The 228,359-nt window shown below is 32.7% G+C and overlaps 11 protein-coding genes across 22 annotated transcripts in view; 4 read left to right on the top strand and 7 right to left on the bottom strand.

Annotated features, from left to right (window-relative positions):
* Window positions 1-4,977: 4,977 nt before the first annotated feature.
* On the bottom strand, window positions 4,978-21,116 carry LOC148602015 (uncharacterized). 3 transcript variants are annotated; one of them, XM_088554488.1, is made up of 6 exons: window positions 21,065-21,116; window positions 19,854-20,056; window positions 19,319-19,504; window positions 16,526-16,666; window positions 14,686-14,781; window positions 4,978-14,119 (listed from the first exon to the last, which is right to left on the bottom strand). In XM_088554488.1, the coding sequence occupies exons 2-6, from the start codon at window positions 20,044-20,046 to the stop codon at window positions 12,462-12,464; spliced, it is 2,274 nt and encodes a 757-aa protein (XP_088410614.1). In that variant the 5' UTR covers window positions 20,047-20,056; window positions 21,065-21,116; the 3' UTR covers window positions 4,978-12,461. The 3 variants fall into 3 exon arrangements, with proteins under 3 accessions (XP_088410614.1, XP_088410615.1, XP_088410613.1); XM_088554489.1 differs by lacking the exon at window positions 21,065-21,116 and adding an exon at window positions 20,881-21,043; XM_088554487.1 differs by lacking the exon at window positions 21,065-21,116 and adding an exon at window positions 20,761-20,838.
* Window positions 21,117-21,122: 6 nt separating this feature from the next.
* LOC148602014 (CTD nuclear envelope phosphatase 1-like) lies at window positions 21,123-39,074 on the top strand. Its single transcript, XM_088554495.1, has 7 exons — window positions 21,123-21,428; window positions 23,247-23,313; window positions 24,088-24,206; window positions 28,652-28,723; window positions 29,498-29,614; window positions 31,099-31,210; window positions 31,537-39,074. Exons 1-7 carry the CDS (start codon window positions 21,330-21,332, stop codon window positions 31,680-31,682), a joined length of 732 nt encoding a protein of 243 aa, XP_088410621.1. The 5' UTR covers window positions 21,123-21,329; the 3' UTR covers window positions 31,683-39,074.
* Window positions 39,075-41,575: 2,501 nt separating this feature from the next.
* LOC148602013 (putative palmitoyltransferase ZDHHC13) lies at window positions 41,576-44,735 on the bottom strand. Its single transcript, XM_088554494.1, has 2 exons — window positions 44,591-44,735; window positions 41,576-43,004 (listed from the first exon to the last, which is right to left on the bottom strand). The coding sequence occupies exons 1-2, from the start codon at window positions 44,653-44,655 to the stop codon at window positions 41,972-41,974; spliced, it is 1,098 nt and encodes a 365-aa protein (XP_088410620.1). The 5' UTR covers window positions 44,656-44,735; the 3' UTR covers window positions 41,576-41,971.
* A 13,247-nt stretch (window positions 44,736-57,982) lies between these two features.
* Window positions 57,983-76,296, bottom strand: LOC148602012 (paired box protein Pax-7-like). 2 transcript variants are annotated; one of them, XM_088555934.1, is made up of 6 exons: window positions 71,072-71,183; window positions 70,436-70,945; window positions 60,713-61,051; window positions 60,058-60,182; window positions 59,269-59,428; window positions 57,983-58,737 (listed from the first exon to the last, which is right to left on the bottom strand). In XM_088555934.1, exons 1-6 carry the CDS (start codon window positions 71,121-71,123, stop codon window positions 58,613-58,615), a joined length of 1,311 nt encoding a protein of 436 aa, XP_088412060.1. In that variant the 5' UTR covers window positions 71,124-71,183; the 3' UTR covers window positions 57,983-58,612. The 2 variants fall into 2 exon arrangements, with proteins under 2 accessions (XP_088412060.1, XP_088412059.1); XM_088555933.1 differs by lacking the exon at window positions 71,072-71,183 and adding an exon at window positions 75,978-76,296 and having other exon boundaries at window positions 57,989-58,737.
* Window positions 76,297-108,017: 31,721 nt separating this feature from the next.
* Window positions 108,018-115,469, bottom strand: LOC148602011 (countin-3-like). The gene is made up of 7 exons (XM_088556442.1): window positions 115,325-115,469; window positions 114,243-114,429; window positions 113,751-113,886; window positions 112,934-113,046; window positions 111,801-111,899; window positions 109,069-109,200; window positions 108,018-108,144 (listed from the first exon to the last, which is right to left on the bottom strand). The coding sequence occupies exons 1-7, from the start codon at window positions 115,328-115,330 to the stop codon at window positions 108,047-108,049; spliced, it is 771 nt and encodes a 256-aa protein (XP_088412568.1). The 5' UTR covers window positions 115,331-115,469; the 3' UTR covers window positions 108,018-108,046.
* A 9,592-nt stretch (window positions 115,470-125,061) lies between these two features.
* LOC148602010 (alkaline phosphatase-like) lies at window positions 125,062-140,044 on the top strand. Of its 2 annotated transcripts, none has more exons than XM_088555925.1 (10): window positions 125,062-125,190; window positions 128,175-128,395; window positions 130,145-130,322; window positions 131,499-131,668; window positions 134,530-134,634; window positions 135,154-135,256; window positions 136,591-136,731; window positions 137,656-137,847; window positions 138,304-138,432; window positions 138,893-140,044. In XM_088555925.1, exons 1-10 carry the CDS (start codon window positions 125,136-125,138, stop codon window positions 139,171-139,173), a joined length of 1,575 nt encoding a protein of 524 aa, XP_088412051.1. In that variant the 5' UTR covers window positions 125,062-125,135; the 3' UTR covers window positions 139,174-140,044. The 2 variants fall into 2 exon arrangements, with proteins under 2 accessions (XP_088412051.1, XP_088412050.1); XM_088555924.1 differs by lacking the exon at window positions 125,062-125,190 and adding an exon at window positions 125,663-125,803.
* A 4,697-nt stretch (window positions 140,045-144,741) lies between these two features.
* LOC148602009 (mitofusin-2-like) lies at window positions 144,742-165,305 on the top strand. 4 transcript variants are annotated; one of them, XM_088555921.1, is made up of 18 exons: window positions 144,768-144,896; window positions 145,368-145,502; window positions 146,381-146,637; window positions 147,478-147,592; window positions 148,320-148,482; window positions 149,672-149,793; window positions 150,758-150,866; window positions 151,501-151,605; window positions 152,015-152,168; window positions 152,805-152,872; window positions 153,690-153,811; window positions 154,739-154,970; window positions 157,132-157,234; window positions 158,310-158,530; window positions 159,744-159,887; window positions 160,922-161,118; window positions 161,795-161,929; window positions 162,294-165,305. In XM_088555921.1, the coding sequence occupies exons 3-18, from the start codon at window positions 146,412-146,414 to the stop codon at window positions 162,361-162,363; spliced, it is 2,286 nt and encodes a 761-aa protein (XP_088412047.1). In that variant the 5' UTR covers window positions 144,768-144,896; window positions 145,368-145,502; window positions 146,381-146,411; the 3' UTR covers window positions 162,364-165,305. The 4 variants fall into 4 exon arrangements, with proteins under 4 accessions (XP_088412046.1, XP_088412049.1, XP_088412047.1 ...); XM_088555920.1 differs by lacking the exon at window positions 145,368-145,502 and having other exon boundaries at window positions 144,742-144,896; XM_088555923.1 differs by lacking the exons at window positions 145,368-145,502; window positions 157,132-157,234 and adding an exon at window positions 156,201-156,303 and having other exon boundaries at window positions 144,742-144,896.
* A 511-nt stretch (window positions 165,306-165,816) lies between these two features.
* Window positions 165,817-183,915, bottom strand: LOC148602008 (selenocysteine lyase-like). 3 transcript variants are annotated; one of them, XM_088555927.1, is made up of 13 exons: window positions 183,563-183,915; window positions 179,559-179,668; window positions 179,130-179,201; window positions 178,592-178,620; window positions 177,164-177,341; window positions 176,588-176,715; window positions 175,715-175,873; window positions 173,700-173,809; window positions 173,433-173,469; window positions 172,530-172,613; window positions 171,768-171,867; window positions 170,628-170,697; window positions 165,817-168,617 (listed from the first exon to the last, which is right to left on the bottom strand). In XM_088555927.1, exons 3-13 carry the CDS (start codon window positions 179,149-179,151, stop codon window positions 168,455-168,457), a joined length of 1,080 nt encoding a protein of 359 aa, XP_088412053.1. In that variant the 5' UTR covers window positions 179,152-179,201; window positions 179,559-179,668; window positions 183,563-183,915; the 3' UTR covers window positions 165,817-168,454. The 3 variants fall into 3 exon arrangements, with proteins under 3 accessions (XP_088412053.1, XP_088412052.1, XP_088412054.1); XM_088555926.1 differs by lacking the exon at window positions 183,563-183,915 and adding an exon at window positions 181,446-181,519; XM_088555928.1 differs by lacking the exon at window positions 183,563-183,915 and adding an exon at window positions 181,446-181,519 and having other exon boundaries at window positions 170,677-170,697.
* LOC148602007 (short-chain dehydrogenase/reductase 3-like) lies at window positions 181,678-193,904 on the top strand. Of its 2 annotated transcripts, XM_088555930.1 has the most exons (7): window positions 181,678-181,994; window positions 184,114-184,236; window positions 185,068-185,208; window positions 186,710-186,948; window positions 187,369-187,494; window positions 189,472-189,576; window positions 192,005-193,904. In XM_088555930.1, the coding sequence occupies exons 1-6, from the start codon at window positions 181,770-181,772 to the stop codon at window positions 189,569-189,571; spliced, it is 954 nt and encodes a 317-aa protein (XP_088412056.1). In that variant the 5' UTR covers window positions 181,678-181,769; the 3' UTR covers window positions 189,572-189,576; window positions 192,005-193,904. The 2 variants fall into 2 exon arrangements, with proteins under 2 accessions (XP_088412056.1, XP_088412055.1); XM_088555929.1 differs by having other exon boundaries at window positions 189,472-193,904.
* Window positions 193,905-201,382: 7,478 nt separating this feature from the next.
* LOC148602006 (cytochrome P450 3A24-like) lies at window positions 201,383-218,248 on the bottom strand. 2 transcript variants are annotated; one of them, XM_088556179.1, is made up of 14 exons: window positions 218,003-218,248; window positions 216,762-216,858; window positions 215,677-215,729; window positions 214,030-214,126; window positions 212,886-213,002; window positions 211,978-212,066; window positions 210,417-210,565; window positions 210,015-210,148; window positions 209,458-209,569; window positions 206,150-206,307; window positions 205,388-205,476; window positions 203,454-203,591; window positions 202,742-202,904; window positions 201,383-201,677 (listed from the first exon to the last, which is right to left on the bottom strand). In XM_088556179.1, the coding sequence occupies exons 1-14, from the start codon at window positions 218,074-218,076 to the stop codon at window positions 201,603-201,605; spliced, it is 1,545 nt and encodes a 514-aa protein (XP_088412305.1). In that variant the 5' UTR covers window positions 218,077-218,248; the 3' UTR covers window positions 201,383-201,602. The 2 variants fall into 2 exon arrangements, with proteins under 2 accessions (XP_088412305.1, XP_088412306.1); XM_088556180.1 differs by lacking the exons at window positions 216,762-216,858; window positions 218,003-218,248 and adding an exon at window positions 215,137-215,226.
* A 7,907-nt stretch (window positions 218,249-226,155) lies between these two features.
* LOC148602005 (cytochrome P450 3A24-like) overlaps window positions 226,156-228,359 on the bottom strand; it is a 15,080-nt gene continuing 12,876 nt past the window's right edge. The window contains exons 13-14 of the mRNA XM_088556178.1: window positions 227,771-227,933; window positions 226,156-226,436 (exon numbers count right to left, since the gene is read on the bottom strand). Coding sequence (XP_088412304.1) covers window positions 226,362-226,436; window positions 227,771-227,933 — 238 coding nt within the window. The 3' untranslated portion in view covers window positions 226,156-226,361. The remainder of the gene's footprint in view (window positions 226,437-227,770; window positions 227,934-228,359) is intronic.

Below are 228,359 nucleotides of genomic sequence, written 5' to 3'. Positions count from 1 at the left end.
ATTTCAGGAATATTATGATGGCTTCCTCTTTCAATCATCAGTTGATGTGAACTTATTCTTAATCTGCAAATTATGGATATATCTTTTACATTGGTTAATTAATCAGTATAAGTTGGTCTTATACCCATTTTATAGACTCCCCTAACGAATATCATTTTATTACTTTTTCCAAAACTTTGTCTTCGAAGTTTGTTCTTGTAAACAGGTCATTAATTCTTTGTTTTACTTGTAACAACTTTGCTTTAGGCATACATTGGTCATTGAGATTAGATAACTGAAACCAAGTTAGTTGAGCAGTCTTTTGATCTTTTTAATCCATATATTTGTGTTTTCAGTTGCCTTATTAAGTTCATATAGTATTTTCTTTGATAGAATGTGGTTATAAAAACCTGCTGTTGAGAAACTTATTTTACTTTTTGTGCCTTTACAATTTACAATGGATTCCCAAAATCTCTTTTATGAATTTTCAATAAAATTTTTCTGTGGGGGTAATTTGTTAGGGTCTTTGAATATCATATTAATGCCCCAAACTTCACCATAATAAAGAAGAATGAGTGAAACTAAAGTATATCATTTTTCTAGGCATCTACAATGGTTGTTGATGCCATCTGTTCTCTTTATTTTGAAGTGGGATTTTCTTGCCTCATCTAAAAAAGCATTTAGACATCTTGACATATAAAATAAATTCCACCGCTTCAAACTCATTAAAACTTCATCAATATGGAAACATGTATAAAAGCAGATTTCTATAAGAGTACCAGAAAAATTCACCACCATATTTTATTTTTAGCAACTTTGCTTCGGAGACCCTGTAGGCATGAAAAGTGACCACTGCCAAATGTCCTAAATTTTGACCTTCTTTGATAGGACCAAATCACAACTTCCACATAAAATTACAGGATGAAAAAAAAATCCCTTGTAAATTTGATCCTTACCCTACATTTCTGCAGTTAATACTAAGCAATAAAGTTTACGACAACAAAGAAAAAAAATCAGGAAGAAACACACTAAAAAAAAGGAACTATATTCGTATACAACGAAAAGTCAAGGGGAATTAATTGTGATCTCGTACCTATTAGATCGGCTTATTTTGAAACTCAAGTAAACGCTTCATCTGTGGAAAGCCTATTCATTTCTAAGTCTAACTGCAAAGTTTTACAGAGATTTGTTGAAAAATAAATGATTTATGGCAATTTTTATATCAATGGTAAATATGCCATTTATAGTAAGATTTTACCCCTACAGCCACAAAATAGTGAAAAGATATTTTAAAATACATGTTTTGATGCTTATGTGGTACACATGAACTCATCTGGATGTTTCTTTTTCATATCAAGTCAGGTTTTTTCTGCTTTTAGGCTTTTTAGTGTATACCCGGCTCCAAAATAAGTGTTTTTCATCAACTCAGTAGGGGTTTAAGTGACATATTTATTCAAAATATATGTAAAAGAATGGGAAATCATGGTTATTTTTACATTTTTAAGACATTTCCCTCCCATAATCCAGAATTTCATACCAATGCAGTGCAAGGGAGTATTCCAAGAGGTTGAGACAATTGACTAACAGTGTAATTTTGCCATATGACCTTTGCCGCAGGTTAAAAACAGATTCTAAATGTTAAAATTTTTACCTTTATCCTGTCCACTGCTTATGAATAGTATTTATTTGCTGTTATTGTGACACTGTGTGAGCAAAAAACTCAAAATGAGACAATAATTAGCTCATTTGCCCAATTCTACCCTGATGCCATAAGCAATTATGAGTTTTACATTGAAAATCCCATAGAAACCCATTTTTGGACTAAAATGCATAAAAAATGAGAAAAGAAATAGTTTTTTTGCCACATTTCATGTTTATTCTATGAATTCTGAGAAATAAACCCCCAAAACATATAAAAATAGCATGTTTTACAAAAATGTGACCTCTCTTATAGGTACGAGGACACACTTAGTTTCGTAGTGCATTTCAACAGACCCATCTTGACATATAAAAAAAATTCCACCGCTTCAAACTCATTCAAACTTCACCAATATGGAAACATGTATAAAAGCAGATTTCTATAGGAGTGCCAGAAAAATTCACCATCACATTTTATTTTTAGCAACTTTGCTTCGGAGACCCCGTAGGCATGAAAAGTGACCACTGCCAAATGTCCTTAATTTTGACCTTCTTTGATAGGACCAAATCACAACTTCCACATAAAATTACAGGATGAAAAAAAAAACCTTGTAAATTTGATCCTTGCCCTACATTTCTGCAGTTAATACTAAGCAATAAAGTTTACGACAACAAAGAAAAAAAATCAGGAAGAAACACACTAAAAAAAAGGAACTATATTCGTATACAACGAAAAGTCAAGGGGAATTAATTGTGATCTCGTACATTGATGCAGAGATCAAATAAATATGTTATCAAATAGAAAAAGAATGTAATCCAGGGACAAAGACCAGATATGTAAATCAGACACACACAAAAATGTAACTAAAATAATACAAGGTAACAGAAGTAAACCAGTAACTCAGAATCCACTAAAAACTGGGAGTATGTACCAGGTGCACCGGTAGGGTAAGGAAAGGTTCCATTCTTGTAGGACTAGATTAAATATTTTTTGCAGAGGTTTAAAAAAACACTGGTTAACTTTTTTTAATATTTCATTTGATATCATTTCAGATGCTGAAGCATTTCCAATGAGGGAGCATGTACATTGCTTTTTATATCAATATCTAATTCTGTAAGGGCTGTTTCTGATTCAAGGATATTCAGCAGGATGTTTACCTTATTCAAAATGTCAATATGGATGCTATTATTGCTTTCATTACTTTTGTGTTGGTTTTTGTAGAAATCAATGAAAAAAATATATGGAAATTGCATATAAACAATTTGTGATGCATTTTTATAGTTTTCAGTGTAAAGAAATAACTTCAACTTCTGTTATCTTTTATTAAAAATTATAAACAGTCAATTTAGGATAATGTAATGAGCAAAATCAATTTTTACACAAAAACATTTTAATATCAGTACTGTACAGTTTTGTGCCATGAACTAAATGCCATGGGTCAACCCCCCCCTTTGTTCTGCATGTATAAGTCACTGCAAACTTTTTTTCATGTTTAATAAATAATATATTCAGACAACAGACAAAATGTGAAACAGGTGGTTGCTTTAAATATTCTAATTAAGCACTGTTCCCAATGCGCTGGAGAAAACGAAAGAATAAAGGCTTTTAAATATAATTAATTCAAGTATTATTAAACAATATAAAAATTTCAAAAGAAGATGGCAGTGTTATGTGAGGTATCAACATTATTGAAAAACTCCTACCAAAGAGAGATTACCAGATTTATTATCCTATAGATGGTGTTTCATGAAATTCAGAATGAGATAGTTTGATAAATCAAGCTGACCATATCTTGCACTAGCTAGTTGATAAACTGATGTTCTAGCTCACGGAGCAGTTGCCTAAAGGTTTTGATGTCATCCCACTCAAATTCATTACTCAGAATCTACCAGTCGGCACTCTATCTCTGAATTTTTTGCTATTTTCATGGTAGACAATAATAGTAGCTTTGAAAATGAGTGTTAACACAATACGACGATAATGATTTTTTGAAACTGTGAAAATTAATACATGTACCAGTGAATATGTTCTCTTAACAGAATCTGTGAAATTCGTATGTTTACAGTAATCATAAAATAAGTGGCAACCAATTTTAAAGTCTTTGGCTAAACCCACTACTCTACAGACCTAAGGCAAGTAACTAAACCCACCACTCTATGAACCTGAGGCAAGCGGCTAAACCCATCACTCTAAAGACCAGAGGCAAGTGGCTAAACCCACCACTCTATTGACCTGATGCAAGCGAATAAACCCACCACTCTATTGACCTGATGTGAGCGACTAAACCCACCACGCTATGGACCCGAGGCAAGCGGCTAAACCCACCACTCTATGGACCTGAGGCAAGCGGCTAAACCCACCACTCTATGGACCCGAGGCAAGCGGCTAAACTCGCCACCCTATGGACCTGAGGCAAACACACTACTATTGTGGTGCTATCCCCCACAGAGCGTAATAGAAAATACATTAATGTAGTGCACTATTTAAAAAAGATAGCCAATGCATTAAAAACAAGGAATGTGTAATGTCACAGTATAGTCTCTCGTAACCGATCCCTGAAAAAATCAAGATAGTGTTGGCACGACACAAATACCCCCACCTGCAGTACAATTTTCCTATGTTAAAAGGGCATATCCATCAAAAATCAACAAACTGACCAGAAAGAAACTCAAACTCGATCATTAACTCATCAATATAAACCTGCATACAAAAAAAAACAGTTCCATATCTCAAGGCTTTTTGAAACAAAACATCTGGAAAACTGGTTGTCGTGGAAATTAACAGAATGAAGGGAAAAGGGTAAACTAAATGCACTTTAAGGCGGGGGCATAAAAATTAAAACCTGTCTAAACCAGACACTTTTTTAAAATCACTTTATGACAGTTCAAATGTATTTTGAACCTGAACAAGTTAAACACCTGTTTACAGTCCTTGAACCGATCCGGGCAACGATTTGACGGATTAATGACTGTTGACTGATTGATCGCTGACAGATCGATGACCGATCCGATCACTTTTTTGTTATGTAAAGATCTGTTTTAAATAAAAGAAATGTAAAATAAAAGTATAAATTGATGTTTATATCTATTACATTATGTAAATATTTGTGTAAAATTGACAAAGAAAACAACAAAAACCGTAACATACATTGACTGCTCCGTGGTCATGTGATGCGATCCCCAGTTAAATGGATCGGTTTGACAGATCGATAACTGACCGGAAACTCATCTGTGATCAATGACCGATCGCAATTTTTGTTGCAAGGATCGGTTCAGGTAATGTAATAAGAACAAATTCTGCAGTCCAAACAGGGTTCAGTTTAGACATGTTTTGCAGAATTCCTAAGTACTTTAACACAGTAACAGTTAAATATTTTATTTTACAGGTGTATATAAATATATAACAAAATAGTATTCCATGTACAATGTTTACAAATGATCTAACACAGTAGTTTGCTGTACCTGCACAGCTTATATTTCTCTGGAAGTCTAATATAATATCTTTGTTTAAAAAAGCATTAATTTTATTTCTACAACACAACAAAATGATTTTTGTTTTGATAAATGTGAAAATTTTTGTCTTTCAATTAAGTTATCTGCCCTGAAATGTTCATTTGAAGATCATTTACAGTAAAAGCAAAAACTTTTGCTTGGGACAAAATTTCTTTTATTTCACAGATAAGAATTATTCACAAAATTAAAACCCAAATGAAAAGTGAACTATCATTTAAAAACTGGTAATATTTCTTCTATGTCAACACCATGAAAATAACCCATTGACTTTAAAGTACAGACTTGCATAGAAACTAGGCAGAGCTTATAAAGGATGATTCATGCATTACTTATTCCCAAATATTTTTTATTAAAAATCCTTCTGTAGGCCCCATAGAAACTGTATTAGGAAATATAAATGCAAATAAAAGTAGTCCGCTGGAGATATTAAAACTTAAAATTTGGTTATGTTATACTACAGAAAAGGTACAGGAAATTTTTTGTCAGACTTTTTACCCTCTACCCAGTCAAAAAATATTTCAAGGTATGTAGGTCACAAATATTTTTTGATTGGAAATCCTTCAGTAGACCTCAAAGAAACTGTTTTTCAAAAAGAGCAAATGAAAGTTGCCCACTGGAGATATTAACACTCAGATTTTGGTTATGTTCTACTACAGAAAAAGTACAGAAAAATTATGGCCAGAATTTTTACACTATAACAAGTCAAAAAATATTTCACGATAAGTAGCAGATCCACCAACATGAACATAGTTGTTTTTAGGACATAAATATATTTAAAAAGTTTCATTGATTATCTTAAGATATGATGAATCAATCACCCCTGTCTGGTTTTTAGGTAGAACCATACCTTAAAAGTAAAGTCTATAAAAATCAGTCAGAAGGTGATTCATGCATGTCAAAAACCAGCCAAATTCACTTTTACATGTATTCCTTATTCAGAAACAGTCAAAGACCATATAACCAGTCTTCGTTTTTTTATTTTGGTGTTGCCTTTTATAAATAGATTGTACATGAAATGAGCACTTTGCAAGAGTTATCATTCTTGATTTGTTTTGATTTAGTTGATGTTAGTGTAAGATGAAAGTACAGTTTTCTCTAAAGTACAGATTTGAATAAAGAAAAGATTACTGTAGCATATAAATATAGCATCGGACGATGGAAAGAACACTGTTTATTCATAAGGGTTTTTCTACATCATGAATCACTTCACCATTGGTAACAATCTGATTAAAATCAGCTGTTATGATACGCTACATTGTCTTACGCTCCCTAACGTAAGGCAATGTAGCATATCGTAACAGCTGATTTTAATCAGATTGCATTGGTAGTGTCTGACTTTTACATGGGCTGGTACCAAACCAAATTAATGTTTTATACAGTAGTTAAAACTCTTTAGCAATATTGGAAGACAATGCGTAATTATATTCTAAAATGCACCAATGCTTAAACTGTCATACAAAACTCCCTCTGAAATGTCCTGACAGTTAATGCTCAAAAAATAAAATTTTTATAAGAATAAATACAGATTTCACACAAATACATGATTTAATGTAAACTATTTATCATTAAATTTAATTCAAATTTGTAAATTTAATTACAAATTAGGTTGTAATCCACCAGATGGATCACTTGTGTTTTCTAAAAAAAAAAAATGTTACCCAGTAGTTTGTAATTAACTGAAATGGTAAGAATGAAATAAAATACAAAAAAAGCAATAAACTTTAAAACAAAGGAAAAAGAACTCTTTGATTTGTTCAAAATTAAGTTGATTTATTTGGAAACTTTGGAAAATATATTCTGTTGGTACAGAACAATCCCTGTTCTTTCTGATAGCTTAATGAGTTTAACATTACATTGGAAAAAAAAATACACATCCTGAGATAAAATTTACTCTACGCTGGCCCCAGGTTGCCAACCTTGTCATCCTTAGAATCTGCTTGGTTTCTACATGAGCAGTCTCTTAAATGCAGTTTTGATCAACAAAATATGCACTTTATGCAACATTTTGCAAAAACATGTATATAAAACAATCAGTTGACATGTTGCAAATGATCAATGCTGTATTAAAACAAATTAATTAAGAGCTTATTAAAAATTAACCAGTTTATTAAATAATCCTGCTAAGTATGTTTATTTTTAAAAATTGATCCATAACACATAAAATGCGCTCTGTTCAATAAACTGCAACCTTTCATACAAAATTTTTTCAAGTTTTAGTTGGTTAATTTTATTGATAGATTGTTTATATTTTTTGATAGAAAAAACACAACATCCTTGACATTTGTGGAGCATAAAAAATGAATGGCTACATTCATGTACTAAATCATTTACAGAAATATATGTACTAACGACAAATCACACATATTTATAATGCCGCCTGCAGCAGAAAAGTTATAATATATATTATTGCACAGATTAGTAAAAATGTAATATCAGTAAAAAAGAAAAAATTCTGAAAGTGAAACCTGTGAAAACTGAATCCTTAAAATTATTAATAATTTGTCAAGCACATTTTGATGTCTTTGTCACCCCTTTTTCTATGAATTTAAACAAGAAAAACCAAGTTCACTTCAGGATATCCCTTGCTTTCTATAGTAACCATATGGTTTAAATATAAACAAAGTCAGCAAACAGGAAGTAGATGTTGCTTTAGTCTGAAATCAAATGCCATGACATGGCATACCTATATAAAGCTTGTGTCAAAATATTAAGTGGCTGTGATAAGTACTGTAAATGTTTTAATTTTCACTGCGCACTAATCTTCGCTATTAGTGCGAAAAGTAGACTAGTACTAAGAAATTGATTTTTAACAATTTATAAGGCTTATCTTTTGAAACCACAAAAATGGATACCCACATATATGATCAGATGACAGAATACACAAAAACTACCAACTGCAGACATTAATACATAAAACTGTAACTTGAAAGTTTTGGACGTTCAGACAGACACCATGTTATAAAATACCTCTGACAAAACAGGACGTTTAATAAGCCTAGTATAAATAAACCAAAAACAATGTACTTTCAATTAATTCAGGTTTTACTGTACATCACTTTATATATTATTTATGTGTCAGTCCTTGTAAGAATCAGGCAGTGGGTGAAACATGGTATAAAAATACCCCATCATTTTGATAGTGTAATTTGACTATTTACACTATCAGAATCAAGGAAAAAGACATCATTTTTCCATATCATGTTGGTACATTGAGTTATAATTTCATTTAAAATCACTGAAAATGAACATTTCAAGGGCAGATAACTCAGAAACCTCATTTTTCTAATAAGATTCTACTGAAAAATTTCTGCACAAAGCCAGTGATGCAGAGATTAAATAATGGTCTTTTCAAATAGAGAAAATATCTTTGAGTGATATTACATTGTCAGATTGGTGGGGTTTTGACATGCATGTTTCTGATTTTTCCCAATTTGCCTGATTCTTACAAACACTTACACTTTAGATACTATCACTTCTATTAAAAATATTATTGGCATACAAATACCAATGTCCAAAAGAAATTAAAACATATAAACTCAGAATGTATGGAAAGGAATAGTTACGTTAGCAGCTAAATTTGGCCCTTCATATCTTACAGAACTTTTTGTTTCTAAAAAAGCTTCATACTGCATCAAATGCTTTAAGGTGTACAGAGCCCATTTCATTTTTCAAGATAAAATGTTTCTCAGTTTCAAAATGTTCTAAAAATACCTCAACCACTTTTTTCATGAACTCATTCTCATTTCAATGAAAAACATATACACTGAAATCAATGGCCTAACTTAATTCTCATTTATTGACAATATTGAAACAACCACAATCAAAAGTAATCATAGCTAGTAAAAAAGGAAATAAATTTTGTGTCAAGTTCAGTATTAGATACTAAAAGTTCTAATATAACGTGCTTTGAAGCTTTGACCAAAGCCATGGTAAAAAAGTTATTAAAACATGACAAACATTATGTGTAACACAAAAGCCGTGGCTAATAGGACTAGATTCTTAAAAATATGAAGAATCTAGTCCTATTAGAATGGAAATAAATCACAGAAACTGCATTTTATCATTGTTTTACCATGGGCTGGCCATTTATGTTGCATCGTTTTAAATAATTAAATAATGACATAAATGGCCTGCCCATGGCAAAACAATGATAAAATGCAGTTTCCATGATTTATTTTTTAATTAAACCACAGGTTGAACACTATAGGAATCATTGGAAGACAGATTATACAGTATTAAAATGAATACATATAAGATCAAATTAAAAAAAAAGAAAAACAGAGCACTTAATTTGCGAACACAATATCACAAACATAAACCACAACCATTAAGCCCTTGGCATTATTAGGCTAAACAAATTACATGTAATAGTCTTGTTTCCTGCTACCATCAAGAAAAAATAGGGTAGGTAGGGAAATTATTTTATTTTTTAAAAACATTTTACTTTGAGTTAATGGGAAACAATCTACACTTTAACAGTGCTTGAGCCAAAATGGCTATACAATGTTTAGGGTAGGCACAAAAAAACTAGAGTAGGTAAGGTAGCAGGAAACAGACATATTAATTTTTTGGCCTTAAAAGTGAAGTTTTTATTTAGTACTAGTGTTGAAGCTTTCAATCCTAAGAAAAAAAGACACTTGTAATCAATTTGACCAAATAACACAAGTACCCAAAAAATAACTAGCAAGACAAAAAAAAGGTAACATATAAAATAGAATTCATAATAACATATAACTTTAGGCCAAGAAAAAAATATATTTCTGTTTAAGGTGGATGAAAAATAGGGAAAGTACATGTAGGTATAAGCAGTAAAACCATTTTATTACTTTAAATTATTTTAAACAGACATTTATGGGAGGATTTCTTGATGAGAGTGTTCAACTAAAAATGATTGATTAGTTGCATAATTCATAAAAAATAATAATTCATAAAAAATACCAATAAGACAAGCTATGGTTGGTAGGGTAACCTTAAACAGATGTTTTTTCTCTGACCTAATTCATAAAATATGGAAGTAGCTGTCCACTTAAGAGTCATGCATGTGGTGATTTAGGATTCAAAGATCAAATAATTTTATTTGTAATACGAATTGAAATTCACATAAGGTTGCATTATATTTTCAAATATGTTGTCTTCAAATGGCAAAACAAAATCAATGTAAATATGAAATGCACTGTTATTTCCTTTTCAACGGAGATAATTCTGAATTTTTGCCAATACATTCCACATGTATTAAAACATTCAACTCAAACATCTTTTCCCAGAAGGCTTCATATAACAATTCATTGTTAATTCCATCACAAAAAATTCAACACCTTACTAACAACCACAAAATGCAATGAAACCGGTTGAAACTGAAACCCTGAATAAACCAAAAACCTGTCTAAAGTACACTTTTTGTAGCCCCTGCTTATCAGTTGTTTATCAGTTTAAATGAATTCTAATCTTTCTAGAAGTTGTAGTAATCCAATTAACTGTCTAAATCTAACAAATTGTACGGTCTAAAAGGGGTTATGACAGGTTTCACAGTATGCAGAAGCACTAATTTCAAATTCTGCATGATTCCTACAAAGACCACTACTTTTAAAAAATACAGGTTAACCTAGGTATCAAGCAGAATGAGAATAATCCAGATTTTTGTCAACTTTCTCATAAGTGTAAATGCATTCAGTATGTCCCTTTAGTGATTTGAGAACCCCAAAAAGTAATTAAAGAAGAATGATGAAATATTTTTTGATAGAATCCATCGTAACTGTTTTTTACTTGTTGGTTTACTCTCCCAATCTTAGTTCTCTATTTGGTCTTTTTTGCCTCAAATACATAAAGAGCTATATAAAACAACAAAAAAGATATTTTAATTTGTCCTGAAGCATCTGTAGATATAATAAAGAAAAGAGAGCAAAAAAATTTTCCTTCCATTTTTCCATAATGTATTTCAACTAAATTTGAGATTTATCAATATCTTAAAAAGGCAAACTTTTCTGACATTTTAAAGGTTATTTTTGGAGGTTTTGAGGTATGAAAACTTGGATAATGCAATAAAATCTCTAGTTTGTTGTTATGTGACACACCTTATATTCATTTTGCCTGATTCCCAGAGAGAGAAGTATTGTACTTAATTTATAATTTTATAAAAAATATCAATTTCTTACAATTTGAGGTTGGTATAAAACTTGACAAAAACAAAATTGACTTATCCTTTTTTTTCAATTAGCATGACTGTTAAGCCAGCCTGCAGTTTAAACAATTGACATAACATATTTAGCAATTTAAGAATATGTCATGCATAGTGCATATACCCTAATGTTCTCTCATCTAACACTGCAGAAAAAATAGCAGACTTAAAATCAGAAGTAAAATCTATAGCTATGGTTCTACCGGACATATTAACATGGCATGATTTATAAATTTCCCTGAGTATATGAGTTAAATAAAAAAAATTGTCATTAATTTCTAAAATGACTATATGTTACTGTAGCTTTCATGAAACTAAGTTATATTAACAAAAGACGTTACTTGAATATTTTAATTTTAAAATCATGTTAGTTTTTCTACTGTTTACCTCCTGTAAGAGTACTGTCATAATAAAAAATTAAAATTATCGAAAGATACTTGAGTTGAGGTACAATACAACCAACTAGACTACAGTTATAGTGACCCTGAACCAACCCACTCAACTACATGTATTTGTCAGACTGATGACTGGGCAATGACTGATTACAAATATATTAATTATCAATGACTTTTGACCTATCTGATCCCTATCTTGTTAATAATGGATGGATTCATTATAATTTTTTATTCTTTTATTGGAATGAATCTAATATAATGCTCTTGTCAATTAAACTTGAATATAAAATGTTAGATATAGGAAAATATTGTGTTTGATTAAAAAAAGAAGTGAACGTGAGAGAAAATAAATTAAGGAGGGGGGTCTTAGGTAAGGGACATAACTCTTGAAATCAGTGATATATTTGTATCATATTCAATTTCAATAAAGCCTATCAAGCTTTCATTTGAAACAGAATGAAATCAGTTCAAGTTACTTTGATGCTTACATAATATTGATGTCAAATGCTGAATACAAACATTCCAATGATTTGAAACATTCCATTTACTTATGTTTATATGATTCAGCAAAATTGTATAAATTAAAAAAATGAAATAAACATTCCATAAATGAGCCTAGCAGTGGTGTAAAATTTACACATCAGTTTGACGGATTGATGGCGGGTCTGAAGCTGTTTAATGACAGATTGTTATTATAGTTGAATGGAATGGTCCAGGTACTGTAAGTAAATAATTGAAAAACTCTATTATGACCATTTCAATCAAACCTCAGTAATCAAATCGTGATTTTTAGAAGCTAAGTTAGTATTTGGTTTTTCAATATCTCCAGCAATACTACCCTCATCATAACTGTCATAATTCTCATCAATAAACACTTGCATTGGAATGTTGGCTTTTGTCAACTTTGACCCCAGTTTAGAAGATGGGGTTAGAGAATCAATGTCCTCAAGGTCAATAACAAAGGAGTCAGAGTCCTTTATTTCAATGGTTGTGTTTTCTTTTCTTGGTACGTGTACATCAGCAGTGACTTTAATTTGAGATCTCGACATTTTTTCAGAGCTATCAGCTGTGCTCTCTGAGTTGTTGCTCATGTCAATAGTTACATTTCTAGGAGTGACAAAATCTTGTGAAGAGGACGTAATAATTTTGTCCAATTCTGCATCACTAATTACAATTTGAGGTACAGCTCTTCCTGGTATTGGTTTATCTATTTTTCTTTTGCTTTGCTTACGATGACCTTTATGGTGACTTTTAGTATTTTGACCTTTAATGCCCATCATAGTTTCCATGGGTAAGTAAATGGGTTGAGCACCATCAGTTGTAGGTGAAACATCCTCAATAGTAATATCAATAGGTTCATGATCAAAGTCATAGAAGTCCCAGGTAGGAGTTTCTGGCCTTGAACCTTGACCATCACTTTTGTCATCCTTGAACTTTACTTTTTCTTGCCTAACTGAATGTTTGTCTGGAATATTTATTTTAGTTTCTTGAGCACCTTTTTTAAACTCTTTCACATTTCTGTACTTCCATTCCTCTACATATCTTGGTGATAATCTATCATCTAACTCTAAGCTATGTTGTTGAGAGGACGCAATGTTTTGTATTTCAGTCTTTTTCTTTGGCACTAATTTTGATTTTATCACAGATGAAAATGCTGATTTTTTCTTGGGTTCTCTTTCATCGCCATAATCAGTGATGTCTACTACCCTTGACAATAACTCACCCTCCCCTGATTGTATGGTTTCAGCTCTATCAAAGTCCAAGTCTGTCAATCCTGGTAATTCCGTAGCAGGTTTCTTTCCTGCTTCCCTTTCTTTCGACATTCCCTCAGAAACAGAGTCTTGTATTAGAGATAAATCCAGTTTAATGGGGGATAACTCTGATTCTATATCTAGTTCTACAGCTTTAACATCTGGATTGCTAGTTGCACGACTTGAACAAGTGGACATAGTATCAGACAAATTTCTCACATCAGGATTGCTATAAAATATTTTCTTTGAGTTTGTAATTTTCAATTCTGAAGCACAGTAAACTCTCATATGAGCTGGAATTGTATGATTCATGCATGGAATTAAAGGATATTTTTCCCTTACCATTTTTTTAACAGCATCTTTTAGTTTCATATGAAATAAACCAACCAAAAAGCTCTTTTTTGAATACTTTTGCGTCAGACACAACTCCAACTGAACACTACTTCCTTTGATCATGTCTTTATTAATTGATGAGTACTCTAATGCCTTTGTGAATTTAAATGAAGATGGAGAATATACATGTTGTACACTGAGATTGGAGCCCTTGGATTGGACGTGAGTGTCAGAGGATTCAACACGTATTTCCTCAGTTTTTCGCTTGAAATCTTTCTTCCTGTCAGGCATGAGGTAGGACTTTACAAACACAGAATGGATCATAGATGTATTAGCTGTAAACATATATTAATGAGTAAATAAAACTAGTTTTTAAGAGAAACAATGTTCAATTCCTACACATCATTCCAAGATTCATAAACAATATCTCTCCAAGTTTATACTGAGTACCGGGGTAATCAATTAATTTTTTATAGGCAAGGTTTAGTATGAAAATCGATGAAAAACTTGTACTACATGTATATGAATCTTTTTAGTTTATATTATCAGGAATTATTTTCAAAAATACATGTAACAATTTAAAAAGATGTAATCTAACAATGCAATGGCAAAAGGGAGATAATTCATCACATTTCAGCCAACTGTCTTCACAACACATTTCTTTATCAGCAATCAGATGAGTTGGGCAATAGAAACACAAGTCAAATTTAGATTTGTCAGTTAGGATTATCATTAAGTGTTGCAATTAGTTTTGACATATACAAATGAGTTTCCCAAATTCACTCTGAGCTAATATAAATCATATGAAAAGCCTTTACATGAAATTTATGTGAAAGTTTGATTCAGGAAAACTTCATCAAAATTTCATGTCAGTGTAAACATTGCATCTTTTGAAACTTACTAGGAGGTAACAACAGATCTGTAACTTGCCATACTCTTATCTTCAACGTGCTCTTTTTAGAGTTATATTCAAAAGTCAGATGAATATGACCTAATGCTGAAAATGTCAAAGTAATATGAAATATAAAAATATAATTTTCTGTCAACCAAGATAATTTTGTGTTTTTCACTTTATCTTATTGTAAACTACATACCATTTAGTGTATAATTATCTAGGGGTGCTAATTTTGGCATATTTTAGCACTCTGTCTAAAAATGCCAAAATAAATTCCACAAAATATTAATTATAGGCTTCAGTACTCAATACACCAATAAGCATCCATCAAAATTAAAAATGCCAAAAGTTTTTGTACACCTTTTTTCCTTGAAATCACCAAATTTTACACCTGCCTTACAGTACATGTGCAAGAAATAATACTGATTGGTTGTGTATTTTTTACTAGAAAGAAGAAAAGCTGTTCTGATGCAACTCTGGTGAAGTAAAAAGTCCAATCTATCTTTAAAAATAAACCAAATTATGAAGAGTTATTTTTTTCTCAAATTGATGGCTTACATATATGATTAAGTACCTGTCCATATAAAGTTCAGACACTGCCAATGGTAAAGTGATTCATGGTGAAGAAAAACCCACCAAACAAACAATGCTTTTTCAGTGTACATATGCTATACTTTCACATAACAACAATTTATTCTTCATCCAGATCTGCACTTCTAAGAAAACAATACATTTATCTCCTACTGATTCAACCAAATTAAGCCGAATCAAGAGCGATAACTCTTCCAAAGTGCAAATTTCATGTACAATCTATATGATTTTTATCTCAAAAGTGCAACAACCAAAAGAAAAAAGTAAGACTGGTAATGTGATCAGTAACTTTTTCTGAACAAGTAATAAGACTGAATTTGGTGGGTTTTTGACATGCATGAATCACCTTCTGTATGATTTTTATAAAGACTGATACTTAAATAAAGTACAGGTAATTAGTTTCGTCATGGTTTAATTCTACCAGCCAATATTTGTCCACATATAAACAACTCATCTTTTGAAAGAATTTTAAGTCCTTTATCTACACAGGAAAAATTGCAAAATATGGACCTGACATAGAAATACATATTTTTTGCACATACTAATACATTAAAAAACTACGTTTTCCAAAATTATACAAATATCATACTGTGGAAGTAATATTGTTCGTGGGGTACCAATTTTCATGGTTTTCGTGGGTAGGTCAAACCATGACATGAAATTTTGTTCCCAAGGAAAAGAAGATTTCCATAGATGTGTATACTTAAAACCTAAAAACCACAAATTCATGAATACATGAACTTGTGTTTTTTCCTTAATCGAACGAAAATTTGTATCCATGAACTGAAGTACATTCATAGTTTCTATTCATGAAGTCCTATGAAAAATATATAAATATCATATGATTTTTTCTTTATTTACTTATTTTCCATGTATGAACTTGTTAGTCCTAATATATGATTCCTTTGTCATGTCTTTTTTTTTTTAGTGTTTTCAAAAGTATAGGAAAAGTATGTGATGAGACTTTTTTCTTGTTGTATATCATGTATATCAATCTGTTGATGACAAAATATAAAATCTATGTTGAAAACAGCAATTAATTATGGAAAAAATCTATTTAACAAATATATCAATTTGTTTTTGTGAGTAACCAAAATATAATTACTCAGGGTAATTATGCCAATTTGAACGCTTGAACATTTAACTTGAGTATGGAACAAGTTTCACACACACACACTCGTTAAATCTAGGCACTCGACGGCACTCATGATAATATTTTGGTCATTAACTCTTCAAATTAACTTTCTTTAACAACCTGGAGGTTTATCTTGATCTGTACTTATATTTAGGTATTTACTACTAGATACTGAAAGGTCAAGGTCATCCTCAATATCTTTCTTTTCTGAGGTAACTTTCTTTGCATCTTCTAATGAAAGCTTCATTAAGTCTTTAGCCTCTGTAAAACAAAAAGAAATCAACTGTAAATCTTCACATTTTAATAATTGTCTATTTCTTATCAATATGATTTACCATAAGATAATGAATTTTTTTTTAATAAGCTCTATTTTTGGAATACACAGCATGTATTACAGCCAAGGCTGACACAATGTTTTTGAATAGGGAAGCAATTTATTTTTTTCAGAGGGGAGACTTTAGTCACCTTTTTTCATCCTGGATTAATTTCTGTTGTAATGTCCTGATTTTTTTTTATTTTCATTTTGAGCATATATAGCTATTACCTAGATATAGGAATTAGAGGTCAGGGCATTTCATGACAACTACAAGCAAGTATAGTAAATCGGCATGAGGTCACAGGGATTAACTCTTTTTTGGGGGAGGAACAATTGGACTTGGGAATGAATTACAATTTTTTTTTCCTAATCTATTACATTTAAAAGATATTTCATTTTTTCATTTCATGATATGTTAGACATTGCTAGTTTTTTTTGTTTTGTTTTGCATTTTAAAATTTTTCATAACAACACTATTAAACAGAACTAAGGACTAAAGTTAAGTAGCACTCCAGCTAAGGATCATGCAAAATGTGATTCATGGGTAAAAAGCCTACATATTTTTATTTTTGATATTTTGTTTGAAATGTCATAGTAAACAGAAATTAACATGTGGTTTTTCATATAGCCCGTGCTCTTAGGAGATAAAAATTGTATAGAATGCACTGTAGATTTCAAAATTAAAGGAGATAACTCTGTAAATGACGCTTAAATACAATAGAATCTACTGGATTTTCAGTGTTGATTATCTCTTAAGAGCAGGCAGATTTTAATGAATAATTACACAGTTCATAGTATAGACCCGTTAAACAAATTAATTACAAAAATAAAAATATGTAGCCTTTTTTAGGGTGTATCACATTTTTCAGATTTTGCATGATTCTCACAAAGACTGTTACTTAAAATTTATGAGAGAGTAATCAAGGGAACCAAGGTTATAGCGGTAATCAAAATAATGTAATCCAAAGACAAAGACCACACATGGAAAACAGACACACACAACAAAGAACACAAAGTAACTAAAATCATACATACAAAGTAACAAAAGTAAATGAGCAACTCGGACTCCACTAAAAACTGGGAGCATGGACCAGGTGCACCGGTAGTATAAGCGTCCTCTGTTTTTCTAGAAACACCCGCCAAGTTGCTCATAAAAAGTCAAGTCCGGGGTAGACAAACGAGGAAAGGCAAACTATGACCCGTTGAATAAATCAGTTTATGGCGCTGATGGATACATCATAACGATCCACAAGTTCATGATGACGACCATAAAACTTCTGTAGTGATGACTTCAATCTTGTAGCAACATAACCCTGTTCCAGAAGCCTATTTGTTAGACTTCTAGCGTGATACAAAAAGTCTGCGTAGTTTCTGCAAGCTCTGGCATAGTGTATGAGTTGTGATATGAACACTCCATACACAGGAGCCGAAGGGATGCTGCCACAGATGAAAGGAAAGTTGACAATTCTGAATGAAAAGTCATCACGTTTGTCGTAAAGTTTGGTCAATAGTTTTCCTTTACCATCGATTTCTAAGTGTAGGTCAAGATATGAGGCTGACTTCACAGTATCTGTAGTATCCTTTATCTCAAGTTTTTTGGGTAGATGCGATGTATCAAATCCCCGAAATTAGGATTGTTTAAAGATAATATGTCATCTATATAGCGGAAACTGAGATTGAAGGATCTAGCCAAACGATATTCTTTCTTTATGATCAAATCAGCTATAAAGTCAGCCTCATAAGAGTGAAGAAATAGGTCAGCAAGTAAAGGAGCACAATTTGTTCCCATTGGAATGTCGACCGTATGTTGAAAAACATGTCCTCCACACTGGACAAATATGTTGTCGATTAAAAATTCCAGCATTTTGTAAACATCTTGCTCTGTATATTTGGAAGATGATTTGGAATTATTTCTTACAAAGTATGAGGAATCTCTACCAAGAACTATATATTTGTATCTAGGTGTACCATCTTTTTTGGAAAAACAACGATGTATAATGTTTTTAAGTCGGGATTTTAATTGAGTATGGGGAATAGAAGTATACAGTGTTGAAAAATCATAGGTTTTAATGCTATTATATTCAGATAATAGTCTTGAACTGATTGTCTCCAAAAGATCTTTCGAATTTTTCAGGATCCACATTGAATTAATACCACTATGGGAGTAACAAGTGTCGTGGTAGGACTGCAGACCCTCTTTGACAGTTGTGAGTATAGAAGTTAAAAGTTTTGAAAGAGGTTTGGTTGTACATTTTGCAGATCCAGCTATGAAACGTTGTTTGTATGGATTCTTGTGAAGTTTAGGAATCCAGTACATAGACGGTAAATCACAATCATCGTCCTTGGTAGAGAGACTTTATGAGATAAATGTAAGTAAACAATCCATGGGAATGGCTATAAAAATGCCTCATGACCCTATGTTTTGAAAGCTGCAAAAAAAAGCTAAGCTTATGAACATAAGATTAATATATAAATCTTCTTGATTTCTGAACATTTATTCACAAGGATATTTTTTTCAGAAACTGGGTATGCCTTGAAAGCAATAAAAGTATTTTTTTAATTTAATCCTATACTAAGCTTTCCTCCATTGTACTAACGTAGAGACTGAAGAAGATCTAAACTTTGACCCTTAGCCACATTTAAACATGATGTTCCATTATTGTTGGTTATTTTGTAGTCACCACCAGCTTCTAATAATAGTTCCAGACATTCTCTATGGTCTTCCTTGGCTGCGTAATGTAGTGCTGTATAACCTTGGAGAAAGTCTTTTCTATCTGGATCACCTGGAATTTTTACATTAATTTCAAGCTCAAATTTAGAACAAAACAAATGATAAACAAGTGTGTTGTCATTGATATAAATAGAAATTGTAATATTAAAAACCAAAAAAATGCTACAAGCTTAGCAAAATAAATTCAGAAGAACTTAGGCTTTATTTCATGAACAATGAAAAGAGGCCAAAGAGGTATTCAAAATTGGTACTAAGAAGTCGTCTCTCACTTTACAAAAGGTTTCAAGGCTTATTTGCTTGCCTTATATTTATACCCCTGCAGTAACAAGAAGTACAAAATAAAGCATGAAAAGAGACCCTTTCTTTTTTCTGAAAATAAATGTGTCAAAATTCAAATATACCTTTATGTTGGAGAAGGTATTTAAGAATCTCAACTTCTCCATTATGAGCTGCTTCATGCAATGCACTCCACTGATACAGACCAATCAAGTTGGGGTCATAACCTTGACCCAGAGCTATTTTCACTTCATCAATCTCACCAAATCGAACAGCTTCATGGAGTGAGGTATCAAAAGTTCCCTCTAAACTGCCCATAGCACCATTTCTAAAAAACACATAAACAGTTATTAAGCATAATCCTATAGGTTAAATATATAATCAAAAGAATTTTCTATGTGTTGTATACTTTCTTCAATAAAAATGATTACAATGTAGTACTTCAAAAGTTTTTTTTCCATATTTTCTCATTTATCTTAGCAAGATTTTTAAGGTGAAAGAGCTTAGGACTGGGCCGTTCAAACTCAATTGTTAATTTATTTGTCCTTGGGAGAAATTTCTTTTTACATTTCCCCCCTCCCCAAACAACGATGTGGTCTTAGTCAATAAAAATCCATAAAATGCCTTTTGATTTTAAATTATTATTACAGTAACTAAAAAAAGGTTTAGCTAAAAAGAGATAAAGGGGTGTGATCTTGTTTTTAAAATGTTTTTAATTGGCTTTCATGAAAATGTGAGGAGAGAATGTACCTACACTCTATAGCCATACAAAAATGTGCATCAACATTTCTGAATGAAAATAAAAAAGTTCATGAAAAACAGAACAATTTAAACCACCTCCTTGGTTACATATTTGCTGTAAAATTTATTGCTTACAAAGGCAATGCCTTTGGCCATACATATATTTCATTACATTTTATGTATTTTTTTTATTTAACTGTATACTACTACTGTTTAAAACAACAATATACCATATATATATTTTTCTGTTCTTGTAAAGGCATTTTACTACAAATTACAATTTTCATTTACCTGCTGCTGTGTAATATAACAATAGTCATAAGCAGAGTAAAAAAGGGGCAAAATATTTAGGATTGTTCTTGTTTATTTTGTATTACGTCAATGAATGACAGTGTGCTAAAAATCACATACTTTGGCAGTTCTCCAAGACAACTTTTGACGTAAACAAAACATGGTTTAAAATGATAGTCTGCGACAAACAATTTTGTTTACTTCTTTTATAAAGCAGCCATGGTTGATTACTTTATAAGTGCTTGCCTAGTATGATTAACTATTTACTGCTCATGGAAAGAACTGTAGAATTTAACAATACAACCTTCATATCATCTCGGTATCCACCGACGCCTCCCAAAGTGCACTTCCGGTCGTTACATAAATCGGAAGATCTCTCGACTCTAGCTAATCAATCGATGAAAATCTCGAGGGTAACCGAGCGATTCGGACGCATGATGGGAAAGCAATGGCGGCATAAATCTGCAGATTGCCGACGTCCTTGAAATACATTAACTTTCTTTACTTATAACATCATAATTTTCCTTTGATGTGTCTTTTCAAACACCCTTAATCAATTTGTTGCACTCATGATCAAGTATATTGTTATGGGATTGCGTGGATTCTTCTTATTGGCAGCCAAAATATGGAGTTTCATTTGCTACTGTTTCAAAAGACAAGCTAGGGCTGTAAGTTATTAAATAAACGGTTGTCGGAATGTTAAAAAGTGGTCCCACAAGTTTTATTTAAACATGGTTACTATGGGGGAAAGAGGGCAAGTTGTATATTAGGAAATATTGCACTGTTACAGAGTAAAGCAAAACATAAAAAATGATAATTGTGAATTTGTGTACATATAAATTTCATAGTAAATAAAAGGCTACCTGCATTAAAGTAAGTAGTAGATATAAGTACCCAGTAAATTGACTTGGGGGGGGGGGAGATTAATTCTTCTGTAGAATTGGGATGTCACTGGCTTGTCACCAAGAGGTTAAAGGTTTGATCCTTTGGGGCGGAGGTATAATTTTGTGAGTCAAATCATGCTCTACCATCACATAACTAAAACAAGAGAAAACTATGAACTATTGAATGTCCCTATGTTAACAGGTTATATATGGAAAAAGTACATGCACATGTGTTTCAGCAAAAAACAAAAGGTTTATCTGTGGACAGGTGCATGATTCACTTCACAAATAATACCTTGCACCGACAGTGATCAAACTCTTGACAGTCCAATGACAAACAAACCCATATAGGCAAAGATAAAATCTTTGAATCTTACAGTGATCCAATTATAGGGTAAAAACTTACTATATGTTCATTTAAGAAAAAAAAAACAAGTAACTTAGATTTCGCAAATGTATATTTTCAGTATTGGCTAAATTAAGCTGTTGGAAAAATTTCTTAATCTCAATCCCTGTCTTTGCCAAGTCAATTTACTGGCTATTAAAATCTCATTACCTACCATGTCACATCTTAGTCAATGATACTGCACACACATGTATTTTTTGGTGTTACTATTTTGATTTGCCATTGATCTGTCATTGTCAGAACAGGGAATGCAATAATCAAGTGGAAAAAATACTTTGGCAGAATTCATCATTTCTTCAATCTAACCAACAAGTTTCTTTTAGATATTTGTATAGAGTAGACCACTGATCTTTAAATTGTAGCATGCACAGTACAGAAAGAGACATACCATGACTGATCACTCACATGGTAGTACACCACTCTTGTTAGTGGTAACCCACAATTTTTTTTTATTAAAATAGATACTGTATACCGGCAAATTGGTGCAGTTTAGAATGGTTCTTAATTTTTCTGAAATTTTGATTTTGTAAGAAATCTTTCAAAGTAATGTTATTGGCTACCTCTTTAAGAGTGGTGTACAACTTCATCAATGATTAGTGACAGTGTCATTTTCTATGATGTATATATAGCCTCCACAAAATATTTTTTCAGGAAATGTGTGATCTCCAGAATCTTCTAAAATTTTTACATCTATTGATTAATTGATACACTATTAAATTATCTCGGACTAAATAATGCATAAAGTGAACTGTAACTATAGTGAAGGAAGCATTTGATTGACCTCTATTGACCTTAAGTTAGTTGTTACTGAATCAATTCATGTACATGGTTTTCTTTTTATGTTCAGCATTACAGGTCAGTACTGTTTTGTATTGATTTAAAATAATGTAAGAGTACTATTGTTGGGGTACAAATTTTCATGGTGAGCCAGACCATGATATTTGGTTCCCAACAAAAAGGAGATTCACATTGATGTGTATCCCGAAAACCTCAAAACCACAATTTCAAGAATCAACGAACTTGTGTATCTTCCCTACTCCACAAAAACTGGTATCCATGAATAAAAGTATTTTCATAGTTGACCATTAAAATAAGTCTTGCAAGACAATTTTGTTTACCTCTTTACATTCTTGTAATTGAATAAGATGCTGCTATGTACAGCCATTTTCATCTTTTATTTTCTTTTTTTTTTTTAGATTATCCAACATCAAACAGTGAAGTATGAATGTATTCAACTTTCTCCACTGTCTAAACATAGACTTAGTAAGTACGAGTGACATGATAAGTGGTAATTCGTTTTTAAGGCAAAAAAAAATATCTGTTTCCTGCTATGCTACATTTGTACTTACCCTATTTTTTTGTGACCACCCTAAAAGATTTATTGCCATTTTGACTTATGCACTGTTAAAATCTAGATTGTGTCTAAATTAACTCAATATAAAATGAATTTGAAAAATAATATAATTTCCCTACATTTGTGTGCTTACTCTTTTCTTTCTTGGTGGTGGCAGGAAACAAGATTTTTTTGGGCCTAATCACTGTTTCTATACAGACCAGATTTCCTAACATTACAATTCTCTTTTACATGTAATATAAGACTTCCAAGTTTGCCAATTTCTGCTTTGTTCACTATGTACAATTAGGTCTGCATAGAGAAGTCCAGAAATGTATTGTAACCTAAAGAACTCAGACAGAAACAGCAAACAAAAATCAGGAAGTTTCTGAAAACAAGTTCCATATGATAAACTGATAGACAAGCATGAGCCAAGTGGGTAAACATCATCTGCTTTTAAGGCCAAGGAAAAAAAATTTTGACCAAACAATATCTTAAAAAGGCAAGTTTTACAAACACTTTGATGGCTATTTCTGTAGGTTATATGGTAAAAAATTACTTGGATAATGCAATAAAATCTCTGTTTTTTTCTTCATGTGCCACACCTTATACATGTTTTGCCTGATATTTAGACAGATAGGTACTTACAAATGTAATAGCATTTGTATTAGAAACTTGTCTAGATTTTAAATTTCTTCTTGAAGGTATGCTGAAGAGAAAAGTGCTGGTTTTAGATTTAGATGAAACATTGATACACTCTCATCATGATGGAGTACTTAGACAGACTGTAAAACCAGGAACACCTCCAGACTTTGTTTTAAAAGTTTGTATTCCAAAAGCGAATATGATTTGAAAAATAAATCATATTCCATTAATAGGTTTAAGTAGCAGTTCTTCTGAAAAATCAGACAGGTGGTAATACTAGCTTGTCAAAAACCCTACAAATTCAGTATTATTTCTTGTTCAGAAACAGTTACTGATCACATAACTAGTATTGGTTTTTCATTTGGTTGTTCAGCTTTTGAGATGAAAAGTATATGGGTTGTACATGAAATTTGCACTTTGCATGAGTTATCGTTCTTGATTTGGCTTGATTTGGTTGATTTGAGTAGGAGATGAATGTATGATTTCCTAAAAATGCATATCTGAATGCAGGAAAGATTGTTGTTATGTGAAAGTATGGCATTTGGACATAACAGCTAACGACTATTTTGACGATTCCACTCACCCACCATGGACAAATCAAGTTGTCCATGCTTTGCCCACCCTTAATGCCCACGGTGGACAGTATAGTGTCCACGCCCACGGTATCCGATGGATGCGTGATAACCTGTTGATTGGATTTAATCCATGATCAGCAATTTTATTACAGTGTTCAAACGGTTGACAAATAAAAGAACAATGTGTCAATCATTACCTTGACCATGAGAATCAATTTTCTTTCACGTATAATTGGCCTCAAGCCAAACTTGTGAGGCCAACAGGTGTATACTTAGGAATTAAAAAATTAGGTTTTTATACGTATTAAATGCTTTGAACTCTTGTGTTTTTTTTGTTTTTGTTTTTTCTCTGAAGGCCGACATCGTATTTAATTCTGTCATCATTGAAATGTAAACCTGGACTAATCAGAAAACAAAGTTGATATAATTTTTAAATAAATTCATAAGGCCTTAATTTAAACATTTCCAGTTGCTACATGTATCATGTAATAATATTGTACATCTGACCAGAATGTTACAAATTGTGAAATACAATGTTCAAGAAAATCGAGTATTTGCGAACTCCTTATTTTACTGACTAGCCATTTAACGCAGTTGTATTTTCTCAGTGAAAGAACGGGTTTGAAGCAAATGTGTGCACTTTAACATTTGGTTTATGATTAACCGATTTCAGTATCATATCATTTCAAGAAAATTTGAAAGTGGGAAGGTAATATATGATCCACAAATATTGAACCGTGTACATGAGTTTTCAAATGGCAACAGATTTAACAATGTATCATCCGAGCACACGTTAGCCAAATATAGTAATGGGTGAAAATTTCCCCTCTTAAGTTGAATATGCAGTTAGTTCTTTAAGATTTTGGGAACAAAAGACAGTTGAACGAATTATTTCTTCCGTTTTTATCTCCGTCACTTAGTTCAGCAATTTTGACTATGACTAGTTCTGTTTTTATATAAAACAGTAGCATAAAAATTATACAAGAAAGTTGAGTAATCACACTTATTTTACTTACGGGTGGCTTTTATATACTTTCGTTTTTAAACCGACAACAACAAAAATGCTTTAAGTGTCTCAATTTCTTACACAAATTTGATAAATGCCTTTCTAATATCTTAGTCCAATCATTGCTTTTCATGTTTCAGCAATAGGTGCGTCCCTGTATTTTGCGCATGGTGTAAGGTGAATTGACATTTCGTTGACATGGCAACAGTTATCAATCGACGAACAACATGCCTTATTTGCACAGATAATAAGAAGACTGAGTTATAATACACAAAAGTGTTTAAAATTCTACACCTTCATTCATAAACATGTAACTTTAGAGATATATAGAAATATAAATATTGTTTTTTTTTTTTTATTTTTCATATTCGCTGACGTTAAATCAAAGTTCAGACCTTTTAATTAAGACTTTTTAATTTTATTTAATTACAAAAAATCTTCGCATATCAAAATGCACTTTCAAAAATAGAATTTTGAAATCACATTATTTTTTTTTAGCATTTTCTGGAACTTTATTCCAGAAACATTATTATTTTCATTTCCGAAATATTCATTGTTAGTTTTGGAATATACAAACAGGTACATTGTTAATAACACAAGGGCAAACATGTTTTTTTTAAAATAATAAAATATTCACTGTTCTTGTAAATGCATGCTCACTACGAGCATTTGTTGTCTGTTTACAAAACGTAATAATCTTGTAATGCATTTGTAATATTTCATATCATAGCCACCTAGAAATAAAATTAATCAGTGTGTTTTAAACATTAACTTACGTAGTCAAATCTGACTAGTTGTACCGGAATTAGTGTGTATTATCTAACTAACTAAGGGGGTTTTTAACACCCTTGACTACTCTTACGAGTCTTGCACTAACGGTGATGTGTATTATCTGTGTAATGTCACTACTTAATACCCCAGGGTGTCCCAGTTAGCCAATATACAGGAAGTGGTCGATCAATTGCTAATTAAGGAGACGGAGTTGTTTGGTAATATTGATGTATTAAAAGAAACCTAATTTAATTTTCAAGATTACAGAAGCGTATTAGGAACATCCAAAGTGTCTTTTTTTTAAATCAAAATTTCGACATTTAAAACCTCTTTTTAAATGTGTTTGAATAACCCAAGTATGATCTTATATAAAAAAAAATGAAATTCTTTTAGTATGAATTTTACTGCTTACTATATATAGAATAGATTAGACAAGTTGGTATCTTAATAATATTAACACTACTGTGCCGACTTCAAATGAAGTAGACCTTTTTCAGAAAATCTCCAATATACACAGGCAAATGTGCCACACATGAGAATCATATGGTTTGCATCATATGATTATCATATTAAACGAGCACCATATGATAATCATATGTTTTTTACAAACATACGATTGTCATATGTTTTCAAGCCAAAATTAACATATGAGAATCATATGATTATCATACATGTATGTGACACATTTGGCTGTGTATTTCAATACTAAAATGGGACAAAAATGAGATTTTGTATGTTTTGCGTTCTCGAATTCCATGAAGGTTGCACTCATGGTATATCTTATTTATTTTAATTTATTTTTTTACAATTGTTGGCAAAAATAAACCAATTTATAACACCTCAATCTTAGTACACATAAACGTCTAATCATGATTCCTATATGTCTTCTCTGGTACTTGTAAGTGCCTTTTCTTATACGTGCAGGTTGACTGTCCAGTTCTTTAAACCACACCCTCAATATTCCTACAATTTATTACCTGTCAATCAACGATGCCGCATCTTTACTTAAAACCACACCCTTGACATTTAATTTAATTGATTACCTGTCAATCAAAGATCTGAGAAGTAACACCTGCATCTTCAGCCACAGTGAGAAATTCATAGCAACAAGATGCAGTGCCATAGAAAAAAGGGATGCAGTTGTAAATAGTTGTATCTTTCATAGGGGGTTGCACACCCAATCTTAGCTGAATTTCTTTAGGAATTTTAAATAGTATAAGCAAAAGGAGGGTGCACTTTTTCCATCATATGGCCGTAAAAGTATTTATCTTACAAGATTAATTGTTGTTTCCAAATTCATATAAGTCATGTTGAACTATTGAGTATTTCTGAATACATTCTTATCCATCCAGTAACACTTGATTAACATTAAATCAAATTTTCTAATATAATTCAATTTATTTGTTGACAAGTAATAGTGCTGCACTGTATTCAATCATGCCGCTACCGTTAATTGATTAACTGTCAATTAAAGAGATCACATGGCACCTGTCAAAGGTTACTGCGGGTACTTTGTTATAATTCATTTGTTGGCAAATGATCACGCTTCTCTGCTTTAATCCCCGCCCTACAGGTAATTGATGACTGTCAGTTATAAAGAAGCTCTATTGACACCTGTGAAATATTTTTTACCACAAGTTCGTACAATTAGATACGCTTCTTATAATACAACAGTACCGTAATATTTTGTTACAATATTTATTACGAAGAAAGAGTTTTAATTCTGATTCCTGTTAAAACTAAACAAGATTTAAAAGTGACCACCAGAATGCAATTTGTTGATTTATATACACATGTCATGTTAGCATTATTATATTTACATGATTTACATTTCAACATGTTATGAAAAAAATGATACATTGTCACGTCTGTGGGTAATGACTAGCCTTATCTTGTACACTCTTAGCGAATCTTAAGTGCTCTAAACAGCAGATAAATCAGTTTTTGAATGAGAAACAAAATTTTTAGCAGTCACTACTCCTTTCAGCCAAATGAGGAATCAGATCGGAATTGAAAAATAGTTCCAGTATCGATTCCTGGATCGTAACTTAAAGGACTGTGATGTACAGATGCACCGGTGGATTGTTACCCCATAGATATTATCCGCTTCATTCAGCAAAATTTTGATGAATACATAGAAATGGTCACAAAATGTATTGTGTGATCAAAATACAATGAATAGTAAATTAATCTTATAAACAGTGGGAACTGAAACCATACGATAACTGTTCAAGTGATTGAAATGATTAACTTTATTCTTAATTATTTCAGGTGAATATAGACAGACATCCAGTACGGTTTTTTGTCCATAAAAGACCACATGTTGATTATTTTTTAGATGTTGTAAGTAAAAGGTATTATAAAGAAAAAAATGGAATGAAGATCAGAAACATCTGTGGTAATCTTATTACCTAAAAACTGATTTTCTTTGGTGAAAAATGATTGCGTAATGTAAACAAATAAATTGGAAGTAGAACGTTACTCAAAGAAAAAGTTTATCTTATCAACAAATAGATGTTAAATATTGAATTTTAAATCCTATTTGCTTCAGATCATGTCTAAATGTCTGATTAACTTGTTTTGGACAAAGGTTGTACAATATTTTTTTTCTAAAACACAATTAGGGATATAGATGAAACAATTTAAAACTGAAAAATAACAACATCCTTTTTTGTTGAACCCGCCTTGGTAAATGCTTTTGCAACTGGAAACGAGTATTTGAGACTTATTTTGATTTTTTCTGTCAATTTTCTTTTGTTTTGTTTGTTTTAAAATGAACAATCACAAAATTTAAGTAGCAACCAAAAACCAGAATTGTCATATTTTCACAACTTTAGACTTCGTTTTATAAGACTTTTCATACATCATGTGGCAATTTTGTCATATTTCAAAATAAAATTCTCTGATTTATGCAGCTTGTGGCCTCTACATGGTATTATAGAGTAGGGATCTTTTGTCTTACAAAATTCTTCCACAATCTTTTTCCAGAAAAACTTTTTTCCACACGATTTGACCTTCAAAAACAAATACAGTATATAAATGTGAATTATACACTCCCAAATATGGTAACATAACAATTTGATTGCATTGATCCCTGAGGTTCCATATCATTTATAGGTTAGCCAATGGTATGATTTAGTTGTATTTACTGCCAGTATGGAAATATATGGGGCTGCTGTTGCAGATAAATTGGATAATAACAGGGGTGTATTAAAAAGAAGGTATTATAGGCAGGTCAGTATAGTAACACATGATAATCAGTTGACCCAATACTGATTATCTGCCTTGCACTAAATAACTATTATCAACATCATGTTGGTGCTTTGTGATTCTAATCAACATAGCATTATAATCAACTTCACTTTGGTGCTTCATGATTATAATCAACATCACTTTGGTGCTTTGTGATTATAATCAACTTCACTTAGGTGCTTGATGATTATTATCAGCATCTCTTTTGGTACTTCATGATTATAATCAACATCACTTAGGTGCTTCATGATTATAATCAACATCACTTTGGTGCTTTTTGATTATTATCAACATCTCTTTTGGTGCTTCATGATTATAATCAATATATTTTTGGTGTTTTTTTATTATAAGATCTCTAGTGGTGCTTCATGATTATAATCAATATATTTTGGTGCTTTTTGATTATAACATCTTTAGTGGTGTTGCATGATTATTATCTACATCTATTTGGTGCTTTATGTAGACAGATTGACCATAAATATGTATAGCCTTGTGCAAATTTGAAGAGAGACACTGATAAGTTGACATGCAGTGTAAACTGATAACGTGTTGGTATGGTCAATTGTCTTTACCTAGGAAAAAAATCATACCTTCTCTTTCCTTCACATAGATTTTAAAATAATAATTACTTTCCATTTTTGATACTGACAATATGTGGAATATCTCAAAAAACACCTAAATGATTTTGATTATAATCATAAAGGACCAAGGTAGAGATGTTCCACATGATATTGTCAGTATCAAAATTGAAAGTAGCAATTATTCTGTTAAGCAGTAATCTAATAATTTCTTTTTTGATCATTTAGATATTCTTTAGTTTTGAATAACTTTTGTTGTGCAAAAAAAATTTAGTGTCATTTTCATTCAAACTCAAATCTGATGACAACACAACCACGCCCATGTTTTGATGAATATTTTCGAGAGATAGAAAAGTATCTGTCAATAAGATCAAATGAAAAAAGTACAGATTACTGATAATTTTAAATATATAAACGCAAATACAAACTTTTCTACAGATATTCCCCCCAAAAATTACCATATCAGTATGACAATGGTTATCTATTTATACACCTAGGGGTGTGTTTGTCCAGCTGCTCAAGTTTTGTCAAAACTAAACTAACCCAGTGTGAAGTTTATTAGCTCTTATGATATGTTGAGAAAAATTTTTTCTAATATTAAGTGGATACAGAACACCTGAACAATGAAAATCGGCAAAACGTTTTATTCTATGACATTCTGATATCAAACCTACAGCATCTTAGTGATCAGAAGTAATAACAACTACACCGTGACTAGTTAACCCATGACAGACATGGTCGCATGCACCTGTCTGTCATAGAAAAACAACAAAAACATGAGAAATATTTTTCTGGAATAGCCCTAATGTAAATTGTCAAATTATTTAAAGGTCATAAGTGCTTGCAATAATCTATTTGGGCTTTTAAGTTTTTTTTTGTTTTTTTTAGCATTGTCAGTTGATACAGGGAAGTTATACCAAGCAGTTGACTGAAATATGTAAAGATCTCTCCAGTATATTTATATTAGATAACTCACCGGTGGCTTATAAAAATTATCCTGGTAAGGTATATTATAAGGATTAAACACTGTTTTTCCAGATTTTATTAATGTAAAAAATCGGACCATTCACTCACAAAACAAACAAAAATCCAAAAGGCCGTCCACCAACGATTTCCTGATAACTTGAGAACGGTTTGAAGAATTTTTTTAAAACTTTGCCAATTTGTTAAGTACTGTAATATACAAGTTAAGTTAATTTTTAAGCAACATCCAATGATTTTGAACATTTTGCCATCCCTCCTTTTTTTTCACCATAGTGTTTGGGGGTTCCATTTATAATAATTCAGTTTAGACGTTTTACTGTATGTGACTTTTTCTAATTTCAGATAATGCTATTCCTATCAAGTCCTGGTTCAGTGAACCTACAGACATATCATTGCTTTGTTTACTTCCGATGCTTGATGCATTACGCTTTTGTCATGATGTTCGTTCAGTACTTAGCAGAAATTTACACCTTCATAAAACAGTGTGATGATTTTGTTTGTTGATAGTATTACCATGGTAACAACTTCATCTCACCTAAAATCATGGCAACACCTACGAGGGATACTACCTCTTCCATTATGTTTAAGATCTGGAAACAAGCACGGCTGGAATACTGTAGATTGTGATCCATGTTAATGTATGGAGAACTGTTCTGGACATAAATGGCAGTTGTCTTGTTGTATGACTGAAAGTATGGAGAACCATAGGAGTCATCCTATGCATGTTTGTCTGATTTAGAATGAATGGAATGTACAGAGAATTATTATAGTCTTACTAATTTTGTATGGTAGCTGTGGTCCTACATGAAATGATTTTACATATGAATTGTTATAACACTTAGGGTACCATTTTATATATGGAGCAGCCCTTTAGCTGACATTATCAATCAATAAGCGTATGTTAAGGTATTTAAGATATATTTTAATTGATGCCCAGTTTTACTTAAAAATTTGGTCCATTTGTTACAGTAATATCAATGCTTGACAAGTTTGTTTTTTTTTAAGTCGAGACCTAGGTTAGGGGACACAACTCTTACAAATCATTTGAACATTTGTATTCAGCGTTTTACTTCAATCTTATGTAAGCATCAAAGTAATTTTGACTGATTTCATTCTGTTTCAAATGAAAGCTTGAGAGGCTTTGATGAAATTGAATATGATACAAACATATCACTGACTACAAGAGTTATATCCCTTACCTGAGGTCTACCTCCTTAAACAGAGAATTAAAATTTGGTTGCTAATATTAAACAAGTATTAATGAAACCTGGTCACAAATTTTGATATAAATGTATTTTCATCCAGACATGGTTAATATAAGTTCATCGTTTCATGAATAGATTGGCATTTTTGGCCACTGATAATATAATTTGCCCTTATTTTATGCCGTTTTCAATCTTAATTCACATAAGATCTGCTAATCATTCAATTCATTTCATGCATGTACATGTAGAATCATACATGTATAACACTCCATTCTATTTTCCGTTCAGGTGATCTTTTCAGAATTCTCGGGTTTTTCCTTTAAATAATGCATTTAAAATCATAAAAGTTAAATTCTGATGAGCTGATCAGAAAAGAAAGGTCTTCTGAAGAGAAATGAAAAAAGGGGTTTGATCCTGCATGCAGTGACTGAATGGAACATACTGGTAAATCTAATTGTGATTAGATTGTGCAGTTCATAGTTGCCTACCCTTACAATTTTGGCATAAGGGTCACAATTTTTTAGACCAATTATGACTGTAGGATTTTTGTGAAGTTCCTTACAGCATGACAAATTTTCTGATATATGGATTTACAAATTTTTTAATTGGTTGTGTTCCATCTTTTTTTGAAAGACTCCATAAATATTGTACCAACAGTCATTTCCAGTGTGAAAACATTGAACAAAAAACTATGTCCAGACATAGAACTTTGTGAAGAAAATCATGATTGTCTTGTCAAGAAAAGGCATAAAGCAACATAATAAAAGTACATTTGTCTTGCCAAGAAAAGGCATAAAGCAACATAATAAAAGTACATTTATATTCATTTTATTGATTTTTATCCACAATATTGGTAGTTTCTCTCCATAAATAAGCTTTTTGCAACAAAAAAAGGAAACTTACAATTTTTATCTCAAATTACTATTTTTTTGGGGTACACCATAACACTCATGCTTACTATTTTCATAAGAAAGGGGTAGGCAACTCTGCACTGTTTTTTTCCTTGGTTGTAAACATTATTTTATAATAAGCATTATTTGAAGCAGGTGTTCTTGTTGTATAAAGCAATATAAGCAAACAGTATTACTTTTGCTTGATATTTTTTTTGTGTTTTTGATTTTTTATGGTTCTATGGTTCTAAGATATGTAATTCATTACCAAAAACTTAAGTAACTGTTAAAACTATTATCCTTGTGCATGGCAAATATTATAATGGTTTTTTCTGGGTTTTATTAAGCTTTTCTATTTTATTATTACTTAAATATCAAAGTCCTTTGTGACTTTTTCAAGTAATTAGGTACCAATTTATTATAAAATACAGACACTACCAATGGTTAAGATGATACAAAGTGCAGAAAACCCACTGAACAGTATTTTTTTTTTTTCAGCCTACATTGTATACACACCATATTTTTACATAACTGTAGTGTTTTCTGTAGGAGAAAATCAAACATTTGTCTTGCTCCTAAACCAACTAAATCAAGAACAGTAACTCCTGCTATAAAGTGTCAATATCATATACAATCTTTACAAATAGCAACCAAAATAAAAACAGGTGAATTTTGCGTTCACCTCCTGTCTGTTACTTGATGTGTATTATAAACATATAACAAATATTTAAGTTTTCACTACAATTTACTAAACTTTCTTGGTTACATTTTCATTTTTTTTTTCATTTTTCATCGCAAAAATCTGAAAAAAAGATATAAAACTACATGCATCTAAGATAAGTTGGCTTACAGAATAATTTTGTTTTCTTGTCATTCTTCATTCTTGCTATGATTGATAATTCAGACTGAGAATTGATATAAAAAAGGTTTTGTGTTGCTGTGTGTTTCAGGGACAGTTAATTTTACCAAAAAGGCAGCTTTTGTTTAAATTAGCTCTGTTGTTGTGGTAGAACATTTATTCATAAGTATCAGTTTCTATGGTGATGCTGAGTTTTCATTTTTGGTTGAACCAAATAGGTACTTACGAACATTAACTCTACCATAATAGCCATACTTATTGTCTGTGTTTACTATAGATATCCATGGCATTTATTATTCTTTAGGCACTTTAGTGGTAAATAGTGACATTGGTTTAGATTCCATCATGCTTCTCAGGGGCGGATCCAGGATTTGAGTTTGGGGGGGCGGTGATGGGGCATTAATTTAATTAAATGCCCTGCACACCCGTCCTTGGATCCACGCCTGCTTTTATAGGTGTTATCAGCTGAACTGGTTTTCTAATTGTGAAGACCACAAACCATGTGTTTTTGTACATGTATATGTATCATGTGACCTAATCTGTTTATAATTGAAATGCCTTTCTTTTAAAATTCAAGTTTAATTGAAATTTACATGTAATAGGTTTGTCAACACAAATTTTAAATTTCTCGACTCTCCACAGTGGAAACTTTGTGAATGGAGTCACCATTTCATAATATGCTTGTGATTTTAATATCTTTGTTTACATTACAAAATTTAATAATTGATTTTTAAAGTTTAAAAGCATTTGAGTTCCATGCAGAAAAAATGAAGCACATTGGAATGAAACAATTCTATCTCAGTTTTAATTGGGTGGTAGACAATGGTTAATCCTCTGTGTAGAGTGGAGAAATTAAAATTTAGGTTGATGGTAGTGTAATGAGACAATAAGAATATTCTTATATATAAATACTAACATGGCTTTTTCAGATTAAAAAGTTCCTTTCATCATCCATTATTTCACATGATTTAAAATTTGTCCATATGGTCATAGTTAATTGGATGAGTACAAGTACTCAGAAGACTTATCATGTTCTAAAATCTAAACCTTTTTTCCCAATAAAAAAATTTTGGTAGTTATAAAAGTTACTTGGATTATTGAATTTTTTTCATGGTTTTGTATCAAACAATGCCTTGTACTTTTTTACCTTTAGACTATATACATGTACATGTATGAGTGACTAGAAATATTTATAGAAAATAATTATTGAAATAATATGTTGAATGTGCAATTGATAAATGGATGGAAATGTGTGCATGTTATTTGAATTTAAAAAGTTTAAAAATTTTTCTGTAAGTGCAAATGGAGTTGAATTTTAATTTAAAAATTAAATCACTTTAGCACAAATAATTTGGATTTATTTTAATGATAGTGTACATTGTATAATTATAATTCACATTTAATTTCATCATTATCTGCTAACTCTTTTTGTGAATTTTGAACACTTCAAATTTTCTGTCAATGCTTTGATTTTCCTACTGTTTGTGGGAGGTGGGGGCCCATGTAATTAGGAAAGACAGTTTGAAAATAGTGACTGTGGGAAGTAATCTATATACATGAGGGCAAGGATTTTTATACAATAATTTCAAAACAATTTCTAATAAGAATCTTTAATGAGGACAATTCCAGTTTCCATTTAAGTCTATGTGGTGACCTATAGGCTGATAAATTTGATACAGTAGGAGTTGAATGATTCAGTCCAGAGAGGATTTTGTATATCTTACATATTCCATTTTAATCATGTACAAATCTTGAGACAATGTTTCAAGTCACGATTGGGATTTTAATTGCTGAAATTTTAGAAATTTGGAGTAATGTATTTTTGGAAATGGGGTTGAAATTAGGGTATGAAAACTACTGCCCTACTAAGATTCTAAATTGAAGTTACGAAAGTTGTTGAATAAGTAGAAAAGAAAATTGGAATGTGATTCTGAGAATTATAGGGTCTGTCCTTGTAAGGTTTATATTACTCTTAAAATTTGTTGAACAGGTAACAATGCTTTTTTTCCTCTTTTATGTTTTTTTTTAAGTTGAATGTCTTAAACTATAGACATGCATTGTATGATCTTGTTTTCATTTAAAAGGGGAGACAACTTAATCTAACTACATTGATCGTTTGTTCTTGGGCAGGTGTATCTTCATCCTATTTCAAAAATTTTGTGTTACTAAAAGAATTTCTTAAATGTATTTCTTTTTTGTTTATAATCGAGTTATTTGTGCACTTCGGTTTAAAAAACACAAAAGAAGTAGTAATGAAAATTTAAAGAATTTGATAAGATATTAAAAATAACGATTATGTAGAATTCAGAAACTTGTTACCATGCATGGAATGCAATCTTTTTATAGCTTGGGATCTTGCTTTGTTTACTTTGTTTATTTTTCTCTTTCATGTATATATTAGTACTTATATTACTTTCTATTCCTATATAATCCTCCGCAGACCAAACTGCCCTTAGTCTTAGAAAGATATTACTGGTTTTTATGTTAACATTAGCACCTGTTTCTTGTTTTTTTTCACTGTGGTAGATATTCACTGTAAAATGAAGTTGCCTAAAAGAAAAATAATGTAATTAATTGGAATTCAATTGTTGTCATCTGTGCAGTAGGTTTGCAAATGTGCCACATATGAAAATCATATGGTGCTCGATTCATATGATAATCATATGGTAATCATGATTCTCATATGTTAATTTTTGCTAAAAAGATGATCATCATATGATAATAATGCAATTTTTATATGTAAACCGAAACATGATTATCATATGGTGCTCAATTTATATGGTAATCATATGATGCAAACCATATGATTATCATGTGTTGCACATTTGTCTGTGTAACAGGAAAGGCAATCATTTCGTATAAACCAATTGTATTGCAGTGATTTTTATACCCCTCCCCTCCTTGCAAAATGATTTTGTTGATTCATATTTTTGGGGTGTATGGATGAGGTGGTTGTAATTTAGGAAGCTGAATTTCTACCACAGTCACTGGAATGGTTGTTTAGGTAGCTCAGATCATGATGTCAAATTCACTTGTAGTGCTGAAATTGTTGAGTTTCTAGAGATTTATATAACTTTAGATCAATAGAATAAGTTACTGTTCTAGAATTAGTTTAATTATTTATCAGCAGCATGATTGTTTCTCCATTGTTCTTACTGCCTGGTATAATAAATTTCAGGCTACTACCATCATAGATAAGGTTGCTTAAGAATGATGAGTAAATAGCTTCACTTTTTTTGTACCATGCTTTAGAGTGTCCTCATTAAGATGTGGATGCATTTCATTCTATGCATGAATAAATCCACTCCTGTTTTGAGAATGGTGTATGATATTAGTAACTCAAAATGTCCAGTCAGTTTAAGTAATTGTCACCTAAAAAAACCAAAGTTCTTTGCCTTATTTAGGGGGGTTGGGTGTTGATCATTAACGTTCTTTGCCTTCTTTAGGGGGTTGGGTGTTGAACAAATACCTAAGTGTTCATTTAAGAAAGAAAAAAAATATGTCCCAATGTTTTTCTTGACACCGTTGCTACCTCTCTATTTGCCCTATCCCCATATTAAAGTTGGAACAGTTCAAAGTTCAGTTTATTTTATGATTTGAGAGTAAGGCTATGCAAATCAATGTTCACCTGTTAATTATAAGAATGTTGGTTTTTACGTAAATTATTGAACAACTTTTGTTATTTCAACTTAGCAATAAAATAAAACTTGATTAGAGGACAGATTAAAAACAGATTGGGGTCCCAGGCTCTCATTTGCTAACATTCCCAAATTTTGCACAAATTTTTTTTCAATATAAGAAAGAATCCCAACTCTTTAAGCTTCCTGGTTTTTTAGATCATCCACCACTCAATCTATCCTAATAATCTTATTTAGTAAATTTATACTCTTTGGTTTTGTGTAAATAAGATTTAGTACAAGAAATACACAACATTTCAATATTAAATGATTAGCAGTATGAAAGATAGGTTCAGTAATATATCATCTGTACAATATTGAAAAAAAAGTAGTGAAAGAGTCTAGATATTGTTTTCTTTCCATTTAATGTACACACTTTTGTTTCACAAGTATACTGAAGTAAAAATTCCAGATGTGTTCATCAGCATTGTGTTTTCATGTATATTCTTCTGTAAAGTCTGTCTGTATGAGTTCAATAAATTAATTTTACAGCTCATACAACGATGATGTTTTGGTGATAAAGTTGGTCTTCCTTGATGAAATGACAGTTACCTGGCGAACACCGAAGAAGTTGACTGGACAATTGAAGAGATTATATCTAATGAATTTTTTATCAAGTTTATGTCTCCTTCTTAACTGTACATTTAACTATCTAAAAAAGTTCATGGAGTGATTGTGGAAGACCCAACACTATCTCCTGAACATAATCAGTGAATGTACTGTAATAGCGTTTTAAAAGATGGTTCAAGTCAATCTCTCAGTATACTGTGAAAGTACTATTTTTCATGGAGTACAAATTTTCATGGTTTTTGTGGGTAGGCCAAACCACGATTTGGTTCCCAACAAATAGTAGATTCCCATTGATGTGTATACTGAAGACTTCAAAACCAGGAATTCAAGAATCCATGAACTTATCTTTCCTCTCTGATCCACAAAAGTTGGTATTCACAAATTAAGTACTTTCACATTTTTACTTCTGATTTTGTTTCACAATTAACCTAAGATCATTAGATGCTTAGAAGAACTTCATGAGTTTTGAGAATTTTGTCATTTTTTATCCTAAAATATGATTTTGTTTGTGAAGATATATAAAATGAATTGTGAGAATTAATTGTCATTTTTTACCCATCAGAAAAATTGTTGGGTTCAGTGAGCCTCTTGTTTTGTGTGAATATGAAATGTTTTATGTTTAATAGATAATAATAAAATGTAAGTCCTGATTGCAGGATTAATAAATACACAAACATGATATTTTTATTGTTTATTTATGGGTTATCGCCTGTGCTTTAAAAATTGATTTGGACGTCATAATTTTGTTTGACCTCTGTCCATCCATGTTGGTATCATTTGGGTATATTTGATGAATTTTGATAAAACTTGCACAGATTATAAGCCACGAGGTCAAGGTTATTATACCCCTGCAAATGAAGTTTGGGGAGTTGTTATATAGGTTTCACACTGTCTGTCCATCTGTCTATTTTCTAAGCAGCTTCAGCATTTTTATAAACTTTGTAAGATGTAATATAACTACATGAGTATGTGAATATTGACAGGAATTTATTTTTGGACAAGAAATGTAGAAATGATGGCTGTTGGAACTAATGCATTTTTCAGCGAAACTTGGTCTAATGCGGTTTCTGCAACTCCTCCTCAACGACTTGCAGGATTGATATGAAACTTCGTGGGGTTTTAGATTACCATATGGAGATGTGCATATTGTCAGGAACTAGTCATATTCTGTTCGTGTTGTCAACAAAAAAATAGTACTGATTGTTGTTTGGAGTTGGGTGTTTTAGAAATTGCAGCGAATGGTGTGTCAGAAGTGTGTAATCTATCGACCATAAATATTGTGACAAATATGAATCGTATACAGGATTCAACAGGCTGTGGGGGTGTTAGTACCGTTAGGAGCAATGTCTAATTGTTTTTAAAAATGACTTTGCGCAAGGCATGATACATTTGATACTGTGCTTATTTTGAAATCGTATTAAGAGACTTCATGCTTGTAATTGTTTTGGAATATAAATTGGAAAATAAAGGCAATTTCAAAAGTAGACGTTGCCCCTAGCAGGACTTCGATCCCACAGTCTGTTGAACCATGTATATTTGGGGAACAATGTGGACGTATGATTCATATTGGACACTGTTTTTATCGTGGATAGACTAAGCACTTGCCGCCATTTTTAAAACATTCAACCCCTAACAGCAATGAGAACTTTTTATACAACAGCAAAAAATTGCAGTCATATACTGGTTTGTCGTCGTCATCAACTTTAGACACTTGGTTTTCGTGCAACAACGAAAATTATTTGGGTGATCTTTTATTATACAATTTTATAACAAGGTTCCAAACAGGGATGGGGTAATCATCATCAGTAATCGTGATCAGCTGTAATTGATCGTAATTGATGGAGCAGTGTAGCGAATAGAGTCGTCACATTCTGAGACGTTGTATAATATTGATTTGTTGCGACTTGCATCATTAATTTGATCCTCTATCCTACATAATAACACCTAGATGAACTGTCCCGTATTACCATACATCGTGTACTATGTTACAGACCTAGATTAATCCTACGAGGAGGAATGACCCGGCCAGCGAAAGCTTGGAGTTGTGGACAATCATTTATAACGTATGAGATCAAGTTTCGCTGAAAAGGTCCAATGGTCATCATTTCTACAATTTTTGTCAAAACACAAATTTCTAACAATATGCACATCAAAATATGGTAATTTAACACCCCATTAACTTTTATAACAATTAATCCTGCAATTCGTTGAGGAGGGGTTGCAGACAACGCACGAGATTTTGCTGAAAAATGCCTAAATTCAACACCCGTCATATCAACAATTTTTGTTCAAACACAAATTCCTGACAGTTTGCACGTCTCAATGTGGTTATATTTACATCCCACAAAAATTTATAACAATGCTGCAAGCTGTTAAGAAAGTAGTTCTGACGGACAGACAAACAGACAGACAGGGTGAAACCATTTTACCCCAAACTTCGTTCAATTGCGGGGGGGGGTATAAAAAGAAAACAGTAGCAAGAAAAACAAACAAGCCTACTGCATTTGTAACAAACATATAGAAAATAAGAATAAATCTAGAAAAAAGTTAGCAATGCTCAATTAAGGATACCCAAGTTCTACACTTCTAGAAATTATAAACAAAGAAAATTTAGAAATGTGGTGTTGCTCAGTCCCAAAATATTGCATTCCTATATCACGTTCTTCAGTCACTGTATGTGATAAAGTAATTACAGAAAGAACTATTTCTAAAAAGGTACGGACATTTACCTCTCTCTTCATAGAGGATGTAACAAGCAATTTAAAACTGACTAGCTCCGTGTGGAAAGAACTGCTGTGCTCCCGGGAGACATCTCCGTGCGGAAAGAACTGCAGCGCTCTCGGCAGAGATTTCCGTATTAGCATAGTTGTTCTCGGCTCAGTAAGTGAAATAGAACTATAGACACGGCTTATACTAATATGATCGGTAGCCAAGAGAGCTAGGTGCTGTGTGAAATGGGGAACCTATGAAACAAAGAGAACATGTACACTCTGATGCTTTTTCATGTCCACGCCAATAGTTGATTTTTAACTTAGTTGTTCCCCTTGGAAAGTTCCTGTTCATTTTTGGTTTTCCAAAAAAAAATGTTATATAGCTAAAATGCCTTGAAATATTGATATTATGGTTGGTATGCAGGTTTATATTGACACACATAGGTCGAGTTCTTTTCTGCTTTGTTAATTTTTGATGGAGTACTGATTGTACTGCAGGTGGGGGCATTTGTGTCGTGCCGACACATCTATTTTAATATTTAAAAAAAAACGACAATTTTAAATCATTAGACTGATAGATAGATATAGAAGAAAATGGAGTAATTATAAATAAGAAACATGACGATTTTAATCACAGTAAATACTTATGGCGAATCCAAGGGGTTCGACGGTTGGACCCCTCCCCATTGGCGGGAAAGTTTTATTTAGTTCAAATCAAATGAGCAAATGATAGCAAGGAACACCTCCCCATTTTTATCAATTTCTGGATTAACACATAGAAAATGATTACATCCTTAATACATAAATTGAATCAACAACCAATAACGGTGTTTACTTTGGATATTTATGACAAGAATATCATATTCTACCTGAGTTCTACAGTTTTTATAAAATCTTTAAGGAGAACGAAGTCTTGTAGGGCTTTTGGTAAATTAGTCTTATGAATATTCGTATGCGGATAAAAGCCTAATCTTTTCCGAATAACTATTCGGCATAACTGCTGCAAAGATCGAGAAGAATTTGAAAAAGCGTCGTAAGGATTGTGCTGTACCAGTGTACTATCATATGTAATATTACGACATTTTGTGACGTCACATCCGGCTTCAAATAAAGTCTTTGCAAAGCGTTGATTTCGTCGGAAGGCATGTACTACTGCGTGGGCTTCAAAACCATCTTTATAATTCACGTCTAGATCACAATTAACATACACAAGTTGGCAGAGAATTTGATAGTTGCCTTTAAGTATCGCGTGTCCTATCAATGGCACATCAGACTGGTCTTTGAGATCGGGATTTATTCTGTGTTGTAAATATAAAATGAAACAATCCGCAATGACAGCTGGATAAGATGAAAAATAGTCCGATCTCACGCAATAGTGTGGTGCGCTTAAACCGGTCTTTTTATTAACTGTCGTCATGTCACAACCAGCTTTTAACAAACATGATACTTCCGGTTCTTTGACTAAGCTGCTAGCCGCCATTAGTGGAGTCATGCCCTGCTTATTTGGTATTTCAAGGTCAATACGGTCAACTTTCAACAATTCATTAATTAGATTGACATTCCCTGTACGTTTAACCACACCACTGACTGCTACATGTAGTGCCGTTAATCCTCCTTCACTGCTTGCCCTGTTGACATCGGGATTCCGCTTGAGCAAAAACTTAACCATGTGCAGATGGTTGTACCGCGCCGCGTGCATTAAGGCAGTTTCACCGAACATGTAGTCTAGATCATCGATATCAATATAGCCACTCTCGAAAAAAATCTTAACAACATCGGGATTCCCTCTCTGGACGGCAGTTACAAAGGCGAGCATTAAACTTTCCCTTTTCCCGAAGAAGTTGTCAACCACTGACTTTACTTTCTCCAGGTTATTTTCGTTGATGTAGTCGCATAATCTAAAAAGGAAGCAGACGAAAATCCAATGATATAATAACTTGAAAACATTTTCTTCAATCAGGCCACTGAATGGAAGTTTATAAAATCTCAAACAAAAACATATTTTACAAAAATAATATTATATAAATTATTGCAATAAATTCAAGTTTTCGAACAAAATGTCAACCCAAGAGTCATCTCCACTTCTTAACTTTGTTGTTAGATAAAAAAAAAAAGTCCTGGCCAACCAATCACCCCTTCCGTCTGTTTCCCCGTCTTTTTATGTAAATAACGTGTGTGTGTTGTCTTAAATTGTATTTGTTAATAGCTCTCATCTATTTATGAAAATAAAGATATCATGTATGCATAAAGAAAGTAACACCAAGACACCGAGCTTATTACCGATGATTACTTTATCATTTTATGGTGCATATAACAAATATACAAATAATATAATCATTACTGATTAGCTTTAATTTAAATCTAAATAAAATTTCTTTTAATTCCATTGAACAATTAGGGTATTTGGTAAACAGACTAAAAGTGATTGGCATAAAAGATGATATTCAGATTCGTTTAGCACACACATTATCAGAAAAGAAAGTAAATAGTCATTTCTACATTTTTACCCAAGTATAAATTTTCCCATTTTGATCAAGGAGTTAAATATAGATATAAATGTTATATATATAAGTCCTTGTTTTCATGTAAGTCTTTTTTACAGTATCTGTATCTGAATGAAGACTAGCTTATGGCAAGCCAAAGTGGACAAAAATCAGTATTTTGTAATATTAGAAAATGAATTTTTAATATTACAAAATCATTTTTTTTAATACTAGAAAAGATTTTTTTAATATTAGAAAAGATTTTTTTAATATTAGAAATTCATTTTGTAATATTAAAAATTCATTATCTAATATTACAAATTCCTGATTTAGTAATATTATAAAATATCACACATTTTGTAATATTACAAATTGAATTTGTAATATTAGAAAATGAATTTATAATATTAGAAAATGAATTTGTAATATTAGAAAATCAGTCAGATTTTTTAATATTACAAAATTATTTTCTGATATTAAAAAATCACAACGGAATAGACAAATTCATTTTCTAATATTAGAAAATCAATTTCTAATATTCAAAAATAGTTTTTAATATTAGAAATTCAATTGAATTCTTAATATTAAAAAAGTGTTTTGTGATATAAGAAATCTAATTTTTAATATTAGAAAATGAATTTGTAATATTAAAAAATCATTTTTTACTATTAGAAAATGCTCATTTTTGTCCACTTTGGCTTGTCATACTGGCTGATATAATTGGCCTATGACAGGGTTTCCATCAGAAGTGAACCAAACTTATGCAAGAAAACGATTTTCGGTCCCAGAAGTGAATCACATCAATGAAAGCAAAGACATGAATATACAATGTGTGTATTGGGCTGTCATTTTCACCCCGGTGGAGTTGTACGTTGTTTCTTTGACAACTACACCAGACCTATTCTCGTTATGTGATTGTCCAATCACTAGATGCCAGATGCAAAGTCTGAGACAAACGTCTGACGGCATTCTTGGATGATTTTGTTGATGTGTGAACTTACTTGATTACAGCCTTTGTATAGTATTGTTCCATTTTTGGGTCCATCTGAAAAACACGAAATTCCATTGATGCTGAAATAATTTTGACGTAAACAATAATTGAAATTCTGCTTGGATTAGTCCCCTTTGCACGGTTTTAATTCGAGGGGGGATTTCCCTTATATTCCATTGTCTAAAAATAGAATTTACAGACCAAGCAAGAACAGTGAGAAAAAATAACAAACATTGACAAAATAGACATGTGTGACAAAACTCCGATTTGTAAATAGTTACATGCACATATCGTTGCTGGCGTTTTGTATGGATGTATATATTTTTTTTCTTCTTTTTTTTAAGTTGCAATTTTTAAAGGCCAGAATAAGGTACAGGTTAGTGCCACGTAGTTCCGTTGACATTTGCAAAAATGTTTTTTCTCATTTCTAACTCAAACATATTTCGCGCCAGAGGTCTCTGACCAAAAAAAAATTGTCGTTTCACCTCTCGTATTTGCGTAATTTGCTTCATCTTCAATTTGTAAATAGGTATACTGTTAAGTTGACGCATGAAATGTTCTAGACAATATCTGCCGAGACTAAATTAGACATACTGTATTATTTAGCTGAAACGTGACTACAACTATATACATCATGTACATTCACTCAGTCCAAAAGTACGAAACTAAACTTGTTGTTTCTTATGTCCAGTGCTCTATAGTGCTCCTTTTTCCATGGCTCTTCATGCAAATGCTGTCTTCCAATTTTTATTTTTATTTTTTTTTGAAAGAGGTGGTTGTGTGAATTGCTATTCATTTTTAATTATTTCTTAGTTATAGTTTCCTTTTACTTGTACATATATACTTGTATATGCATATAACTTATATGTTATTTATTTAATTTTATTGTTCAGTTCATTTTTTAACTTTGCAAAAAATATCGGTCCAGTGTGTGCGTGCATACTGATTAAGGAGACCTCATTACTAAATCTGCATTTATTTCAGTATATTTTTCCCGTTTCTTTAAATCTTTTGTCGCCGCGTTTTTGTTTTTGTTTTTTTTTTTTTTTTGGTTTTTTTGTTTTGTTTTTTTTTGTCCTTTCATACTAGTTCGATAATTCCCTGCGGAGATGTACGTAAACAAATGACGTCGAAGTCTATCTTACCCGCCAATGATGAAATTAACGTGGCGAGAAATCGTTTTAATTTACGCCAATGGTTACGGAAACTTTTGAGACATCCATCTTTGATGTTGATAAAAAAGTATTTTATCAATAAGTATCATAATTATATAAGTTAAACTGTGACATTCAGTGAAAAAACCTGTCGTATTATGAATGTGTTTTACGCGTGGACGGATAAAGAAATTAATATTAAGCGTAAAATACCACACACATGCTTAATGTCTTCGGTTTCATGTTGATTTTGGTTTCTATAACAGACTATTATACCAGTAATATATCTTCAGTTATTCGTCTAATACTGCCGTGGCCATGCCGAGCGATGCGGTTATTAAAAGCACATTATTTTATTATATTCTGTGTAACTTTTTAACGGTCCAGATATGAAAGAAGAGATTCCTTGCATGAGGTATTTGAAATATATTGTGAATAAATACAACATTTAATTCCGAAAATTTTCCTTGAACCTCATGACCTCGAAACTAGCTAAAAAGGAATATATTTGCGTATCGCTGGTTGTCCTCAAAAACCTTGAAATATATCTAGTATCCAGATTGCAAGACTAAAATTGAAACCATGGAAACGTTGACAACAGTGGTATTTGAACCTAGAAATGGTGAAAGGAATAATACCCCAAATAAATGCACAGTCACACGCGGACTAAAAACTAAAAATAAGAGTTTTGACTGGATGCACCCGTAGGGTTATTTGTTTCTGTTATTTAATCCAAAGACCGTGGTATTATGGGGAAGACACCAACAAAAAGATAAATTTGCACTCGTGGAAGTCTCGCACTACATCCATAACTTAGAATAAACTCTGGCATAGACTTGTCTCACTCTATGATTATTTTACAAGATGCATCTACACAGTTAACTATTCTCTGTCCATTGTTGTACAAAGTATCAAAATGAATATTTGATAGTAATAGAATTATTTAAAAGAACACGTATATTACATAGAGGCTTGTAGCAGTTAACCGTTCAGTGAGAATATTCCAATTCCTACAATTAAAACAATCTCCTCCGCAGACCTATAACCGCTTTATGATTTACTGCGTATCACTCCGCTATCTTATAAGCAATCTACGAAACAGAGGTCCTTGTATCTCCTACGTCAAACAAACACAGTACATGGATAAAAGACCTACCAACCTCTGTTTCGGAGATTGTCTTATAAGCTCTACTTAGTGTAAAGCTTTGAAATAGCGAATATACCCTTTGTGCATGAGATTACAATTAAGCTGAAAATACATTGGATCTGCCCAGATGCAACATTTTCATTGGATTAAAATCAGACGCATCTTTAACAAATTCTGTAATGCGAGTTTTCAATCATACGTGGAAACCCTAAGCAATTTCTCATTGAAATGTCTTTGAATTGCTATCTGTATTTGACTTTACAAACAAAAATTTAAAAAAAAAAGACGACCGCAAGATTTTGTTCGATGAAAATATTCACTTAGCAGTAGAATATACAAAAATTGACTAGCAGTTTCATTTTATATTTTTTTCGATAAATGTAGCAAGCTTCAATGCAGTAGCAAGCCCATGGGAAAAATTCGGATGATTGGAATCCTACATGTATTAGAAAAAATGTTTTTTGAAAAAACATGTTAATTTTGTGCATAATTTACATAGTTTAATTTGCATAGTTTTTCATGACACCCCTTTCCAAAATATATGCATGCATCGTAAAAAAAATTCGACAATAGTTATGGCTGGTATACAAACAAAATTCCGGAATCGGACTGGGTGATATTCAGCGGGCTAGTGTGTCCAAATTGTTGATGTTGATTACACCCGACTAGTGCGAACTAGGTCATGGCCTAGTGCCAAACCCACCCAACATTGAAAATATGAACGTTTAGAGGACAATGCACAGGAATCGGGAATTCTGGTATATGGGGACTAATATAGATGATATTTGGAAAATACACGATAATGAAACAGTACAGTGTTAGAGGACCGATTCTAACGACCAATAAAACGCGTCCATCCAGAGATATCGAATCAAAATTAGCAGTTCTATTTCAGTTCCTAAAATCATGCAAACAAATTTTACACCTGTAACGAAAATCCACTTAAGTGGTGTTCTTGTTGGAAAATAAGACAAGATATAATGCCAGGGCTTTAGTTGACGGATTCAACAGCTCGGCTTCATCCGCTTGATTAGTTCGCCACAACGCATTTCCCCCTGTTTCGCCACATCAAGAGAACGTTAAGCAATAAATATTTTATTACATTTAGAAAAATTGAAAACTGACAAGGCGTCTCAAATAATAACAATGTCATTTTAAGAGGCCATAAAATGCGATCAACTAACAGCCCATGTACCACAGTGATTGGCCATCAAAAATTGCCAAATGATGTATCTATCGCTGATAAAAATGGGCATTTAACAATAAAGGAAGATTTTAAACCCTTTTACCACCATATTTTCGTTCTCCTTTTGATATCAGAAGCTACTATTGAACAAAGGCTCCCTATGTTGTGAAGAAATGCATTAGAATTTTGTGAAATTAAATGGTATGAAATTGTCCTCTTTATATGCAGTCTTTTACTAAGAATTTTAATCCGGTTGGAAAATATGTTACCGATTCGCGCCTTTGATCTGCATTACATAAATAAAATTTGCACAAGTGTGCAGTGCCCATTGTTATCTTAATAATGAGACGCACTATTCTTCTTTTTTTAACGATTGCTTCAAAGCATTTACTTATCTGAGTAAGAGAGTTCTTCACGACGATTTTGATGAGCTCCTTTGCTTCGTGTGAAGAATAGGATCTCCATTTATTTTGGTTCTGGGCGTTTTATTTTTGTTTTTTTGTTTTTTTGTTTTTTTTTTTGCCTCTGTTTATTTTCCAAAACCTATATCTTTCCTTTGAAAATTTCTTTTTCAATGCAACTTTTCATGTTTCTTTCGGTCTTCATGTCCTCCACCTTATAGCCAAAGTTTAATTCTTTAAAAAATGTTTTCATGCAAATTGATTCACTGATTTTTAATTTGAAAATTAATATTAGTCGATGAAAAAGACGAAAGTAATTACTTAGACACATTGGACTAAGCTGAATTAGACAATACAATAAAACGACAAAATGATATCCGACCTTTTCGCAGCAAACAAATATGGTTTGAACACTCATGACGGGTTTTTCACTAGACTAATTCAGCCATTACACTAATATGTTCGTGTCACATAGGTCTGCCGTGTTAAATTCATTTCCATCTTCTAAATAATCATAATACAGTTTTACATTCATAACGTGCCAATTTCTAGTTCATTGGTGATAGTCCAACGTACTATTACAAAAATATTAAAACCATGGCGCCATATAATCCGAATCGAATCAATGATTCGGTTCACAGAGATTAAAATGGTTTATCCAGAGAATGAGAAAGCTAATAAGCCAAAAAACAACATGGTTCGTCCATCATTGACTACCAAAGAAGCGTTACGGTTGTGTGTTCGTAAATTATCAAAAAAGAAAACAAAACAAAACAAAAACTACATGTATGTTCTAGCAAGTTTTCAAAAAAAACCAAATCTCCATACTTCTACCAATTGCCTTACTTATTATGAGCGTGAACAAACAAAAGAGTGTGAATTGATCCAAAGAGTTTCAGTTTAGAAAGGATTCTTTGTATTTAAAATTTTAACTTAGATTTTATAGCTGATCTGATCCAGTAGAAAGGGATCCTTTAATATCAGTTTCCGCTATGTAAATGACGTATTATCGTAAACAATCATAGTTTCGGGGATTTTATACATCGCATCTACCCCAAAGAACTTGAGACAAAGGATACTACAGACACTGTGACGTCAGGCTCATAACTTGACCTACATTTAAAGGTCGATTGTAAAGGAAAACCATTTACCAAAAGTAATGACTGTTCGTTCCGTATTGTCAACTTTCCTTTCATCTATGGCAACATCCATTCAGTACCTGCGTATCGAGTTTTTATGTCACAACTTATATGTTATGCCAGAGCTTGCCGTAACTACGCAGACTTTTTGTACTGCGCTAGACTTCTTACAATTAGGCTTCTAGGATAGGATTTTGTTGCTACAAGTTTGAAGTCATCACTACAGAAGTTTTATGGTCGTCATTAGGAACTCGTGGATCCATCTGCACCATGAAAACTGCTTTGTTCAACATGTCATAGTTTTCCTTTCCTCCTTCGTCTACCCTGGACTTGACTTGTATGAGCAATTCGGCAGGTGCTTCTAGAAAAGCAGAGGACGCTTACCCTACCGATGCACCTGGTCAATGCTCCGATTCCTACTTTTGTTACTTTGTATGTAATAGATATTTTACTTAATTTGTTTTCTTTGTTGTGTGTGTCTGCTTTCCATGTCTGACTTTTTGTTCCTGGATTACATCCTTTTGATTTCCGCTAGAATCTTGGTTCCCTTGATTACTCTTTGATGCAAGTGCCAGCGCATAAACTATAAACTGTCTGACTCTAACACGGAAGAGTTCCAAATGACTTGCAAATAAACTGAAACAATATCTGCGAAAATGGCATATTCGCTATTTCAAAGTTTTACACCTCTTCCGCACTTATTACTAAAGCATTCTCCTTAATGTAAATAAGATCAGTGTTCCAGAAACAGCTTCGTTGATTTCTTATGAACAGTGTCCATGTCTTCATATCATGTATAGCAGAACCTGTAAGGTTGGTTGATACAGTGGTTACAGGTCTGTGGAAACAGTTCCTTCATTAACCAAGATATATTGCCCAATATATCCGTATTTGTATGTGGTTTCGGTTCGTGATAAAAAAAATGAAACTTCAATTACTATAACTTACATCATTAATATATCAGAAACTATACTCTCAGGAAACGTATGAATTGCGAAAGTGTAATCAAGGGAACTAAGATTGTAGCCGAAATCAAAAGAATGTAACCCAGGGACCATGACCAGACATGGAAAACACTTAGACGCACACAACAAAGAACATGAAATAACCAAAAATGTATGATAAATATCGTTGGCACAATCGGTACACCTTCGGCCAATACCGGCAATGATCGGAATCAAAGAGATTGGCCGAGAAGCTGCGATTGACCGTTGCTAATGCGATTTCAAGTTCTGAATTACTCGGCAAAGTCAACGTTTCGGTTCTCGAATAGGAAATTCTGTATGCAAAAAAATGGTGTACATATACACCTACAGGCAAAATTATTTCAAAAGATTTTCACATGGATTTTACGTAGTTTTCGCCAGAATTGAGCAAATTAAATTTGTGACAGAGTTCACGTGAAAATCATGTGAACTTTTCACATGACGCATGTGGTAATCGAACACAAGTTTATATACATGTATTTCATATGAAGTTCACAGTGGCGAAAGTTTACCTAGAAGTGTAAACTGACCCGAACTGTGTATGATATTTCGTATAATTTGAAACATTCCTTATAATTTAATTTATAATTGATTCAAATCCGAATATAAAAAAAAATCGTTATCAAAACGTTATTTTATTTGGGATTATTTTAATTGTGGTCGTCTCAGTATCAAAGCATTTTTTTTTACAAAATAACTTGGTTTGTCCAAGGATAACCAACCAGTCACAAAGCTTGTTACAAATCGAATGCAATTATTTCCTTTACACAAATTCGTGTTTAGTTTTTCTCAAGTGAGTTGTTCATTCATTTATTGAACTGATTGCTTTTGTGGATGATTGTGGAAGTAAGTTATTCGGAATATTTTATAAACAATATTTTCCTACATGTAAATGTAGGCTCTCTCTAGGGTTTTCGTTAATGGGTAAAATGTCAATGTACGATGAGTTGTCACTTGAATGCACTAAGTTATATCTAAATTGAATTTTACGGCAAAGTGCTCCTATAATTCCCGTGTCACAAACCAACTCAAAACGTTTTTCCAAAGTCCTATTCAAGATTTATTTTCACTTTTGTTACAGCGGTGTCAAGCAGTAGAATATTTCGCAATGTTTACCTACCCTTCTGGAAGGAAATTTAACTCAATTACATACTTTTTTTATTTTTTACATAGAAACTAACTTTCCCGTAGAATTAATCGCACTATAAGTAATTTATATTATGGTTTTTAATATTTGCCTTTTTCGCAATGAAACCATCGCTTAATTAAAATGGTTTAACTAAATTATACATTCAATTGGCTTATAGCCTTATCCTTAGTAAAAAAGCACGATCGAAACGGGAAAAGAGGTCATCTGGTACACATATTATGTAGCTAAGAATTTTGAAATAATTGGAATGTTTATTGCACCGTGTGGCTCTATTTGCAACACGTTAAGATATTAAACATTACTGATCAATAGCCATATACTGACGGTCGAAACGTATTGAAGTCAATCATAGCTTTTATTCGCGGGTCGCCATGCATGCGTTCCATTGCATCATGGTAAAAAGATTCTTTTTCAAATAAGCTATTCTGCTTACCGAAGATAACGGAGCAGTGTTTTAACGCTTCCGCAAAAGTACCATGAAGACGCCATACTCACGGCTATTAGAGTTTTCCGTCGTATTGTGTTTGAATCCAGCTTCCGTTCTTTTCAATTATCTCTAAACAGCTGAAAAATCATAAGATGTTGAGGAAAATCGCTCAGTTTGGTACCGTAGATAACGTCCGCGTCCGACTAGGTTGATAATTGTTTAAATATACTTTGCAGTCGTGTTAAAACATGCCATTAAGCTCTTGCATTGCATATTTTTGTGATGAACGACTGGATATGAAGTACAAAAGCAGTCAGCCTTCCCTCACGCTGAAGACTAAATGGTGCTCCCCTGTACTTTAAGTTCATAGTTTATTGGTAAATCCGTTCTGTATTTTACTATTATTATATATTTTGCAATGTATATCATCATATTTTTACTTCTACTGACTCCTATAATGAATTTTATTTGACCTTATGCAATCTCTTATGCGTTTAACAATAGAATTATAGGTTTCTCGCGTGAAGACGCTTGAAGGAAAATAAAACGGTGATGAGCATGCAGGTAAAAAGACGTTTTAGAGTGACGTGTGTGCCCAGAAGGCCGGGTGTTTGAATTGAAAAGAACAATTGGGTAAATAAAAAAAAATCCTTACTAATGACTTTGCAATGAAAGTAATTATGATCTATACACGAAGAAATAAAGTGAAGCATCGAGAAGATCAAACATCCAGAGAACCCCGTCGTACGGCGTTTTAACCCTGACTTTTTATTCAAAGTTCCTTATCACACAAAACGAGCAAAATTTTAAATATTTCTCATATCTTGTAACATTATTATTCGATGTTTGACGATTGAAGAATAAATGGGGTATTAACTTGCAAGAGTTTTACCATGATAGTATAATCTAGATATTATACTTCTATGTATATACATATCTATATAGAATTCCGCATCTTAAAATTTCTCCGGGAATTCATTATCTGCGATTGTGATATAATTTCTATCATAACATATATACTTTAATCCACGAAACATGTTATAAATAATACTATGAAAACTTCTAGAAAGAACTTGGTAGCAAGTGTTACCTTACCATTGTCTTTATAAATATCGGCAAGAAGCATACCAAAGCGCCAAAATATAAGACAACGCAGGCTTGGTTTCATAAAAAAAATCTCAAATTGAGATTTTCCTCAAATCCATGAGTTTTCTTTAAATCTTCAATTTCAAGTGATTTGATTGGTCAAAATTTTAACTGAGGAGTTGAGAAAATCTCACTTTGAGATTCTTTATGGAACCGGGCCCAGATACATCAAAATATATGGTCTAAACGTGGAAATAAAAAACCGAGACGATCTACACAATGAAATGAATAGGATATAATACAAAAGCTTGAAAACTAAAAACAAGACTTCACACACACACACACACAAAAAAAAAAAAAACTGTAGCACTTGAAATATTAACTCCAAGTGATATCTAGCTCTCCGGAAGGGTAAACATGTGCTCCGTAGCGGCAACCGTCACATTTTGTATAAGTAAAATCAAGTAAGAGTAGAATTAAATGAATATTTCTCTATATTCCAATTATTTTCATCTCAGCATATGCTCTTACTAGACGGGTCAACAAGTATCAGTTCGCCTGTAAATAATTCATTGGCGTTCATAATCTTGAAATATAGTCCTCAAGATTTCATTCGGAGGGTGACATTTGTCTTTGTCTAACTGGAATGACCCATGACACAGGACTGGGAGAGGCTCATTTATTATTCAGCTAAAACTCTAGACAAAACTATCTATCATAATAGTATACTAGCTTTTTGGTCTACCAATTTCCAATGTCCTGCAGTTAACGTCTATATATTTACGTGATTAAGTCGATTAGTAAGCAAATTAATGTTTTATTATTATTAGCTCACCTGGCCAAAGGCCATGTGAGCTATTGCCATCACTTGGCGTCCGTCGTCGTTAACAATTATACAAAACTCTTCTCCTCTGAAACTACTTGACTAATTGAAACCAAACTTGGTATGAATGTTCCTTAGGGTATCCTTCATAGAATTGATTCGTCAAAAGACATGGCTGCCGTTACTAAAAATAGAACATAGTAGTCAGACAGTAGTTTTTCGCACATATCTCCTAAACTGTTAGGTTTAGCTGAATTCTGGCATGGGTAAAAGTGTTCAGCATGATGAGATCTATCTCTGCTTAAATTTTGGTTTTAATCTGTTAAGCCATGTTGGAGTTATTGCCCTGTTTCAACGATTTTTGCTATTTTTAATGTTTTTTCTTTCCAAAATCTTCTCCTCTGACACTACTTGACCAATTGAAGCCAAACTTGGTATGAATGTTCCTTGGGGTATACTGCATAGAAATGATGTGGGGATTCTTGATTCGTCGAAAAACATTGCCGCCATTACTAAAAATAGAACATAGGGGTCAAACAGTAGTTTTTCACATATATCTCCTAAACCGTTAGGTTTATCCAAATTCTTTCAATAGCTGAAATGATCCATATTATTAGGACTACAAAAGTCTTCAGACTCATTGTAAGAGTTATTGCTCTTGAAAAGGGAAAAATAACTTTTTTTAGAAATAGTTTTCAGTCAATATCTTGAAAACTATGATAGATTAAAAAAACTTTCAATTGTTGAAAAGATCTTGTGATAGTCCTACCAAAGACTTCTTTAGTCAAAATTGTTTGGAAACTTTTTGTTTAATTTAATGCCTTTGTAAGGCAAAATTCAAGAAGGTGAGCCATTCAGGCTCCTGGGAGCCTCTTGTTTTTTTATTATTATTATTGAAAGCAGTTTTTGGAAATTCCATCGAAACGATTTAAAAAAGGGACTATTTCTTTGTTTAGAAAATACCCAGTAAAATTAAATCTTTAAGTATGTCTCTGTTTAATAAGAACATCCGATTGACCTGCATTGTTTCTTAACACTGAGAAGTGAAACTCGGGACTGGTATACCTATTTTTGGAATACGTACATGTATTGAACAACCTGCTGTCTATTTATGTTAGAGCATTTAAAAAAATATTCAACTTCTTTTTCTTCGATGAGGCAAAATGAGACTTAAGGAGGTTGATCTAGGGTAAGGGACATAACTCTTGAAATCGGTGTTATGTTTGTATTATATTCAATATCACCAAAGCCTATCAAGCTTTCATTTGAAACAGAATGAAGTCAGTCCACGTTATTTTGATGCCTACATTAGATTGATGTAAAATGCTGAATACAAACATTCCAATGATTTGTAAGAGTTGTGTCCTTTACCCTATTTCTACCTCCTTAAAGACATCAAGTCATCCGTTCGAAATTCGAGATTACGACCGGTAATTCTGGTCAAACCCAGAACGACTAATAGCATAATAATGACGGTTTTAGGTCATGGCAGGAAATTCGAATAAACTTCCGAGTTTAAAAAAAAAGTATCATAGGTCTCTCAAATTACAAATAAAAAGACAGTCTTAGAACGTGTCCTAAAATTGAAGTTTATCGTTAACATCTCCAAGATGAATATACTTTGTGTGGTGGGTCCTTTTGTTCCGAGTCTCTACTTGTAATTTTTCGTCTAGTCTGTTTTACTTCTTTCTTTAAGGGCATGAAAATATCGGCTATCCGATCAGTGAATGCGAATCGGATGTTCTAACTTGAAGCTACCAATTTAGGTTAGCAGATGGAAAAAATATTTCTAATGAAAAAAAGACAGTGTCCGTTATGCGACTCTAAAGGCGGATCCAAAGGGTGCCGTGGTCCGAGCCCCCTAATCAATTTGCAAAAATGATCATGTATTTTTATGTGTAAATGCGTGCATTAAATTGTGATTTTTTGGGGATCCCTGGTAGGTGCTCTTATGTGATTCTCTGGGTCCACTACAGTGCAACTGTCAAGATATAGGATATGATTTTCACTATCTTTTTTTTTTTGTAACAATAATGAAATAAGGAATATTTAAGAGACAAATTTATTATCAACTATTACAGTAATAACAATCATTGATTTTCTGAGAAAATTAGAGGCACTGTTTAAAGAACTATTGGTAAGCTCAACATGTCATATCTATATATGTCATAGTTTTCGTTTCATCTTTCGTCTTTTACCCCGGACTTGACTTTTTTTTATGAGCAACTCATAAGCGGGTGTTTCTAGAAAGACAGAGGACGCTTATCCTACCGGCACACCATAGTGGAGTTCAAATAGCTCATTAACTTTTGTTTTTGTTTTGTTTGTATGTATTATTTTGGTTAATTTATGTTCTTTGTTGTGTATGTTTGTTTTGATTTCGTGTCTGGTCTTTGTCCCTGGATTGCATTCTTTTGGTTTCCGCTAGAATCTGGGTTCCCTTGATTACTCGCATGAATTTTCTGTTGCATTGTTTTTTGTGTGTGTTTACTTTTTTTTATTTTCCCACAGTCTGTATATTGATTTTAATTGCTCGTATCACCTTTGTTTACATGAGTAAGTAAATAAACTTGTCTTTATTTGAATGGCTGAAGAAATGTCATTTCCCTGTTGGTTGTTATGCATAGTTTAAATGTTTGCGTTTCAGATGATATTTTTCATTGTAATTTTATATGGAATTAAAATTTATAAACACATCCATTACTAAGACACCAACCATTTACATACTGAGGGGAAAATTAATTTGAAAAAAAAAATATTTACTCAGCATGACGGAAAAAATGATACTTCAATATTTTCCCTGTAAATTAACAATGTAGATTTTCAAATAAAATTGTTTTAACTCTGTGTTGCTGCCGAAAAAAATCTAAGCCCCCCCCCTCCCCCCGAGCAGAAAATGGTCTGTGCCTAACCAACTTATTTTCAAAATTAAATGAATTAGGAAATGAAACTTTATGGAAAACTTCTAATTGTAAAACACTCTCCTGAATATTTTTCTTGTTTTTTTATTGTGCGATGATTCTTTTATGTGGTTATGGTGATCTACGGGTCAAGTTAATGTGTATTCATATTAAAAGCGATTTTTCCCATATGTATTTCCTCTTTTTCATATTTCATACATAAATTCAATATGACTGGAACATTTTAGAGATTTCAAATTCATTTGGAACACAATTGTATTTATTCAGTCTTTGTGTGTTTTCTTTAATATTATTTGTATTATTAATGGTATTTGTTTGTTTTCTAGGTTTAGTCTATGTTCGGGATTATGGATATTATGTCGATCGTGCTAAGCTTGGTCTTTGTTCCGTTCAGTTGGTATAGTTTCGATTTTTACCCTTCGACCTTAAGGATGCTCTTCTATGGAAACGCAAGTCACATGATCGCAATTTTGTTTTCCGATTGACCAAATACCTAAAACTTCATGGCGTTAAAACAAAAACTGTATCCAATCGCGTTCCATTGGTTATTTTCTTGAGTGAAATGTAGAAACTTAAGAGAAAAAAAAAATTTACTGCGTCGGTTACTTATTAAAGATAATACTTGTTTGGTTTTATTTTGATTTCATGTACAACGAATGTCGTTGCTCCTGTAAGATATACAATAGAACCTGCCTAAACCGAACCCCTTTTACGATATATACAGTGAAACCTAAATGGTTCGGTTCAGACAGGTTTCCGATTATAAACCAAGGTTCCAAATACATTTTAACTGGTATGAAGGGATTTTAAGAGTGTCTGGTTTAGACGAGTTTTCGGATTATACAAGGTTTGGTTCAGACAGATTTCGCTGTAAAACTAGGCTCACAAGTTTAGATAAAATTACACATACCACATTTATGTATCATACATTTATTAGTCACTCAGAGACAAGATCAAGAAAATAAAATAGAAAAAAAAGAACATCTGTAAATCATTACATAAATAAATAGTTTCAGAATTACATAATATTGTGGGATTAACATTTACTCTGAAATTATTTGCTACTTTATACATGCATAAGTACGGAAAAATTTGAATACTAAGTCTTTATTATAAATAAAACCAAATTTCCAATTGTAAATATAAGAAAAAATAAGAAAGGGGGGAGGCATAATTAATTTTGAAGAAACTTTTTAGTATTCTTGTTCAAAATATATATCCATGACTATATACATTTACACGTACAAGAAGAAGAAGAAGAAGAAGAAGAAGAAGAAACCAAAAAAGTTATTAAGCACACACTACTATATAACTATAGTGAATTAATACACAAAGATCCACTACATATAACTACAAAAATTGTTCAGTTTAACTGTCGTATAAGTGTTCTATTACACATCTCCTTCAATGCAACACTAACAACTCAATTTAGTGTAAGCCACTTCACTTTGAATGTGTTCAAAATTTATTTCTCGGAGACGGAACTGACGTCACATTATGGTCTTTTCGCCATATTGTCATCTTTGCCTAGACTTGGCTTGTTTGTGATTGTTTTTTTTTTTTTTTGGCCTGAAAGCGCATGCTCAATGTTTCTGTTAATTATCCTTCATTGTCAATAAGAGGTTGTCATTTTTCCAGAATCATGCATAAGACCTAGAGCTGCCGAGTGCTCACGTGATTTCATCCTCAATGCAACAAGACTATCGTCTACAGAACATCTATCCAAAGATGGTGGCACTGAAAAAAATTAGAAACTCTAACAAAAGTTCTCGTAGTTTCGTTATCAAGTTTAAGTATTAATGCATATAAACATGTGTTAAAGCCGTGATTGGTAAATGAGAGCAAGTTTAAATAATATGTATGTATGTTGTTTTAATTGTGCTGGAAGTAAATTAAAACCTATCTAAGCTGAAGCCTTTTGAAACAGGTTATTAATATAGTACAGAATGAGCACATGCCTTAGAGACCAATATTTTATATAGATAATTTTTCAATGTACCCAGCGATTTTTGATAGCTAAGCTGCGCTGTATATATGGTTTCAAATGTAATAATTCGAGTGGTCATAATGCCTTCAATGAATAAATTAAATACTATAAACTGAATTAAATGCAGATAACCCTTGTTATGGAATTCAGATTAGAATACATAAATTAGAATTATCAATGAAAAAAAGTGAATTTCTTCAATCGAGTTAAAGCGGAGTAAAATCCAGTACCTTGTTTTTAATGCTACAAACACATTTCGTTTTCAAATTTACTTTTCTTACCTCCAGCAATGTGAGAATTGTAATACTTGGACATGTCTGAATACTGATGTGGATAATGACCGGAAGTTGCAGAATAAGGAAGGGAGGTAACTGTTGATGTTGGGCTGTGCCAATTATTGGAGAAAGTCTCAGTACTGCTGTGTGCAGTCATATTGTTCATCTAAAATTAAAAAGTGATATTTTGCAATTAGTTTTCTAACGCATGAATATTTTTCAGACTCTCTATATCCCAGCAGACTACTATACAAACACTCGATCTCACTCAAAGTAAAAAAAAAATATTATTACTGCAGAAATCCTTAAGACGATGAAGTCCTCTGAAAACAAATCTGTCAATTGAGACAAGTAAGTACATGCTGTTCTTTATTTCATCGAATAATTAAACCAAGGTATGAGCATTATCGATGGTTTTTGTATAACATAGACAATACTTTTTAATAACTTCCAAGATGTTTGCTTAAACCCCAATTCTCGACATACATTCTCCTGTTGGTAACAGCCTTCTGTCATGAACGTGATACATGCTTAACGTATACAAGTCAATAAAATAATCAGAAACATTTCAGAAAATATCTGTGCATCCCCCAGAATTTGACGGCGGGTTCAGAAAAGAGCGTCCCTGTTATTTTTGCTAATGTTTGCCAAAATTTAAACGAAATTCGTGAATTTTCAAACAAAGTAGATTTACAATCCTTTCCGTCGATCCGCCATTGCATTTGGTGTATGCGTAATGTAAAAATAAATACAACTATGACAAAGATTATGTCTAAAGACCAACCTTTTACTTACCTGTGAGGTGTGAGATAGGTAAGAATCCATAATGCCAGCATATGAAGACGGCTCTCCACCTGGTTTTAGTGTCTGGCTGAGAGACTGGAGGGATTGAGCAACGCTATTCCTGTGCCATAGACTATCTGCAAATGGGACGACAATAAAAGTGCAGTTAATTTTGTGTTTTCCCCACCGATTTACATGATTTAGTGCATTACGCATTCCTGTATATATATATATATATATATATATATATATATATATATATATAAATATATATATATATATATATATATATATTTATTTTTTTCGTATAGGATACAAAAGCAACGCCGATATATATATCCTATATAGCAATGAAAACGTAAAAAAAACAAGTGTAGCTTAAATGAAGAGTAATAACGAAATTACCGAACTGATAAACTCTAGGCAAAATCAAAAGGAAAAAGTAAAAAAGGGAAGTCCGTATAATAAATGACAATATCAAAGCAAAAACCGTCAAGTTGGAAACAACCGCAATGGTCCTAACTTGATACAGACATTTCTGACTGGGTTTTACATCGCAGTTAATTTATCGGTTGCATGCAAAATATAACTTCACAATTCTGTTGGATATTTTACCATATTAAGAGTAGAATGACAGTTTGTTTTTGATATTTTTGCCCATGCGTACCTTGAGCAGACGGCAGAGAATAAGTCGAAGGGTCATGGATCATGTAAGACGGATTCGACATTCCACTTGGGACTTGTAGTAGACTGTTCAGGGCTGATATCTGATTGCTGCCAACCTGTTTCCTCCACCGTGCTCTCCTGTTGCTGAACCACACTTGCACACGTGCCTCAGTAAGCTTTGTTCGCTGGGCCAATTCCTCTCGCGTATATATATCTGGATAGTGAGTGCGTTCGAATGCACGTTCTAATTCTTCTAACTGCTCCGCAGTGAAAGTAGTTCTGCTCCGTCTTTGCTTGCGCTTCAAATGTAGCCCTGGTTCTGATTCACAGTCTGATAATTCTGAAATAAAGATAACACTAAATACCTTTGCTTCAGTGAGTTCTACACATCGGCACTCGTACAGGCTAATTTGTATTTTGAACTCGGTAAACAGATTCTATGTATCTACAGTCATGTCCCGATGTCTCATTAAATATTATTTTTTATGGGTGTACTGGCTTTCTAATGCGGTTGTATCTATCATAGTCAATGGTGCATTTGTGTGTAGGGTCCGATCTAACCTAAATAAAGGAGCACAAAATTTTAACCACGTGCGTATTTAATTTTTGTCTCAAAACATGTTGCACTTAATCTTATAAAGGTAAATTAAGACGTCGGAAGTGGATGGAATTTACATGTAACCAACATAAAATTAGTTCCAGTCATGACACGAAGGTAGATCCTCTTAAAATGTTCACTTTAACTCAAGTGCATATTAATTTACTTCTTAGTTTTGTCAAATAGTTCATATTATACTGCTTACGCTTAATAACCCGTAAAATCTCAATTGTTTTCTATAAACATTTTGCATGAAAATCTTGGTCGTTTATTTAATCCCCTCTAAAGGTGAAGAAACATTTTTAAAAATGGAGAGAATGTCGACGAACTCAAAATAAACGTCAAAATGACATCTCCCGGTCTTGAATTTGAAGCATATCTCGTATCGCACTATAATATGCCCAGCCCGTATGTTAAATTTTGTAGCATTCAATTAATCAGAAATGTATAACAATTTCGAAACTCAAAATTCTATCTGCGGGTCTTACATTGACTTCTCCGTATACACCTATTGGCGGTCCAAAGGAGGGTGGCGGGTGGTCCGGCCCCCCTATTGAAATTGAAAATTTGGTGTTTTTATGTTATATCGTTATGTTGAAACATTGAAAATTAATAAGAATCAATATAGTTTAATAAATAACTAAACAAAACCGTTTTTTAGTATTGTTCTATTAACACATGTTGTGCATGATTTTGTCACATTTTTTAAGAAAAAAAATCGGACCCGAGTTTGGCGGCACCCCTTTGGAAAATCCCTAGATCCGCCACTTGACACCCTGTATACTTTGTAATATTAGAAATTACAACTGAGCAAAACAATTCAAAATGCATTTGTGAATTTACAGACTTAATAAATACAAAATGATTCATTAAAATCCGATTTTAATCTTGACGCAGCTAATGCTATCACGTCTATAGACAATAATACATTATAATAATAGAACATGAGTTATCAAAGCAGCATTAACATGAACAAATCAATTCGAGATGCGTCTAATTGTGAAATGAATTCCTCCCTCAATAATCCTTTAAATACTACTTTTATCTTGATTAAACGGATCAAAATAAAACCGTTGTTTTTAATAATCATTGCTGATGCTACTTAGCCAATTACAAGCTTTTCAGGAGAAAAATCACGGAGCAAAAAATTAGAAAACTGCGGAATCTGATGTGGATATTTAGAGATTAATTCAAGATTTCTGATATTACGGCTAAATAAGCCCAGACCTTTAATAATACACTGTGAATAATTCCAGTGTTATTCTTCATTAGTAAAAACATGCCGCCTTTTCTAATTTTTCGGTTAAATAACTTTCATATTTCTCCAAATTAAAAGCTTATCTTTCGATAATACACTTTATTGAGAAAAAATCCATATCAAAACTTATTATTTTCTTGATCTGAAAGCATTTCTAAATTGTAATTTCGCGTAGTGGGGTCATTTAGGACTAGTTTTAAGAAAATATTGGGATTAAGTCGCCTCAAGCGGAAGGTTATCTTACTGGACACAGCGTGAAGCCGTCTATCATAACACAGTAAAGAGTTTGCGCAGCAGGAAGTAGTTCTCGTTGGTATTGAACCAGTCCGATTTCCGATCATTCACCGAGAAATTGCTAGCTTAATAGTTGAATGGACAAACAATATTTTATACACTCAGAGATGCTTAGAAACGCGTGGGTTCCACGAAAGAATGGCGATCACTGTGACAATGTTGAGCTTGTCACCATTATCAGTTTGATACTCATGGCCCACAAAAGGTGTTTTTCGAGTGCAACAGCGATCTTAAGCTAATATAACAAAGAGCATTGATGAGTCTGATTTCACGCTTGAAATCTACTCGCTTGCATCGGGCGTTGCATTTGATGCAGCAAAACATTAAAAAGGATGAAACTTGCGGAAGTTTTCACGGCTAGATTAGATACAGCAGTTATGCATATAGATAAAATGTTTATCGTCTTTGGTGGCTAAATTTTGAAAGGAAAATTTAAAATGAATAATAGACCGCAGTACTAGATTCAGTAAATGTACAAAATGTGTAGTATCATTAAAACAATTGATTGTCAGTGAATAAGGCTGGACCTCATATTGTCTTATAATCTATCGTTCACATTTTCAAAGAGATTTCCGTGCTTTGTGGCATCCTAGCCGCCCCCTAAAAAATCAAGGGGTTGCTCCCTTAGAGATACTAAACGACAAACAAATATGTGCAGATTGACGAGTAAATTTTCTGCAAAATCTGATACACATTAATATTTAGAATAACCACAAGATGATATTTAAATATTTTTTATATCTGCACATGAAATTTTCTTCTGTAAGTAAATTGCATATCTATTACTCAAGCAATTTAATAGCAGCTTAGCACGCTAAACCTTTCCGAAAGCTCCGAGAATTTCTACTAAATTAAAATCGATCCGTTGGGTTGTAAAACATGCGTATAGTAGCAGGCCCAGAATTACCGAGAGGGGTCGCTGGCGGGCCTAAGCCCCAGAAATTTTTAGTATTTTCTATATAATCAACTAAATTTTTCGAGCATAAGAGGGGAATGTGCACGCCTAAGAATATGTTAAAATTATGAAATATGTTCAAGTTAAAATTGATTTCTCCGAGAATATTGTCATAAAGTTTAAAAATTATAGTTCTTGATAAATTTTCGGAAAGTCTCTTCCCTAAAAACATGTTTACAGAGAATACAAACGAATACAATATTTTTATTATTTTTTTAGATGGGAGTGATAGGTAAAAAATGATTTACAAATGAAATACAGTTTCAATCAATATGACTATCGCTGTAAAATAATATGCATTTGTAGTCGAAAACATGTTTTTTACAAAACATGTCCTCTTCCTGTGCATTTTGGTTTATTTGACAACTGAAAGCGATACCAAAGAAAAAAAAGAATTAATTAACTTGCTTCAAATCCGTGCCGCTGACAACATGTCAAACTTTATTCCAACAATGCACGCTCTTTTGTAAAAGAGGTAAAGTATTTTAATTTTTAATGTTCCTATTTGCACGTATAATGGACAAACCAACGGGAGGCCGACGCAAATAATATTGGAAATAATTTTTCAAAAATATAAAATAGAAATGAAAATGCAAGGCGGAATTGGTCATTAAGTTATCCGTGACATTTTGATTACAAAATTTGACCCTTCACCGGTTAATTCTACGGAACCGGTCAACTAAACTCAGATTAACGGCTCAATTATCCTGAGAAATTGGCCGATCGTAAATGAATTCCAACAGAGACGGATACTTTTTCAAAAGGGATAAATGATGCTACATATGAACTCTGTAAATAAATTGACAATTCATTTAATATGGTATTCCTTTGAAATCAACCTTTCACGATAGCTTAGAGATTTTCTATTAATTTTCTAATGTGTTTTTGATCAGTTATAAGTAAGAGTCATTCCCAGTATTTACTAATTAAAAAAATACAAAATTCAACGATTTGGTAATTTTGTAAATGTGTTTTGGTAACACAGGATAACTGGATAAAGACTTGATATATCTTAAATAGACCATTTCTTGCTATGGAATCACAGGGGCTTGTTCCCACTACATGCTGTGCGACTAGTACAAACACATTTGATAGTGGGAGCAAGCTCCTGTGGTCGAATATTGCACCTCCAAAAACTATAAGAAAGACTGAATACAAATGTACATGTATAGTTGAAGTTTCTTAAATATACATGTATCAACTTGCGAATCAATTATTAAAAGAACTTGTTGAATTCAATTAAAATACATGTACACAGGCACAATTTTTTGTCGCATGATTTTCATCCGAACTGAGCAAATAAACTTTGTGACTGATTTCACGTGAAATTCATGTGAATTGTTCACATGCAATTCATGTTAAGTGAATTTCATGTGAAAATCACTTAATTTCATGGGAAGTTCGCATGAATTTTATGTGAAGCTCGATTATTATAAATTTCATGTGATAAATATTTGCCAGTATAGTTACATGATTTTTCCTATTATCAATGGTTTATGCAGTTTATTTTATAAGAAATCACGGATAAAATACGTGCATTTCGGATCTTGTTCTGTTCACCGTTGTCATGAGTATCAGAAATGGCACTTTAGTAAACGCAAACATAAATTTTCTTGACAGCAGCCGAAACAAATCTAGAGATATCTCTCCGTGGTAATTTACAACAAATCTACCATGAATGTTTAGTCAATTAACAGATGACACGGAAGATTCATTTAATTAGCAAAATATCAAAATTCAGTCCTTTGTAATCGAATGTTTAGCAATATAATTATCTTCTCAATATCTTGTGTAATCGAACGCACCGCAAGCGATTTTACAAGCAATTTGATATATGATCGCGTTAAGATAAACATAATATAGTTAGGGGAGGGATCAGTTTGTTCATTTAATTGAAATAGGTCGTTAACAGCAGAGGGTCCCCCTCAATATGGTGTCGTACACAGCATGTGTCTTTTTCTTAGAAAGAAATATTGTACCTATAAAATTAAAATTTATTTTATCGCTATTTATATTGTTTCGTCTGTCTTCTTTGATCTATTCCAAATGTTTTACTTAAGGCTCGTAACAGATTTATAATTTTAAAAAAGATTTAAGAGCAAAAATCATATTGATTGTACGTAAAAAAAATTCTGAGTCTGAAAAAGCGTATACAGTTTAAAATATAACTTAAAACAACAGTCAAAGGGTGACCATAGATGTTATGGGGTTATTCATGATAGAAAAAAAAACCAGACATTTTTAATTGTAATTTTTGATTGAGATAAACACAAACACAAACCTGATGATCTTTTCTATATATCCAAAGTATCATATTTTTTTTATGAAACCTGCCTGGTTTTAGGAATAATCATAATCTACATGTAAAGCTTTTTACAAAGGAAATAATCCCAAGTATTTAAGTTTGTTCCAGCACACTTTGAAATATTAAAAATAGTTGAAAAGTCGAGATGTTTCGATCATTATATGAAATAATAATAAAATTACATTGAGTTACTGTAACGTATGAGAGTATTTACACAACTTAGCACAAAAAATTCACTTGAAACATTAAATTTGACAATAAGAGTGAAATATGGATAACGAAATGAGGACGAAAAAAAAACCTAATGAACAATGAATGTAAAGAAAAAGCGACGTAAACAGTAACTATTCACAATTTTCACTAGCATTATTTTCGGATAATAAAGTTCTCATTTGTGACATTTGTATTTTTTGTAAAAAAATGCCCACTTTTTAAGTTGTTCATAATTTTAATACCCTTTAAGTCTTGATAAAAATTACAAAAAAAAAATGAGTCAACGATACAATTATATAACAGATATTCATTGAAACCAAAACCCCAAAGACCAAAGCTGGCAAGGTCTTTAGAACAAAAACCTCAAAGACCAAAACTGATAAGGTCTTTGTGACCAAGACCTCAATGACCAAAGCTGACCAGATCTTTGGGACCAAGACCTCAACGACCAAAGCTGACAAGGTCTTCGGAACGAAAGCTGACAAGATCTTTGGGACCAAGACCTCAACGACCAAAGCTGACAAGGTCTTCGGAACGAAAGCTGACAAGATCTTTGGGACCAAAACCTCAATGACCAAAGCTGAAAAGGTCTTTGGGACCAAGACCCCAACGACCAAACCCGACAAGGTCTTTGGAATCAAGACCTCAACGACTAAAGCTGACAACAGAAAGCACCAATAAATCATACTGATCAATTATACTCTACTGAAATTTATTACTATTAACTGTACCCAAACTCTCATGCATTACATCCAATCCAGACTGGGGACTCTATTTGAAAATTTCTCTGATATCCATTTATTAATGCTCTAAGCTCTTTGAAATATTCTTATCTTAAATAATGGCCCATATTGCAACTTCCCTTTCAAGCAATCTAAAATAACTTACAAATTACACTTAACTCTAGATCTTTGAAGTTTCTTAGATTTACCCTCTCCTAAACTTTCTCATTCGCCATAACAACTGTCATCAGGTTTTTTTATGTTTGATCTCTACTCAAGAGGGATTTACTACAAAATCGTGTTCAGCAACTGATACCCTAATTATTTCCGATTTGTATTAGCAACAAATGTGCGTTTAACGGTAATGGGCAATCGTTCGCTCGTTAAGATTCCTTTTATTTTTGTTTTATACCATTCTGACACCTGTGAAATAAGACTGATTAACCCTTAAGTGATTGTAAATAAAAGCTATTATAGTTCGTTTTATACAGAATGTGACGTATTCAACAAGTGTTCTTTAGTGCCAGTTTTTGTAAAGATCAGGCAGAATTTCATTTATATCTCATTACCAGATAAGAGGGCAAAGTTGTGTTTTCTTTGTTCTGGTGGTACACATTGTAAAATTATCGAAGTGTATTTTTGTTTTTGTTTAACACTGCCCGATTCTTACAAAGACAGACACTTAAAAGACATTAAATACTATCAATATATCACTTCATACAGTCCACAGAGAGTTATAATATTTGATATGACAATATCATTTAAAATGATAAATATCTGGAACAAAAGATCTGATTCAGTCTTTTTAAATAAAATTTGACTTCTAGGGAGAAAAACGAAACTTCGTTTCATTTGTAATAATTGCACAATCAAATACAACGAACACAATGCTTAGAAAAATGTGCTGCAGCTAATTGCCACTCTTGTTGCATTTAGAATAATTCATCCACGAATAATTAACTCAATTCCACTTCCAATTTACAGCTTTTAACCGATTGAAAACAATTTGAAATTTTTGAAGCTTGAAAATCTGAATTATGGCTGCAATGCAAGCCCTGTATGAACACAGATGGGCCAAGTCAATTAAAAGTTTTAACTAGTGTAACTTTCATGACGTCAACTGAAGTCAATTTTACGGTATGGTCCCCTGGTTTTTGTTTTCACAGAGAAAATTTAATTTGCAAGGCGTGAGCGCAAAAATTATTTTCAATGCAGAAAATTGATTCAGAAATCCAGCTTGTATTAACAGCAATTTTCTTCCTTAAAATTGAAGAGTGAAATGGATTATTCTTGCAAACCTGTTCGACTTAATTTCAAATTAATTAATTGCGGTATTTGTCTTCATAGCTAACTACCTCATGGGACTCAAACGTGCATTAGCAAATTTTTAAATATTTATGAAAAAGGTTATATTAGTACGATTGTAGTCATATTTTTTACTTTAAATATAGTAACTTAGTAAGCTTAAACCGTTAAATGTACGCACGTTCAAAAATGTAATAAATAAATATAGCTGATTTTTTGGGTTGGGTGTATTGTTGGGATTCCGTGTATTAAAATTTGTTATTTAATTGTTTAAATGTGGGTATAAATAAGCAAATGATAGCCTTGAATCTCTCCTTTTTTTTTTTTTTTTTTTTATAATTTTCTAGATCCGACCAACTCATTTCATACATTTATGAATACAGGGAAAAAAACTCACTGCAGGCTCCATTTTGAAGGGAGTTTGTACTTTCTTCATGTTATGCTACAACAAAGTTTCCCCATTCCAAAGAAATTTATATGTAATATTTGGTCACTCTTTATATCTAAACTGAGTTACTAAGTAAGTAAGCCTTTATATACACAGGAATTTAGTGCCTTATAAGCTTTATCACTGCATTCCTGGACAATTAAATTTCATTTACAGACAATCTACCTTAAAAACGAATAAAAATTTTATGGTACATATTTTACATAGAAATATTTAAATGCATATTTCTACATTGTGGCGAACAGACATTAAATTATTTTCATGAAAATTGTTCGGGCTGAATTCAACTTTATTTATCCCTAAAAATCAATCATTATGAATTAAATCGTAATCAAAATCTCGTTTCTGGCTCCGAAGAAGCGATTAGATGTTGTTTTATCTTTTCAGGGACGAGAATAAATTACAGGTAGCTTATTGTTCCGTTCAGCAGATACTTCTATTTTATTTTGTAACTCTAAAAAAAAAGGATTCGATACAGAACTTCAATTATATTACCCTCGAATTACATCAAGCCGATTGCTTTCAAATTTGGTATGTTATCGAATATGCAAAGTATTATAAAACGACAAGGGTCGTACTATAATCTGTGATATTATCCGTACACGTCTTTTTAAGTCGGGAAAAATGGCGTGGTCTTAGCAATAGCTTTCCCATTACGAAATGACTGCATAAAGAGATTTTGTCAATGGCTTGGAAAATTTATGATAATCACTGATAAATCGTCGAGGAATTGCGATTGTAAACTGCACAATTTAGTTTTAAGTATTTATTAGAATAACAACCTATTCTAAAGTATTGCGTATTGGTTCAATGTCGTTAAGCTAAAGTGTTGATAATCGCTAAATGAATGTTAAGGTAAAGTGTTGATAATCGTTAAATGAACGGTTCCTCGGAAGTGCGGGTTTCCCGTACTGTTCAATTCTCCTGTAGCGTGTTCCTCATTTACAAGCAAAATTATCATGGCAACATTTGAGATCCTTTGAAAATTTGAAGTAGAAAATGCAACTAATGTGGCGGTCAAAATCCCGGAATGTATTGAAGTTTCACTTTCAAGAGCGTAAATTGGTTTTCTTGCAAGTCACTAAACACATTTTAGGAACAGCTAGATGATCTCTTGAAATAAAGAACAAAAGAATTTGACCCTATTTTTTTATTTAGTGTAAAGTCATTGAGTCACATGGGTTTGACTTCTTTTAAGATGTTTTTTTTCTATGAAACTTCTTTTAAACAGGAATAAATCGTACCAACAATTAAACTGAAAGAAAACAGTGATAAGACATGCATCATTGATATGTTCTAGAAGTCGTTCGCCCCTATAATTTTTAGAAATATTTTTTTGCACGAAATCTTGATTTTTCACTTTTTCACTGTAATTATATACTCCCTTCTCCAAAAAAAAAAAAAAAATAAAATAAAATAAAATAAAAAAATAAAAATAATCGCTCGGCCTTTAATTATATTCATGACTCCTAATTAACCTACACTCCTGAATTCCGCCTGCATGGTACATTGACATATATGTACGTACGTATTAAGAAATACATATAACTATACTAGTATAAAAATACAAAGCCATGCTATACAATTTGTACCCCCGATTTTGAACCATTTCTTATAGTGACTTACCATCATCAGAACTTTTCTTGTCTTCTCTCAAAATTCCATCAATACTATGGTTCTTTTCCTCTCGAACTTCGCCCTCTCTTTCGTCTCCACTTGGACCCTCGTCGTCAGAATCTGACCCACTCTTGTGAAATTTACTCCGGAGAACTCGACTGATTGAGCTGACACTTGGGACAGTGCTTCTGTCACAAATGCCATCTTTAATCAGTCTATCGCGAATTTCCCAGCTGAATATACCCGGGTTATCCTTCTTGTATGTTTCAATCTTTTTCTCAACTTCAGGTGTCGCCACCCTTGGCTTGCTACCACCTATCACTCCAGGGCGGATGCTACCTGTTTCCTGATACCGCTGAAGAATTTTGCTGACACAACCGTGGGATACCCTCAGCTGCCGGCTGATAGTGCAGGGCCGAACCCCCTGCGCTGCTAACTCGATAATTTGTAGTCGGACATGATTTGGCAGTGGTCTCCCGTTGATAAAAACTCCTCCTAACTGGTTGACTCGACCTTGTCCTGAAATTTCAATATAATATCAATATTATACATACATATCTAATCTTGAATTTCTCGGATTGTTCCTGTTATAACTTGATATAATTGAATACTGTGCTAAATTTTAGAAATCCAATTTATTCCAACCTAAAACCTGTCCTGTGGAATCCGTGACGGTGTTCCCCACAAAAGCAAACATTTTTATGATATTTTCTTTGTCTTGTTTTCTTTGATATAATGAGAAACAGTCTGTTGAAATTGTACAAAATAATTTAATTCATATACGCAATACACATTCCCATAGATTTCTGATTACTTTTCTTATTATTAATATTTCAATATTTACTTAAGCATGCTTATCACTTTACAGGCCCCGATTAACAATAAATATATAAAGTGCAAAGTAATTTTGGTTTACACATATAATATTTCTTTTTGATGGTAATAATTCAATTTATAAATCAATTTCGACACTTTTTTGTACGACACCTAAGGCATTTATTGCCTCAAAATTTTAATAAAAAACATATCATCACGGATTCCACGGAGTATAGAATATATTATATAAAGTTAAGTAGAATAGTAAATGAATTAGCTAAGTGGCTAAGGCCGAGATAAGCTTCTTATATAAACGAGCCGATATTACACAACTCTTAATTCGTTTCATTTTCATTTCAAGCATTTTGTACCATTTACGGAATCGTCACGCCTAATTTAGAATTTACTTCGGATCAATTTTGTCTCCGGATTTCTGCACCTCATAATCTCTGCAACAGCTTGATACACATTATTCCCAAGTAAAATAAAAACCCATTGCTACCATTGGCCTCTAATTATCTTTAAAAATTACTTATTCACTTGTTATTGAACGGTGCGTTCGAAAACCCTACTTGAGAATGGATCTATGATCGAGTGGGCATACTTTGCTACATATAAAAGCTGTTTTGTGCCTAAGTTATTTTTCAATCACCAAGCACGTGTAAGCTGCGCATTAATTCAGCTAAAGTCAATTTAAGAAACATGTTACACATGTAAACTACCAGATCTATTCAGCCGATGGTCAATTTTATACGCAGTTGTGGACAAATCGTTAAATAAAGCAAGTGTTCGCCTTAATTGAGTGGGCTGCTTTCAGTAAATGGTGCGGTATCATCTTTCGTTTTGCGGTAAAATTGGAAATCTAAGTCGATCATTATTCATATAGAAGTGATTGGTATGAAATACAACGAACTGCATGAAAGTTTTTTTTTATCGAGATTCAAATCAAGAAAATGCACAAAAGTCTGTGACGAGTCCAAGAAGATGGTTCCAGTTGGTTTGGCCCTGCTTTTGTTAGTCGATTTAGTAACTATATGACAAATCTGGGACGAAATTTAGCAAATGATAATATGCAAATAATTCTGGATCAAGCCCCCTTCTAATAAACTTTTGGATCCGCCCCTTGGTTATAAGTAAAATCTTATTCAGCTTGAAGATATAACAGTATCAAATGCTAATTGATGAACTTAAAACTCCGAGTTGCTCATTTACTTTTGTTACTTTGTATGTATGATTTTAGTTACTTTATGTTCTTTGTTGTGCATGTCTGTTTTCCATGTCTGGTCTTTGTCCCTGGATTACATTCTTTTGATTACCGCTATAACCTTGGTTCCCTTGATTACTCATTCATAATGTATAACTTTTCGTGTATTAATGTCAATTTTTCTTTTTAAAAGCATAAAAAAAGAATAAATGGTTTAATTAAAATTTTCCGGTTTGTCCTGATATACTTTATGTAGATCAATAGTTTGTTTCTAAATTTGCGATAAGTGTGTGTTATTATCGTTCATCTTTATTATGGTTCGATTTTCGATTGTACAAATCTTCGTTAGCTAAATAGTAAAAATTCAAAAAAAACAAAAAAAAAAAACAAAAAAAAAAACGGAATTATGATAAGAAACGGAAAAAGACACATAATTAATGCCTAAGAACCGTATTTACTATTACAACTTAATCCCGATTGAAAGTCTGCAAAATCAGCATCAAATTTTCGTTCCGCTCAGTTTCCCGTCTATTGTCTATCATTTAAAGAACAAATCAAAAACTAAAATCCAAATATTTTTGGAGGGTTTCTAAAAATGTAAAGATATACAAGAAAGGAAAATGAAATGATTTTTAACTGTATAAGAGCTTGCGAAAAAGAAATGTCATCCTTTTAATATTTGCATATACAATTAACAAGTAATTACGAACTAGATGTCAATTAGATTAACACATAATTAAACAGTGGGCTCGCTGAGCTGCTGATGATATCGGGTTGGAGATAACGGTCTTTCATTTTTTTTACGGAACGAACATAAACTTATTTATTTGGAAAATCAAAAGCTCAAAAATATTTTGCCGCTATGTTTTGTTTTCAACTTCAGCAACATGTCTACATATTTCTAAACAGTTTCAACATTTGTTCTATTTTAAACTTGTAATAAAGGAATGTTGTCTCAAAAAGACTTAATCCGCGTTTAGATGAAAAAACGAAAAGGAAAAAACAAACAAACAAACAAACAAAAAAAAAACAAAAAACAAAAAAAAACAAACAAAACAAAAAAACAACGGCCATTTTTTTTTCAAGCACTAAACATAAAAATATAATATGTTAACTTCAGATAAAATTCGATTCATACTCGTACACATGTATTAGAGCCTTATAGTTAATAGTATTGAATTGGAATTTTATTTGCTGAAAATGATGAATTTCATTTTGTTAAGTTCTATTTTATAGAGGAGTTCTCATGAAAATAATGACATTTAATAACAATATGCTTCCTTAATTCAGTCCTAAGAACAAAATGCAAAATGAACAAGATATTCTGAAAAGCTTGCAACAGAAAAAAAAATATTTTGTTATTTCTCATCCTTTTCTCTAGGACTTAGTCCTATATCCTAAATATTTGATTCATTTAAATGGTAAGAAGAGATTGACCTTAGAAAGGAGGGTTTCTTTTGAACATTAAACATTAAACAAATGAAAAGTAAGTTACCGTGGAGAATACTACGCATAAAGATTTTCAATATACATTGTAGAAGCAAACCGAATACTATATACGATGGTTAGTAATCGTTGTGCATTCTCCTATTTTATAGAGAAACTTTTTTGAGGTAACTCTCAATTTAAGGAAATTTATTCTTTTAAGGATGAATTATTTGTATTTGCTATGATATATCAATTTTTAAAGTGATATATTTTTAAAAGTTACGACTTAAGACAAATTAGTTATAATTTCATGTTTTGTATTATTATCCGTCCTTTTTAATAAAGTTTCACATAATTCTAAGACGTATGCAAATTTCCTATATTTCATATTTTGAAAACTATATGTACATGAATGCATGGACTGGCCATTATACCGTTTTGATATGTGACGGGAATTATGTTCACCAAAAAAAAACTGCTTTTTATATTCTTGAAATCACACAGTAAAGCATAAAAATGAATCCCTGTGCAGATGATGCAGTAAATATACTGTAAAAATTAAATTTTCTACTCTGCCTACCTTTCATCAAAGCCTCGGCTTCCATCCGGCAAAACTCCATGTCTAATGTACTTGTTAACACCAATTTTTAACTAGTGTGACCAACTTATTTTAGTTGTGACCATGAATACTTGTTTTAGTTAATCTATGCAAATTTATTCATAGGGTAGTAAGATTGAAACAATTGGCACTTTGCTGGTCATTTTTATCTACGGATATCGCTGACGGGCCGTATCAGTTACTCCTATTTTTGTGCTGATCTAATCGGTAATTAGGCTCAACCAATTAAGAGATATTGCTGAAGACCAACTTCTAACTTCAAAAGATATGTACAGGTGGGACAAAATTGTCTAGGGTATTGTTCCATTAGGGGGATTCAGTGATATTTTCTGATAGGAGTTTTATAATGAATTCTTCCATAAGGTTACCGTTTATGTTTCAAATTTCAAAGAACCGAAACTTCCGAAACATACGGGAGAAATAGCATATGCCATACCGATTGTTAAGTTCAAAGAAATAGACCAGAAAATAGACAAAAAAGATAAAATAGTTCTTTCAAATTAAGAACAAATGTTCAGAATTATTGGACACATTCGCCATTCTTTGTAATAGAAGTAAAATTGATATACAGTTACGATTGCAACATTCTAAAATTTCTTACCACTTAACATGAAAAATGTAATCTTTAAACGACAATTTCCCAGGTTCCAAAGAATTGTATATTTTTGAAAGCTTACAACTTTTATTATTCGAACACTTTAGATGGTGTTACTGGTATTTGCCTGCTTTACATTTCATGTAAATTTCAATTTCAAATATAGAAAAAAGTGACATTTATGTACTTATCATTAAACACTTAAAAAAATCATAGATATACTTCACTACAGTAACTGTATAACATCAAAAGAAAACATAATAAATGGAAACAAATAACAGACATGGAAATAAAATTAAAAGAATAAAATGCTGTACTCATTTTTTTTTTACTTTTTTAGTTCTATTAGTTATACCCGTCCAACGGATTCTATTTTCCTTTTTGCAAATGAGGTAAAAATTTGGCTGCTGTCTTGGATGAAGTACACAAAAATGGCTTTATTATTATAGATAATCAGAAAATAGTTTATTGTTTTTATTTCTCAGAGGTGTTTTATTTTGATAAGAAATTTATTTGCATATAAATCGCGTCGCACTCTGACAGGAGGCTATTTGCAAATTAAACGGCTCGCATATCCTCTAATACATCACGCAACGTAAAAGAAAACCATGACAGACCATAAAATTAGCTTACTTATTTGTGTGACCCCGGAAAATTAAGTGCAAATCCATTTTAAACTTTTGTTTTTAGCTTTATTATTAAGAATAACTTTGCAACCAGAGACAGCCGTGAACTTTCTAAAACCGTATGCCAAAATTACAAATTGATTAATGTTAAAAATTATTCAAAATCGTACTTCTTTTCCGAAAAATATAAGCTTGGTTTTTAGTCAAATCAAATACATTTTTTTTGTGGCATAATCACTGCTCTTTTAAACTAAATTAAATACCTTCCATGTGTAGTCCTGGCATGAGTCCTAGAGCTGCGAGATGATACGAAAACATGTTGTTAAGCATCTTATTTGGGTACATTTACCAAAATCCTGTTTTTCCCGGCAAAAACGTCCGAATTTTCGCTAGAATTTCAGACACTCCAATCCTCACAAATTTTAATTTGAAGTCCAATACAGAGTAAGAAAATTTGCTAACTTCCAAAATTTAAATTTCGCAAATGAAGTCTGTCAAATGATGAAATTTAAGCGTGGAGCTAATATTTTATGGAAGTAATGCTCATTTCACACCTAAGGTAACACACCATGAAGGGATGCGATAAGAGTTTAAAAGGATATATATCTTTCAATTACAAACTTATTTTTTTTATTTACAGTTAGTGGTTGGTTGATTGAAACCCACGTGATCAAAGATGAAAGTATTTTGATCAATTGGCGCAAAAAACTAATTTGTTTCATTTAAAAGAGTTTGAAAAAGGCTTCAGGTGAGATAAGGACATAAATGGGCGTGTACAACAGGTAGACAACATTATCAGCCAATAATAGGCCGCGTGTCAATATTTACAAATCAATTTCAATTGTAAAGTGGGCGTGGTCAGAGGAGGTAATTTTCCCCATAGTGTTTCTGTTATTCTATCCTAGCAGGGTGTCTTTATGATATTGAGATCAAATATTTGAATAAATACATTGATTTTAGAATAATGAAATGCTATCCTTTCATTAATTTTGTTAATAAAGAAGCTCTAAATGTAAAGCGACGGATTTTAGACTTCGATCACCCACAAAATGCAAACTTAGTGACACTAAACCCTTAATTCAAATCACTTGTCAATATCCGTGAGGTATTTGGTATATCTTCTCTTTATAGAAAACCACGTACAAATGTTGCATAATTGAATGTAAATATTTTTCCTGATGAGTCCAGACTATTTATACGATATCTCATTTGACGATATTGGTGAAAAACGACAAATGATAGAAAACCGTCGTCAATAGAAATGTTTTGAAAATTCAAAAGTTCAGCAAGATTATTTTTGAAAGTATGTTTTCTCCATTAAACGCAGGATAAGGAGCCTAGAGTATTAACATCCGAGCATACCAAACATATAAACAGTTAACTATAAGATTTTGCGAAATATCATTTAAACCAATATAACAAAACAAATAAAAAAACAAAAACAAAACCAAATAAAAAAAATATCCCCCCTAAAAAACAAAAAATTTTATTACGCTAGCTACAGTGATCTCGTCACATTTGCTTTTAACAAATGGTTAAGTGGCCAATATTTTAATCACAAAAGTTAGAAATGGTATAAGTATGATATGTAAATATGTAATACAACCAAGACTTAACGTGCGTGTGATACTGTATGCGAACATTGCGTTCATATAAATATAAATATAGAAGTTTTCACGTGAAACTTTAATGTGTAATTTCTAGTAACCATTTCAACAGAATGGGAAAAAAAAACTTTTTAATGTCGCATCACCTCGACAGCAACATGTTGTTACTGAAAATATTTCTGAAACATTTGGAATAAAATGGACGATATATTGGAACATTTACCATATTTTAATTTACATAAAATTACATGTACCAAAATTGTATGACGTCACATTTACCTGGAAATATGAATTGGAACCATTAACTTTGAAATGCTTCAACGTGTAAATATTATATACTTTCATTGACGTTTTTCGAGCAGTTCTTTATCCAATATTTAAAATCTATTTTGGATTGATAAAAAAAGAAGTTCCATCGAAAAAACAATCTCCGGCTTTGGACTTTCGGACATCCAAGATAGGAAAATGATGAAAATAATGAAATGGTTGTTATATTGGCTTATACCATTGATAATTTGACAGGAGGCTGCTTATTCCCAGTAAAGTGATAACTATTGTCAATTATGTAAATATACCAGTTGCATCTCTTGACATTAATGAACAAGTAGATAATGCAATTGAGTTTTTCATTCTACATTAGAAATTTGATATAATGACAGTGAAGCATAGTTAACATGATATTAACATAAATATACTGCAGTATCACAACTTATTTCAAAGGCTGTAAAAAAGATTGTTATGAATTCGATATCGTCCAATCGATCCGTCCTGTTCAAAGCAAAATTGAAATGGTTAACAACAGCATAAAAGAAACCGATACAGCTAGTCCACGTGGGCATCTTTGAGCATCCTCTCTGAGTATTTTGGTAACAAGTTATTGTAATCCATGAAAAAAGCGACCATATTCATGCAATCACACACAATTATATATTATATATATAATCCGAAATATTTTATAACGATATACTATTTTGCTTTATTTACGTTTGTCACAAAAACTTTGTGTTTCATATTGCAATAATAAAAATTTGAATTTATTTGAATTGATAATATATCTTTATCAGAATATCATTTCCATATTTTTTTCTGGCAAGGAGAAACAATTCCTAATGTTTTATTTTAACAAGTTTACATTTAATCTCCAGTTATCGCACATGCAATTTCTTATTGATCAAAATTTGATTAATAAACAAAACAGAACACAGTGCCACAAAACTTCTATAATAGTGTAAAGTTTATAATATTACTATATGTTTACCCAAACATCATTGTAGGTAATAAGAAAGCATGCACAAAGTTCTGTTTCTACAAAATAGAAAACACGTGAACAGCTAGTTCCATAACTTGACAATACCTACTGCCTCCAATTGTAATTCCATATAATAGAAACAACAATAACAAAAAACAAACAAAAACAAAAACAAAAAAAATACAAAAAAATACAAAAAAAAATACAAAACAAAAACAAAACAAAAACAAAACAAAACGAAACAAAATAAAACAGGAAAATACTAAATCAGAACTAGAGAAACAAATAACAAATAATAATTTTTTGACGATAATTAGGAACGAACTTTAGGAAGCAACCATTTGATTTTTATAGGGTGATATGATGAAATATAAATCATGCCTTTCTAGTTTCAGAAAATATAGGTGCTGCCTATTTTCTTCGGCGGGGAGCGCCGATTTTTATTTTGACATACAATAAATATTAGAACAATAATAGATCCTGACTTTTTATTTCAAATTTGACCCTAACCACCTCCGTAAAAGTCAAATGGCAGTTCCCTTTTGTGCTAAAAACCAACAAGACGGTGCTGTATTTCTCAAATCTCTCATTTGTTCACAATTTTCTCTGAGTGCTTTGCGCTTGTTCAAACATACCCTTTTCCTTTGCAATATATACTTCCTACTCTTGTTTTTTGTTACATTATAGAAAACATTTTCGTATACGTGTGTTTTGCCGAAGTCTATTTATGTGTAACCTTTTTAATTTCAGAAGTAACATGTTTTCTGATTGGATAAAAACGTTTTGGGTTTCTATCATTTTAATTGTAGTTGAAAATAAATTTAATCAAACAAATATATTGAGTTTTTCTAATGTTGCAGTGGACAGAAACCGCGAAAATTGGTACCCGCGAAATTGATTTTTAACGCTATATTACGCTCATCATTTTTTGAAACGGCGAAAATTGATACCCGTCAATATGTTCACCGGGCAGCATCCGTGAAAATTAGCAACCGCGAAAATTGATATGTTTACAGTATATAATTATATTCTATACCTTTAGAAAGTTAATTACAGTGAAACCTGTCTAAATCGAATCTCTTTAGGAATTTAAAATATGTTCGGTTTAAACAAGTTTTCGGTTTGCCAGGCTCAAATTTATTTGATATTAAGGGACTTTAAAAACTGTCTCGTTTCGACAGGTTTTCGGATTATTCAGTGGTATTTTTAGACAGGTTTCACTCTGGTTTCACTGCACAACATAGTAATCATTGAATTTGAACACCATGCAGTATTTACATGTTGGTCAGGATTACAGATAAAGTTACCCGAAGGAGGACCACCACGCATCCGCCCACTTGAGAGTTGCTCGAATTGCCCTATATGTATAACATAACATTGTTGAACACCTTTTAAAGCGTCGTTTCGACAAAACCTTATATATATATATATATATACAAACGTCTCGAATGTGACGACTATTCGCTACATTGCTTCATCGGATCAAATTGATGCAGGGAAGATATATAAACGTATAGAAAGGTCTGAAAAATTCCCAACGATGTTAGAACTGTCAAATTTGCGATGCAAATGTTTGGTCGTTCCCTTCGCGGGACTCGAACTCGTACCGCTGTGACATCTATGGCAACACCATCTGCACGAAGTCCAGCGCCCTAGACCACTCGGCCAGCTAAGCTATATATATATATATAGCCGAGTGGTCTAGGGCGCTGGACTTAGTGCAGCGCCCTAGACCACTCGGCCAGCTAAGCTATATATGTATATATTATATATATATATATATATATAGCCGAGTGGTCTAGGGCGCTGGACTTAGTGCAGGCGGTGTTGAAATTAAATTAAAATTTAGTGGGCAATAATTATTTTGGAGAAAACGAATGAGTACTCGAATACTAAGTTTTTAAACCCCTAATGCAAACACTTTAAAAAAAAAAGAGTAAACTTTTACATATTTAAATAACGTGAAATTGCATTTCTATGTTTTGACTCTGCGTCTTGATGTGTTATCTGTTGAAAGACACTGATATAGGCTTCTTGTGCTTTTGAAAAGCTGCAGTTATAAGTTAAAATTAAATCCTCCATGAAATTTTAACTGTGAAAATAAACAGCTGTTGTAACTTTTGCACTTTGATTTCGTCACATATCTTTATATTTCTTAATTAAATAATTTTTTGGTTAAATGCTTGTGTAAATTTCATGCAGTCCCATAAAAGGCTCTGAAAGGCGTGGATCGTGTGACCTTCGGAACTCATCAGGGTTTTCTCATTCAAGGAACAACGGGACAGCAGGTTCACTGGGTGCCACATAGAATTACATAACTGCACAGTTCACTTGCAAAGAGTGATCGGAATATTAATTTTTCGTTAAAGCAAACTATTATAATTGAAAAACACTCTTACCGTTGCTATACCAACATTTATTTCTTTTTGTGTATTTTGTTGGTTATATTTAATTAATTCGAGATATATGATTCCAAGTAAAATTAAGAGACCCACAAATAAAATTTGAGAATTCGAGGTAAAAGCTCAAATATATATTGAAAATGAAACGGGGAAAGAGACAAATTGAACAGATCTGAATTTCTTTGAAAATGTAAAAATAAAAATGGCCCAATAAGATTAAATCTCAAGTCTGGATGCACCAATAAGTAGATCATTCTCTGCAATTTCATGTGCGACTCATGGCGTTTATGTGATTATTATTTTCATGTTGTAAAACAGTTTGTAAAAATGCATGTAGCTTGTAACAAAAACGTTATTTCTAAAGTGTTTATATAGTAATATAGAAATAAAAGTTTTCTTTCATATAAAATGCCATTAGATTCATAAATTCAAAATTGCTAGTTATATGAATAATGCAAATTTCGGTATGATTTACATAGATTGCTACAAGATTGAAGTCATCACTACAGAAGTTTTACGGTCGTCACCATGAACTCGTGGATCGTTATGGTATATCCATCAGCACCATGAAAACTGATTTATTGAACGGGTCATAGTTTTCCTTTCCCCGTTTGTCTACCCCGGACTTGACTTTTTATGAGCAACTCGGCGGGTGTTTCTAGAAAAGCAGAGGACGCTTACCCTACCGGTGCACCTGATCCATGCTCCCAGAAGTTGCTCATTTACTTTTGTTACTTTGTATGTATGATTTTAGTTACTTTATGTTCTTTGTTGTGAATGTCTGTTTTCCATGTCTGGTCTTTGTCCCTGGATTACATTCTTTTGATTACCGCTATAACCTTGGTTCCCTTGATTACTCTCTTACTCTTGTTTCAAGGTTAAGTAACGTCTTATCAGCAGCATTAGAAACAAATACGTAGTAAGTTAAAAATTCAAAAGTAAATTGTGTACCAGAAATACCTAAAACAATATCGAAATAGGAGGCTAAATCCATAGTTCTTCATAAATAATTTAATTTCAGGTGTTACACGCTTCCTGATTGGATAAAATATTTTGTCTATCACCTCATAAACCAAATGTTGTTATGTGATTGTGACGTTATCAACATTTGGAGCTGATTTACTCCTTAAATATTGATACTAAAATTAAATAATAAGGAATGACTTATATTTTTTCAGTCTGTTTGAAATAACCTCCAATGCCCGTGGTGCACAGTTGAAAATAACCTGTTACGCTGGACCAAAAATATAAGTCATTTCTTAAATAATTTTAAGACATCACATCAACCATTCCTTCATGCTTTAATGTTTCGTATGATTTCGTATGTTTCCGAAAGCAAACCATTGTGAAAATGCATAATTTTTACGTTGAAATACTTTGACTAGTACGAAAAACCGCAGATAGTCATATTGACATGTTTCAACCAGAAATTGTCGGTGAAAATTGAGTTAATCAGGTATTAACAGAAAGATTCAAGCTTAAATTTGAACACATTATTACAAAAATATCTAAAAAAAATCCATTACTGGAACCAACTGCAAGGATTATCTAAAGAGTTTATAAACAACTTTATCTACTAAAGATTAAAAATCAAATGGCAGATGCGGCGTCCAATTTGTATTGTTCTGACAGAAATATACTAAAATGATAATTATAGATGAACTGCTGAAAAAATTGACTCGTAAGTAAACATTGATATAACGGTAGCTCAGTCGACTTACATTTCAAACCAAAATTTCTTTAAAAAATTGTCTCTCAAACCTCTTTTATGTTTCATTTAAATTATTGTTTGAGGCTATAAATTCATTTGACAGAGTTTCCTCTGCCTTTTCACAGTTTTTTTAGGTTTCGATTCAAACTGTAAATATATCAGTTTTACGTTCGACTCAAATTATTATAATAAGTGCATGCATTTATGGTGTCGACAACTTCATAAGTAAACCAAACATGAAATAAACTTTGATTCAACTAAAGGATCGATTAGATTAGAACGAGTGACATGCCCCTTTATTGTTTTGTGCAAAAATGAATGGTTTTACAACCTCTTTTAAAAAAAAAAAAAAAAAAAAAAAAAAAAAAACAATAAGACTTTATTACACACTTCATTGATTGAAATCAAACTCTTTCTTAATGCAATACCTTTCGTCAATTGCAAATTTAATTATTACGTGGGACTGTTACGTTTAGTCTAGTCATACCCCTGACATTTTCTCGATTACAATCAACATCCTTTAAATCAACTCTATATCAACTCATAAAATGGAAAATATTCATTGACAACCCGCTTAGAATCACGCTCTACTTGACTCACTCTAAGTGCCTTACTCCACCACCAAGATGACAAATACATACATTCTGCAACATTTAGTAGTTTTCTTCGATATTCCGCTCATGGGCGTTTCAAAGTGCTTCTTGAAAGACAAAAAAAAATGTAACGCTTGTAATTGTTTTATTCCACAAGTTCTGATCAAGTAATACGTTTGATACCAGTTGATTATATTTTATTTTCTTTTAATTTTAGTTGACGTTTTTATTGTTTTAAGTAAAAGTAACTAGACCATGATTGGTACGAGAAATAGGAAATTCATGATCCAGGATAAAAAGACACTCCACAAATAGGCAAAAAACTATAACGAAAACCCACATATTTCATAATTTAACTTGAATTATACACAAAGAATTTACAGAATAAATATGCAACTCGAACTCCACTAATATAATCTTGTTAAAATATGCATACTTAGTTAAGCACAATGCTAAAACCCCTGCTGTAGGTTGGTAAAAAATGGGAAAAGCTTCGACAGACTCTAACCATTTTCACCAGCCTGCAGCATGATGCTGGGAAGGTTGATATTGTATAATTGTCCTTAATCGTAAGATCCACTACAAGTAGTAAATCAGTTTAACTATGCATGTTATCGATGAAAATAGTTACATCGTTTTTTTTCAATATTCTGCTCAAGCAGCAATAAAGAACACAAGCACAAGATTTAAAACAATTAATTCAATAATACAAATTATTCAGTAGATTCTTACACTAGTATTTAAGGACATAATCATATTTCTTGTTTATTATTGTTTATGATTATACAAATAAATTTTCAGTTTATATGAAGATAAATAATATTAGCAAAAGTAACCACGATTATATCGAAAAAAAACTCACACAACGAAAACTTCAGTGTCGAAAGACGAGCTAAATGTTCAACAACAGATACAGAAAACAAAAAAAAGAACTAAAGTAAATAGATAGAGAACTAAAATTGAACACACCCTTTCATCAAATGCGCAACATTGAATGCAAATATGAATCGTCGTTTTGGTGTTTCTAGAAAAAACAGAGGACGCTTACCCTACAGGTGCACCTGGTCCATGCTCCCAGTTTTTGGTGGAGTCAGAGTTGCTCATTTGCTTTTGTTACTTTGTATGTATGATCTTAGTTACTTTATGTTCTTTGTTGTGTATGTCTGTTTTCCATGTCTGGTCTTTGTCCATGGATTACATTCTTTTGATTACCGCTATAACCATCGTTCCCTTGATTACTCTTTAAGTTCAATGATTTTTTAGAACCATAAATATTAATTTTAGTTCTCACATTTCAAATTAAAGGCAGTAGTAACAACAAAACAATAATAAATATATATATATATAAAGAAAACAGAACAAACACACAAAACCAAAACAAAAGCGAAAACAAAAACAAATAAAAAATCAGAACGGAAGCAAAACGAAACAAAAAAAAAAAAGAAACAAAACAAAAAAAAAAGCAAAACAAAAACAAAAAAAAAGCAAAACAAAACAAAAAATCGAATGTTCTTAACGTTTACACTTTTTAATAACCTACAATTCAGCTTCGTCGACAGACTTGCCCAACGCAACCAATAAGAAGAAAATTTCATAATTTTGAAATAAGACAAAGTCAACAGCAGCAGATTGTTGGTGTGCTGCTACTCTTGGCAATGGCAGTGATATGCGCAGTTGTCTTTTAGCCTTTTGTGTTAAGAGTAATCAAGGGAACCAAGGTTATAGCGGTAATCAAAAGAATGTAATCCAGGGACAAAGATCAGACATGGAAAACGACATACACAACAAAGAACATAAAGTAACTAAAATCATACATACAAAGTAACAAAAGCAAATGAGCAACTCGGACTCCACTAAAAACTAGGAACATGGACCAGGTACACCGGTAGGGCAAGCGTCCTCTGCTTTAAATTTATAGAAACACCCGCCGAGTTGCTCATAAACCTACCAAATACTTTATGTGCCTGCCCCATGCACAGTGGTCGCCGTTGTCTTTTATGTTCATTGTTAGTCGTTTTACATTTCTCTTTTCTATAAATTATTCGATTTTCGTCTTTCATGAATAGATTCACTTCATTTTCACAGCTTATTTTACGGTATAGGTTTTACTCATTATTGAAGACTGCGTGGTGACCGGTAGAAGTTTAACTGTTCGTTGCTTAACTTTTGGTGGATGACCGTATCATTGGCAATCGTACCTCATACTTTATTTTTTATTGTTTTTTCCTTCTTTTTTTGTGATTAAACACTACCAGTAACTACATACATACACTTGTATAATTTAAGTAACCATAATCATATTACCTCGTTACATTTTGTAAGTTAATTAAGCAAGTAAATTAATAGAAAATAGGGCCAAAATACTCTTATCACATTTTTTTTCATTTTGCTTTTCAGTTAAAAAAAGGCGATACTGAGTAAATAAATTTACTCTTTGCCAGTAATTAAACGAGAATAATTTTGTTTAAGATGGTGCTAGGAATTTGTTATTGACACAGTGTTTGTATGCTTGTATGTTTCTTATTTAATAAGACTGAGCTTTTGCGATGCAGGGCTAATGATTAAGGTTATGTTGACGTAAAAGGAAAAATCTAATAAAAACAATTAAGAATTAACTACTGATAGACTATGTAATACACTGCAAGATGTTAGACATACAAGATATAACTGAATGACACTTGAACTTATTTTCATTTACATAATACTAAGCCAAGATGTGTGTCGTGGCAACAGCTAGAAAAATATCCTGAGCCGAGACGCGCGCCGCGGTAGCAGCTAAAGATATCTGTCCTAAGATGGCTTCTTAGACAGTCCGTTATCTGTATTGTTTCCAGATACAGCATTATAATTATAAGCAAAACATATGCTAATTGCAATGAAATTTCAAATCACTTTCTTTGTGATATTTTTAAAGCATAGCATAACCAACTTTATTTACATTAAAATGATATAAACGTTATATAAATGCAATTTTCTTGCATTTATGCATGGCAAAACAGTGCATTTTGTGTACAGCTGCTGAATTCAACCAAATGCAATTTTAATAATGGAACGTTTATTCGTTCCACAAATGAAAATTTAATGAACGAACAAAATGCACATCAAAGAGAACTAAAACATTTGAAATCAACCGTTTAAGTAAGTGGATTCGCCATCAACGGGATTAATTTGTGTCTAGTGATTATATAATTTTGGGAACCAGCAATCTGCTCGAGCATGAATATTCATCCCGTTATAATATAATCCAATTGCAGTTGGAAAGATGAATGTTGATAATTACTGGTAGCCATTCGGAATATATAGATTTGATTTTAAGTGCCCTGGTTGATTTTTTTCTGTAAGGTTGGACTATGTGAAAATGTATGGATCATTTGCAATATTTTCATAAATACATTTAACTTTTTTACAAATGTAACGTTTTTGAAGTACATTTTATTTGTAGAACTCACGTGAAATTCGCGTGTGAAAATTTTTCCAAAATAAAAACCATTACTTGCAATGACAAAAAGTGTGGCTTTATTTAAGAAAAGAATACCCCGGTTGGATCTTAGGTCACTTAGTACAAGAACACATTATGGACAGTTCGGACGCGAGTAATCTTGTTAGTCATGACAAACCACATTCCGGAATCTCCGTAAAAATTTCCATAAAGATATGGTGCTTTCGCATGTCTAATCCGAGACTGCCTTTAACAATATAAATACATACTGTTTCATATTTGCAAGTAATATTTTTTCTATTCTTTCCACTCACGACATAAGCTGCTTATTCAAGTATGATCATTGTTTAGAGTTAGCGACAATGTATCCATTATAAGATTACAATGTTCGTCCATTCAAAGAACAATAAACATTATAATAACTGAAGTAAAGTAAATAACTTGATTTCTTTCCAGGCAGTATGTCATAAAATCAATGTGTATTGGCTTTTTGTCAAGTATCCAATACACAATGGTCGATCTCCTTACGTATCTCGCCTGCTAATGCCCGCCATTACCGGTAATTCCCGCTAACATCTTAGAAATCTTCACATGGATAAATAAAAGCGAGAGTTACCATACTGCTCACTTCGATTTTGTATTTTATCAAACGGATAAGACATTAGTGGTTCATTGAGAAAAATAGCGAGGATTTCCGCATTAAGGCGTAACATTGTTTAGTTAACTTCAAGCTCAAGGGATCATGAAAGCATTCCTATACAATACCGGAAGGTCTTAATATCACCTGGAAAGTGTTTATATTGATCACGTGAGTCAAGAGAAAACTTGGGATTTTGGAATTGTATGGTGGCAAAACCGCAAGATGGATTTTGTTGACCAAGGAAATTCCAAGATTTACTTCCTTGTTCTTATTAATGATTTAAAATTTAATAAATAACTTTATGCTGTTTCAATTATTTTTAACTTTTTGTTACCACTGATGTATACCAGGCTAGTTTTCGTATTTATTTTATTGTTTGTAATAATGTTTTTCAAAATTGCTTTGTACGACTATTTTGTTTTCACCTTCAAAATGATTTACTTTTGATTAAATGATGACATCGTCGATATCACAAGGAAAACGTGAAAAGCTGAGTAGGTGTTCTTTCCGGTTTTTCCATGAGAACTTCTTCAATTAATTGGAAAGAGACCAAAGCCTGTTGTACATTTTCCAAAAAACGTCTTTGATTGCAACAAACAGAACTTGTATTTTTCTTCTACTAGAACTGACCTTGTATTAGGTGATTTAAATTTTACGAGATTGACCGGATGATGATGTCGACAATGGAGGTCCGAATAGGGGTCGATTGAGGCTAATCATATTTCACGGTTTGAAATTGATTGTTTGACATGGGTCAGTTTAATATTTCTACCTGTAAACCCAAATAAATTTGACAACCCTATGTATGCTTATGACGTTTTGGCACACAATGCTAAGCCGTGTTATAAATTAAGTACCCAAACGTGGCGTGAAATTTTCAATTTCATTTCCAAAAGGAATATATACCAATCAGTACAAACCGCTGACGTTGTATTGTTAGCGGATTAAGCATGGTTTTTGCTTTTCAAAACTAATAAAATAAGCGTGCATAATTAAGCACGGTAGATTGTGTACCCCAGGGTAGTGCGTTTGAGTGCAGTAGTTTTGTTTGCAGTTTAGCATGCTGGGGCTTCGTTGTAAAATATTATTTCAGACAAACTCGCTCGTGAAATTGGTCACAATCAAATTTATTGTTGCCTTATCTCCCCGGCGCCGTACTTCTCGCTTTAAATAAACTCGAATGAGGCAAATCTAAAGATATCAATGGTAAAAAGGAGTAAAAAATATCTTAAATTGATTAATATTTCCAATATTTGTACATCTATAATTGCGGACGGAATAAATAATTCGTTTTTACATTTTATCCCGTATATTTCGGATTATGCTGAAAAAGCGATTAACGCGGCGAAAACGTTCGGTTGAATATAATTGATAATTGCAGATGATTTGGCCTATAGAAAACCACCTAACAGATTGTAAAAATGAATTACGAGTTAACAAATTAATTTTGAACTTCATTAAATTCATCTTATTAAAGTTATTTAATTCAATTTTTATATTGGAAATGTGGTTTTGGCCTTTTCGCTAAATGAGATTGGGAATACTACCAAGGCTTTTAAGTATGCTGTACATAAACAGCTCTGCAGTACATTTTTACTAAAGAAGGTAAAGATACTGTTTCTTCATTGACGAAGCAATTAACTCAGAGGTAAGGGAAAGAGAGAGGAAACAGGCTGGATCAATAGAAATGGTAGTTTTAAATAGAATTAAAGTTATGGGAAAAGTTTCTTTCAATGTAGAAGTTTTTCCTATAGGTTCATTGAACAGGTTGTTATAAGATCATATAGTACTTTCATGGTTTATTTGTCCTTGAAGAGCCCCCCCCCCACCCACACACAGGGGGACATAAGAACATAAGAAAAGTATTACGCAATCGATTAAAATGGTTGACTGTTTTAATTATTTACATGTAATGTAATGTACATGTTTCAGACTCTGGGTAAATAATTTGGACCATACGTAAATAGTTTGGAGCACATGCGCTTACCTATTCATATGTTTAGGTTGTAAGCCGGAACGGTCCAATCGTAAAGATACGTATATTCGGGGTCACCCAGGTCGACCTTGTTAGCACGTAAACACAATCTGCAAGTCGACTGTTTATATTCCCCCTTTATGAAAAAGAAATTTGACAAAAAAACAACAAAAAACAAACAGGCAAACAAAAACAAAAACAGACTTTTATACCGTATTAAACGTGTTATTTTTTCCGGCGTACCAATTTTCGTTATTTTCGTGAAGGACATAAAAGCGCGAAAAAAGTACCGGCTAAATTGATTTTTTGGCACTATATAGCGCTATCCAAATTTTAAAACCTCTATAATTGATTCCCGCTAATATGTTTACTTGAAAAAATCCGCAAAAAATAATGCGTTTACAGAAATGATGAAAATATTGAAAGCAATGTCTTATAGTTAACGCTTGGTCTGATTATGTCTGTAAACGCTTAAAATTGACTTTTACAATAAAACAAAAAGATGAAACCGTTTATCTGATTCTACCCTCTTTACCATCATTTATAACATAGTTCACCATACTTTCAGTTGAAGCCTAAAAATGACACATGCTTATATCACTATTGCGCTCATGTGATTAATCTATATTCATTTTATAAATCATTGACTTTTAGTCATGGAAATAATATGCCGATGAAACTGGGACACTTTAGCATCGATCTATGACATGAGTACCACCAAATAACAGCCAAAGCGAAACATAACATATTATAATATGACAAAAAAAAAAAAAAAAAAAAAAAAAAAAAAAATTGATTATTAGATTTTTCAAAACCTTCATATGATTTTTGGAAAAACTCTTTCTACACTTAGACCTACACTTAGAAATCGATGGTAAAGGAAAACTATTAACCAAACTTTACGACAAACGTGATGACTTTTCATTCAGAATTGTCAAGTTTCCTTTCATCTGTGGCAACATCCCTTCAGCAGACTTTTGTATCGCGCTAGAACTCTAACAAATAGGCTCCTAGAACAGGGTTATGTTGCTACAAGATTGAAGCCATTGAAGTCAGAAGTTTATGGTCGTCATCATGAATTCGTGGATCGTTATGGTGTATCCATCTGCGCCATGAAAACTGAATTGTTCAATGTGTCATAGTTTTCCTTTCCTCGTTTGTCTACCCCGGACTTGACTTTTTATGTGCAACTGGGCGGGTGTTTCTAGATAAACAGAGGATGCTTTACCCTATCGGTGCACCTGGTCCATGCTCCCAGTTTTTGGTGGAGTCCGAGTTGCTCATTTGCTTTTGTTACTTTGTATGTATGATTTTAGTTACTTTATGTTCTTTGTTGTGTATGTCTGTTTTCCATGTCTGGTCTTTGTCCCTGGATTACATTCTTTTGATTACCGCTATAACCTTGGTTCCCTTGATTACTCTTTCTTTATCGACACAAAATGTGTATACCACAATTTGTCTTCGCTACACTTTGAGCATTTTGTAAATTCACTTATTTTTCGATGTTTCGGAAGAATATTTCAAAATTATGAATATGATTTTTTTCGGGTTTTATTTTTCTCACTCATCTGTCAAATTCTGTGAAGTGTCGAAAATGACTGCACCTCGAAAAATGTGCTTTCATGTTTATTTCACTTGATACTGACTTGTAGTATTGATTTGTTTTTTTCAGTAGGTAAAAAAATCATGACTACAAACTTAACGGTCTTGTGTTTTGTTTAGTAGTAGTTTGATGTTTACCATGTTTCTTATCATCATTATTCGACAAAATCTATTATTTGTTTAAAATTCTAATCAAAACTTTCATACAAAGTTAATTTCAAATTTATATTACATTGAAAAAATAAAAATTCTCAACAAACATTTCGCTTGTTACCCATAATTTCCCATAGAAATCAGGACCGTTGCGTTTGTTTCCATTTTTTCGGTTTTTTGTCTTTATATTGGTATTTGCTATATGGACATTTACTTTTCCTTATTACTTTCGCCTATAGTTTATCAGTTTTGTAATTCTGTTACTGTCCTTACGTTGATTAAATGAATTTTTGAATTAATGTTTCGAAATAAGTTTGAATTATCGTATCGTTGGTTATTTTGGTTGGTCCAATTTTTAAGCAAAAAGGTATAGGAAAAATGTTGGTATTTCTTATTTTGACGGATGCTTAGTGTTGCACGAAATACTTAAACCCTGAGTAAATGATTTGCGTAATTAGTTATGGCGTTTTTTGAGAAGCCACTTAAATTCGCCAAAATTTACACCCGCGAAAATTATCCGTTATACATACGACAAGATCATCAAGTGATAGGCTTTTTCCATCCAAAGACAAGATTGTTTTTCTTTACAAAAGAAACACTTTTCATATTATTGATTGGTCTTTAGTACGTGTTGAATAAATTAATCTTTGGATTTAGATCTTACTATATATTAGTGTCTAATGCTGCTAAGGAGAGGTTGTCGTAAACTAACTCATTTCGCGAATTCAGAGTGATCTGCAAATTCGCCATGACATATTTTCGCGATAATGAATAAAATTACATATTATTACAATGAAAATCATTGATGACAGTATTTTCGCCGAGATTTAATTTCACAAAAATTTGGTTCTCGCGAAATAAGCGAAAATGAATCGCTCGTGAAAATTAGATAGTTTACGGTACTCCACGAAACACGTATACAGCATCGAAATTTTTTATATATGTAGTTTTGGTCTTTTTGTTTTTATTTGTTAATGGTTGCTTTTTATTAACAAAAAAAAATATAAGGAAAGAAAAATCACGGAAACAAGAATTGGAATCGTAATAAAAATAGAACATTCTAAACAAAGAAAGTGTAATCATATGAACCAAGATTCGTGCGATACTCAAAAATATATTCCAAGTATAAAGACAAAACAGGGGAAATAGACACTCCAAGAAGATCATGAAACAACCAAATGAATTCAATTACAAAAAAATAAGAGTAAATGTGCGACATAAACTCGAAATGTAGACAGTAATTCGTTGTATGAATTCTCGTTGGTCGTACATATTCTCTTGTACCTCAAACAATGAATATTTATTAATAATGAAACATCATTATGTTTAAACTATATCCGTGAAAAATAAAATAAAACACATCTAAAACCATAAATATCGATACCCAGGATTATACGTGCATTTACAATGATTACATGAATATTTTGAAAGAAGTTGGGTATACTCCATCACCAAAAAGGAATGGAAAAAATGAACGACCCAAAGATCGTTCGGTGAAAGTGTAATAAAACACAAGGTCTATGAAAAGTTTCTCATGTTTTATTTTGTGAATTTTACCGGAGTTTTAATTTGTTATCCGTCTCAGCTTCGAAAGGTTGTCTTGTGTTGAGTGATTAGGAAAAAAACATGCCATTGCTCAAAGGGAAAACGCTTCTGGCTGTTAGCATGGAAGAACTTTAAAAAGTTAATATTTTGACTCGAAACATTTTGAATCTTGAAAATTGAAAACATTTTTTTTTGAAATTTTTAAACCACTCTGATCCAGACCTAATGCTTCATCATATGAAAACAGACAATATATGCTTCGATGTATGTGACAATTGAATATTGTTACCAAAAGAATATTCTGATCCAAAGAAATATTCAATGCTCTCCCCTCAATATCAATATGGTCGTCCTAAATGCGCTTTTAATTTTGTAGATAATGATTAAATTAGGGATTTGTAAGCCTCACACTAGAACAAACAAAATAATATATTTATGTGTATATGTAAAGTTGTTTCAAACAAATTCTTTTGGTGCATTTTAACACTGTGTTCATATAATTATTATTTTCATATTAAGGCACATTCAATACTGGATATCGGTACTTTAACCCCGCCGCATTTTTTAATGCCTGCTCAAGTCAGGAATTTCTGGCCTTCGCATGTATTGTTTCGTTTTCATTTTCAGTTTTATATGGGGGAACTATTTCCCTATACCTGTGTATAATGTTGGTTTTGGGCCCGCTGTATCCAACCCTGTGGTCGTTCCTCGAAGACCCATGGGTGACCTTGAGCTGTCATTTTTTTTTTCATTCTGGTTGGGTCGGTGTCTCTTTGACATACATACCATATTCATTCACGTTATATACCATAACGTATTATTTATCTGATTCTGTAATATTTCATGCTCTATTATTAGCTCTTACTCTTGTAGTAGATAGTTGATATCGTGTTTGTCATTTCACTGTTTCCTTTATCTTTTGGTATCAGTCTTGCATTAATTTTCCAGTAGACTTCTATTCTGATATGCATATTTTAGGACTTTTTTTAAAACTATGTAAAATGATTCAATTAAACTTTCACATATGCAGCATTTCTAAGGACATGTTGAAAATTAATTCTCCACACAAAAAGTAGGATGAATCTACGAAGATTGGATTGAAAAGTAGTTTTAAACTATAAATAGCCATTTTCTTTACTTTCACTTTCATTTTGCATTCATCAAACCAACCCTTTCAGAGGTAAATTTTTATGTTATGATATTATATTGTGTTAATAAAAAGTTTGTCATCTTATAGTGTTTTGATTGCTCTATTTCATAATTCATTTTTCTGGTCGGTCCATTGTGTCTGAAGATCTTCGTCGTTGTTTTCAATTTTCAAGTTCATGCCACTTAGATTTAAATTTATTTAAATTGTACCATTATTTACACTTCAATTTTTCTAATGTTTAAAAATAGGTTGTTTCAAATAAAGAGTGAGGTTTTTCCAATTTCCTTTTTGGTTTAATTTTAATTTTATTGATTCCTGTCCAAATTAAGAAATTATTTTTGTATAACAATATTGTAACGATTGGAATATAATAGAGATGCTTATTTTGTTATACTAAACATGGTATTTTATCACCACAAATAAATCCAGTGAAGATCACAAAATGTAATATTTAAAAAAGAAGATAGAAACCACCCCTCTGCTGCTCGCAGTAAAAGCTGCATATTGAATGAGCTAAGTGAATGAAGAATAATGACATAATTATTGAACTGATAAAATGTAGGCAATAGTCAAAAGGAAAGTCCGAATAATAAATGACAATATCTGCAAGCTAGGCGTTATTTGTAATTGCAATAAATAAATTGTATTAAAATCTAGCTCAGCAATATCGTTGTACTGTTCAGGATATAAATTTTTATCTATATTTATTTAATTCAAAGCGTCAATAACTAATGAAGATGCATATTTTGTTTAGCTTAATTCACTTCTACCAATCGATCTTATGATCATTGACTTCCTGTTATACCATTGATGTACTGACAATGCAGTTAATATCAATAAAATCAATCTTGAATTGTCTAAATGTAATATACTTCTAAGACAGAATTATCTTAGTTAAATGTTTTAATATTACAACGTATATTTGTTAGTATAAAAGTAAATTGTGCTTCTTTGGAATACCACCGCAATGCCTGTACCAAGTAAGAACCATTGCGATGGTTTTCCTGCTTTCCGGTTTTTTCCCTGATATTGCCATTTCCTTTTAGACTATTTCTTTTGATCACTTGCCTAGATTTTATCAGTTCGGTTATTTGTTGTCACCCTTCATCTAAAATCTACGGACAAAAAACCTTTTCGTTTAATGAACACATAAAAGAAACCGCTGGTGAAACTATGAGCATTACTTTTATCTTCAATTTTCAAGAACATTAAAAAAGTTTTTTTTCTATTTGAAGATCTGTTTTGTTACATTGCACTGTAAAATTATGCCCTTCAAATATTTTTCAACAAATCTTTAGATTTATATGAAAAAAAGAAAATATTTATAGTCATTTAAAAATTGTCTTTAGAGGTGAAAGAGTAATCAAGGGAACCAAGATTCTAGCATAAATCAAAAGAATGTAATTCAGGGTCAAAAACCATACATGGAAAACAGACACACACAACAAAGAACATGAAGTAACCAAAATAATACGTACTAAGTAAATGAGCAACTCTGACTCCACTAAAACACGTATGCGCTAATAAAAACATTCTAAATGAGAAGAAAATACATAAAATACCTCAAACGCTAGTTAAACTTAAAAAACTGTTTTAATATTAATATAAAAATAAATGGTAGATGATCTTGTTTTCAATGTTATTAAGCAAATAGTGAAGAGACTTTATTCAAATTGCAAACAGATCAATACATAAAATTTACCATGTTAAAAAAGAGATGAGTCGATGATCGCGGATGTTTATGTTTTCAGATAATTTCTTCTAAACTGCTTGCACACAGATCAACATGTAAAATTGTGTATGTTTGACTATTTATGATTCAAATTTATTGCTGTACAAACAACGATATGGTAAGTTTTTCTTTTTTAAAACAAAATGCAGTTATAATATTTTCGCTGATGATTATTTTTTTTAAAAGTGATATGCTAAATATTAATATATTGTTCATTTTTTTTTCATCCATACATGTATTTGGTTTTACCTAATTGAAATATGTGAACAATGATTGATCCAATAAAATTGATTTGCATTGTTTTTATTCTATATACGTTAATAGTTAAACCATTGAATTTATCTTTAACTTTCTATTTTGTATTTATATAACTAGTTTGAATTATATTTATCATCGTTTATGGAAGTTAATTGGAATAATTTCCTTATCATTTACATGAATCAATTTTTTATTCTGATATTCTTTTTTTATGACAAACCCAAATTATTGGTTTTTATGTAAGGTGTTAAATAGAATCATTTATAAAGGAGATAGAATTAGGTAAGATCGTAAATATATACATTGTCAAATTATTTCCTTCTTTGCATATACTAATATAAATTTTTTACATAAAATTCAGACGTATTTGCTTTTTAGAAAATACAAAAGGGATGATAAAATGGAATTACCAGATCCAGAAGCAATGTAACATATATGCTTACCGATATATCCGTATAAGTGAATGTTACTTTTAAATAACAGAATTGAAAGAAAACCACACAGTTCAATTATTATATTGATTGTTGTTTAGTTGGTGGGTTTATCTTCACATTTTGTAAGGGATTTTTTCCAGATTAAATAACAGTTGTTATACATGATTTAGTCGTATGGGTTTGTCGGGAAAGATTCGTGTTACCAATAGCAAAATGTTTAATAAAAATAAATCTATTCTCGGTATATAATATTTACTTCGCTCATTCCAGTAACATTTCTTCTACTAAGAACAAAATGTTTTTGATTTCTCCTTTTTCCTTATAATTTTTATGGGTTAAACCACATAAATCGTTTATACCACTGCTGATGCTTCGATTATTTTTTTGCCAATATATTTTGTATGCTACCCTCGGTATATTAGGTTTTATTCTATGCGACTTCCCTCATTTTAGTATTTAACTTCACGGAGTAAGATAGATTTGTTTTAACATATACCATATCTTTTATCATTCCTTATAATGTTTTATATTAAACTTTGGAGAAAGATCAATTTGTTAAAAAAATGCGCGTGTAAATATAATTGTTTCAATTTGTGATATCTTTAGGTATTAAGAAAACATTTTTAATTGAAAGATACTGTTTATTAGTAAATATCATCAAAAGGATTTCTTTCAACTTTCTGCTATAGATATATATTGAAAATAAACTAACCCGCTATACATTTTCTAAATACAAATTACAAATTATTTTTATTAGAGCTCGTGAATTGGACGATGCAGTTCCAAATAAAACTGCATGTTACATGTAAATATTCCAGACCATACGGGTATTTAGAACGTACGTGGACCTGATCATATGTGTATATTATTATTGATACCCGTTTTGCATTCGCTGTCAATTGATGAAGGCAATTAATGTTAAATTATCTTTTTCTTTATATTTGCAATTATATTACAAGAATGCGTATGAAAAAATAAAGTAACAAGATTAAAATATATTTGATCTTTTCTAAGAGCTGTCTATGTGCGTCAAATATAGATAAAAAAGGGTGTTGTCGTCAATGCTACAGAACGACGTACAAATAACATACAAAATGAATCAGAATTTTTAATTAATTTTCAGGGTTTTTGAAGACATTCCCAAGCTCGTTCTAAAATCAAACTCGTGTGACCCAACCACTTAGGAATTCGCATATGGCGCAGGTCGTTCATGTTCATGATGCCCTTCAAATACCCGTATCATCTGCAACATATGTTGTAATGAACATTTAACTTGAAAAATACAAACGTAAGTTTCAAGTAAACCTTAATTAAGTAAGAGAAATACATCAACGGTAATTGTGTGTTTTGTGTATTCGTTTGCGATGTTATTGCGTAAATATAACAATATATTAAAACTATGTCTACAGAAGAAAACCCGCCTCTTTAATCATCACTCCATTTACAGAATTGCCAGTATTCTGTTTTCATTGGTCAATTTTTTCCTATTTCATCAACAATTATCAAATTATAAATCTGATCCACAATTTGAAAACAAATGCATGTTGTTTAATTTTAATTATTTTGCGAAAAATTAAAAGCAGCAAATTGTTAAACGTTGGGACAGAAACGTTCACAGGTACCACAGGCGTCAATTTCGCAAAAAGTAGTAAGTGTAAAATTGATCGTAAATTATGACGTAATAATGTGTTTTTCTGTTATGACGTCATTACTTGCCAGGACTCAAACAATAAAAACATAACACAAACCATGGTTTTGGTAACCCAAAAATTGTCATAGAAGTCTGTAATGCCTATAAGAAAAAAATGTCCTATACAAAAGTAATCAAGGGAACCAAAATTCCGGTGGAAATCAGAAGAATATAATCCAAGAATAAAACTAGATAGAAAAAATAGACACACACAACAATGAATTATAATAAAAGTAAAATTCACGAGTAAGGTTTCTCGGAACACGTATTATTGTCAAGTGAACATATTCGCGGATATCAGTTTTCGCGGATTGAAAAAATGACACGCCTCATATGGTATTAAAACAATTTCGTGGGTACTATTTTTCGCGCTTTTATGTACACCGCGAAAATTAATACTTTTACAGTATCTCGAACATATAATATTCTTTCATCCGAATTATGGATGCATATAGAACACGTAAGTCACACACATAAATTATACATGCGTTTTAGTGACCTGTAAGTTCGATTATTTTATTATTAACAACAAACGAAGTAAAATAAAGTAGCTAAAATAAAGTAGAGCTTTGTATTACATATTATTTAAAGTATTCATGACACAAGATAGTTTTGAATAATAAATATTCTGTCTCACAGGACTTATCATGCTTTGATTCCAATATCAACTCGAAGAAATTTAAACCAAATGACTGTATTGGTCGGGGTTGATATGTAAACATTCTTGAAATGAAATAAGAAATGGAAAAATGAAAAAAATAACCCTACATGAAGGAGGATCAATTAATCCAATTTTTGCAGTTTTTTCGAGAAATGTTTAAAATATTTGAGATTGGAAAAAAACTAAGTTCTTTTAGTAGTTCTTAAGTCTCCATAGTAAAAAAAAGTTATGTGATTTTGGTCTAATTTTCTTGGTCCACAAATTCAAAATAAGAACCAAAAACACAATTTCTAAATATCCTTCTCTGGCAATATCAGTGATATAATATCTACGAACTGATTAATTTCTTTACAAGTTCTACCTTTCGCTCATCAATATTTTAGAAAGTTTATTTTCAACAAATAAAATGCTTTTTCACACATGGTTCCCTAACTGCTAATTCATTTTATCATTTGTAGAGGAAAATTGAAAAACGACATTTATTGTCTTCTTCAATCAAATTTTCATGGTAATTTGTGGTTAATTCAATTTCAATATGTAAACACATGAAATGTCTACGCAGTTCTTTTTCAATACTATATTTATTCTACGCCGTTCTTTTTAACATATTCATCCAGGTTGAAAGGTTTAAAACAAAAACCAGAACTTCTTTGGTGTAAAAGTTTATTGATTCGCGATAGGTTTATATAAGTACATGTAAAAAAATGAGAAAAAAAAATGAAATTGAAATAGATATATGGTAACATTTATATCGGAAACTTTAGTTTCATAATACAGGTTCATAGGTAAATATAATGAATATCAAGAATCATAATTTCTTAAATGCATTATGTGTGTGGAACACAAAACGGTATATGTCATTTGTTAGGAAACACCCTTTTTTGACACGAAGGATTTTCTTTGCATATTAAACAACAGACGAAACTATGACTTTTCGCGTCTTTAAATAGCAATAGCTGTCAATAACATGATGAAAATATGAGAGCTTTGCCACATTTCATCATAATCAGACTATACGGAACGTTGACCTGCGACGGATCCCAAGACGTGTTAAATTTTCATTAAAAAGTCGTGTAGGGAAAAGTAAAAAGACCATCTATGAAGCGTACTTAAGTAGCATTTAATTATGAAGACAGTTTTTGTAGCGATCTGATTTGACATCTTCATGTCTCCACCAATAACAAATATAGTCCTTAAGTCATTTATAAATTTGATTAAATAAGATTAAGACCTAGTCAGGTCTTGAATTTAAAATAACGAATTCGTTTATGGTATTAAGGGTCTTAGTTATGAAACTTTAACAAACTTTTACGTAGTATCTCTGAAAATGTACCCGTATCACCCTATTCTACAGTAATCTGATTTTCCAGCCTATTATATGGCGTGTAGGATTGCACTAACTGGCATGAAATCCCAGCAGGAAACCAGTCTGGTTGTATGCCTTTCGGAACAATATTTGTACATATTTTTCATAAGGAATGCTTATCGATCTGAATTCAGACAGAAAATCCAAAAGATAATTTCATGTTACACACAAAACTTGTTTCAATTCTAATTTTACTTTAATTGACCACATTTAAAACAAGATCAAGTGTATTGAGACGCATTACCCTATTGGCGCGCACGGCTTATTGATCTGTGATACCATGCTGTTCTCGGTATTTAGCTATTAAATAATTCAACATAGTGTTACGGCGGTCAGTTTTTTTGTAAATTATCTTTTAATCGTGGGGTTAATAACGACAAACACTGAATTTACATTATCACTTAAGTGAGTAATTACAAAACTGTTGTTTTCTAATAAGATTTTTACCGGATTTGATTATCTTTTTTAGTCATGTCGAATTCCTCGAAATTAAATAGCAATTCAAATCAAAAAGCTTTATTCAGTGGAATTGGCTCCATCAAATATCTAGATTTTAATCTCTTTCTATTAATTTGATTAATTAAGAAATTAATTAATGTGACAAAACCTTTGAATGAATCGAAATGCTTTGAATGAGTCTGCTATCACAATTTTCTGCAGAGATATATCGAAACATACCTAAGAGGTAAATGAGTGCGACAAACAGTGACTGCTATACAAAGTTCTGAAAGGACATACATGTCGTGTCGAACGCACTGCTGATTGCCAGTCTGTAAAGGTGAAAAAGTTATTTGTTTCATATACACAATACAAATATCAGCTTTGTTCAGGAATGTATAGATGCCCAGATTACATATAAAGGAAACATATAAGTAAAGAAATTGAAACAAGGAAATCCGAAGAAAAAGTCCAATTAGAGTTAAAATGAAACAAAGTGCTCTTGGTGAAGAAATGGAAAAAAAGTTTCAGAAAAAATTTATACTCAACAGCCATGCTTGTATAAAGTATGGGTACAAAACCGAAAAAAAACCAAATTAAAGTAAAAGTAAAAAATTAACCAAATACAAAAATAAAATGAGATGAAATAAAATAAAATAATTAAGTATAGAAAAGACTGTCCAATAGATATGGAGTATTCTGATACTTCTATTTAGCCTGACAAGCTTGAAGTAATTTGTCAATATATCATATAAATCTAAATTTGTACGATGCATATTTATTTCACAATGTCATCTGCTTTCAAATGCTATGAACTGTTTGAAAGAAATATTGTGCGCAAATTATATAATAATAAAAAAAAATTACTTACAAATAGTATCATAGAATACTTACCGAAAACTGCAGTATCACAAAAACTCCTAAAAACACTGATGTTATTCTTTGTATTACATTTGGCTTAGTATTTTTCGTTTTGGGTACTTTTTTTATTCAATTTTTTTTTTGGATTAAGATCCTCCAAAACGTTCTTTGTTCGAGTGCTGCCGGAAAGAGGGTATTTCCATGCAATACGTGACAGCATAACGGCATTGGAAATGTAAATGATTTGTATTTTTGTATTTAGCTGCTTTTCTGAGCAATGGGATGAAGGATGTATAGATGGATGTTTGAAAGAGATCATAATATCTTAAACATGCTTACAAATTGAAAATGTTATTTTGTAAATACTTACTGAAAAGACAAGCTTAATGCCTGTTTTGTTAACTTAAAGACCTTTGGTTCAGTTATCCACCCTGCATTATTTTACAAGCTTATTAAATGTTAATTAAATGGGAAATTTCGCGGAATATCAAAGTCTCTGAGAGTTAAAGCTAATACAATTTCATTCTATAATTTAAATCCAACATAGGTGTTAAAGAAGAGGATAAATTGAGCCCCGCGATATTTAATTTATTTTTTATGAATGATATGGTAAAAATATTTGACCAAACATGCCATCCAGTCTACTTAAAATCTTGCTGTTTCAACTCTCTATTGTATGCGTATGCTATTGATATTTAAGTGCTAATTTTTTGGGGTAAAAATCAGGCAAAATGGGAAAAAATGCAAGTCAAACCCCACTGATACGAAAATATAATTTCACTCAAGGATGCTTTCTCTATTTGAAAAGATTATTATTTGATTTTTGCGTCCATGGATTTGCTCAGACATTTTTCTTTAGAATATCATATCTACTGAAATGTTCATTTCCAGTGAATTTCAATGAAATTATAAATCAGTTTACCAAAATGATATGGATAATCTAGTCTTTTTTCCTTGATTATGAAATAGTCAAATAGTCAAGGAGTAATCAAGGGAATCCAGGGACAAAGAACAGACATTGTAAACAGACATACACAACAACGAACATAAAGTAACTAAAATAATACATACAAAGTAACAAAAGCAAATGAGCGACTCGGACTCCACTAAAAACTGGGAGCATGGACACCGGTAGGGTAAGTGTCCAAATTACATTTTCAAAACCGTGGATTTTTTCTTACCATGTTTAAAAGACTGCCTGAATCATACAGAGACTGCCATTTAAATAAGTTGTCAAACTACTGCACAGACTGGGCTTTATTAGTTTACCTACCAAAATTTTAACAATGTAATGATTGTCAATTAGGGTAGTAGACTTATGAGAGAATCCTTTTCATTTAAGGAGGTAGACCTAGGATAAGGGAAACAACTCTTGAAATCAATAATATGCCTGTATTATATTCAATTTCACCAAAGCCTATCAAGCTTTCATTTGAAACAGAATGAAATCAATCCAAGTTACCTTGATGCTTACATGAGATTGATGTAAAATACTGAATACAAACGTTCCAAAGATTTTTAAGCGTTGTGTCCCTACCCTAGGTCTACCTCTTAATAGAAGTATGTTAGGAAAAAATTACAAGTATCTTGGTTTAATGATTCAATGTGGTGGAAATATTTTAACACTATACTATTACTGATCTTGTAAACAGAGGCAAAAAAAAAACCATTTATATTTTTTTTATCAATGAGAATCCTAGGGTATAGACATTTTTCAAAACATTTGACCACACAGTTACTTCTTGAAACACAAGTACAGCTTATCGAAATTTGCAATATATACGATTGGATTTTTTTCAAATTTAAACTTGAATTGTTATATACTCATCCGAAATTTGGGGAATGTTTTAACATATGCCAAGGAGTTAAGATTACAAGGTGAACTCTATATTTATTATATATACGGGTAACAAAATCGAGAACTTCACAACCAGTTAGTAAACATATTCTTGGTGTAAGTAAGATAGCCTCCAACTGAGCAACGGTTGGTGAACTGGGTAGATATCCAATTTATGTTGATATTATTTTCAGTATAAATGCTTGATTCGACTAAAACGGATACCTCTAATTATCAATTAAAAGCAGCTTTTTCAAAAGGTTCAAAATGAATTAGCACTGTCTGGTAAGCCGTATATTTGTTTTCATACAGCATCTTAACATGTAAAAGACTTTCAAATCACATTTTTTTTGTGAAAATAGGGAGATTTATGAACTAAAACAAAACATGGAGGAATACCGAAAGAATATGGAAAACAAAAATTACGTGGTTAAGTTTGAAAAAAAAGAAAACTTATCGTAAATTCAAAAAATACATTTAAACGGGAAATGTATTTGGATAGTATACAGGATCTTAACACGCCTCTGTATTATTGCCCATTGCAATTGATACTGGGCGTTGTACTACCCAAAAATCTGCCCCAGAAAATATACTTTATAAAAAAGAATTGGGGTACAATATTAACAAATCTTAAACTATTGCCACCGGTTTAATTCTCATTATTTTTCCATTTTACAGTTTCTTTCTTTATTAAAAACTAGTTAAAACAAAGTGTACAAAACTGTATTTAGAGCAGAAAATTACATTGACCTAGAACAAGGACGGTTTTATGATTCACTTCGCGTTATCAACACTTTCCAATGGTATTCATCATTTTGTTTCGGTAGTTTTTGTAACAACCGCCATGATGCTTATGTTATGTCCACGCATGGTGAGAGAAAGTCATTGAAGCTGTTACATTACAAATGTTGGAAGAACCCAATAAGTTTGAATATTGTAATAGTGTAGATTGAATTGGATATGTTAAACTCTAATATTATTGCAAAAGAAATAAAAATGTGTCGTATCTGTTACATTACAATTTTATGTCTTTTAATTACTACAGGGAAACTTGTCTAAACCGCACATCTCTTGGGCTTTAAGATTGAGTCGGTTTAGATAGATGTTCGGTTTACCCAGGTTCAAAATACATTTAAATTGATATAATGGGAGTATTAAACATATTAGACAGGATTTCCGGTTTTGTTTAGATGGGTTTCATTTATGACATATAAATCTACCTGGATTAAAGAAAGACAACTCAACAAATCATATAACTAGAAGATTGATAGTCCAGATGTCACTCTGCATTCATGTTTACGAAACAAATAAAAAATAAAAAAAAATCTATTCAATAACAGCCCTTAAAGTCCACCCTGTATTTTATTTCGTATTTCAGTATTGGTGGTTTTTGGTACTGCTTAAAACCACCAATATTGAAAAATGAAATAAAATAAAGGGTTACAATTTCATTTTGGATTACTATCTTATTATGCATCTAAATCTGACACTATTTGATGAGGGATTAGTCTTTAATACGCAGTACAACGAAGCAAAATTTACAATATTTATAAGAATAGTATTTTTTGTATTTAGGAATGAATGTGTCGATCCCACCGCTGATGACGAAATGTTTTTCTGGATATTCTCCAGATCAGTAGTTAGACTTTTACTTTATTCATATCATAGATAATTTACAGACATTTGTAATATGACTAGTCAAGTCTTCGCGTTGTGTCACTTTATAGCAGGGCGTAAAGGAGTTCGTTTTCCAATGCAAGATTCTAATTTTCCAGTGTACATTACATATATAAATCACGTCACAAACAAAGCGGCCGCGCCGCGAAATGCGACGTTAATATTTAGCGTAATTTACAACATCCTGGGGCCGCCTGTCTTTCTTAAAGTATTCACATTATCGATTACCAAAGTGAACTAAAATGTCGTAATAAAATGATTAAACTTAAACGCTACTCAATTGTCTCTATTTTCAAGAATAAATTTGAACAGTCTATTTCACAATTACATGTCGTTGATTCTTCTTCCTCCGGCCAGCAGTAGTTTATTTTGGTTCATTTACGTTGTTTCGCACTTCTAACGGAAAAAAATTCACAATAGGGCGATTTGTAATTCCATTTTCATTTTTAATCACGGCGGGTCTGACTAATCCATCTCCTCCGCTTACAAGTTCTCGGGCAATGGCGAGTTTCCACTTCATACGATTCGAATCATTATGGACGAGTACTATATCTCCAACTTGTATCGATTGATCGTTTTTGTTCCCTGTTGTACGATGATATTCTCAGAGAGACGTTAAATACTCGTGCTTCCACATATTTCGGAAGTGTTGTAAAAGTTCGTCCTGTCTTTGTACGTTTCTGTTCAGTTTCACTTGTTCTCGGATATAGCACTGTTTTCTAACGCCACTTCGTCTGGTAAAGAATCTAGTCTTCGTCCATGTAACATTGTGATGGAGTGTCGGATCTTGTATTTCGCTCGATATGTAGGTCATCGGTCAGTTGTTCATCGTTCCTTCGATTTCGGTCACAATAGTTTCGAGCATATTCATGCTGATACATACTTTGCCTAGAGTACACTTAATAGCCCTCTTCGTTAGACCAATTAAACGTTCCCAAAAGTCTCCAAACCACTGAGCACCGTTAGGAATGAATTTCCACTCGGTTCCGTTGTCGTTTAATATTTCTTGAATTCTACTGTTTGTTTTTGATCTAGTAATGCGCTCGGCTGCCGCTTTAAAAGTAGTAGCATTGTCCGAAAGCATTATTCTAGGAACAGATCTTCTTGCACGAAATCTTCTGAAATCTAATATAAAGGATTCTTCGCTTAAATCGTTAAAAACCTCTAAGTGAACAGCTCTGGTTGCGGTGCATGTGAATAAAGATACATACGATTTCGTGAGTTCATTATTTTGCCCTTTCGTAATCATAGCACCTGTAAAATCTACACCGGTGACTGAGAACGGAAATTCGTAATTCACTCTATCTCTGGGTAATGGTGGAGGGTTTGGGGCAGAATAAGGTTTACCGCTTATCCTTCTACATGCGACACATTTTCGGAGTTGCGACCTAACGACTTGTCGTATTCTTGGTATCCAATATCGCTCCTGAATGTTAGCTATTGTACTGTTATAGCTCCCCCATGGTGTGTCCTTTTGTGTGCTTCGGCTATAACCAATGAGGTAAAGTTGTGAGTTGTCGGTAATATTGACGGATGCTTTGTCTCCTATTTAATAGATGCGTTATGTGTTCTTCCGGCGCATCGTAGTACCTCTTTTCCGTCTAAGTAAAGTTGAAGTTGACGTACAAGCGCAGTTGCTTTGGTTGATAATTCTAAACTAGCGAACCCTACTTGAAATACTTCTTGTTGTACCGATTTCACACGCAAAGTTAATGCACTATTTCGTTCCAATAAGCATAGCGGTCCATATTGTCGTTTATCTGGGGATTCACGTAAATTCTCTTGGTAAGGCGCAGAACGTAGCAGGTTATTCGGATTAGCTTTTGCAACGAACTGTACTTTGATGTGTCGATGAATGGGCGCGTTCGATTCAAAATTCCACTCATTTTCGACCTTTCCTCATCTATTTTCTCTTCACTTATCGTTGTTAGTGTATTGCATTCGTGCAAGTTTCGGTTCCAAGTGGGCCAATTATCTCTATTTGAAATCCAGGCTGATCCGTTTGTCCAGATACTATTCTCTTCTAGTTGTTTGGCACTATACACACTTTTAAGATAATCTGCCGGATTATCATTGGTCGGACAGTAGTTCCACGTACAATTTTCCACCAACTTTCGTATTTCTGCAATTCGATTTACAACGAAAGGTTTTAAGGTTTTTGTTGACATAATCCAATTCAGGACGATTTGACTATCGCACCAAACATAGATGTGTTTAGTGTCCATCATTAATGTAAGGTGACTGGCCAATCTTGCTCCATTCATTGCTTCCATTAGTTCTAAACGTGGCAGTGAAATGGTTTTTACGGGCGCGACTCTGTTTTTAGCCATAATGATCAGCGACGAATTTCCGGATACTAAATAGGCAGATGCTCCATAAGGTGATTGACTGGCATATGTGAATACGTGTAGGTATGTGTCTTCAAGCTTATTCGGTTTCGAGTTCGTGAAAAACTCAATATCTATAGCGATTTTCACGTTATCGTCTAATTCTGCAGTATTATCACTTTTGACTCGGGTTTGTAATTCTTTGCTGTTAGAATTCCAAGTCAGGAGATTAAACCCTGCTTCTGCCAGTAACTTTCTTGATTCAGTGTAAAATCGCAAGACGTATTGTTCATCTGCAAAACTGGTCACCACGTTATCTACTTACAAAGTTTTCTGTAGTTCTGTTGAAGTATTTGATGGATTGTCTCGGAAATGTCTCGTAAGTGTAGAACTAAAAATAAACGTTGAGCAAGTAGCACCAAAAAGAAAGATCTTAATAAAAAAAATTAGTTATTTACACGAATGATTTAAAACCTAAAGTATCACGATATAGCAAGCCAAATCCAGTATCAAGATCTTCTGTCGTGTACAATACAGGAATGCTGTTTTCTTGCTTTATGGGTTATAATTTTTAATACTACAAATCTATAAATAGTACAATTTTGATTTCACTCGTGGTCAGACAAGTCGGACTATTTGGTTGATGAATACCCACGGGGACCTTCGTTCCGCATCAACCATTTGGTTATTACATACAGAAGCACCAATCATACTACTATTGCAAATTTCAGTATTTCTATGACTTTTAATGTTTTGGTGTATGTGACAATCATATTACAACAATTTCACAACTAGGCAAGATCAATATACAAACCAAATATGATATCTGATTGTTTTTACCTTCAATAATTATAATGCCCTTTGCTTGTAAAATAATCTGAAAGATCTCAAGAAAAGACAATATGGCGATTTTCTAATACATTTATAAGAAGAAACTGTATATAAAAGAAACGAACTAAAAAGTAATTCATTTTTTATTCAGGTTTTATGTATGATTGTCCGTCGTAATTTTAAAATGTGTCTCTGCAGTATCGTATATCTGGCTGTGTGGGTGTTTACTACCGCATTCTCCATTACAAAAGGCTGAAAAAGGAGGAATGCTTAGATTTTATTTTCCATATGTTATTTTATTTCCATTGTATTTGTTTTCATAATAAATCTATGTGATGAAATTTAAATGTAGATGTAAAGATTCGTTACTCCAATGGAACAGTCCAGTCAAGTCAACATGCATCGCGGATAAGTAAAAAAGACTAATAGCTGACAAATATCAAACAGAAAGCGAGGTACGCAGACACACAAAAAAAAACCCACACAAAATGATAAAAAAACAGATTTTCCCCGGAACTTAAATGGACACTCCACATAAGAATCATGCAAACTATGATTCATGGTTGGAAAGTCTACATATTTTCCTTCTTGATATTTTGTTCGCAATGATATACTAAATAGAAAATGACATGTAGCTATTCATATAATAATGTTGATAAAAAGTATATAGAATGAACTGTAAAACTCCAAATCAAGGGAAAAAAATTTGGAATGAATAATTATATATTTCACCGTATAGACCTATAAAGCATATCAATTACAAAAAATAAAAATGAATAGTCTTCTTGGGGTGTATCATATATTACAAAATTTGCACGATTCTTACAAAGACTGCTACTTAAAACGTGAACAATTTATACTGGTCAAATTAGAGTCACCTTTCAAAATGTTATTACTCTGTCGTATTTTATTTCATTTATATATCTTCAGCAAATGTCTTGGTGTGACATTTACAACTTGTCAAGTATTTCTTGACATTAAACAACATTTTCCCTAGGTATATGGCTTAGTTGTTCATGCTTCAAGATTTGTTTTATTTTGATGAGCGAATAAGACTTTTATTTTAACTGTGCTTGCTGACGACTTTGGGGGGAGGGGTCGTAGTGTAAAAAGTGAAATTGATTAAATTATGGTAGAGTATATTTATTGTTTCAAAATTCATTTAAACTAACTCACAGATATGTATAGTGTAATTGCCAGGCTCCCACTTCTCACAGTTAGGATCACATGGGTCTTCTTCTATTGTCTTTAATTGTAGTCCCATCTGATAAGTACCAGGCTGTTGAACATCATGGAAAAAAGTGCCAACTACCAAAACAAAAACACTATATTTAAGATAAGACGTAATTTGTTTTTCATTCCGTGGCTATGCTTAGGATCTAACAGCACCCAATCTTACTTAATGTACCGGTGAACGTTCTGATCAGCCAATCACATTTCAGCTTTCATTATTGTGAAAGCATTATTGAAAGGGGAAAACCAGAGAATTCCGAAAAGGTCAGAGAAAGTAGAATGGGGTTTTATTAAAGTCTTCGTGCAGTAACTTTAAAGAACAATTTTATTTTTGTACGTCTGATTTTAAAAAAAATGAAAAAGGACAGCTACCATTTGGTTTTAAGTAGCACTCCAAATAAAAATAATGTAAAATGTTATTCATGGCTGGAAAGACTACACATTTTTATTTTTGACATTTTGTTGAAAATGTTTTAGTAAACAGAAAGTAACATGTGATCTTTCAAATAACCCTTGGTGGGAGATAAAATCATATAAAATGTACCATAGAATTCAAAATTAATGGATATAACTCAGTAAATGACACAAATATACAATACAAACTATTGGATTTTCAGAATGAATTATATATCTCCTAGGAGCAGACAGATTGAAATGAATAATTATTTATTTCATTATATTTATACCTGTAAAGCAACGTAATAATAAACAATAAAAATGTATAGACTATTTTGGGTGTATCACATGATACAGAATTTGCATGATTCCTACAAGGACTGCTACTTAGAAGCTCGTCAAAGGTTGATAAATGCAATTCATAATGTCCATACGAAGACTTGATTTAACGGATGAAGCCTGCCTTATAAGTCTGGTTTGAGAAGTAAGTAACAGGTAAATGCATTCAAAATAAAACAAACAAAAACCAAAAACAACAAAACAAAACAAAGAACAAAACAAAAAAAACTTATGTATATTGATAAGAAGTGGCGGATTGAATGTGAGGGAACGACTTTTTATATAATTACATGTATTACGATTTCTTCATATAATCTACTTTTTCATTGGCTGAAAGAGTTTCGTCATAATTACGTCATGTGACTTTTTTTGTTTGCATTATAAAAAAGTGCACCCATGGCAGTGGTTGTTCTGTAGTATCCTCTGAACAGAATATATCAAACGTTTTATAACTGCTACTGTTGATGTAGTCTTTTGTATTTAAAATGTGATTGGGATGGTTATTTAATTCGTGCGCTATGGACCACTAAACGAAATGTCTGTGGCGTTAACATACAGAGCAGTTTGAAATTGGTTTTTGCATTAAGTACCATTCCACATAAATGTCACACAACGCCAGTTGTAAAGTGATTCATAGTGAAGAAAAACCCACCCCAAAGATGATGCTTTTCAGTCTACATATGCTATACTTTCACATAACGATAATCATTTCTGCATTCAGATCTGCACTTTTTAGAAAATCATACATTCATCTGCTACTAAAACAACAAAATGAAACCAAATCAAGAACGGTAACTCTTGCAAAGTGCCAATTTCATGTACAATCTGTATTTTTTTTTAATCTCAAAAACCAAATGAAAAACTAAGACTGGTTATGTGATCAGTAACTGTTTCTGAACAAGAAATAAAACTGAATTCGGTGGGATTTTGACTTGCACGAATCACCTGTCTGATTTTTTAGAAAGACTGCTACTTAAATTTATTTGGATAACAGAATAAGTTTGCCAATTTTGGCAACATTTTTTCAGCACATAGGTATAGAGTTTTCATATCACAACTCATACGTCATGACAGAGCTTGCCGTAAATACGCAGACTTTTTGTATCGCGCTAAACTTCTTACTGTTTTGTGTGTCTGCTTTCCATGTATGGTCTTTGTCCCCGGATTACATTCTGTAAGGGCACCAAGATTTTAGCGTAATCAAAAGAATGTAATCCAGGGACAAAGACCAGTCATGGAAAACAGACAAACACATCAAAGAAATAAATTAACTAAAATAATACATACAAAGTAATAAAGTAAACGAGCAACTCGGACTCCAGTAAAAACTGGGGGCATGGACCGGGTGTCCCGAGAGGGTAAGCGTCCTCAGTTTTTTTCTGGAAACACCCGCCGAGTTGCTCATAAAAAACTCAAGTCCGGGATAGACGAAAGAGGAAAGGAAAATTATGACACTCTGAACAAATCCGTTTTCATGGTGCAGATGAATACATTGTAACGATCCATGATTAATAATGACGACCATAATACTTCTGTAGTGATGATTTCAATCTTGTAGCATCATAACAACGAAAAGTGTCGACATCGAAGGTGTAAAAAATGGTTGAGTAAAGAAGACCGAACTGTTTTTTTGCTATAATTATGCAAATGAATACGTTGCATTGTAGTTTCACTTACAGCGGCTCGTGTAGATTCTTGCTTTCCATTGGTTTATATCAACCTATTACGGGGAGGAACACTAACAGTTACCCGAAATATCAAATCGATGAGACTGACCATCGACCACTCATCGGATACAAATCAAATTGTCATCAGTTCTAATTAAACATTTATCGATCGTGCATTTTCTCGGTAAACAGTCTGATCGATTATTTAGTTTATGAAGATAGGAAGAACTCAAGGAAAGAGGAATGTCTTTATACAATAACTGATGTTCTTACACGTAGGGAATCCATCCACTGTATCCAGTTTTATGTCAATATCCCCCGGACCTGTGCCGTTTTCACTTTGGTAAACAATTGTAAAATCAAATGTAGTGCCTGAAAATAAAAAAAAACAATTTTTTAATATATCTGAAACCCTAGAAACACTAAAAAAAAATGTTTACATTTCCCAAAGTAACATTTAAAGCATTTACATTTCACAAAGTAACGGTTTTCCGAAATAAATGCAACTGAGATCTAATTTACAATTCTAGAAGTAAGCCTGGTGTTATTTTTAAGCAAATTATCTCATACTCTCGTTCTACAAAGTTATTTATCTATTACTATTCTGTTATTTTTTTTTGCGTGTGTTCCCAGCTTAGTTGCGGCTACGGATTCTCCCTCATTTGACCCTTCAGTACACAGGAAAAATCATGGCGCAACATCTCTTTTTTGTATGTTTTGATTTGGCTATGTTTGTAATATGTTTTTGTTAAGGAGGTAGACCTAGAGTAAGGGACTCAACTCTTAAAAATCATTGGAACGTTTGTATTCAGCATTTAACATCAATCTTATGTAAGCATCTAATTAACTTGGATACATTTTATTCTGATTCAAATGAAAGCTTGAGAGGCTTAAGTGAAATTGAATGTGATACAAACATATCACTGATCACTGATGAGTTGTGTCCCTTACCCTAGGTCTACCTCCTTAAGTTTGGTACCAATATGAAAAACACATCTTTTAGACTATCTAGGTAATTCGTGAAAAAAATCAATGAAATTAGTAAAGTAACTATATGATTTCTGTAGATTCCTTAGTATGGTTTCTTACGATTTTTGACATGTTTTCTAGTGCTTTATATCCACAAGAACATAAATTTCTATATCAGTCCTGAACATATGTTTTCATATGTTTGAAAACATATGACAACTTATCTTGCAATTTTCCCTGTGTAGTTCTTCGTGAGTGAACTTGACAGGACAGAACTCAAAGCCGTCTTATAAAGTACAAGAATAAAATTAACGATGCGTTTGTAAGATCAATGTTAAATATCCTACTTTTTTGCCACTCAATCTTTATATGGAACAATATGAATATTTTCTAGGATTTTTCAAAGACTAAATAAATATCCGCAACATGGTAAGTACCTTTCGGCCCTTTTTTAGGTTGTACATCAAATGAAGTGATTTTGGCGTCACCATTGTCAACCACTTGACACACTTTCAACAGCTCACAATAATATATAGGGTCCAAGTCAGCTCTGTGATTATAAAGTGAAATAATTCAACTTAATTGATCCAAATATTACACGTGACCAGTCAAAGACGATCAGAACATAAGATATTTTGCCATATTAGAATTTGCTCAAATTACATCATGTAATCTTATATTATTGTGTGTGGTAACATTCTTAGCTAATTATGCGGCTGCACTTTTAATCAAAGCTTCATGTTGTGTTGTTGGCACTGGATTTTCTATGAATCGTTATAATATATCCATCTGCGACATGAAAATCGATTTGTTCACTGTGTCACAGTTTTCCTCTTCCTGTCTCCCGTATGTGACATTTTATGAGCAGCTCTGCGGTGGTTTTTTTTTATATAGAAAAACAGAGGACGCTTACCCTACCGGTGAATGTGGTCTACCGTACACATCCTTTACGTTTAGTGATGTTCTGATAAAATGAATATCATTAAAACATTATAATATGATTATCATCTTTTATTATATACAATTTAACCTGTCTAAAACGGACCCCTTGAACTGAGGGATTTGGTGGTTGTTCAGTTTACACAGGTTAAAACTTATTGATTCTGATAGAAAGAAACTTCAGAAGATGACTGATTTACACATACTTCCGGTTTGTTCAGGGTTTGGTTTAGACATGTTTCACTGTGTTTGCACTTATATCATACTTAATTCATCTATCCCAACACTAATCGCCTTGAATTGGACATTACTCACTCATCTATTATCTTAACAAATTCTTTAAATCCAACAATGTCGCAAAGAATGTCACACACAAAGCCAAGAGCTGGTTCACCCGTCTTGTTTGCGAGAGCATTACATAATGAACTGCATGATCCCATAATACCAGCATCTACATAGCAACGGAAGATTATTAGTCAATGCATTAATTGCTTAAAGGTAGAACAAACAAAGATAGTATTTTCTTCAAAATATTTTTTCTTAATAGATACGATTCTGACAAACGTAAATCAAATTTGAGATATCGAGACAAATTATTTTTAGCCTATCTGACTTTTTATGTATTCACAAGCAATACATTTTTGTCTGATATTTTTCCTTATCTCGAATATGTACCATTGCAGTCTTTTAAAAGAAATTTTCATCCAACACCTCAATAATTTTGTGATTGGAACGCCTACGAGCTTTACCAGCTTTCAGAATGTACCACGTGACAATATTCATTTAACATTTGCACAGTCTACTCACTGATGATGAGTGACACCAAATATTCAATTGCTGTTTTTGCGAAGGTAAGACATTCTTTACAAGCAATGCCATCGACAGGTTTAGGGCTAACCTGTTCCAGTGTGAGGCTAGGATGGTTCTTTCGCAGTGCTGTGCATATCGTGATTTCTACGACAAAGAAAAGGGCAACAACTGCAACAATTGAGCCCTGAAAATGAAATAGAAAATAAACAATTAATAAACAACGAATCATCTCACCATATCACAAAAACATGGGCGTACCATTCATAACTGAATGACGACAAATTTAATTTTGAAAGGTTTCTGAAAACCCCACTTAAACTCAAAAATTTAAAAAAAAAAAAAAAAAAAGAACTGCTGTACGGTCGAACCTGCTTCAAATAGCGTGTGCAGTGATAGTAAATTTTTCAATTGTTTTAAGGCTTGTTCAATGTGAATTTTATGCTCCCATTTTTTAGTGGAGTCCGATTTGCTCATTTACCTTTGTTACTTTGGATGTATTATTTTGGTTATTAATGTTCTTTGATGTGTGTGTGTGTGTGTCTGTCTTCCATGTCTGGTCTTTGTGCCTGTATTACATTCTTTAGAATTACGCTAGAATCTTGGTTCCTTTGATAACTCTTATGTACAATTATGGCAGCTCAGTGCATCAATATCATGTTTTATGGAACATTTAAAACAAATGTCGGCCGAGGTTAACGAGGTGTTGATGTCTCTTTTATGTGTTACAACAACATGATATTGCAAGGACTGACTTGCAATAATTGTTTCATTGTATTTCTCATCCAAGTATTACTCTTGACGTAATTATGAACACAGAAGTCGAAAATGACCAGAAAGGCACAAAAATATGAAAGGGATTTGGGTACCGAAATAGACAGCTTTTAATCAAAACGTCAAACGTGGAGTACTACATGGGAAACTGCAAGTACAAATTGTAGTACTCTATCGATAGCTTCTTTTTACATTACGTCATGTCGGTGTCTTTGGCTCACACTGCCTAGTGATTAACAGCATATACAGCAATTTCGTTTCTGCAAAATCAACGATGCATGATTCTGAGAACATTACTAGAACTTTACCTTCATTTCGTTGCCTAGTTTTAACGCTTTGTCGTACAATGCCAAAATACCGTAACTAAGATAAGTTCTGGGTTATCTTTTATCTGTGTTCCAGTGATAAGACATTCTGACATGTGTTGGCCCGGTTAATGACCATATTTTAAAACAATTACATGGGTAGTACCGTAGTTTTTAAAAGGAGGTCAGTCCAGAAATTTACAAAAGAGAAAGAGGTTATCATACACTGGCTTTTGTCTAAATATTGCACAAAATTAAAAAAAAATCAAAACAAAAGGAGTGATCCCACATGCAGTCACGTACTTGTACCGCACGGGACTATGTATTCATTGGGTATTGCCATTTACAAAGACATGAAAAGTGTTTCATTCTACAGAGTTAAGACATATGAGTTCAAGGACCATATATAATAAACTGTCTTAATAGACACAAAATCGCGATAAATAATTTACAATCCTTTTATGGGCGAAATTGAGCCATTAGTCTAAACTCACTACGTTATAGTGAAGTTCTTATGATTATTAGCACACCAATACTAATACCATACAGATATAGATAAATACACGAATGACCGTCGGGCCTATGATAACACTTTTTATTACTTTTAATGCTTAAAGGGTTTAAATTTCAGTTAGATTTAATATAGGAACTAAAACTCTTACATGTATGTTTTCACTGTCTCCCTTAATTTAAGCTTATTTAGATTGATTGATTGATTTTTGGGGTTTAACGCCCGATCGAGCAGCAATATTTCAGCTATATACAGGCGATCAACAAAAGCTTATTTAGAAAAACTGCAGAAGGAATACTTTGTGACGAACGAAAAGGTCTTTGGGGAAAGCAAAAAAAACAAAAAAAAAAACACCAGTAGGTATTGTGTGATCAAGAGTATGAATCAGCCTATATACTGAAATGTTTTCCACAGTGAAAAGAAACCGAAATCTTTCACAAATATTCTTACACGTAATATATGCAAGAGTAGTCGCGCTTCAAACAGAATAGAATAGAATCGAATCGAATCAATAATTCATTCCAATTTTAGGACCCTTTCAGAGCAATGAACATTTTCATACAATAATGATTGTGAAACAATTACATACATAACAATTACACTACCAATAACTTAAAATTAACCTCCGTTCAATGAAAAATCACTCCGTTTATATATTTGTTACATGTATTTCATTTACCAAGGCTAGCTATCAATTGACTCCTTTACCGAAGGAAGCAGTCACTTATGGGGGATATGAGCAAATATCTTCATCGAATGACCTATGGGGTTGCAAAAATCAGAGGACGCTTACCCTACCAGTGCACCTGTTCCAAGCTACCAGTGATTAGTGGAGTCCGGGTTGCTCAGTTACTTTCGTGGCTTTGTACATTTTTTGTACGTATTATTTTTGTTATTCCATACTCTTTGTTGTTGTTGTGTGTGTGTATTTTCCCTATCTACTCGTTGTGTTTATTTTATTACTGTACGAATTCTGTAATTTTGTCCTTATAAAAAGAAATCTGCCCAGAAGTTAAGGATGACCTATGGAGCCAACTGCCTCTTCCGCCTCAATGAAATATACGGCTCTGGCTGCCTTTTCAATAGATCAAAAACTTCCTTTTTTCCTTAAAAATGAATTTTGATGTACACTAAAGTGTGCATGTAGGTAACTCCTTTCCTCCTTCGTTGACTTTTTGTGAGCAACTCGGCGGGTGTTTCTAGAAAGGCTAACGACGCCTAAACAACCGGTGCACCTGGTCCATGATCCCAGTTTTTAGTGGATTCTGAGTTGGTTAATTGCTTTTGTTACTTTGTAAGTATTATTTTGGTTATTTTATGTTCTTTGTTGTGCATGTCTGTTTTCCATATGTTGGTTGTTATACCATTGTAAAATGTAAGTTAGCGTTTAGTGTAAAATAATGAATAGTAGTTAAGAGTTAAAGTAGTTTTTGCAGGGCAAACCATATCAGTTATCATCGTTAGCAAACTTAACTGATTCCACTAACATTCCATTTAAAATAAGCTACACATCAAAAAGCCATAAAAAGCTACTTTAATCTAACCAAATTTAAAAAAAAATAAAAATTATATTTTGTTTCGTTTCATTCGTAGCCACGCCCTTCATGATCAAACTTCTCCTTTATGACTTTAAAATGTGTCACAACGGCATCGCAAAACTTTACTTTCTCCATTACATTTATTTAGATGCCTAAAACCGCAGACCTGTAATTAAATTTAATTATATTTCTCTGCTAAAACGTACATTATCATGGTGAAAAAAAAACATGTAGCCATATAGAATGTGGTGTCCAATGAAAGAAGTGTATTCGCATGGAATAATAAAACATAGAAAGAATAATACAATGCATGAGCAAATACACAAGCAATACGAAAGGCACGGAAGTTGTGATCTTACCGCTCCGACGCATGTAATCCAAAGTTGTTTAATGAGTTCTTGATGACGTTATGTTTTCATAAAGTTGTATTGCACTCCATGTTATATGGGAATATTTACTACAAAATATAAATGGGTACTAACAAAGATGGAATTTGTAGTTTCCTGTTTTCCCCTTCACACAGTCCAAGGTTTCTGTAGGATCTTGAATATATGAGAACCGAATACGGTGTGGGACTAAATTATTTGGGTTTTATGATGATATTTATTTATACTGCGCTTCTGTTCCTTTGTCTTCTTTGTTGTGTATTGAATGACAAGTCTTCTCGTTTCAAAACAATGGTCTTTTAATTTATATTGAGGAAAATGCTAGAGGGTACGGTGTCATTCTTTCAATTAAATGGCCCAAACAGTTCAAACCTACGACATTATCAATGTTTTTAATCATAATGACATTAACAGTATGAATTCCAATGACTTTTATGTTTCTTAAAATAGATATACAAATGGTTCACCTTTATTTCTTGCTAGCTAAAAGTGCGTTTTTCAAGGTTAGGTTAGGCACAAAGTTTACAACATATATTACAACACAAACACGTTTGGTTACACAAAAGATCCTGTAATTTTAAACTGTACATGCATTCACACCAAAACTATCTACAAGAACACTGAACGTTCATCTTCAAAACAACTTTGTACAAAATGGAATTCGAAATATGTCTTCTTATTTCGTCAACAGTTCTCACCTTCTGCATTTGTCTTGGATTTCATTGATTTTTAAGTTATACTTTGTTAAACTGCGCTCTTGTCCAACAAATAGCTCATATGTTTAGAACATGAATTTCAGAAACGTTTCGATATATGTCAATTTACATTTCCAATAATTAAAATATTGATTATTTTTATTAACTCAAATTTTACGAACTTGTTTCAAAGGCAAAAAACCTTCACTTATGTAGTCATGTAGTTTATTTGCAATGGATGCATTTTGAAAAAAAAACACAAGTATGTCAATGTCCCAGGTCGAAATGTTCTAGACCAAAGCCTCCACTGGTCGAAACTTTCCCCATCTAATTACTTGTTTAAAAAATAACTCTTAATAACACTGTCTACAACCAGTAGTGCATCTTTTTTTTTTTTTCGTTTCGTAAAATATTCTGTTTCCTTTGTTTTGTCACAAACAATTGATTTATATCTTTTTAATGGCAATACAATTATTTGCTTTGATTTCAATGATATTTGTGATAATTCAGAAGTGAAATTACAAGTGACAGTTTTAAGATTCAACGTTAATAGCCGTGTTACTTACATAAAACAGTAAATAAGTGTTACTTCTGAATAACTTGTATGAGTTCTTTAAGTACCAGTCTTTATAAAAAAAAATCAGGCAGGAGGTGATTCATTCATGTCAAAAACCAACCATTTTCACTTTTATTTATAACTCCGTAAAGGTTACAGACCGCAAATCTAGACTTAGTTTGTCATCTGGTTCTTGCACTTTTGAGATAAAAATTATATAGATTGTGTATGAAATTGGCACTTTGCAAGAGTTACCGTTCTTGATTCGATTTGATTTGGTTGCTTTGAGTGGGAGATCAATGTATGGTTTTCTCAAAAGTGCAGATCTGAATACAGAAAGGACTACTTGAAAGTATAGCACGTGTAGACAAAAAAAACATCATCTTTTTCAGTGGATTTTTCTACCCTATGATTCACCTTTACATTAGGCAGGGACTGAATTTTATATGGAATGGTACTTAATTACATCAACATCACAAAGTACGTCACAAACAAAACCTGTAAAAATTGCGTCGCTGTTTGTTTCCTCGATCGGAACTCTGCAAACTTTCTCCTTGTTTTTTTTCTAAATTATTTTTAATTCATTTGAGCAGCTTGATAGTCCCATTGTAACTCACAAACATTGTGGAATTAATTTACACAGCATAAAAAGTTTAACATAAGGCCATAAAAAAATAAATTGAGGAAAAAAAACACCTTTTGCCCACAATAGTTAGTATAATCTATCTACTAAGAAGAAAAGATAACACTGCAAATGGGAAATAAACCCTGTTTGCTGCAAATAGAGAATACAATTGGAAAATATCAGACTGAAGATCCATGCATGACAAATACCCACAAATTTAGTATAAAACTTTTCTTTAAACTGTCTATTGCAGACCACATAATCAGTCTCAGTTTGTCATAAAAATGTTGCACTTTTCAGACAAAACTATATACTTTTTTAGATTGTAATTGGTACTTTACAAGTGTTATCGTTCTTGATTTGGTTAGATTTAAGGTTAAGATAGATGAATATATGGTTTTCTCCAAAAAAGGAAAACATTCTGTTTGTAGAATGGTCTATTATACATTGTATATTAGTAACTTTAAAATATGGCATCGATATATGTTGACTGTAAAAATCTTTGTTCGATAGGTTTTTTTTCTTCTGCACCTTGTTTCACCTCTGTCATTTGCAGTGTCTGAATTCTACACGGATAATTATTAAAGGAAGTCTTGTGCATATTCTCATTGACGATTACACTAAAGCAAGCAAGAAGTTAACTAAGAAATGTTGTAAAAACACATGCTTATAGTTGTCTTTAAAATGCAATGCTAACTGCGAAACTCTCGGGTGTAATTACCTAATTGTAGGTGTAATACCACTATTTCGGAAACCAGTCGCCAGCACATACAAAAAAGTAGTTCGTAATGACACGAAGTAGTCCCAAAATTTCACCCTATCCTTCTCCTTGTTTAGTAGAGGTATACAATCTTGGTGTCATTTGAAAGCTAAATGATACAACAGTAATATAAAAACTTTATTTTCTTTATTCAGGGTAGGGTAAAAAAATTTCTGAACAAAAACTCTAGGCCCCTTGATATTGCTAAATTTACAAACGAACGTAGTGATTTCTGCGTCTGTCTACTTTCACTTATTTTATCGTTCTTTCTTAGAAGCACATAAGATATACGTTGGTACTTTATGAAACTTAAGGTAAAGGGTAACCATCACAATGAAACCCCTCCAGCTCCATTTGTACTGATGTAAAAAAATGAGCCTTATAAATAACTGAATTTAACATAGAAAGCGATAGAGACCAGAAATAGTCGTATGACACTTGTAACTAAAAGTCCTGTGTTGGTAATGAAGGTGAAATCAACGGAACCTGGACTCAAAATATAATAAAAAAGAACATAACCCAAGGATAAAGAAAAAACACGCACGCACGCACACACACAAAGAGCAACATGAGATAACCAAATAACACTCACATAGAAACAAAAGTAACAACAACAAAAAATGAAATGAAATACTTTAGTACTACGGTTACATTAGTCTAACTCTACTTTTTATGAACTCGGTATTTTAAGGTAGAATCATTCACCCTTTCGTGTGAAACCATTTAGAACGTGACAACCCACGAAAAAGATAATGTATAAAGTTAAGAGAAAAGAGCCCAGAAAATAAAAATAAAAAAAATACACGTCTTTGACAATACGAGCACAATAGGTTATGGTCAGTAGTAATCGAGGAAACAGAAAAGATGGAGTTATAACAGAATGATAAAGGTGATATAAGTGTGTTTGCATTTCATATAGTTTTATACCTCGATTCACTGAAATTTAAAAAAAGGAGAAATGAATGCCCTTTCTACATAATATCATGGAATTACTTGTGTTTTTCCCACCAAGTTTCACCCACTACTCGATTCTTACAGAGAATAGCCAAAACAGAAACAAAACGATCGTCGAAAAATCTTGGAAAAATTGACAGTGTATACACGAAAATGACAGCGTTTACACCTGTTTTAAAACTCTAGAGCTAATAATTTTACACTTTAGCATCAATTTTGAACATTGTTGAATTAATATTTCAATGAACTTCTACTAGGTTGATGAATTGATGAAGCCACTACAATTTTTTACAAGAAATAAGTGCTTGTGGTATATATACATGTACTTGTATAAAACATTAAAGATCAAGGACATGCACATCAGCCCCGTGCTGGTCCGGGTGTCAAAAGAATAGACCAGCAGCAGCGCTAAGCTTGTCGTAAAAGGCGACTAAATAGTGCTCAGAACCCTGGCCGGGGGCTAAGACGCTTTACTTACAAAGCAAGTAATGTTCAGTATGTGTCTCTGTAACACACCAATCAGAAGAAAAGTTAGTACGTAAGATTGGTTTAAAACATTTATTTAATAATTTTGTATTAATTATCTCATCAGCAATTTGTGATTTTAATGTGCGTTAATGAATACAACATTATCATGTTAAAGTTGATAAGAATACATGTAGCTCATTCCCCTCTCATAGAAATACGTGTAGCTCATTCCTCTCTTTTGGAAATACATGTAGCTCATTCTCCTTTTATAAGAATACATGTAGCTCATTCACCTTAAATAAGAATACATGTAGCTCATTCTTCTCTTATAAGAATACATGTGGCTCATTCTCCTTTCATAAGAATACATGTAGCTCATTCACTTTAAATAAGAATACATGTAGCTCATTCTTTTCTTATACGAATGCATGTTATAAACAACTGGGGATACGTTCAACTATTTAAGTACAAGTCCGGAAAAAGTCAACTAAATAATTAACAGGAGCTGGGCATTCCACTATTTCAAGTAATTGATCCACTGTTCTAAATATATTATTATGATGATGTTATATAGATGGTACAATAATTCACAATTAACATATTAACGTAACGCTCGGTGTTACAAGAGCGGAGCATGATGGAAAGCTAACTAAAGATACAAAACGTGAACAGAATAGAACATCCCCAAAACTCCTCCCCCAAATTATAAATAAACATTAAAAATTCTAACTCTGACCAATGGCTAACTTTCTAAAATACAATCGAACAAAATATTTACTTTTCAAAAGCAATTAATTAAATCAATGTAATGTTTAACGGGAGATATAGTGTCATAAAATGTTATCAAAATATATCTCTATATCTTTATTCCACTGGGGTGGGTGGGGGAGTAACTTACATATAAGTTCAATGGGTAGGCACAGATATGCGGCCTATATCGGTTTACTTTTTATAATTAGTGACACATGTATATGAAAAATGTAGGCATCTTAGTTGTAGCATTTGTGATAAGGGTTAACATTTACAAATAGGCTATATATTGGTTTGGCATCAATTAAATCATCCTTAAAATTATCAAAGTAAATAAAGATTAACACTTCAACAGATGCCAGATTGAAACGCAGGAAGGGGTCCAATTCATCCTGACATGATAATGATTGCTTTAGATACGATGTAATAACATGTATGTTCTGACCATCATCCTGCTGTGATATATAGATACAGACTAATCCCATGCATATATATGAATGAGTTACAGAAATGCATTGTAAATATATAAATGCCAATGGGTGTCAGTTTTTCATTTTCAGGATATATGAATGGGGTGGGAAAAATTATCGGGACCGCACATCCGTACCATTTTACCTATTAAGTTACCCCCGTGCTTTATCCTGTGATGCTGGGATCAATCAACAGATGGCCGTGAGAAAGTTTGTATATGCAACTTATCGTTTAGCTAGATCCTTTAATCTCAGTTTCCGCTATATAGATAACGTATAATCTTCAACTAATCCTAATTTCGGGGATTTGATACATAACATCTACCCCAAAGAACTTGAGATAAAGGATACTACAGAAACTGTGAAATCAGCCTCATATCTTGATTGATGGTAAAGGAAAACTATTGACCAAACTTTACGACAAACGTGGTGACTTTTCATTCAGAATTGTTAACTGTCCTTTCATCTGTGGCAACATCCCTTCAGCACCTGAGTATGGAGTGTTCGAATCACAACTCATACGTTATGCCACAGCTTGCCAAAACTACGCAGACTTTTTGTATCGCGCTAAAACTCTAACAAATATGCATCTGGAACAGGGTTATCTTGCTACAAGTTTGAAGTCATCACTACATAAGCTTTATGGACGTCATCATGAACTCGTGGATCGTTATGGTGTATCCATCTGCGCCATTAAAACTAATTTATTCAACGTGTCATAATTTCCTTTCCTCTTTCGTCTACCCCGGATTTGACTTTTTCTGAGCAGTCGGCGGGTGTTTCTAGAAAAGCAGTAAACGCTTACCCTACCGATACACCTGGTCCATGCTCCCTGTTTTTAGTGGAGTCCGAGTTGCTAATTTGCTTTGATTACTTTGTATGTATGATTTTATTTACTTCGTGTTCTTTGTTGTATATGTCTGTTTTCCATTTCTTGTCTTTGTCCCTGAGTTACATTTCTTTGATTACCGCTATAATCTTGGTTCCCTTGATTATTCTTTAATCTTAATCCTGATCTGGGTAATTACATGTACTATTTACCGACCCATAATTAACCCAATACATAACAATGTACAGTAGCTCATTTTCTTCTAATTCGCATACATGGAGTTCATTGTCTTATATAAAAAAACAAGTAGCTAATTTTCCTCTAATAAAATACATGCAGCTCATTCTCCTTTGACAAAACTACATGTACTTCAAGTATACATATACTTCATCCAACTCATGTAGCCCATTCTCCTCTATTACGAATACATGTAGTTCAAGTATTCACGTAACACATTCATCCCATGAAGCTTATTTTCTTCTATTCATAATACAGTGGGTAAGTAAATATGTACCTTATTCATCTCGTGTATCCATCCTCCTCTAATAAGTAAACATGTAGCTCATCTTCCTCTAATAAGTAAACATGTAGCTCATCTTCCTCTAATAAGTAAACATGTAGCTCATCCTCCCCTAATAAGAATACATGTAGTTCAAGTAAACATGAAGCTCATTCATCTCTAACGAGATTCTCCTCTAGTAAGAATTTATGTAGTTCAAGTATACATGTAACTAATTCTCCTCTGATAAAAATACCTATAGCTCGTCCTCTTCTAATGAAAAATAAAAATTATGTGCATGAAGTATCGAGGGAAGCTACAAATCAAACAATTGATTAAATAAATCAAAATGTACAAATGTGACCTGAAGTCAAGCATACCATGCACAAGGCGTTAACATACATTACAGAACATACATGTAACTACTCTTCAATGTTAGTGCACATTGTAGCATCCGAAACTGATACCGCTGTTGCAGAATGATAGTTACACTTTTGATTCTTTTTCTTTATCTAGGAAAAATGTAGTGATCGAAGTCGCTTCTGTAATGAATGAGAGTGCAACCATGAAGTTTTAAGGTCAAGTGAAAGATATAACAAATATAAAAAAACAGATTTGTTACGTACGAATGCCGCAACAAATAAAACGTGTTTTGCAATCTTATCTCTAATATGTACTGTAGTAAATCGGTCGATATTTCACGCATGAACAATTTTCATTGTTGACTTCACGGGTACATTCAAGGGAGGGTGGATCATGACGCATTTATCAACATGGAAGTTGTTTATGTGGTTATAATATTTCTGACGTTATCTCCGGTCAAAGGAGGTAGGCATGTTAATAGTCATCTCTTTCACCTTTCATTTTTTTTTAAAATCAGTTCGTACAGTTTGCAGATCGAGTAAAACATTATGTATGTAAAATCAGATGATAGTAGTCACAAATACCGATACCATAATTATATAGTTTATTTTTCGAACAAGCATACATGTGATCATTGTTAGAATCTGAAATCTGAGCAAAAAAATTTAAGGCGCGTTTACACGATTAGTGTTCCATTAAAATCTTCGTTGAAGTGTTTTAGGCCATGTATATCTCAGTTCTATTCTTTAATTGACTTTGGTGGACTTCGATGAAATTTGACCAATCAAAATGAGTTTTCAGACTGTTAAATAAGAAAACAAATGTACTCAGTATTTTCAAAAAAACTTTTCGTTATATAAACAGCCATTTTGACAAAGCTTTGATTGTGTTTTCATCAAAACAGGTCGGCGTATCCATTTATATGTATGCAGAAACAGTTTCTCATAGTGGCAAACTACTGACAGTGAAATATCAAAATTCGCGGAGAACGTTTATTTACATAGTCTTATTATCAATATGGACTACTTGATGTTTTGTATACTTTTATTTCTTAATCTGTCCTTACTTGCCACAGGAGGTAAGAAAAATTAGTTTTAAAATACTTTTTAAATATATACATAATAAATTCGTTTGCAAAAAAAAAAAAAAAAAAAAAAACATTTAAAACTTTATTGTTAGGCGTTTTGATAGAACAACCTTTTACTTGTTATATCGTATGCCACCGTCTAACCCACTAAACTGTTGTCGACTGTAATTCTTTTATTTGAACGCATAGTCATGACGAAAAATTAGAGGGAATTAGTGAAGATATGGATCGCCTTTTGCAGAAATAAAAAAAAAATAGAAGCCGTGCTCATTAAATAAAATTCTGAACACACACTGGGTATGAGTTTATTAAATGTAAAGATTTAGAACCTTGGTGTCCTTAATTTGTCCAAAAGATAAAAAACAAATTAAATATAGAAAAAAATCGCTGTTTTATATGCAATAAACGCCGTTGATAAAAGCATGCTGAATGAATATTTAATTTAAGATGACAGCTTATGTTAGTAATTGCCTTCAGGTCACACTTGAAATAATTTTCATAGTTCATGATTGGTTAATGTCAAAGGTTACTAGAAGATGTCAGTGGAAATGTTTGAATCAATATTTAAGAATTTGCAATATTTCTGTTAAAAAGGGGGATGTGAAGGTTTGTGCTCTGAATATATTTGTGATTTGAATATTTCCTTTTCTAGTCACATTTCATTTTCCTTGATATCATTTAAAGTATTTAAAAAAAGGCCAGTTTGGCTCCGTTAGGTACAAAATATATAGACTATTTTCTTTTCATTTGTTATTTTCATGTGTTAAATTGACAAAAAAATGGCAAATAATGTTCTAGCACCCCCTTTTTCTAGGGAACCTGGACTGACACACGATTCTTTTCAAAGTGTCTGGATCTATTCCCAATTTGACACATGAAAATGACAAATTTGCCAATAAAAGGGGATTGCCAACTCCCTGCCCACCACTTTATGTTCGTCATTGTAGCATACCTAGTATTATTAGATCGATACCCCAAACATCACACATTGGGTCACCTTGATCATTGGGCGATTGCTCATACTAATAACCTGTGGTCAGCATACTATGAAATTCAACGATGCAGGAGTTTCAACCTTTACGCTTTAACGCGTCTTGTTCAAGTGACATTGAATTTATTATCAATACGAGTAATCTAAACTCTACAAAGTGTAGTTTATTACTTACCTTACCTTATTGCAATCACATTGTCCGTCCGTCCGTCTGTCAGTCAGTTACATTTTATTCTGTAAACGATTTTTCAGCTCCTATTAGAGGAAATGCCTAGATATGTGGTATTAATTGCTTAAATTGCATGATTTTCAAGGTTTCTTGCTTGCCTATACTTCCTGTTTACTATAAAACAAAAACTGAGTAGGGGTATTCTAAGCACGATTTCGCGTGCAACATCTTGTTCGATTGGAAAGTTGAAGGTGTTTACAGTGTGCATTATTGTGCAGCGGCGGATCCAGGGGAGATGTAGGGGGTAGGCACTCCTTTGTTATTAGGAAGATTTGTCATTTCCATGTGTAAAATTGACAAAAAATGGCAATTAATCATAGCACCACCCTTTTTTGAGGAGCCTCGGCTAGTAACCCTTCTTTTCAAAGTGTCTGGATCCGACCCTGTTGTGTATGCTTCAGTTTAAACTAGCTGCAAGCTTCAATTATAGATTAAAAATCCAACAGAAAGAACATAGAAGGGATAAGGGAGGGGAGGGATGGGACACAGGCTCGAGACGTTCAATAGTGTGAAAAAGAATTTAATTAGGGAAAACTGTGTCAATATATATAATCTAGACTTCTAACTAAACTGTTGTCGACTGTAATTCTTTTATTTGAACGCCATAGTCATGACGAAAAATCTAATCCAGTAAACCTAATATCACAAATTACCATATCAAGTTAGAGGATATGTGAATTCTTCTCTGTACAATGTTTTCCTTGTAGTTCGGTAAAGCCTGTTAATACCAAACCATGTATAAACCGGAAACCTATACAAACCGAAAATCTGTACAAACCGGAAACCTGTACAAACTGAAAATCTGTACAAACCAGACTGAAGGAAGTATTTTCATATTTGGTTAAATGTATTTTGAACCTGGATAAACCGATCACTTGTTTTAATCGGACACTTTTGACAGTCCAAAAAGGTTCTGATATAGGCAGATTGCACTGCAATAAATTGTAGTTCACTTTACACGGTGTATTGCCGTTCTTCCTAAATGAAACCCCCAAAAATCTGGTGTGATGGACGGATTGGACGTAACAAAAAAAAAATGTATGTTCTCAGATTTCATAAAAAAGTTAAATGGTTATATATTGTGCTTATATAAATATCTAATTCAAACAACCATCCTTATTTTAAAAAAAATATATATTTAGACACAGCATCATGGGTAAACCAAGCAAGACAAAGCCTGGAAGATCAACTCAAGGTCAAACAAAATACCAAAGTTGCGAAAAATATCATCTTATTCATCGGGGATGGCATGAGCTTACCAACTATTACATCTGCCAGGATCTACAAGGGCCAATTGGCGAATCAAACTGGGGAAGAAACTGTCCTTAGGTTCGAGGAATTTCCTAATGTAGCCTTGTCAAAGGTAGGCTTTCTAGTCATCTACTAGTATACCGAAGCTAAGACGAATATCACGATTTTGAACTAAAATCAAATCGCGTAAATCGTTTATTATTTTTTAATCAATTTAAGAATCTGAAGAAAGACACATAAAAAAACAATTAGTTTTGGTTAAAACAAAGATAAGAAATACAATTGGTATGATATTTTTGAACTCCCAAAACATCAAAATCTCCTTTTATTATATCTAGAGTTTCAAAAGTTCGACTGGTGTCAGGAAGATAGACGTTGAAGTATAGCTCATGTAGCTTCAGACTACATATAGATACTTGTACATCTTTTAATCTGAAACTGAATAATACCAAATTGCAAAATTATCTTTGATGGTCAGAGAAGAACGGAATCTATTTTAAATTGTTTATGTATCTTAATGACGTATCAACCATTTGTTTGGAGTAGGTACGAGTGTCAGGAAGAGGTTTATAATTGATTGGTCATCTGGTATTTGGCATTTTGGTTTTACGGAAATATAACCCTTTATATTGGCGGGTTACACAGTCTTTATGCATATAGTATATTGAATATAATTAACAGCTTACGACATGAGATGCAGTTATAACTAAGTCCCGGTACACCATATACAACTTTATTTACATCTGGTAAAAATACATAAGTCCAGTTTGGAAGTCAAGGACAACTAGCAAAATCCTGTTCTATATATTTTGACAGAGGATCATAAAACACTTAAAATATTCCGAATTTTGAGGTATTACATAATTTAGCGGTAATAGCTATATTGACAAATTTGCTTGGGGCGGTTTTCCAGCTTATTGATAAACAGACAGGGGACTGAAGAATAATTGGGTGACCAAAGTTAATTACAAAGAAACAAATGTCAAGTTAAGGTACGGCGAAAATCGTAAAACAATGTCCAATAAAATTCTGTTTTCATTAAAAACGTCGAGATTCGGCTGTCTGTTTTCTCTTGGTTAAAGAAACGCACTTGAGATGAATACATTGCAAACATCGGCGTGTAACGGCTATATTTTATGCCTTATTCTATGGATAGGTACGGGAGGTTCAGCCAGATCATAATCTACTAATGATAATGGGGTAAAAATAACCCTATGACCCCTCCAAAATACCTCCATATGATGCAACTAGATGCACTTTAAATCAGCTGACCATTACATGTACGAATGGACGTGAATTTTTGTCATTGTTTGAATGGTTGAACGGCTTTGATTTTTTAGAGTTTAGTTAAGTTAATGAATGGTTAGATTACCAAATCCTCTCTTTGCACGACCGCTACAACATTTACAGCTATGTTGCGGGTTCTTTAATAAAATATTGCATAACCAACTTAGAGACAGTTTACGCTTGTTCACAAACCGATTCGCATATTATGAAGCGTAAACTGCCCCTTGTTGGTTATTTCGCAGAAATTTGTCAAAGATCTAAATGGTTAATCTGCAATGCATGGCAATTTTCTTTAATGAATTAGTTTTTTTTTCTACTGCACGTTTAACCTGCATTTGCAGCATCGAAATGTCTAGTCTACCTAATACTTTATTAAAGAATTCATTTTATGGGCTTTTGGAAGGGACTTTAATTCAGTATGATAACACATACCATTTTGTCTTATTTGCGGGATAGTCGATGATCATGCGGGATATCTACTTCTGGGAGGTAAGGCCCGGAGTAGAACAAAAGAATTTATATTCGGCATACAAACTTCTCTGCCGTTAAGACAAATGTGTATGTAATCTTGTAGACATACGGAAGTGACAGACAGATTCCAGATTCATCCCAGGCGGCAACAGCTATTATGTCTGGAGCCAAGGCCAACTTCAACACTCTTGGCTATAATGATGAAGTATCTAAATTAGATTGTGCCGCGGAGTCCCCAGAAAGGAAGCTGACCTCAATCATGGATCATTTTCTGGCAGATGGTATGTACAGAATACGATCCTGATTAACACCCTGGCCATTTTCTTAAATATTTTCCCCGTTTTAAGACAGGCTCGTCTGGTGGAGAGATTTTTAAAGTACTCAACGATAACTTCAAATAGCACTACTTTTTGTGACTTTAATGGTTCACTTTAAAATCCGCTCTATGCATTGAATTCGGCATGAATTAATGTGAAAATGGATGTTCACTGAAGTAAAATATTTGACTTGCGTTTAAATATGTAAGCCTTTCATTAACTAAAATTTTTTGTACAGTCAATATCACTCTTAAAAGGAAGAAACGCTTCATTAATTGTCAATCATTTTGATCTTTAATATATATATATTCAGTATTCAAGATCAACACACAACGTGTGTCTATAGCACAATTTTCAAGATCTTTGTTACTGTCGGTAAAATTTTATACGTCACAGGTATTCATCTGATTAGGTAGTGAGTTGTGTTCACAGACCATTTACTTTCCTACACACTCAGTTTATTTAATGCACTGAAGAAGGTCATTTGTTGACTGAAAATTTTGCCCATTATATACTTAATTATAGTGTCTTTTATAGCATCTTTATCGGTATCGTTGTACAATCCTTTAGACTTATAGAAAGGTCTGAAAAATTCCCAACGATGTTAGAACTGTCAAATTTGCGAAGCTAATTTTTGGTCGTTCCCTCCGCGGGACTCGAACTCGAACGATGGAGCAGTGTAGCGAATAGAGTCGTCACATTCTGAGACGTTTGTATAATATTGATTTGTTGTGACATGCATCATTAATTTGATCCTCTATCCTACATAATAACATCTAAAATGAACTGTCCCGTACTACCATACATCGTGTACTAAGTTACAGCCCTAGATTAATCCTACGAGGAGGAATGACCCGGTCAGCGAAAGCTATATTTTTATATAGCCTAGCTGGTCGAGTGGTCTATGGCGCTGGACTTTGTGCAGGCGGTGTTGCCATAGATGTCACATCGGTACGAGTTCGAGTCCCGCGGAGGGAACGACCAAACATTTGCTTCGCAAATTTGACAGTTCTATCATCGTTGGGAATTTTTCACACCCTTCTATATATATATAGCGGGTTACTATGCATGTGCAGTCGGTTCGTGCACAGAGTTCATTAAATTGTAAATAACTATTCTGATATTTCACTTTATTGGTAGGGCGTTCTGGGGGATTTGTGTCCACAGCCAGAGTGACACATGCAACCCCTGCAGCAACCTATGCGCACACATCTTACCGGAAGTGGGAGTCGGACGAAAATATACCGGACGATTCCAAGGCCTGCAAAGACATAGCCTATCAGTTTGTCTATGACAACCCTAATATACAGGTAATGGATACTTTCATGTTAGTGGCAAGCCTTAAGAGCCTGTCATTTTTAAACAGGAAATACAAGTATCTACTTTAATCACAGGAGAGAAATAACCAAATAATTTAAATCAAATCACTTTTTCTTGTCATAAAAGCATTTTCGTAGCAACACATCATATAAGCAAACAGAATGCAATGAAGTTAAAACTCAAGTAGTACGGATGCAATGACAACATCAAAAGTATATGAAACCTTTCAAGCCAATATAACAATAGCATAAATGTGATGAATTTATTTGACAAAAATCCAAGACGGGAAAGGAGTCATGGCCATCGCCACTATACGTCACTTAAGTTACATGATGTCTCCATAGATGGTCTCCTTTCATACGAAAACATCTTGGACTTCATCTCATTAGAACCAAACTTCATTCTATACCTCTCGCTCTACTACACTCCCTTTACAAAACAAGTCTTGACACTCCTGCTTCTGACCCCACCTCATCATTATACAGACTTGCTGCCATCATTTTGGATATTGGTTTCCACAGACTCTTTAAACCAGTTTGTTTGAAAAGTCAAGATGAAGAAAAACGATCATTTCTTCCACTACCGTTTGTCAACAAAGGTATAGATGCAATTAATTTGGCTAACATCCTCCATCACAAAAACGTTTCCAACAAAATTACCCCATATTTCAAAGACAAATCCATACCAATTATTTCATATTCCTATACTTCACCCATTGCATCCAAAATTTTCAATTATAAAAGGCTAATGCAGAACCTCGAGATTGAGGACTTCAAGGCTAAACCACCTGACTGTTCTTGCAAAAGCTCTCCATTCAAATATGGTCCTTCTGGTCACGTCGTTACGGAAGATTTAACCACCATCGAAAACGAATCTCTGTGTAATATCCTTTCTCCGTGAACCACGCACCATAAATTGGAATTATAACTTTGAAGTTCTTATGGATGCCGTTGAGAACTGTGCAAGAAAATGGATAAAACAAGAACAAGAACACATTGATTCTCTGTCAGAGTGGTTAAAGGCCGTGAGGGCCGTAATTTTGAAATGAATGAAAGTTTTAAGTAGGCCAAGGCTACATCAGTTTTCAAAGACCCTGATGTAGCAAAAACATTGTCTACTATACATGACAAATATGTTGTCGTACCAGCCGACAAAGCCCAAAACAACATTGTTTTTGTCTGCAAAACGTTTTACATCCAATGTTTATTATCAGAGGTAGACGTAGAAAATAATAGCAGTGATAAGACCTACACTGCTACCACACTCTCCAAAGAAGAGATTGTGGAAAACCATAAATCTGTGCTATCCTCTTTTGGTCTCTCTACCAAAGACGATGATAGTGATTTATTGTCTATGTACTGGATTCCTAAACTCCACAAGAATCCATACAAACAACGTTTCATAGCTGGATCTGCAAAATGTACCACCAAACCTCTTTCAAAACTTTTAACTTCTATACTCACAACTGTCAAAGAGGGTATGCAATCCTACTACAACACTTGTTACTCCCGTAGTGGTATTAATTCAATGTGGATCCTGAAAAATTCGAAAGGTCTTTTGGAGACATTCAGTTCAAGACTATTATCTTAATATAATAGCATTAAAACGTATAATTTTTCAACACTGTATACTTCTATTCCCAATACTCAGTCACAATCCCGACTTAAAAACATTATACATCGTTGTTTTTCCAAAAAGATGGTACACCTAGATACAAATATATAGATCTTGGTAGAGATTCCTTATACTTTGTAAGAAATAATTCCGAATCCTCTTCCAAATATACAGAGGAAGATGTTTACAAAATGCTGGAATTTTTAATCGACAACATATTTGCCCATTGTGGTGGACGTGTTTTTCAACAAACGGTCGGCATTTCAATGGGAACAAATTGTGCTCCTTTACTTGCTGACCTATTCCTTTACTCTTATGAGGCTGACTTTATGGCTGATCTGATCCGAAAGAAAGAATATCGTTTGGCTAGATCCTTTAATCTCAGTTTCCGCTATATAGATGACGTATTATCTTTAAACGATCCTAGTTTCGGGGATTTGATGCATCGCATCTACCCCAAAGAACTTGAGATAAAGGATACTACAGACACTGTGAAGTCAGCCTCATATCATGACCTACACTTAGAAATCGATGGTAAAGGGAAACTATTGACCAATCTTTACGACAAACGGGATGACTTTTCATTCAGAATTGTCAACTTTCCTTTCTTCTGTGGCAACATCCCTTCAGCACCTGCGTATGGAGTGATCATATCACAACTCATACGTAATGCCACAGCTTGCCAAAACTACGCTGACTTTTTGTATCGCGCTAGAACTCTAACAAATAGGCTTCTGGAACAAGATGTTGCTACAATATGGAAGTCATCACTACAGAAGTTTTATGACCGTCATCATGAACTTGCGGGTCGTTATGGTGTATCCATCTGCACCATGAAAACTAATTTATTCAATGGGCCATAGTTTTCCTTTCCTCGTTTGTCTACCGCGGACTTGACTTTTTATGGACAACTCGGCGGGTGTTTCTAGAAAAGCAGAGGACGCTTACCCTACCGGTGCACCTGGTCCATGCTCCCAGTTTTTAGTGGAGTCCGAATTGCTCATTTGCTTTTGTTACTTTGTAAGTGTGATTTTAGTTACTTTATGTTCTTCGTTGTGTATGTCTGTTTTCCATGTCTGGTCTTTTGTCCCTGGATTACATTCTTTTGATTACCGCTATAACCTCGGTTCCCTTGATTACTCTTTCAAGCATATAGAGAAGACTTGGAATTGCATTGTTTTGATTTTTTGTTTGTGTGAAATTTTATTTACGAGTAATAATTTTCCTTTTTTATAAGGTTGCGTTAGGTGGAGGCAGACGTAACTTCCTTCCAAACACAACAGCCGACCCAGAATACCCAGCCAAAACAGGCAGACGACGAGATGGACGAAATCTCATTACAGTATGTTCAAGTTACTTATGCTTTACTCAGAAGTTTTATGGCCGTCATCATGGTCTTTGTCCCTGGATTACATTCTTTTGATTACCACTGTAACCTTGGTTCCCTTAATTACTCTCTCGAATACAAATTTTCAACAACAAAATATTGACTTAATCATTGTGTGAATCAGAAGATTTAATTATGCCTGATAATCTGGATTTTACATGTCCTTGACTACCCTTTTGCGTCTTGCTTGGGCGACAAAATCATGCGTAACCGAAAATATACACACATACATGTATATGGATAGATTATAGCATTAGCAAGTCATTTTGGACTTTGTCGAGTAAACGAAGCCTTTGCTTTTTTGTATTTTGATGTGACCGAACACGACTACTTCCCGGTGTTTATTTTCATAATTTGCTGTACATTACGAAACTTAAAAAAATATTGATAACCAAGTAGCACCACCTGTGGTCAAACCGCTTTTATTATTTGTTGCTTTCTTACGGAAGGTGTGAATGCAGATTTTTTTCGCAGGAGTGGAAGACAAAACAAACAGAAAAAGGGCGAAGTCATAATTACGTTTGGAACAAAGGGCAATTTGATGCTGTTAACCCATTGACAACGGACTATTTGCTGGGTTGGTCCTTAATTAGTTTCCATTATTATATGGTTCGTTACGTTTGTGTTTACCCAGCCGTTGCACGAGTTTACTGTTCCTTATGGCAAGCCAAAATGGACAAAAATGGGCATTTTCTAATATTAAAAAATGTTTTTTTTAATATTACAAATTCATTTTCTAATATTACAAATTCATTTTCTAATATTACAAATTAGATTTCTAATATCACAAAACACTTTTTTAATATTAAAAATTCAATTGAATTTCAAATATTAAAAAACGATTTTCTAATATTAGAAAATGGATTTGTCGTATTCAGTTGCGATTTTTTGATATTAGAAAATGTGACTGAGTTTCTAATATTAAAAATTCATTTTCTAATATTACAAATTCAATTTGTAAAATTACGAAATGTGTGATGTTTTATAATATTACTAAATCAGGAATTTGTAATATTACAAAATGAAAATATTTTCAAATATTAAAAAAAATGATTTTATAATATTAAAAATTCATTTTCTAATATTACAAAAAATAATTTTTGTCCACTTTGGCTTGCGATAGTTCCTAGTCACCGCGTCTGTCCGTTGGTCTGAGTACTAGTTGAAAAAAAGTCAAACAGCTAGCTTAAGGATTATTTGCTCGTTGTGCATGGTTTGTACGATTGTTTTCCTTTTATAAGATAGTAAGATTATGGTTTCGTGCATTCAGTATAATCAAAAAGACAATTCAAGGAATGGAATATGTTCGTATTGATTTTGTTGGTTCATTTGTTGGTTTGATTTTTTCATCACTACAGAAGTTTTATGGCCGTCATCGTGAACTCGTGGATCGTTATGGTGTATCCATCAGCACCATGAAAACTGATTTATTCAACGGGTCATAGTTTTCCTTTCCTCGTTTGTCTACCGCGGACTTGACTTTTTATGAGTATTTTGGGGGGTGTTACTAGAAAAGCAGAGGACGCTTACCCTACCGGTGCACCTGGTCCATGCTCCCAGTTTTTAGTGGAGTCCGAATTGCTCATTTGCTTTTGTTACTTTGTATGTATGATTTTATTTACTTTATGTTCTTTGTTGTGTATGTCTGTTTTCCATGTCTGGTCTTTGTCCCTGGATTGCATTCGTTTGATTACCGCTTTAAACTTGGTTCTCTTGATTACTCTTTCTTTTTAGTTCAAAAGTAAGGTTGTGGCTTTGATGCACCCGGATAGTCGATGTTGAAAATATGGAACAAAGACCCATTACCTTGTTACCTTATCCCTATGTCACGTGTCTAGGCCTCGTTTGTGTTTTTAGATAGTGTTTTATTCACACTACGATTTTTATTTCATTTAATATTATTATGAACAGGCATGTTTGAAGACAGTCATATGCAGTATGAAGTAGAGAGAGACAAGTCTGCAAATGGCGAACCAAGTATTGGTGAAATGGTCGATAAAGCCATCAAAATTCTTAGAAGAAACAACAAGGGTTTCTTTCTTTTGGTAGAAGGTAAGCTAGTTGCCATTGTGTTTTGTGAATAAAAACAAAATGAGTACAATGTAATTTCGTGCGAGTTTGAATTTTTAGTTTAGCGAACGGTTTCCCTATTAAGTAGTAGTTTTTGTAAGAATCATGCAAAATCTGTAAAATGTGTTGCACTCCAAAAAGGCTACATATTTGTATTTTTGTAATTAAGTTGTTTTACGGGTCTATATTGTGAAATGTGTAATCATTCATTCCAATCTGTCTGCTCTTAGGAGATAATCAACATTGAAAATCTAATAGATTCTATTGTATTTGAGTATCATTTACCGAGTTATCTCCCTTAATTTTGAAATATAAGTGCATTCTATATCATTTTTATCTCCTAAGAACACGGGATATATGAAAACCCGAAAGTTAATTTCTGTTTACTATGGAAATTCAAATATAATATCAAAAATAAAATTATGTAGGCATTTCACCCATGAATCACATTTTGCATGAATCTTAGTTGGAGTGCTACTTAATGCTCCTTGTTTATCCTTGTAATCAGAGCAGGGTTTCGCAGCCGTGTTCACTCTTATGTGAGCTTTCCTTAAGTTTTGTATGGTTTTTTTGTCATTGATGACGCAAATTTGCCCCTCTTAATTTTCGTGTTTTAACTTTACATGTGTAGTCATGTTCAATCGTTTTCCATATTTATAATTAATCTTCGTAACCTCATTCTCTTTCACATTTCCTAACACATGTAACACCACGGCATAATTTTAAGCATAGAGGTATTACTTGTTGCAATGAACATCGAAGCTCTTTTTAGATCCGGTGAATGGTGTCTTATGGGTACTGGGATCAAAGTAACTGAAAAGCGGTAGATATGCACCGATGCTACGACTATGAAACGAAGCAGGACTTCTTTTCAAGTTGTCATGCATATATGTTTTGTCTCCCCAGGAAGCAACATCGATATCGCCCATCACGATACACTGGCAGCTAAAGCCTTATCGGAAACGGTAGAAATGGAGAAGGCGGTGATCAAAGCATTGGAACTGACCAATCAGGATGAGACATTGTTTATCGTGACAGCAGATCACTCCCATGCCTTTATGATGGCGGGATATAATTACAGAGGGAACGATATATTGGGTAGTAGACTTTTTCTTATTCGCCTGTTGTTGTGTTTTACTATATTCATAAAAAAACTCTTATCCATGTGTCACAATAAAATGTTTGAAATTAACGGTGAAGTCAAATGGTGGATGTGAATGGAAATTTAAGTGAATTAATATATGAGGGTAAAAGTGTTCAGCATGATGAGATCTACAGGTGGTCAACTGTTTGCATAATATAACATAAAAGAGAAAGTTTAAATCTTTCTTTGTTATTGTCTAATTTTGTATTTTTGGATGATTGCAGTTGATTAACATGAGTTTGAAAAAGACAAAATACAATTTCAACCCTATGAACTAAAATAAAACCAAAAAAATGCATGCAGTAAAATCATGTGTGGTTTTGGCTACAGAACTTTGGATAAGAGTGAATAACTGAAATATTCTTGAACACAAAATGCAAATTAATTTATTTTGTTATTTATCTTTACAGGATTAGCCAATCCGACAGACTATGAACCACCATTAGATGGGATGCCTTACACTACTCTGGTATATGGTAACGGGCCTGGTGTAAATTATACCTCGGGCAAAAGACCCAATCTGACCAATGTTGATACACGTATATATATTTGTTTATTTACAGCACTTTGTCTTCTGTTCTATCAAGTTTTGTAGCAATCCGTTTAGTTGTTTATGATAATGTGTAATTTGTTTATATCTTGAATCAATACCCGTGTGTTACAGAAAAAATGTCTTACAAATAAGATTTCCTAGATGGTTGCCTTGGCAACTGTATAAATTGCACTGATTCTTGGGTTAGTTATGGCTGGCAGATTATTTTCTAAGTTGTTTGGAGATGGAGGATCGGATCGAATTCAAAGATATTACGTTGTATGAGGTCTTAAATGACACAACAAAGCAAAAGCCATGAGCACCGGTAGGATAAGCTCTTCTGTTTTTATATAGAAGAAACGTCGACATAAGCATTCATTTGAAAGATGAAAATAGTGACCAATGAGATCAATATTTCGTATTAAATGTATTGATAGATTCAATATTTATAAATTATTTATTTTTAGGGTCCTTCGACTATATGCCTCAAGCGGCTGTACCCCTGGAGTACGAAACACACGGAGGAGATGATGTTCCAATTTATTCCATCGGACCCTGGTCTCACTTGCTCACCGGGGTGAAAGAAGAGCATTACTTGGCTCACGTGATGCAGTACGCAGCTTGTGTTGGACACTATAAAAATGATGCCCATTGCGAATACAAGGAACCAGCGCCCACGTGTTCTGCCAGTTTTCTGCGGAGTTGGTTTAGTGTTTTATTGTTGTTGCTGATGCTGATACTGGGTTAAACACATAGATAATTGAAATAAACTTCGAGAGTCCTGTAAATATAGAGTGACAGATGTCATTCTCTAGATAATGGTTGAACTGATCTTTCAGTGGGAATTATTTTGATTATTAACGCAACTGTTAGTTTATTAAGCGAATAATAGGTACAACATAACAATTACATTAATATTTGTAAATGACTAGGATATGCTGGTAAGAAGCTCGGTTAAGCTTTCTTCAAAACCATCGCGTATCAGGATGACAATAGTAAAATTATGTATAGCACATACAAGTGCAACTAATTGTGTATAAAACAGGCGCGGATCCAGGGGGGGGGGACTCCTTATTTATTTGAAAATTGGTCGTTTTCATATGTTAAATTGGGAAAAAAATACAAAATAATGTCCTAGCATCCCCTTTTTTCAGAGGAACCCGGCTAGCACCTCTTCTTTTCAAAGTGTCTGGATCCGCCCCTGTAAACTAACCATTACTTAACAATTCAATTTGGAAGAGTGAAGACTGCGTAAAAAGAAATAAATAACTGTTAATACCATGTGTTACTTATCCGCCAGTATCAAAAACCAAAAAAAGGGAAGAGTTGCCCAGTTACATTCTTTCAAGACGCGAAGATGAATTTTATTACTATTGTAAAAATATTTTTATGTGTTTTATTCCCAGTTTGTCGTAAGATGGCGCTGACACATGAAGCAATAACCTCAGTTAACATGTATATGTATATTATGTGAAATGTATTCTGCATCTTTTATACCAAAATGAATAAATCACAATCCATATAGACATTAATTTATCGCATTTATTGTACTATATCTATTTTTGAATTGTGTTTCTTTTCATTGTTTATTCTTAATAAATTCAGTTTTAATTTTCTAAGCTTTATGGTGCATAAGTAAAAAAAGTATTCAAGGGAACCAACGAAGATTCTAGCGGAAATCAAAAGAATGTAATAAAGGGACAAAGACCTGACATGGAAAACAGACAAAAACAACAAAGAAATTATAATAAGTAAAATAATACATACAAATTAACAAAAGTAAATGAGCAACTCCACTGAAAACTTGGAGCATGGATCAGATGCACCGGTAGGGTAAACGTCCTCTGCTTTTCTAGAAACACGCGCCGAATTGCTCATAAAAAAATCAAGTCCAGGGTAGACGAAAGAGAAAAAGAAAACTATAACACGTTAAACAAATCAGTCTTCATGGTGCAGATGGATACACCGTAACGATCCATAAAACTTCTGTAATGATGACTTCAACCCTGTTCCAGAAGCCTTATTTCAAGAAGTCTAGCGCGACACAAAAAGTCTGCGAAGTGAGGCAAGCTCTGGCATAACGTATGAGTTATGATATGAAAACTCCATATGCAGGCCCGGGTGCTGAAGAGATGTTACCACAGATGATCGCAAAGTTGACAAGACTATATGAAGGGGATATTTTTTTTGTCTAAAACGAGACGGTAATGGCCTCACGTACATAAAACTTCAACCCACAATTAAGTCATTGATTTGTTTGATAACACATGTGAATAAATTGATGAGGTAGAGCACCTAATAAGCCAACCCCTTTTTTTTTGTTTCGAAAAGTTCTGAAAACTCTGACACGAAAGGCAACTTTCTTCCATTAATATAAACAAACAGTCCGAAAACTCCAGTTCTGAAAGCGCTTTGTCATGGTAGGGCAGCAACCTTTGGTTTTCTTGTTAGGAGGAGGCTATGGATTTTTTGGAAAAAAAGTGCTTCTTGAAAATTAAAAAAAAAAACAATTTGACATGTCACTGGGGACAATAAAAAGTTGGTGTTTTTTTTAAATACAAAACAAAACAAAACAAAAAAACAAAACAAAACAAACAAACAAAAAAAAAAAAAAACAAAACAGAAAAAAACAGAAAAAAAAACAAAAAAAAACGTGCTGTCTATTTGAAAGATGCTATGCAGTAGTAAAATGACAAATGAAGGATAGTTTTCAATAGATGATGATTGTCTCTGGAAAAATTACAAATTATGCATGCTCAAGGTAAAAAAAAGTTTGTCTCAGAAAAAAATCCATAGCTTCCTCCCCACCGCCCCAGAAAATCAAATGGTTCCTGCCTAATGTCTTGTGGGCAGATCATACTTTTTAAGTCCCAGTTAGCAAGGGGAATGACAAACATGGGTTTGGATTTAAGTTAGTAAATACATTGAATTTTGAGTTTTGTGTGTATGAATTTCAATTCATCTATATATATTAAGTCCTGCCCCATGCAGGTCCGGGTGTTAAAAGAATAGGCCTGCAGCAGCGCTAAGCTTGTCGTAAAAGGCGACTAAATAGTGCTCAGAAATATAGCCGGGGGCTAGGCGCTCTGCCCACAGAGCAACTGGGATGTGTGCCCCAGGTGGTGGAATGGGGTACCCCTGGCTTGTAACATGCTGGGGTTGTCAAGCTATAATACGGAAGACCTGACCGCAAACCATAGTGGTGCACCGTGTTGGGAAAGATGCCACGTTCCTCGCACGTTAAAGAAGCCTGCTGTGGTATTCGATAGTAGGAACCTTTGCGCTCCGCCACAGGAGGCTAAATTGCCCGACCTTACCCATCCCCCTTTTTCCAGTGGCAATCAAAATTTGTCGACCCTATTATCCTTGTGTCCCATCCTTTTTTTTCATTTCATGTTCATTTAATCATCCGTTTCATGTTCATCGTCTGAATATAGCTGAAATATTGCTGCTCGGACGTTAAACCCCAACAAACAAACAAAATATATTAAGTCCTAATTAGCGTTTATCGCTTGCGAAATATGTATCATAGAATAATATGATAGTATTATTATATTTTCCATTGTTTTGGGTTGCTTGTATTTTTTATCATTCACACTTATTTTGGCGATTGTAATTAAGAAATATGTCGCAACTTTTCCATAAACAGTAGGGTATATATTTACATGTATATTCGACAGTTTCATGCAATAACTAGTAAATAATTGCTTATATGAAATCACAGAAATAGTTAGAAAAAATAAACTAGTATATAAAATGAGTTGTAACGAGGAAAACGAGGCTTTTCCCCGATCGTACTATGCGGAATGCGTCGGGAGTGTGACAATGGTGTTCCTGGCGACGTCTTCTTGACAGCGCTGCATTTCGGGAACTCGCAGTCTCAGCTATAAGCAAGCGCTCGGGATTTCAATTCGTCTCGTAATTTCGGAAATCATGGGAGCTTCATGCACTAAAATAAAGCACCCAGAGGAGGAAAATGTTGTCAAAAGGAAGAATTTTGCGAACTTTCGCGAATTCCTCTCCGCGAAATTAAAGATTCGTAAACGGACCCAAAATCAGCCCGCGCCAAGATCAACTCAAAATGGTAATGAAGATGAGACTGAAGTAATACCGTTTAGTATTGCATCAAACGCTTCAATTGTAAGTGGAAGCCAAGCAGAAGATACCAGATCAATCAGTAGTTCACTTAACAATGATCAACAAGAACTTGAGCTTATTGATTTGGAATATGAAGATACTCCATTAGATGTAAAACCCACTATTGTCGTAGGCAATAGAAAAAGAAGGTTCAGACCATCAGCAGCTACTGGAAACATACCAGTAGGACCAATGCTTCCAATGTGTGTCGACGAATTAAATAACGACATTCAGGAAATCATGTCCGATAACCTGGTTACTAAAACTGAAGTGCCAGTTAGTGCAACGTCCGCATTAAGAAGCGCCGCACAAGTTAATATTAGAGAAGAACCCACCAGAGACATACCGGGGGTAGTTCTTCCGGGAGAAGTGATGTCATGTCATGAAGAGGTAATAACCAGAAGAAGAGCTCGACACCCAGTCGTATCCCGTCCACAACTTACGGTGCCCGGCATTCAATCAAAAGATCAGAGGGCCCTCGATAACTGGATACGGAGACAGACGCTGGCAGAAATTTGCAGTCAAATTGATAATGAATAGACCCGCCCATCTGGGTCTTTACGTTATAGCACCATCTAAGGAGTTATGGACTAGATTTTGCATGAATATGTTCATAATGCCAATAAGGAGTCAGCAAAAAAATTGATGAGTAAAAGATGGATGACTTTCCAGAGACAGGCCTATAATGAGTATCGTCTATATATGCATACTCAGAGGGGCTATTGTGCAGAAGACTTTAGTATAGTCCTTAGTAGAATATTCTTTTTTTTAAATATGAATAAACCAGTATTTTTTGCATTCGATATCTTTTTAACAGCAAATAAACTAAAAACCTTTCAAAATCAGTAATTGCAATTTATTAACAGTGAAAAAAAGTTAGAGATAGAAAACAAGTAAAAACAGGTCTTCAGCGTTGGTCGTCAATTATACTTTAGTGTACTTCCATATTGTGATGTTAGGACTCCTCCGAATTCATCAATACGTTTTTACAAAGGTAAAGGATAAAAAATAAAGAACAAATGGTGCATCAGATTTCCGGATTGCCAGACCTATAAAGTAAATATCAAATTAAAAACAGCAGAGAAATTCTTCCGCGCAGACAGCACTGACTAGTTCGGTCGATAAGTACATGTAAATACGAAACATTTTTCTTACGCAATGTCAACTTCTGTTTAATTTTATGGAAGTTGGCATGGAAGAGACGAGTTTAATTCAGATGGATCATGGAAGTATACATAATTTTCCAATTAAAACTGATTCTAAAAAGCCTATCAAGACTTTTATGAATTTTGTTGTCGCTTCCACGTGGGGCTTTGATGACAGATTCGTTGATATATAAAGGAAACTTTCCACTGGAATTCTTAATTTCTGATGCAATCAATGGTCATTTGAAAGGTGAATCTGTGGCCGTTCGCATCCCTATTCAGTCGTAACCCCATATACAGAGAAAATGATAAGATAAGTGATATAAGTAAAATAGACTTCGTGCCGATACGCCGTATCCCAGCGGGCCCATTTGCACCGGGCAAGTATCTGTATTGATCCCTGTATTTAAAAACAAACAAACAAACAACAAAACAGAACAGAACAAAAATATATATATATATATCCAACTCAACGAGCGTCCCTTCTCCGTAAATCTGTGAAGCAAATTCGGCCGATGTTAATGTTAAACCTCACTGCTGATATTTCCTGCTTTTTTTAATTAGAGAAGACATTTGTAATCTATAATTTATTTTTAAAAGGCAGAGGAAGCTTTATATATATATTTTTTTAAACAAATCAAAACCATGGATTTTTATTGTAGACTATAAGAAACTGTAAAAAAAAAAACAACAAATAATACAGTTCAAGATTATTGATTCCACAGAGTGCTGGTAAATAAAACCCTAGTTGAAGTCAAAGCAAAGAGATCATCGGATCAGAATAGTAAGAAAGAATAACAGGATATTCATAGTTCATGGACAGGGATTAGACTGAGAAAACAGACAACACAAAAAAACAAATAAAATAAATATCAAAACAGTCTTAAAAGTGGAGGAATTTTAGACAAAAATATCAAAGGCTTTTTTCACTGATATAGACATACATGACTCCATCAGCACAATAAATCAACGTTTATGGTTTTTCAATGTTTAACAGCTCAGGTTTGAAAGTGCAATAATAGTTTTAACCGTACCTAAATATTCTACTCGGAACTTCTATGTAATTATCCATTCAATAGAACAGACGACCTTATGAAACGGCATGCCTGTCTGTTTGAATGAAAATGTTTAGAAAAAGACATAAATAATACAACTTGTACTCCTTCTTTGCTGTTTTGAAAGGACTTTTGTAAGTTTGTTTTGCCTATCAAAAGCAAAACTGAGATTTAGTCATGGGAGCATTGCGCAAATGTGCCCTTGCGATGTCATAGATGTATTTGTTTACACAATAATTATCTTGTCCTTTACTAGTTACGAATGAAAGGGATTGAAACAATCACATTGCAATGAATTCTGCACAAACGTGTTACGATTGTATTTTTTGTTTTTAAAAATTCCACACTGCTTGAGAAGGGGTTCAAGTGTTCTGCATTGAAATATAAGTATGTATGTCTACTTTCATTTTTAAAAGGAACCTTTTGAAATTTGATATTACTTCAGTGGACTTATGGTTAGACACACAATGCCTGTTGCTTGTAGTAAGTCACTTAACATGTCCTTATATATATATATCTTGGAAGAAAAAAAAATACTGTAAATATCTTGAAAAGAGTTGACAACGTCAAGCTTAAGCGCCTCATGAGTTAAACTTAACTTACAGCAACATTAGGTCTTTACCTGTACAATTTGTATATTGACTATGGAGACAAGTGACACTGACCAAAATAGTAGACAGACACTGAGACAGACAGTCGCCAAGTGATACTGTTTCTAGAAATTCCAGCCAAACTTACAGGTAACACTGGAAATTCAAGGTTACTTAAATAATAATATACAGTCCATGTTTCCAAAAGATGGATCATCAGTGAAGTCTAAATAGATTTAAATGAAATAATACAAAATGAACAAGCAGTTCAACTTTGTTTTAAAGAAAAGCAGCAATTTACAATTTACAAAAATACATAAGACTCAACACTCACTCTAATTACATTTACTTACACTCTTAGGCTCTCCTGTACTCATTAATAATGGTCCCCCGCCTCTTTCCCTCGCTCCTTTTTTATTTCTTCAGAATTGCCCTTTTTGTAAGGATTTTGCAACACCATTTAAAAATAGTAACAGTATGTTAATGAGTCTGATGCAATACACAGTACATGTATCTGTTACCTGGACACTATTAGTAGGGCTCATCAAGCCACCAGATCTTAGATAATGACTATTGATAATTATTGTCCAGTATGGGCTAATTAAACTTATCATGATTTCTGATGAAATGTGTGGATATATAACAGACCTATTATAACTATTATAACTACACATATCTTGTATTAAAATGTTATACATGCAATTAAATGTGTTCTTACACCAGTATAGAAAATAGTATCAAAAATATTAACTAACATGTATTCAAAATCATTACATTACATGTATATGAACATCATGTCTACCAAAGTCACTGTTGAAATAGGTAGTAAGATGTGTCTTAACAAAATTTAGTCAAGAGTCACATTGATTTAACACATTGTGGTTTAAAGTTCACTTCACTTGATCTGTAAAATCATGCACAGTTTTATCTCTCTTAATTTTGATTCCTCTACCAAAAAACTTGGGCTTACTGATTCTTGGTTACCATGAGTCACGTTAGTATGGTTTTTGTTATCATTTTCATTTCAGAATCCTTTTCACTCAAGTAAACTTGATTTAAATGAAAGCTAACATGTCTGGAAACCTTAGGAATGTGGAGTCCTTTGCTGGTCCTTTTGGCCATGTTGGACAAGGGGACATCTCAGATGCACCAAGAAGTCTAGGAAATGGTCACAGTTCCCGGCCATCTTCCCCACTGAAATTCTTTGCCAAAGCAAAGAGCAAAAGCAGTGACATTTTCAAAGGCATTGCTGAATATGTAAAAGATGCAGAAAAGTTTTTGAGAGGCAAGTAGAAAGTATATATCACATATATAGTCGAACCTCGATGTGTCGAACATGGATTAGTGGAAATCTCGGATAACTCAAATTAATTACAAAGTCCCAGCAAAACTCTCCTTACTCCAATACAATTTTACCTTGGATGACTCGAACTCGGATGAATCGAAACCTTGGATAACTCAAGGTAATTAATTACTCCACTCGATAGGACTTCGAGGTTAATTAACCCTGTTGTCTCGAAGTCAACTAATTAGTTGGAAAACTGATTGCTTTATTACAAATCATGATCGAAGTGTGTTTTAACAACTATTAGTGTGGCTTTTAAAATTAATTTGTTGACACTCTTTATGGTTTGATTGGTTTATTTAATTAATTTAAAATTGTGCGTGTTGTTAGAAGAAACAAATTTTATTAATAACACGTGGGAATTTACACTAACAGTGATATCGGATATTTTGATATTTTGAAAAATTTTGTAAAAAATACAGATGAATTGTAATGGTATCTGACTATTTAATGAAACATCAGACAGACGATAGTAAGGGTATTTCAATGACTACATTTTTTTCGCCAGTGAATTTGAACTTTTATCGTAATGTTGTAGAGCACGTTGTTTGACGATACTCCTGATTGTGAATCAAACAAAGCAGCATGTTATGAACTATGACGTTTTTGATATAGAAAAAATAAAAAGAAAATTAAGGAAATAATGTTCTTGCAGTAATGTATCTAGAAGCATTAAATGTGCTAAGCCTTTTAACAGTGTAACTTTACCTTTAGCATATGCATTTCATTAGAAATTTGTTCATGTTCTATGTCATTTTCACATCTGATTTTTGATTTCAGAGACTCAAGGTCCTGAAAATGAAGAATGTAAAACTATTCACAGTTTCCTGGAGATGACCAGTGGAATAATAGAGAAACTTGGCAGAGATCACATGAAAGTGGTATTCTTCGGAAGGTAAACTGAGTAGAAAAAAATGTGAAATACATCATCATTAAGATTGTAGAATGTTTATTGAGTTAACCTATTTTCTTTTAATCTCTTGTGACACAGTCATCATTGCATCTTTGATTGAGAGTTTTCATGCCTGTTTCACTCAAACCTTTAATATGCATAGGAAGCATTTTCAAATTTTTTTTTACTGTATACTTACTTCTGATTTTGCCGATTTCGGCATTGTTTGTAGACGTTGTAAAAATCTCCTCCGTCTTAATGAGGGTTTTTCACTTTCTTGCATTGGACCTTTCAGTTAGGATGCAAAAAGTTCAGGACCTTTCATTCTTGAATGCAAATTTTATTTCTAGTTTTATTACATAAAATATTTGTCTATTTAGCGTACCCTTCTTTTGAAGAACATATTTATAACATAAAGTGAAAGCATAATAGCAAAAACAATAGCAAGACTCATGAGGTGAATTTATAGTAATTTTTTCTTATATGGATCTATTATGTACCAATTTTAACACACATGAGTGTAACCTGGATGAGTTCGGAGCCATTTTAACTATACATTTAGATGTATTGTATACCAATCTTAACACACATGAGTGTAACCTGGGTGAGTTCGGAGCCATTTTAACTATACATTTAGATGTATTGTATACCAATCTTAACTTAGATGATATGGTATTATTCAATTGTTTGAATTATGCAAATGCATTCTTTCATTTTTTTTTTCATTTAGAACTTCAAATGGGAAGAGCTCAGTCATAAATGCTATGTTGAGGGATAAGATTTTACCGAGTGGTATTGGTCACACTACACATTGTTTTGTACAAGTTGAAGGGACTGATAGTGCTGATGCATACCTTCTAATTGATGATTCTTCTGAACGACAGAGTATTAATGTAGGAAGTTAATGATTTAGTACTTTTAACATGATACTTTTTATATTATTTAATTCTCTGAGTGCCTTCAGGTGCACATCTTCACTAGTCATCCCTATCTTGGGCAACATTTTGCCCACTTCCAGGTGTATCATTGTGCTTCAAGTTTATTCTCTGATGTTTGCCTCCAATTGATTTTGATCATCCTTGCTTTTTTTCACTAGAAGTCTAAAATATTGCTTTTTTTTCATCAGAAGTCTAAAATATTGCTTTTTTTCACCAGAAGTCTAAAATATTGCTTTTTTTTCACTAGAAGTGTAAAATATTGCTTTTTTCACCAGAAGTGTAAAATATTGCTTTTTTTCACCAGAAGTGTAAGATATTGCTTTTTTCACCAGAAGTCTAAAATATTGCTTTTTTTCACCAAAAGTCTAAAATATTGCTTTTTTTCACCAGAAGTGTAAAATACTGCTTTTTTCACCAGAAGTCTAAAATATTGCTTTTTTTTCACCAAAAGTCTAAAATATTGCTTTTTTTCACCAGAAGTCTAAAATATTGCTTTTTTTTAATTTAAGAGGTCATGTGAGCAGTTTACAGAATTTCCCAAAATTTACTTTCCATTTGATGCTTGTTACATGTAGGGCATTTTTCGTCAGTGATGGATCTTTTCAGTGTGAAAATAGTTTTGTAGATTTGTTTTCATGTATATAAGCCCTAACAAGAATGTTACCACAGATTATCACTTTTGATATTGTATATTACAACTTGATGTGGAGTTATGACTGCCTTGAGTTATTTTACTTTTTCTTCCTGGTTCAGAGTACTTATATATCTGTTTAATACAGCAAATATATCATTAAAGGTCAGATGAGTACATTTTAAAGTAGATCACATAAAAACAGGAAATGATTGCAAATGAGACAGTCATCCACCAAGTACCAAGCAATGAACAATTGAACTTCTACAGGTCACCACATTTTCTTCAAAAATGATGGGCAAAACCCATACCATAAAGCAAGGTGTAAAGACCCCAAAATAAATAAGTGAAACTGTTAATAAAAGAACAAAATCTATAGAAAAAACTTCAAACAAATACATTACCTTATACAGGAAGTTCAGGGAGTAACTAGTTTTTTTTTTTAGATAAAGGACTTCTGAAAAAGTATACCAACAAACTTCTTTTGTCTAACATTTTAATGTTCCTTTACAGTCAATCAAACAGTTAGCTTCAAATTTGAGTTCTGTGAAGTTGAAAGAGAATGCCTTGATCAGGATCTGTTGGCCTCAGGAAAAGTGTCGTCTGCTGAGAGAGGATGTGGTCTTTGTTGACAGGTAATTTGCTCTTTTGTACATGTAAAATCAGACTGCCTATGAAAACAGGAATGTCCTAACGGTGTGTTCTCTTCATAATTATGTATATAGAGAGAAGCATGTAGAAAACCATGATTTAATGAACAGATCTTGATTATATAAAATTGTCACAACTCTTGAACAATGCAAAACTGATAAAGTCTGTGAATGATGCTTTGTCACTGGCAAAGAAGTATATACTGATGGCAAATTAGTGAATGTTTCCAAGGCTCGTGTCATTTGTACATACAATGTCAGAATAGTTACAAGTACAGACTGAAGTTATAAATCACTGTAGCTCTATATTCCAACAAAAACTTTTGTACAGCTTAATTTAGTACTCCTTTCTCCAAGGCCCAATGTGCAAACTCCTTCCTAATGCCCTAACGTCAGTCATCAAACACGTCATAGATTATTGAAATACAGGAAATCTTGTAATGTTATTTAGAATAAAAATTCACAACACATGTATTTAGACAAGACCTTATTATCCCTTTTAAAAGGTTGATTGATGATGTAGATACCAGAAATGTATTTTTCCTCAGTGGACAGATTTAAAATGGGGAGGGTTGTGATCATGCCAAAGTATTTTAAACCCGCCACATTTTTTGTACCTGTCCCAAGTCTGGAATTTCTGGCCTCTGTATGTATTGTTTTGTTTTTACTTTCAGTTTACTTTTATGTTGCTGTAGTATATGGGGATAAAAATTTTGGTGTACCTGTGTATAATGTTTTTTGGGCGAGCTGCAGCCTGTCCTCTAGTGTGAGGGTTTCCTCGTCATTCATTCAGGATCCATGGATGGCCTTGAGCTGACATTTTTCATCCTGGTGGTGTTGTTGCCTCTGACATATTCACCATATCCAATCTCATTGTATTAATAATTCAGTACTACATGTACCATCATTTCAGTTATTTTTTTTATATTATAATATTTCTGTATTTCAGTCCTGGTATAGATGTAACTCCAGATTTAGACTCATGGATTGATAAATTTTGTCTAGATGCCGATGTTTTTGTACTGGTTGGAAATGCTGAATCTACTCTCATGCAAACTGTAAGTGGTTAGAATTTATTATTAAAAATAATAAATGCCATCAATGTTAGTATTATTTTTTTTAAATATTTTTAATACATTTGACATTTATATTTTTTACACACACATTTGCAGTAAATGGTTATTGCTTGACAAGAATACTACCATTGCACATGATGTGACAGTGTTAATTGAATCATACATCTATTCTGAGTTGCCAACACTCCTTCATAAAGTTAATTGTTATTTTAAGAATGCTGTCCAAGTTTATATATTTCCTGTCTTCTGAAAAGATTATATTGATCCCTGACTTATGCAATAGGAGACTTAAGGTTTGCACTCCATCCTTCCAGCAAATAAGTTCTGATAGCATTTATGCAATAACTCCATTTTCTGTACTTGCAGATATACATTTGATACTTGATACACTGCTTAACCATGACAAGTTACGGATCAAATCCAAATTATGTTCTGGTCAGTTGATTTTTTGCTGAGTTATGGCTCTAGGATTTAGCAAATGAACACAGACTCATTTTTCTACCCTTTTCCTCAGTTACAATATGGCTTGAAGTTTGCATTTTCTTCTACAGAAATGGTTCTGGTAGAGGACTTGGTATTGTCATGCATACTCTTATAATGCTTGTTAATTTTGTAGGAGAAGAATTTTTTCCACAAAGTGAGCTCCCGGTTATCTAAGCCAAACATTTTCATCCTCCAGAACAGATGGGATGTCTCGGTCAATGAAGAGGATGCTGATGAGGTTTGTTTCATGCACAGTGAAACCTGTCTAAACTGAACCCTTTTCGGCTGTAGACTCTCTAAATTACAGACAGAAAAAGTCATTTTATTATGGAATAAATGTGTAACAGAGTGTAAAGTGTGAAAATAAATTGCGGTGAAATTGAATTGACACTCTGGAAACCAAAGTAATTTGGTTTACATTATCGGGAACTTTATTGTGCCACATCAAAGTCCTCGAAGCATTTAATGCCTAGGTTTTTGTTTAACTTCAAAAGGCATTGCTGTGGTGTTTGTAGCATTTAGACAATTCTTTTGGTTCATATGCACATTTTCAGATGAATTTATACTTATTTCACATTCGCACATAAATAAGTTTTAATTTTAAATTCACAGCATCATTAATGAAGAATTTTAAAAACATTTTTTAGGTTAAAGAGCAGCATTACAGCAGAAATACTCAGTTCTTGACAGATGAATTGAAAGTAGCTGATAAATTAGAGGCTAAAAATAGAATATTTTTTGTGTCAGCAAAAGAGGCACTGATTAGTAGATTGCATGAAGATGCTCAGACCCCTACTCCTAGTAAGTTGTTTGGGGGATACACACATTTAAGTATCACCTGACCACTTGTCCGTCTGTCTGTCTGTCTGCTCATCCTTCTATTAATTGTTTGTCCATATATCTTATGTATGTACTTGAGGGAAGATAAATATTGTCTAATGTTTGCAAAGGAGGAAAATCCAGCTTTAACATGATTTAAGTCCATTGGAAGCTGGCAATATTCAAAGAAAAAAATCAAAACAACAGTAATTTTTTTTTACACAGACTTTAGGTTAAAAACATTAGCTATCGTTTTAAACCATTGTTTTGCCACCATAACCAGTTTGTAGATAATGGTAATTTAATTAACATTGTCCAATTCTTCAAAAAGTCTACAACAGTACCAGTGCTTAGTTTGCCACTTATTTTCCAAAATGTCATATACATATTGAGAATCTATTTAGACAACAACACCTCGGTAAACTGCAATGGAAATTTTATTAATTTATTGACATGTTAACCTGTCTAGGGCAGTTTTTCAGAACCAGAAGAATCATAAATAAAACTTGAAATGGATATATTGAATGAACAATTATGATTGACAGTAGAATTATGTAAATAAACACATTAATGGTTTTCTATTTACATGATTTGTTCATTTTCAAAATTAATTTTCAGCGGGTGTTTTACAAAAGAATCACACAGAAAGATTGTTTGCATTTGCTAATTTTGAGAGAGCATTCGAGGTGCGTATTATTAACCAAATATCCAGGTAGACATATTATTTTTTAACATTTGCATATTAAACCAAAAAAATAATTACTACACAGTTTAACAGGTGAACATTCGCCCCGTGCAGGTCCGGGTGTTAAAAGAATAGGCCTGCAGCAGCGCTAAGCTTGTTGTAAAAGGCGACTAAATAGTGCTGAGAACCTTAGCCGGGAGCTAGGGCGCCCTGCCCACAGAGCAACTGGGATGTGTGCCCCAGGTGGTGGAATGGGGTACCCCTCGCCTGTTACATTTTGGGGTTGTCAGGCTATAATACGGAAAACCTGACCGCAAACCATAGTGGTGCACCGTGTTGGGAAGGATGCCACGTTCCTCGCACGTTAAAGAACCCTACTGTGGTATTCTCCCGGAGTAGGGACCATAGGGCTCCGCCACAAGAGGCTAAATTGCCCAACCCTACCCACCTCCCCCTATTTCCAGTGACAATCAAAATTTGTCGACGCCATTGTTCTTTTGTCCCATCCCTTTTTCTTTTCATCATCATTTCATCGTCTGAATATAGCTGAAATATTGCTGTTCGGATGTTAAACCCTAACAAACTAACTAACTAACTAACTACAGGGGAACATTCAGTTCAATGTTGTATTGTTAATTATTTATTTATTGGACAATTGCTTCTGATATTAAATTCTGCTTTTCAGGTTTTACCTTTTTTGTCATTTCCAACTTTGTCTATTTCTGCTTTATTTTTGTGCATACAAATCATGTATGTTATTATCACGTTTTGAATTATTATTAGTTTCCTTGTTTTAATGTATGGGTTTTTTGTTTCAGTCCTGCATATCAAAGTCAGCTGTACAAACCAAATTTCAGACGCACTCAGAGAGGGGAAAGAAAATTACAGCAGAATCTTATGATATCATGGATAAAACTTATAATAATTGTCTGGAAGCATGGTAAGAAAACTTATCCTATTTGTATAAGGTAAATTTGTAAACACATACAAAATTATTTCACATGATTTTCACCTGCATTCGGCAAATACAAGTTGTGACAGAGTTATCCTAAATTTTATGTTAATCCAGCTTTCCTGTGAATTTTACAGGAATGTTTCATGTGAAAATCACATTTATTTGTGATTATGTCTTAAAAAATTCATGCATAGCAAATCTTCAATTGAACAGACATTTCTTACTAAAGAGACATGCATATTCCTATTTTTAGCATAGATCATATGAATGCATGTGTAGATAACTTCATCTTGGTAATCTGTTAAGCAGGGTATGACATTAAAGGTTGTCCTATTGCCCAGGACAAGTTTTACTGCTAAGCAGGATATGACATTAAAGGTTGACCTATTGCCCAGGACAAGTTTTACTACTAAGCAGGGTATGACATAAAAGGTTGACCTATTGCCCAGGACAAGTTTTACTACTAAGCAGGGTATGACATTAAAGGTTGACCTATTGCCCAGGACAAGTTTTACTACTAAGCAGGGTATGACATTAAAGGTTGACCTATTGCCCAGGACAAGTTTTACTCACTTGTGGACAAGTAGAAGCTAAATCATATTTGCCCAAAGAACAACTGACATTTCCTGATGTATCAAGTATAGACAATATTTGGGACAAGCTATAATCATTTTCGGACAAGTGAAATTTGTCATATAATGGCCTGACAGGACAAGTATAAAAAAAGTTGATGTCATTCCCTGCTAAGACTTGTACATCACATACTTGTTTCGCCATCTAGGACAGTGTCTAGGATAAGTATAATAGGAAGTATTTTACAGGAAGTACATGTATATATATCTTAAGCATTTGCATGACAAAGAGTGGACAAAGAAAACTTTAAATTGATCATGATCTGACATTTTTTATTAGTGAAAAACAAGCCCAGACAAGACAAGAGACAGCAGATGAGTTGGAGTATATGGAGAAGCAGCTTATATTATTAACAAATGAAATCAAAGATAAGATTAAGGATATGGTTGAGGAAGTAGAACGGAATGTATCATTTGCGCTGAATGATGAGATTAAACGACTATCAGCGTTGGTTGATGAGTATGATAGACCTTTCCATCCCGATAATCTTGTACTTAATGTTTATAAAAAGGTATGTCACTATTATTACCTTATCATCTTTTAAGTACTATTCTGTGTAAGAATCAGGCAATGAGTGGCTCATCATTTTTCTCAATTTGGTCTTTCTTGCCTCAAAAGATACTCAAATACATCTAGAAAACATCGAAAAGCTATTAAAATTTATCTTGAAGCATTGGTGCCGTAGATATTTTTTGACTGCTTATATAAGGAAAATGTGCATGAAAATTTTCCCGCCATTTTTCCGTAGTGCATTTCAACTAAATTTGACCTATCAATATCTTAAAAAGGCAAACTTTACAAACACTTTGACAGTAATTTCTTTAGGTTATGAAGTATGAATACTTGGATCATGCAATAAAATCTCTTGTGTATTTTTTCTTCATATGCCACACCTTACACACATTTTACCTGATTTTAAGAAGGAGAAGTACTTAATAGTCACGCCATAATGCAATAATCTTGATATGTTGAAATATATATTTTCTCTAAGAAAAAGTATCTAAAAACTCTTGGTTCAGTTTTTCACTGTTCAGTTTTACTTCCTGTTTTATTTTTAGAATAATGCAACTACAATACATTTGAAGGCAATAACTACATGTACTTGTTGGCATTTGATTTTTATACTTTTGAAACTGTTACACTCCAAATGATTGTTTTAAAAATTTTCTGCTACATGCAGAGGTGTTTAAGTCTACATCATGTACATATTCTCAGTAGTTTCTACAAACTTTGACAAGTTATGCTCTACAGAATGTAAATCTCTCCATGTTAAAATGGAAAATATTAAAATCACACAAAAATAAGGATTTTGTGGATTATTTTCATGAAATATCGCAAGAGATACAAATTCTCTTTAAGTGGCATTAACAGGTCTGCTATGTGGCGTCTTATTGTGTGCAACTAAGTACTTGCAAAAGTATACAGTGTGGAGAGTTATATATCTGACTGTATGACTTCCTTAGAGATATTTTAAAAATATACCATATTTTTTTTTATCTCAATTTGATATTTTTTTAACAGTTTTTTTCATTGATTTTTTTCTCCTCATGGACTCATAGGTAAAAAAAAACTGTACATAAAAAGACCACAGAAAGAATAATAGATGGGATATTTTGACATGAAAAAAAAAAACAAAAACAAAAAGAAAATGACAAAACAAACAAAAAACAGCAAAACAAATGAAAAACCATTGAGTAACCTTTGAAAATCCCATATTTATATTTTACTCTAATGATTTAAGGAACTGCACAAGTATGTAGATCATGCTCTGTGTAGAAATTTAACTGGCAAATGTTCTAGTGATGTCATGAAAAAAGTTCACTACACAGAAGGGGAAATCACAGGTATTGTTGGCATTGTTACACTGCTGTGACCTTTACAAGTTGACCTTATGACCTTGTAAAGGTCACATGGCTTGTTGCCCTTTTTGTATCCCTGTAGCATGATAATGTATGTATCCTTGATAACAAACAGAGTTTTTTTAGCTTTTGTATAAATTTAAAATTGGGAAATTGTTTTTGGAATTTATTCATTCAAAATCTTTTTTTAAAAAAATCTGTTACAGAGAACTCTGTTTTAAAGTTTATGCTTTTACAAAATCATGATAATACCTTCAGATGTTGGATATTTTAGACTTACATTTGGTGTATGGATTTTTTTTGTAAACATGTATGTACATGTACATGAGAAATTTCTGATTGGAGTACCACTGACATAAATTGTTTAGAATATCTAACTTGTCAAATTTTCCTCCATTTAAAATCATGCAAAAGTATAAAAAATATCTGTGGATGCATTCTGAAGGTGTTTCGGTGTAAGGCTTATTTATTTTACAAGGTATATCTAACTCTAAAGGGACAGGTTCATTTCAGTAGAGTTAAAAACCATGGAATGGACTTGTTCCTTTCATTTGTCACTTTTGGGATTCTTTTTTTCATGGCACTGTTTTCTCTTTTATTGCCTTCTTTATTAATAAGTGTTTTTTTTTTTAATTTTCACACGCTTTCAATTATTTTAACCATTCTAAACTAAAATTCTGTCATTTCTTAATGGTGCCAATGATGAAGAATTTCCAAAAAAAATTTCAAATGTCATTTGAATCATGGGGTACATGCATTGAATTCTGGGAAGTATCACATGGCATGCTATTCATGATGTCATCTTTGTCATAGGAATTGCATAGTTATGTGGAAGAAGGGTTGGGACGCAATGTACAACTGAGATGTTCGAGCGTCTTACAGCGGCATGTAGAAAGTACACAAAGAGAAATGACAGGTACCTTGTAAAAGGGATCAGGACTTACACTACTATTACTAACACTGCACTAGATAAAATATCAAAATAACTGAGCTAACAATGCTCCAGGGATTAAATTTAAGAAATATTTCCACTATGTAAAATTAGCTAGTAATACAAAATTCCACTCACAAAATCTGAGTTTCTTCAGTTATTTTTTTACTGCACATTTAAAATTTGCAGAATCCCTTAAGCAAAGTTTAGCAAATGGAAATAATAATTACTTGAAAATTGAATTTTAACTGGCATTTAGCAAGTATTTCCCCTTAAATTCAATCACTGTGCCTAGAACTGACCCTGAAAATTCCAAATCAAAACACCTAGCAATACTATGCAGATTTGATATGAATCTTATCATCATTTTTGTAGCTTCTTCTATAGTATATATCCTTTTTGTGATTAAGTGGTTGTTAGTGTAACTTCTAGTGTTCCATTTTAGTGCTTTGTATTGCATGGTTTCAATCAGTAGATTGTAAAGTATATATGGATTGTCTAAACATTGTCTTCAGTTAGTCTGTAAGCTTTGTTACCTTCTGTTTTATGCTTTTATATATTGTAAAATCTGTTTATTATATGGAAAGCTGTCTCTCATATTTTATAAGCTATTTCAGATCTTGGTTGGGTCATTTATGCGATATTTTAATACAAGAAAGTTATGTTACTTCATAAGAAAACTGTTGAAAGAGAAATTTCCTCGATTGTAGAAGTCATTATTTTAAAAGTGTTTTTTATAAATATTCATTTAGAGAAAGGACCTCAATGATGATACATATTTAAAATTGTACATGCAAGTCTTTGCTCCTTGGAACACTCAGCCCTATTGATTTCATTTAATGCATTTCCAATTCAAATTTGAAAAAGTGATGGCTCAGGGAAAAAGTTGAAAAATTTAAAGGGACTTAATTTTGAATGGAAAAAAAAAATTTAAACTTACAATATTAAACAAAATGAATTGGTTTTAATTTGTTAAGATACTTTTCAGTGAAATAGAACTTATGAATTGCTGATAAAAGCAGCTTTCAACCACAAAATATGTTTTTCCATTTTTTCTAAGATCGACTGGCAGCCCTGTTGAAAGAAGAAGAGAAAAGCCAGCTAATGAACTCTTTACCAAAACGTGACTTTGAAATAGCATATAAACTTGACTGTAGAAATCTGTGTTCGGAGTTCCAAGAAGATATTCAATTTAGGTTTTCTCTCGGAATTACGTCATTGGTGCATAAATTCTTAGGATCTCGGGGAATGAAGCAGATGTTATCAGGTGGTAGTTCTTATGTAAGTATTGGTACCTATTGAGAAATTATACTCCACTCAACCATGTCAATCTGAGTGGGTGGTTTATTTGAATCCCCTAGTCTGTTCTTCATTGGTCCGTCTGCCAATCTGTCCTTTTGAATTTCATTACAATCACCTCGACCGCCACTTGATGGATCGACTTCTAATTTGGTATGTGGCTTTATGTAGACGGGACATACTTTGTATGCAATTTTAGTTGATGATGTCAACTTTCTGTATTAGTGGATGCATAATCAAAACTTTATTTTTGTACATTTAGATATACATGTATGGGAATTTAGTGTAAAGCATTTTTGTAGTTTAAGACCAATTATATTCATACTGACTTGTTTTGTTAAAGTAATCAATAAACTGTGAACATTTTGTAAGGATTTGCTTTTCCCATGTTAATCTTTGAGTTTTAAAGTGTGAGATCCGCCTCTCAAAATTTTCTTAAGGTAAGAGATTCGCGGAATTTTTTTTTATTCACGACATGTTTTGACAAGAATAATTTGTTAAAATTTTATGCTTAAATTTCAAAAAAGAAGAAATATATGCAGCTAAATCTCCAGCATTAACACAGAATTGTTATGGGGGAGATGTCTATGTTTTCCTGATCTTATTTTCAGTATTAGTTTAAAAACTGTGCAAAAAAAAAACTTACGACTTGCATAGGAAATGCCTTCAATTTGCTGTATGTATAAATGTATATGTAATGTTTTGAAAGAATATTTCAGGTTAGTTTACTCGCCTAATTTTGCCAAATTATTACTCACTGAACACATGTCCAATCATAACTAGACATATAGTGGTTGGTGGTAACAAATACGCCTCCCTCTAAATTTTGCAGGCGAAAAATGGGCCATAACTCTTGAACGTTAAAATTCTAAACCCACCATCAATTTGAATGGCATATTATGTCCAATTTGAAACAACTTACAGGCTCTTTTAGGACCACTGCATACTGAAAATTGTTGAACAGTGTTTTGTTGAAATTTAATTACTGTAATTTTAAATAAAAAATATATTTTACAACTTCTGCAGTAGTGAGAAATATTACTCATCAATTATGTTAAAAATTTCATAATGCCATTCACATTTTCACAGTAAAAACATCCCAATAATTTTTGAACAGTAATCTTTTACTAATAGATACTAAGCTAAGCAAAGTTTCTTATCAAATTTAAAGAAGATTAATTTTCTTTTTATTCAGATTCAACGACCAATAAGTGGCACTCCCATGACACCGAGAGCAGAGCTCCAACAACAGGATAATCAGGTGTTAATGTCTGTCATCACCACCTTCGCAACAATAACATCCAGATCTACCATGGGTGGTGTTATAGCTGCTGGTTTGGTGAGTTAATTAAATGATTTATGGTCACATGCTCACCAGGAGTACAGAAGATCCAGGGTTCAAAATTCCAAGCCAAGTCACACCAGAGCTGACATTTTTCATCATGTTGGGGTTGTTGTATCTTTGACATAGTCACCATATCCATTCTTGTTATATTTAAGATTGGTAGTGTCTGCCTCACAGCTAGACATGTGGTATTTTTAAGGGATTTAGTGGTGACTAGTTGGCTCTGAGCAGGGCATAATCTAGGCAGCGAAATGGAGATTTAAATTGCCAAGAATTTTTAAAACTAGTTAAAAGTCACTCAGAGTCTGAGTCAGAATAACGTGTCCGTTATGTCATGCCTACCTGTGGTCTGTTGCTTCTGTGAACTACTAGTACCACTGTAAAGATTAGGCTTAGCTATTTGTTTTGTGAATCTTTCCAGACCTTAATGCATGAATGTTTGCTATAGGAAATTAGATTACAGTCAATCAATCAATCAATCAACATGAGTGATATGTGTCTTTGTAATAGAATTGCTATTGAAATTTATCAAAGAACATTGTCAAGCCTTCAACATGGAGTAACAATGAATACAAAGTTAACTAAATTATTCAAAACCCATTTTACTTTCACTCAACTACAAAAACACAAATGAAACTAAATTATGCATAATCCTCTATCAACTGACTTACACATGTTACGCTCAACTACAAAAATACAAATGATGGAAAAGGTACAAGCACCACAAAATAATGAACTATACAAAACACAATAAAAAGGGTTTCATTTTCATAATTCTATATTACAATCTGCAGAGGAAGTATCTGTCACCCAGTTCAAGTACAGTTTTTGAGTGGGAAAGTTGATTATTATGCCCCAATTTCCCTTTGGCAATTAGAAAGCTTGATTTATGTATAGAATTTGTTCAGGTTGGCAAGTTAACTTCAACTGTGGAAAAGCTAATCTTCATTTAGAGTTTTCCCATGGAAACCTAATTTTGAAAAATCCTAGAACACTAAGGGACTGGTTGTAATTTTCCTGTTTGACAGGTATTAAAGGTAGCTGGTTGGAGAGTGGTTGCTGCTATTGGATCACTGTATTGTTTGTTATATATGTATGAATGGCTGTCCTGGACAAATAAAGCTAAGGAAAGGCGGTTTAAGTCTCAGTATGTGGAGTATGCTGCCAGTAAACTACGACTAATTGTTGATCTGACCAGTTCTAATTGTAGCCATCAAGTACAACAGTAAGTGGTTCATTTAGAATAACTTTAAAAGTAGTACTCCAGCTAAGAATCATGCAAAATATGATACATGGTTGGAAAGCCTACTTATTTTTATTTTGATATTTGATTTAAAAGGCTTGAGTAAACATGAAATAACAATGTGGATTTTCATAGAACCTGTGTTCATAAGAGATATAAATTATATAGAATTCAAAATTAAGGGAGATACTCTGTAATGACACTATGATACAGTAGAAACCATTGGGTTTTCAGTGTGAATTATCTCTTAAGAGCAGACAGATTGGAATGTATGATTATACATTTCATCATATATACATATAAAGCAACTTAATAACAAAAGTAAAAAGATGTAGTCTTTTTTGGGGTGTATCACATAAAGACAGATACTTAAGTCCCAGACATATTGTTTTTTGGCCTAACAACACTTGTTCAGTTCCATTCTGATCTTACTGTTGTGGTTGTCTCTTGTCTGATGTCATATTTTGTCCAAACAAATCCCAAGTTAAATGGAAACCTGTCCAAACTTGGTGTTTTCTGAAGTTCCTCTATAGTTTAAATGTTTAAACCTTTAAAACCTAACACCTGCCTACACTCAACAAATCTGTAAACCTGCGAAATTTAGTTTGGGCAGGTTTCACTGTATTGCATGTACTAAAGTATTTCGTTTTTTCCACAGAGAATTGAGCTCCACTTTTGCCAGGTTGTGTAATTATGTTGACATGTCAAAAGATAATTTAAAAGATGAATTACTCAAATTGGATAAAGATATTAGAAGACTTGAAGACACATCTAAACAAGCCAAAAGCTTAAGGTAAGTTATAAGTTTATTTTCTAGAAAAAAAGGTAATTTAAGATTTACAAAATTCTCATGGTCTTGAATGTTTGATTTGTTTTTGAAAATCTTGTACAAAAATTAGCATGAATTTCTTTGTTTTTCATTTGCTTTGAAGATTTTAACTCTTTTCTTACTGATCGAATGAGCAGAAAATGTTTAACTACTGTCGAATGCAGGAATGACAGCATTCCAAACATGATATTGTATGGAAAATGACTGTGTAATGTACTTTTCGTGTGTAGGTTAAGTTTACAGTATTCTAAATAGCTCTAACTTCACTAATATTTAATTCTTCGGATTTGATATTTTAGATTATTAAAATCAAATCTTTTTTTTGCAGAAACAAAGCTGATTGGTTAGACAAAGAATTAAATGCTTTTATAGAGGAATTCCTTCAACAGAATGATTAACATTTGTAAAACGTCTGTTGTATGCCATTGTGGTGATATTCTAAATTCAATGAATTATATGATCAGCAGTTTACAAATCAGATAAATGCTATTGTTGTTGAAAACTGTCTTATGGAAGCAACCATTTAATTTCCTGGCCGGGGGCGAGGGGGGGGGGTGAGAAAATATATGTTATTGTTATTTCTGACTTGACATTTTATTTTTATACTCTAAGCCTGTCCTGGATTTACCCAATTGTTCATTCTGGATTTATTTTAACCATACATGATTGTCCTACCTTTTTACTTCAGATTTGATCCTAGCCCTCCCCATAAAGATTTAATGGTTGCTTCCTTATCTGTTTATTCTGACATCACTGAATATCAACTACAGTGGGAACTTTGTAGTCCAACTGTCTAATACTCTGTAATGGAATCTTGTAAATGGGAATTTATCAATATTTTATTCATCTATTTATCGGAAATAGTGAAATTGAAATATTTTAATGTATGCAATAACTTCTCCATTGACAGCAGTCTGACATTTTTGGTTGGTTCTAAAGTTAATACTTTTGGCATGTGTTGAAAAGCATTTGAAAGTATCAAGTTTACTAACATAATTGTATTTCAAGAACATGTTTTATGAAACATCATTTTTTAATTGCTAAATGATGTTATGGGTTAGGCAGGGTCCACTGTACATACATATAATCCTATCCAAAGTCAGTTTAATCTGTGATACATTGACAAGGAACCATCTTTGTTTTGTTGATTTACTGAATATGTACATGTAATACATATATAAAAAGCAAAGCTGTCAAACTTCATTCATATTTATTTTACTCACAACAAGGAGTGGAAATTTGTTTTCTTATACTAAAAATTTGGATTTGAGAGTATCTGCCTTTTGAAGATTTGTGTGTGTGCCTAACAGCTGGAGTCTTCAGTTAACTTAACAGCATAATATTACATGTTATTGTTTTATTTCAGGGATGATTGTATAAAGTTGTCAAAAAAGTGGAAATTGGTAAAATCAGAAATAAATAAACAGTAAGAAAAAAAGAATTGTAACAGTAAAATCCTGATTTCAGTTGGTGGAATTCCACTAAAAAGCAGAAAAAAATCATCCTTGAAACTCATACATGTATATGGTTTCATGATGCTTCTTAAATATATTGTTGTACATTGTATTCAAATATGTGGTGTGAAAAGAACTACATTGTACTTGCTCTTTGTGTATATGTACATGTAGCTGCAATTGCTATAATTAGTTGGGTCATAGTTACATGTATTTTAGCTATATGTGTCTGAAAGGTTTGATATCAATTTTTAAGGTAATTCCTGAGTTCTGTAAATTTTTGGTTAAGAATGTCAAATATTAAAGAGTGTTCAAGGTAGCAGGGACCAAAACCTGATAGTTCTGTCTGATAGTTTTCTCTACACATATAATATACATTTTGTACTGTCAATAGTGAGTGTGTATACCTTTTTTTTCTTTTGTTTTAACATGTATTTCAACTTTTCATTTCTTATTTGGCATCAGCCTTCTTTCATAATTACAATATTACCACTGTGTATACTCAAAATATATATCTTAAAAATCTTTTATAAAATCTTTATACATGTAGTGGATAAAATTTTGTACTTGATTTTAAAAATGAATTATCCAATTAAGTTATATCTGGGTAAATAGTATGGAAAGACTTTAAACTAAAAATTATCACAGGCCCATGGGACCAGGATTTTTAAAAAAATTTTTAATCACAGAAAATATCATTAAATCATTTTATTTCCATATTTGAATTATTATGTGTTTTCTAAGACGTCTTGCTATTTAATGCTGTTTATACTGTGCCCAGTTTTTCGTCTATCTCCTTCTCTGGGCATAGTATAAACAGCATTAAATAGCAAACGGACATGTCTGAGAACACACATAATAATAATATGGAAACAAAATGATTTAATGATATTTTTTCATAACTCTATTATGGAAACAAAATGATTTAATGATTTTTTTCTTTTTTTTTGGTCCCAAGGGCCTGTGAAAATTATGCTTAGGTGAATGAGACAATATAGGTATTGTGTGTTAATGAATTTCATGATTTTAAGGTGTTTGAATGAATTACAAAATATTGTGAAATTGATAGTGCATGTTCCAAAATAGTATGAGATGTTTTGTATAGTGGTTTTATTCATATGCAGTATACATACATGTTTATTGTTCTTCATATTTTCACAGCGACCTTTACAAACCTTTTGAAATCGTTGCTGTTATTTTTTAAATATTCACCATTAGTTATAAACAATAATTTGCGGTGATGAAATGTAAAACTTTTTGTTCTTGTTGATGTTTTTATATTCTCAGTTTAATTTATTAGATTGTGTCATGTAGCTTTTGTGTTTATCTTGCCAAATATTATTTCTTTTTTCTGAAAACTGAATTTTCAGAATTGAAAATTTTAACTGTCAGAGATACTAACAAAATAAGGTTGTGGACCTTTTCATTAGGGCTGTTTCAGATGAGAAACAAGGGGAAGGAACTTTTATTTGTATATCGGTGGGTGTGCAAGTCTCTTGACAAAATATAAAGTTTAATACAGAACATCAATAGAACTTCTATGGGTGGCTGCCCTGGTTGGAAATGTGCCTTCCCCGGGTACCTCATATCTTTCAATGAAACAGCTCTCTTATGTTTTACTTTATTATGCTTAGCTTTCCTGTGTTAGATATGTCCCAACAAACATGAAATAAAAATGGTTAAAGATAATTTCTCTAAGAAAGCAGGTTTGTCAACAGTACCATATTGAACTTTATTCCAAGTCTTATTCAGTGTTCATACATGTGTGTGATTTTTTTTGTGAGATATACATGTGTTTGTGGTATTGTATAATTTACCTGCACACAGCTGTCAATGAAATGTATACAAGATAAATTGAAATGCAAATAATAAAACTTTATCTGAAAGCAGTCTTTTTTTACTTAGGATATTGAGCATTACACTGTAAGATACTTATGTTCATATCTATAGATACACTAGTATGTATCAAATTTATCCTTGATATAAGTTTTATAATATCTATTTTACACTCATAGGGCCAAAATGAAGTTATGTAAAAGAAATTAACATTATCCTCAGCACTATTTTGATGTTGTTATGAATCTGAGAAAATGGAGTCGTTTTTATTGAATTGTAGGGATCTACATTTGGTGCTAAATAGTGTGGTACAATCATAAAGGAAACGGTTAGTTACACCTGGATACATGTATATGGGATTTGTAATTATTACCTGCTCATAGCCAATCAAAAGCATTTAAGGTTTTCTTTTGAAGTTAATGTGAAGAAAATATTTATAAAGAAATTATTTAAGAGACCTGTTGTATCTTGCAACTAAAGCTCTGTACAAAAATGTAGTTCCCAAGAACTTTAGGTGGATTCAGTGATGTGTACCTCTAATAAATAAAACTGAAGACATCATTATGTTTAAAGTATAATAACATTAAATAAATATTGCACATCGGTATTTCCAAGCTAAAAACAACATAACATTGTATAAAAAGTAAAAGAATTATATAATTAATAGAATTTAAAACTTGTCAATCAAAATTCATTTAATCAACCTGAACGGAAGTCAACGATTTCAATTTAGTAAAGATACAACATTTAGCAGAAATGGCAGAATTTCGTAACAGGAAATAGATGTCCAACAGGCCTGAAATAGGATCTTACAATATGGGAACCATCATATCAAATATCAAGAGACTGTAATTAGTAGTTGCTGAGAAAAGTGTGATGAAAATAATTTCCCTGCCCAACCAACATTTACCATACTATAATCAGATTTGGATAAAAATGGGTCAAAGACAGAAATGGCCAAATTTTGTGAAACGGAAAGCAGGTGTCCAACAGGCCTGAAATTGGATTCCAGAATATGTGACCTGAACCTGATGCTGGATACCAAATATCAAGAAGCTGTGATTAGTAGATGCTGAGAAAAGCCTTACTACAATAATTCCACCCCTGCAAGGAGGAACAACATTCATCATTTACCAAACATCATTTCCTCATGTGAAATTCGGCGAAAAATAGCCCTTTAATCACAGAAACCACGATATAACTTAAACATAACATAAATAAAACTTCATGTGACTTATAAAAAAATTTAAGCCTTTATTTTATTACCCTGAAAAAAGTGTTAAGAAATATACATATATATATATATTTGTTCTCTTGTTATGATGATTATAAATAGCCCTTGAAATTTCTTGCTCTCAAGAATCTGGAAGTTTGTTTTACTGGTATATGTATTTCATTTACGGAACTTCCAGTGTCAGGATTCCACACTTTTCCTAAAGCACAGTTCTAGAAAAATAACTAATGTTGAATAGAAACCTGGTCATCCCAGTAGTTCTGTCGACTTGTACAAATACACTATCATTACTGTAACTACCAGGTCATCTCAGTAGTTCTGTCAACTTGTACAAGTACACTATTATTACTATAACTACCAGGTCATGTCAGTAGTTCTGTGGGCTTGTACAAGTACTCTATCATTATTGAAACTAGAAAAATTTGTATTTGTAACAACTTGAGATATACATGTATGTAATACAAATTGGCACTAAGAATTCCAAGAATGCAGGATATTGCATCTTATTTTTCAAAAATATTTAGCAATTGCAAACCCTCCCCCATGGACACCACTAATAGCTATAGTCTGTTGCAACACTTTAAATTTAAAGTTAGACTTAACCCATAAGTGTTCTTATAATAAATATGAAATACTGTAAACATATTAATTTTTGAGGTGGAATGAAAGCTGTGAAACATAGCAACTGCAAAAAATGATACATTTACAGTAGCCTATTGACTTTCCCAACACTATCTAGTATATACAATGATGATGTTTAGACTGTAACCTGATGTACTTCTTTCAATATGTATTTCAGTAGCAGTCTTAGTAAGAATCATGCAAACACTGTAATATATGGTAAACCCCCAAAAAAGCCTACACATTTTTTTGTCATTAGTTAAAATGGGTCTATATGATGAAATGTATAATCATTCATTCCAATCTGTCTGTGTTTAAGAGATGATTTACATTAAAAATTCAATAATTTCTATTGTATTTCAGTGGCATTAGCAGAGTTATCTCTCTCAATTTTGAATTATATAGTACACTCCTTATAATATATATCTCCTATGAACAGGGGTTATATGACAAGTCACATGTTCTGTTTAGGTACCAGTATCGTATTGCATATCCCTGAGCAGGTGTACGTCAAAACATGGATGCTATAAAAATATAGTGCATTTTCTTTTTGCCTCTCTACAAACTAATATTTTGTCAAAAGATATGAACAATGACTTATAAAATAGAGCAAACATCACACTGTAAGATGAAGAACTTTTTTAAAAGAAAATCTAACATAATATCTTAAAAATGTTCCACTGAAAAGGTTGGTTTGGTGAGTGCAAAACGAAAGTGAAAGTAGGGAAAATGGCTATTTATAGTTCGAGACTACTTTTCTGTTCGATCTTCGTGGACTCACCCTATTTTCTTTGCGGGAAATTATTTTTTCACATGTCCTTAGAAATGCTACATAAGTGAAAGTTTTATTGAATCAATTTACATATTTTTTAAAAAATCCTAAAAATATGCACTTCACTATAGAAGTCTATGGGAAAATTAATACGATACTGAGACCTTTACTATAACATTTTAAACGAAATATCAAAAATAAAGAAATGTAGGATTTCCAACCATGAATTGTATTTTGCATGATTCTCAGCTGGAGTACTACTTAACTGGACAATAAACAAGGAGATTTAAACTTCTATCAGACTATTCAATAGTTATTGTCTTCGAATTCTTCATCGTCCAGTCACCTACCATAGAAAATTAATCCGGTAACTGTCATTTAATTGATAGAAAATTCCCTGAACATTATCATTGTATGTGTTATAATACTTTCACTAAATTAAATAAATTAATTGCCCGTTACTCAAAGTTAAAAATTGTAGAACTACAAAGAACACAGGGAGAACTTTGAAATAATTCATAGCACATAAAACATGATAAAAAAACGTGTAACAACCAAATAGTCTAATTTTATCAACTTTCATCAACACAATTATCTAACTGCAGAACAGCTTGTTTGATGTCTTCCATTGCTAGATCAATATCATCAAGTGTTGTATCTCTACCAACTGACAGTCGCAATGCATTTCTGGCAACAGACTCTTGTACTCCTATTGCAAGTAAAATTGGAGATGGCCTGAAAGAGAAATCGATCTGTAATAAAGGCAAACAAATGTTTTTTTCTACTAATCCCCTTTTCAGTCTATAAGCCATTGAAATTTCAATATGTGAATATAAAGAACTTAGTTTCATAGCAAATTTATTTTATCTCATTAGATAATACAACAAAATCTGGGAAACAATGCATTACTATAACCAACACTGATACTTGAAATAATATGATTTTCTGCTTTGCCTTCAAGGGAGCTATTTGTACTCCATTTGACTTTATTGTTAATGCACTGCAATGTTGTATGTTGCTGATGTCTTGTCGAACAGGAATATGTGAGCCTTCCTATAAAATAGGCTGTGTGTCAGTGTTAAAAAATTCAAACAATCACATCCTTACTGCATATGCATTACTTCAGACAGAACTATTTTGAGCCATATATGTTTTAGAGCATCTACATATACATATATACTAAATATACAAACCCAGTCAGAAAAAACTAGACTAAATATTAAGCTCAGATGCATAGTTTGCCAGAAATTGCAGGATCCTCATAGCAAAGTAGTTCTTTCCTCTACATGTCACTTAAAAATTTGGACATGTTATACTGCAGGTCAAGAACAGTAACTCTGCCAAGAATTTTGGCACAAATGGAGGAGCAATGAGAAAGAGTAATTGTTAAGACATTAATCCAGTCTAGTAATAATTTTAGAATCAGATCATAATAAATATCCACACAGATTCTTCTGTCTACCATATCTAAAGCTTTTTTTGCACTGGGAAAGATCTGCTGAGTACTGGCATTTGATGATCTCCCTTTGTGAATATAAGACATTGATCATCTTGTTATATTGCAGAACCTTCACATTAAACTACATCAAAATCTAACAAACAAATTGGAAGGATTTTGTATTACAGTATACATTGAAAGATCTAGTGAATCTATTTTCTGTACCCACATTTTTTTTCAAGGCGGACATCACTATGTATTTTTGGATGTATGGATAAAAAAATGAACTGATTCACACCAAAAATCTGTGACGCTCAGCTCCCATTTCTGGATATAAGAATATTGAGAAATATCTATCTAAAGAAGTTAACTGAAGTTTAGTTGATATCCTTTAACTCCTTACTGAAAAAAATTGGGTAGGGGGACAAATTTTATTTTTCATTTTTTATCTTTCCTACAGTAACTGTCACTCGTACTGGAAAAAAAAAAATGATTTTACTAGCACAAACATATCGAAAAAAGCTCTATCAAAGTGCATGTATCACTGCTGCTACACCAGTACCAGTTTTCATCAATTTGGAAACATTTTTCAAAGATTAGCAGCAAAACTATGATCTACTAACCAAAAGTTACTATATGATGATTATTTTAAATCAGGACCCAACAAGACACAGAATATTTCTGGTAATTTGAGTTGAGTATTATTTTTCAAAATGCATTTTGAAAATTAAAAAATCAGGGCAGGCGTGAAAAGTCAGGTTGGACAAGGATGAGAATCTAGAAATTTTTTTTATTATGGCCTTAGGGCAAAGAATATATTTAAATCAAATTAATACAATGTTGAAAATTCTCTGAATAATGAATGGATAAACTAAACAAAACACAAAGAATGTCAGGAGTATGATCACCTCTGTTTAAGAGCTACTTCATTTTTTGTTTGTTAATATATTTGTTGACTATCAACCAAAATAATTTATATAAATAAAGTCTTTATTCAATTTACCAAATTGTACAGACAGAACACTGGAAACAAATAATTTTCCTACCTACCTACCCAAAGCCAAGAGCTAGGATCAGGTAAGGTGAAACAAACATTGTTTTAAGTGTGGCCTGAAGCAATCCTACCTGTTTTGGTGTGGTTTCAAGCAATCCTACCTGTTTTGGTGTGGCCTGAAGCAATCCTACCTGTTTTGGTGTGGCCTGAAGCAATCCTACCTGTTTTGGTGTGGCCTGAAGCAGTCCTACCTGTTTTAAGTATGGCCTGAAGCAATCCTACCTGTTTTAAGTATGGCCTGAAGCAATCCTACCTGTTTTGAGCATGACATGCAGCTCCAATACTAGCTTGTAAATGCTTACACTTTGATAAAACAGCATGACCTAAAAAAAATTAATTACTCTATTATATAGACAGTACTGGTAGTGATTTAACTATTTTCTGTGCAATAAATTTGGATAATTCAGTGGTGAAATAAATTCTATAATTTCACATTCGAAGTATCTCCTACGAAAACATCAAATACAATCTGCCGATTACAAAATGAACAATTTATGTTGAAAATAGCAATAAATTATAAGAAACTCTAAATAATGAAAAGGATAACCAATGGTTATAGTGACTAATCAAAATATAGTCTGTTAACATATTAATTTTCAGAGTTTCTAATTTTCACAGATTCTGTGAAGTGAACATATACACGGGTATTAATTTTCACAGTTTCACAAACTGATTAGTGCTATATACTGCTAAAAATCAATTTCATGGGTACTATTTTTCTAGGTATTCTGTCCATTGCCAAAATAGTGAAAATCAGAACACCGTGACATTTAGTAGGTTTACAGTAACTCATGTGGGAATCAACTTGTGATAATATTTTAGTTATAAACTCTTTCTAATTAATTATCCTATTAAATTTTTCTGAACCTGTAATTTAAAAAATAATCTTGGTATTGCAAAAAAAAATGTATAAACAAGTAATCCACAGCTTAATACAATTTGAAATTAAAGAAAAAACATTCTCAAATAACAAAAGGACACATCAACTTTTTACACATAAATGTAGATTTATAATTCATTGTGACATTTTTCTCGTGGCATATACGTGTGATGGTAGTGTAGCAATAACTAAAACTCCCATATGGAATGTTCAACAACATTTTAGCAGGAATTTAATCAATAATGCAAAACTCAAGATAGCATTTAATACATTGTACTAGAATGACAAAATCAAAATAATATCAGAACTTATAACATTGACTACATTGATCTGAAGAAGGTACTTTAATTATTTATGTCCAGTTTAAGTCCGATACTGTCATGTTTCAATTTTAATTTTTCTAATGATGATTTTTCTCAGCTGACAAAAAAAACAAAAAACAAAAAAATATATATTGATTTGCTTTACTTGTAATCTAAATATTTGGTACACAAACTTGAATAAAACACAAACCTCTCAATGTTTCACCTAATATAGAAACATTACATGTGTTGGGTAATCTTTCACTTGTTGAAAATTTCCCATTAAAGCGTATTCTTTCTGCAAATTCATCCTGTTAAGGTAGACAAACTATTTATTACTGTCAATCAAAATTGAAGATTGTAACTCCGACAAAGCAGTTGACAGCGCAGATTTGTAAAACCTGATAGCACCTTCCACACCCAATAACTCTATTGACATTCACAAGTCAGAGTTATTTAAGACTACAGACTATCATTTTTCTTTTAATCTTTCTAATGAAAAAATGTATATAGGTAACTTAAAAATATAAGACTTTCCAAAATGTCATGTATACATACACACTAATTTGCTCTTAGATCTACCCAGTCTTAGATTTCTTTACTGAGATACGTCTTCCAATTAAGTAAACTTTCATAAATGCATATCATGACATCATAAATCAGACAAAAAGAAATAATTGCTTGGGATGATCAACAACACTATGACAAGTCATCCCATTTCTAACTAGCACCTTACTTGCGTTTAGCATACAGCTATTCAATATTTAAAGGCTGTTGCTAGAATTTTAACTTTCTTGTTCAATATTAATTGACACAGTACATGAGTACTTGGATTTAAAACTGCAACATACCTTTAGAAGGAAAATCAATGACTTAGTTCAAAAAGTAAAGAAAACAATTGATTTTAAACATGGATTTTATTCATGTTATCTATTTTTTGTATTTTCACTATGTTCAAGGTCTATTGACATACCTTCAGCTTTTGCTCTAAGTAATCTCTCACTTCTGCCATGTGACTGTTATATATGGTTATGTTTTTGATGACAAGTTCTGAAGCCTACAAAATTAAAGTACCCAATAAAATTGAGCTGGAGCTAAAGATGCATTGTATTAGCATATCTTCTTTAATTTTGACTCTCACATGTTGAGTGTAATATATATAGACAAAAAATAGATTATCTCCCCTTAACTGTGTCTAACAATATTTCCTTTCCATAATAACACCAATTTTTTTTAATATTATCCTAATAGAATTGTAAATCTATGAACAAATCATAAAAAGTTTAAATTGCATGTACATATACTAAGCTCCTGAGGGGAGCTTAATGGTAGAGAAGTCAAAAAATGGTAAAATGAAAATCAAGGATCTGATATACATTATACTTTGGGGCCCAAAACTCTGCAGGTTGGCAGAGAAGGAATTTGTGGCACATGAATTTCTTCCACCTTTTCTGTGTATGGACCCAAAAAAAGTGAAAGACTGCCGTGAATTTTTTTCATCAACAAACTTCCGCAACATCATGATGTCACAATAGAGTACATGTATTTGAAGTAAGACCAAACAGCTCAAAGACTAGAATTTGAGGTATGAACTTATGTTTTTATGGGAGCATTTCAAGTTGCATCAGTTTCGTATTTGATATGTTGACAGATACTGACCCTCCTATACAATGTACCTCTCAATAGAGCAAACCTCAGTTATTTCTTCTTTGATCAAATCAAGTCCCAATCATCAAGACTTTAGTCCTCGTATTGTGATCTATTTTTGAATAAATTACTTGCTACAAATGAAAAGTAGTATTTTAAAAAAGCTGTCTCTCTCTATAGACTTCACCTACAAGTAGTTAAAAGCACAGTAACAAAAAAAATGTTATACCTTTCCTAATCCAGCAATCATGGGTGTATTCTCTGTTCTGAAACACAACAATTAAGTCAGTAGCAAAAAATAATACAAAAATGAAGATCACACAGTTAAATAAAAAGTCAGATATACATGTAGGTGGTTAGACCTCTATGGTTTTGAAATTATAAAACTAACATTTTAATAAAGTATGACTTAGGATGACTAAGAAAAAAGGCATCACAAACTGATGAAATTGGAACAAATGGAATAAAATCTAAATGACATGATAGCATATTATACCCTGGTCTGTAATTTCTTTCCTGACCTCCACCATACAGCATAGGGTACAATGGAATTTCTTTACTACCCAGATCTCTTACATATATGGCACCTATTCTGGGCCCATAATACTGTATAAAGAGAATATCAAAGTTAAGAGTCTTTAAGTCTAGTCATTCATAGCAGTCACATGAAGTTTTATTTTTTTAGCGACAAAATTACAGAACACTTATCTGATCAATAATCAAGTCAAGTCCAAAATAAATGTGGCAAAATAGATATTACACCACTGGAGTAGGTGGTACCACAATGGTTCTGACTTGGTACAGGCATTTCAAACAAAATGGAGGGTTAAATCTAGGTTTTACAGTGCCCTAAACCTCCCACTTCCATTGCAGCATGAATATACCAGTGGTGATTAAATAGCATTTGCATGCTATTGCTTCATAATCGATAAATCAGCGGTCACATCAACACAAAAAAAAAAAAAAAAAAAAAAACAATTTATAAAATACAGTCATTACTCATTATTTTATTTTCAGCCAAGGACTGATATCTAAAAAAAGATTTTGTAAGAGACCTTTTTACATGCATTTCCTCAAACCCCTGATTCAGGAGTCTGTTACGCAGATATTTATGGCATTCAAGAAAATCAGAGTAGTTAGTACTTGCTACAGTGTAGCATATAAACACCATATGCAGTAGATGAAGGTATATTGCTGCACATGAAGGAAAATTTATTATATTAAAATTAAAGTTGTCTCTTTTATCATAAATCTGTAAGTGCTGATATGACCACTGTTGTCAAATTTGTGATGTAGGTCCAAAAATGATGCAGATCAAAGTAGAGTACAACTTATAAAAAACTTGACACTTTCGTTTTATAAAACCTTTATTAGCCACACTTCTTCTGCCAATAATGTAATACACACAGAAATGATTTTATTTAAACCAATCAAAAAGTGGCAATTGCTGAAATCTGAAATAAATATACAGTAAAAATAAGACAAAATAATGTTCAGACTTGTGTCACAGTCACATATTTGTCAGTGTCTTAAATATATATCTAAATATTAAGTAAATTAAAAAACTACAGAGCATGTTACAAATTTTCATGTGTAGGGTCCTAATGATAGCACATACAAAAATATCAAGTTCAACATGCTAAAATTTTTTTTTCATAATAGGAGATGCACATCTTCAACCTGCATATTATCCCTGCACAAAGTTTGAATAATATTGCTCAAATACTATTTGAGTTACAGATTACACAAGATGAGTACCAATTAATGTGATGGACACACCAATAAATGGTTGAATGAAGGACCAACAGAGATGAGCTGATGTTACTGTTTATTACAGAAGTAATGAACAAAATGGTAAAATCTGGATTTAAAAAAGTGGAAAAAATATGGCTTTGTTCAATTTCTGTTCACAACAGTATGATATCCAATAACCATACCAAATTGGTGGGTAATGTATTTCAAATTTTAAGCAAATGTATGAAAAAATGATCACTATAGTACCCATGCAACAAATTGATTTTTAGTAGCAGTCTTTGTACGAATCATGCAAATTCTGTAGAATTTGATACACCTAAAAAAAGGCTACATATTTTTATTTTTGTGATTAAGTTGCTTTATAGGTCTATATGATGAAATGTATAATTATTCATTCCAATCTGTCTGCTCTTAGGAGATAATCCACATGGAAAATTCAATAGTTTCTAAACTTTCTATTGTATTTTAGTGTCATTTATAGAGTTATCTCCCTTGATCGTAGTCTACAGTACCTTCTATATAATTTTTATCTCCTATGAACATGGGTTATATGAAAAGATACATGTTACTTTCAGTTGACTATGACATTTCAAACAAAATAAAATAAAAATATGTACGCTTTACATGAATTATATTTTGCATGATTCTTATGTGGAGTGCTACTTAACACTGTGTTATTTTCAAAACCATAACAATCAATATGTTCTTTTGACTGAATCCATAAAACTAACAACCATCAAAATAAAAATACAATACCTTATGCCCAACAATAGTGAGATAATCAACTCCTAGATCTTCTACATCAACTTCTATCTTGCCTATTGCCTGGGCAGCATCTGTATGTAATAGGATTTTGGGCAAAGTCTTCCGGTCAAGGTTTATTTGCCTGACTTTCTCTGTCACTAGCTTGACTGGCTGTACGATAAAAATGAATTAATAATGAAGAAAAAAAATTACAGAATAAATGGATACAGCCCAAACAGGATTCCAGTGCACTAGAAGAAAGATAGACTGACGAATGGGTGGATGGACAGACTAATCATAACAAGTACTCTGAGATTACTGCATGGCAATACAAAGTCCCTTACTAAAAGAAATACATGTTGAAGAGAACAGAATGCAAACTTCATGCATAATTTGTTAACAAGTGCGAAAAACTGAGTCTGCAATAATTTTCTAAGTCCAAGAGCCACAACTCAGCAAAAGTTCAGCAGACCAGAACAAAATTTGAGCTTGATCTGCAGCTTGTAAATATAAAAAAATGTACCAAATATTACACATATATCTGCAAACACAACGAACAGGTGCAGAAAATTGAGTTTTAGCATTAATTTTCCAAGAGCCATAACTCAGCAAAAAATCAAAGGACCGCAACAAAAAACGATGAACTAAATATCAATTGTATATCTGCAAGCATAACGAAAAAAATGTGTGGAAAAGAAGGATAGACAGAGTGCAAACCTAAAGTCTCCTTTGGTGAAAGTCGCTGGTAGACTTAAAAGTTAAAGAACCCTAAGAAAGAATGAGGGATGTGACAATATATGTATGAAATTTGGAGAAAAAACATAAGTTAGTAAAACAAAAACCCTTTTCCATCTTAGAATATTTTTATACTCCATGATAGCTCACCTGTAAAACTCCTGTTTCATTGTTGGCTATCATGAGGGAGATCATACATGTGGAGGGTCTAATTGCTGACAACACATCCTCTACATCAACATGTCCTGTCTTACTGGAGGCAGGAACAAATGTCACACCTGAAAAGCAAAACAACAAGATAAGACAGAAAAATAACTACTAAAATGTCTCCATGAGTTGGATTTAAAGAGAAGTGGTAAATTCCTTCTTCATAGATGGATTTGGATTTTTTGGAAACAACAAATTTTTGACTGCATTAACTAACCTGAAACAAAAAGTTTATTCTATGAAATTTCAAAGAAAAAAAGTTGGAAATGAGAGGAATTTGTTTCTTTAGACTTTTATCAATGTTAATTTAATGTTTTACAAGCATTTTTCCTCATTTAATTTTAATGTAGAAGTATCTCATTTAATCTAATAACTTTGAGACAGATTTGATAAGAACATCTATGTCCATGCAAATTTGATTTTTCACATATACCTCATAATCAATATACTTCGTAAACAAAACTTAAACAAGAAACTTCTGCATGAAAAAGAAATATTAAATACATCTTTACATCTTACTTGCTTTTCCTTCCTCTGCTAAATTCTCCAGCACTAGTTTGACAGCATCATGTTCCATATTTGATGTAATAAAATGTGGAAGTTTATCAGGGTTATCTCCACCTCCTTGGTAGCCATTTGTACACCTGTGACAAGTATGGAAGTATCTTACAGCTGTTTGTAGTACCATGTTGTTACCCTACAATAATAAAATCCTAGTGATCTGACCTTGTATTTAATTATATTATTGTTTGACCTGTTGTGTATATAATACCGAAAGCGGTTAATTTTTGTAGGTTCCAAATTTCGCAGCTTGCTGTAACAAAAGGGTATTATATTTCTACAGTCTTTATTTTTCACTTCTTCAAATTTTATAGAATGAAAATTATATGTAAAATTTGGCCAACTTTTATTTTCGTGATTACCACTACCCTTCGTAATTAGCAAAAATTAGAATCTTGTGAACAACACCCATTATACGGTGTGTATGTGCAAAGGCTCAGTACCAATTCCTTATTTTACTAACATTGAGTATTAATCTTATAGAGCATCTGATGTCACCCCTAGGTTTATGTGGGATTTCATATTGCAAGTGCTATAATTTTTTGTGTGCCATCTTTTTTTCTTATCTTCTGTTTTTATATATAAGTATATTTTATTCCGTTGTCTGCATTGTGTATGTGCATTGTGGATCATCTCTGTTTCCTATTTTCACAGATTGGTCAAGTAATGTGTTTTATAGTTCATTTGATTGGTTTATGGTAAAAATTTAAACATATACAGCAATATATGCCTTCAAACCTGATTGGGAAAATCTGTTAAAATGGCTGGAAAACACCAAATTTTGTACAGTTTTTCACTTTTTTAACAATGGCCACACTCTCGTCCTTCTTATATTTTGTGTATAATTGTCAGTTACAACTTGTGTAAAAACATCTTGAGTCAACAGATGTGTGGCCACATCCGTTCCACACAAAAACCATCTCAAAAATTACAGAAAACTTAAAAAGTAAAAGGTTTTTTGTAAAAGTCACATAAATGCATACTATCATTTCTGGAATAACGTCATGAATATTGTCAAAAACATCTGATATTCAGTGTTCGCGACCATTTTACTATACTACTTCTACCTAGAAATCAGCTTTAATCAAATTTTCAAAAATGCCCAAATTATGAGGCCAAAAGGGGTCCTTACCGAACTTTCTCCTTTGTTAGTCAGAAACATTTGTTTTTTTAAAGTGCTTTCAAAACATGAAAAACATGTTGCAAATTTTTCTGTGTATTGATTCTGATGTCTCCAAATTGCTGCTGTTTTGATGCTTCAGTATTTTTGCAGTTATTTTGAAAATTTAATTTTCTATCAGTCTGACCACATAACAACACTTTTCTACATCAAGCAGTAAAATCTTTAAACAAGAAAAGATATGTTCTATAATAAGATATCAGTACCTCAGTTCCACCTGATAAAAAAATGATATCTGAAAAAAAAAGAAACATTTATTATCATTCCAGTGGTCAAATAAATGTAAAAAAAACCCAAAAAAACAAAAAACATATATTTCAACTTGTTGGGAATAACATTTAATGGTAAATTTATTATTCAAAGTTTTAAATAAAGCAAATGACAAAGTTTCGGGATTTGCTCTATGAATAGGGGTATTAAATTTTTGTATTCATTTTTCAAGTTTTTTATATAGTCTGCATTTCAATAACTGTGAAATATCTAGACTTAAATTTGGGAATCTTTAATTTTCAAGATTTCACAAACCTCACAAATATTTCTCGCTATATGATAATATGTAGAAGTGCTTTAAATAACCTTAATTCATTAACCTAAATTAACTGAAGATGTTTCAACTTTTCACACTATAACCAAATGCAAGAAAAAAAATAAAACAAGTACAAACACTTTGTATGAATACATTCATTTAGATCTTTTTTGTTTAATCTCAAAAGTATCCTCTGAAAGTTGATTGTAAAAGTATACCTGATGGCTTAGCCCCTATCATTTCAGCAACATTATTTCTCGATTCATCAATTACCAGCTTTGCTTTCTGACCTGAAATAAAGCAAGTTATTTAATTTTTTAGATCTGAGTATTGCTCTTCTTTAAAAGTGCTGCTTGGGCATTAAACCACAATAATCAATCAATCAATCAATCAATCTTCTTTAAAAGTCCTTTAAAAACATAAAAGGAAGAAAAAAATTAAATAATTTATGAATTTACATGTGCATAGAAAACAATTTAAAATTACTGATATACTGTGACAAAACCTATTATCAGATCACCAACAATTTTATTGGTACTTTCCTGCCCTAGCAAATTCTGGAGTGATGAGGGTGCATGATATACACTTTAAAACCATTTAAAGCATTTTTAAGAAAATCTAACTTACTATAACATTGTGCTACCCACCTGCTTCATAAGAACTGCTAGGATTGCCCCATGCTTCTGTCAAACTATTATTAATTGCTTGAATTACTTCAGTATCTAAAGGGGTTGTAGCATTGTAATCTAAGTAAATCCTATAAAATACAAAATTATAAGAGGCTGCAAAGAGAATAAATCTTCTGGAATGAATAATGAAAGCACCTGGGCTCATATGCTTCCAATGAACTACATGTAATAAGAATAAAAATTACTATGAGAAATAGTTGTAAACATACAACTTATGATGTATACTAAAAACAGATTATTCCGTTAAGTTTTCTTGTTTAATTTTCATTATTTTTCAAAATTACTAAATGCATGAGTTAAAAGAGCAAAATTGGTCAATTTCGCCAGAAAAGTAAGGGAAAAAGGCAATAACTCCAACAAGGCTCAATCAATATATTCCAGACCTATTAAAACAAAAAATTTGTACTTCTACAAATTTTTCCTGGTTACCATGGTTACATGTAGTTTCTTAAGTCACTCCTAATAAAAGTTTATCATATGACACTGAACTTTCTATGAAAACATCAACTGACTGTTGAGAAAAAAATAGTCTATTGTGTTTTGGAAAACTTTAATTTTGTTAACGTTATTGAATTTGGTAACTGCTAAAAAACTTGGTAACTTTAGGGTTAAAGAATAGGTTATTTCAGTTCTGGTCATTTTTTTAATAAAATGTGATATTCTCTAACAAATTTCAATGGATATATCAGGTGATTTTCTAAAATTCTATCTGCTGAAACAAAAATCTAAAATGACAAGGATTTAAACATAAGCAACCATGAAAATCCTATAAAAATCCATACACACAAATGTAAACATGCAATACAGTGTTTCATTATATTTGATCCTCATGCTTCTCACCAAAGAAAGTTGACAAAATTCAAGGCAATCAAGATTTTAGCTGATAGCTGATCTGATCAGAAAGAAAGAATATCGTTTGGCTAGATCCTTCAATCTCAGTTTCTGCTATATAGATGACATATTATCTTTAAACAATCCTAATTTTGGGGATTTGATACATTGCATCTACCCAAAAGAACTTGAGATAAAGGATACTACAGACACTGTGAAGTCAGCATCATATCTTGATCTACACTTAGAAATCGATGGTAAAGGAAAACTATTGACCATACTTTACGACAAACAAGATGACTTTTCATTCAGAATTGTTAACTTTCCTTTCATCTGTGGCAACATCCCTTCGGCTCCTGCGTATGGAGTGTTCATATCACAACTCATACATTATGCCAGAGCTTGTTGTATCACGCTAGAACTCTAATAAATAGGCTTCTGGAACAGGGTTATGTTGCTACAAGATTGAAGTCATCACTACAGAAGTTTTATGGTCGTCATCATGAACTCATGGATCGTTATGGTGTATCCATCAGCACCATGAAAACTGATGTATTCAACGGGTCACAGTTTTCCTTTCCTCGTTTGTCTACCCCAGACTTGACTTTTTATGAGCAACTAGGCGGGTGTTTCTAGAAAAGCAGAGGATGCTTACCCACCAGTGCACCTGGTCCATGCTCCCAGTTTTAGTTTATAGTGGAGTCTGAGTTGCTCATTTACTTTTATTACTTTGTATGTATGATTTTAGTTACTTTATGTTCTTTGTTGTGTATGTCTGTTTTCCATGTCTGGTCTTTGTCCCTGGATTACATTCTTTTAATAACCGCTATAACCTTGGTTCCCTTGATTATTCTTTTAATAGGTATAGCCTATAGGCCTCCAGGGGATGTGAATTACAATTAAATAACAATGTAACATATATGCAAATCAAATATGATGAACAAATAAATTGAATATAGACAGAAATACCGATTGTGATCAGTTAAAACTGAAAAAAAACGAAATTTTCATTACCGCTTTTCGTCTGCCATTTCTGTCCGAGTTATTCCGAACACAGGAATAACCAAGAACAAGCTTGCATTTCGGAATCGTCTGAATCAAGAAAAATCGGTCCTTAGTTTAAGCGTAGTAAGTGCAAAAAAGAGAGAAAGTAATTTGTTTCTTTCTCTGTATTTTAGATTTTAAAGCTAATTGTTCAATAATATAGAAAAAAATATATACACGTATTTCTTTTTTTTCAAAGATATACGCTTATTTATATGAGCATAAGGGACATGGAGGATTTACAGGCAACTACCAGCATCTGAACATCAAGTTTAACTACTTTTTACATAAGTCATGGAAAGTGACATTATATTAATGTTGTGGGAATATGTTCTTTTTAGTGTTTTCTTTCTCATACATTTAGTTAAAGGGATATTACTGACGTTTAAAGCGTTTGTTTTTGTGTTTATTCCAAACACCCCCAAAAGTATTGCAGACGACATAATTTTAATAACTGGTGGAGGGAGAGGAATAGGTCGTGAGATGGCTTTAAAATTTGCTAAACATCGTCCAAGTCATGTAAGTCGGTAATTTTGGAACTTTCCATACCCTTCTTTGGCAAAAAAAATATATCACTGTGTGCTAGAGCTTTTTTGCTAAAGTTGTTGTTCTAGTCTAGTCTATACCATTGCAAAGGTGCTTGAAATCTTATCAATACATGCTGTATGAGGCTCCACAGGTCCACTATCATTACCCCTGTCCTCTAATCTACTGAGCAGAGAAGTTTACTATTTAGCAATGCTGATAAAGGCTAGCTGTAACCTGGTCAATTTCACAACATGCCCTTCCTTTTGGAATAAATGACATGTTCATCATCTGAAACTGCTGACCATTGGCAATACGTAAGTTGACTACCAGTGTTGGATCCCGAAATTTGAAGAGGGGCACAGACTGGCCTAAGAGAGACTTTCTCCAGTGATTTTCAATTTTTTCTATAAAATCACTTAATCAGCCAAACTTTTCAATCCCTTCGGATCTGTATATGACTACCCCACTCAAAACTCTTCTGGTTAGACTCTTAATTAGAGGTGTCGAACTTATATACAAGTCCATGTCTCATACTAGTTTGGTAACTGTAGCATTACTTTTTTTTGTTTGGCTTGCAAATTTTGATATACCACAGGGTTCGACACTAACGATAGTCCTGTGCCCACTTGATTTTAAGGAGGACCATCTGAAAATCTGTATTAAATAGACCTTTGGGCTACCTGAAATTGTGTTAGTAGTTACTGAATAAGTTGGGGAAAAAGCTTTAATTTCAGGGAAAAAATTATGTCTCTTTGAAAACATCGGCATATGATTAGTTTCGTACTTTATTCTGGCAGTTCTAAGCACTTTTTGCTACTCTGAACTCATCCCTAATTGAATTACATTCCGGCCATTTTTTTCGATCATTCTTGGGTTTTGAACTTCCATTTATCGTACTTTTAAGGTCGACACATGCTTGTGGCGACTAAACACCTCTTGCTTCTCATCTGCATCATTCAAACTTTTTTTTATTCAACAAAAATAATGATATAAAGTCACAATCTTTTATCAACACTGATTGTAAACAAAGATTTTTGGGGTTAAACCCCCACCATCTAAAAAATAAAATGTTTATATGTGTGCAGAGAAATTAGAAAATAAGGATGAGGAACAGGATGAGGATGATGAGCTGTATTACAGCAACAGAGATATAACTTCTCTTCAGATAAAGTCGGAACCTTAATCTTATGCAATGATAAAAAATGAATTGAGATTCATTCAACTTTTTCCTATTTTTTTCATTATCCTGGAGAAAATATCTATTCCAAAAAGCTCATTGTATAGCCTCTCAAAGTGCTCAAATGGCAGGATTTTGCATCTAATTTTTTTTTTTAAATCGTGGGGGGCAAACCCCCTTAGTTCGTTCGGGCAGCTTTGCTGCCCTCAGGACTACCATGCAGCAAACAGGACTACAACATTTAAAACTAACTAGTCCTGTGGATTATTAAGGTAAAATAGTTAGTGTCAAACCCTGTATACAATGTTGTCAAAGAATTGATGGTTGCACTAATTACTCTTTGGAAAAATAAAAAAAATAAACCAGAAAATTAAATGTTTACCTTTTTTGGTTGATTTTGGCTCTAGAACTAATGAATAAAAATTTGGTAAAAGTTTACAGTGTGGTCTTCAAAACCTCTACAGTAAGGTTGCTCCCAGTGCCATTGATGTAAAAAGTTTTCTAGTTGTAGCTGCCAGAATTGAAGTCGGGACTTGTGCTCACCTATTTCTTGTCTTTTTTTAAATTTGTTTCACATTAGCCTTGAACTGAACCTTAACCAGAAGCGACTCCCAGTGTAAGTTGGATTTTGTACAAAAATATCAAGAATTGGAGAAAGTGGAGTTGTCAATCAGTGCAACACTTCATCATCAAATCCAGATGTAGATGCTCAACCACTTGTAGTATAGATGAAATGTTCCATATAACAGCAGCTCTGTCCAGTCATACACTATTTTCTGTTGTAGATTATAACCCTGAAATATTTTCACTTTCAGCATTTCATTGATTACAAAACAGGATATATATTCAGTAAGAAAACAATTTCATATGTCATGCTTGTAGCAGTTCTGCACTACAAAGAGTGATAAAATAATAGTTGCCATATATTTTTAGATAATTATCCTTGGAAGGAATGAAACTCCTTTGAAAGAAACAAAGAAAGATATTGAAAGTTTGAATCTCCAATGTACCTACTTTGTATGTGATGTTTGCAAAAGAGAACTTGTTTATGAAGTGGTAATATTTTACTTTGTTTTATTGTTTTCATCAGTGAAGTAGATGGCCAAAAAAAAAAGATCAAGTAACATGCAGTCTGTCGATGCCTATTAAGTGTCAGTTCCTGTAAGAATCAGGCAATAGGTGAAACATGGTATGAAAAAAACCATCATTTTGGTAGTGTAATTTGACTATTAGCATCATCAGAATCAAGGGAAACAGACAAGATTTTCGATATCATGCTGGCCCATTGAGTTACAATTTCATTGAAATGCATTGAAAATGAACATTTCAAGGCAGATAAAGCTGTCAAACACCTCATTTTTCTAAGATTCTATTGAAAAATTTCAGAGCAAAGGCAGTGATGCAGAGATCAAATAATGATCTTTTCATATAGATAAAGTATCCTCGAGTGATATCACATTGCCAGATTGGTGGGTTTTTGACATGCATGTTTCTGATTTTTCCCTTTTTGCCTGATTCTTACAAATACTTATGCTTAACAATGCCTATCAAATATTTATGGTATTGTATTTTATAAAAATGATTTCTATGATTGGTCTATAGATGATTGCTTAAAATATGGTTAACATGAACCAAACAAATGTTGAAAATGGTGCAAAGGGAATTCCATTTGCATGAAACACTGCCAGAAACTGTTTGAGGAGAAGAGATGAAAAACAAGTTACAAATTACATTGTTAATGAATTAAAAATGCTAACAAAATACACAGAACACTAAGAACTGTACTATACACACTTTCTCCTTTTAAAAAGCTTAAACCCACCAGGACCTTACACTAGATCTGCCATTGACATGCCAACAGTTTTACCAGTAAATGTTCTGTTTCAGGCTGAACAAGTGAAACAATCAATAGGAGATGTTACAATTCTAGTCAACAATGCTGGTATCTTTAAAGGAGGATTATTTACTGATGAGAATGAAAAAGATATACAGAATACATTTGCTGTCAATGCATTATCCCACATATGGGTTTGTTTGACTGAAAGATATACATGTATATGGGTTTTTGAGATTTGATACACAAGATTATTAATTTCGGTGCTATTCTGATTCTCTGTAAGAATCAGGAAGTGGGAGAAATATGGTGAAAAAAAAAGTATCCACGAAATCTTATTCAAATTGTAATATGAAATGCACAACATTCATTTCTTTTTTAATTGTCAGAATAAATTCAAGGTATAAATATGAAATGCATTGCTATTTCATCATCAAAGGGAGATACATGTAACTCACCTTTCCCCTATTATTCTGTTGTAACTTTGAATTGGTTTTTCTGCATTTCTGACACTTTTAAGACAAACGAACTGTCAATGATCATAATCTAAGTGCCTACATTATCAAATTGGTTTGTTTTTTTCTGAGCACTTAAAATGTTTGAATAAGGGTTAAATATTCTCAAAGCATATGTTTTACTGAACAAAGTGTTAATTTGAATATGGAATTTATTTGCATTTTAAAGAGTAATCAAGGGAACCAAGGTTATAATAGTAATCAAAAGAATGTAATCCAGGGACAAAGATCAGACATGGAAAACAGACATACACAACAAAGAATATGAAGTAACTAAAATCATACATACAAAGTAACAAAAGCAAATGAGCAACTCGGACTCCACTAAAAACTGGGAGCATGGACCAGGTGCACTGGTAGGGTAAGCATCCTCTGCTTTTCTAGACACTCCCACCAAGTTGCTCATAAAAAGTCAAGTCCAGGGTAGACGAAAGAGGAAAGGAAAACTATGACACACTGAACAATTCAGTTTTCATGGCACAGATGGAATTACACCATAACGATCCATGAGTTCATGATGATGACTGTAAAACTTTTGTAGTGATGACTTCAATCTTGTAGCAACATAACCCTTCTCCAGAAGCCTATTTGTTAGAATTCTAGCACAGTACAAAAAGTCTGTGTAGTCTCGGCATAACGTATGAGTTGTGATATGAACACTCCATACGCAGGTGCTGAAGAGATGTTGCCACAGATGAAAGGAAAGTTGACAATTTTGAATGAAAAGTCATCACGTTTGTCGTAAAGTTTGGTCAATAGTTTTCCTTTACCATCAATTTCTAAGCGTAGGTCAAGATATGAGGCTGACCTCACAGTGTCTGTAGAATCCTTTATCTCAAGTTCTTTGGGGTAGATTTGATGTATCAAATCCCCAAAATTAGGATTGTTTAAAGATAATATGCATCTATATTGCAGAAACTTAGATTAAAGGATCTAGCTAAACAGTAAACATTTTTTTTCAACTAATCCAAACTAAAAGGAGGTTAGCCTTGCATTCTAAATTTTCACAGAGTTACTTAAATTTAGTCTGATTTTTGTATTTCAAGTACATTTTCTGTATTTCTAAAATTAAAAGAGTAATTTAGGCATTTTTTTTTCAGGACTAACAAACAGTTTTCAGGAATTCTGTATAAAATTACATACCTAATTTTAACAATATTTATTTACTCCTATTTTGCAGACATACAAAGCATTCCTCCCTGGTATGATAAACCAAGAAAGAGGACACATTGTGACAATCAGTTCTATGCTGGGAATGATGTCTCTGAAAGGTGCTACAAGTTACTGCAGTTCAAAGTTTGCCACCACTGGAATGTCAGAGGCTTTATTTCTAGAACTACAGGAGTATCCAAACATACATCTGACATCAATCCACTCTTACCAGGTGGCCAATGATATGTTTAAAGGCTTAGAATTAAGGTTTGAAAATATTAGTTGTGTAATACATTACACTGTAAATTCCTTAATTTTTTATGCTCTTATTTCTTTGAAATTGTAATCAAGGGAACCAAGAACCTAGCGGAAATCAAAAGAATGCAATCCAGGGACAAAGACCAGACACGGAAAACAGACAATAACAACAAAGAACATAAAGCAACTAAAATAATACATACAGAGTAACAAAAGCCAGTGGGCAACTTTGCCTCCACTAAAAACTGAAGGTAGAATTTGATCACCATGATACATCATGATTTACTTGTTTTGGCATACATGTTTGTGGAACTGGAGTGTAAATTAACCATGCACTTTGTAATTACCATTTTTGTTTAAGATTATATAGAAATTGCCTAATTCTTACAAGGACTTGTACTTGAGGATTATTTGTTCTTATCATAATAGGTTTCCTTGGTTGATTCCACCTTTACCCGAGGACTATGTTGCTGACTGTACAATCAATGCTGTACTGGCCAACAAGAAAATTGTGATGATGCCTAGAATAATGTACTTACTTGTGCCATGTCTCAGGTAAATAGTCATTGGACCATGTTCTAACTTCTCCCATGTCTCAGGTAAATATGTCCAGGACCATGTACTAACTTCTGCCTTGTCTCAGGTAAATATGTTCAGGACCATGTACTAACTTCTGCCTTGTCTCAGGTAAATATGCTTAGGAGCATTTACTAACGTCTGCCATGTCTCAGGTAAATATGTCTAGGGCCGTATACTAACTTCTGCCTTATCTCAAATAAATATGTCCATGACCATGTACTAACTTCTGCCTTGTCTCAGGTAAATATGCCTTAGGAGCATGTACTTACTTCTGCCTTATCTCAGATAAATATGTCCAGGACCATGTACTAACTTCTGCCTTGTCTCAGGTAAATTTGCTTAGGGGCATGTACTAACTTCTGCCATGTCTCAGGTAAATATGTCCAGGACCATGTACAAACTTCTGCTTTGTCTCAGATAAATATGTCCAGGACCATGTACTAACGTCTGCCATCTCTCAGGTGAATATGCCCAGAATCATGTACTAACTTCTGCCTTGTCTCAGATAAATTTGTCCAGGACCATGTACTAACTTCTGCCATATCTCAGGTAAATATGCCCAGGACTATGTACTAACTTCTGCTTTGTCTCTGATAAATATGTCCAGAACCATGTACAAACTTATGCCATAGGTAAATATACTAACCTGTCAGGTAAATATCATTTATACATATTATAGCTGGATCTTAGGATCTATATGCTTGAAAATTTTAGTTGTACTAACTTGTGCCATATATCAAGTAAATTTGTCCATTATCATGTTCTAACTTTTGCCTTACTACATGTAAATATGCCCACCTCATGCCATACCACAGGTAACTATTCTCAGAGCTAAGTTCAAGTGAAAAAGCTTATAATGATGTGTTACTTTAGCTTGTGCCATGTCTCAAGTAAATATGACAGGTGTATATAGTATGTAGTAGGGATATAAATATGACAGGTGTATATAGTGTATAGTAGGGATATAAATACACAAAACAAGGATTTTTTACTTCTTTTAACAACACTGAACCAACACCATCCTTGTTTCTGTTTCTGGTTAAGAGAGCTTCATAGGTGAATATTTATCACTAGTAAATGCTTGGCTGTTAATTTCATACCTGCCAACCTTTGGAAGGGCAAATGAGGGAGATCTCCAGCTTTCTAGAATGAAAAAAGCTGGTCATAACGTGTGCACAACACTTTTCTCTGGGACTTTTTAACTACAGAAAAATTCAAAAGTAATTTGAATGCATACTGTGACATATATTGGATACAGATAACTTAAACTGATTGTGTAATTATTTAAAGCTTTGATTGTAATCTGATATAGCTGCTTTAACTGCTTTCGTCATCGATGGAGAAGTTCTATATTGTCTGGTTACAGGCTAGTAGTGCACATGGAGTGTCATTTTTCAAGTCAAATCTGAATTCAGTATGTATTTTTTTTTAATCTAAGAATCATGCAAAATGTGATACATGGTTGGAAAGGCTACATATTATTATTTTTGAATTTGTTTTTAAAATGCTTAAGTAAACAGAAAATTACATGTTGCTCTTCATAGAACCCTTGGCCTTGTTCATAAGAGATAAAATTGTATAGAATTTTGTATAGAATGGGAATGAATAGTTATACATTTCATCATATAGACCTATAATAATACTTTAATAACAAAAATAAAAATGTGTAGGTTTTTTTTGGGTGTATCACATTTTACAGAGTTTGCATGATTCTTACAAAGACTTCCTTAAGACTTCTTTATTTCACTGGCTATGCTGTTGTCATCAGGACAAGGTAAAGAAAAATTTCTGATATATTTCTAAAATTTTGATCACTGTCTTACTGGAGGTCATATAATTGGGCTTACCCTTTAATGAGAGGCGAACTCCCTAATAAAGGCTTGGTGACAATGTTTTGATGTATAATAAAAAAGGCTCAGTATAAAAATATAATAAGATAATTTTCTATTGCAGTTTATTCCCATCAAAAGCCATGGTTCCACTGTTTAAGTTCATGGGTGTCAATTCAGCACTGGACAGTCTTGTTATCAAAAACCCTCAGAAGATGGAGTAAGACAGGTGATGCTACAAGTTTAATGATTGGTGCTTCCTTTTAATATGGACATATTGTCCTCGCAAAATGATTTTTTAATGTCACTTAAATTTTTATACAATGTACTTGTTTTTTTCTGACTTTTTCTTTGTTGATATGATTTTAGGCTTTGCCTATGAGAGATGAAGCTATTTGTTCTCAAATAACATTTTCTTTTATTGATAATGCACTGTTATGCTGTTATATGACTGATGTAATGACCAGTTTGAAAATGCGAAGAAAATGCATGAAGTGCATCTGCATTAAAAGTTCAAACAATCACATCCTGACTGCTTAGTGTGGCTTCTTTTAATATTTTCGGTATCAGTTTTTGTGGGTTGAGGAAAATAGACATTACGGTGGGTACTTGAACTCAATAAAATTTTAAATATCAACGATTTCTGTGCATATCCAGTAAAATTATTTTTTAAATCAAAGCCTTTCAGCTGGAAATTAAAAATGAAACATTTTGTAAGCATTCTTTTTTTTTATTGGATGCAAGTTTTCCAACACTAACAATGGAAAAGGAGGTAATTTTATTAACCCATTGAAGTTACTTTTTTTAACACATCCCTAGGAAAGTTATCACTCCCATTTTTATTTCCTGGATTATAAGCAAAAGTTTTCAAAAGTCAAAGTTCTTTTGAATGATAAATTCAGGCACCATTGCTAAGTCTAAGTTGTACATAGATGGTAAAACCATATTTTTTACCGAAAGCCACTTTTACAACATAGTTAGTGGAGAGATGGAAACAGCCAAGAATACCAAACATCACTGGCATTACATAACTAATGTAGACCCAAGTCACTTATAAATAATTGATTTGTTGTTTAATCAGACCATTAAGGGTGGCCGGATGTTAATTGCTTGATATGGCTTCTTGCTTAATGAAATGTGTAGAATTTTGAGATTTGAAGTTTTTCTAACCGAGTTGACTTTCATCCTTGGAGATGATTGTTTGTTGAATTCATAATACTGCCTACGAAAACCATGAAAATAGATACCCCATGAATTATGATGAAATCACAGTATGAAAGAAAGATTTTGAGACATTCATGTTTTAAAGAGGATCTACTTATGTAGGACATTGGTGACGTTACGTCCCTAATAAATTTGTTTGTAAACCATGGAAAAAATCTAATGTCTCGATCATATAAATTCAAATTCAGACTTGGCTGCCCCTTCCAGTAGATTTCATAGCCCTACTCAACCAATGTCCTTTCGTCTATCTGACAGTTTGTCCTTCAAAATTATCACCACAAAAATGTCAGCTCCCACTGAACAGATTGATTTCAATTTTGTGTTCGGCTTTATACAGATGGGGCATACATTGCAAGCATTCTTGGTTGCTGTTCAATATCAATTTCCTGTTTTAAATATGGGACTTACCCCATTTTTACTGTATCTAAATGAGAGACGGAACTGGATGGATTGATTTCAAATTAGGTGTGTGGATTTTACAGATGGGCCGTACAACGTACAGTGTAAGTGATTTTGGTGCTGTCTGATATCAACTTCCTGTATGAGCAGGGGTATACCTATCACAACAAGATGCGCAACCATGTTTTTACCTACCATATTATGCTTATAATTGTTTAATCAGCATTACAACTCAGAAATTGACTTAATTTCTTTTTAAACTACTAGATTAGAATTCTTTGTTGAAACTCAATTTTTGCAGAGAAAGTGATTATTCAAATTTAAACAGTAAAAAACTTGCCCTGTGTGCTATAACTTAAAGAGTAAAAAAAACTTGCCCTGTGTGCTGTAACTTAAACAGTAAAAAACTTGCCCTGCATGCTATAACTTAAAGAGTAAAAAAAACTTGCCCTGCATGCTATAACTTAAACAGTAAAAAACTTGCCCTGCATTCTGTAACTTAAACAGTAAAAAAAACTTGCCCTGCATGCTATAACTTAAACAGTAAAAAACATTTGCCCTGCATGCTGTAACTTAAACAGTAAAAAAACTTGCCCTGCATACTATAACTTAAACAGTAAAAAACTTGCCCTGCATGCTGTAACTTAAACAGTGAAAAACTTGCCCTGCATGCTGTAACTTAAACATTGAAAAACTTGCCCTGCATGCTGTAACTTAAACAGTAAAAAAAAACTTGCCCTGCATGCTGTAACTTAAACAGATGAATTAAAATATGTTTTTTATTTCTACCCGAGACATAAAGAAGGTGTGTATTGATTTTCATAATTTTTTGCCATAATCTTTTTCACTTCTGGAACTTTTTTAGAGCAAATATTGAATTTTCCAGGAAATTCTGGTTTACTGTGAATTTGTCAATCTCTTCTTTTAAGGTCGGGATTTTAAGGATGCAAGATTTGTCATTTTATGTACTTAGAGTCATTCTTTAAGTGATTTGAAATAATACTATCATTAATTGTTTTCTTTAATGTTTTCAGATAAATGCATTGGTTGAGTGATCTACAACTTTTTATTATGTAGCAGTCCTTATAAAAATCAGACAAGAGGTGATTCATGTATGTCAAAAACCCCACTGAATTCAGCTTTATTTCTTGTTCAGAAACACTGACAGGCAACACTTTGTCATTCAGTGATAAAAATTATGTAGATTGTAAATGAAATTCGTACTTTGTAAGAGTTATGATTCTTGATATTGTTGATTTATGTGGGAGATGGATGTATGGTTTTCTACAAAATACATATTTGTATACAGAAATGTCTATAGTTATGTAATAATTACGTTATATGTATAAGACCAAATCACATTGTTTATTTGGTGGTTTTTCTGGACCATGAATCAACTCTTTATAGGCAGTGTCTGAATTTTTATATGAATTAGTACTTATAATTTTTTTTAATTAATTTTGTGATGGATATTGCTGTCTCATTATTTTATTTTGTTGTTTCAATTTTGTTTTGTATAACAAATGTTAGTTGCATACAATACATTTCATGGTGCTTTTTTTGTTGCTATTAGTGCTTAGCTATTATAGAACCAAGTGTGTCGGAGTTTTTGTTTTCAATACATTTTTTTCCTTTTTAATATTGTAAGTTCAGAAAAACCAGTAAAGATGTATGTGAAACCTGGCCAAAAAAAGTGGTTGTTGATTTCCCCTGACATGCAAATTTTTTTAAGACCCTGAAGGTAGGAAAGTCATTTTATTTTTATTTTATTTCATTTTTTGATAATTTTTTTTGTCTTTTTCCTTATTTAACATTGATGAAAATGTCATTTTGTTTGTAATAGAGTGCCTAGAGAGGACTTAGGAGGTCGATTTTTCATTTTATTTGTTTGAAAATGGTAGAAAAAAATTCAATTATCAAGCCCCTAAAAACTGACCCAGCCGAGTTAGTGGGAAACCAACAATAACTTTTGTCTATAGCTGAACAATTGAATACAGAAAACTTATTTAAATAAGATTTCTTATGAAATCTTCTCTGTCAGTGGTTCGTCCAGAAATTCCTAAAAAAAAAAGGGAGGCACTCAAGTGATTTCAAGTTTTTTTTTTCAAGCATTAGAGGATGTTGACCCACCCCAGCCCCACCATACCCCATTTTAATCTGTCTATGCTATGTTTTACTAATACTATTGAATTCATCCTGCCGTATCTAATACACTGTAGGACCTGAAAATTCAGGGGCAGATTCAGGGCAATATTAGAATTAAATATTGAGCAAAGCCAGGCAAATCAGTTTTGGAAGGCAGAATTTATGAAGAATCAGAATTTCATGCAAAATCATCCCCCCCCCCTTATAGGGGGCAGATGACTGGCATGCCTGTCCTTTTGATCTGTGTCTGAAATTATACTTGATTTGACAGGTTGTTAAAGTATAGAGGTTGAAAAACAAAATAAAATTACTGGTATCGGTAAGACCAACAAAATAGTGTTGGTTTATACAAGAAAAGTTACATCATATGTATTAAAACATATGACAACATATGTTTAGGACCAGGATGACAATTTATGTTTTTTGTGCATACAAACATATATACAACATATATTTTGAAAAACCATACAAAAATCATAATATTTTTACATTGTCCTGTAAAGGACAGGTTTCACAGCAAAGAGTTTTACAAATAACCTTTATACACATGTACATGTATATGCTGTTTATCTTAGTTAAGTTTACACATGTATTTTACTATTTTGTGGCTAGTCTAGTTCTAGTCTCTACAATTTATGTAGGCACGCTTATTATAAAGTATTTGTATTGATTTATCTTTATATTTTTTTTTCGTTGCTTAGATACTTTATTCAAATGTCTTTAACTTCATACATGTATGTAAAAGCTTTAATACATGTATGTAGTATATCTAATAAAGTTTGTTACAGGGATGCTTGTTTGTTAATTAATACACATTGGGAATCTTATAAAGGTAGAATGAAAGACTTTCAAATTATAGCCCACCATGATAGGATTATTTTAGAGTAGACATGTTTCCAAAAGATAACATAGATACCCTCGCTGTGATGATGGCCGTCATAAATAAAATTGGCTGTAAAAAAACAAATTTCGGTGTATGACAGTATATTTCATGCACATAAATTTATACAATATAATTATTAGAGGGGACGAAACAAGTCCGGGACGGAAAAACCAGGAGACGGAACGACTGAGGACGGAACGACTTGGGGACGGATCGACTTGCTACCTCCTCATTATCCTTCCAAAATTAATAGTGTTCAAGTTAAGTGATTAAAATAACTTCTAAATTTATTTGATATTGACAGATTTCCAATTTATTTATAGTTTGGTTTAGACAGGTTTTCAATTGGTTCAACGTTTGATTCAGACAGGTATCCAGTTGGGTTCATGGTTTGGTTTTAATATTTTCACTGATTCATGGACAAATAAAAGGGCCAAAATTTTAATCTATGTAACTTCCCCAGTTGCATATTGAAAGTTAACAGTCGTAGATTTTAGGTTACAGACCACCAATTCAACCAATGAGCATTTGGAACGTACGCAAAAATAGTCCTACGCAGAAATTATCCCTGTTCCTCATAGTGCTGTGAAAAAAGTTCTCATCTTATTTAAAAAATTTAAACAGTTTCTGAAAGGAAAAACATTTCTGTACATTTTATAGGTGCATTTTGCTTCTTGTGATGTGAAGCCTAATCTCCATAATAATTTTTAAATATACCCCTATCTTGTGAAAACACTTGGATTTCCCATGCTATTTATAGACCCTTCACTTCCGATGACCAGTACTGCACTGCAAGTCTGCTAACCCCAGATGCCATTCTGAGGATTGTGAGCTGACATATGTAGAATCATGCTGATATATAGTCCTCTGCAGGTTAAAGTTAAGGTAAAGTCCAGAGAAGCCATTGAATATTGTGAAATTAGCATAGAAGCCTATGGGAAGTGGAATTAGTGGTTTTTAGCCTTAATACCACCAATTGTCATTTTTCTTTAAGGACTGATGTCAGCTTTTAGGTTACTATTTCTTTTTTCAACACGAAATTTCGGGGCTGCCTCCTATAAATTGACGACCGCGTGGAATCTATATTGCTATGGCCAAAAAGATCGTAAAAAAATCCGGGAAAAAATCCTCAACTACAATTACACAATTAGTGTGGTAAATACATTTTTTGCTTAAACTGGCATAAATATACGGTTATATTTTAAAGTAGTTTCACTGGAGTTACACGCGAAAAGAAAATGCGTGTTTACTTCCGGAACTCGAAGCCTCTCATGTTCCCTTCCTTTAACTCATGTTTCATTTTAAGAAGAATATAATACTTAGTGATTGTGCGTGGAAATGGGAAAGATGACGATGATGATTGGGGTTTATAATACATATTACAAACGAAAGGTTTCATCAAATTCCATTCAGGGCCCCTCTGTGAAACGGAAGAATTTCATTATTTTGCCTGCATTATTCAATCAGATTTCAGATATTTCTTTTGGTTTTCGAATTAGATGAGGCAAAAGAAACCACACACACACACACACACACACACACACACACACAAGGAAAAAAAAAGACATATTATTATTATTTTTGGTCCGAATTTGATTTGTTCTTAAAATCCATGCCTCCATTTTCTATTAGATTTATACATTCCTTCTTTTTTTGGTTACATATTATGCACATGTATATTTATGTGTCTGCCTTATAGCAGAGCCTTTTCTCGCCTCTAGTTGCTATATCGTGTGCAACCAAGTTGTTTTGTCCACAATGAAGTCTGAGTCCCTATGCTTAAGTTGTCAAAAAATAATATTGCGTCCATATTTTACCCAAGTGAACAGAGTTCAACATGCTGTTGTCAGAGACTTTCCCATCGTCGGAAAACCGCGGTTGATTATAGGAAGGCAACGCTTTGTAATCTGGAACGTTTGTTTTTCTTTCATCGCTGCATTCATCATAACAATGTAAACTTAAAGTTCTTTCATCTCTCTTCACACTGCTTAAAAGTTGAATAAACGACTTTATATAGTTAAATGCCTAACTACTATGAATAGTGACCCTATTTGGCTTATATCAATAATCCTTGATAAAATTCTCCTTATGCAATATTTTTCTTAACCGATTGTATTTGTATTGTAAACACACATAGCCACATTTAAAGATCAGAAAGTCAAAAGAAAATGTAAGTGTACACCATTTTCATTATTTCTATATTGCATCTTTAGTATATTTTCTTTCCGTTTGTATGTATAACGCAACTGGTATAGACCTTTCTTAATCGTCAAGCGCATAATTATGCATGTTTATAGAAACGCATAGGATGTTAGCCTATTTCATACCAGAGATCTCTTTTTCTCTTTTTTTAGAGAGAACAGGAGGGGGTGCTGCTTTTTAAATTTGATTTATTTACGTGTCTACATTTTTTTCTCATTTCTTCCGGTCTTCAACTTTTTTTTATTTTGTTCAGGAATAGCAGTTTCTGATTTATACAAGAATGGGTTAGTTTTCTGTTAATAAAAGCCATAATCCAAAAAAACGTATTTATTCACATTATAAAAAAAAACCAATATTTTATAAAGGACTTCTCTGGTATTAATCTCAATGTACTCAAAACAAAACCAGATTAGCTTTCAATATGTTCATTTATGGACCTTATTCGCCCTTGGTTGTCCACCTCCCGCAATTTCATGCACGAAATATTTGCTGGCTCGATTTTCTACGTTTGTTTACATGTTGATATGAGACAGAGTTTAACAACGCCATAGGTGGTGCTTAGATGCAAAGGGTATGGTAGATGGCTTCAATCATTATCAATTTCATTGCAAATTTCTACCAGTCTGTCTCCGTATCCAGTTATCGAGGGCCCTCTTGTCCTCTGACTGAATTCCGGGCACCGTAAGTTGTGGACAGGATACAACTGCGTGTTGAGCTCTCCCTCTGGTTACTTCCTCTTCATGAGATGCCATTACTTCTCCCGGAAGAACTACCCCCGGTATGTCACTGGTAGGTTCTTCTCTAATAGCAACCCGTGCGACGCTTCTTACTGCGGGTGTAACCCCTACTGCTACTTTTGGATTAGTTGTCAGATTATCGGACATGATCTCCTGAATGTCGTTATTTAATTCTTCGACACACATTGGAAGCAATTGTCCTATTGGTCTGCCTCCAAAAGCTGCTGATGGCCTGAACCTTCTTTTTCTATTGCCTACGACAGTGGTAGGTTTTACATCTTTCGAAGTGTCCTCATTTTCCAAATTAATGAGCTCAAGTTCTTGTTGATTGTTGTTAAGTGACCTGCTGATTGATCTGGTTTCTTCTGCTTGGCGTTCACTTATAATGGAAATATTTGATGTAGGCCTAAACGGTATTACTTCAGTCTCATCACCATTCCCATTTTGAACTCGTCTGGGCTCGGGCTGATTTTGGACCCTTTTACGAATCTTCAACTTCGCAAAGAGGAATTCACGAAAGTTTTCGAAATTCTTTCTCTTAACAACATTTTCCTCCGCTGGATGCTGTATTTTAGTACATGAAATTCCCATGGTTTTTAAAATGACGAGACGATATCCTGAGCGCTTGCTTCTAACAGCTGAGACGGCAAGCTCGTAAAATGCAGCGCTGTCAATAAGACGTCACCATGAACACCATTGTCACACTCCCAACGCATTTCACTGACGTACATATGGGGCAACGCCTACTAAATCCCCAAAAAATTGATTAAAAAATGTTTTATCATATTTGCGAGCAATTATTGCGAATTACAAATATTAAGTATAAATTATCGAAACACACACACACACACAAATCCCCGCGGGAAAACTTCCCGTTATACATAAATTCTCTCTATATTTAACACGTTTTAAAAACTAAACCCTCGTCTGTCCACTTTTACGCACAGACTGTGGTCTGTACCTTCAAAACTGTAAACTATTTGTATTTATGGAAACTAGCTATGTATCGTTTAAGAATTTTCAGGCCTTTTTGGTTTAAGCTGGTACTTTATCTGTCAAGCCATGTTTTTTTAAAGTTCGATGATAAGGATTATCAAAGCGTTAAAGTCCTGAGTCAAGGAAGACCTTTAATTTATGAAAAATAACGTCACCGCTAAACAAACAATTTGTCATACAAGAAATAACCATTTTATGTTTAAGTTTCTTTGTTAAATGATTTTGTTTGTTCTTTGTCATTTGACGCTTATTTTGACCGTGTTTTTTTTTTATCAACAAGGCCTACACATTTTAATCTTTCTTTCCAAAAATACGAAATAGGATCGTACGTTTGATTTTTAACTAACTACGGAAATAAGATGAATTTTAAAATAACTGAGAGAAAATTGAACCAGTACTTAGTACAGGAATATTTGAGAGAATAATCAAGGGAACCAAGGTTATAGCGGTAATCAAAAGAATATAATCCAGGGACAAAGACCAGACACACACAACAAAGAACATGAAGTAACCAAAATCATACATACAAAGCGACAAAAGGAAATGAGCAACTCGGATTCCACTAAAAACTGAGAACATGGTGCACCGGTAGGGTAAGCGTCCTATGCTTTTCTAGAAACACCCGCCGAGTTGCTCATAAAAAGTCAAGTCCGGGGTAGACAAACGGGGAAAGGAAAACTATGACACGTTGAATAAACAATTTAACTTTTCTAAGCATCCGTTGCAATCATACAATCTAGCAGCATAATTCATCTGTGTTTTCTTTATATTTCAGAAAGCAAACTTGGAGGCACAATAGCCAGAAATTGGACTGAAGTAAAAAAAGAATATGACCATAGCAAGCGGAAGTTCATTTTTTCAATCGTGTAGTGGCAACGAATCTTGGTTTGGCCTTTTGACATCCTATTCCACTTCAGAACCCTGTGAAGTTTATGATATTAAGTATTCTGACGACACAAAAGAGGTTGTTTTGTCTGATTGTAATGGATCAAGACTTATAATATTCAGCACGAAACACAGGAAGTGTCGTTTCATAGGACTTCCGGGTCAACCACAATATTTGACTTTGACACCAACAGACAGGGTCGCTATTACTATACGAAATGTAAATTCTATAGCTCTTCTACATTTCAAACATGGTCGTATACTTAAAGAAAGACGTTTTGACGAAGCAAATAAATTGTGTGGTATAAGCTACACTGATAGTAAAATTTTTGTTAGTTCTAAGTTGCAGGGAATAATAATCTTAAATACGAAATTGGAAGTTCTTGAAACCATAGCGATTCTACGCGGAGAAATGATACTACAAGTTGGCTTCATGAAACAATTATATTGTGTCAGTATCCATGGTAATATCCTTTACAGGCTTGACACACTCAGCAAGACATATGTTGAGTTTGATTTGGTAAAGAGAAAACTTACGTCACTAGAACCTATCTCGATTAAAAGCTGCAAGGAAGAGTTACTGAACGAAAAGAAGAAAAACACACACAATCTTAACATTACTATAGACTTGTATGGAGATATCTATATTGTTAGGGAGTTGAGCATTCAAAAAATACGAAACGACTTATCAAACTGTGATTTTCTTCGTCTAGATGGTCTCCATTTTCCATGTCAAAACTCATGTGCAATCTCATATGGAGTGAAGCAGAAAGAACTTTTTGTTTATAGTGACAACAAAATATATGTTTTTAAGCATGTTCCAGATTGTTCGCCTAATCGTAGCAATACAGTAATTTAGCCATATTGTAAATGTTGAATCAAAAGAATGGCTAGAAGGATTTTTAGTTTGAGTAAACAAGGTGTTCTTATCAGATGCTTTTGGATTAAAAAAAAAAACATTTACAGAAAAAGCGAAGTGTACTCTTTCGAGGTAGACACAGTTTGTAGTCCAGAGGCGGATCCAGACAATTTGAAAACGAGGGGTACCAGCCGGGGTTTCTCAGAAAAAGGGGGTGCTATGACATTATTTGCCATTTATGGTCAATTTTACTCATGAAAATAACAAATTTTCCTATTAAAAGGAAGGTTGCGAAAATAACAAGTTTTCCTATTAAAAGGAACGTTGCCACCCCCTCCCCTGCACCCTACCTGGTCTGGCACTGTTGCCTATTGTCATATGCGTTAAAAACGTATTCTGTATCGATATCAATAGTATAACCCGAATTAATCAGATTTTCATAGTTCGTTTTATTGTTGTATTTTCCCACCACTGTCCAATGTTGGGGAGGCTTGAGCACTCACAAACATGTTTAACTCCGTCACGTACTTAGCGTGGCTGTCCTAAATGTTCAAAAAGTGAAAATTTGACAAATCGCTAGACATTTGTTTTGTTCGTATTGAATCCGTTTTAAACGGTTTAAATCATGAATAATGAAATATATGTATTTCTAAGTGCATGCACAATAATAAAGTATCATTATTTCATAGAAGAATTTATTGATTGTACAATTACGTTGGAGCATGTAACTTTCGCAACGAACGCGGAAAATTTTGATTCCAGACATTTCTTGAGACATTTTCGAAAAGGCGTAACCTTTTTGTCTGTACTGAAAATTTTATCAAATGCCGACGTAATTGCTGAAAGTAAAAACAATTGTAGGAAATAAAAATTGTGTAATATTGTGTAAATAAGTACTTACTTTTATAATAGAACTTGATTACTGAACACTTTTTGAAATCTGATCATTTACAAAGACTTTCAGTTTTGCATTGAATATATTTTTTGCCTATTTCGATAATTACTTCAAAAACAACATACAAAGTTATTCTTCCATGCAAAATTTGGCGAATTTCACACCCTTTTCATGAGTGTAATTCACTCTTTCAGGATTTAGAAATATAGCTTGTTACACCTGACAGGCGGAAGAGTAATCAAGGGAATTATAGTGGTAATGAAAATATGACCTATTACGGGTTTTTGACAAGTTTAATTGATTATAAAGAATTGGAAGGACCATTTGTGACAAATATTCAGAACTTATTATTTGTCCTGATTCCAACACTATACAGCTTTCAATAGTCATTTATAGTTAAGATAGGCGTGTTTTATTCAACACAGCCGCTACAGCGTGCGTAACATCGCTGCTTTTTTTATATCAGATTTTATTTTATTCCATGACCCATATTAGAACTTTGCTATAGGGGTGGCGATACTGGTCCTGATAAGGCTGCGTTATAATCCGTATTTATAATTTTAGTTTTCTTTGTAAATTATGTTTGTTCTTATAATGTATACAATCAGCGTCTTAATAACATATTTTAAAATTTACTGCAGGGAATAGCGCGTGGTATCTTTATTTGTCTTCGATTCATCAAAGGCAGGGATTAAAACAACATTATCTAAAATCATGTTATGAAATGTTGTCTATTATCAGTAATTAGAACCAACTACGTAGGAATTTCAAGATATAAAGACTAAAAAGTTAAATAATTAGCTGTTATGATTATAAATTTCAAACTTTATTTAACTCCTAAACTACACTAAATAACTTTCATATAAACGTTTCATATACATTGTACACAATATACAATCTAGTAGAAAAATATGCAATTTCACTTTCTCAATGCGTCATTGTATGCTGTTTCTGATTTCTTATTTATGTATTTTAAACTACATCTCCTGTGCAGGACTATATTTCCAGATTCTAAAGTTCTGAACAGGTTTCATTTACGTTCGATCTTTAAGAATAACTCATTTTTAGGTCTTATTAGGAAACCAGGTTCAAGTTTGACCGGGACCTGAAATGGAATTGCATAAACATGACGTATGACATAGCAAATTATCAGATTGAATGGTTGGTAGATACTGCCCTCGGACATGGTTCATTTTTACAAATACGAAAAAACGGAACCTTTACTTTGATTTGTCAAAAAATACGAATTTATTCTAATATTATAATCGACCTTGCATAAGAATTAATTTGTCTGGGATTTCGAATATTTTAATTGCCAAATTTTAACTATTCATTGGATTTGTTTTATTTCAACGAAAGAACTTTCAAGACTTTGAATAATCTAAAGGCAAAGACTATTTTCTTCTTGAGGGGGCCTGGAATTTCTCGTTGGGTTAGAAAACTTTTCTTTTGTGAAGCACGATTATAAGTCTTTTTTTCAGCAACAACCGGAGTTAAATTTTTTTAAAGGAAAATCTACGAAGTTACGTAATAGGGATTAATTGAATCATAATTTCTTTTCTGACCTTGGTAGAGTTTTGCCCAACTTTGGAGTAATTCTATTTTTATTCAAGCTAAAAGCTAATCTCAGCTCTCTGGCCGGTGCGTAAATGCTTAAGTTTCATTTTTTCTACCATTTCACTTAATCTACCAGTGTTCACATGTAAGCTCTAACACGGTAATTGATCTGCTGCATAGTGGGTCATAATTCTTTCGATCAATTCACTTGAGGTCAGTAGCTGGCATGTCAAAATTGCTAATAGTCTCGTGTTTGTTGCATATTGTTTTATACTTTTTGGTTCTCTATTTTTACATTTCACTCGCATCATTAAAATAAAGTTTAATCGTGTGTTATTGTGTATTTTGTGTTTGTATCTGCTATCCCCACCGTGGACATAGTTGTCACCATTCGCAAGCCTGAAACAACCCATAGTCTTTGTTAATCTTGTTTGATTTATGATCATGTTTGTGTAATGCTCATTTCGCTGAAACAGTGACTCCGGGTGTGAAAAAATTCACACCGTCAATAGAAGGCCCAAAAACTTTCTATGGCTTTTCCACAATGTTTGTACGATTGTTGTCTTATCATATTCCCATTTCCTACATTCTTTTCTACATAAACATATATACCTCAGTTTTATCGCTACGAAGAAATCGAAAATTCTGTACCATCGCTATAAGTGCAAACTTGGCCTCCAGTAAAGCAAGTCTCATTCCTATGCAGTTTCTTGGTCCAATTCCAAAAGGTAAAAAGCTATATACTGGTCTCTTTGCCTTGTTTTCTTCTGTAAACCTGTTGTTATAGTATCAGAGAGTATCTGTACTTTGCGAAAGGCACAGAAAAGCAGTATCAAAACTGTCGACATTATTTAGGGACTGTTAATCGCAGACCAGAAATTAGAAAATAATATGATTTTTTCAATAAATGTTTGTATATATTTATTCATTATTTTGTTATTTAAGGATTGAATGTTTCATTTTTGATGTTTCATCGACGTGTAAAAGCGTTGACCGTAGCACATATTCAATGGAGCACGCTAGTACTTCATGTCCGAAATGTGAGACAGGTTAAAACATTTACACACCCATAAAACATAAAAAAATGAAACGTTCAATTCTTTTAATTACATTTTATTTATTTCCCTGATTTTATTTCCATAACATTTTAGATATATTTAGAACATAGACAATACCGATGACCAATAAAACAGGTCCACTTAATTGTGGACGTGACTTTATAAATAGTTCAAAGATTCATAAACCATCACATGCAAATGAGAATATTGTATTTCAATGATATGCAATGGTCTCATTGTTTGAAAGGGGCGATATAAAGCATTACCTCTCGGGATCAAACTTTTCTGGATCTGGCCAGTACTTTGAGTCTCTATGAAGGGCAGTTATTGGTACTGTTACATCTGTTCCTTTGGGTATGAACTGACCTCTGACTGTTATGTCATTCTTCGTGTCCCGATTAATTCTACAAATTATGATGTTATCTACAGAGTTTTTGAGTTAGACACACAAAAAATTGTGCGAAAATATTCGTTAACGATTTCTGTGCCTATACGCTAAAAATCATGACCAGGGATAGTAAAATGAAATAAACAAATGGATAAAACAATGGTGTTAGTACAATTTTAACGGACAAAGATTGTAGGTATCGATTCCACAGCCTTATATTATAGGTAGTACAATACAGTTAGGCCATTTCTGAAAATTTTGTCTCATTTTGTTGAAATAAAGTTGTTTTCAGGCAGTCCGCACATACATTGCTAGTGTGTTGTCATAAAAAAATGCATATTTTTGTTGTTGTGTGGAGGTTCAAGTCATTTATAAGTAATCTAGTGTATATTGTCATAAAGTCCAGTAGCCATGGTAACAAAAAAATATTACTGAGTTTTAGTACAAATCAGGGATGCCTTTTCTAAACTAACAGCCAAATACTATCTTTTTTTTTATAAAATATCTGGCACTTAGACACTACCACAGGATGAAAACATGCATGGAGTAGGTAGAAAAAGGGTAAAAATAATAAGACCCTTTTCGATTCATTCTCTCACAATTTTAGTTCCACAAATTCGTGCGGAATAAGGTATTTTGAAAATCAGCCATCTGATGCTGAGGAGAGAACCTAGTACAACAGGGGATACCATTCTTCATTTAAAGTACACATGTTTATTATTACATATATTATATCTGTCTATGTATTATTGCTTAACAACATTTAAAGAATATAGCCACCAAATTTCAACTTTTAATTTTAAGTTTTTCAAAATTTGACGGGGGTTACTTGGTGTGCGAAACAGTGCGCTTTAATGTACCTGTAAAGTTCACCCTTATACAATAGAAAAAGGAACAAATACGGTGAAATGCACAAATGTTTAAACCATCGTTTAATCTTTTTAAGAATTGTAAATACATGTAGTTACAGAGATTACCAAAAGGGATTTCATATATGTAAGCCCTGAAATGCCCGACAACAAAAGTAATAAAATTTACATTAAAAGAACGATGACACTTCGTCAAAACTAAAAAGTCAAATAACGACACACAGACACACAGACTAACATTGTCAAACACGTTTGACATTAAGGCGAAATAATTGATTTCTATCCAAGAATCACGATGAAAGCGCAGCAGACTTGGAAATAGTAAAAAAAAAAAACAAAACATCCGATATCGACAAAATTAGATTAAGGCAAAGAAAAATCATCAAAAAACATGCTTTATTTATCATCTATTTGTTGAAAATTTTGAATTTGATCTTGAATTTAATATCATAAACAATAAATTGTGCGAAAGAAACCAACGCAGTGGCACGACATTAATATAGTACCACCATAAACTCTGAAAAAGTTGAAATTCTTATGTTGAATACATAACCGAGTCGAACTAAAACTTTTCAAGGTGGAGATGGGGATTGGCTTGGGGGAGACCAAATTGTATTTCCTGCATTTTTTTCCCGCGGAGGGAACGACAAAAATTTGCTTCGCAAATTTGATAGTTCTAACATCGTTGGGAATTTTTCAGACCATATATATATATATATATATATATATATCTATGGTTCTTACTTAAAACCTATTCCAAAACAATACCTGATTTTTTCTAAAACTTGTGTATACTTGCCTTTTAATTTTATCCAATTGTCCATCCTTGATATATTATCACCACCCATGTCGTTTTATTTCAAATTTGATCCCCCATTAAAATCAAGTAGTTGCTTCGTTATCATGATCGACGAAAATCATTCTATTATATGCCAATATTTACCTTACGGCAGCCCCATACATTCGGAGGACCTCGTTTAAAAAATTGTCTAAATACGGTAGCTTATTCAAAATGTCGTATGTTGGAGATTCCTGGAAAACACAGACTTTATCTGTACGTTAAGTAGAACATTAATTAAAATCACTTGAAAGATGACTTACGAAAACGGCTTATAGCTGCAGCTGATGCAAATATTATATGTTCGAAATGGTTTATTTGTGTGTGTGTGTGTGTGTGTGTGTGTGTGTGTGTGTGTGTGTGTGTATTATTGAGGGCCAAGTTTGGTAAAAATTTCAACCAGTAAAACTATTATTTTAGAGTGGGATCGGTCAAAGTCCGGACAGATTCTTCAGCCTAGTGCCTCCGAGTTTTTAATTTTTTTTGTTGTGTAAGTAGAAAGGTTGAGTAGTTCAGATTGGGGGTACCTCAACTCACCAAAACACCAATGTTTTCTTTGTTACTTATTACATGCTTTTAATTGACTGTCATTATTATGCTTGAATATAGTATTGGCAAAAAATATATCGTATATTAAAGTAAAGTTTGAATACTATTTGGTATTTCTTATACAGTAACAGAGTAGGTGACCGTATGTATGGTACAAAGACAAGTGGCAACTTGACCGGGGCCAAGTTTCATATAAGATCACCTCTTAAATTAAGATTGCTTGATAATGAATATTTGAGGAAATTATCAATAAGAGTTTTTCGATTTTACACTGTTGGTGATAGACTATAAATAATAAGTATTGATTGATCCACATACCTTCCCTAGTATACTTTCCACTTCCTCTGCTAACTTGTCTTGTACGTCTTGATGGAGAGCCAATCTATATGTGGCAAATGTCAGAGCATTTGCGGTAGTGTCATATCCAGCACCGAAAAATAACACAGAATTGCTCAAAATTTCACCCTCTGTCATACCTAGAACAAATATTAACAATTAACTGTCGTTATAGATTGTAATTACAATGGCCCTTGTACAGATTATAATTATAATGGCTCCTGAAATTTTTTTTTCAAGATTTACATCATGAACTTATTAGTTTAAAAAATAATAGCTAAATAGCGAGAGACTAATAGGTTCTTACATGAGTGAAGCTAAATGATCAGATTATCTTTCTCGAGTTGAGAAATTCAGGTCTTTTTCACGATGGGTGCGTTCAAAAATATTAGGGAAGTATTGAGATACTCATTTTTCTTCAGTGTACAAAAGCAAACCTTATAACTGTGAAGATGTACGATTTCTGTTTTACTGGAAAAGGAAAATTTCAATGTATCCATACTCTCTTTAAAATAACCATTTGAAAGAGCAATCAAGGGAATCAAGGTTGTAACGGTAATCAAAAGAATGTAATCCAAGGACAAAGACCAGACATGGAAAACAGACATACACAACAAAGAACATAAAGTGACTAAAATCATACATAGAAAGAAACAAAAGCAAATAAGCAACTCGGACTCCACTAAAAACTGGGAGCGTGGACCAAGTGCACAGGTCTCACTAACCACTGCTAACGTTTCCATTACTTTACCTGTTAAAAAAGTAATTTTCAAAGTCTCACTGTGAATTCCCAGGACAAATGACATCTTAAAGTTGCATACCGTTGTGAAGCTTGGAAAACACGGCTTCCAAAATCATTATGCTAATGGTACGATGACAGTACAAATTCTTCACAAAATTTACTTGAATAAATAATACTGAAAATCCACATTTTGACCTGTTCTGCTAACTGACAGCATGGAGACAAATTACTCACACGTGTAAACAATATTCATACAATTTTGTAGTTAATTACATATATGATTTTAAAGTACACATTCTCAGCTTCATTTTGACTACCGGTACTTTTAATCATAATACACACAAATAATGCACTTACAATGCATATGTCTAGGTTCAGTGTGTTTTTGGTACTACGTAGAGGGGTGGCCATTTGACCCGGAAGTGGTTAGTGAGACCACAGGTAGGGTAAGCGTCCTCTGCTTTTCTAGAAACACCTGCCGAATTGCTCATAAAAAGTCAATTGCGGGGTAGACAAACGAGGAAAGGAAAACTATGACCCGTTGAATAAATCAGTTTTCATGTTGCAGATGGATACACCATAACAATCCACGAGTTCATGTTGACGACCATAAAACTTCTGTAGTGATGACTTCAATCTTGTAGCAACATCTTGTTCTAGAAGCCTATTTGTTAGAGTTCTATCGCGATACAAAAAGTCAGCGTAGTTTCGGCAAACTCTGGCGCAACGTATGAGTTGTGATATGAACATTCCATACGCAGGTGCTGAAGGGATGTTGCCACAGATGAAATGAAAACTGACAATTCTGAATGAAAAGTCATCACGTTTGTCGTAAAGTTTGGTCAATAATTTTCCTTTACCATCGATTTGTAAGATATGAGGCTGACCTAACAGTGTCTGTAGTATTCTTTATCTAAAGTTCTTTGGGGTAGATGCGATGTATGCAATTCCCGAAATTAGGATTGTTTAAAGATAATACGTCATCTATATAGCGGAAACTGAGATTAAAGGATCTAGCCAAACGATATTCTTTCTTTTGGGTAAAATCAGCTATAAAGTCAGCCTCATAAAAGTGAAGGAATAGGTCAGCAAGTAAAGGATCACAATTCCCATTTGAGTGCCGACCGTTAGTTGAAAAACACGTCCACCACACTTGACAAATATGTTGTCGATTAAAAATTCCAGCATTTTGTAAACATTTTCCTCTGTATAGGCTAGAAACCACTAATTCCACTTCCCATAGGCTTCTATGCTAATTTCACAATATTCGATGGCTTCTCTGGACTTTACCTTAACTTTAACCTGCAGAGGACTAAATATCAGCATGATTCTACATATGTCAGCTCACAATCCTCAGAATGGCATGTGCGGTTAGCAGACTTGTAGTGCAGTACTGGTCACCGGAAGTGAAGGATCTATAAATAGCATAGGAAATCCCAGTGTTTTCACAAGATGGAGGTATATATAGAAATCATTATGGAAATTAGGCTTCACATCGCAAGAAGCAAAATGCACCTATAAATTGTACAGAAATGTTTTTCCTTTCAGAAACTGTTTAATTTTTTTTAAATAAGATGAAAACTTTTTTCACAGCACTATGAGAAACAGGGGTAATTTCTTCGTAGGACTATTTTTGCGTACGTTCCAAATGCTCATTGGTTGAATTGGTGGTCTGTAACCTATATTTGGAAGATGATTTTGAATTATTTCTTACAAAGTATGAGAAATCTCTACCAAGAACTATGTATTTGTATCTAGGTGTACCATCTTTTTTGGAAAACAACGATGTATAATGTTTTTAAGTCGGGAGTTTAACTGAGTATGGGAAATAGAAGTATACAGTGTTGAAAAATCACTTAAGTCACGTATAGTGGCGATGGCTATGACTCGTTTCCCGTCTTGGATTTTTTTCAAATAAATTCATCACATTTATGATATTGTTATATTGGCTTGAAAGGTTTCCAATACTCTTGATGTTATTGCATCCGTAAGGTATTGCAGTACCTAGTCTGCGTATCCAGTACTCCTCTCTTTCCTTACAATAGTTTTTACTTAGAACGGGACTGTTAGTAGGATGGTAATTTTTTTTCTAAAATACGAACTTTCATAGACAGTATTGAATGATCTTGGTGATTAAAGTGTTGGGAATATGGTGGTGTTAATTCCCGAACGATGACCGCACATTCTTTTGTTCAATCGTTCTATCGTTTCTCCGACATATATTACAATAGATAGTCACGTAGAAAGAGTAATCAAGGCAAACACAATTCTAGTGGAAATCAAAATAACACAATCCAGGGATAAAGACAAGACAGGGAATATAGACACAACAAAGAACATAAAATAGCCATCGTACCATTAGTGTAATGATAATTTGAAGCCTTTTTTCCAAGCTTCGCAATGGCATGCACATTCAAGATGTCATATGACCTGGGAATTCACACTGAAACGTAGAAAATTACTTATTTAACATGTAAATAAAGGAAATGTGAGAAATGGTTGGTAAGACCTAGAACCTTTGCAATGTGCGGTGTTTTTAGTAACATACCTCTGCTTTTGTATTTAGACAGTTCAGTCAGTCCGTTTTCTTCACTGGGTTTTTCCGTTTCAGTATCTTTGTGTGCATTTAACATCAACTGTATGAAGTCTCTGTAGTTTTTCTGTAATGAAATACGCTCAAAACAAAACATATAAGATGTTCTAATTGTTTGCTTTATATATCATGTAGGTTTAAAATACATGCACTACTAGTAAATCTTCAAAGTTGTTTTGAAAAGTCTTATGAAAATCAGTAAAAGTAAAGTGAGTCGCGAAAGTTACATGCCTATAGTGCCAACAGAAGAAAATATCTTGCATCTAAAATCATCTACAGACACACTACTTGATTCATAATAATATTTCAAGCTTTTTACACAAATCTCTCTACAGAGGGTATCGTTCCTACTTTACTCAGTAGCGTATACAGGCCTTTCGAAATTATCAGATATTATCCAAATAAAGATCGGACAATCGAATAAAGTCATGTAAAATATTGCACATCTATCCAACAGGATTACTTAGTCTCTCTGGCTTCAGAGTCTAGAGAGAACTTGTTTTGGAGCTTACTTTCACATTGTTTGCTTTCCTTCTCTCCTCAATCAGCTGTGAGACAACGCCCCTGAAGAACTCTTCGCATCCGTCAGCAATAAATGGAGCTTTAAACAGTGACCCCATTATCGTTCTTAGGAATGGAAACACCACTTTTGAAAAAAACTATATTTACAGTTTTTAGTTCATGTTAAATTCATGCAAAGATGGAAAAAAAAACATTATGTAAACTGCTAAATATTTGATTGATGTTTATTCGTAATTACTTTTGAAAACGTTTTTGAACGTACAAATATAAAATTGTAACGGAGAGGAAAGTAGTATCTACTGTTTATTTTATAGTTACATCAGAATTTGATGTCAAAAAGGGCAGATTTGACGAGTCTAATCTTGTGATAAAATTTTCTATACTATACATACAAACAAGAATGAAATACAGTCTAAACAAATTGGTGCTGACAACTTTCTTGGCATTTTGAACAAATACATTATTTGGTTCTTTCTGCGAATTCACCTGCAACCCAAAAGCGGTACTAGCTATAACATCCATTGTAAAACCGGAACATACCCTACAACGAAATGGAAACGCAACTTTCAGTAATTCGATCGGTTCGGATAAAAGTATACAAATTTTGTGAATATCTTTTTCGTATATTGTTTGAAAATACGTATGTTAAAAAAAGAACAAGATTCAATTTTTTAAATTTTTACAAAAATATTGTTCTCTTTTGTGATCTTCTTCAGATGCAAGAATAGCACTTGCATACAACGGACATTGCTCAATGGTAAGCGAGACGCATTCGACTTTCCAATTGTAAACTTTCTTTTCTAAGTGGCAACATATCAACATATCCAGAGTTTACGTTATGATCTGCATCTAGATCAAAATATAAGACTCAAACATGTCTAGGCCTTTGTCACCATCAAACATTTGATAACGTACGTGGCAAGATCCATTCAGCACCTGCGTATGGAGTGCTCATATCACAACTTACGCGTTATGCCAGAGCTTGCCGAAAGTACAAAGACGTTTTGTATTGCGCTAGACTTCTAACAAGTAGGTTTCTGGAACAGGGTTATGTTGCTACAAGATTGAAGTCATCACTACAGAAGTTTTATGGTCGTCATCATGAACTCGTGGACCGTTATGATGTATCCAGCTGCGCCATGAAAACTGTTTGTTTTCTTTCCTCTTTCGACTACCTGGGACTTGACTTTTTATGAGCAACTCGGCGGGTGTTTCTAGAAAAGCACCTGGTTAATTCTCCCAGTTTTTAGTGGTGGCCGAGTTGCTCATTTGCTTTTGTTACTTGTATGTATTATTTTAGTTGTTTTGTGTTCTTTGTTGTGTGTCTGTTTACCATGTCTGATCTTTGTCCCTGGATTGCATTATGTTGGTTACCACTGGAGCCTTTGTTTTCTTGATAACTCTTTTAATATATTTATAAACACTAAACAAGTTGAAAACTAATGTGCGGGTTACACTTCTAGTAAGTAATGTACTGATAAAATCATAAACTGCTGAAAACATTTATTATGCTTATATTGTGGTGAATGATTATTCCAATTTGACCACAATAGGAACCGCTCATCATTAATATACGCTAAACATGGTACGATGTTCGAATTATGGACATAGCATAATGATTTGGAAAGACTCACTCATTTTCCTAATCGACTTCGCCTATATCAATAATACGATGCCCCGTAAACAACAAAAAATAAAATAAAATAAAATAAAATAAAATAAAATGAAATAAAATAAAAGTACCGGTATTGGTTCGATTAATGTTGAGTTAAAGATTGCACAAAAGAGGTAACCCTTAGTGTGATGGACAGACGTACGGATGGTAGGAATCAAACAGCTACAAAACTTGCTTTTATCGATGATGACACAGGTAAAAAAATCACAAAAAATAACAAAGAGATGATTTGAAATCCCAGAATCCTATCCCCCTATAGGAAGAGGTATCTCCTTTACACTTTTAAGTCAACTACAGGTTCATCTTGAATCTTGCTGTTGATATTTTCTACCAGATCGTCACAGCAGCGCTTTACCATAGAGACCATCTGAAATTCATTCACATAATCGTAATTCTTATGCTAATATGTTTCATGACCAGAGAACATCCTGAAGTCGATATCATTACACTTATACCATATCTGCTTTAAACCTACTTGATTTTGTTACTATCCGAGCATGATTCTCTGAGAATAACATAAATATCAAATATTCTAAATAATAATTATATCATTATTGATACGAATTATCATTCTGAAAGGCTCATAATTCTACTCAACGTGATCAAATCTTACTGAAAAGGATGCTGAATTATTGACTTAGCTAGATTTTACCAGGTAAATATATCAAACCTGTTACAAAATTTTAGATAACGGAAAATCCAATGGCACATTACTGTGAATTAAAAACAGAGTTTGTTTTAAATCAACAATACAGCTACATTAACGATAATCTCAGTTTCAAGTTATTTGATGTATATTTTATAAAAACCTGAAATCTCAAAACAATATACGAAATGGCCTTATGTTACAAAAATTATCAGATTGTAAAATTATTCTTATTGTCTTACCACTAATCAAATATCAATTTAAAAAAAAAACTTCAGACAGTAAATACAAGGGGTGGGGTATATCACAGAAAAAATGAAACCGAAATTCGCACTCCATTGTGAAATCATCTAGATGTCACTACATATAAGTATGTCTATCTCATATGTCAATTAAACAACAATGGAATTACTAAAACAAAAAAAAAAGTTTGCAATATTCAGATGAAGGACAAAATGTTTTATTCATGCTTCACCCTTCACTTTAACATTTTTCATTTTTTCATTTACAAAATGTCTTTTGTTTTTTGGTGACACTTACAGCTTTAAGTTTACCAGTAGTAAATGATGGTGTCATGGTACTTCTTAGAAACTTCCAATGGTCGTCAGCAGCCGCTGTTATCATGTTTCCGAGAAGCTCGTCCGGATTAAATATAAGCTAAAATACATTTTGGCGAAATAATACAGAAATTCTTAATATTAGCTATTGTATTATATTTAATATGACTAGACAGTATATATTCCATTTTTATCTCAATGTGATGAAGAAGATCAAATAAGACAAACCAAAGTGTCGAAATGGATATGTTAATATGTTATTCTATGCTCAGCCAAGTGAAGGGAAAAAAACCTAAAAAAGTCGAATATAATAATAATAATAGCACACAAATACAATACCTGAACCGATCCATGCAACAAAAATTGCGATCGGTCATCGATCAACGATCAGTTTCCGGTCAGTCATCGATCCATCAAACCGATCCATGTAACTGGTGATCGCATCACGTGACCTCAGAGCGGTCAATGTATTTTACGTTTTTTGTTGTTTTCTTTGTCAATTTTAGATATTTACATAATGTAATATATCTAAACACCAGTTTATACTTTTATTTTACATTTTTTTTTAATTAAAAACAGATCTTATGTCATTTTACATAACAAAACTGCTGTCAGATCGGTCACCGGTCATCGGTCATCGATCCGTCAGCGATCAATCAGTCAACGGTCATCGATCCGTCAAATTGTTGCGCGGATCGGTTCAAGGACTGTACACACACACACGGTACAATTCTAGGTTGTACTGTATATCACAAGAACACGTTCACATAAATTTCACAGGGTTTACATCATTTGTGCTATATCGAATGATTTTCACCATTTCCGTCTTATTCGTATCATGATACTGTTTGAATTTAATGATTTCACCCTCGTGGGTATTGTTCTTAACCATCCTTTGCAATATGACGTGTGCCCCTCGCGGAGCAAGACATGATAACCCTTCCGGAGCAACTGATTTCACTCCCGTTTAATTTCGTATTGTTAGTGTTTAAGTTTTTTGTGACGTCTTGTTTACATTTACGTGAATTTTACAAAAAATGCTAACGTTTAAATTTTAAATTGAATTTCAAGAAAACTTGTGCAAATATGCGCAGTTCATAAAAACTATATTTCAACAATCAACCTACCACTCTGTTCGTAAATGTTTGACTTTCTTTAATAAAAATTTCCTTGATCATATCAGGGTCTGTCACGAAAAGCTGCGGTATGGTACCATTATATGTGCTGCAAATATATTGAGCTATTAATACTTTCATACATTTATCGAATATTTGATATGACCAACTTTACCATGAAAACACATTTTGATCACACATAACCTAATATAAAAGGGATTTTTCACCGGGTCCATGCACCCAGGTTTTGGTGGAGTTCGATTTGCTCATTTACTTTTATTACTTTGTACGTAGTATTTTGGTTATTTTATGTTCCTTGTTGTGTTTGTCTGTTTTCCCTGTCTGGTCTTTGTCCCTGTGGTGTGTGTGTCTGTTTTCAATGTCTGGTCTTTGTCCCTGGATTACGTTCTTTTGATTTCCGCCAGAATGTTTGTTCCCTTGATTACTCTTTCATTCAAAAAGTCAGTTCACCAAATTTAACAGACATGATTGATTGAAAATTACGGACTACTAATTTCTCACTCCATTACTCTGTGAAAACAAAGAACGCAATTGCAATCAAACTTAATGTGTCATTAGGCACGTATCAAACATTTAAACTACAGTTTTTACATCAGAGATAACTTTACCATTTAATAAAAAGCTGTGCTTCAAGCGCATGATACGTCCGTTTCCCTTTTAACTTTTACTTATGCTTTTAATGAATTTATGTGATCAATTAGAAATACTGTTTGCCATGTCAAATAAGCCCCCCACCCCCTAAAAAGTAAATAGAAAAGAGCACAAAATATTTTTCACTATCATGGCTACTTCAAGTTTAACTACGTTTGTTGTCTTGATTTTTCTCCCATACATTTCTATCTTGTTCAAAACACACTTTTCTAACAAGGTTACAAAGTACCTTTTATATTCATTAAAGCATATACATTCATACAAATCGGAAGGGAGCTTACTTAAATATATATGAACAATTCACCAAAGTGCCATAAAAATTGTGAAATTTTTTGAGTTATTGTGCGAAAAGTTAAACCCCCTTTTTTAAGTATAGAAATTCATAACATGAAAACAATAAATCTTAAATCTTAAATAAATCCATAAAAAAATCGAAAGGGAGCTTACTTCAATAGATATGAATAATGCATCAAAGTTTCATATTGGTTGGTGAAAGTGTTCTTGAATTATTCTCGAAAACTTGAAAATCTCCATTTTCTGAAGTAAAAAAATTCATAACACGGAAACGATAAATCTGAAATTTATAAAACTCGACAGGAAACTTATGTCAATAGATGTAGACAATTCGCCAAAGTTTCATAGAAGTAGGTGAAAGTGTTTTAGAGTTATTATCCAATTACTTGAAAATCCCCCCTTTTTTAAATATAAAAATTTATAACACGGAAACAAAAAAAAAAAGCTCTACCTATATTTTAATTTTAGCCAACCACACAATTCATTTAAAGGTATCAAGTATTTATATATTTATAAGGAAAAAGATTAGAGTAAATGAGAAATCCTTCATGAATGTTGATAAAAACTACTCTACTTGTTTTATGTAATGTACACAAAGCCTAAAACAATTATACTGTACTATGTATTCGATCGTATATTGGTTTATGGTAAATACATATAAACGTCAGTTGCATTTATGCTATCAACGCTTACCCAATGAGGGGGCCATACTTTTCCACAAGCTCACAGTCGCTTTTTAACATACCCTACAATGAATACGAAAATATAAGAAACCTGTCAAAATCGAGAATTTGTAAAACTTAAAAATTGGTTCCTTTCAATTGTCCAGTTTCCTTAAGTTCAAAGAGTATGTAACGGGACTTTAAAAGTGTCAGATTTACACAAGATTTCGAATCATACAGTTATGTCAGGATTCACTGTATATGATCAGGTAACATGTGATACCTTCTTATATTGGTGAAGGTCTTTTTCATCGTAGTTTTAATTTTAGTGTTTTTGTTAAAACCGTATTGATTCATATATTTTAGAACTTGTTTTGATTTCATTAGAACATTATAATCATTACATCGAGACTTTGAATTCGTTGATTAACCAACCATGAAAACCACAAAATTTATTCCACAAATTGTTACAAAAAATTTAAATAATCTTATTTAATTCTGAAATAAAAAAGAATTCTGGTAAGATGTTAAATAAAACCGTTAGTCAAGTCAAAATATAAATAAGACCCATAACATGTTTGGACCGGTATCTCAGTTATATATTTTCAGCGCAGTATGCACAGAATTCTTATACAAAACATTTCAAGGTCCAAATTCCAGTAAGAAGGTATTCTCCTGAACACTAAGTGACGAGAAATAAATTTAGTATGGTGTAAAGAATGACAAAAATAAACATTGTCGATCTTCACCATATTGAAAGATGTAATTGTTCATTGTGGAATTTAATACTATGTCAACTTTGATTAATATTGGTTTAATGGTTACAGATCAAACACATTATATACCCCTTAATGCAGATGAATTTGAACGGATACAAGACTTGCTGTAACCATTGGTGATGCAAGTAGTAGCGACACTGGAAGTATTTGTAGCAAAATCATGTGGTAAATATTGTTGACAGTACCAAAACAGTAGGTGGTGTGCATGACCTTAATTTGGTGGAATCGTTTTTTTTATACACAGATTTTTATTTGGTTGATATTTCTAAGTTATTAAACACAAATAATGTTAGATATATTTTGACACACACACACACACACACACACACTATTGTACCTTTTGTGCTGCGTCTTTGATTCCGCCAAGAAATGGGAATGGTGTTGGTCCTGGAACACCCAGACGTCTCCAAAGAGAATGCTTCCATAGTGTATATCTACAGAATATGTAAGAACATTATTGTAATAGAATGCTTGCATGAAACGCCGAATAAAGTGTCGTATAGGCGTTCTATAAACCATGTTCAAACCATAAGTCACCAACTCAGTAGTCAGACTTTGTCTGACCATGATCTCTGTATCACAAATTACTCACCAAAATTTGCCATAGATAAATATTTTAAACTCCATGCTTTGTTTGTTGCCCATGCCCCTTTATGGTATTGCATCATTTATCCGACGAGTGACGTGAGAACAAGGAAAATCATTATTTATCGGGCAAGGAGCAATATATATTTATGTCAAAGAAAGGGGTGGGTTCTTCGTACTATTTGGTCATGTTTATCAATAGCCATAGCATGGAAAAGGGGGAGAGTAAATTCGTTACCAATGGTCGATTTCTATTGATTGCCAAAACACAAAACCAAAGGAAACACTTCCTTTTAAATTATCTAATTTTCAACAAAGGAAACGTTTAACTAAACGTACAGTTTTAAATTCGTTACGGTTCTTATCTTAATACATAATTGGAATAGATAAAATGTAAGGAATTTCAGCGATACCTGTATAAACCAAACTACTTTTGGAATAAAAACAATCGGTCTGTTTAAACACGTGTCCAGTTTACAGTGGTTTAAAATACCCTAAATAGATGTTTGAAAAGTGTCTGTTTTAGACAGGATTGCTGATAATTTAAAGTTTCGATTAAGACTAATTTCACTGTAATTTTACTCTTAGAGGTTCTATTACAAATGGTGCATAGTGTTAAAATACAAGAAATTTCATTCTCTAGTTCGTTCGTTTGTTCATTTGTTCATGCGTTCACTCAATCATCATTCATTTTCTTATTCAGTTTTAAGAGATTAATTTTTTCATTCTTTCATTCATTCATTCATTCGTTCGTTCATTCATTGTTCGTGCGTTCGTTCATTCATTCATTTTTTCGTGCGTTCCTTCATTCATTCATTTTTTCGTGCGTTCCTTCATTCATTCATTTGTTCGTGCGTTCGTTCATTCATTCATTTTCTAATTCAGTTTTAAGAGATGAGTAGTACACATTTCAATGATACAGTGAAACTTTTAAGTACACAGTTTAATAATAAATACACAATGCAAATGTAATAAAGGTACAAAAATACTTACAAATACAAAGTTAGAAACAGTAACAAAATAGAAATCAACCAAGATGGTACATTTATAAATCCTAAGATCTCCATTCTCAGATCGAATATTAAAACTTCCAACTGTGTACCAGGTAGAAGTTACACCGATTTTTATTCATATAGTCAAGATTTTACACATCCATATAAGGATTTTCTTTTCTATACAATATTTTCTGTCAGGTATATTTTTGTCGATTATTTCACCATGTGTCCTATATCTTGACTATACACGGGAACACAAATGCCAATTACATCAAATATGGAAACATGATAACGGTTGTGATTTTGTGATAAATTTCTGAGGTGAAGTGAACTTTTGTTTAAATTGAAGGTGAAAAATACAGATAAACACAAATAACAAAATTGGGCTCTTGCTTTTATGACAAAATGTAGACAGTTTTAAAATAATGATAATAAATTTCATATTCTTGACCTCAATTATTGTTTTAATTTAGTGTCGTGTTTCAGATTTTAAGAGTTAAATTCATCTAAGAATCAATCAGTCCATCGGCTGGGAGGGTCCTCCGAGCACCCCCACTCATCAACTTTATGATGATTTTCAGGTACTTTCATACCTTCCATCGAATATTTGTCGCATAAAATATTCTCGGAATCTTTTTCAGTATAATCATACAATTGTAACTAACTGACACAAAAAGCCAAGATGTTGGTGACTCAAGTAATCGAGCGTCTAAGTTTTCTAGGAAATCTTCCTAAAGAAACCTTAATCTATATAGGTATTATCATATAGCCAGATGTCTCATCATATTAATGATACTAAAAAGTTAAAATAACTCTAAGGGTTTTGGAGTAAAATGAAAACATAAATGTATCCCCACCCCACCGGAAGATGGAATAAAACAGAATATGTATGCTTCAGTAATAATTGGTTCATTTGGTATTTTATGTTAAGTACTATCACTTTTGATATTGATGTGGATCTTTTAGTGACTTGTCCCGATTTTCATAGTCAGAATTCATAAAAAATTTTTAAAATGGTATTGTCGATTTTCCAATTAAAGGTCGCATAAATTAGACTTCAAATTACTGCACAACTAAAACTTCTCAAATTTGGTATCGTTCGATATATTATCCGATAATTGACATAATTAAAAGACGAAAAAAAAAAAAATTCAGAATGAATTTTCCAAAAAATAAAAAAACAGGTAAAGTTTGACCTTTACCCCCAGAAAACAATATCCAAAAAATCGTTTATAGCATGCTGACACTGACAAATTCATTATGTAGGTATGCATAATTAAGATAATGATGTATCCAACATATATGATCAATTCAGGCGTATAGATTTTCTTTTTGGGTTAAATTTATTATAAAATCTTAAAAGGGCAAATTTCAGAGTTTCAGATTTTCTTTTATATCACTCGTTTTTGTCATTTTCTTTTTAATACTGTTACTGGCTGGCGGGCAAGTGGTTGCTTTGTAAAGGGGAAGACAACCTTTGCATTAAGTAAGGCTCCTATGGAAAATCATATCCATGAAAACAAAAAGAATTAACCTTTCATGCAAAATTGGCTTTTTTCAAATGCACAAGGCTATGAAAAATCTATGAAATATATCTGAATATCCATTTTGCAGAATATGATCTATCTGAAGAAAAATCATAGGCAGACTTAATTGATTCTTACCAATATCTTCTGTTTATCACGTGACGTCAGTAAGTCAGTTTGGTACTGATACAATAACTGCATATTAATATGTAAACAAAGAATATTCCGTAAATATTTTTATGATCCTATTTTTATAATCACCAAAAGATGCTGACTTGTCAAACTTACGATTGCACAAGAGATTAAAGGAAAATATTTTAAAAATATTGACCGGCAACACGAACACTCTTTGGAAGTAGCCATTAGATTATCCTTTAACGTATTAGTCTTCTAGCTGACAATCCCGTCGTTCGCCAATGTCGACTGGCCTTTGCTTACGCGTTGTGCCTTAATTTCTTCTTCTGTATATTTTGGATTGAAATTATAGAAAAAAATTCGCGAGCGCTTTCTTCAGACGTCGTAATGGTAATTTACGGTAGTAAATTACCATTTTACCATGATGGCACTCATAGGCGCGTGAAATTCAAATACCTTATTTAAAAACCACGATTAGTTAGTTAAGGAAAGGAAATTATATTTTTTTCGATTAAATTTTCATGAACATTCAAATGATTAGTTCCCGTATTAATGACTTTCATAATAACATAGTCTTCTCCTATAAATAGTGTTGTATGTTTCACATTAACATATATAAAATCATGTTTTTTAGTATAAAAAATGACCCATTTTTTATAAATTTAGTGAACTATACTTTCCATAAAATATATACGTATTTTATATAGAATACTCACTGATTTCTAAGAGCGTTGAAAAAGGTAAAATAGCACACACACACACACACACACACACACACACACACAGTGTACAATTGTAGGTTGTATTTATGGAAGGAAGCTGAGTATCGGTTAAAAATTTTCAGGCCTTCTTGGGTTAAGATGGTACTTTACCTGTCAAGTCATTTTTTCGGTAATAAGGCTTATCGAAGTGTTGAAGCCCCGAGTCAAGGAAGACCTTCAATCTAAGAAAAATAACGTTAACGCTAAACAAAGCAATCAGTCATATAAGAAATAACCATTTAATGTTTCTTTGTTAAATGATTTTGTTTGTTCTTTGTCATTTGAGTCTTGTTTTGGACGTGTTTTTTTATCAACAAGGACTTCACATTTTAATCTTTCTTTTCAAATATACGAAGTAGAACCATACGTTTGAATTTTAGCTAACTATTGAAAAAAATGAAGTTAAAAGTAACTGACAGGAAATTGAACCAGTTCTTAATACAAGAATATTTGAGCAATAGAAATAATCCCATGGTTAATACTTTAGCTACAAAACGATTATAAACCTCAAATTCTATGAGCTTGTAGGTATAGGTTTATTAGTAAGATGTGAACTTTTAGGTTATAGATGCACAAAAAGAAATAATTGGAGAGCTCTACACGTACAATATACACGAGAAAGTCAGCGGGAAACTTATCGTAAAATAAGAACATTTTCATCAGAAAGACCGATGTCCCCTAAATTTCAAAGTTCAGAAGGATGTCTAGTGGTTCGTGGAGAGTCAATAAGTTCAAATAGAAATCTTATGATTCGATTATCTTTCACTGTGATATAAACAATGTTGTCAATGACGCACAAGAGGTAAAAAGGCCATCATTGTGAAGTTAACTGTTAAGAGTAACCAGAAAGCGTTTCAATTTTTTTTTCAAAGTGACCTTGTTATCTAAACAAGATTTCAGGTTCTGACAGTATCGATACAGTTTTATTTAGTTCCACAAATTCTACCAGCAATACGCCTTTTTACAAACATAAAAATGCATCCTTAATTCATTATCTTTTCACTTTTGTAAAAAAACATCGTTAACAGATACGAGTCTACAGCATCCAAAGTTTTTTCAGCATCCGTTGCAAGAATAATCAAGGAAACCAAGGTTATAGCGGTAATCAAACGAATGTAATCCCAGGACGAAGACCAGACATGCAAAAACAGACATACACAATAAAGAACATTAAGTAACTAAAATCATACATACAAAGTAACAAAAGCAAATGAAGGGTAAGCGTCCTTTGCATTTCTAGAAACACCTACCTAATTGCTCATAAAGAACGCCAAGTCCAGAATAGACGAAAGAGGAAAGGAAAACTATGACACGTTGAACAAATCAGTTTTCATGGCGCAGATGGATACACCGTAACGATCAGGAGTTCATAATGACAACCATAAAACTTTTGTAGTGATGACTTCAATCTTGTAGCCACATAACCCTGTTCAAGAAGCCCATTTGTTAGAATTCTAGCGAGATACAAAAAGGGCGTAGTTTCGGCAAGCTCTGGCATATCGTAAGAGTTGCGATATGAGCACTCCATACGCAGGTGCTGAAAGGAAACTTGACAATTTTAAATGAAAATTCATCACGTTTGTCGTAAATTTTGATAATCATACAATCTAGTAATAATTCATCTGTTTTTTTTTCTTAACATTTCAAAAAAGGAAACTGGGAGGCACAATAGCCTGAAGGTAGACTGAATTTAAAAAAAAAGACTTGACCATAGCAAGGGGGAGCTCAGTTTGTCAATCGTGTAATAGCAACTAGTCTTGGTTTGACCCTTTAACCTCCTGTTCCAATACAGAACCCTGTGAATTTTTTTATATTAAGTATTCTGAGGACACACAAGAGGTTATTTTGTCTGATTGTAATTGATCAAGACTTTTGTAATATTCAGCACGAAACACTGGAAGTATCGTTTCATAGGACTTCCGGGTCTACCATATTATTTCACTTTGACACCAAAAGACAGGGTTGGTGTTACTGTACGAACTGTAAATTCTATAGCTCTTCTACATTTCAAACATGGTCGAATACTTAAAGAAAGACATTGTGACAAAGCAAATAAACTGTGTGGTATAAGGTACACTAATAGTATCATTTTTGTTAATTCTAAGTTTAATCTTAAATACTTAATTGGACATTTTTGATATCCTAGGGATTCTATACGGAAAAATGATACGACAAATTGGCTTCATGAAACAGTTATATTATGTCAGTATCCATGGTTATATCCTTTACAGGCTTGACACATTCAGCAGATAGAAAGCTGCAATTAAGAGTTACTGAACGAAAAGAAGAAAAGCGCATGTAATATTAACATTACTATTGACTTTTATGGAGTTATCTATATTGTTAGGGAGTTGAGCATTAACAAATACGGAAGGACACAAATTGTGATTTTCTTTGTCTAGAAGGTCTCAATTTTCCATGTCATAATACATGTGCTATTTCAGAAGCAGAAAGAACTTTTTGTTTATAGTGACAACAAAATATCTATTTTAAGGAGGTTACAGATTGTTCATCTGATCGTCGCATTACAATAATTAACCATATTGTAAATGATATACCAGAAAATGGCTAGGAGAACATTTTGTTAAGTAAACAAGGTGTTCTTATCAGCTGCTTTTGGATTAGGTTACAGAAAAAGCGTAATCTTTCGAGGTCGAAACAGCTTGTTTATATAATTTAATTTCAATTACTGTAATATCTTTTTCACAAATGAAATGCAATACAGATTCAATTTAAAAGAAAATTCATTTTTGCACATTTCCCGACTTTAAAAAATCATGTCGACATTGTTTGTATTTAAGGATGGAGTTTTAATCAATCGTAAGTTATTTATTCTCACCAATAAATTCTCTCTTCGAATAGCTTAAGGCTTTTTCCTCTCATCAGCATCATTAAATAACCAAATGCGTATGTAGTTATAGGAGGTAGACCTAGGATATGATACATAAATCAGGAAAACAGTGACATGTTTGTATCGAATTTATTTTCACCAAAGCGTATCAAGCTTTCATTTGAAACAGATTGAAATCAGTCCAAGTTACTTTGATGCTTACATAAGATTGATGTCAAATGCTGAATACGAACGTTCCAATGATTTTGTCTCTAATTCTGGGTCTACCTCATTAAGATTGATATATAAATTAGATACAGGAAGTACTCAGATCCAAAAAAGGAATATCGAAATAGAAAGCCAATTACAACAACGGTGAGTTTTACCAGAGTATCCCAAAGGAGCCGCAACATTTTAGACTCATGTGTATGTACAAAGAGTTTCAGGCGGTTACAATTTTGTGCTACAGCCAATTAATATAAATGATATATGGTACATAGTTCAGGTCAGAAAGGTCTGACTGCTGGGTTTGGGAATATCTTAGGGGGTCTATGGTTTATTTGTTTAAATACAAGAATACTTATCATATAAATATTGCAAGTTCTGGTATGTTGTACACGTGTTTAAAGGAGTAACTTCTTATGGCTCTGTTGTACCTCATTCGATTACATTTCTAGATCAGGCTAATAACCAAGATTTTTTCTTTGTCTTCTATTTTTAAGTTTTTGTTACAAATTTCTGCAACAATTGCGTAATTAATGTTTTTAATGGATTGGTCTACTTCCTTTAATTACTAGTATTCTGTAACCAAGATACTTTCGGTCGGTTTAAACTGGTCTGGAGCTGGTATGTCAGTTAAATCCTAGTAGACCTTTTGCATTTTGGTAACGTATAATCGGTTTCTTTATTTCTGTTTGAACAAGGTACTGAGACCTTTTTGAAATGAGTTTTAGGTGTGTTTATATGTGTAATTTTTTTCACAATGTATGGCCAGATTTAAAAGGAGAAGCGTTGTGATCATGCCAAAGTACGTTAATCTCGTCACTGTTTTGCGCCAGGAATTTCTGGCCTTTGTATGTAATTTTTTAGTTTCACTTTCAGTTTACTCTTATGTTGCTGGGGTATATAGGGTAAACTATTTCGCTGGACCTGTGTATAATGTTTTTTGGGGACCAGCTGCAGACTGCCCTCTGGCGTGAGGGTTTTCCGGTCGTTCATTGAAGACACATGGGTGACCATCAGCTGACATTTTGTCATCCCGGTAAGGGGTTGTTGTCTCTGACACATTCACCATATCAAGTCTCGCTATACTATGAAATGTTCCATGTTAATTAATTCTGTCACATTCATTTAGTTTTTTTTTCTCAACAGTACATAGTTGTGTTTAGTTTAATTTTAAGAATGTTTTATGTACGTCCGTATTTTTCCGCGAATGACAACAGATTATTTGGAACAATTACAATGATTAAACGTATGCTTTTCCATAAAATGCGATAAATAACAATCAGTGGATAAAACATGAAGTTCATTTGCAGTTATCTTTCAAAAAGGTTGTTTTTATGCGGCGTCATGGTTACCACTTTACACAAGTTTGTAGTGTAATGTTTGGTTGTTTTATGTTACTTAAGTGCAGTATTAAAATCTCTGCTCTTTGATTTTCTTTATGTCTTTTGATCAATGTATATTGTCTCCATTATATGTATCCTTAAGAATGACATGACAATCAATACCATAGCGAACAATTAATTCAGAAACCAGCGGCTGATATTATTATATTCAGTGATTTGAGATATTTCTATTTAAAATCATAAAATTCATGTCAGCAAAGATAAAAGTTTCATTTATTCCCTAACTGTTTTTACCCTCTAAAAAGAACACAACAGTTCTAACCTTATGTGAGTTTCACTGTAAGGAACTCAGAGTTTTGTGATATATTGATATTTGGTTAGAAGTTTGTACCAGGTTACAGAAGAATAATATGTTTATTTATTTTTTAGATTACTTTTGACAAAAACCGAAATTAAATATGTCCTAATTCTCGGGTAACGGTTGAATGATGTAATAATATGAAAATTAATTAACAAAACTTATTTATTGGGAAGTGCCATATCTGTAATTAAAACATGGTACTTAAAAAATAAGTATAAGTTTTGTTGTTGGAGCTCACTGACTTATGAGCAGGGAGTACATACTTCTTTAAAGTAATATTTGACAAAGCAACGGACATGGCGCACGTTCTTCAAACAAGAATGACATGACTCAGTATGACTAACAGTTGCATTCAGTATGTAAAACAATTTGTGTTTGGATTTATATGGAAGATACAGAAGTATGTTAGAATAGATCAAGATTCAATGTTTATTTTCCTACCGATGCACCTGGTCCATGCTCCCAGTTTTAGTGGAAGTTCTATAGAAACACAAATTCATTTTTCCTAACAGTCAATTTTTGAATACAATGCCTCTTTGCTAATCCTGTCATCTACTGATTTTTAATCTATTTTAACATTGATTTATTTCCATTTTCTTCGATATCAATCTTACAATAATTAAGATATGCTGTAATAGCTAACAATATATTTCTGAAGCTTTGCATATGACTTCCGGTTTTGCACAGATTCTTACAATTACTTTTCAAAAAGCATGGTAATAGAACTTTTTCATATTTCCGATTTTGACTTTGTGTACTTTAAATTTTGGGCAAAGGGACGTAACCTTCCAACATGTCAGACTGTTTTAATGTCCGACTTTAGCAATGGACAGCAGCGTACTTCAAATTCAAGTATTCGACTTATTGTAGCTGCGGTAAGTTATTTTTGAATAATTAATATCAAACTATTTAGCTACTACGCAAAGTGTAAGAAAAAAAAAAGATTTAAAAAGTCTAAAATTTTAAATAATTTGCTGTTTTGAATTTTTATTCAACTCATAAAATACACGAAATTACATTCATATAAATCTTCCATATACATTGTACACAATCTAGGAGAAAAATATACAGTTTCACTTTCACAATGAGTCATTGTGTGATGTTTCTGAAATACATATTTTAAGCTAAATCTCCTGCGCAGGACATTTTTTCAAACTCTTAAGGTCTGAACAGATTTCACTTACGTTCGATCTTCAAGAATAACTCATTTTTAGGTCTTATGAGGAAACCAGGATCAAGTTTGACCGGGATCTGAAATGGAATCGGATGCACATGACGTATGACATAGCAAAATAATCAGATGGAATGGCTGGTAGATACTGCCATTGGAACATGGCACATTTATACAAATACGAAAAGACTACCTTATTTTGTTGAAAAATACAAATTTAAACTAATAATACAGTTGACCAAACATATTATTATAGAAATGTTATTGGTTTGTCAGGCATTTCGAACATTTTAACTGCCCAGGTTTAAATATGTATAGGATTTGTTTTTATTTCAACGGAAGAATTGTCAAACTGAATGCTCTAAAGGCAAAGACAAATTGTCTTCTCGATGGGGCCGGTGATTTCATGCTGAGTTTTTTTGCAAGCAACCGGAGTTGAATTTTTGAAATGGAAAATCTACAATGTTATTATAAGTAATGGGGAAAATATTGAATCATATTTTTTGTCAATTTCCTGAGTAATAAAGTTTGGCTCAAATTTAGACTAACTTTATTTTTTCAATCTTATTCCAGCCCCTATTATAAAATGGTGCAAGCATGGAAATATGTTTTTTTTTTCAGCAGCAACCGGAGTTAAATTTTTTTCATGGAAAATCAACGATGTTACGTACTGGAGTTAATTTAATTAAAATTTTTTTTGATCATGGTAGAGTAAAAAAAAATTGCTCAAATTTGGAGTACTTTTATTTTTTTAAGCTAATCCCAGCTCCATCTGTATAAAATGGTCGGTGCATAAATGCTTAAGTTTTATGCTTTCTACCATTTCACGGTAATCTAGAGTGTCCACTTGGAAGCTCTAATATGACAATTGATGTGCTACATAGTTGCTATATAGTGGGTCATAATTCTTTCGACCGATTTAGTTGAGGTCTGTAGCTGGCATTTCATAAGTGCTAACAGTCTCGTGCTTGTTGCCTATTGTATTATACTTATTTATAGGTTCTCTATTTTTACATTTCACTAGCATCTTTAAGATTAAGTTTTATCGTGTGATGTTGTGTATTTTGTGTCTGTATCTGTATTTGATATAGGTAGGGGAGGGTTGGAACCCCACCAACCTATTTTGACCCTGGCGCATAATTGTTGCCTTTCGGAAGTCAGAAACAATTTCTACAGTCTTTGTTAATCTTGTTTAATTTAAAATCATATTTGTGGTTTTTTTTATTGAAAAGTGTAATGCTCATTTCGCTGAAATAGTATAGTTGACTAGGTGAAGGTAGACTCCTGTTGTGAAAAAAATCACACCGTTCATTGAAGGCCCATAGACTTTCTATGGCTTTTCCACAATGATTGGAGAATTGTTGTCTTGTCATATTACCATTTTCTACTGTCTTTTCTACATAAACATATATACCTCAGTTTTATCGCTACGAAGAAATCGAAAATTCTGTATCATCGCTATAAGTGCAAACTTGGCCTCCAGTAAAGCAAGTCTCATTCCTATGCAGTTTCTTGGTCCAATTCCAAAAGGTAGAAAGCTATATACTGGTCTCTTTGCCTTGTTTTCTTCTGTAAACCTGTTGTTATGGTATCATAGAGTATCTGTACTTTGCAAAAGGCACAGAAAAGCAGTACCAAAACTGTCGACATTATTTAGGGACTGTTAATCGCAGACCAGAAATCAGTAAATGTGATTTTTTTCAATAAATGTTTTTTATATATTTATTCATTATTTTGTTATTTAAGGATTGAATGTTTCATATTTGATGTTTCATCGACGTGTAAAAGCGTTGACCGCAGCACATATTCAATGATGCACGCTAGTGCTTCATGTCCGAAATGTGAGCCAGGTTAAAACATTTAAACACCCATAAAACATAAAAAAATGAAATGTTCAATTCTTTTAATCACATTTTATTTATTTCCCTGATTTTATTTCCATAACATTTTTAGATATATTTAAAATATAGACAATACCGATGACCAATAAAACATGTGCACTT

This window comes from Perna viridis, chromosome 12, assembly GCF_037379345.1.
Source record: "Perna viridis isolate PV_CMFRI_1.1 ecotype Kerala chromosome 12, ASM3737934v1, whole genome shotgun sequence".
Classification (NCBI taxonomy): Eukaryota; Metazoa; Mollusca; class Bivalvia; order Mytilida; family Mytilidae; genus Perna; species Perna viridis.
This window is presented reverse-complemented; position numbering and strand designations above follow the sequence as displayed.

Bases quoted from the DNA above. Each gene is read 5' to 3' on its own strand.
- LOC148602012 (XM_088555933.1), bottom strand. From the start codon at position 76,059: ATGTACCCAAATAAGATGCTTAACAACATGTTTTCGTATCATCTCGCA. The intron at 59,429-60,057 runs GTAAGTAAAAGG...TTTTAATTTTAG, and splicing joins ACCTATCTCACACCTCACAG to ATGAACAATATGACTGCACA. The intron at 58,738-59,268 runs GTAAGAAAAGTA...AATTTTTTTCAG, and splicing joins CAATTCTCACATTGCTGGAG to TGCCACCATCTTTGGATAGA.
- LOC148602009 (XM_088555920.1), top strand. From the start codon at position 146,412: ATGAAAGCTAACATGTCTGGAAACCTTAGGAATGTGGAGTCCTTTGCT. The intron at 147,593-148,319 runs GTAAACTGAGTA...TTTTTCATTTAG, and splicing joins AAAGTGGTATTCTTCGGAAG to AACTTCAAATGGGAAGAGCT. The intron at 161,930-162,293 runs GTAAGTTATAAG...TTTTTTTTGCAG, and splicing joins AAACAAGCCAAAAGCTTAAG to AAACAAAGCTGATTGGTTAG.
- LOC148602014 (XM_088554495.1), top strand. From the start codon at position 21,330: ATGATCAAGTATATTGTTATGGGATTGCGTGGATTCTTCTTATTGGCA. The intron at 23,314-24,087 runs GTAAGTACGAGT...TTCTTCTTGAAG, and splicing joins ACTGTCTAAACATAGACTTA to GTATGCTGAAGAGAAAAGTG. The intron at 29,615-31,098 runs GTCAGTATAGTA...TGTTTTTTTTAG, and splicing joins AAAGAAGGTATTATAGGCAG to CATTGTCAGTTGATACAGGG.
- LOC148602013 (XM_088554494.1), bottom strand. From the start codon at position 44,655: ATGGAATTTCGTGTTTTTCAGATGGACCCAAAAATGGAACAATACTAT. The intron at 43,005-44,590 runs GTAAGTTCACAC...CTTCCTTTTTAG, and splicing joins TATACAAAGGCTGTAATCAA to ATTATGCGACTACATCAACG.
- LOC148602011 (XM_088556442.1), bottom strand. The intron at 111,900-112,933 runs GTACTTACCATG...TTTTATTTTCAG, and splicing joins ACCTAAAAAAGGGCCGAAAG to GCACTACATTTGATTTTACA. The intron at 108,145-109,068 runs GTGAGTTAGTTT...CTCCTTTTTCAG, and splicing joins CAATTACACTATACATATCT to CCTTTTGTAATGGAGAATGC.
- LOC148602008 (XM_088555926.1), bottom strand. The intron at 179,202-179,558 runs GTGGGTAGCACA...GCTTTATTTCAG, and splicing joins TAGCAGTTCTTATGAAGCAG to GTCAGAAAGCAAAGCTGGTA. The intron at 176,716-177,163 runs GTAAGATGTAAA...TTTGCTTTTCAG, and splicing joins AGCAGAGGAAGGAAAAGCAA to GTGTGACATTTGTTCCTGCC.
- LOC148602015 (XM_088554487.1), bottom strand. From the start codon at position 20,789: ATGACTATTGTTATATTACACAGCAGCAG. The intron at 20,057-20,760 runs GTAAATGAAAAT...TGTGTTTTTTAG, and splicing joins GTTATATTACACAGCAGCAG to AAATGGTGCTATGGGCAGTT. The intron at 14,782-16,525 runs GTTGTTAAAGAA...TGACATTTTCAG, and splicing joins AGATCAAGATAAACCTCCAG to CATTAGGTCATATTCATCTG.
- LOC148602010 (XM_088555924.1), top strand. From the start codon at position 125,743: ATGGACTACTTGATGTTTTGTATACTTTTATTTCTTAATCTGTCCTTA. The intron at 130,323-131,498 runs GTATGTACAGAA...CTTTATTGGTAG, and splicing joins GGATCATTTTCTGGCAGATG to GGCGTTCTGGGGGATTTGTG. The intron at 134,635-135,153 runs GTATGTTCAAGT...TTTTTTTCGCAG, and splicing joins ATGGACGAAATCTCATTACA to GAGTGGAAGACAAAACAAAC.
- LOC148602006 (XM_088556179.1), bottom strand. From the start codon at position 218,076: ATGGAGATCTTAGGATTTATAAATGTACCATCTTGGTTGATTTCTATT. The intron at 210,566-211,977 runs GTAAAGGAGATA...ATTTCGTTGTAG, and splicing joins CCTGTAGTTGACTTAAAAGT to GGTATGTTCCGGTTTTACAA. The intron at 203,592-205,387 runs GTAAATATTGGC...CATAATTTGTAG, and splicing joins ATGTATGGGGCTGCCGTAAG to AATTAATCGGGACACGAAGA.
- LOC148602007 (XM_088555930.1), top strand. From the start codon at position 181,770: ATGGAAAGTGACATTATATTAATGTTGTGGGAATATGTTCTTTTTAGT. The intron at 186,949-187,368 runs GTTTGAAAATAT...TTATCATAATAG, and splicing joins TTTAAAGGCTTAGAATTAAG to GTTTCCTTGGTTGATTCCAC. The intron at 187,495-189,471 runs GTAAATAGTCAT...TTTCTATTGCAG, and splicing joins TTACTTGTGCCATGTCTCAG to TTTATTCCCATCAAAAGCCA.